Source organism: Anomaloglossus baeobatrachus, chromosome 1, assembly GCF_048569485.1.
Source record: "Anomaloglossus baeobatrachus isolate aAnoBae1 chromosome 1, aAnoBae1.hap1, whole genome shotgun sequence".
In the NCBI taxonomy this organism is placed as follows: Eukaryota; Metazoa; Chordata; class Amphibia; order Anura; family Aromobatidae; genus Anomaloglossus; species Anomaloglossus baeobatrachus.
In genome coordinates this window covers 735690957-735934749 of record NC_134353.1, presented here as the reverse complement: position 1 = coordinate 735934749, position 243793 = coordinate 735690957, and the positions used below count along the sequence as shown (strand labels likewise).

General features: G+C 46.0%; 1 protein-coding gene across 1 annotated transcript; it reads left to right on the top strand.

The window, feature by feature from the left end:
* Window positions 1-7717: 7717 nt before the first annotated feature.
* Window positions 7718-162164, top strand: AACS (acetoacetyl-CoA synthetase). The gene is made up of 18 exons (XM_075322439.1): window positions 7718-7910; window positions 24090-24193; window positions 37914-38034; window positions 40146-40259; window positions 54657-54754; window positions 77580-77694; window positions 78144-78225; window positions 92979-93129; window positions 98351-98431; window positions 101601-101725; window positions 111562-111626; window positions 114542-114664; window positions 116968-117081; window positions 125884-126009; window positions 137573-137642; window positions 138334-138392; window positions 139014-139216; window positions 157208-162164. The coding sequence occupies exons 1-18, from the start codon at window positions 7781-7783 to the stop codon at window positions 157343-157345; spliced, it is 2019 nt and encodes a 672-aa protein (XP_075178554.1). The 5' UTR covers window positions 7718-7780; the 3' UTR covers window positions 157346-162164.
* The last annotated feature ends 81629 nt before the right edge of the window (window positions 162165-243793 follow it).

The following is a 243793-nucleotide window of genomic DNA, read 5'->3' as shown; positions in this document are numbered from 1 at the left end:
AGTCTATGCTATGATGAGTGCAAATGGGTCTGGAAGAAACAAGGGAAAAAGTGGCTAATGGATATAGAAATTGAAGGAACTGTCAAGTTCAGTGGAGGAAGCCTGATGACATGGGGTTGTTCCACAGCCAAACGTGTTGGATACTTGACCAGGATCGATGGTGGTCTCATTGGTGAACTGTATGTGAGTATCCTACAAGACGAGTTAGTTCATACACTTGAGTAGTTAGGGATAGTCTAGGGACCTCTAGCATGAGGGCATCATAGGAGCCCCTTTACTACAGTGCCATTGTGACAGTTGGTAGTCCTTGAGGACTGGAGTTGGGGAACACTGCCCTATGGAATGTTAACCCAGGGTTCCTTGAAAGAGATTTCCCATGTATAGGGCCATAAAAAAGAATATGCCAGTATTCTTGCAAGGTTTTCTGAATAGTTTTGCGAAATTAGTTGAAAGTAGTAATGAAATTAAATGTATATCAATCATGATTACTAGGTGCGTTTGCTATATTTAGGGTCACTATATTTCTGGAATATGGGGGGGGAAGATGTACTAATCAGTGGGATCCACACAAACAGGGGGAGAACATTCAGAATCCTTGTAGATGTCTTTGGTTGACTTCCAGCCTAGGACTCAGACATACATTCCATTGGTATAATCTGTGCACGCAGGGGCCCAAGAGGCACGGTGCCGAATTACACACCTAAAGCAGCACCTAAAGCACCTTCTGTTCACCTATTGGGTGACGTTCCCACAATCAGGATCAGTTGACTTTTTGACGCTGCAGAAGTTCTGCACCATCGCTGCACCTTATATTACTTGTGCTTATTAATTGTGGGGTTTTTTTTAAACTATATTTTTATTCAAAATTTTCAATAACATATAACACTGGCATAAACGAATTCAGCATTGAAAATTCAATTCAAAAACATTATATTGTCCTGTTTGATCATCACAAGTTCCATACTAGTTTTTAGAATCAATAACCGTAACATGGCAAGGTAAAGCAAAGGAAAGCAGCGACCCCTAAACCCATCATACTTATCATTCCCCCCATTTAACCCTTGTGAACATGGTAATGACATAGAATAAAGAAGTCCCACTCAAAATCGGTTATTTCCTCCTTGCCCAACTTGGTTCCTTTTAGTCACCTTTCGGCCTTTCCTCCCCCACCTCCAAGCCATCCAATGTACCCCTCAATTTTTCGGTATGATTCCAGACTGTGTCTTTGAAAGGTGACATAATCCTGACTATCTCCTCTCGAGTAATTCATTGTGTTTTTGATGCTGCGTTTTCAGCACGTTTTGACTCTGCGTTCTTTTTTCTCTGTTTGCTTTGTCATCCTTTAAACAGGGCCGTATTTACCATTAGGCACCCGTGGTCCCGTGCCTGGGGTGGCAGGATGCGGGGGGCGGCACCTTCTAGCAGTAAAAAAAATAATTTTTTTTTTACATATCCAATAAATCCGCTGTATTTTCGGAGGGGGGAGGGGGGAAAGGCGCACCTCCATTTATTTGTATCCGCATCAATTAAGACGCAAATGCAGACAAACTGCGGCGGCCGGGCACAGAGAGCTGATTGACCCCGGAACTGCCGGCGCCTGTGCTTCCGGGGTCACAGGCGCGCCAATCAGCTCCTTCCTCTGTGCTGCGTTCAATGCTGTGTGGATTTCACATGCAGAGCTCGCAGAGGACGCCGCGATGGAAGCCGGTGTCAGAAGAGGATACTCACGTGAGCCAGGAAGATGACAGCGGGCCCTGGAGCAGGTAAGTGCTCGCAGAGCTGAAGATTCATAAGGAGCGTGGGGGTGTCCTTAATGCAGACTGGAGATCTGCGAATGTGGTGGGGGGAGAGAGGCTGATATTGGGGGAGACTTGGGGGAAGAGAAGCTGATACTGGGGGAGGCTGGGAGGAGAGAGTCTGATGCTGGGGAAGGCTGATGCTGGGGGAGGCTAGGAGGGGGGAGGCTGATGCTGAGGGAGGCTGGGAGGGGGAGGCTGATGCTGGGGGAGGCTAGGAGGGGGGAGGCTGATGCTGGGGGAGGCTGACGCTGGGGAAGGCTGGGAGGAGTGAGGCTGAGGCTGATGCTGGGGGAGGCTGGGAGGAGAGAGGCTGATGCTGGGGGAGGCTGATGCTGGGGGAGGCTGGGAGGAGGGAGGCTGATGCTGGGGGAGGCTGGGAGGAGGGAGGCTGATGCTGGGAGAGGCTGGGAGGGGGGAGGCTGATGCTGGGGGAGGCTGGGAGGAGGGAGGCTGATGCTGAGGGAGGCTGATTCTGGGAGAGGCTGGGAGGAAAGAGGCTGATGCTGGGGGAGGCTGATGCTGGGGGAGGCTGGGACGAGGGAGGCTGATGCTGGGGGAGGCTGGGAGGAGGGAGGCTGATGCTGGGGGCGGCTGGGAGGAGGGAGGCTGATGCTGAGGGAGGCTGATGCTGGGGGAGGCTGGGAGGAGAGAGTCTGATGTTGGGGGAGGCTGGGAGGAGAGAGGCTGATGCTGGGGGAGGCTGGGAGGAGAGAGGCTGGGAGGAGAGAGGCTGATGCTGGGGGAGGCTGGGAGGAGAGAGGCTGATGCTGGGGGAGGCTGGGAGGAAAGAGGCTGATGCTGGGGGAGGCTGGGAGGAGAGAGGCTGATGCTGGGGGAGGCTGGGAGGAGGGAGGCTGATGCTGGGGGAGGCTGGGAGGAGAGAGGCTGATGCTGGGGGAGGCTGATGCTGGGAGAGGCTGGGAGGAGAGAGGCTGATACTGGGGGAGGCTGGGAGGAGAGAGGCTGATGCTGGGGGAGGCTGGGAGGCAAGAGGCTGATGCTGGGGGAGGCTGGGAGGAGAGAGGCTGATGCTGGGGGAGGCTGGGAGGAGGGAGGCTGATGCTGGGGGAGGCTGGGAGGAGAGAGGCTGATGCTGGGGGAGGCTGATGCTGGGAGAGGCTGGGAGGAGAGAGGCTGATACTGGGGGAGGCTGGGAGGAGAGAGGCTGATGCTGGGGGAGGCTGGGAGGAAAGAGGCTGATGCTGGGGGAGGCTGGGAGGAGAGAGGCTGATGCTGGGGGAGGCTGGGAGGAGGGAGGCTGATGCTGAGGGAGGCTGATACTGAGGGAGGCTGATGCTGGGGGAGGCTGGGAGGAGAGAGGCTGATGCTGGGGGAGGCTGATGCTGGGGGAGGCTGGGAGGGGGAAGTTGATACTGAGGGAGGCTGGGAGGAGAGAGGCTGATGCTGGGGGAGGCTGGGAAAAGAGAGGCTGATGCTGGGGGAGGCTGATGCTGGGGGAGGCTGGGAGGACAGAGGCTGATGCTGGGGGAGGCTGATGCTGGGAGAGGCTGGGAGGGGGGAAGCTGATGCTGGGGGAGGCTGGGAGGAGAGAGGCTGATGCTGGGGGAGGCTGGGAGAAGAGAGGCTGATGCTGGGGGCAGAGAGGCTGATGCTGGGGGCAGAGAGGCTGATGCTGGGGGAAGCTGGGGGAGAGAGGCTGATGCTGGGGGAAGCTGTGGGAGAGAGGATGATGCTGGGGGAGAGAGGCTGAAACTGGGGGAGGCTGGGGGGAGAGAGGCTGATGCTGGGGGATGCTGGGGGGAGAGAGGCTGATGTTGGGGGGGCTGGGGAAGAGAGGCTGATGCTGGGGGAGAGGCTGCTGCTGAAGGCGGGGGAGAGAAGCTGCTGCTGGGGGAGCCTGGGGGGAGAGAGGCTGATGCTGGGGGAGGCTGGGGGGAGAGAGGCTGATGCTGGGGGAGAGGCTGCTGCTGGAGGCGGGGGGAGAGAGGCTACTGCTGGGGGAATGGGAGAGAGGGGCCAATGTTAGAGACAGAGGACAAGGGTTGAGGGATAGTGCAATGACAAAATCGATGGGGGGAGTGTAAGGACTCAGAATGAGAGGGGGGCAGCATTGGGAGCTCATTATGGAGAAGGGGCAGCATGTGTAGGCTCAGTATGGAGTGGAGCAATGTAGGGGAGTCAATATCAAGAGTGGGGTAGTGTGTGTGTATGTGGGGGGGGTGTCTCAGCATAAGCGTTAGTGTGGTGGTCTTAGTATGATGAATGGGGCAGCATGGAGGTGTCATTATGGAAAAGAGAAAGGCAGCATTAGGAGCTCATGGAGAGGAGCAGCATGCATGGGACATTGTGAGGAGGGGGCAGCATGCATGGGACATTGTGAGGAGGGGGCAGCATGCATGGGACACTGTGAGGAGGGGGCAGCATGCATGGGACATTGTGAGGAGGGGGCAGCATGCATGGGACATTGTGAGGAGGGAGCAGCATGCATGGGACACTGTGAGGAGGGGGCACTATGCATGGGACATTGGGAGGAGGGGGCAGCATGCATGGGACATTGGGAGGAGGGGCAGCATGCATGGGACATTGTGAGGAGGGAGCAGCATGCATGGGACACTGTGAGGAGGGGGAAGCATGCATGGGACATTGTGAGGAGGGGGCAGCATGCATGGGACACTGTGAGGAGGGGGAAGCATGCATGGGACATTGTGAGGAGGGGGCAGCATGCATGGGACACTGTGAGGAGGGAGCAGCATGCATGGGACATTGTGAGGAGGGAGCAGCATGCATGGGACATTGTGAGGAGGGGGCAGCAAGCATGGGGCACTGTGAGGAGGGGGCAGCATGCATGGGACATTGTGAGGAGGGGGCAGCATGCATGGGGCACTGTGAGGAGGGGGCAGCATGCATGGGACATTGTGAGGAGGGGGCAGCATGCATGGGACACTGTGAGGAGGGGGCAGCATGCATGGGACATTGTGAGGAGGGGGCAGCATGCATGGGACATTGTGAGGAGGGGGCAGCATGCATGGGACATTGTGAGGAGGGGGCAGCAAGCATGGGGCACTGTGAGGAGGGGGCAGCATGCATGGGACATTGTGAGGAGGGGGCAGCATGCATGGGACACTGTGAGGAGGGGGCAGCATGCATGGGACATTGTGAGGAGGGGGCAGCATGCATGGGACATTGTGAGGAGGGGGCAGCATGCATGGGACATTGTGAGGAGGGGGCAGCATGCATGGGACACTGTGAGGAGGGGGCAGCATGCATGGGACACTGTGAGGAGGGGGCAGCAAGCATGGGACACTGTGAGGAGGGGGCAGCAAGCATGGGACACTGTGAGGAGGGGGCAGCAGGCATGGGACACTGTGAGGAGGGGGCAGCATGCATGGGACACTGTGAGGAGGGGGCAGCAAGCATGGGACACTGTGAGGAGGGGGCAGCATGCATGGGACACTGTGAGGAGGGGGCAGCATGCATGGGACACTGTGAGGAGGGGGCAGCATGCATGGGACATTGTGAGGAGGGGGCAGCATGCATGGGACACTGTGAGGAAGGGGAAGCATGCATGGGACATTGTGAAGAGGGGGCAGCATGCATGGGAAACTGTGAGGAGGGGGCAGCATGCATGGGACACTGTGAGGAGGGGGCAGCATGCATGGGACATTGTGAGGAGGGGGCAGCATGCATGGGACATTGTGAGGAGGGGGCAGCATGCATGGGACACTGTGAGGAAGGGGAAGCATGCATGGGACATTGTGAAGAGGGGGCAGCATGCATGGGAAACTGTGAGGAGGGGGCAGCATGCATGGGACACTGTGAGGAGGGGGCAGCATGCATGGGACATTGTGAGGAGGGGGCAGCATGCATGGGACATTGTGAGGAGGGGGCAGCATGCATGGAACATTGTGAGGAGGGGGCAGCATGCATGGGACATTGTGAGGAGGGGGCAGCATGCATGGGACACTGTGAGGAGGGGGCAGCATGCATGGGACATTGTGAGGAGGGGGCAGCATGCATGGAACATTGTGAGGAGGGGGCAGCATGCATGGGACATTGTGAGGAGGGGGCAGCATGCATGGGACATTGTGAGGAGGGGGCAGCATGATGTGAGGTCAATGTGCAGATCATATTTCATAATTGAGGAAGGTGTGGTGGGTATAATTTATAAGGGAGGGCAGTGTGTAGTTAATTAGGGGCAGTGTGACAGTCACAGTATTTAAGTGGGGACGGTGGGAATATTTTATACTCATGCTATGTTTTGATGTGCCTGTGGTGATCCCCATTGGGGGGGGGGTTAGTGCCCTTTGTTTCTCATTGATACTTTTTCAAGTGTTTTACAGAGTAGATCTGCCTTAAACAGATGTCGTGTGCGAAAACTGCGTTTTACGTTGTCACTAAGGGGCGCAACCACTTAAAGTGCCTAGGGCAGCATGAAGGCAAAATACAGCCCTGCTGCTTTGTTTTTGAAACTTCCTGGTATTGACATCATCAGGTGCAGATTACATGTGTTTTTGATGAATTCCACCAGGTAAAGGCACCATAAACCCATTGTGTGTCTCTTATTTGTGGATTTTCTGCATCTAATGTGAGCCTGGGGGGAAATTTTGAGCAGAAATCTCAGGTTACCTGCAAGAGAAATTGACATGCTGCGGCCTGGAAAAACGCACTTCAGGTGAGAGTACACAGTGTAAACAAGGAGCACAGAGGCCAGGGGATTTCTATTAATCCCATCCACTTTGCTTGTACTGTAAAACGCAAGCAACACTGATCGTGGGCACGGACCATGCTGTTCTTGTACAGGGGTCCTCGTCTGCTTCTGTCTGCCTAATATTGCCTAGACTAGTGGTCTGCAACCTGTTGATAAATAAATTATAATTTATTCATTTATATAGCGCTATTAATTCCACAGCGCTTTACATACATTGGCAATACTGTCCCCATTGGGGCTCACAATCTAGGTTCCTTATCTGTATGTCTTCCGAGTGTGGGAGGAAACCGGAGTACCCGGAGGAAACCCACACAAACACTGGGAGAACATTCAAACTTCTTGCAGATAGTGTCCTTGGTGGGATTTGAACCCAGGACCTCAGCGCTGCAAGACTGCAATGCTAACCACTGAGCCACCGTGCCGCCCTCTTTAGCTGTTGTGAGAACTACAAGTCCCAGCTTGCCACTTCTGCCCTAGCCATGCGAGTCTGCACAGTTTATGGCATTCTGGGACTTGTAGTTATACAACAGGCATGAAACACTGATCATTGCATTACACTATGTTACACTAATACAAACTGCCTAGAAAATCATTTGGGATTTTTTTTCCCACCATAGTTATTTTTTCCCCCCATTTACTGATGTCATTTAAAGGGAATCTGTCACCAGGTTTTTGCCACCTAATCTGAGAGCAGCATAACATAGGGGCAGAGATCCTGATTCCAGCGATGTGTTACTTACTGGTCTGCTTAGTGTAGTTTTGATAAAATCACTGAGTAATCAGCACTAGATTATTAGAGGACTACTTGGACTGCTGACAGGTAGTCCAGCATATTCATGAGTTCTGTATAAATGCTAGAGAAAATATTGATTTTATCAAAATGACAGCAAACAGCTCAGTAAGTGACACATGGCTGGAATCAGGGTCTCTGTCTTTACATTATGCTGGGCTCAGATGGGGGAGCAAAAATCTGGTGACAGATTCCTTTAAATACACAAGGAATAGACTGATGTATTTTTTTAAATCCCCTTCCACTGTGACCTTATCCCACCCCGTGCAATCCTCTTACTTATGTCACTTTTTGCATCATGCAGCCTATTTCCCAAGAGAAGCTCTCTATCAGGTGAAAAAGAAAAATCACATTGAACCCAGACACAGAGGGCAGCAAAGTCAGAAGTTGGCAGGTTGGGAACAAGGGACTATTTGATTATCACTGCGCGGAAGGATACAGTCACTGTCTACAAGTAAATAAGAGCGTCAGTAGCAGCAGTAGCAGCAGAGAGTGGGAGAGCTGAGACACAGCAGGGCCAGCATGTGTGACAAGGAGGAGCTCACCGAGGAGATCATGGAGTCTAGAGTGATGTGGTACCCTGATTCCAAGAAAATAACCCAGATGGACCAGTTCAGAGCCAGGGTGAACACGAGCCATGGGCTCAGGCTGGGTGAGTGGTGCTGGGCATGGAGAGAGTGGCAGAAAGTAATGCAGCTGTGCACTGAGAAGTCAGCATGTCAGTGTGCAGCATCCATAGGGCACAGTACACATTAGTGCGCCATACCAGTCACATGTGTTCTGTGTTCTGCTGTGCAGAAATCAAGGTGATTTCTATTTACAGTTCTACAGTTTTGATTCTTTGGCATTCTTGTGCTCTGATGTCCCCACCTCCTCATTATCGGCCGCATGCGGTGATGTGACATCATGTCAGGTAACCATAACAACCAATCAAAGCCAGCAGCCGTCACATGAGTCCCCGCTGACATCACCCCATGAGTCCAGTGACATCACACTGACATTGTGCAGGCGCAATGACAACATGGTTGTGGTTTAGGGCCCCCGCCTTAGTGACCGATTCCGGCTTGGTGCCCCTGCCTTAGCGACCGATTCCGGCTTGGTGCCCCTGCCTTAGCGACCGATTCCAGCTTGGTGCCACCGCCTTAGCGACCGATTCCGGCTTGGTGCCCCTGCCTTAGCGACCGATTCCAGCTTGGTGCCACCGCCTTAGCGACCGATTCCGGCTTGGTGCCACCGCCTTAGTGACCGATTCCGGCTTAGTGCCCCCGCCTTAGCAATGAATTGCAGCTTAGTGTCTCCGTCTTAGCAGCTGACTCCAGCATAGTGACCCCGCCGTAGCCACCGACTCCGGCATAGTGGTCCTGCCATAGCCACCGATTTTAGATTGGTGCCAGTGCCTTAGCTACCGATTCTAGTTTAGTGACCGCTTCTAGTTTAGTGCCACGGCCTTAGCGACCAATACCAGCTTGTTGCCCTCACCTTAGTGATCGATTCCAGCTTGGTGCCCTCACCTTAGTGATCGATTCCAGCTTGGTGCCCTCACCTTAGTGATCGATTCCAGCTTGGTGCCCTCACCTTAGTGATCGATTCCAGCTTGGTGTCCTCGCCGTAGCGACCAATCCCGGCATAGTGACCTCGCCGTAGCGACCAATCCCGGCATAGTGACCTCGCCGTAGCGACCAATCTTGGCATAGTGACTCCACCGTAGTGACAAATCCCGGATTGGTGCCACCGCTTTAGCTACCGATTTCAGTTTAGTGCCCTGCCTTAGTGATCGATTCTAGCTTGGTGCCACTGCCTTAGCTACCGATTTTGGTTTAGCGCCCCTACCATAGCCCCTGATCCTGACTTAGTGACACCGCCTTAGCGAGTTATTCCCTTTAGGGTATAAATTGATTTATAACATACACAGGGGATGGTTTTAAAGGGGTTTTCCTGCCCTGCTGGCTCCACATCTGGTGGTGAGCAGGGCCGGTGATGTCACATCGTCCGATATCCGGCAGCGCACTTGTGTGTGTGTGATCGACAGGTGGCGCACGTGTGTCGTATTCATAGTAATAGGACATGTGCAGTACTTGTCACTTGCACATGTGATCACAAATAACCACTTTAACATTTCGGGAAAAAAATCTTTTTTATTTTCAAAATTGTTTAAAAGGAAAAAGTGTCTTTGCAGCAGGATAAATGTCTGATTGCTGGATCCCCAGGCTTCATGTATTCCCTATTTTTAATGCAGATGTGGTCATTCATGGACAGATAGCTGAGCCCTTTACTGTCCCAAACAGTCTCATACATGACGAATAGAGCGGTACTGCGCAAGCATTCAATCCTGGGAATCGGGACGCTTTCTAGTGACCAAGAGGGGCCATCGAGTGCCATACCAGTCCATCACCGTCAGTCCTGTATTATTATTATTATTATTATTATTAATTATTATGGTGCCATCAATTCCATGGCGCTTTACATGTGAAAGGGGTATACACATAATAGGGACAAGTACAATAATCATAAACAATACAAGACACAGACAGGTACAGGAGGAGAGAGGACCCTGCCCGGGAGGGCTTACAATCTACAAGAGATGGGTGAGGATACAGTAGGTGAGGGTAGAGCTGGTTGTGTAATGCTGTATCAGACTGAGGGTTATGGCAGGTTGTAATCTTGTCGGAAGAGGTGGGTCTTCAGGTTCCTTTTGAAGCTTGTCAAGGTAGGCGAGAGTCTGATATGTTGTGGCAGAGCATTCCACAATATGGGGGAGGCACGGGAGAAACCTTGGATGCGATGATGGGAAGAGGAGATGAGAGGGGAGCAGAGAAGGAGATCTTGTGAGGATCGGAGGTTACGTGCAGGTAAGTACCGGGAGAGTAGGTCACAGATGTAAGGAGGAGACAGGTTGTGGATGAGTTTGTAGGTCATGGTGAGGGTTTTGAACTGGAGTCGTTGTAGATCAGCGCTGCAGCAGTCAGGCCGTTCCATTCAATCCTATCACAGTAAAGAAGAATGGGGAATGTGACTCCTGTCCTAGTGGCTGGGGGCTCCCAACGATCAGACATTTAGCACCTATCCTGTAAATAGCTGAAGTCTTTTCTGTAATACCCCTTTTTATCAAATATGTTTTATTTGATAGGGGCTGTCTCAACATTGGTATTGGTTAAAATTGCAGAGCGTTTGTAAGAACAAGCAACTTATGCGTTTTAAAGAACAGAGGGATTTTTAATTTTCTTGTTTTAACCCTTTCACGACCGGCCGATTTTTCGCTTTCCGTTTTTTTTTTTCGCCATTCTTTTTCTGAGAGACGTAACTTTTTTATTTTTCAGTCAATATGGTCATGTGAGGGCTCATTTTTTGCGGAACGAGCTGTACTTTTAAATGAAACCATCAGTTTTACCATATTGTGTACTAGAAAATGGCAAAAAAATTCCAAATGCTGAAAAATTGCAAAAAAAGTGCGATAGCACTATGGTTTTTGAGATATTTTATTCACTGTGTTCACTATATGGTAAAACTGATGTGTGGGTGTGATGCCTCAGGTCAGTGCGAGTTCGTAGACACCAAACATGTATAGGTTTACTTTTATATAAGGGGTTAAAAAAAAATCGGAAGTTTGTCCGAAAAAAGTGGCGCACGTTTTACGCCATATTCCGTGACCCGTAGCGTTCTCATTTTTCGGGATCTTAGGCTCAATGACGGCTTATTTTTTGCGTCTCGAGCTGACGTTTTTAACGGTACCATTTTTGCGCAGATGCTACGTTTTGATCGCCTCTTATTGCATTTTGCGCAAAAGTTGTGGCGACAAAAAAACGTCGTTTTGGCGTTTGGAATTTTTTTGCCGCTACGCCGTTTACTGATCAGATTAATTGATTTTATATTTTGATAGATCGGGCGTTTCTGAACGCGGCGATACCAAATGTGTGTATATTTTTTATTTTTTTAACCCTTTAATTTTTAATGGGGCGAATGGGGGGTGATTTGAACTTTTAGGTTTTTTTGTTTTTTTTTAATTTTTTAAAACTTATTTTTTTACTTTTTTTTTTTTTTTTACTAGTCCCCCTAGGGGGCTATTGCGATCAGCATTCCGATCGCTCTGCAGTATCTGCTGATCACAGCTGGAAGGCTGTAAACAGCAGATACGCTCTCTTTCTCTTTTGCTGTGCCCCGGGCACAGCGAAAGTGAAACCAATTCATGTGTAGTACAGGAGTCATCACATGACCCTGTACTACCATGACAACTATCGGGAGTCACGTGATCGCGTCACGTGACTTCCGGTTTCGGCGGTAAGTAAAACTTTACCGCGATTGCGCTTATAATGGCGCTGTCATGTATTGACAGCGCCATTATAAGGGGTTAATCGGCACGAGCAGATAACGATTCTGCTCGTGCCTAGCAGGCACACATCTCAGCTGTGAAAATCAGCTGAGATGTGTGCCGATCGCGGCATGCTGCCGCCGGAGGACCGCGGGCAGTAAGATTATGTCATTTAGGACGTAATTTTACGGCCCGCGGTCGTTAAGGGGTTAATGCTCTTTTCTCGGATACTGGCCACCCCTGCTGTGTAATTTGAGTATGTGTGGAGCTTACGAGCTCTTTTTAATAGAACTTGTAAGCGCTGATCTACAGTGGCTGGAGTACACTATCTAGACAGCTTTAGACCTCATTCAGATGTCAGTGTGGCACGTACGTGTTCTATAGATTTATTTTCACGGATACAGCATGTACCCGTTATAATCTATGGTACCTTTAACATGTTCGAGTTTTTTCACAAATTGCATGTCAGTGCAAAACACACGGAGACATGTTCGTTTAATTTTTGGCAGTCTGTGATAAACACATTAAGTACACAGATGTCATCCATGTGCCATCTGTGTGCGGTACGTGATCAACATTGAAAAGGACAGGAGAAGCTTTTATTTATTGATCTATCCATGAAAAACATGGATGATAAATAATGGACACCCTGATGCAAAACTCTGACACAATACCATTTTTTCCACTTAGAAATACTTAAATACGGACATGGGAATGAGGCCTTAAGGGTGCTTTACACGCTGCGACATCGCAAACGATTGCTAGCGATGTGTGCGATAGTCCCCGCCCCCGTCGTTCGTGCGACATTTGGTGATCGCTGCCGTAGCGAACATTATCGCTATGGCAGCGTCACACGCACATACCTGTTCCGCGACGTCGCTTTAACCGATGAACAATCCCTCCTTCAAGGGGGAAGTGCGTTCGGTGTCACAGCGACGTCACAAAACGGCCGTCCAATAGCAGAGGAAGGGCAGAGATGAGAAACATGCCGCCCACCTCCTTTCTTCCTCATTGCCGGTGGACACAGGTAAGGAGATGTTCCTCGTTCCTGCAGTGTCACACATAGCAATGTGTGCTGCCGCTGGAACGACGAACAACCAGCGGCATGCACCACCAACGATATTATGAAAAGGAGCGACGTGTCAACGATCAACGATTTTTGACGTTTTTGCGATCATTGATCGTCGCTCCTTGGTGTCACACGCTGCGATGTCGCTAACTGCGCCGGATGTGCGTCACTAACGACGTGACCCGGACGATATATCGTTAGCGATGTCGCAGCGTGTAAAGCACCCTTTAGTGTCCCTGCACTCTTCCAGTATGTAAGGCCTCCGACACACTCATGTGAAAATCACGCACGTGCCGAGAGACACGTATTTCCCCTGCGTGTTGCGTGCAGGTAAGTACGTGTCTCTGGTACGTGCAGGCCACGTGTGTTGTCCGCATGCTATCTGTAATAACATACAGGGAACAGGTAATTGGCATACTCACGTGGTCCTTGCTGCTGTCCGTGGTGCTGATCTTCGGTCTCCTGCCCTGCCGTCTCCCCGCTGCTGCTGCTTCCGGCCGCAGTGAAGTGAATATTAAATGAGAATAATGAGCGGCGGTCGGCAGCAAGTGGCAGCAGCGGCAGAGACAGGAGGGCTGGAGAAGGTGAGTTAAGGTTTTTTTCTTTCTCTGACACGTGTGTTTTCTCTGGCGCGTGTCACACGGGACCACATCCACACTACATCCGTGTGGTACAGGTGTGACACCCGTGCTGCCGGAGAAAACACTGACATGTCAGCGTGTAGAAAAACGCACACACGTACAAACGCACACACACATGTTCCGTGTGGTTTTACGTGTGTGTGCCTGCTACAATAGGGTAGCATTGCTGAATGTGTCTCCGTGTCGCCGGTACGTGCAAAAAATAACAAACACGTACCGGCGGCACGGATGTGTGTCGCAGGCCTAAGAGTGTGTATTTCAGAACTGGCAATCTTCAGGAGCGCACCTCTACCAATAAATAGGAAGCCGGGAGGCAGGGGAGCTGTGCGCTCCTGATGATGAAACTTTAGAGTTTTATAGAAAATAAAGAAAGATCCAACTTAAAAAAAAAAAGATTGTAGGTCTTAATTTTTCCTTTTAAAGTAGAGTATGACCAGCCCCCTAAAGAAAAGGGCAGGGCTCCAATACAGACCTGCTCAGTGGTCTCAAGCACTTGATTGACTGCAGTGTTTAGGATGGACACCACCAGAGTGACCTGCGCTGGAGCACCAGGGTTACAGTTGGTGAGTATAGCTTATTTTTTTTCTTTGTTTAAATAATACTTTTATTACTATGTGATAAAATGTAAGTCCAGCTCACCCCGGACACCACTCCCAATTGTCGGCAGTAGGAAGCACAGGATCCAGCTTCTGCTCAGCGTTGGACACATATGCAGAAAATAAGTGATCCAGCTTCCTGGTAACTTTGAATAAAACTCCAATTTTTAATCAAAATTCTTATTAAAAAATCAAAATTCGAAATACAAAAATAGAATGTGATGCAGCAAGTCCAATGAATACGTAACTACCAGACGCGTTTCGAGTGAGATGCTCTAAGACTTGGTGAGCGTCTTGCTTGAAATGCATCTGGTGGTCACGCAATTCATTGGACCTGCTGTATCACATTCTTCACATTCTATTTCTGTACATCGGATCTTGTTTTTTTTAAAAAGAATTTTAATTAAAAATTGGAGTTTATTCAAAGCTACCAGGAAGCTGCATCACTTATTGTCTTCATTTTATAGCATAGCCTGTTTTTTCAACTTTTTTTTTTTTTGGGGGGGGGGGGGGGGGGTGAAAAGTAGGACAACCCTATAATGAGTGACGCCTGCACCAAATGTGTGGGTAACAGCAAGAAGTGGCACCCCTTGTTAGGGTACATGTCCACGATCCGCTCACGCTGCATTCTAGACGCAGTATCACCCCTTCTGCAGAGGTGCTAGTGCTGTCCACAGGAGAATGCAGCATCCGTGCCCACAATCTGGGTTCTTGGCGCAGCGGATTTCCTTTGTGTTCTCCCACCGAGTACACTCACATCTCCAGAAGTATAAATTGACAGTCTGCGGCTCAGAAACCGCGTCTCATATCAGTTTTCCCGGCGGAGAAAAGCAGCTCAGTGGGCAGGAGATTTTGATAAATCCCATCCACTGTGCTTGTACTGTACAATGCCGCATTTTGGATGCAGGGAAAACGCGCTGCTTCCAAATCGCAGCTATTCCTGATCGTGGGCACGCTCCCTTAATGGTAATAGAACAGTTTCTCCATTTTGCAGCCTCCTCCTTCTCCGCAGCCAGCTTATCCACCTGTAATCAGATAACGCTGCCACTAATAGCTTTGTAGGCCGTGATCTTTCATTAAAAATCACCTAACACTGTGTCGGAGACGTAAGGTCACATGCTGCTCTTTGGTTCGGAGGCATCACTGACATTTCAGACTAGGACATAACTTGGTCTTGTATTTATACATTGTGCTCTATGCACAACTTGTTTATCCCTCTTCATAAAGTCTTTCTGTTTCTCAGTTGATTGATTCTCAGTCATAATAAAGGGAACTTTTCACTTTGTGCTATTACCTTTTTTTGGATCCCATTAAAAAAACAATAAAATAAAAAATCTTGGCTTGTTGGCTTGTCTTGGCTTTCATTTTATGAAGAGAATTTGCCCCACTTCAGTGTCTGTTGAAAGTATGGTGGCATGGGAGCCAACAGCTTCTTAGCATATAGGATTACACCTATATTCAGTCATGGCCTCTATTGACTAACCCTGCCACCGCCAGTTTCTCATGCCATTCTCCGCTTTCTTAAGCATATGTGATATTTTGGTAGGTGCGGTCAATGTTGGGGGAGGCGCCTGTGCAGTAACGGTCACGGGATGTAATTGAGCACATGAATTGTTCTGCGCATGCGCCACTCGCTGCACTGACTGCGTCTGCGTAAGATTTTGGCTAAAAAAATAGTGATTTGTGAAAGACTGGAGGCATGTGAAGGGGCTGGCAAATACTCGTACTGCCATGAAAGGTGCAGTGTCAGGCCCCGTTGCAATTGCAACTCATTAGCATAAAACTTCATCCCCTGATTACTGAATAATGTGAACACAGATTTCCTATAATATATATGAATTTAATCTATAGTAAGGCGCCATTATAACCGTATCTTTAATATGCAAAATCATGCTGACCGGTCCCCTTTAAATGCAGGTCATTAATGGATGGGTCTGGTCACCTATTTCATTTTGTATTCCCCTTCACTTTTTTTTTAAAGATTATTTTAATAAAATTGAACAGTGTGAGCAATCCTAATATGATCATCAGTAATGAGCGAGCACTGCCATGCTCGGGTGCTCAGTAATGAACATTTGGATGCTCGGATGTGCGCAACTTGACTGCCCGAATATTATGGAAGTTAATGGGCAACTCGAGCATTTTTCCGGGAAATATTCTGGAAAAATGCTTGAGTTTCCCTGTGACTTCCATTTTATATTCACATTGCGCCCATCTGAGCATCCAACTGCTCATTACAAGTACTGGGCACCAAAGCATGGTAGTGCTTGCTGATCACTAATGGACATAAAATATATGAGCCCCAGTTCATCAAGACCGGCGTTGTTCACACTGGTCTTGATGAGGTGGCATGTTGGAGTCGGAAGCACTTGCTTAATTATGAGGTTCATGCCTTCTAATGAATCCTATGCGTCTGAAAAGTTACATGTGTAATCCAGCTCACCCTAGGCTATGTGCGCACGTTGCGTATTTGCATGCATTTACGCTGCGATCTGCACCGCAGCGTAACTGCATGCGTCCTGCGTCCCCAGCACAATCTATAAAGATTATTTTGGCATGGAAATGCCTGATGTGGCCATATAATAATAAATGATAAAAGATATTCCAGCAGTCTTTCTGATTTAAAATGGTTCAAAAAATGTTATCGAGGACGTAATAAAAAAAACGCGCATCAACACTGCCACATTGAATAACATGGGACCGAATGCAATCCCTGTTTTTATTGGATTGTACTCTTCCGATTTATATCCTTCTGTGAGCGAGGCCTAAAGGTTGCACAGATGTTGCTTGCAAAAACCCCCAACAGCCAGAGCGCAGCTCCAAAAACTGTTTTAGGCCTCCGCCACACATCCGTGAAAACCACGCCCGTGTAAAACGGGCCGTTTTTCGGGTCCGTTTTCCGTTTTTTAGGTCCGTTTTTATGGTATGTGTGGCCTGCGTGTGTATCCCGTATGCTAGCCGTATGTGCGTGTGGAATGTCCGTGTGTGCGTGAGTGAAATAACTGACGTGTGTGTGTTGTCCGTGTGAAATGTACGTGTGTGATGCAAAATGTCGTTACTAGTACATGTCGGAAGACAGAGTAGCGGGATGAGAGTGAACTCAGGTGAACTTCACCCGACTTCATTGTCATGCCGCGGCTCTGTCTTTGTGCCGTGTACTGATTAGCGGTCACCTGTGAAGGATTCACCGGTGACCGCTAATCCCCCGAGTGACTGAAGTGTCCCCCCCTCTCTCATACTCACCGATCACCGGCGCTGCACGGCATTCACACTGCTCCGGCGGCTTTTTCTAATTTGAAAAAGCCGTCCGCTCATTAAACAATCTCGTATTCCCTGCTTTCCCCGCCCACCGGCGCCTGTGATTGGTTGCAGTGAGACACGCCCACCACGCTGAGTGACAGCTGTATCACTGCACCCAATCACAGCAGCCGGTGGGCGTGTCTATACTGTGCAGTAAAATAAATAAATAAATAATTAAAAAAAACGGCGTGCGGTCCCCCCCCATTTTAATACCAGCCAGATAAAGCCATACGGCTGAAGGCTGGTATTCTCAGGATGGGGAGCTCCACGTTATGGGGAGCCCCCCCACCCTAACAATATCAGTCAGCAGCCGCCCAGAATTGCCGAATACATTAGATGCGACAGTTCTGGGACTGTACCCGGCTCTTCACGATTTGCCCTGGTGCGTTGGCAAATCGGGGTAATAAGGACTTATTGGCAGCCCATAGCTGCCAATAAGTCCTAGATTAATCATGTCAGGCGTCTCCCCGAGATACCTTCCATGATTAATCTGTAAGTGACAGTAAATAAACACACACACACCCGAAAAAATCCTTTATTAGAAATAGAAAACACAAACAAATTCCCTCATTACCAATTTATTAACCCCGACAAAGCCCTCCATGTCCGGCGTAATCCACGGAGCTCCAGCGTTGCTTCCAGCTCTGCTGCATGGAGGTGACAGGAGCAGCAGAAGACACCGCCGCTCCGGTCACCTCCACGCAGCTAATGAGATGAGTAGCGCGATCAGCTGCTGTCACTGAGGTTACCCACGGCCACCGCTGGATCCAGCGGTGGCTGTGAGTTACCTGACTGGGACCGGCGCCTCCTCTTTCGGCCATCTTGGTCCTCTTTTTCTGAAACCGGCGTGCATGACGCATCCTACGTCATGCACACAGGCTGGTATTGAGGTCCTGCACATGCGCACTACAATACTTTGATCTGCCCTACTCAGGGCAGATCAAAGTGCGCCTGTGCAGGACCTCAGTGCTGGCGAGTGTGGATGACGTCAGACGCATCATGCACCGCAGCTTCAGAAGAAGGAGAACAAAGATGGCCAAAAGAGGAGGCGCCTGTCCCGGAGAACGGAGACGACCATTCGACCAGTCTGCACTGGAGAAACCTTCTAGGTGAGTATTATAAAGTGATGTTCACATTCTACACAGCGGCCTGGGCTCTTATGTACAGCATGTTAGAATGCTGTATATAAGAGCGCAGGAGCGAGGAACATCTCCTTACCTGCCGCCGGCGGCTATGCGGAAGGACGGAGGTGGGCGGGATGTTTACATCCTGCTCATCTCCGCCACTATTGGCCGCCTGCCGTGTGACGTTGCTATGACGCCGCACGACCCGCCCCCTTAGGAAGGAGGCGGGTCGCCGGCCAGAGCGACGGTCGCAGGGCAGGTGAGTGCATGTGAAGCTGGCGTAGCGATAATTTTCGCTACGCCAGCTATCACACGATATCGTACCTGCGACGGGAGCGGGGACTATCGCGTGCGACATCGCAGCATCGGCTTGCGATGTCGCAACATGCAAAGCCCGCCTTAGGCTATGTGCGCACGTTGCGTTTTTTCCCACGGAAACGCTGCGTTTTGAACTGCAGCGTAACTGCATGCATTCAGCTTCTCCAGTAAAGTCTATGAGAAAGCCGAAAAATCAATGCACACGCTACATTTCTAAACGCAGCGTTTTGGATGCCCGAAATCGCTGCGGAAAAAAAAGCAGCATGTCACTTCTTTTGTGCGTTGTAGCTGCGTTCTCCACCCATTGAAATCAATGATGTGGGTCAGAACGCAACCAAAATGCACTTTGACTGCATTTTTGTTGTGTTCCGCATGTTTTAAACGCAAGTCTTTTCAGTCTCTCTCTGTCAATGTCGGTCAATAATAATAATCTTTAATAATAATCTTTATTTCTATAGCGCCAACATATTCCGCAGCGCTTTACAATTCAGGAGGATCATATACAAACAAGTAACAGTTATAGAAATACAATATTTAGAGCAGGGGTCTCAAACTCGGCTGGGTGTATGGGCCGCACAGAGGAAAAAAATAATTTGGGGGGCCGCATTCTTTGCAGGACAAAGTGACATTTTTATTGGTACCATATATATTTTTTTTTTTTTTTACACTCCTTTTGGATCACTGATTTTGAACATTTTTCACTTGTTTATTATAATAAATGTGCACATTCTTTGTTTAAATATATATATATATATATATATATATATATATATATATATATATAATATATATATATATATATATAAAAAAATGTGATGGTGAAAAAAAGTCATGCCTTATTTTTTTTTTTTCTTTTTACATTTTATCCCTTTCTTGTAACTAATAGTGTTACAATTATCAATATATAGAAATTTTGGTCAACATCTTTTAGTAATGTTCCCCATCTTGTTGTAATGTCCCCATCCTGTAGTAATGTGTCCAGCCTTGTCCCCCATCTTATAGTAATGTTCCCCATCTTTGTCCCCTTGTAGCAATCTCCCTATCCTGTAGTATTATGCCCATCCTTGTAATGTCCCCATCCTTTAGTAATGTGCCCACCTTGTCCCTATTCTATAGTAATGTCCCCATCCTGTAGTAATGGGTGGTGGTGGCGGCGGCGGTGGCTGAAAGTGGACAGGGGCAGTGGCTATAACTTACCGATCATTCTCAGCTTCCACAGACTCTGGAGTGACGCTGAGGGGGCGGTCTCTGGCCACAGATCCACAGTGATTGGAGAGATAGGTCACAAGGCCGGTCTCTCCAATCAGAGCTAGGGGCGGGTGAAACTGAGGTCACCCAGCTCCAGCCAATGATTGGTGCTACAGCTGCACTGATCATAGCTGGATTTCAATGTTTCAGCCGTTTTCAATGGCTGAAACATTAGTGGCTGTGATTGGCTGAGCGGCGTTCGTCAGCCAATCACAGCCTCCGTAGGTCCGGGGAGGAGACACCACCCCTCCTGAGGTCCCCTCCTCCCCGAATCTAAGGTATTTGCAATGCAAAGCGATCGCAGCCACCGGGGCTGTGATCTCGTCATGACATACTGGGTACGTCATGGGTCCTTAAGTACCAGGGAGCCATGATATACCCAGTACACATAGGTCGCTAAGGGGTTAACGTCCAACACATATACACACACACACACACACAATTCTTCTCACCTGTCCCGCGCTCCCTCGGCTCCTCATCTCTGCTTCGTGCGGCCCCCAGACCCGTGCCCCTGTTACTATTGCGGCCGGTGCAGGGGCCGCAGCCCCTGTCAGTGATTTCTGTCAGATGATTGTTTTGCCGGCGCGACAGCGCAGAGTCCTTGACTCAGATCAGCGCAAGGCAAAACATTCATCTAACAAAGTGCAGACAGTGGCTGCGGCCCCTGCACCTGCCGCGATAGTAACAGGGTCCCGAGCCTGGGGGCCGCATGAAGCAGCCTGACGGGCCGCATGCGGCCCGCGGGCCCCGTGTTTGAGACCCCTGATTTAGAGGAAAAAAAACGAAAAAACACAACCCTGCTCGTGAGAGCTTACAATCTACAATGAGATGGGGGGAGAGGCAAGGTTCAAGTGTTTATTTACATGACAATCCAGTGGGCCAGAGCCTTGAGATGCCTTTGGGTGCTATGGAGTTTGATGTGGAGTTATGTTATGGTCAATCTCTGTCTGTGGATGTCGGTGAATCTCCCTCTGTCTGTTGGTCGGTCGGTCTCTTTCTCTGTCAGTTGGTTGCTCGCTCTCTCTCTCTATCTCTATCTCTATCTGTCTGTCACTCTCTCTGTCCGTCGGTCAGTCTCCCCCCCCCCTCATACTCACCGTTCCCCGATCACCGGCGCAGCGCTGCACGGCGTTCACACTGCTCCAGCGGCTTTTCCTCTGTTGAAAATGCCGGTCGCTCATTATTCAATCTCGTATTCCCTGCATTCCCCGCCCACCGGCGCCTATGATTGGTTGCAGTCAGACACGCCCCCACACTGAGTGACAGCTGTCTCACTGCAACCAATCACAGCCGCAGGTGGGCGGGACTATATCGTGCAGTAAAATAAATAAATAAAAAAAAACGACGTGCGGTCCCCCTCAATTTTGATATCAGTCAATATTAAAGCCACACGGCTAAAGGCTGGTATTCTCAAGATGGGGAGCGCCACATTATGGGGAGCCCCCCAGCCTAACAATATCAGCCAGGAGATGCCCGGAATTACCGCATCCATTACATGCGACAGTCCCAAGACTTTACCCGGCTCATCCCGAATTGCCCTGGTGCGGTGGCAATCGGGGTAATAAGGGGTTAATGGCAGCAGCCCATAGCTGCCACTAAGTCCTTAGTTAATCATGACAGGCGTCTCCCCGAGATACCTTCCATAATTAACCTGTAAGTGAAAGTAAATAAACACATACACCCAAAAAAATCATTTATTTGGAATAAAAGACAAAAAAACACCCTCTTTCACCACTTTATTAAAATCCCCAAATACCCCTCCAGGTCCGGCGTAATCCAGAGGTCCCGCGACGCATCCAGCTCTGCTACATGAAGCTGACAGGAGCGGCAGTAGAGCACTGCCGCCCCTGTGAGCTCCACGCAGCAACTGAAGTGAATCGCGCTGTCAGCGGGGACATCACTGAGGTAATGCCTGTGTGTGTGTGTGTGTGTGTGTGTGCGTGCGGTCATGATGAGGGCTGTAGTGTCAGGATGTGTGCGGGGATGTGGGTGATAATGTCGGGTTGTGTGCGGGGATGTGTGCGGGAATGTCGGGATGTGTGCGGGAATGTCGGGATGTGTGCGGGAATGTCGGGTTGTGTGTGGGGATGTCTGCGGTAATGTCAGGATGTGTGCGGGGATGTCGGCGGTAATGTCAGGATGTGTGCGGGGATGTCGGCGGTAATGTCAGGATGTGTGCGGGGATGACGGCGGTAATGTCAGGATGTGTGCGGGGATGTCGGGATCTGTGCGGGGATGTCGGCGGAAATGTCAGGATGTGTGCGGGGATGTCGGCGGAAATGTCAGGATGTGTGCGGGGATGTCGGCGGAAATGTCAAGATGTGTGCGGGGATGTCGGCGGTAATGTCAGGATGTGTGCGGGGATGTCGGCGGTAATGTCGGGATGTGTGCGGGGAAGTCGGCGGTAATGTCAGGATGTGTGCTGGAATGTTGGGCTGTGTGCGGGGATGTCGGCGGGGATGTTGGGATGTGTGTGGGGAAGTCGGCGGTAATGTCAGGATGTGTGTGGGAATGTCGGGTTGTGTGCGGGGATGTGTGCGGTAATGTCGGGACGTGTGCGGGGATGTCGGCGGTACTGTCGTGATGTGGGCGGTAATGTCGGGATGTCGACGGTAGTGTCGGGATGTGTGCGGGGATGTCAGTGGTAATGTCGGGATGTCGACGGTAATGTCGGTATGTGTGCGGGGATGTCGGGATGTGTGCGGTGAAGATGATAATCGGGACGCCACACACAGACAGAGCTGCGGTATGACAATGAAGTCGGGTGCAGTTCACCCGAGTTCATTCTCATTGCGCGACTCTGTCTGTGTGTGCTGTCAGCCGGCATTTGTCAGAGCTGAATTGCCGGGGAAACGTCAAAAATGCATCCAAAACGCATGGAAAAAGCATCCAAAATGCATGCGTTGTGGATGCATTTTATTTTATAAACGCAGTGTCCAGTCTGCCAGAGGGTGCGTTCTTTTCCGCACTGCAGAGAACGCAACGTGCGCACATAGCCTAAAGTGTGTTATCAGTAACTCTGGTTCTCCTTCCCTCCTCACCTGCATCCAGCTTGTGTTCTCTGTCCTGTGCAGAAGGTAAGGGTTCACATATGCCTCTTTATTCAGACCCCTTTGGCACCCCTGTAGCTCCTCACATCTGTTTCCTATCCTCCATAACTGCCGGTCACCCCCATCCCAGAGAACCCCCCCACCACTTCTTGTGTGACCAGTACTATCAAGCCTAAAAAGAGAAGTATGACATCAGCCTGTCAGAAATCTACTCAATCTAAGGCTACGGTCACACGATTGCACAGTATTGTCCCCATCCGAGAGAAGCATTCTGATTTATGCTAATCACTCCCTGATCACAGTATGTGCGGAGTGGGATCTCTTTTTCTTGAAAGTGTCAGTCAATGAATGTGTGATCTGATATCTGAGGCAAATCGTGAATATTACGTTTATTTTTTTTTCTCATTAGCAAAAAAATCGTCCTCATTGAACAACATTGGATTACACTCCGACCAAAAGTATGGTCGTCTTCATGAGAACCAAATCAATTTAACAGTCAGCTCATGGGCCATGCTTGTCTACCCCAACAGTCCAGAACTTGTAACTTAATACAGATCTGCTGTCAACAGGGGCTACTAGCAGCCCGAAATGCGTTGATGGTTTTCACATACTGCCATGAGTGCCAATATGAAGATGTGAATAATAGTGCTTGACTACTATACTTTTTTTTTTTTTTATCTAAATCGAGTCTAGCTATGGAGTAGATTTATGCTATAATTTACACCATTTTCTTCCGTAAATTTAAAGGACTGCTGATGACCTCCTATTATGCCCCAGTCAAAAGAAAATCAAGATTAGAAGCAAAAATTGTCTGTAACATCAATATTCTAATTTTAGGCAAACGTTAGATTAATACACCAGACAGAAGTTTGTGGCCACGAAACCTCAGATAACTTGTACCACAAGCCGTGAGGACGTGGCCTTCTGACCATCAGATCTTCCTCATTCGTACTAAGGGCGTTTGTGCTCAGACCGCAGATCTTTCAGAGCACTGTATACTGTAGTCAAGTATGAGTATGTTCCCTCTCTGTGCTCCTTGTGGTTAGGTAGGAGGTTACAGATCTCGCGGCTTTTGTAACCTTATTGTACATAAAGAGAATATTCCGGCACAATATACAGTGTGTGCACAATAATTTAAAAAAATAAAATCTAGTAACTTTTTCCTTCCTCTTATTCTAGGTAACTACAATGAACTCTACCAGTGGTCAGTGGAATTCTATCCAGAATTTTGGGGAGAATTTTGGGATTTCAGTGGTATTGTCTTCTCCCGTATATATGATGAGGTATGCCTTCTCTTTTAATTAATCATATCCTATAGGAAATTCTCCACTGTGGAAATGTATGAGGTAAAATATAGTATTAGGCCGCTTTCACACTGCGTTGGCCTCCACATTCAATGGTCCCGTCCAGACTTGCGTACAAACTCCTGCACAATAGGATTCGGACGTATGTGCCAAAGGCCATTTACTATAGTGTGCAGACAGTGTCACCCGGATGCTCAGTCGTACACCATTTTCAAGCGTACACGCCTACTTGAGGTGGACACCCAGATGCACTCTTCTACGTCTGGGTGTCCTTCTTCAGTAGGCATATACACTCGAAAATGGTGCACAAGAGAGCACACGGCCATGTCTGCAACATTATAGTCAATGGCCCCTTTGACACATAAGTTAGAATCCTTTTTGTGTTTTCCTGACATGAACACTAAACCTACGGATTAATGCAATGTGACAGCACCCTTAGGGTGCGTGCCCATGATCAGTTGTCACAGAGTTTTGGACGCGGTATGCTTCAGCTGCTTCCAAAACGCTGCAATGTACAGTACAAGCAGAGTGGATGGGATCTTTAAAGATCACATGCCCACTGTGCTTGTTTTCTCCACAGCCAACACTGACTTGCGGTGCAGCTTTCCGAGCCACAGCAGGTCAATTGTTTGCTGCAGAGTCGCAAGCGTCCTCCGCAGGGAGAACAGAAGAGGGAGACCGCAACTGCCCGAGCCCGGATCGTGGGTATAAGCAACTGCAGTCTCCTGCGGAGGAGACTAACGGCCTCGCAGGTTAGGACAAGCCGCGTCCAGGACACGGCGGGTCCTGATTGTGGGCACGTACCCTTAGTGAGGCTAAAGACCTTGCGGTCATCTCATTTGTTTGGGGCATTTTTAGCATTGTCCCAATGTATCTGTGCTTCTTTGCAAATGGTCTTCATTACAAAACAAATCCTGTGTGCAGCTCCAATGCAGACCTATATGTCTCCATGGTAAAAGATTACAAACCCATTCCCTTACCTTTTATTGTAAGAGTATCTTTGCTTTACCTACAGGGTATAGGGTATTTTCTGTCTGTGGTTTATAAGCAGAATTGATATAATTAATAATGCTGCTTCGCAATTGGTCTATACTTACTAATGGAATTACAGGGTAACATTAAGGGATTTAAATTAGCCCAAACATTGAAACTTTACTAATAAATCCCTAAAAGTAGTAAATCTAGCATTTTTCTATTTTTTTCTAGGCCCCAAGTGTATTCCTCTTTACTGATAACAGCATACAAATCTAATACATACAACATTCCTATCGCAAATGGCCTCTCTCAAGCCATAGAATAGAAAAAGTGACCAAACTCTTCTTCAGTGGATCTACTGTTGCTCCGGCCTCTGTGTATTGGCAGCGGTGATATCATGTCTACAGCGCACATGACCACCTAAGACAGTCACTGAGGTTGGGTGCTCTGCCAATGTAGATGTCGCAAGGAGTAAAGCGGGCTTTACACGCTACAACAAATCTAATGTGTCAGCGGGGTCACGTCGTAAGTGATGCACATCCGGCATCGTTAGTGTTGTTGTAGCGTGTGACAGCTACGTGCGATTGAACGTAAAACCGTTCATCGCATGCACATTGTTCATTTCCTTAAAATTGCACGTCGGGTTGTTCAATGTTCCCGAGGTACCACACATCGCAGTGCATGACACCCCGGGAACGATGAACAGATCGTACCTGCGTCCCGCGGCTCCCGCCGGCAATGCAGAAGGAAGGAGGTGGGCGAAGTGTTTGCGTCCCGCTCATCTCCGCCCCTCCTCTTCTATTGGCCGGCTGCCGCGTGATGTCGCTGTGACGCCAAACGTCCCTCCCACTCCAGGAAGTGGATGTTCGCCGCCCACATTGAGGTCGTATGGACGGGTAAGTACGTGTGACGTCAAATAATCGTTTGTGCGACACGGTCAACAAATTGAACGTGCCGCACATACGATGGGGGGGGAGGAAGATCGCATACGATATCATATGTGATATCGTAAGGTTTAAAGTAGGCTTTAAGCTTTGTGATTGGCTGCAGTGGTGATGTGCGCTGTCAATGCACAGTCACCGGAGCAGCGGCGGAGAGCTGGCGCTGGACATGGGGAGGGTGAGTATTATCTGTGTTTGTTGTTTTACAAGTATACAGTAGTTTAGGGCATTTTGTGAAAGTAACACATCCCTTTTAAAGGGTTTCCCTGCCACACTTCACTTTTGCATTGGTGAGTGGGTGGCTTTGATGGTGTTCTATTGCCAAGTGCCCCTGGCTTCAGGTGGATTGTCCCATAACTCTTATCACCTACCACGTAATCCGACCCCAGCAAACACATGAATGCCGGTCAGTAGTGTGATTACTGCTCCATCTCTTTGTTTTACCACAATCCATAAACCCCAGTGTATATACTGTATTGTTATTTGGACTTTTTAAACTATAAATAATGGATTGACTATGATTTCTAACTTTTTTTTTGTTGATTAAAATGATAATGGTGTTTTTAGTAAATTTATACATGACAGAAAAAAATATGTGATGACAAATTATCCTGTCTAAATGTATGGATCCCTACGTAATGTTCCTGCCAGCAAAGCCCCATTCACAGATATCATTTTTATGTACCACACTTACGGTATTTTTTTTTTTACATATGCATACTCATTCTACTCATGGGCCTTTTCACAGACATGCCTGTTTATTTTTTCGCATTGGTTTGCAGAAAAAAAAGGAGACCTGTCTGATTTTTGGAACTGTTTTCTGGATCAAATGTGCCCATTGATCCACAAAACAAGTAGAAGAATGACACCCACAGATTAGACTGTTTCACACTGAAAGCTGCTAGAAGAAGGCTGGGAAACCTCCATCTGTTTCTTCTCTGGATGGTAGAAATATAATCAAGCACACTGCTGAAAATCGGTCTGTGATTATATTTATTATATATATTTATTATGGTGTATAAGCAAAAAAAAACCCATAACTGGCTAGTGATGTCCAGATTCCAGCTGCAGTGTCAGTGCTTCTTGCTGTGTTGGTGTCAGCGAAGTCAGAGGCCTTTGTTTTCTACAGACACGTCAGGAAGCCTTCTTGCCTACTTTGTAAGATTGCAGGAAGTATAACATTTTTTTCGTGTTTTAGATATTACACTTTTATAGCAAGCTATAATTATTATGGACACAGAGATCCCACTCAATGCTTTTGTTGTGTTTAAAGGGGTGGTCCGGTTTGATGCTAAATTCTAATATTCTTATTTTAAAGGGAATTTGTTACCAGGTTTTTGCTCCCTCATCTGAGAGCAGCATAATGTAGAGACAGAGACCCTGATTCCAGCGATGTCACTTACTGAGCTGATTGCTGTAATTTTGATAAAATCCATGTTTTCTCTGCTGCAGATCTAACAGTTATACAGAGCTTATGAATATGCTGGACTATCTGGCAGCACGCCAGGTAGTCCTGTAATGATAATCTACTGCTGATTAATCAGTGATATTATCAAAACTACACTAAGCAGCCCAATAAGTGGCACATCGTTGGAATCCGGGTCTCTAGCTCTACATTATGCTGCTCTCCGATTAGGTGGCCAAAACCTGGTGACAGATTCTCTGTAAAAAATTCCCCACCACTCCCTAACTACGCTAACTAACTGCTACTCTATTTTATTTTCTATATCCTGTCTGATGACAATGTGTTTGAGAATCCCAGTGCTTGCAAATGGCAGAGTGTGTGGTATTGATCCCAGCCTCCGCCCCCCCACCACTAAAATATATTGCGTAATTATTATGCGCGTGTCAGGGGCTGGGCTGTCTCTGCTCTTTCCCTCCCTGTGCTGTGCGATCTGCACAACGCTTGCTCTGTTATCGTCTCAGGTCAATAATAACCTGCCAGTGTATACCAGGTGTGCAGGAGACCAGTGACATGAATAGCAGGGGTGGCGGTACTCTCCTGCATGCCGGGAATAGACACCGCTCTGTTGCCGGCAGGTTGTTACTGATCTGAGCTGATAAGAGAGTGGACAGATCGCACAGCGCAGGGAGGGACAGACGCAGCAGGGACAAAGCCGGGGATAGACCAACCCTTAGGCTATGTGCCCATGGGAGCTCGCACCTGCAGATATATCCGCAGGTACGGCCTCAGGTTTCCCGCAGCTGCTCGTCAGAATCCGCAGCTATTTTTAGCTGCGGTAGTACAGCGAAATAGCTGCGGTAAACCTGCGGTCATTCATGCAATTTACCTGCGGAAGTCCCGGCCTCTATCTCCAAACTGGAGGGCCGGGATTACAGCAGGTAATTCCGCAGGAATAATTGACATGTAATTACGTGCAGTTGCAGGACATCCGCAGCATGTTCCGCAGCCGCACGTATCCGCAGCATGGACACAGCACTCTCCATGTCCCATAGGATAACATGGGGAGTGTCTGTACATGCTGAAACCTGCGGATTTATCTGGAAAATCCAGAAAATCCGCGGATTTTCCACAGATAAATCCGCAGGTTTAATTTCCCGTGGGCACATGGCCTTAAAATGAGCTTCAATGATGATGCTTTGTTTCAGGGAGGGGAGCATAGACTGTGTCAATGACAGCAGCCTTTGCCCCCTCCCTGAAACAAAGTGTCTTCAGTAATGCTCATTTCAGGGGCTACACTGGTCCCTGTTATGTCCCTGCACTGTGCACTGTACGATCTGGACAGTGACAGTGCCCAGTCTGTGGTCGGCTCAGCTCTGCAGTAATGCACCGTCAACACAGCAGTGTCACAATACACGCCGTCCAGGGGGTTCGCACTGAAGAGCTCTGACATCAGTAATGTTACTGCTCAACAGCGTCGCCGAGTCATGCACAGTGCAGCTTGACCATGAAAGTCTGAAGAGTGGTAACGTTACTGATGCAACAGCTTTTCAGCATCGCCGGGTCTTGCGCAGGTCAGCGTGACCGGAACGTGGCTGTTGGGAAAGCTTATGAAGTGTCAGAACGAGGCTCCATAGACTTTGTAAGGCTATGTGTCCACGTTGCGTCGAGGTCCTTGCATTTCTAAACGCATCCTCTGGCAGTAATTGATTTAGCCAAAGTTGCTTTTGACTACAAAATAGCGCTAAAAACGCATGCGTATTTACCGCGTTTTTGATGCGTTTTTAGCGCCTTTTGCATGCTTTTCCATTGCGTTTTGACAGATGCGTTTTGAACATAAAGATACTGCTAAATAAAGTTTAAACAGTCAAACAAAATGAAAAAAAGGTAAAAAAGAGAATCAAATCTATATTTTTAAGATAAATAATGGAAATAGATATATTTATTAAATTCATAGCGGTAATATATTTATCACAAAAATAGCAATAAATAGATATTTTTCTATGTTTTAATTGTCGGATTATGTGTGTGTGTAAAGGGACATATGAAATCATTATTTTAATGTCCAAAAAGCATGCGTTTAGTTAGTCCAAAACGCACCTAAAAAGCAGGTAAAACGCAGGAATTTTGATGTTTCTTGGTTTTTGCCATTTCTCATTTACTTCAATGTTAGCAAAAACGCACCTCAAATGGCAAAAACAATTGACATGCTGGTTCTTTGAACGCTGAGTTTTTGCCCAAAATTATGCAAATTAAACGCAGTATTTTGAACTGCATGGTGGGCACAAGAAAACCCTATTTCTCATAGACTTTGCTGGGAAATCAAAACGCATGCATTTTGGCACTAAAAAGGTGCAGTTCAAAACGCTGCAGAAACGCAGGTAAAAACGCAACGTGGACACATAACCTTAATTGGATTTGCTGGACTTCAATGGATTCACTGGACTACATTGGACTTGCGTGGTTTTTTTTGTTTGTTTTTTTAAACACTGACGAGCAAAAGGGTAACAATGTTTTATAATTTTGACTTTCAGGCTCCATATCTCATTATGCACTACATCTTCGAACGTGAGACTACCTTCAATTTATAGACAATCATCTTGGCTTTCTTATACATAAAATTGACTTGCAATTATTTAGCTTATGGTTATTTATGCAGATTCTGGTCATTGTTACTGTTTTGCTCCTCGTGGTAGAAAAAAAATCTTTTTCCTCCTCTATATTACAAATTACTACCTGCTCTCACATTCCCTAGTAGAACAGTGTTTTTTGTTATGTTCATTCCGAAGAAAAGGTCACTGGTTCGATTTGAAGAGCAGCTATGAAGAAGATTCCCAAGAAAAGAGAAACCGCATCATCCAGCTCTTCGATAGCGTTCTCTCGGCCAAGAAAATTAGTAAAGAGAAAAAAAACAACATACACAAAAGTACTTTATTGAATAAAAAAAATCCCACACTCTTCCGACGTAGTCCACCAAATTTGACGTAGTCCATAAATTGCAACCTGAAAAAACCCCAGAAAGATATAAACATAGAGAAATACAACAAGACCTTTACCCTCATTCACCACTTTATTAAAAAATCCCAGTCGTGTCTGATGTAGTCCAGTGAATTTGACAAATTAAAGTCTATGGAGCCTCGTTCAGACACTCTATAGGCTTTAACACTAGAAGTCCCAGAAATTTCGAGCTCTCTGGGTTCCAAAGGTAGAAATGTTAAATGACCCCTCTCTGGGACTTTTAGTGTTAACAGCCACTTCCTGGGAATGCGGAAGACTGGTAACGTTACTGGTGTCACAGCTCCTGCCCCCTCCCTGAAACAAGCGTTATCATTGACGCTCGTTTCAAGAGTTGTTCTGTTTCTCTATGCTGTGTTCCTTCCCTGCACAGTGCACCAGTGATGGCATCAGTGGGCGCGGCGCTGGTGTCCTGCCTGCCTGGTATAGACACCACAATGTTACCGGCAGATTATTATTGATCTGATCCGATAAGAGCGGGCACTGTGCAAATTGTACAGGGAGGGACAGACCAGCCCCTGAAACGAGCGTCATGATTACACTTCGCATCACTTCTTCCTTTCTTCTTCTATTTTTATTTTTTAATTTAAATCCACTCCTGTTTTGGGCTTCAAAAATGGCATAAAAACATTGAATAGTGAGTTTACAGTGATTATGCCATTGGGTTGTCAAATTGCAGAAGTATCAATGTTTGAGATGGTCAATATGGGGCTTAAAGGGGGCTTTACACGCAACGACATCGCTAACTAGGTGTTGTTGGGGTCACGGAATTCGTAACACACATCCGGCCTCGTTAGTGACGTTGTTGCGTGTCACACGTACGAGTGACCGCTAACGATCAAAAATACTCACCTAATCGTTGATCGTTGACACGTCGTTCAAATCCCAAATATCGTTGCTGCTTTTGGACACAAGTTGTTTGTCGTTCCTGAGGCAGCGCACATCGCTACGTGTGATACCGCAGGAACGACAAACAAGACCGTACCTGCGTCCTCCGGCAACGAGGTGGGCATGTCTTTCCTTCGGCTGCTCTCCGCCCCTCCGCTTCTATCGGACGCCTGCCGTGTGACGTCGCTGTGACGCCACACGAACCGCCCCCTTAGAAAAGAGGCTGTTCGCCGGCCACAGCGACGTCGTTTGGAAACTAAGTACGTGTGACTGGTACTAGTGATATTGTGTGCCACAGGCAGCGATTTGCCCATGACGCCTAAACGACGGTGGCGGGTGCGATCGGCAGCGACATCGCTAGCGATGGCGCTGCGTGTAAAGTGGCCTTTAGGCTACATTCATACATCTGTCTAAGACTATATGTCCACATGGCTTTTTTATGTACTTCTTTTCTTCAAAAAAAAAAGCATGTTTGGCAGGAAAAACGCAGCAGCAAAAAACGCACATTTTTTATTGCGTTTGCATTTTTTTATATGTTTTTTTCCTGCTTTTTGTGCATTTTTTAATGCTGACGATCATGGGGATTCAGGCCCTTTACCCTCGCGATTGCCACTGGGTCACTTGCTGATGTTACAGCCGGGGTCCAACTCTCAATGCCCGGAGCAGTGCAGCCGCCAGTTTAACCCCCTGAATGCTTTGATCAGTGCGATTACAGCACTCAGGAGGCAGGGAGAGGAATCGTTTACCTCTCCCTGGCGATCAGGTCCCTGTATTGCAATCACAGGGACCCGATCGCTGCCATGGTAACCCTGGGTCATCATCATGACGTCCCCGGGTTACTGGGCTAAGGAGAGCTCTCACACCATGGTGTATGCACAGTGTGTGAGGCAAAGGCCTGTGGTATAATCCCCTGTAGTGATAAAGCATTGCATAGAAATGCCGAAAAAATAAATGCAGAAACCATTGACATGCTGCTGCTTTTTTTCCAGCAACAAAATCTGCAAGGAAAAAAGAAGCAGCGTGTGCCCAACAAGTCAGGATTCTCATAGACTTTGCTGGGAGGATTTTTCCTTGCTTTTATTGATTAAAATAAGCAAGGAAAAAAAACGCCACGTGCGCACATAGCCTAACACCTCCATGTGCTGCCTGTTGTGTTTTTTTCCTTTGGGTAGCAAACAGACCCATTATTTCATGGATCTATACACAAATCAGTGAAAATCATGGATCCGAGAGTGAAACTCATCACATCTTATTTTGATCCATGTTCATCATCAGACTCGGACATACAAGTCAGTGGGATCAGAGAGAAACAGATGCAATTCAGAAGCTTCCACTTTGCTCTGAGCCTCACAAATCTGTTGCTTTATGATAAATTTAAGAAAAACATGGGACCTTCCCGTGTGTTTTTTTTCTCTTAACCCTAAAGGCCGCTTTACACGCAACAACCTCACTAACGAGATATCGCTGGGGTCTCGGAATTCGTGACGCACATCCGGCCTCGTTAGCGATGGTGTTGCGTGTGACACCTACGAGCGACTGCTAACGATTCCGAAAAACGGCAAAAATCGTTGATTGTTGATACGTCATTCCTTTCCCAAATATCGTTGCTGGTGCTGGATTTAGGTTGTTCGTCGTTCCTGAGGCAGCACACATCGCTACGTGTGATATTGCAGGAACGACGAACAACAGCGTTCCTGTGTCCTCCGGCAACGAGGTTGGAGTGACGTTAATGCGGCTGCTCTCCACCCCTCCGCTTCTATTGGTGGCCCGCTTTGTGATGTCGCTGTGGCGCCGCACGAACCTCCCCCTTAAAAAAAGAGTTTGTTCGCTGGCCACAGCGACGTCGTTAGGAAGGTATGTGCGTGTGACGCGTACTAGCGATATTGTTCGCCACGGTCAGCAATTTGCCCCTGACGCACGCACGACTGGGGCGGGTGCGATCGCTAGCGATGTCGCAGCGTGTAAACCGGCCTTAATCGTGGGCATGTCTTCTTATGTGGCGTTCTGGACTCAGCGTATTTTCACTGCGTCCGCTTCCTTTTCTCACACAGAGTCAAGTGGCTCCACCGCTTAAATTGACCTGGTGCGAATAGGAAACTGCGCCACAGGTCAGTTTACGCAGAGTTAAAATAAAGCACAGTGGGCAGGAGATTTCTATTAATCCCATCCACTGTGCTTGTACTATACAAGGCAGCGTTTTGGATGCGTGAAAATACGCTGCATTCAAAACACTACTTATACTGATCGTGGGCACGTGCCCTTATTGTTTTGGGAACAAACACCTTTTTACTGAAAGAAATATCTTGAAGAAAAAAAAATATTCAAGATTGATCTCGCACAGCTGGGGTTACCTTAGGAATTTCAGTGGCCGTAGGAAGGCAGCTCCGGTCCATCATATAACGCCAAGTGTGAGGAGGTGCACGCTCCAAAGACAGCTCACGTCCTAGGCACTCTCACATGTAGAAAAGAATGAACGGCTCCACTCCAGCATCCGTATAAAACGTTGCCTTTATTTCAAAACAGGATGTGCATTAAAAATAGCAGTGGACCCGTAGAAGCACTTCAGAGTGCGAAACGGCCGTCGTCCCCGGGGGAGCCCGCACATGGTTTCGCCACTGCTATTTTAATGCACATCCTGTTTTGAAATAAAGCCAAAGTTTTATACGGACGCTGGAGTGGAGCCGCTCATTACTTTATACGTGTGAGAGTGCTCTTTACTGAAAGAAAACCCCAAACTAACAAAATGAAACAGATCAGAAAAAAATGTATGCCACCTGGATGCAAAAAAGATGTCACCTGAGAAAAGATTAATATTCATACTGATATGTGATTGTAGCCCAACTTGTATGAGTTCACATATATGTAGATAGATGCATGTGCACTTATTGTAGCCATATAGTGCCCTTATTATGAAGTAACTGGATACCATAATAATAATTTAGTGTTAAAGAGAAGTGTCAGTAGTATCCCTCCTAAGCCACCTACAAGGGCATGTACTGTGGGTCATATAAAGCTAAATTAAATATCTTGATATCTGCAATTCGATGTCTTATTTCAGAGATATTTTTTTATATATGTAAATGAGCTGTTAAGATCTATAGGCCGGATATAGATCCCTGGGAATTTGGCTCCTAAACTATTTTAAATAAAAGTGGGCGTTTCCAGTGTGAGACATGAAATGACTGACAGTCTGCTATCCTGATCTCACTAACAGTGCTGTGTGTGAGGGTAAAAAAAGCAGACAAAAAAGCACACGAATAAATACTTGGAGCTTGGACATGTGTCACTGCCAAAACATTTACATGGAACTAGTACATAAAATTCAGTCCAATACAATATTAGACGTTACCCTACAAGAAAAAAATGTACGCAGACAACCACAATGAAAGATGTAAGCGTTATTTAAACTTACAAAATACATATTAAGGCTAGCGCCACACATCCATGCTGCCGGCACGTGTTTGTCATTTTTTACACGTACCGGCGGCACGGAGACACTTTAACCAATGCTACCCTATTGTAGCAGGCACACACACGTAAAACCACACGGAACGTGTGTCCGTGTGCGTTTGTACGTGTGTGCTTTTTTGAAAGCGCTGACATGTCAGTGTTTTCTCCCGCAGCACGGGTGTCACACGGCCCGCACCCGCACCACACGGGTGTAGTGTGGATGCGGTCCCGTGTGACACGCACCGGAGAAACCACACATGTCAGTGAAAAATAAAAAAACATTAACTCACCTTCTCCAGCCCTCCTGTCTCTGCCGCTGCTGCCTCTTGCTGCCGACCGCCGCTCATTATTCTCATTGAATATTCACTTCACTGCCTGGCAGCAGCAGCAGCGGGGAGACGGGAGGGCTGGAGACCGAGGATCAGCACCACGGACAGCAGCGCGGACATCAGGAAGGACCAGGTGAGTATAATAATTACCGGTTCTACGTGTGCTATCGCGGATAGCACACGTAGAACACACGTGTCCCGCACGTACCAGAGACACGTACTTACCTGCACGCAACACGCAGGGAAAATACGTGTCTCTCGGCACGTGCGTGAATTTCACGTGAGTGTGGCAGAAGCCTTAAGAAGTAAACAAAAGAAAAAAACTCCAGCATGCGAGTCCACGATCTATAAAATGTATCTTCTTTTATTGGATATGCATTAAAATAATTCTTTGCAGTTTAAAACCGTAGATAGCTCATGGTCATAGTACGCATTTCAGACGTCTTGCGTCCTTATTCAAAATACATATTTAAGAAGTAGTTTATAAAGTGTGGATCCAGCAGATGGCACCACAACACTGTCAATATGTGTAGCAGGAGGGAAGTGTTAAATAACTACGGTTAGCAAAAATGTGATATATGTAACCAAAGAATAAACAGAGATACATAGTACAATAGATGTAATAAGTCAAAATAAGACCATGTGCATTTTTTATGCAGTTTTTCCACAAATCTGCATGTCTATACTTATGCTAATAAAGTCAATGGGAATTCTGAAGTGTTGTGAACTTGTTGCTTATTTTTTTCTTGCAGTTTTGGTGCAGAAAATAATCTGGAGCTTGTCAATTACTGTGTTTTTGAGCCCTTCCACCCATTGGTTTCATTATGAAAAACACAAAGCGAAAGCGCACTAAAAAACGCACCTTGTTTTTCTGCCAGAAGATGCAGATTTGTTGCAGAAAATTTCTACACCAAATACTCCGCGCACGCACATAGCCTTAAAGAAGTGGTTCACTCATATTTATTATTGGTCACATCGATATTATTATGTTGAGAAACAAGGTTTCTCTCAAATACCTTATGTTACCAATAGTGTCTGTGTGCAACGCGATTGCAGTTCGCTCTTCCTCATCGCTCATCACAGCCAAGCGTGTCCTGCTTGCGCGCTCTGCAAGCGAAGGAGGAGTGAGCAGGGAGGTGCTGGGCTGTGATGAGCAGGGAAACTCCACCCAGAGCCCAGTGACTCACGGAGAATGCGGCCGGTTGTGGTGATGTGAGGTGAGCAGGAAGTTGACTTGACATCACTGTATCCCCATACATGATGGATAAGGATCTGCCTGTAGTTCTCAGCACTGATCCTGACCAAATCACCAACTTCCTTAACGCCACGTCTCACTAAGCAACATCGCTAGCAACATCGCTGCTGAGGCACGACTTTTGTGTCGTAACAGCGATGTTGCTAGCGATGTTGCTGTGTGTGACATCCAGCAACAACCTGGCCCCTGCTGTGAGGTCGCTGGATGTTGCTGAATGTCCTGGACCATTTTTTAGTTGTTGCTCTCTCGCTGTCACATACAGCGATGTGTGCTTCACAGCGGGAGAGCAACAACTGAATGTGCAGTGAGCAGGAGCCGTCTTCTGAGGACGCTGGTAACCAAAGTAAATTTCGGGTAACCAAGAAGCCTTTTCCTTGGTTACTCGATATTTACCTTCGTTACCAGCGTCCCCGCTCTCACGCTGCCAGTGCCGGCTCCCTGCTCCCTGCACACATAGCCAGACTACACATCGGGTAATTAACCCGATGTGTACTGTGGCTAGGAGTGCAGGGAGCCAGCGCTAAGCGGTGTGCGCTGGCAAAAAAGGTAAATATCGGGTTGGTTACCACTGCATCTACAGTTACCAATTTGCCCATTTTTTTTTCGAGTTCTCAATGCTGAGCAATACAGGTAGATACTTATGCATCAGGCAATACCATCAGTGAGGCATCTTATTGGCTCCAAATTTATTCTGCTGCCGGACAACGATCCCCAACATACAGTCACTGTTATAAAGAACCATCTCCAGCCTAAAAAAAAAAAAAGGAGTTTTGTAAATAATGATAACATGGCCCCCACAGGGCCCTGATCTCAGCATCATAAATACAGTAGAAGGATTATAGAAAATCTTCATCTACAGAAGATCGGGGGTTAGTTGTCTAAGATGTTTGGAACAATCACCATGCTGAGTTCTTACAAAAACTGCACCAAATATTGAATATATCAAAAACTATTGAAACATTTTTGTTTTTAACATATGCCATCAGCTCCTTATAACCGTGACTTCCATTTGACACTGTAAAAGAGTTCATGTCAAATGTGGAAAAGAGGCGCAACAACGTATAGACCCTCTTGGGCTCTGTCTACCCCTCCATCCATCGCAGATTCCAACACCTCTACCTGCTGCACTGTTTCAGAAAAGTGCTGGACATCATGTGTTTAACCTTACAGACCCTCGTGTAGACAGGGTGGGCTTCCGGGCACCACTGCTGTTTGGCACTGCTGATTTTTCAGCTCTTATGATAAATTAAAAATGACAATGTGAATAAAGCCCAAGCCGCACTCTTTGTGTTCCCTTCTACCATACATACCTTTTATAAGTGGAGTCCTTACAGACTCTGAGTATTGGAGGACGAGATGACGTGCTGCTCATATGAGACAATGGTGATCTAGATGCTTCTTACTATATACAAGTGGAAGGATTTGACATGATGTTTGTTTGCAGGTAATTGACAGATCGAAAGGGATTGCTGATGTTCCAGAGTGGTTTCATGGCAGCCGCCTGAATTTTGCAGAGAACCTTCTGAAACACAAGGACAATGATAAGATTGCTCTGTACGCCATAAGTAAGTGCCGGCTGACGTAATGGTAAGCATGCTGTGATGCTTGTTTCCAGCAGGAGCTGATAGGCACAGGACACAACTGGACCCAATGAATGCTTTACAGCAAAGAAATAATGGCATGACTGCTGTACACGTGTGTGTGCTGTGAATAACCACAACCTAGTACTTGTTCACAAAAATGTTTTGGCCCATAGAGAAATGGTAGCTGGTTCAAAAATGGAATAAGAAGGACTGTGCTATTGGGGAATGTTAGTTTTCCCTTTATTGCGTTCTACTTAATCCCCCTGATGTTCTCTTTTGGTTGCATGTCTGTATACACAAGTCCACGTACGTCTCCCTTCACACTGCTATCTGTAATGTGCACTCAAGGTTTCAACCTAAACGATTTGATAGAAACCCCCGGACATATAGGTCACCGATAAACTTCCATGTTACAAAGAAATTAACTCAAAATATACGTTTTATACTGAAACCCTCTGTATGGAATAGTCCTATACTGGTAAAAAAAATATTAACTTGTATGGTTCTTCTTACCCATCTGCCTGCACCACCATAAAAATATGGGGATAAGTAGCAGCCAAACAATAGAGAGAGTGGAAATCGAACCGCAGGACCCTGTCCATCAGCCATGTCAGCAATCTGTGGCGGGAGCCCTGAGAATTCTTTTTTTTTTTTTAATTTGTCTGCCTGTCACGATAGTAATAAAGTAATGGAATCAGGACTCATAATCTGACCATCGAGCTAGAGGAGCCCCTAACTGTCCCTCATACCATAGGTATGCTTAATGGTGGTGAGGTCTGGAACACCAGCGTATCCCTGACTCCTGAGAAGCCCTGGTCTTATACCCCTCAACCCCACCCCGGGTGCTGGACGGGACTGGAGTGATAAATCCACACACATAGACCGACAGGGAGGAACTGAAATGTTAACTCACTGCAGTCAATCACAGAGGTAAAGACAATAAAGAAAAGGAAGGAACTACACAACTATCAGGGTATCTCAATCACACACCAAGACTGCTTCCAGCAGTGCTCCTGAAGCTGTATCGCCATGCACCAAGAACGGTATCGCTTTCGCTATATTCAGCATGGATGAACAGGATCCACCATCTTTAAAGGGCAGAGGCGGCTGTGATAGGTCTTCAGTAACCTGTGACACCAGCAGCAACTCGGACTATCAGGAATTAACTTCTGCCAGACCGATCACTAGCAATCACCAATCTGGTCAACGTCCAGCTCTGACTAAACACAGAAGCACCAGGTAGCGTGATGCACATGTGATGTCGCGCTGTGCCTGCTAATCAAAATAAGAGCTGCAGATGCTGTCGAGTAATGACGGTTCTCATGGCTCCTATCTATTGACCACAAATTACTGACATGTTCGATGAAGTTGGGTTCTCCGAATCAATTCGCGACAACTCTCTCTATCTTTTTGGATAAATTACATGAGGCAATCCAACTAGTTGTCCTCTTACATGTAAGTGATATTCAAGGTGAAGCCCAAGGCTGCTTTACTTGGCCAGATTTTCTGCCCGAATGAGCACCAGTTGGCAGTATAATAAGGTGATTGAAGCTTGTATAAGAACCCTTTTACAGGGGCCAAAGTGTACAGCATGAGGGGCATCCCTATACGCTCTGCTGCTAATGTTACTTGGAGGAATGGTCATATGGCAATACTTACATGCCAGTCATCAGCCTTACTATGTGGTTTTCAGTACTCCAAGGTGGTTTGATGAGTGATGCCTATCATCGTTAACATGTTTGTATACTGCTAGGGGTGAGTGCGGTATTTGTAATTTTTACGTCCATCCTCAATCCTGATGTTCTTGTGATTACTTTGTAATCTTTGGCGACGGTGTTAGAAGACAGTAGTGTTCACCATTCAGCCATGCTCCTAAATTATCAATGTCTTCCTACAAAACAGATATTTGTGTTTTCACTTGCTGATCTCCTGCGATGTCTTGCCCTCAACCTCCAGGTGCTGGGTAAGAATACGCAATAAGCCTAATGTGTTTACCGGCTGCAGATGCCTATTAGCTATTTATTAGGTCCGTCTCTGCCAGGCACTTGGCATTCTTATCATTTTACTGAGCTGTATCTCATTATTTTTCTCAGGGGAAGGCAACGAGAATGTGGAGAAAGTCACTTTTGAAGAGTTGAGAAGAGATGTTGCTCTGTATGCAGCGGCCATGAGGAAGATGGGGGTCGAAACTGGAGATCGTGTTGTTGGTAATTGCATTTTCTTGTATGGGGACAGTCAACAAAATCTAATGTGACCACGAGAGAAAAGATATTAATTATTAGCAATGTGTGCGGTGTTTAGTTTTCTGCTAATGCTCTTATTTTTCAGCCAGGATTTTGTGCTGTTGTCGTCACCTGTACAGTGAACACATTTAGCAAAAGCGTGTAATTCATTAACCGGCCAAACTAAGACTAGACTGATAAATATGCATCAAATCGGAGTTGGTCACTCTGGTAGACCAGAGTTATCAACAATTATATCACCTATTATTTGGTTTTCTTTGTGGCAAAATGGTGCCCCTCAAATTTTGGGGGATTGTGTGGCAGATTAGGCCACGTCTTTTCCTGATAAGCCATTCCCATTTCCAGCAAAGTGCTGCCTCCTTGTGGGTCATAACAAGTATCAAAAACACATAATGAAAAAATGCAAATGGTGATTCAGGTCCTATAGTGCTAAATTTTTTTGCCTCTTGGCATTTTTGCGTCAAGCTCCTCAAGATTTTCCAATACATATTCTTGTCTTTAACCTGTTTTTGTGACTTTTCAGTTGAAAAAAATAACACATTTTTCTACAATGTTGAAAAACTGCACAAAAAATCCGTAGGGGACTCCAGTCCCCTATAGTACATTTGCATAGAAAAAAAAAACAACAATTAAACTCTTTGAAAAGTCACAATTGATGAACTGGCTGCAAACCTCTTGAAACCCTAAACCTGGCCCAGAATAAACCCAACAAAAACAGGTGAACACTAGTGATGGGTGGACCTGGACTGTAAAAGTCCGGATCCGGGCAGGTTCAAAAGCACCCGAGCTCCGACTCCGGGCCTGGGGTTCTTAAAGGGGTGGTCCACCCATTTTTTTTTTCCCCCAATGATTTTCACTTACCATTGTCTGCATCTTCTTCAATAGCCTCTATTTCCATTTCTGGCACTGAGCGGCGCTATCCTGCACGCTCAGTGCCTGTCACATGACCGCCTGGAGCTGTGGCCGCCGGCATCCTCTGACGTCCCGGCATTTCCGGGCTCTCAAACAAGACGGGTACGTCACAGGATGCCGGCGCCACTCACAGTGACTGACAGGGCTGTGGGCGGTGACTACCGCACGTCACAGCACAGCATCGAGGGGAGGAGCCGGAGAACTTTACTGTGGAGCGGTGAAAGCAGACGCTTACCAGCATTCAGCTGTGGCAGGTACGGGCTCCAGTCTGGAGTACAGGGGGGGTTTCCTCCACTGAAATCCCCCCTGTCACGCAAGTATCTGATCACACTGTCCACCCGCCCGCTCTGCTCAGCTGTCAGGAGAACGGGCGGTGTCGGCAGTGTGATCATATACTCCCACCAGCAGCACAGCTGCATGGGACCAATCTGCTCCACTCTGTCACCTGCACTACAAGTTCCAGAGTGGAGACAGTGACATGCTCTGCTCTGACACATAGTTTGCTGCATGTCACTATCTGTCTCCACTATGGGACTTGTAGTGCAGGTGACCGGATGATACATGTCACTGTCTCCACTCTGTGATTTCTGCTGCATACTACCAACTGTATACACTCTCACCTGCACAACAAGTCCCACAGTGGAGACAGTGACATGCAGCACACTATGTGTCAGAGCAGAGCATGTCACTGTCTCCACTATGGGACTTGTAGTGCAGGTGAGAGTGTATACAGTTGGTACTATGCAGCAGAAATCACAGAGAGGGGCAGTTAGTGACATGTATCATCCGGTCACCTGCACAACAAGTCCCAGAGTGGAGACAGATAGTGACATGCAGCACAGAAAGACCAAAGGATAAAAGCTCTATTACCATGATTAGGCAGTGCACACAGGAAGGAGGGGAGGGAACTGTTGTGATGGAGATCTGAGGGGAGGGAACAGTCAGAATGGGTTGGGAGATAGATTGCTAGTTACTGCAAAGGATTATGGAAGTTGTAGTAACTGAACACAGGAAGTTAAGAGAGAGATTAACTCCATCAGAGCTGGAGCCAGAAATGAAGATGTTATGCTAGACCATGATAAAAGATAATATTGGTAAAATAACGTGATAGATGTGTTTAGAGGCACATAATAGCAAGATTTATCAAAAAAAAAAAAAAACAGTTTTGGTAACTGGACAACTTCTTTAAGGAACTGCTGAAAACGATCCGGGTCTGTCAACTCGGGTAATTTAAAAAAAAAAAGAAAATAAAGAAAAAAAAAGGGGAAAGGAGGCCACTCGTACTATTTCACGGGCCGATCATTATCTTCATGCATATGCACTGCTCTGTCCCACCCACCGGCAGTTCCCACATCTCTGATTGGTTGCAGTCAGACACGCACCCAACCTGTATGATAGCGTGTCTGACTGCTTTCAATCATAGACGCTGTGTGCATACCTATGGTGTAAAAATAAATAAAATTGGCATAGGGTCCCTCCATAAAATGATACCCAGCACAGATAAAGCCACGGCTACAGGCACAGCCCCTATCTTGGCCGTGTGTCAAAATAAGCATGTGAATTTTTTTTTAAAAAATTACTTAAGTAATTTTAAAAAACGACGTGCGGTTTTCCCTTCCAATTTTAATACTCAGCCATGATAAAGCAGACAGCTGCGTTACAGCCGTGCAGAGACTGGTAAGTATAAAGCGCTTGCTCCAATCTTCCTATCCCTTCTACCACCATTTTTAAGCGCCTGATTCAGATCCCCATACACTTGAGGACAGCCGTCTGGCTAGATATCTGCGATCAATTCTTGGTCCGAACCAGTTTTTTTTTTTTTTAAACCCATTTTGACTCACCGATGCTGGGTATCTGCGAGTCCGCCCATCACTAGTGAACACATAAGAAAAGGATAAGATGAAAACAGGTGAAAAATGTCAAAAAAGCAAACAAAAAGGCACAAATGCAATAATAAATTGGACCCATAGTGCGGGTCATAAAAGACAGCTTTTTGGTGCAAATTCCACCAGAATCTTGAGCAAGATAATAATATTCTAAATCCCAGACTATATAAAGGGTTGTTCACATTTTCAACATTGAGGCATACCCATCAATGCAGAGCCGACCGCTGGGGCTCGCGTCCTCCTCAGAGGTGGGCATGCTATTAATTTGTAGGGGAAATTTGGATAATCACTACATGGCTGTAGGAGGGCAGTAGTGCCAGGGCTTTTTCTTTGTCGCTCCATTGGGAGACCCAGACAATTGGGTGTATAGCTATGCCTCCGGAGGCCACACAAAGTATTACACTAAAAGTGTAAAGCCCCTCCCCTTCTGCCTATACACCCCCCGTGCTCATGGGCTCCTCAGTTTTTATGCTTTGTGCGAAGGAGGCAGACATCCACGCATAGCTCCACAGCTTGGTCGGCAGCAGCTGCTGACCAGGTCGGATGGAAGAAAAGAGGGCCCATAACAGGGCCCCCAGCATGCTCCCTTCTCACCCCACTTTGTCGGCGGTGTTGTTAAGGTTGAGGTACCCATTGCGGGTACACAGGCAGGAGCCACATGCTGTTTTCCTTCCCCATCCCTTAGGGCTCTGGGTGAAGTGGGATCCAGGATCGGTCTCCAGGCACATGAGACCGTGCTCCCTCCGCAGCCCCTGGGAATCTGCAGGATAGGAGCTGAGTATCGTCAGGGACAAGGCCCTGCTACTATGAGGTACTCTGTGTCCCCGTGGGGACCGCGCATGGAGCGCTGGTGCCAGACACATTACAGCAGCACGGCTGGGTGTGTTAGTGCGCCGGACATGCAGCGCCTGTGCCAGACACTTTCCAGCACTGCTGGGTGTGTTAGTGCGCCGGACATGGAGCGCTTGTGCCAGACACTTTCCAGCACGGCTGGGTGTGTTAGTGCGCCGGACATGGAGCGCTTGTGCCAGACACTTTCCAGCACTGCTGGGTGTGTTAGTGCGCCGGACATGGAGCGCTTGTGCCAGACACTTTCCAGCACGGCTGGGTGTGTTAGTGCGCCGGACATGGAGCGCTTGTGCCAGACACTTTCCAGCACTGCTGGGTGTGTTTGTGCGCCGGGGGACTACCGCGCGGCCGCGCTTATTACCGGCCGCGCTTATAACTTTAGCCCCCGGCTTCTGCGGCCTAGTGTCGTTCATTCCCGCCCACAGGCCTGCCAGTCAGGGAAGGGGCGGGACGCTGCATGGATCGTCAGCGGAGGGCTGGAGCATACATTAGTATCCTCCTCCCCCCTCACTCAGTACAGTGGGGCTCTGGATTCCCGCACTTTTCTTGGGCACGCCCACGATCTCCTCCCCACAGGACGCCGGCAGCCATTCCTGTCAGCGATTAAGACGCTGGAGAGGAGAGACAACACAGGGAGACCCAGGCAGGGAATCCGGTGACCACACAACTGCTTTGAGCGGTCGGTAAGCAGCACCTATGGTGCTGGCCCCACTGAGTACCGAAGTGTGTATATATATATATATAGGCTTATAGGCTATACATTGCACTGTACGGTCGCTCTGTTGATTTTTGGCTATATACCCTCCTGGTTGTTCTCAGAGGAGACAACATGTCATCTGCAAAAAGCAAGGGTGCCAAAGCACAGGCGTACTTTGCAACTTGTACCTCATGTACAGCTGTACTACCGGCAGGTTCCACTGACCCTCATTGTGTGCAATGCTCGGCCCCTGTGGCACTTACTCAGCCGGAGCCTCTGCGACTGGTGGCCCAGGTGGATCCACCTGCTACCACTGTCCAGGTGACAGGGACGGAGTTTGCAGCCTTTGCTGACAAACTGTCTGAGACTATGGATAAATGGTCTGCTAAAATACTGGAAGCATTGCAGTCCAGACCGGTGATTCAGGCCCCGGGCTCTATCCAATCCTTGACCTCTGGTCCCCCTCAATTGGAACAGCAAAGTGCCCCTGGGGTATCCCATAGGTCCCAGGGTGAGGTCTCTGACACGGACCGCAGTCCCAGGCCGACCAAGCGGGGTCGCTGGGAAATTCCCTCCACCTCATCACACTGTTCAGGGTCCCAGCAGGGGGACTCTCTGGAGGATGAAGCGGAGGTATCAGATCAGGATTCTGATCCTGAAGCCGCTCTCAACCTAGATACGCCTGAAGGTGACGCAGTAGTGAATGACCTTATAGCGACCATCAATCAGGTGTTGGATATTTCTCCCCCAGCTCCTACAATTGAGGAGTCTGCTTCTCAGGAGAAATTCCGTTTCAGGTTTCCAAAGCGTACATTAAATATGTTTCTGGATCACTCTGACTTCAGAGAGGCAATCCAGAAAAACCGAGACTGTCCAGACAAGCGGTTTTCCAAGCGTCTTAAGGACACACGTTATCCCTTCCCCCCCGAGGTTGTCAAGGGCTGGACTCAGTGTCCTAAGGTGGATCCTCCAATCTCCAGACTGGCGGCTAGATCCATAGTTGCAGTGGAAGATGGGGCTTCACTCAAAGATGCCACTGACAGACAGATGGAACTATGGTTGAAATCCATCTATGAAGCTATAGGCGCGTCTTTTGCCCCAGCATTCGCTGCTGTATGGGCACTCCAAGCTATCTCAGCTTGTCAGGCGCAGATTAATGCAGTAACACGTACATCTGCCCCGCAAGTGGTGTCCTTAACCAATCAGGCGTCGGCGTTTGCGTCCTACGCCATTAATGCTATCCTGGACTCTGCGAGCCGTACGGCGGTGGCATCCGCCAACTCGGTGGTACTCCGCAGGGCCATGTGGCTACGTGAATGGAAGGCAGACTCTGCTTCCAAAAAGTTCTTAACCGGTTTGCCATTGGCTGGCGACCGCTTGTTTGGTGAGCGTTTGGATGAAATCATTAAACAATCCAAGGGAAAGGATTCATCCTTACCCCAGTCCAAACCAAACAGACCTCAACCACGGAAGGTACAATCGAGGTTTCGGTCCTTTCGGACCGCGGGCAGATCTCAATTTTCCTCGTCCAAAAGGCCTCAGAAAGATCAGAGGAACTCCGATGCATGGCGGTCTAAGTCACGTCCTAAGAAGACCACCGGAGGAACCGCTCCCAAAGCGGCCTCCGCATGACTTTCGGCCTCCTCAAACCGCATCCTCGGTCGGTGGCAGGCTCTCCCGCTTTTGCGACGCCTGGCTGCCACAAGTAAAAGACCGATGGGTGAGAGACATTCTATCTCACGGTTACAGGATAGAGTTCAACTCTCGTCCTCCGACTCGTTTCTTCAGAACATCTCCACCCCCCGACAGAGCCGAGGCTCTTATGCAGGCGGTGGGCACCCTGAAGGAGGAAGGAGTGGTGATCCCGGTTCCTCTTCAGCAACGGGGTCACGGTTTTTACTCCAACTTGTTCGTGGTGCCAAAAAAGGACGGATCCTTCCGTCCCGTTCTGGACCTAAAGCTGCTCAACAAGCATGTGAAAACCAGGCGGTTCCGGATGGAATCGCTCCGCTCCGTCATCGCCTCAATGTCCCAAGGAGATTTCCTGGCATCAATAGACATCAAAGATGCTTATCTCCACGTACCGATTGCACCAGAGCATCAGCGCTTCCTGCGCTTCGCCATAGGGGACGAACACCTTCAGTTCGTGGCACTACCTTTTGGCCTGGCAACAGCCCCACGGGTCTTCACCAAGGTCATGGCAACAGTGGTGGCAATCCTACACTCTCAGGGACACTCGGTGATCCCTTACTTAGACGATCTACTTGTCAAGGCACCCTCTCAAGGGGCATGCCAACACAGCCTGAACATTGCTCTGGAAACTCTCCAGAGTTTCGGGTGGATCATCAATTTTCCAAAGTCAAATCTGACACCGGCCCAATCACTGACATATCTTGGCATGGAGTTTCATACTCTCTCAGCGATAGTGAAGCTTCCGCTGAACAAACAGCGTTCACTACAGACAGGGGTGCAATCTCTCCTTCATGGTCAGTCACACCCCCTGAGGCGCCTCATGCACTTCCTAGGGAAGATGGTGGCAGCAATGGAGGCAGTTCCTTTTGCGCAGTTTCATCTGCGCCCACTTCAATGGGACATTCTCCGCAAATGGGACAGGAAGTCGACGTCCCTCGACAGGAACGTCTCCCTTTCTCGGGCAGCCAAAGCTTCCCTTCAGTGGTGGCTTCTTCCCACTTCTCTGTCGGAGGGGAAATCCTTCCTGCCCCCATCCTGGGCTGTGGTCACGACGGACGCGAGCCTGTCAGGGTGGGGAGCGGTCTTTCTCCACCACAGGGCTCAGGGGACTTGGACTCAGACAGAGTCCTCCCTTCAGATCAATGTTCTGGAGATAAGGGCAGTGTATCTTGCCCTAAAAGCGTTCCAGCCGTGGCTGGAAGGCAAACAGATCCGAATTCAGTCGGACAACTCCACAGCGGTGGCATACATCAACCACCAAGGCGGGACACGCAGTCGGCAAGCCTTCCAGGAAGTTCGGCGGATTCTGCTGTGGGTGGAAGCCACAGCCTCGACCATATCCGCAGTTCACATCCCGGGCGTAGAAAACTGGGAAGCAGACTTTCTCAGTCGCCAGGGCATGGATGCAGGGGAATGGTCCCTTCACCCGGACGTGTTTCAGGAGATCTGTTACCGCTGGGGCATGCCGGATGTCGACCTAATGGCGTCCCGGCACAACAACAAGGTCCCGACGTTCATGGCATGGTCTCAAGATCACAGAGCTCTGGCGGCAGACGCCTTAGTTCAGGATTGGTCGCAGTTTCAACTCCCTTTATGTGTTTCCTCCTCTGGCACTGTTGCCCAGAGTGTTACGCAAGATCAGGGCCGACTGCCGCCGCGCCATCCTCGTCGCTCCAGACTGGCCGAGGAGGTCGTGGTACCCGGATCTGTGGCATCTCACGGTCGGCCAACCGTGGGTACTACCAGACCGACCAGACTTGCTGTCTCAAGGGCCGTTTTTCCATCTGAATTCTGCGGCCCTGAACCTGACTTTGTGGCCATTGAGTCCTGGATCCTAGCGTCTTCAGGATTATCTCAAGAGGTCATTGCCACCATGAGACAGGCCAGGAAACCAACGTCCGCCAAGATCTACCGCAGGACGTGGAAAATATTCCTGTCGTGGTGCTCTGCTCAGGGTGTTTCTCCCTGGCCGTTTACCTTGCCCACTTTTCTGTCCTTCCTTCAATCCGGATTAGAAAAGGGTTTGTCACTAGGCTCCCTTAAGGGACAAGTCTCTGTGCTCTCTGTCTTTTTTCAGAAGCGCCTAGCCAGACTTCCACAGGTTCGCACGTTCCTGCAGGGGGTTTGTCACATCGTACCTCCTTACAAGCGTCCGTTAGAACCCTGGGATCTGAACAGGGTGCTGATGGTTCTTCAGAAACCACCGTTCGAGCCAATGAGGGATATCTCTCTCTCACGCCTTTCGCAGAAAGTGGTTTTCCTAGTAGCAGTCACTTCGCTTCGGAGAGTGTCTGAGCTAGCAGCGCTGTCATGCAAAGCCCCCTTCCTGGTGTTTCACCAGGACAAGGTGGTGCTGCGTCCGGTTCCGGAATTTCTCCCTAAGGTGGTATCCCCCTTTCATCTCAATCAGGATATCTCCTTACCCTCTTTTTGTCCTCATCCAGTTCACCAATGTGAAAAGGATTTGCACTTGTTAGATCTGGTGAGAGCACTCAGATTCTACATTTCTCGTACGGCGCCCCTGCGCCGCTCGGATGCACTCTTTGTCCTTGTCGCTGGCCAGCGTAAAGGGACACAAGCTTCCAAGTCAACCCTGGCTCGGTGGATCAAGGAACCAATTCTCGAGGCTTATCGTTCCTCCGGGCTTCCGGTTCCCTCAGGGCTGAAGGCCCATTCTACCAGGGCCGTGGGAGCGTCCTGGGCTTTGCGGCACCAGGCTACGGCTCAGCAGGTGTGTCAGGCGGCTACCTGGTCGAGCCTGCACACTTTCACGAAACACTATCAGGTGCATACCTATGCTTCGGCAGATGCCAGCCTAGGTAGGCGAGTCCTTCAGGCGGCGGTTGCCCACCTGTAGGACGGAGCCGGTTACGGCTCTATTATGAGGTATTATTTACCCACCCAGGGACTGCTTTTGGACGTCCCAATTGTCTGGGTCTCCCAATGGAGCGACAAAGAAGAAGGGAATTTTGTTTACTTACCGTAAATTCCTTTTCTTCTAGCTCCAATTGGGAGACCCAGCACCCGCCCCTGTTTTTTGTGTACACATGTTGTTCATGTTGAATGGTTTCAGTTCTCCGATATTCTTTCGGATTGAAGTTACTTTAAACCAATTATAATTTTTTCCTCCTTCTTGCTTTTGCACCAAAACTGAGGAGCCCGTGAGCACGGGGGGTGTATAGGCAGAAGGGGAGGGGCTTTACACTTTTAATGTAATACTTTGTGTGGCCTCCGGAGGCATAGCTATACACCCAATTGTCTGGGTCTCCCAATTGGAGCTAGAAGAAAAGGAATTTACGGTAAGTAAACAAAATTCCCTTCTTTCTGGAGTCCTTACCACACAAGGCCTATTAATCTGCACAGGAAAGTTCACTACGGTCAGACAATCCGGTACAACCGCTGTAGGTAATGTACTTACTTGGCCATTATGTGGCAACATCTCTGTAAAAGGAGAAATCGAGCGCAGATTGTAACTAAGTGACTTTCTTCTCCGGGGACCTCATTATTCCTTTAATACTGACATCCAAGGCTATATCTGTTCGTAAATTGGTTTACAGAACTGTCCAGATGAGTATAATAAAATAAGCAGCTGCGAGATGCCCGCGCGCAGATTGTCCATAGACGTATTTGTAGGTTCCTCGCTATCTCGACTCAGGGACTGGCATGCAAATAAATTATACTCTTAAGCTGGAGTTTAACCCCTTCATGATCAGATTATTTATTTATTTTTTCTTCTTCTTCATCTTTTTTGCTTCCCCTTCTTCCAAGAGCCCTCAGGTGTTTTTGAATGATCATACAATGTACTGGAAAATCGGGGAATAAAATAGCAGATCTGCAATGAGATGGCTAAAATCCTCAAAAACAATGGCAGAGTTGTGTCTTCCCCCATTGTTCATTGTTCAGTAAAAGTGACCTGGCAGTAGAATTCTCCACAACGTATCATTATGAATACAGCAATCCCAAACATTAATAGTGGCGGGGTTTTTTGTATTTATTTTATTTTTTTTTTTTTAGCATTTTTTTGTATTTTTTTCCTTTTCCTGTGTATGGACCTGAATGAGAACTTGTTTTTTGCGTGATGAGCTGAACTTTTTATTGATATCTTTTGATCAATTTTTATTTCTAAATTTTTAGAGAGTCAGAGATAGGAAAAAAAAAGTGCAATACTTAGTTTTTAGGTTCCCCACCCCCCCTTCTAATTACGACATTTATTGCTTGGGTTAATTATACTTTTAGTTTAATAGATAGGACTCTTATGGACTTGGTGATGCCAAATACGCTTATTATTTATTGTTATTAGGCCTCGCTCCCACTTGCACATAAGAAATCGCACCGATTTTTGTCCAGAAAAGTAGGACGAGTGAACTCTGTTTGGTATTCCATATGTCATGCAAGTGCTACTCGAGTGTGTGATTTATTTATTTTATTTTTTTTTCTTGCCTAACGTATGACATCCATATGCAATGCGTTTCTTTTTTCTCTGCAACTATGATTCTACAATCATTTACAGAACCGTTTAGAGTTTTCTATGCTGCAGAATGGTAATGTGTGTGTAAAAATCGGACGGCATACAGAAGGTCTGTGTGATGTCCAGCATATTAATGAGCTCTGTTTAACTGTTAGGGGTACTTTGCACGCTGCGACATCGCTAGCATGGGCTAGCGATGCCGAGCGGGATAGTACCCGCCCCCGTCGCACATGGGATATCTTGTGATAGCTGCCATAGCGAACATTATCGCTACGGCAGCTTCACACGCACTTACCTGCCCTGCGACGTCGCTCTGGCCGGCGACCCACCTCCTTCCTGAGGGGGCGGGTCATGCGGCGTCATAGCGACGTCACACGGTAGGTGGCCAATAGAAGCGGAGGGGCGGAGATAAGCTAGACGTAAACATCCCGCCCACCTCCTTCCTTCCGCATAGCCGGTGGAGGCAGGTAAGGAGATGTTCCTCGCTCCTGCGGCTTCATACACAGCGATGTGTGCTGCTGCAGGAACAAGGAACAACATCGTATCTCCTATTGGTGCGACATTATGAAAATGACCGACGCTACACAGATCACTGATTTATGACACTTTTGCGATCGTTTATCGGTGCATCTAGGCTTTACACGTTGTGACGTGTAAACCGGCGCCGGATGTGTGTCACTTTCGATTTGACCCCGACGAGATTGCAGTAGCGATGTCGCAGCGTGCAAAGTACCCCTTAGATCTGCTACAAAGTAAACATTGATTTTTATCAAAATGACAGCAAAATAGCTCAGTAAGTGACGCATCACTAGTATCAGGGTCTCTGTCTCTACATTATGCTACTCTCAGATGAAGAAGCAATAACCAGGTGAGAAATTCCTTTTAAATGCTGGTGTAAGTGATTGACAGTGGCATTTAAAGAGGTTGAACAGCAGCGATCTGAGATAGCTCTGGTTGCTGCTGTTACAGCAAGTTACCGATGTGGTCTAGGCTTAGATCATGATTCCGCTTTACACCTTGACAACCAACAGTTGACATAGCAGTACGTCATATGTTGGCAAGGGGATTAAAGACCAGGTCCAGTCCTGTCATCTAGTACTCAATCTGCAGACACTGTTATTTTAAAGCATTCCTTACTTTTTTTTTCCGCTGCAGAATTCGGCAACCATAAATGTAAAAAGGTTTTTCATCACTGCTGACTTCTGTATCGGGAGTAGAACGATGCTGATGATGTTGTGTTCTGGTATACTTGTCTAGAGACATACAGTCATATGAAAAAGTTTGGGCACCCCTATTAATGTTAACCTTTTTTCTTTATAACAATTTGTTTTTTTTCAACAGCTATTTCAGTTTCATATATCTAATAACTGATGGACTGAGTAATATTTCTGGATTAAAATGAGGTTTATTGTACTAACAGAAAATGGACAATCCGCATTTAAACAAAATTTGACCGGTGCAAAAGTATGGGCACCCTTATCAATTTCTTGATTTGAACACTCCTAACTACTTTTTACTGACTTACTAAAGCACTAAATTGGTTTTGTAACCTCATTGAGCTTTGAACTTCATAGGCAGGTGTATCCAATCATGAGAAAAGGTATTTAAGGTGGCCACTTGCAAGTTGTTCTCCTATTTGAATCTCCTATGAAGAGTGGCATCATGGCCTCCTCAAAACAACTCTCAAATGATCTGAAAACAAAGATTATTCAACATAGTTGTTCAGGGGAAGGATACAAAAAGTTGTCTCAGAGATTTAAACTGTCAGTTTCCACTGTGAGGAACATAGTAAGGAAATGTAAGAACACAGGTACAGTTCATGTTAAGCCCAGAAGTGGCAGGCCAAGAAAAATATCAGAAAGGCAGAGAAGAAGAATGGTGAGAACAGTCAAGGACAATCCACAGACCACCTCCAAAGACCTGCAGCTTCATCTTGCTGCAGATGGTGTCAATGTGCATCGGTCAACAATACAGCGCACTTTGCACAAGGAGATGCTGTATGGGAGAGTGATGCGAAAGAAGTAGTTTCTGCAAGCACGCCATAAACAGAGTCGCCTGAGGTATGCAAAAGCACATTTGGACAAGCCAGTTACATTTTGGAAGAAGGTCCTGTGGATTGATGAAACAAAGATTGAGTTGTTTGGTCATACAAAAAGGCGTTATGCATGGAGGCAAAAAAACACGGCATTCCAAGAAAAGCACTTGCTACCCACAGTAAAATTTGGTGGAGGTTCCATCATGCTTTGGGGCTGTGTGGCCAATGCCGGCACCGGGAATCTTGTTAAAGTTGAGGGTCGCATGGATTCAACTCAGTATCAGCAGATTCTTGACAATAATGTGCAAGAATCAGTGACGAAGTTGAAGTTACGCAGGGGATGGATATTTCAGCAAGACAATGATTCAATACACCGCTCCAGATCTACTCAGGCATTCATGCAGAGGAACAATTACAATGTTCTGGAATGGCCATCCCAGTCCCCAGACCTGAATATCATTGAAAATCTGTGGGATGATTTGAAGCGTGCAGTCCATGCTCGGCGTCCATCAAACTTATCTGAACTGGAATTGTTTTGTAAACAGGAATGGTCAAATAAACCTTCATCCAGGATCCAGGAACTCATTAAAAGCTACAGGAAGCGACTAGAGGCTGTGATTTTTGCAAGAGGAGGATCTACAAAATATTAATGTCACTTTTATGTTGAGGTGCCCATACTTTTGCACCGGTCAAATTTTGTTTAAATGCGGATTGCACATTTTTTGTTAGTACAATAAACCTAATTTCAATCCAGAAATATTACTGAGTCCATCAGTTATTAGATATATGAAACTGAAATAGCTGTTGCAAAAACCCAAATTGTTATAAAGAAAAAAGGTTAACATTAATAGGGGTGCCCAAACTTTTTCATATGACTGTATGACCTTGTCCTATTCAGAGAATGTGACGTCAGCGGCACCGCTCACCTCCTGATGTGGAACAGAGTGGATCCAAACAACCCCTTTAAGCTGCTTTATGTATTATAATTGAGTATATCAATTCAAGGGAACCTGTCACCAGAATTTTTGCTATTAAACTAAAAGAATCCTCTTCTGCAGCTCCTGGGCTGCATTCTATAAAGGTTCATCTTGCTACTGGCCCCCCTTTCAGACCTAAATAACAACTTTATAAAATATTACCTTTTGCTATGGTAATAAGGTTTGCTGGCGGGCTGTATTTCGTCCGTTATTCCCCCTCCTGCCACTGTTCGCCATTCCCCAGTGCTCCTGAAGTCTCTTGCATGCGCAGTGGCACTATCTCAGGTCTGAGCACTGTTTTAAAATCGCGAACGCTGGTGATGTTATTGCGCAGGCGCGAGATTATGGGCGGCGCTGTGAATGTCATCACCAGTGTCATCCAAGTACCCGCCCATAATCTCGTGCCCGCGCTTTTACGTCTGCCTCTACCGTTAAGCGCTAGTCCCGTGATAGTGCCACTGCGCATGAGCAAAATTTCAGGAGCACTGTGGAACATGAGGGCGGCGGCCTCATCTATGTAATTGAACACTGGGAGATGGCGAACAGCGGTAGGAGGGGGGATAACGGAGGAAATACAGCCCGCCCACCGGGCCAGCAAACCTCATTACAGTAGAAAAAGGTAATATTTTATAAAGTTGTTATTTAGGTCTGAAAGGGGGCACAGTAGCAAGATGAACCTTTATAGAATGCAGCCCAGGAGCTGCAGAAGGGGATTCTTTTAGTTTAATAGCGAAAATTCTGGTGACAGGTTCCCTTTAAGTAGTCAGGGGAACCTAAAATACGTATCTTTGTTATTGTTCATGTACAGTTAAAGTAAAACCTTTTTTTTTTTTTTTTCTCTTTAGGCTACCTTCCAAACTGCATACAGACAGTGGAAGCAATGCTGGCTGCTGCAAGTATTGGGGCCATTTGGAGTGCCACATCCCCAGATTTTGGAGTAAATGTGAGTTATGTGATTCGTTTAAAGGGGTTGTCCAGCATAGAAATATATGTATTGGGCATGCATAGTTTATTAGGCTGAAGTGCTCACGTGACTAGAGAAGCGCTTCATGGAATGTTTTTCTGTGCACATGACTGCTGCAGACAATCACAGACTGCATTAATTGTGTTGATTTCAAAGTGGAGCATACATAGTAATTGTAGACCGGAATCGACCTCTATTTTCTTTGCTGCAGATTGAGCAGTGCTCATAACTCTGAGCCCTGTATAACTCCGCCCACACCAATGATTGGCAGCTTTTTGGGTACACTGTACATTGACAAAAAGCTGCTAATGAGTGGTGGGTGCTTGGTTACACAGAGCAGGTGATTAGTCCTGTAGTTATAATAAACACTTTATTTTGATGAAACAGCAACAAGCCGCCCAGTAAATGACCCATTACTAGAATTCAGGGTTCTGCCCTTATATCATGCTGTTCTCAGATTACATAGCAAAAACCTGCTTGTAGATTCTCTTGAAAACCATCCAGGCTTAAGAAAAAGCGAAAAAAGGTATTTCAATGCTAGATGACCCATTTTACTTTTTAGAAGTTTTGATTGCAATAAAATCCATGATTGTACATTCCCTTGTAATAAATGAATGGGGGACTGTAGCCCTTCCAACATGTTTGATTTAGCAAATTCTTGAAGACTCCATGAAGTAGCATTACTCCTCTGAGAACTCTGCATTGTGCCAATCCTCCGCCAGTCAGTGCTGACACTATAGGGGCAAACCGTGCAGTATTGGAATCTTATTGCCTAGCTGTTAAGGGTGGTTTAAACGCTGTGACATCGCTAGCGATAGCACCCGCCCCCGTCGCTCGTCCGACATTTGGTGATCGCTGCCGTAGCGAACATTATGGCTACGGCAGCGTCACGCACATACCTGGTCAGCGTCGTCGCTGTGACCGCCGAACAATCCCTCCCTCAGGGGGGAGGTGCGTTCGGCGTCATAGCGACGTCACTGCGACATCACTAAGCGGCCGGCTAATAGAAGCGGAGGGGCGGAGATGAGCGGGACAAACATCTCGGCCACCTCCTTCCTTCCTCATTGCCGGTGGACGCAGGTAAGGAGATGTTCGTCGCTCCCGCGGTGTCACACATAGCGATGTGTGGTGCTGCAATAATGACGAACATTGTACTGGCAGCAGCAACGACATTAAGGAAATGAGCGACGTGTCAACGATCATTGTTTTTGAACAATTTTGCGATCGTTGATCGTCGCTCCTTGGTGTCACACGCTGCGATGTCGCTACCGGCGCCGGATGTGCGTCACTAATGACGTGACCCCGACGATATATAGTTACCGATGTCGCAGCGTGTAATGCACCCTTTAGTCTATCACTAAACTTCTAGGAGTAACTGTACATTCTAAGAAAATGCCAGCATGGGTGCAATGCTACTTAATTCTCTTGTCTGTGTCAGTTATAAGTATAATATCAGGTAGAACATATGGGGGTGTATGAATTTTTCAAATGTGACACTTTGGTTAGTGTTGACTATTGCGTAATATTGGCTTATGTACATAATAATCACAGCTTTGCAAGAAATGACTTTACTGAACCCTGTGAATAAGCCTTTAGTGAAAAATAAAGCCACTTTGTAATTTAACTCCATTAACCAGTTCAAGCCCAGGCCATTTTGTCCTGTTCCTGACCACGCACGTGTTCTGTTTTTTTTTTAGTACAAATATATTAATAACATTAAAATATTTTCTCATTCATTTATTAAAGTTATTTTTTTTTTTATATGCAACCTCAAAGCATCACTCAAAAAGAAATTAAATTGTGTTATTTCTGTAACGAGTATTTTTGTATATGGGATATGGGTTTTTATTCAATGGAGACAGAGCTATAAACAATGTTATAACATTTAAATACGTTTTATAGATTGCTGGTTTCCCTTGTAACTGGGAATGCTATATTAATCCCAGCTACAGGGGAAATTCATTCTCCTATTTGAACTTCTGAGCTGACCTGCGTCTGTTTCTAGCACCATGGGATCACATGATCACTGTGTCTGGAGAAGGCAACTGAGGCTATGTGCGCACGTTGCGTACTAGCCCTGCAGAAATTTCTGCAGCGATCTGAAGAGCACACGTGCGCTTCAAATCGCTGCAGAAAATGTCCGTAGAAAAAAAAAAAAAAGCCGATTCCATGCGCTCTGCCTGCAGCCCCTGCCATAGACAGTGCAGGAGCTGCCGGCAAAGCGCACGGAAGAAGTGACATGTCACTTCTTGAACGCAGCGCTTCGGGCAGCAGCCGAAGCGCTGTGCTCTAAGACGCCACGTGCGCACGGCCCCTGCACAATCTCCATAGATTATGCAGGGGACGCAGGACGCATGCAGTTACGCTGCGCTACAAAGCGCAGCGTAACTGCATGAATTACGCACACGTGCGCACATAGCCTGACACTGCTTCCTCTTGTTCAGCACTTTGTATACAGCAATTGCGAAGACAGAGATTGTAATAAACCACCTCTGCCTTCTCTATGGGGAGTCTGATTATGTCTGATAAGGCGGCTTCCTGAATAAACAGCTGCACGTTCTTTGTTCAGATGCTTAAGGTACTGTCACACATAACGAGATCGCTAGCGAGATTGCAGCTGAGTCACCGTTTTGGTGACACAGTAGCGATCCCATTAGCTATCTCGTTGTGTGACACCAGCGATCAGGCCCCTGCTGTGAGATCTCTAGTCGTTGCTGAATGGTCCAGGTCATTTTCTTCAAAGGCGATGTCCTGCTGGGCAGGACACATCGCTGTGTTTGACACTGTGTGACAGGGTCACAGTGACTGCTGAGATCGTTATACAGGTCGCTACTGCTACTGCGACCTGTATTGTTCCTGCATCGCTGGTAAGATCTGACTGTGTGATATCTCACCTGCGACCTCCCAGCGACTTACCTGCGATCCCTATCAGGTCGCATCGTTTTCGGGATCGCTGGTAAGTCGTTGTGTGTGACTGGGCCTTTACTCTGCAATGAGGTTTTAGAATATCACTGCAGAGTAAAATGTGGACTACCTATCTATCAGCAGGATTTTTCCACTTAATATGAGAGAAGCATAATGTAGAGACAGTGACCCTGATTCCAGCGATATGTCACTCACTGGGCTGCTTGCTGCATATAAATCACTGTTTTATCTGCCAGGTCTCTAAATGCTGAGCTCTGTATAACCTCACCCCCAGCATTGATTGAGCGCTTTCTTCCTGTGCAGTGTACACAGAAAGCCACAAATCATGGAATGGCGGGGTTATTCAGAGCTTAGCATTACAACAACTAGTGGATCTGCAGCAGAGAAAACAGTGATTTTATCAATACTTCAGCAAGCAGCCCAGTAAGTGATACACAGGAATCAGGTTCTCTGTCTCTATATTATGAAAAAAACCTGGTAACAGAATTCCTTTAATCACCCGTCTGGAAAATTTTGAAGGTGCTTTTACAGCCAGGATGTCATTCTGTGTCAATGAAGCTCATAGTAGTCTACAGGAAGCTGAACATGTGCAAATTAGGGAAGAGCACTGCTCCGGAAAATGGGGAGTGCAGACTCCACCAGGAACAGAAGGGCATCCTAGATGTGAAAGCACTTCCAGAAGTTAAAAGGATTTTTGTATCCCACAAATGGCACTATGTTTTTAATTCAAATAAGTTAAAGTACCGTATATACTCGAGTATAAGCCGAGGCGCCTAATTCTACAACAAGAAACCGGGAAACCGTATTGACTCGAGTATAAGCCTAGGGAGGGAAATGCAGCAGCTACTGGGAAGTTTCAAAAATAAAAATAGATCCCAATAAAATGTATTGTGCCCCATCCTTGTCCCCCATTGTAGTAATGTGCCCATCCTTGTCCCCCTTTTGTAGTAATGTGCCCCGTCCTTCTCCCCCCTCCCCTTATTGTAATATGCCCATCCTTATGCCCCTTCCTTGTGCCCCTTCCTTGGGCCCTGCAGTAATGTCCCCTGTAGTAATGTCCTCCTACTGGTCCCCTTCTTGTCCTCTATTATGAAAAAAAAATATTCTCACCTCTCCTCCGTTCCGGTGACCTCAGCTGCTTCTTGTAGACCCCCCCGTGATCGCGTCCAATGCACGGGGCTGCTGTCTGCCGTCATGTCTTTACTGCAGTTGAATGCTTCACAGTGGTGGTGGTGCACCAAAGAATTCAACTGCTGTAAAGCGCTGACGGCAGCAGTGGCCCCGTGTACAAGACGCTATCACGGAGGTGACTATGCCTGCGGTCTGCAAGAGGCACCCCTTGATGATCAAGTCCTGTGCACGGAGCCACCGCTGCTGTCAGCACTTTACAGCAGTTGAATGCTTTGCACACCGCTGCTGCCGTAAAGCATTCAACTGCTGTAAAGCCACGATGGCAGCCTGCAGCGGTGTCTCCGTGCACGGGATGCAATCTTCTAGGGGTGCCTCTTGCAGACTACAGGCATAGACCCCTCAGTGATAGCGTCTAATACACAGGGCCTCCGCTGCCGTCAGCGCTTTACAGCAGTTGATTGCTTTACTGCAACACCGCATTCAACTGCAGTAAAGACATGATGGCAGACAGCAGCCCCGTGTATCGGACGCTATCACGGAGGGGTCTACAAGGAGCAGCTGAGGCACCGCGGGAACGGAGGAGAGGTGAGAATATGAGAATCATATTTTTTTTGTGGGACCCTGAGCCGAGTATAAGCTGAGGGGGTCATTTTCAGCTTAAAAAAAATGGGCTGAAAAACTCGGCTTATTCTCGAGTATATACGGTAGTTTAATTTTTTAAAAGGCATTTTATAGGGTAACAAAGAAAAAAAACAAAAAACAAATTGAAGGATTCAGCTCACCCATTACAAGTCCATATTCAGTGGTCAGTGCATGGGCAGATAGCAGGCCGGCTCCTGGGTGAAGATTCTTTAAGGTTCAAATTAGGTTTTTGTCCAGCACCATCCAATATATATCTTCAATCCACGAAAAACGTTTTCATTTTAAAAATGTATATTTTTATTGTGCATATTTAAAAAATTTGTATCCTTTAAAAACACATGTCCATCCGTTCTTACGCGTTTCAAGCTCCTAGGAGCTCTTACTCATAGCCTATGAGTAAGAGCTGCTAGGAGCTTGAAACGCGTAAGAACGGATGGACATGTGTTTTTAAAGGATACAAATTTTTTAAATATGCACAATAAAAATATAATTTTTAAAATGAAAAAGTTTTTCGTGGATTGAAGATATATATTGGGCGGTGCTGGACAAAAACCTAACTTTATAGGGTAGTGAGGTTCACAAGTTGTGTATTTTTGCGTGAATAAATAAGATTTCAACAAATCCGATTCCTATATATTCCGCATATTGACTTGCAGTCCGGATTCTTAAATCTGCAGGCTGTCAATTGTTTGCAGATTCAGCTCAAATGTTACCATTATTTAAAAAATCAGAAATGCCACGTGTGAACTTTGCATTAAAGTTCTCGTACTGTATTTTTAGCTGCTCAACCTGGCGTTTGCAGGAGGCTCTTTTGGCACCCCTTCATTTTCTCACTCCTCATCTGTACAGTGTAAGCATTGTGTGCTCTTTAAACAGAGGTGTGACTATATGGTCAGGATGTGCGAACGCAGCCAGAGTCAATATATTACAGGTACTCTGGGTGTAATCTTTGTTTTTTCCTCTATGTGCTACAGTTTCATGAACAAGAATATACGTATAAAGCTATTATTATTTATTATTATAGCGCCATTTATTCCATGGCGCTTTACATGTGAAAGGGGTATACATACTAGGGACAAGTACAATAATCATAAACACTACATGGGTAAGGATACAAAAAACACAAAAAAACTGAGCTGTAACAAAGGTTCAATAAACATGCAACATTGCAAGCATGTGAATTGCAGCCTCAAGACTAGAAAAAAACCAAGGAGAAAAATTGTAGGAAAAATACCCTGACTATAAATAAATAAATTGCAAGTGCTTAATAACAGGGTACTTAGTATATACATTTTTGCAAAAAGGTAAGAAGCTGTCTCACCTCGTCACGGTGTACCCATCTGAGACAGTCCCTAACCTACTAAAGTTAAAAACATATTCTGTACCTGACTTGTGTCATGTCCAAAACTTCAATATGAATGGTAAAGTGGTCAGCTGGGTCCCAGATTAAATACACAGCAAAAAGTGAGACGCAGGTAATTGTTCAGCCTCAGTATCAGGAGGGCTGCACCCCCAACTTGCATTAGAGCAAGATAACAGACAAAAAACACAAAAAAACTGAGCTGTAACAAAGGTTCAATAAACATGCAACATTGCAAGCATGTGAATTGCAGCCTCAAGACTAGAAAAAAACCAAGGAGAAAAATTGTAGGAAAAATACCCTGACTATAAATAAATAAATAAATAAATTGCAAGTGCTTAATAACAGGGTACTTAGTATATGCATTTTTGCAAAAAGGTAAGAAGCTGTCTCACCTCGTCACGGTGTACCCATCTGAGACAGTCCCTAACCTACTAAAGTTAAAAACATATTCTGTACCTGACTTGTGTCATGTCCAAAACTTCAATATGAATGGTAAAGTGGTCAGCTGGGTCCCAGATTAAATACACAGCAAAAAGTGAGACGCAGGTAATTGTTCAGCCTCAGTATCAGGAGGGCTGCACCCCCAACTTGCATTAGAGCAAGATAACAGACAAAAAACACAAAAAAACTGAGCTGTAACAAAGGTTCAATAAACATGCAACATTGCAAGCATGTGAATTGCAGCCTCAAGACTAGAAAAAACCAAGGAGAAAAATTGTAGGAAAAATACCCTGACTATAAATAAATAAATTGCAAGTGCTTAATAACAGGGTACTTAGTATATACATTTTTGCAAAAAGGTAAGAAGCTGTCTCACCTCGTCACGGTGTACCCATCTGAGACAGTCCCTAACCTACTAAAGTTAAAAACATATTCTGTACCTGACTTGTGTCATGTCCAAAACTTCAATATGAATGGTAAAGTGGTCAGCTGGGTCCCAGATTAAATACACAGCAAAAAGTGAGACGCAGGTAATTGTTCAGCCTCAGTATCAGGAGGGCTGCACCCCCAACTTGCATTAGAGCAAGATAACAGACAAAAACACAAAAAAACTGAGCTGTAACAAAGGTTCAATAAACATGCAACATTGCAAGCATGTGAATTGCAGCCTCAAGACTAGAAAAAAAACAAGGAGAAAAATTGTAGGAAAAATACCCTGACTATAAATAAATAAATTGCAAGTGCTTAATAACAGGGTACTTAGTATATACATTTTTGCAAAAAGGTAAGAAGCTGTCTCACCTCGTCACGGTGTACCCATCTGAGACAGTCCCTAACCTACTAAAGTTAAAAACATATTCTGTACCTGACTTGTGTCATGTCCAAAACTTCAATATGAATGGTAAAGTGGTCAGCTGGGTCCCAGATTAAATACACAGCAAAAAGTGAGACGCAGGTAATTGTTCAGCCTCAGTATCAGGAGGGCTGCACCCCCAACTTGCATTAGAGCAAGATAACAGACAAAAAACACAAAAAAACTGAGCTGTAACAAAGGTTCAATAAACATGCAACATTGCAAGCATGTGAATTGCAGCCTCAAGACTAGAAAAAAACCAAGGAGAAAAATTGTAGGAAAAATACCCTGACTATAAATAAATAAATAAATAAATTGCAAGTGCTTAATAACAGGGTACTTAGTATATACAAATGCAAGTTCATATTGAAGTTTTGGACATGACACAAGTCAGGTACAGAATATGTTTTTAACTTTAGTAGGTTAGGGACTGTCTCAGATGGGTACACCGTGACGAGGTGAGACAGCTTCTTACCTTTTTGCAAAAATGTATATACTAAGTACCCTGTTATTAAGCACTTGCAATTTATTTATTTATAGTCAGGGTATTTTTCCTACAATTTTTCTCCTTGGTTTTTTTCTAGTCTTGAGGCTGCAATTCACATGCTTGCAATGTTGCATGTTTATTGAACCTTTGTTACAGCTCAGTTTTTTTGTGTTTTTTGTCTGTTATCTTGCTCTAATGCAAGTTGGGGGTGCAGCCCTCCTGATACTGAGGCTGAACAATTACCTGCGTCTCACTTTTTGCTGTGTATTTAATCTGGGACCCAGCTGACCACTTTACCATTCATATTGAAGTTTTGGACATGACACAAGTCAGGTACAGAATATGTTTTTAACTTTAGTAGGTTAGGGACTGTCTCAGATGGGTACACCGTGACGAGGTGAGACAGCTTCTTACCTTTTTGCAAAAATGTATATACTAAGTACCCTGTTATTAAGCACTTGCAATTTATTTATTTATAGTCAGGGTATTTTTCCTACAATTTTTCTCCTTGGTTTTTTTCTAGTCTTGAGGCTGCAATTCACATGCTTGCAATGTTGCATGTTTATTGAACCTTTGTTACAGCTCAGTTTTTTTGTGTTTTTTGTCTGTTATCTTGCTCTAATGCAAGTTGGGGGTGCAGCCCTCCTGATACTGAGGCTGAACAATTACCTGCGTCTCACTTTTTGCTGTGTATTTAATCTGGGACCCAGCTGACCACTTTACCATTCATATTGAAGTTTTGGACATGACACAAGTCAGGTACAGAATATGTTTTTAACTTTAGTAGGTTAGGGACTGTCTCAGATGGGTACACCGTGACGAGGTGAGACAGCTTCTTACCTTTTTGCAAAAATGTATATACTAAGTACCCTGTTATTAAGCACTTGCAATTTATTTATTTATAGTCAGGGTATTTTTCCTACAATTTTTCTCCTTGGTTTTTTTCTAGTCTTGAGGCTGCAATTCACATGCTTGCAATGTTGCATGTTTATTGAACCTTTGTTACAGCTCAGTTTTTTTGTGTTTTTTGTCTGTTATCTTGCTCTAATGCAAGTTGGGGGTGCAGCCCTCCTGATACTGAGGCTGAACAATTACCTGCGTCTCACTTTTTGCTGTGTATTTAATCTGGGACCCAGCTGACCACTTTACCATTCATATTGAAGTTTTGGACATGACACAAGTCAGGTACAGAATATGTTTTTAACTTTAGTAGGTTAGGGACTGTCTCAGATGGGTACACCGTGACGAGGTGAGACAGCTTCTTACCTTTTTGCAAAAATGTATATACTAAGTACCCTGTTATTAAGCACTTGCAATTTATTTATTTATAGTCAGGGTATTTTTCCTACAATTTTTCTCCTTGGTTTTTTTTTATGGGTAAGGATACAGTAGGTGACGGTAGAGATGGTCGTGTGGCGCTATATCAGACTGAGGGTTACTGCAGGTTGTAGGCTTATCGGAAGAGGTGGGTCTTCAGGTTCCTTTTGAAGCTTGTCAAGGTAGGCGAGAGTCTGATATGTTGTGTCAGAGCATTCCAGAGTATGGGGGAGGCACTCGAGAAATCTTGGATGCGATGGTGGGAAGAGGAGATGAGAGGGGAGTAGAGAAGGAGATCTTGTGAGGATAGAAGGTTACGTGCAGGTAAGTAGCGGGAGACTAGGTCACAGATGAGACAGGTTGTGGATGACTTTGTAGGTCATGGTTAGGGTTTTGAACTGGAGTCATTGGGCAATAGGAAGCCAGTGAAGGGATTGGCAGAGAGGAGAGGTCGGGGAGTAGCGAGTGGAGAGGTGGATTAGTCGGGCAGCATAGTTTATAATAGATTGTAGGGGTGCGAGCCTGTTAGTAGGGAGGCAGCAGAGCAGGAGGTTGCAATAATCCAGACGGAAGATAACAAGTTCAGTGCCCATTGGTAATGTGATTTCTTTATTGCTTCCTTGGGGAACAGCGGAAACCATGGATGTATGGTGCTACCACTAGAAAGTGACACTAGGTAAAAAAAGTTAGCTCCTCGTTATCAGTGTACACCCACCAACTGGCAAAAAACGAAATCACTTTTAGCTTGGTGTCAGTAGGAGGCAGGCACAGGGCTGCATAAGCCCTGTTATACATTCAATTTGTAGTGTTTTATTAAGGATATCCCTTTTCTTTCAGATACAGCTTGTGATTGGCAACGGAGTGTAACGCTCACTTTGCTCTGTCTTTAGGTGGGATGACAAAGTGTGGTGTTTCATCACTACTGTTAACTCTCTTATTTGTCCGGCAGGACTCTAACCTCCCTTAACACATAAAGAGTGTTTGGATCAACAGATGGAACCAGTACCTTTCAGCCATCCAACAGGCAACGCTCAATATGTCTGTTGTCTATCTTCCACCTCAAGCCTGTGAAGTGAATTCTGGGACCTTCAGGACAGGTATTTCCTTTTCTCTAGGTCCCAACAGACAGTGGGGGCTCCGGATTTAAAAAAAAAAAAAAAAAAAATTAAAGAGAAAAAAGGATATAGAAGAGGGTCGGATGAAATAGGAATGTTTTAATTTAGTCAGATGTAATCTCCCTTAAGGATCTTTCAGCAGGCACATCAAGTCCCTGGCTAAATCAGCCTTTGAGGCCGCGAGATCGGCCCTTTTGTTCTTCATTCCCCTCCACGTGGGTTTCCAAGTTGGTTTCAACATGGGCCAAGCTTCTCTGACAGGGCATCCTTTCTGACACCTCTCTTTCCAAATGAGCAGATCTGGCAGACCAAATAGCTCACCCAGGGAAGTACCTCTTGTCCGCTTCTCTACTTGTCTAGATGCAGCTACCTTCTCCACTCTCGCCGCCGGCAACATCATTACGATCCGTAGAGTCTTGTGGCTGAAAGCATGGAACGTGGATTTGGCCTTTTAGAAGTCCCTTACCAGTCCTACCTGGTAAGGGACTTGTAGAAGGCCTTCTCACAACTATTCGGAACAAGATCGGACAAGATCATCTTGGACGACATAAGACGGAAAAGCCCTTCACTTCCACAGGTGAGACGCAGTCTCCAGTTCCGTTTCTTTCACCAATTTCCAACCGGGAATTACAATCGGCGAGACTGGTCTCCAGCCCGTCAAAAAAGTAAGAGACCCTCTTTCAAGCTGACTCCTTCTTGGCGTCCATGAGGCCAAAAGAGCCAGTCCTCTAGATCAAGGTTCAACAGATTATCCTCCTCGTGATGGGGCATACCCTCCTGGGAATCTTCCCAGATTGGGCGGCCACCTCCTATTTTTCTGGGATGAGTGACTTTCGGGTTGTTGACGATGCTTTGGGTCCAAGATGTCATCTCCTTCGGCTACAAAATAGAATTTTCCACCCTACCTCACTCTCGTTTTTTCCAGTCATGCCCACCATAGAACCCCTCTTTCATGCCTGGCTACTTCAGGGCTATTGATTCACTCCATATTTCAGCATCATCATTCTTGTCCCTCCTCAAGAACGTTTTTTCAGGTTTTTATTCAAAACTAGCTGTGGTCCCAAAGAATAATCACTCTGCTTGCCCCATTCTGGACCTCAAGTTCTTGAACCTGCGTCACTTTAGGATGGCATTCCTTCGGTCCGATATAGCCTTCATGGAGCCCGAGGAGTTTTTCTGCTCAGTGAACATCCAAGATACCGATCTACATATTCCCATTTTTCTGACTCATCCAAGATTCTCTGCTTTGCAGTGCAGGAATTCATTTCCAGTTCACAACACTCCCCTTCAGTCTTGCCACAGTGCCCAGGGTTTTCATGAAGATGATGGCAGCTGTCATGGCCATTCTTCCTACCACTGGAATACTGGTCATTTCCTATCTGGATGACATTTTAATCAACACTGCTTCCTGCTTGGAATGCCTCAAGAGCCTTCAAATTACTTTGGACACTCTTCACCATCTCGGTTGGATCGTCAGCAAGTTGAAGTCGTCTCTAATCCCATCCTGGCCCAGCCCTTAATTTTCCTGGGTATGATGTTCGACACCGCACATTTTCTACCCAATTTGTACTCTCAAACACTCCTCTTCTTCCTTGTTTCGTTTTTGCATGAGTGTCCTACTCAAGATGGTAGTCGCAAATGAGGCAGTCCTATTTGCACAGTTTCACACTCGTCTACTTCTGCTCTTTCTCCTATCAAGGTGGGACAAATCGACTTCTTCCCTTGACCAGCCTCTCTCACTTTCTCCCCAGGTCATGAATACCCCGAATTGGAGGAGGCACTCCCCTTTCATTTGTCAGGAAGATCATTTCTGCTGATATGTGGAAAGATCATTATGACGGATGTCAGCCTCCAAGGTTGGGAAGCAATCTTACAGGATTTCACGGTCCAGGGTCAATTGAATGTTCATGAAGCACCTCTTCCCATTAACATACTCAGGGCTATCTTGTTGGCTGTCCTTGTCTGAAAGGATATCCAACAATGCCACGGCTGTGGTATACATCAACAATCATTGCAGCAATCTAAGTCAGGCAGTGATGTCAGAGGTCTCCTGGATTCTGTCTTTGGCTGAAATGAATGGTCCGGCAATTTCAGCAGTACACATCCTCAGAGTGAACAATTGGGTTGCTGACTTCCTCAGCCGCAAAAGCCTTGCCGCAGGTGAGTAGTCCCTAAGTCTGTCAGTCTTCAACCAGATCTGTTTCAGATGTGGAACTCCTGATGTTAAATTGATGACTTCGAGGTTGAACCATAAGGTTCCACACTTTGTATTCCCTGGCGATTGGCTCTGACACTCTGGTGATTTCCTGGTCACTGTTCTCCTTTCTTACCTTTTTCCTTCATTATCTTTGATCCCCAAGCTGATCAGGAAGATCAAACGAGAAGGAGTGCATGTTATACTCATGGCCCCAGACTGGCCCAGAAGACCCTGTTATGTGGAGATCATCAACTTTCTCACTTACGTCAGGTGGAAGCTTCCAGATATTCTCTCGCAGGGCCCTCTCTTCTACCAGAATTCTCAGTCACTCAATTTAATGGCATGGTTGTTGAAGCTGCAATATTAAGGTCCACTGGCTTCTGCGAACAAGTCATTCAGACAATGATAAAAGCAAGAAAGCCTTTTTCTTCTCATTTACCATAATACATGGAAAGCCTTTTTTCATTGGTCCTATGCCAACCAGACCACCCCCATGATTTTTTGCTTACCCTCCCTTTTGGCCTTCCTGCAGTCAGGTATTGAAGCTGGCTACTCTTAGTTCTCTCAAGAATCAAGTTTCAGAGCTTTTCATTATCTTTCAGAAACATCTGGTGTCTCGTCCTCCGCTCAAGACATCAAGACCTTCCTTCAGGAAATCGTTCATTCTGTTCCTCCTAATCGGCCCCCAGTAGAACTCTGGGACCTCAACCTTGTTCTGGCTGTTCTTCAGAACTCTCCATTCGAGTCCTTACAAGAAGTCTCTCTATCCTTTTTCTTTCCTGGAAGGTTGCCTTTCTTGTAATTTTCAACTCTATCAGGCGAGTATCCAAACTCGCGGCTCTTTCTTGCCATTCTCCTTACCTGGTGTCCGATTCTGTTTTTTCTTCTGAAGGTGGTTTACTCTTTTCACCTTAATGAAGGCATTGTACTACCTTCGTTTTGTCCATCTTCCTCTCATCCTCGGGAGAGGTCACTAAACAAGCTATATCTCATGAGAGCACTATGTTTCTTCCTCTCCAGGATGGGTCCTTTCAGATGTGCGGATTCTCTATCATGATCTCAGATGATCATTAGAGGCCTTCCTGCCTCCAAAGCCACCATTGCTATCAAGATCCGGATTGCCATCCTTGAAGCTTATCAGATAAAAGACAGAACATGCCCACTCAGGATCATGGCTGCACCCCACTTGTGCAGTGGGGGCCTCCTGGGCCGTCTGTCACCAGGCATCCATCTTGCAGCTCTGTAAAGCTGCTTCCTAGTCATCCATTCATACCTTTGTTAAGTTCTACAGGGTTCACACCTACGCTTCATCAGATGCGAACTTTGGTAGAAGGGTTCTGCAAACCGCAGTGGGACGACCTCAGGCCTGAGGGTTTTTTCTTCTGCTCACCCTTGATACTGCTTTAAAACATCCCATGGTTTCCTCTATTTCCCAATGAAGCGATAAAGAAAAGATTTTGGGTACTCACCATAAATTCTTTCTTGGAACTTTCATTGGGGACACAGCAATCACCCTTGTGTATAGTTTGATATTTCTATTATGTTGGGTTTCTGCAATATGTTCTTACTTTACTGTTGCTTCTCCTACTGCTTGCTCAATATTTGATTAAGCTTCATGCCAGTTGCTGGGTGTATACTGCTGGGAAGAGCTTACTTTTTTTGCATAGTGTCAGCCTCCTAGTTGCAGCAGCTTGCACCCAAAGTTTCCTGTGTCTCCCAATGGAGGCTTTTAGTTATTTAACCCTTATTTTAGGAGTAAAGATCTTTTTTTTTTTTTTTTTTAATAAGTACATCAAAATAATTGAAGCAACTGATATACAGAAAAAAAGTGTCATGAGATCTTTATCAATTAAACTTTTTCCCCAGTTAGCTATAAGGGTAAGTGCACCGGATGTCTTTTTAAGGAGAATTCCACTTGAAGCGCTTAGTAAAGGTTATAAAGAATAAACATATATTTACAGCAAGTCGGTTTGACATTTTGACCCTTTTTTAATTTCTTGAAAGCACCATTCCAACGTTTTTTGGCTTTTTTTTTCAGCTGTGGAGTGGTGCTTTAAATCTAAGTTACCTGCCCCTGGTCTTATACTCATCCTCCGGGGTCTTCACTATTTTTTTTATTGTTGCACCGGTCACGCGGCTCCATCTTATGACCATAACTTCTCACTGGTCAGAAGTTACGTCACAAGCTCCCAATGCATTTCTATAAGAGCGATTATTGAGGCTCTCATAGACTTGTATTGAGTTGTGACCTCTGGCATGCTCCATGAAACACTGGAGCTGCTGGACAGTCAAAATCACAGGAGCCGGACCAGAGCAGTACCGATAACAGATGGAGACACCAAAGGGAAGACTGGGAGCAGGGCACTAAGGGGATGCTGAATTGGTTCTTTAACTGCTTCAGGCTTCAAAACCCATGAAGAGGCTAAAATAAGGGACCTGTCCATTCTTCCACTATTTTATGTAGAAAATTAGCACAAAAAACCCACCAACAAGTGGTGTTGCCGTTACATAAACGATAAAAAAAAACATGAAACTTGGTCTGCAATGTACGGACCAGCCATGGTGCCCCTGACCTGATCTTGTCAGCCTCACAGACATGAGGCTGATGATATCGGGTCAGGAGACCAACAGCAGCAAGTCCATACATCACTGTGATTAACAGAACAAAATAAGATGTCTGTGAAACAAGGTCCCAGTGGGGCTTTCAGAAATTCATGTGCTTGCCGTCAACTCAGCCCATACAGGTGAAGGTGTGAATATACCCTCATACTCCAAATACCCAAATCCCTTTTCTTGCAAGCTATAGATTGAGCCTGAAGAACAATACCTTTATCCATAGTTGGAGCTCCCTCTCTTCTGGGATGTAATCTCCTTGCGTGCCCCTGTACAGCCATCTGGATTATCTTCTCGCCTGCATTTCTTGATTTTGCCACCAGAGAGCAGTAGCACCTTAGTCTCCTTCTTGTTCCTGACATGAGATCTCATCACTTCACATAATCTCTTAGAAATATTTTACTTGCGGAGAGGTGTAGGAAAGTGTTAACCTTATTTCCACATTTTCATATGTTGTAAATGTTCGCTTGTTCTGCAATTCTCACTTCATTAAAAATCAATCTCTTCCCATAATTCTTCATTGCCGGCCAGTCACTTGTACTCGTCTTGGGGTTATTGCACTAAATCATCTGTTAGACCACAATGACACAGTAATGCACCATCCCGGGAACGCTTCTGACTCATTTCTGACTGTATAATTTTGTGTTCTCTTGGCGTCATCGCACTTAATTTAACCATTGTCTTTTCTGAGTGCTCTACTCCAGATACTTGATTGGCACCAGAAGGGCTCTTCAGGAACACTGCCGCCTGGGCGAGGGTTAGAAACCAGCAATTTGGTGGCATCGTCTATGTATTCTAAGCATGCATTTCAGGGTGATTACATAAAGATTTGCTTAGCTGAGCGTCTTCTGTATCTGAAATGCTTTCCAACGTTAAAGTACCACTTCATCGTATTTATTTTACTTTAGCATTGGTTAGGGATTTGTTTTATATATATTCCATTTGTATAGTATATTACTTAAAGAGGTTTTCCCATGAATAAGGACAAATTTTATCACTATATCTTGGAGTTATAATAAGTTCCACAATTGGATGCGTTAAAAAGAGAAAAATGTCCCTGTGCGGAGATAATCTTCTATATGTGCCCCTGCTATGTACTGTGTAATGTCCGTGTCTGACCGTACAGGGACATGGTCTGATCCTACAACATCTCCTGTCTAATGAATGAAGCAAAAGAGTATACAGACAGAAGAGCATGGGATCGCAGGTGCAGTTCTCTGTGAAGTAAAACATTTCCATGTCTTGTATTAAAAAGAGAAAAATGTTCCAGTGCTGAGATAATGTTATATATGTTTCCCTGTTATGTACTGTGTAATGGCTGTGTCTGACCGTACAGGGACATGGTCTGATCATACCACATCTCCTGTCTAATGAATGAAGCAAAAGAGTATACAGACAGTACAGCATGGGATCGCAGGTGCAGTTCTCTGTGAAGTAAAACATTTCCATGTCTTGTGTTAAAAATGTTCCTGTGCTGAAATAATCTTATAAATGTGCCATGGCTATGCACTGTGTAATGGCCGTGTCTGACTGTATGGGGACATGGTCTGAATGTACCACAGCTCCTTGCCAGGAAAGGAATCAAAAGATAATATACAGATAGGACAGCATGGAATCTCTTTCTGCGACACAAAAAATATTTCCATGCCTGTTTAAAAACCATATTTTACCTCACAGAAAGAATCAGCTGTGCTGCCATGCAGCCCTGTTTGTTTATTCTTTTGATTCCCTCCCTGGCCAGGGGGTGTGGTATGTTCAGACTATGTCCCTGTACGGTCAGACACGGCCATTACACAGTACACAGCAGGGCAACATTGAACATTTATAAGATTATCTCAGCCCATAAACATTATTTTTAACACATCTGATTGTGGAACATATTTTTATTCCATGATCTAGTAATTAAAATGTATTTTGTTCGTTATGCGGCTCTCATAGACTTGCATTAGGAGAGGACGTAACAATCTTCAGCATGAGCCGGCAAGTCAGAGTTGTAATCACAAAATGCCAAAGATGCTGGAAATGGCTGAAGGTGAAGACTGGTAAGTATATTAATGCACTAAGTGTACATCTAACCAATGATGACATCTTCCCATCTGCAATCATGTGTCAAGTCTATCAATATTGGAACTTTTGCATTTTCATTCTTTGTTATTAGTTTTGATAAGGTTTTTTTTTATGTGAGTAAGAACGCTCACTTCTGATCGATGGTCAATGTAAACATGACTGCAATCACCCGCTCGTAGTCTTATAACAACTTTTAAGTGATATATAAGATAATCTCTGTAGGAAACCATCTTCTTTTGTAAACTGATGTACTGCCTGCAATAAGCAAACTACATCGGGAAGACTGATAGTTCGGACTCCATAGTTTGCAGCAGTTTAGAAAATGTTGTCGGCTGCGCTATTACACATTGCTAAAAACTGTGTCTCTGATGGAGTTAAGCGGGCTTTACACGCTGCGATCTCGCTAGCGAGATTGCAAGCGATCGTACCCGCCCCCGTCGGTTGTGCGACACGGGCAAATCGCTGCCTGTGCCGCACAAGCTCACTTATCCCCGTCACACGGACTTACCTGCCCTGCGACGTCGCTCTGGCCGGCGAACCGCCTCCTTTCTAAGGGGGCGGTTCGTGCGACGTCACAGCGACGTCACACAGCAGCCGTCCAATAGAAGCGGAGGGGCGGCGATGAGCGAGACGTAACATCCCGCCCACCTCCTTCCTTCCGCATTGCCGGTGAAGGCAGGTAAGGAGATGTTTGTCGCTCCTGCAGTGTCACACACAGCGATGTGTACTGCCACAGGAACGAGAAACAACATCGATAATAAGCAGAAAACAATTTTTTGTTTCAGGACGACCTCTCCACGGCAAACGATTTTGACTGCTTTTACGATCGTTTTAAGGTCGCTCATAAGTGTCACACACTGAAATATCGTTAATGATGCCGGATGTGTGTCTCAAACAACGTGACCCTGACTATAATTCATTAACGATATCGTAGCGTGTAAAGCCTGCTTTAAACCTGATAGTGGCCAATGAGCCGTCCCCAGGGGTGTACGAGCCTCTGACCTATATGATGGGAGCCTTCCCAGTATTTAGCACAAAGGACTAAGTGAAATATAATGTAACATAGCATTATTGGTGACTAGCATTTCACATGTTTTGGGTATGAGGTGCGTAGTGTGGTTGGCATTTTCTGACCATGCAGGGATATAGAGAACGTATTGGCCATACGAAAACTCAATAACGCAAAATAAAAGACAACAGTAAGCTTCCATTTTTGTCAAACTAATCAAAATTTCCGGTTTATGAAATGAAAACCTAAATGATGAGCTGAATTGCTAATTCGAACATAATTTGCACCCTAGAGCAAGACATAGGCTCCTTGTCTGGGCAGGACCACAAGTCCCATCCAGACTAGTATGAAGCAGGACCGCTCATACATCCCACAATGCTGTGGCCAGTACAAGCACGACGCCACCTAATGGCAGAAGCCTTATGAAAGGATTCAGGCACACACCTAACACTAGGATTAATGAAGTGACAAGGATTTGCGCAAGTCTAGATACACAGAAGATCTGAGGTTGGTTCTCCTAGATGTTTGGAACAACCATCCTACCAAGTCCCTTCAAAATCTGTGTACAAGTACCCCCATAAGAATTGATGCTCTTTTAAAGGCAAACTGTGGTCACCCCAAATATTGATTTCGATTTTATTTTTGGTCACTGTTTATTTCATCTTAATCTTTGAAAATCCACTGGATAAATCAGTTTGCTGTTAATTTATGTAAGTTACTAGACCCTCTTCAAGGGTCAGATGTCTGGTTTTATTTTGGTCTTTGATAAGTGGCACCAGATAAATATGGCAGCCTCTCATCTATCCTGTATTAAAGGGTATCTGTCGCCAGGTTTTAGCCACCTAAACTGAGAGAAGCATAACGTTGGGGTAGAGACCCTGATTCCAGTGATGTGTCACTTACTGGGCTGCTTAGTGTAGTTTTGATAATATCACTGATTAGTCAGCAGTAGATTATCATTGGATGACTACTTGGACAGCTGCCAGGTAGTCCAGCATATTCATGAGCTCTGTATAACTGCTGAATTTGCAGCAGAGAAAACACTGATTTTATCAAAATGACAGGAAACAGCTCTGCAAGTGACACATCGCTGGAATTAGGGTCTCTGTCTCTATATTTTGCTGCTCTCAGATGGGGGAGCAAAAACCTGTTGACAAATTCCCTTTAAAAAGACTAACATGTAATGCAGTCATTTAGACCTGATTCATTACATCATGCTTATCTGTCTCTATATCTTGCGCGTTTTGTAACTGAGCGCATGTCTTCTAGTGAAACGTGACATAAGCAGCGTGTGTTTTATAAGGAAAGTATTTTTATACGTGCTACCTAGCAGCGCTGATGTGTAAATGATGGTTCATTTTCTGTGTGCGTTGCTGCAGCAGGATGATAAGATGCTATTTGTGGCTGTGGACGAGTGGTGACATAGCCATGAATGATGTTGGCACAGAATGTAATAAAGGGGCTGTCTGCAGTGATGTTTTATTGATGGGGCTAATGCATCTCTATGTATTGGAGCTGAGCCGGAACATTTCATATTCTCTCTATAAGATGGACAGAACATTGAGGATATGTTTTCACTTGTAGAAATTTCTGCAATATATTCTCAATTGGTAAAGTCTTCTCCGTTCATCTGAGCAGTGTTTCTCCAGCAAGCACATGGATTCCTGCAAGCCGCATTCGGATGAATAGGACGGTTGCTGAATTTTTGGAACAACTTTTCCTCTGTTGAAGAAACCTATTGAAGGGTTTATTCACAAAACTTGAATTTACTGCCTGAAATCAATAGTCCAAGTGGATATAAAAGAAACGATAATATGTTATTGGAGAAACCTGTTTTTTTTTCTCCAATTATGAGCCACTTCTTCTCATTACTGCCTCCTGAAACTCTCTATCTACTCTTAAAAACTGCTAAAATCCATCTAGAGAGACAAGACTGGCTTTCAGCTACTTGAGGGATCAGGTTGCATACAGCCTGTTGAGTGCTGGATGCAAAGAGACGCAGAGATGCAGCTGCTGCTTTCTAGTAAGTGTTGCATCTCACCACAGAGCTGGATTAATGCCTACAACACTCAGTAATGCTATATGACGTCCTCCTTCGTGCTGATGCTTCTGAGCATGTGCTGCAGCGAGATGAAGTGCCTAAATCTCTTTTTCTATGTATATTGTGTATGGAAGACATCATAGTAACTAGTCTCCATCCACTAGCTCAGAGATGACTGTAAATGCAGAGGGGAAAACCGGAGATAAATGCAGAATACAAGTCCTATAGTGTGTTACTGCCCATATACTTCTATATGACTGGTTACTTTGAAAACTCCCTGAGCAACATATTTTGAGGAAAATTGTCAGCAGGTTTTGTTTGAGGACAACATGATGTAGGGGTTAGAACATTGAATTCAGCAATGTATGAGGCTGTTGTTTACTTATAATGAAGGCTTTATTACTAGAACATTATTATTTCCTTTACGTATTTTGACGCACCTGCTTGACTGACCTTGCCCCCTCCTCTGATAAGCAGCTCACTGTCAATATACCATGTACACGGAAAGCTTGGTATGGATGTTTTTATCTCTCTGAGCTCTACTACATGTTAAATCTAAAAACTCTGTGTCACGCCTACTGCACCCAGTTAACTGATACATCATAGTATCCAGGGTTTCTTTTCCTAAATTATGCTGCTCTCTGATGAGGTAGCAAAAACCTGGTGATTCCCTTTAACAGACTTGTGAATTAATCAGAGGGAGAGAAGCCAACCTGGGGCTCCATTGGATTACTTAGCGTTATATACCCCTCCATTTAACACTCTATTGTCTTTGAAACGAAAAGACATTCATGGTGGCAGTCATGCTGCTATTCTCTGATTCATGCTGCCTGTGGTTTGGGCTTCACATATCTGATAACAAATTCCCTTTAACACTAGAAGTCCCAGAAATTTCAAGCTCCCCTCTGAAGTCCCGAAAGGGGGTCAAATGACCCTTAAGGCCCCGTCACACTAAGCAACATCGCTAGCAACATCGCTGCTAACGAACAACTTTTGTGACGTTGCTAGCGATGTTGCTGTGTGTGACATCCAGCAACAACCTGGCCCCTGCTGTGAGGTCGTTGGTTGTTGCTGAATGTCCTGGGCCATTTTTTAGTTGTTGCTGTCCCGCTGTGAAGCACAGATCGCTGTGTGTGACAGCGAGACAGCAACAACTAAATGTGCAGGCAGCAGGAGCCGGCTTCTGCGGACACTGGTAACCACGGTAAACATCGGGTAACCAAGAAGACCTGTCCTTGGTTACCCGATATTTACCTTCGTTACCAGCCTCCTCCGCTCTCACTGTCAGTGCCGGCTCCTGCTTCTTGCACATGTAGCTGCAGCACACATCGGGTAATTAACCCGATGTGTGCTGTAACTAGGAGAGCAAGGAGCCAGCGCTAAGCGGTGTGCGCTGCTCCCTGCTCTCTGCACGTGTAGCTGCGTGCGCTGGTAACCAAGGTAAATATCGGGTTGGTTACCCGATATTTACCTTAGTTACCAAGCGCAGCATCTTCCACGCGGCTCTGGGGGCTGGTCATTGGTTGCTGGTGAGCTCACCAGCAACTCGTGTAGCCACGCTCCAACGATCCCTGCCAGGTCAGGTTGCTGGTGGGATCGCTGGAGCGTCGCAGTGTGACATCTCACCAGCAACCTCCTAGCAACTTACCAGCGATCCCTATCAGGTTTGATCGTTGTTGGGATCGCTGGTAAGTTGTTTAGTGTGACTGGACCTTTAGTCCAAACTGAATAGAACTAACTAGAAACTAAATGGCTAAACTCAATGGAAAACAACAACCTCCTGTGGTGCGACAGTAATGGCCTTAATTACAGAACAAAAGACTGTGATTATAGGTTGTTAGCTAAAATCCTTCAGGTCATTCGACCCGTCTCTAGGTTCCAAAGGTAGAAATGTTAAATGACCCCTCTCTTGGACTTCTAGTGTTAATGATCTAATAGATGCTTGTACATCTACAAAATGGTTGCTAGTGTTCCAGTCAAGGATGCCGATACTTGTCTCTAGGGCACGTCTACGTCTACTAAGCCCCAAATGGAAACCTCATTTTTTACATTGAAAACGTAGAAAAGCGGCCCTGCTGAAGCGAGTCTGTGGCCCATTAGGGGCTGGAGAGCTCCAACATCTAATAAGCTGTGGTGTTTGTGTCAGTAAAATGTGGTCAGAACAGGTAATTATCCAGTGACGGTGAATGGAAAAACTGCAAGCAAAGATCTGGTAAAAATATGAACAATTGGTACCCAAGGTCTACTAACAGCAGAAAAATCCAAAGGTTTCTTCCAAAGTTGTTTGCATCTGATTGTTTTTTTATAAATGGTGTAAATTCAGGATAAGGGTTAAAATAATATACTCATTCATTCCCTTGACACTCCCATTTTTTTGTTGGTCTTTCAGCAATAGCATCACATCCAGCATTTACTGGATCACTACAGCCAATCAATCCCATCCCTGATGCTTGCATATATGGCTGGTGTCGGCTGAGGCCAGTGATTGACTGCAGCGGTCATCTGGACAATGGATGTCATGGGATTGGTGCACAACTGGCTGCTGATAGCCGCGTCTTTTTTTAAAGCTGCAAACTTACAAGTGTCTTTTTTTCTCTCTTTAGGGCGTGCTGGACAGGTTTTCTCAGATTCAGCCCAAGTTAATCTTCTCTGTGGAGGCCGTAGTTTATAACGGGAAGGAACATGGGCATTTGGAGAAGCTTCAGAGCGTAGTGAAAGGTAAAGTATTGGCTGGCAACCATTTATATGTATCCGTTTACTGTACAGAATCTATAGATCAGGTACAACATAAGAGAACAAAATCTATTGTCACCAATGTTCAATTAACTGTAAGTATAGAAAAACAATCACTGGTATGCATTATCCTGGCTTCATATGGTTTATAAAGGGGTTGTCCAGGAATACAGTACTGATGACGTAGGCTAGGTCATCAGTATCAGATTGGTGGGGGTCCGACATCTGCAATCCCCACACATCAGTTATTAGCAATTCCCCCGGCCCCGGGAAGTCCCCAGAACACTAGAGTTCACTGTGTGACTGATATATATTAATAAGGAATGTTTTTGCTTGCTCACTAAGAATGTCGCAGTGCCGTACCGCTTTGTGTTCTCTCTGCATGCTCATCGCACTCTCGTACCTGAAGTCCACTCTGCTTCTGCGTTCCTCAGGATTACCAGACTTGAAGAAAGTTGTTGTGATCCCTTATGTTCTCCCAAAGGATAAAATAGACATCTCCAAGATTCCCAACAGGTTGGTGAGGATCAGGGCTGCTAGCCATTGCAGTGCATTTCTTTTATAGATGTGACAATAATGATTAACTAGAGGAAATCGATCAGTCATTTTCTTTCAATAATGCATGTATATTGCTGAAAAAGCCTGAAATCGGGCACATTTGTCTTAATGCATTGTTTGTGGCATTTTCATTGACATTCTCTTTGCATTTTCTTGTCTTTCTACTGTAGAGATTAAAATATGTAGAAAATGAATAAGATAAAAAATGGAACAAAAAAAATATCTTGTAAACAGCGCTATTAAAAGCTGTAATTGAGCTGAGAAAAAAATCTCTGCTGCGTATGGTCGTGTATATCACACGAGATTCGCCAATGCATGTCTATGGGTGCGGGGAAAAAACAGACGACACACGGACGATTCATATATTGTTGGATATTTATGGATACATTACCATTCTACTATTCTGTAGCATAGAACAGTGTGAATGGTCCTGTAAAGGATTGTAGAATAATAGCTGCTGAGAAAAAAACGTACATAGTATATGGATGGCATATGGATGCTAGGCGAGAAAAAAAAATCACACACTCGCATGACATACGGAATACCAACGGATGTTACTCGCCCAACTTTTGTGGGTGAAAGTCGGTGCGAAGTGGTAGCATGAAGGATTGGATTGGATTAAAGTTATTCTGTTAGCACAAAATGACTGTTCAAACCAAGCAAAGGCCAATAGAGTTCCACTTTCTTGTTTTATATCGATCTCTGTCATCCTATTCCTTGATTGATCGTTCTAATGCGGGCGTCACACGAGATGGGCTATCACGCGATGCACCGTCGGGGTCATGGTTTTCGTGACGCACATCCGGCATCACTTGCGACGTTGTTTCGTGTGACACCTCCGAGCGACGCAGAATCGCTCACAAATTGTGAGTCATGTGCTCGTCACTTATTTTTAAAAAATTGTTTATTTTTAATGGCGCCGGTTGTTCATCGTACCCGGGGCAGCACACAGCGCTCCGTGTAACACCCCGGGAATGATGAACACCGCTTACCTGCGTCTCGCGGCTCCCGCCGGCTATGCGGAAGGAAGGAGGTGGGCGGGATGTTTACGTCCCGCTCATCTCCGCCCCTCTTCTTCTATTGGCCTGCCGCTTGTGACGTCGCTGTGATGCCGAACGTCCCTCCCCATCAGGAAGTGGATGTTCGCCGCCCATGGCGAGGTCGCTCAGCAGGTAAGTACGTGTGACGGGGGTTTATCGACTTTGTGTGCCACGGGCAACTAATTGCCCGTGACGCACAAACGACGGGGGCGGGAACGATCGCTTGTGCAATCGCACGATAGATCGTACCGTGTGAAGCCCGCATTAGTCTAGGATTAAAAACAAGCAGTTATGAAGGTGCACTGAACTGTTTGGCCACACCAAGGGTGCAATGAGCATCTGTGCTTGGTTTAGATTGTCATTTTGTGCAGACAGAATCCTTAACGTAATGTCTAAGGCCATGTGCACACATTGAGTATTTGGTAAGATTTTTACATCAGTATTTGTCAAAAAAACCAGTAAAGGATAAAAAAAGTGGAGAAGTGTTTCTATTATACTTTTCCTCTGTAAGCCAAAACCAGGAATGGAACAATCAGAGGAAAAGTACAATAGGAAGACGTCACCAGTTCTGCATTCTTTTACCCACTTCTGTTTTTTTCTTACAAATACTGAGATAAAAAACTCACCAAATACTCAACATGTGTTCATGGCCTAATGGGTAATTGTGCAGAGACCAAGCATGCAAGGAGCATTGCCAAGTATTGCAGCAAGTAGACATGTATGAGTGTCAGATGAATAGATCAATAATGATGTAGCTGACATCTAATATAGGGGATTGTCGCAAATGACCAGTGGAAAGCTTTTCTGTTCCGAGCACCACCAAACTGGTTTATTTAGAGTTATGGCTCTCATTCAGACGCATTACCCATCGTGTACACTGACCTATACTATTGAATGGGCATGTTCCAGTTATCTTTTTTTATTTTCACATAGACCGAGAGTTTGTCTAAAAAATAAAATAAAAATCACAACAAGCTCTAGGCTCTAGTTTCTTCCTTATTTTGGATGAGACTCGTCCATTTAAGTCAGGGTTCCCCAACTCCAGTCCTCGAGGGCCGCCAACAGTGCATGTTTTCAGGATTTCCTTAGCATTGCATGGGTGTTGGAATCATCAACTGTGCAGGTGATTAAATTATCACATGGGCGGCCCTTGAGGACTGGAATTGGGGACCCATGATTTACGTAAATGGGTGTGCAAGAAAAAAAAATGGATTCCAAATAGATTATCTGTATTGGATCTGATTTTTACTGATACTGTACATTGCCATTATTAATGTAGGAAACTGTATATTAACTGCTGATTAGTGATGAGTGAGCACTACCATGCTCTGGTGCTTGGTACTCGTAACGAGCAGTTGGATGCTCTGATGGGTGCGACTCGAATAACAGAGAATAATGGAAGTCACTAGGGAACTGTACTTAAGATTTCATGGAAAAAATGTTCAAGTTCACCATTAACTTCCATTATACTTGGGTATTCAAGTCGCGCCCATCCGAGCGTCCAACTGCTGGTTACTAGTCTCAAGCCCCTGCGCATGGTCGTTCTTATTCATCACTACTGCTGATGTATAAAAACCGATGCCATACAAATGTAAAAAGCGGATACACGGATGGAATATGGATGACTATGGATGAAAATCATCCATTTCTTCTGGATGTTAGACCATTTTGCATACACTGGTCTAAACCCACCCTAATACAACAGTTGTAGCTGTATCTGCAGATAACCCATTTCTGTACCATCGTACTCCGTCCACCACTTGTGCTGTAGGTATGTGGTCCCAGTTGCCGGTTTGTCTCCCCATCTTTATAATATATGGTCCCCTTAAGAGACCATAGATGTTCATTTTTTCTCTCCCTGGCCCAGTATGTCTGAGTATGAAGGGAAATGGAGCAGAAGAATAGAATCCGATGCCTGCGTTTTGTCTTTTCCAGTTAGTATAAATAGCCGCATTTATATAGAATGACATTCTGGCTCTGCGCTGACTAGTAGGGGACTGGATATTTCTTGGCAACATGTTAAGTATTCATTAACACATCTGCGGCATATTTCGTTTACTGACTCTCGGCTTTATAAATACATTTTCATGTTATTATTTTGGTGCCGCATGTTGTGTACATCAATGAAGATCTGACAGTGCCGGCTGTTCTCGTCTTCTAGGAAAACAAACACTAACAGATGGAAAAGACTGAGCAGAAATTAACGTTGTAAAGTTGTGTCTGCCATCACTGTACCTTATCTGCTCAATTCTAATTGCTTTATCACCTCTCATTACTCATCTTAGATTATTATTGTTCCCTCTGTAGGCAGATCCAGCCTAAAAATTCCTGTAAACATTGAAAGGATTGTCTGAGATTTGGAACGGCCCCTAAATTGACACCACGCTTGTCCATGGGATGTACAGTATTTGGTAATACTGTTCATCCCCTTTCAATACCAGGTTACACTGCCCATCACATCTACCAGCATTTTTTTTTTGTCTAAAGGAGCTAGAATTACTTTGTTTGAAGAAAGTTTAGGGTGCTTTACACGCTGCGACATCGCTAGCGATTGCTAGCGATGTTGAGCGCGATAGTCCCCGCCCCCGTCATTCGTGCGATATGTGGTGATCGCTGCCGTGGCGAACATTATCGCTACGGCAGCGTCACATGCACATCACTGGAGATGATGGGGGCATGCACATCACTGGAGACGCTGGGGGCATGCACACCACAAGAGGGGCTGGGGGCATGCACACCACAAGAGGGGCTGGGGGCATGCACACCACAAGAGGGGCTGGGGGCATGCACACCACAAGAGGGGCTGGGGGCATGCACACCACAAGAGGGGCTGGGGGCATGCACACCACAAGAGGGGCTGGGGGCATGCACACCACAACAGGGGTTGGGGGCATGCACACCACAAGAGGGGTTGGGGGCATGCACACCACAAGAGGGGCTGGGGGCATGCACACCACAAGAGGGGCTGGGGGCATTCACACCACACGAGGGGCTGGGGGCATTCACACCACACGAGGGGCTGGGGGCATGCACACCACAACAGGGGTTGGGGGCATGCACACCACAAGAGGGGTTGGGGGCATGCACACCACAAGAGGGGTTGGGGGCATGCACACCACAAGAGGGGATGGGGGCATGCACACCACAAGAGGGGCTGGGGGCATTCACACCACACGAGGGGCTGGGGGCATTCACACCACACGAGGGGCTGGGGCACAGACACCACACGAGGGGCTGGGGCACAGACACCACACGAGGGGCTGGGGCACAGACACCACAAGAGGGGGTGGGGCACAGACATCATGGGGGGAGGAACAGACATCACGGGGGGGATGCTCACATGACTGGGGGGCTGCTCACAGGACTGGGGGATAGGCTGCACACAGGACTGGGGGATGGGCTGCACACAGGACTGGGGGATGGGCTGCACACAGGACTGGGGGATGGGCTGCACACAGGACTGGGGGATGGGCTGCACACAGGACTGGGGGATGGGCTGCACACAGGATGGGTGGTGCACACAGGACATTGGGGGGCACACTGCGCTGAGGGTTTCATGCAACTCTGGGGGAGATGGTTTACAGAACTGGGGTGGGGAGGCACAAAGCACTGGATGGGGCACATAGCAGCAGAGGGCCGGCGCTGGACTCACAGCAGCATCGCACTCACATCACCGGCGTGCAGGCGCCGGACATACAGCATCGGAAGGAGAAGGCGGGCACAGAGCTCCGGAGGGCAGTGGGCGGGCACACAGCATCAGAAAGAGAAGGCGGGCACAGAGCTCCGGAGGGCAGGGGGCGGGAACACAGCATCAGAAGGAGAAGGCGGGCACAGAGCTACGGAGGGCAGGGGGCGGGCACACAACGCTGGAAGCTGTGAGGTTGCTGTGGGACCCGCCCACAAAGTAAGTCCTGATCACGTTGGCACTGGCTGAGGGGAGAACACATTGGTGCGCACAAACAGCAATGTGTGGATTTAAAGGGCCGGCGGCCTGCAAGAACGTGGTGACGGCATGAGCACTGCCTCCCGCGGGAATCTGCCCGGGGGACGCATAAAAGCGGGCCAGAGGTTCCCCAGCCCTGCACTAGACCTTCAAGTGAATATATTACCGCTCTTGGAACACGCTAAACTTAAATAAATATAACTCATGGAGTAAATTGCTGCTTTTGATGGTCAGTAGGATAAACTTAATTAAAATAATATTGCTCCCTAAGTTTAGTTACACCTTGCAACATAGTGCGGTACTGGTACCCAAATCTTTCTTTTCATTGCTGAACTCACTCACATCCTCGTTTATATGGAGGCGGTCCAGGTCTAAGCTGTCCACTTTAGAGAGATCTAAGGGACTGGGGGGATGGCCCTGCCGGATTTTTTCCTGTACAACCTTGCAGGACAGCTTAGGGCATTAGGTTCCTGGATGCCGGGCGGTCGGCTGCTTAACTCGGAGGATCATCTGCGCATGCGGTCGGGGTAAATTGTCTGTTGGACTTCCTGGAGTCAGGCAGGCTGGGGGTGCCGAGGCTGTTGCCTATCCTATGGTTGGCATGATCAATGTGGCGGCAGGCTAAAAAAGTAGTGCATTTTGAGGAGCTGGTGGCAGATCTCCCGCTATGGGGAAATAGTCATTTTCACACTTTGATAGATCATCCCTCGGCGCAGTTCTGGGTCGCTTATAATGTCCTTATGCTGGGAGATCTCTTTATCTTGGGAACTAACACTTTCAAATCCTTTGAACAAGTCCAAATGGAACATGACATCCCAAGATCCCAGTTTTTTAGGTACCTTCTGATTGGCGCTCCAGTCCCATGTGCAGAAAATTGGGACAAGGGAACCGATATCGTCATGTCCAATGATAGACATTCTGAAATCACAGGGACCACGAGGTCTAATATCAGCTATGTATACTTACCTGTTATTAGTGGAGGTGGAGTCGGCTTTCCTGCCTGTCCAGGATAGATGGAAACTTCTAATTCCCTCGTTACAGGGAGAGGAGTGGGAAGAGGTATTGTAATCCCCAACTACAATGTCCCCATCTACAAACAATAGGTTGATCCAATGATACATAATTCATCAGGCATATCTCACTCCCACTCTTCTGTTCAATATGGGCCACTCTCGTACGTCGAAATGCCCGCGGTGTCATCTTCCCGGGGCAAATTTTAAGCTTATGATATGGAGCTGCCCAATTATATTCTCGTTCTGGCGGGAGGCGACTTCCCTGTTATCATCGGTCATGTCGAGTTCTGTTCCGTGTGACCCTCTACTGTGTCTGTTTGGGGTAATGTAAGAGGAGTCATGGGACCATTACGTGAAAATATTTCTTAGGGAAACCTTGTTCATTGCTAGGAAGTTGATAGCCCTAAGGTGGATGGGGGGATCGGATTCAACAGTGTGGTCCTGGGTCAAATTAGTTAATTCAACCATACCCTGTGAACGGGTGGTGTATCACAATAGGGGATGCCCAGAAAAATTCAACAAAATCTGGAGCCTGTGGAACTCCTTTCCTGATACACAGAAACTTAAAGGGAATCATTATGACATTGATAGATCCCTCTAGGTGTTAGGCCCTGTGTACACTGCGTTTTTACCCACTTTTTTTGCGTTTTTGCTGCAGAAATTTCTTGAGAAAATGGTTGTAACCTTTCTGCAGACAATCCCCAGTAAAACCTATGGAAAAAAAAATAGCTGTGCGCACACTGCGTTTTTTTCTCAAGAAAGTTCTTTCTGCAGAATTTCTTGAGAAAAAGAATGAGCATGTCACTTCTTTTCAGCAGCTACTTGCGTTTTTTGACAAAGATAATGGTAGAAAAAACGCAGGGAACAACCTTTTGGAAAAAACGCATCAAAAACGCGGTAAAAATGCATTAGTTATTGGTGCGTTTTTTTAACGCAAGTGCGCTAATATTTCAGACTCAAGAAATGTATTGAGAAATTTCTTGAGAATCCTTTTTCCAGTGCGCACAGGGCCTTAGACTGCTGTCCAGCGGTATATTGATATTGAGTTGCTGTGTAGCTGTTATTGTTGCCTTTTGTTTTGTTTAGGTTCTTTGTTTGATTGATTAAGTTGTCTGTATACTAAATACAAATCTGTTAAATGTTTAAATGCTAGGGTGTGTGGACAACAATAGTGCTGAGCGGACCCGGACTGTAAACGTCCGGATCCGCGCGGTTTCAGCGCTATCCCCGGGCCGGACCCGGGCGCGGGATTCCGGCTGCACGATCCGGAATCGGCAATTAATAAAAATGTTAAAAAACAATAAATAAATGAGCGTTTCATACTTACCAGACTTTGTCATGGCGGCACACTTGCTTCCGGGTCGCGCTTTCACTTCCTGTGCTGTGCACGCAATCACACAGCTTTCCGTGCTTTCCCCGCCCACCGGCCGTCCTCTCAGCTGACGCGCCCCCAGCCTGTGACAGCTCTGCCGTGCAGTCATCGCAGCTCAGTAATAGGCTGCTAGGCTGCACTCAGAGCGGGCAGCCGTGCTTTATGGCTGCTCGCTGTGACATGTAGCAGAGCTGGATGTGTCCCCGCTGGATCTCGTGTAGATTACGCCGGAGGGCTGTGGTGGGATAATAAAGTGGTGAAGGAGGAGGCTGCGTTTCTACTTTATTCCAAATAAAGGATTTCTCTGTGTCTCTTGTTTATTTACTGTATTTACAGGTTTGTGATGCGGTTATCTCACAGACACCGGTGCGATCACAAACCTGGGGTTTAGTAGCAGCTGTGCGCTGTTATTAACCCCTGCTATTACCTTGATTGCCACCGCACCAGGGCAATCAAGATGAGCCGATATCACACCGGAATGGCCACATCTAACAGATGTGGCTATACCGGGCGGCTGCGGGCTGAGGATATACCAGCCCCCGGCCGGCGTTATCATGGCTGGGAATGAAAATTGGGGGGACCGCACATCGTGGTTTTTTTTTTTAATTATTTAAATTTAAAAATAAAAAAAAAACGCATGCGGTTTATCTTAGGCAGCAGTCACAGTAAGGGACTCCCACAAGTGTGACATCGCAGTACAGCCGCACACACATCTGACCGGAGCGTGCATGTGTTTCTAGGTACATGCACGCTCATGTTCAGACAGTGGCAGGCTGTGACGGATGATGTCAGACCCGCACGAGTCTGACAGCGCATCACCGACGCAGCTGCACACTTCTGACAGGAGCGTGCATGTGTTTCTAAGTACATGCACGCTCATGTTCAGACAGGCGTCAAAACACTGCGATTTTTTTTGCCAGGAGGTGTAGATTGGATGCAGAAATATGGTGTAAAAATCACAGCATCAAATTTGCATCCCTTGGCCACCAAAAATAAAAAAAAAATAAAAACAATTTGCCACAGGTGGAAATTTGGTGCTGAAAGCTGGTGCAGACGATTTCAGCACCAAATGTGCACCTCCTGGCAAAAAAACGCGGCAAAAATTGCGGAAAAATAACCGCGGCATAAAAATTGCGTCAAAACACCGCGATTTTTTGCCAGGAGGTGAAGATTGGATGCAGGAATATGGTATAAAAATTTCAGCACAAAATCTGCATCTCTTAGCCAAAAAAACTGCACTTTTTCTGCTAGGAGATGCAGGTCTGTGAACTCAGTGACCTCCACCTGAGGTCGGGTTACCTGCGATCACAGATGAAGGACCGTGGGAACTTCCAGCTGTGACCGCAAATGATCTGAGTGACGTCACCGCTCAATGCGCAGCTCATTCATTCTCTGGAGCTCACAGAGAGCGGTCGGTCGTGCCGCTCTCTGTGATATTCAGATGTAGCAGAGCTGAAGCGGCGTGGGACTTCTGTGGATTACGTCGGAGCTGCAGGGTATTTGGGGGTTAATAAAGTGGTGAAGGAGGAGTGTTTTGTACTTTATTCCAAATAAAGGATTTTTCTCTGTGTCTGTGTTTATTTACTGTCACTTACAGGTTTGTGTGATGCAGGTATCTGACAGACGCCTGTGCCATCACACAAAGCTAGGGTTTAGCAGCAGCCGTGCGCCACTGCTAACCCCTGCTATTAGAGCCGGTATCGCACACCGGTATGTTGCATCTAACAGATGCGACATACCGGACGGCTGCGGGTTGAGGATGTACCAGCCCCTGGCCGGCGTTATGGCTGGATGTCAAGATTAGGGGGAACCGCACGTAATTTTTTTTTTTTTACTTTCACTGAAGTCACACGTGCGAGGGGCTCACGCGAGTCTGCCATGGCAGCGCCCGGCAGCCTCGCACGTGTGACTCTGGGCTCTGTATACACACACAGCACAGACTGCGCGACGGCTGAGGCTGCAGCTGAGCGCTATAACTGTGCTGCCGAGTGTTTACTACTGTGAACTGACCGACAGACTGTACTGCTTTCCCCGCCCACCGGCCGTCCTGTGATTGGTTGCAGTTAGCTGCCACGCTCAAACTCCGGATGGGGGCGTGTCTAGCTGCAACCAACACGTGCCGGTGGGCGGGGAAAACCATGAATCTTGAATTGTCGGCTCCGGAAGGTAACAGTGTGACCCGGAAGGAGTATGCCGCCATGACAGCGCCTCGGTGAGTATGCCGCGCTCGCTCCCAGCCCCCTAGCCCCTCCACAAACGTTTTTACCCTCCGGATTCCGGTCCCCATTTACTTACATGGGCACCGGATTCCGGAGCGGATCGGATTCTTTTTTTAAATCTGTTAGTGATCCTCTGGCCCCGGATTATTGGCCGTTCGATCAGCTCTAGACAACAAAACTATTTTGTTTTAGGTATAGCAGGTACCATGAAAACTACATGACTGTCTACTACTATGTCTAAAGTGTTGCCATCCATGTACTTGGTCCGTGTAACGGTGTACAAAGTGTCAGCTGTACCGTGTTTGAGTTGTTAATAAAACAAAGTAAAAAAAATGTAAGTGTGACGTCTGATAAACCTGTCCAAATGGAATGTGCAAAAGCAGATTTATGGAAGAAAGTTAAGTCAAGAAATCATCCAGACTTTACCCCTGGTCACCGAGCGGTTAACAGATATTTCAGGAGCTGCTAAATTATGGTAATACATTGACATTTTTCATGTAAATTTCTGGGACAAGCATTCACTTGAACGTCTGGAAGAGAAGATTTATCTTCTCATAATGAGTGAAAATTGGAATTCATATTGCAGCGAGCGCCCTCCCTCCGTTTCTTTTGTATTTATTTTATTTATTTTTGTTTGATTATTTTTCCTCTAAATGTAATTTTTCATGGCTCTGCAGCACTTACCCATTTATAATGAAAACTGTTGCCGATTAGAGAGATAATAGCTTCAGTGATCCAGACATGTCACGATGGGCATTTCCTGTGCCATGTGTATGGGCACACCGTATCGGGCAGTCTGCATTCTTACAGTATAGGATATTACATTATGGGGGGCATCTCACACCTGGTTAAAAGGTCCGTAACTAGCATAAAACCTCAGAACCTGTTTGATGCGGTCATTCTTTGTGTTGGCAATCTGTCTCCATTTTCCTTGCTATTGTGCTCTGCCATCTGCCAAGTGAAAGGCATTTCATAAATCTGCCACCGGATTGCATGGTCTGAACTTGTGCCTGACCTTTCTGTCTTGCACTTTTATCTCCGAAATTGTCTTTCCTAATGCACTTTGTAGAAATAATTAAATGTTTAATTTATATATGAATCCCATTTGTGCCTGAGACAATGCCTGTCAAAGCGGCTCTTCGTACAGTATCATGAATTTATTAACTGTACTGTTGGCGCTGCATAAAATCTCCTGCGTCTCCCATTTTACATGCTTTGTGTCGGCAGCTGCCAAGTGGAAAAGTTTCTCACAAAAAAGAACGTCTGGACAAGTGTCAGGTATTTGTATTGACAGTAATAATGAAGCAGTGGAGTCATCATAGTGCCACAGAGGGAGAACGCATTCATGGATCATTTTCACAATTCATGTTGCTTGTAGATGCTGTATTTGTGGCGCTTTTGCTTGTATCAAATGTGTGCAATCCACTTGGGCCATGTACTTGGTTGTATGATAAGAAAAAGGAAGGGAAAAATAGACCATAAGCTCACGTAGAAAGATTATTTTGTTACCCAAAATATATATATATATATTTTTATCAAGTAGTTACATGGATTAACAAAACAGACATATAACAAATAGACATATCAAAAATATTTCAAGGGCACATATACAGGATACAATTTGAAAACCATAGTGGAGAAAGTTGTGTACTTATTGCAAAATAGCAAGATAGTGATTCCAACTCCACTCCGACGTGCGTTTCGGCACCAGCCTTCATCGGGGCTTCTGTTGTATGATGCAGGTCGTCTATTCTCTTATAACGAGTCATTAACTTTGCACATAGGTATACAAACCTTTAAAATTTTAGTTGTATGCTTAATACAAAATTATTAAAATGCCATCGGTTTGTGTTCTGCCTTTATTTAAAAAGCACCTGTCACCAGTTGCTCTTATTTTATTACTGTTACTCCCCTTACTATGCCATTTTTTTTTTTAATTTTTTATAAATCTGCCATACAGTTCCAGAAATATGGACCTTTTTAATCAGTGCTACATTTTATAGTCATTAATAAAGGGTCTGTACTCATAGAATAATAATGCTTGTGCAGACTAAAGACAAAAATCCTGTAAGCACCGCCCTCTTGGAAAACTCCATAAAAATTAGCATGAAATAAAATTGCTCATATCTTTGAAACCGTGTGATGGATTATGACAAAAAAAAGAATGGAATACTCAGCAGAGCAGTAGGTATAAAATAAGCGCAATAGCTGGAAAACTGGTTACTCTGGACAGCTGATGGGTCCCGCCACCAGGTCATGTATGTGTGTATATTTTGTTTGTTTGGGGTTTTTTTTGGTATTTTTTTTTTTTTTTAAGTAAATAATTGTATACTTATAATATAACAAGTGTGCAGCACTTCTGTTATTCTTCCTGGAAATTCACCAATAAATTGATAACTGTCTATTACCAGTTGGAAGTGTGTCCCTCCGCATGCTCACTGTCCTATCAGAGTTGGAGGTGCCATATTATGTATGCACACACCCATAGTCCTGGCCAATGGTAATGACCGGTTGTTTATTTCTTTTATAAAATTCTAGGAGAAATAACAGAATAATGACAATATAAAGTTAGAAGAAAAGATGTCTCTGAATTGCTATTTCAAGGGGAATACAAGTATTTTTACCTACACCGATGTGTGAAGAGGGCTGACGGGGCATTTTATAAGGAGTCTATATGCCATTCATATACATAAACATGCGTTACTAAGTAAATACATTACATTACTTCTAGTACCCAAGTGAAGTATTTATTATAGTCCAGTGGACGCGCTGTTACAGTTTTTCGGGACACCATTAGAAATGGTCAACAAGCTTTCTGTCACATTTATGAGAATTACCGTACTTTTTTCAGTTCCCATCCACCCGTATGTTAGATGAAAACTTTCTGTTCGGTGGAGGTCCTAGCACAGTTCCTGGCGTAAAGACTACATTCCTCAGAATGTAAATCACCAGAATTTTAGTACAGCAAGAACTTGTGGGAGATTACAGTTTTGACACCAACAGGATTGAAAATGCAGCTCTGAGCGATAATACAGGCAATAAATCTGGATCAGTATAACATGAATACAGCAATGTAGCAACAGAGTTATAGGGTTGTCGTGTCTTCTTTCTTCAGGAGCACACTGCTCCTCTGCCTCCAGGCTTTTTGCTTAGCTGAAGCGGTACACTCTTGAATATTTTTGGTGCGGACCAAAGTTGTGGTTGCGCTGCTTGCCTGAAGTGCGCGATCTCCCAAGCTGCCAGCAGAGGTAGATTTGTGTAGTGTTCAGTGCAAAGGAGGATCCACGGGACCATGCACTGGACTCCCCCAGGGAGACTACCAGGAGCGATCCCCTATACAGGGACTGTCTGGCGGCCACCCCAGAGGGCCCAAATGCACAGCAGCCGGGACACGACAGGAATACGGGTTAGGGTTCTTAAGATGTCCGTGCAGGATATATGGAGGCTGGTCCAATGGTAGATGTGGGCTGAAGGAAATCAGGATGGATGAGTGGAACCGGGTACAGGTGCCGACTGGTGGTAACAGACGGAGTCCGGGATCAGCGAGGGTGCAGACTGATGATACCGGGTGAAGTCCAGAACCGGCGATGAGTACAGGCTGGCGGAAGATGATGGGATCCACAGCAGACTGTCACCAGGGAATCTCCTGGAAAACCGGAGGGCTGACCGGGGAATCTCCTGGAAAACCGGAGGGCTGGACACACTCAAACTGGCAGTCAGGATCTGTGGGCAGAGACAGGGGTAACCTGGGTACGAGACACAGAGGGACCTGAACACCTAGCATAAGAGACAAGGTTACTAGTACACATTGAACAGGCACTGCCCACATGGAAAAGGAAGTCTTATATACCCTGTACCTGTTATCAGCCATATCCTGTTTCAGAGACGCTGGCCCTTTAAGAGCAGGTGAGAGAGTGCACCCGCTCCCTAGTGCGCATGTGCGAGGCCCGGGAGCCAGAGATAAGTACAGGATGCAGAAGAGGAGACGCAGGAAAGCTGGAGGCAGAGTCCCGGGCTGCAGCGGGGCCAAGGGGCAGGGAGCACGGAGGAGGGAGAGCGGGAGCAGTGGCCGCGGTCAGAGCGCACGGGGACCGGGTCGGTGAGTGAGGAGCGGCGCCATGACGAGGGGGGCCGTGGCCCCGGGAGCATGACAATTTGCCTCTTTAGCAAGGTAGAATTGCGCAGGGACTGAAGCTGGTTCACTCCAGCGATCCAGCCGCCTTCAGAAAAGTTTTTGCAACGTACATACCGGTCGCGTCCAGGGTCGTGTCTATCCTTTTGATGCGGAAAATCGCTGGGTAGTGAAGGTGAAGTGGTTAAAGCATAGAACGTACAAGCCACGCATTCGCCTTCCCTAGGAAGCTGGCCATCTCGGAGACTGCAAAAGTAGTCGGTAAACTCGGCAACAAGCTGTGAGCTATAAAACTAAAAATCCCTTTGTCTATGAGAATAGAGATGATTTTAAAAAAGTAAATTGTAAAGTTACTTGTTTTTACCAATTGTAACCTTTTTAATAAGATGATAATAAGATCACTTTACCTATAACTAATCCATATTAAAAAAAATCAATTGTTAAGATATACGGTCACATTTTAAAGGTTGTTTAGCTTCTTTGGAGAACTGCATAGAGGAAAGAGAGGGGTCATTTTTAACCAATAATCATAAGGGAATAGATTATTACTAGGGATGATCGAATACCTCAATTATTCGGCTTCGCGAATATTCGACGAATAGGTCGCTGCTATGCGAATATTCGATGCGTAATGTAAGTCTATGGGAAGCCCAAATAGTTCCGAATAGTTGTTATTCGGGTTTCCCATAGACTTACATTGCGCATCGAATATTCGCGAATAGTCGAATAGCGGCGACCTATTCGGAAAATATTCGCAAAGCTGAATAATTGAGGTATTCGATCATCCCTAATTATTACTGATACAATAAAATGGCAGGTGAAGGGTTCCTTAATTGTTTCTATGCAGATTTTGTATTTTTCGTTGATCTTGCCCACATATGTGAGATTTTAGTATCAAATGAGAAATTGACGACTCTTTGAATAATCAGTCTTAGTATTGTGCACTGATCCAGCGAATATTGTAATTTAAAGAGAAAATCTCTTTTTACTAGTGTATTTCTGGACGACTTCTTGGCAACTGGAAAAGTTGGAGACCAATCCCCTCAGCTGGAATTTGAGCAGCTACCTTTCAACCATCCTCTTTATATTATGTATTCATCTGGCACAACAGGTGCCCCCAAATGTATGGTGCATTCGGCTGGGGTAAGTATAGTACCTATAATGTTGGTTTTGGCATGTATAATAACAAAGCTGATAAAGTCATTGTATTATTGGACAATATTTCTTGCTGGGTAAAGTGTAACTGGGAAAAAAAGGAATTTGGCTACAGTGACTTCCAATACCTGTAAAGGGTTATTTTGCCTGAAAGCCACCATATTGGAAATTCCTATTCTGTGCTACTTGTTTTATCCTGTGCTGCGTCACCATTCCAGACTGCCTGATGGTGTAATGCTGGTGCCCCGCACTGTATAGGAAGTGCGCCCTCTGCTTGTCTGCTCAAGCCATCAACTTTTTTGCCTTGCATTTTAAGGCCCATTTAAACAGGCCAATAATCGGGGAACGAGTGTTCCTAGCAATGCTTGTTCCTGATTATTGACCCATCTAAAGGGGGCTTTACACGCTACGACATCGCTAATGCGAACTCGTTGGGGTCACGGAATTGATGACGCACATCCGGCCGCATTAGCGATGCCGTTGCGTGTGGCACCGATGAGCGATTTTGCATCGTTGCAAAAACGTGCAAAATCGCTCATCGGTGACATGGGGGTCCATTCTCAAAAATCGTTACTGCAGCAGTAACGAGGTTGTTCCTCGTTCCTGCGGCAGCATACATCGCTCAGTGTGACACCGCAGGAACGAGGAAGCTCTCCTTACCTGCCTCCCGGCCGCTATGCGGAAGGAAGGAGGTGGGTGGGATATTACGTCCCACTTAGCTCCGCCCCTGCGCTGCTATTGGGCGGCCGCTCAGTGACATCGCTGTGACGCCGCACGGACCGCCCCCTTAGAAAGGAGGCGGTTCGCCGGTCGCAGCGACATCGCGGGGCAGGTAAGTATGTGTGACGGGTCTGGGCGATGTTGTGTGGCACGGGCAGCGATTTGCCCGTGTCGCGCAACAGATGGGGGCGGGTCCGATCGGGACCGATATCGCAGTGTGTAAAGCCCGCTTTAGGAGGCTGGAAATCACCCAATTGACAAATAAAAATGCTCCTTCATTGGAGGAGGTTATTTTTAAGCAAGCTGTGAGTCGCCCTGAGTAAATTTGCTATTGTGTCCCCTGAATTTTTTTTTTTTACATAAGCATAGTTAATCATACTTTTCAAGGATTAGGGAGGACAAAAACAGAGATTTATATAGTCATGGCCAAAAGTGTTAGGACCCTTAAAATTGTTCCGGAAAATGAAGAATTTCTCCCAGCAAATTATTGCAATTACACATTTTTTTGTTATACACATGCTTATTTCCTATGTGTGTATTGGAACAATACAAAAAAAGGCAAATAACTGCAATCAATCGCTTCCCATAACCATCAGCAAGCTTATTATACCTCTCACCTGGAATTTTGGACCACCCTTTTTTTTTTTTTTCCCAGCAAACTACCCCAGGTATCTCATATGTGAAGGGTGCTCTCCCAACAGCAATTTTAAGATCTCTCCTTAGGTGTTCAAATGGATTTAGGACGGGGCCCATGGTCTTCTGTCCACAAGATGCTTGCCCAGAAGGATTTTGACTTACTCACATACATTTTGGCAAACTGCAGTCTAGCTTTATTATGTCTGTGTCAGCAGTGGGGTCCTCCTGAGTCTCCTGCCATAGGGTTTCATTTCAATGTTGACAGGTTTTGCTGAGACTGATGCACCCTGAGCCTGCAGGACAGTTGGCATTTCTTTTGGAAATTAATTGGGGCTGTTTATCCATCATCCGGACTATCATGTGTTGCAAGCTTTCATCAATTGTTCTCTGATGTCAATGTTCAGGGAGATAAGCTACAGTGCCATGGGTTGTAAACTTCTTCACTATGTTCAGATCCAACAAAGGAAAAATGAAAAAAGCACGCAACTCACCAGGGGATGAGATCAAGTCTTCTTTATTGTGCAAACACAGGTAACGTAGTGCAGGGAGGGGGAGCCGAAGCCTCGGATAATGGTGACCGTTTTGTGCTAGTGTGGCGCTTTTACGGGTCCTCCCGTGTTTTGCACAATTAAGAAAACTTGATCTCATCCCCCAGTGAGTTGCTGCTTTTTTCCTTTGTTGGATCTGAATTTTTGCACTGCGGTCTGTTTCTGAGCGTGCAGCTCCGGGGCCATGTCCGCAATAGTGGTCCGGTTCTTTAGACCAGTGCAAAGCTGATTGTTGCTCGTCTGTGGTGCCCGGTCTTTTCTCTCCACACTTGTTCTTCATTATGTTGCGCACTGTGGACAAAGGAACATCAAAACTCATGACCTTGAGATTGTTGATATTTTGGTCCTCAAGTCCTCTGACAGTTCTCTTTTTGTTATTCTTGCTTAGTGTGGTGTACACAGGGACACAATTCAAAGATTTGAGTCAACTTCTCTCCTTTTTATTTGGTTTCAGATGTCATTTTCACATTGCCCACACCTGTTACTTGCCACAGGTGAGCTTGAACCAGCAACACATGCTTGAAACAAAGTTGTTTACCCATAATTTGGAAAGTGGAAAGGTACCAACAACTTTGTCCTAGCAAATCTTGAGGGTTTTGTATGAAATGTTATCTAATTTGCCTTTTTATCTCAGTTTTTTTGCGTTGTTCCAGTAGACACAAAGGAAATATATATATATATATATATATATATATATATATATTATATAAAATGAATATATATAAAAGAAAGCCTGTTAATAACCCTCTGGGAGAAATACTTCATTTTCTGGAACAATTTCAATGGTGCTAGCATTCAGCCATGACTATATAAACTGTATGAATGCATGTGTATATATATATTGTACGTATGCATATGTGTGTGTGTATGTGTGTATATATATATATATATATATATATATATATATATATATATAATATATATAAATAATGTTGTTATTATACAATTAGTTGTTTGTATCTATCATCTCCATTGAAGCTTGTTATTGTCCTTGCAGTGAATCCAGAAACAAAGTGTTCTCACAAGCATTTACTCGTCTTACTATAACGTCAGCAGAGCAGACGATGTGTGAAGAGCGCACAAGCCTGTCTGCTGACTACAATGTGCATTCTCACCTACAGAGCTGCTGTGTTTTCAGCACTTCCATCAGATGTTCTTGGCGTGTGAGACTGCAGTCACATTAACCATGTAATTACTAGAAGGTTTCTGACTTTATTGATGAATGTTTGGGTGAGGAAAGGACTCAAGTGGGGCAAGTGTGACCCCTTCAATAGAACTTTTACCCAAATAATACATTCCTGGAAAAGGTAATATCCATTAACACTATGTCATACATAGCATTAAATGAATGCTAATGGAAAACATGGTGATTTAATGACCTGTTTACACTGTCCGACCGCACTTCAGATACGCACTGAATAATCAGTATTATGCACACTTAGTGATCTATGTTACTCGGCACTTTAAGGCCTTGTGCGCACTTGCCGGATTTTACCGCAGATTTCCCGCGGATTTGGTGCATGTTTCGCTGCAGAAAATGCTTATAACCTTTCTGCAGTGATTCAATAAGCGGATTTTGACAGCTACCGGTTTTGCTGTGGGATTCCCGCAGCAAAAACAATTGCATGTCACTTCTTTTCCGCAGGTAGCTGCAGCATTTCACTCCATTGACTGTAATGTAATCCCGCAGGGAATAACGCAGGCAGCAAATTCTGTGCGTTTCATTGCGTTTTGCTGCGTTATTCCCTGCGTTATTTCATGTTTTTCGGGACATAATGTCCATCACTGCCCTGCGTTTTGCAGGGAAGTGATGTCATTATGACAGAGGAAGTTGAGCAGAGAGTAAATACACACAGATCACACTCACACACAGACATATAGAATACACATAGAAATCAAACGTACATATAAAAAAACAAAAAAAAAAAAGTGGGCTCCGCCGTATTTTTACCATCCAGCCGAGGTAAACACACAGCGGCGGCCCGGTATTCTCAGGCTGGGGAGGGCGAGGGCCAGGGTTAATGCCCCCTCCCGCAGCCGAGAATATCAGCCCGCAGCTGCCCCGGGACTGTCGCATCCATTATGCGACAGTCCCGGAGTGTCTCCGGCTCTTCCAGATTGCCGCGATGTGGTGGTGATCCAGGTAATAACGAGTTAATGGCAGCGCATCGCTGCCACTAAGTCCAAGCTTAATCATGGCAGCGTCTATGAGACAGCTTTCATGATTAACCCGTAAGTAAAGTGAATAAACACAAACACTGAAAAATCCTTTATTTTAAATAAAACCCAAAAAAGCCCCCTCTTTCACCACTTTATTAACGCAATCGACACACAGCTCTGGCGTAATCCACCGAGGTCCCACGACGCTTGCATCCAGCCGCGACTGACACATACTCAATGCAGCCTCGTAACGAGACTGCAGAGTTAATTACAGGTCATTTCTCACAGTCGGTAATGTGAACACATTACTGCTCTCGAGAACTGCAGTGTGTCCTCACAGGGACTCTATCTATTGATTATCTCTCCATCTATCCTTCTATCTATCTATCCATTATCTATTTATTTACATATCTATCTATCTGTCTATCCATCCCTCTATCTATCATTATCTATATATTTATTTACTTATCTATCTATCTATCCCTCTATCTATATCAGAAGGAAATGACCTTTTTTTTTTCTCAATGTGCTTTATTGCATTGAATGCATTAAAACACATGTACCAACCCGTGGAAAAACCGCAACAAAACGCATGCGGATTTCGGTGCGTTTTTTTTTCCGCTGGTGCGGAAATCTTTCTTTAAGAAAATTCCATTTTCTAGTGCGCACAGGGCCTAGTCCTATCAGTCCAGACTATGTGCTGCTGAGGACGATGATCATTTGTGTAAACCACAAGAACATTACACCCGACTAACAAGTTTCTTCCTCGTTGATCAGTAACCTGTTTACACTGCAAGATTATCGTGAAATGAGCTATTCTAGGAATACGTTTTTACAATAATCATACAGTGTAAATGGACCTTGGGTCTTCAAGTGATACCTAGATATGCTGTATTGTTATCATGGTCTCATCTACACATGGAAGGTTGTGGGCGACAACCGCTCATGGCAGCTGTAGGAGTTGTCACCCAACTTTCCGCATTCTCTCAACATCATATAACTCCTGTAACGCCTTCTGATATGCTTCTCAGTAGTTCCGTGCAAGTTTAGAAAATAAGGGCTTGACACACAGGACATCTAATGTACAGTTTGCTCTTTATGTTTTTTTGTATAAAGTCTTTAAAATTATTTTTTTTTTCTTCTAGGGAACATTGATAAAACATTTATCAGAGCATATCCTGCATGGCAATACTACCAGCAGCGATGTCATCATGTATTATACCACGGTACGCCACTTTTTATAGAGGTTGTGTATTATTGGGATCTGTTTGGTATTGGGCGGCCAATGGATAAAAGCTTATGATTTGCTGCTCTTTCTATACAGTAAAATAAATGGAGGTCTGCAACAACATTCAGAGCATGCGCTGGAACCTTTTTCTGCGCATAAATCGAATGTGCTCACAGAGATGTGAGAAGAGCCTTAAAGGGAACCTGTCATCAGAAATTTTGTTTTAAACCTAAAAGTTTCCCCCTCTGCAGCTCGTGGGCTGCATTCTAGCAAGGTTCCTGTACTTTTTGTGGCCCCTTTTTAAACCAAATTAAATACTTTATAAACTTGTACCTTTTGCTATGTAAATTTTGTAAATCGTCCATGGGGGCGGGGCCACAAAAAGTACAGGAACCTTGCTGCAGAGGGGGAAACTTTTAGGATTCAAGCTAAATTTCTGATGACAGGTTCCCTTTAAATCCTGAAGGACTGGACGATTTTTCAGTTTTGTGCTTTTGTTCTCCCTCCCCTTATTCCAAGAGCCATAACTTTTTTTTTTTTTTTAATTTTTCCATCCATTATGCCATGTCATGGCTTGTTTTTTGCAGGACGAGTTGTACTTTTGGATGCCACCATTCAGTTTATGACATGTTGTAATAGAAAACAAGAGAAAAAAATCAAAGTGTGTCAAAATAGCAAAAAAAAGTGAAACCCTGCAAATGTTTTTATTTATTCATTTTTTTATTTACTGCATTAAATTTACTGTAAAACTAACCTGGCAGTATGATTTTCCGGGTCAATATGATTATGCAGATACCAAACATGGACCATTTTTGTTTCATTTAAGTAATTAAAAAAACCCCCAGAAATTTGTAAAAAAAAATAAATAAATAAAAATATGCTTGTGCCTTGACTTTCTCACTGCTTTAACATTATCAGTTTTCGGGCAATGGAGCTATTTGAGGGCAGTGTTTTGTGCCACAAGCCAATATTTTTTTATTGATATCATTTTGGAGTGCATACGCTTTGATGGTCTGTTATTACATTTTTTTCTCTTGCGGCTTCCTAAAAACCATGATTCTGGTATTTTTTTTCTCTAACATGGTTTACCTATTGGATTAGTATAAATTATAGTTTGACAGGTTGGAGTTTTACAAATGCAGTGATATTGTATGTGTATTTTATTTTATTTTTAATTTCTTAATTTAAAAAGGGGCGTGATTTGAAAAAAAAAAAAAAAATTATATATATATATATATATATATATATATATATATATATATATATATATAAATATATATATAAAATAAAAAATTTAATGTTATGGTGGAAAATCAACAACAAGTGGGACACAATTGTGAAGTTGAACGAAATGTATGACTTATTTTAAACCTTTGTAAAAAATAATAAACTTTCAGTGCAGCAAACTCGCTCCAGAAGTTCATTGAGGATCTCTGAATGATCCAATGTTGTCCTAAATGACTGATGATAAATGTAATCCATCTGATTGTAATCAAGTCTCTGTATAAATGCACCTGCTCTGTGATAGCCTCAGTGTTCTGTTTAAAGCACAGAGAGCATCATGAAGACCAAGGAACACAACAGGCAGGTCCGTGATACTGTTGTGGAGAAGTTTTAAAGCCGGATTTGGTTGCAAAAAGATTTCCACAACTTTAAACATGTCAAGAAGCACTGTGCAAGCGATCATATTAAAATGGAAGGAGTATCATACCTCTGCAAATCTACCAAGACCTGGCCGTCCCTCAATAATTTAATCTCAAACAAGGAGAAGACTGATCTGAGATGCAGCCAAGAGGCCCATGATCACTCCGGATGAACTGCAGAGATCTCCAGCTGAGGTGGGAGAGTCTGTCCATAGGACAACAATCAGTCATACACCGCAAAAATCTGGCCTTTATGGAAGAGTAGCAAGAAGAAAACCATTTCTCAAAGATATCCATAAAAAGTGTAGTTTAAAGTTTGCCACAAGCCACCTGGGAGAGACACCAAACATGTGGAAGAAGGTGCTATGATCAAATGAAACCAAAATCGAACTTTTTGGGCACAATGCCAAACAATATGTTTGATGTAAAAGCAACACAGCTCATCACCCTGAACACACCATCCCCACTGTCAAACATGTTGGTGCCAGCATCATAATTTGGGCCTGCTTTTCTTCAGCAGGGACAGGAACGATGGTTAAAATTGATGGGTAGATGGATGGAGCCAAATACAGGACTATTCTTGAAGAAAACCTGTTGGAGTCTGCAAAAGACCTGTGACTGGGAGGGAGATTTGTCTTCCAACAAGACAATGATCCCAAACATAAAGCAAAATCTACAATGGAATGGTTCACAAATAAACGTATCCAGGTGTTAGAATGGCCAAGTCATAGTCCAGACCTGAATCCAATCGAGAATCTGTGGAAAGAGCTGAAAACTGCTGTTCACAAACGCTCTCCATCCAACCTCACTAAGCTCGAGCTATTTGCAAAGGAAGAATGGGCAATAATTTCAGTCCCCCGATGTGCAAAACTGATAGAGACATACCCCAAGTGACTTGCAACTGTAATCGCAGCAAAAGGTGGCGCTACAAAGTATTAACTTAAAGGGGCCGAATAATATTGCATGCCCCAATTTTCAGTTTATTATTTTCTATAAAAGTTTACAATAAGCAATAAATTTCGATCAACTTCACAATTGTGTCCCACTTGTTGTTGATTCTTTACCACAAAATTTTTTTTTTTATCTTTACGTTTGAAGCCTGAAATGTGGGAAAAGGTTGAAAAATTCAAAGGGGCCGAATACTTTCGCAAGGCACAGTATAAGGTTGCAGAAGGATTGTGTATATGTTGTAATGGAGAAAGAGGGTACATGTACTGTAGAGGGGAGAAAAGAGGGGTTATTCTAAACATGTCTGTTAAATCCAGAACAGGTCACCAAATGTTCAGGGTATGTGTAGTAATTCCCAAGCTGTGAAATATACAGACAGAACAGCATGGAATAATATTCTTTCTGTGAGGTAAAACATGTCTAAAAATAGGGAGGGAAATGTTTTACCTCACGTAAGCAGCACCTGCAATAACTAGCATGAGTAATAAACTCTAATAAATTAGAGGAGCTTTCAGAGTTGACAACTGCTTTTTGTGACTATACAGATAGGCTTACAAATTATCTCTTTTTGTTCAGGCTGGCTGGATGATGTGGAATTGGCTGGTTACGGCAATTGCCACTGGAGCCTCTCTGGTGCTTTATGATGGCTCTCCTCTTGTACCAGGTCCGAATGTGCTGTGGGACCTTGTGGACCGTTTGGGGTAAAGTAGATAAAACTGTTACTTGTTTAAAATGGTCAATCAGACTTACTCTTTCCCAACTGATGCAAAACATAACTCTGTGCCCTAAAAATGCTTTTAAAGGTAACCTTTCATGTGAAAAAACACTATTAACCTGTAGATATGGGGTTAATTTGCAGGTTAATAGCGTTCTGAACCTGCCCAGCTTTCGCACTTAGAGCCCTGCTGCCGGGAGGAAAGGAACTTTATTCCTCTTGGCAACTTTCAGCTTCCAGTCATAGTTGTGGCTCTAGCGCAGGTTCAGTCACCACTATATAGTGAGGCATGGCTGTAACTGTGTCCCGGCACTGACTGACAGCCGGCTCTGCATTACCGCTTACCATTTGAGCCGTCTGGCAGTCAGCACTGGGTTTGCGGTTTACAGACAATGCTCAACATAAACTGAGTGGTGACAGAAACTGCGCTGGTGCCACCCCTATGACTGGAAGCTGAATGCTGCCGGGAGGTATAAAATTAATTTCCTCCCAGCAGCGGGGCTCTAAGTGAGGGCGCCGGGCTGGTTGAGAATGCTATTGACCTGTAGATTTACCCCATAACTACAGGTTTAATGTTAATGGGATAAACATACTATTCTGCACCTAACATATATAAATGTATATAATCATACCAATCATATCAATTCAGGCTATAGATCCAGCCCCTAGTTGGTGTGCTGGTACTATTTCGGTTTCTCTCCACGTGATCATACATTGTAAGCTTATAGTAAATGACTCATTATGCTTATTTAATTTTGCCTTGACGTCTCTGCAGTATTTTCCCAGTGACATTTAGCTGAGCGCTCGGATGAAAGGTTATGTCCCACAGAGATGACTCTTTCTAGAGAAAGGTTAATCAAATCTAAGAAAAACTGGTGGGCTAACCATGGCCGTCCAAATCTTACTCAAATGGTCTGTATTCTCTAAGAGACCTAGTTATTCTAATTGGTGGATATTTTATAGTATCCCAGGTGTTATATGCCAAGTGAATGTATTCTCTTATCCCTTTTATATATATTTATAATATATATAAAGGGATAGCGGAAGAATATGTCAGTGGCATATGTGTTACACTAGATGGCCTACCAGGTGGTTTCCACGAAGTTCTATACAACTGAGCTGCAAAACCAGTCATCTAACCTGTGGATAGGACATGGGTGTCAGATCAGCGATGGTCACCCCCACCGATCAGGTGATCTCAGCTATGGCCGGATGCAAAAAAATTGTGGAATAGAATAAATGTTTAGTGGAAGTTGTCAGGTTTTGCAGATCAGCTAATGAATGTGGAGTTGATCCGCAGCACCTGATAGCAGCCATTAAAAAGTGTGAGTTTTGCTGTTCTACTCCACAACTTTTTACATCTGGCCATTGTTGGCAGCTGATCAGTGAGAGTGCCAGGTGCCTATAGATTTGATATTTATCTATCTGGTGTGTGCCGTGTAGAAAAGGTACATTCAGACAGACACTGCATTTCCACCCACAATAACATACAGTCAGGGCCAGAAATATTTGGACAGTGACACAAGTTTTGTTATTTTAGCTGTTTACAAAAACATGTTCAGAAATACAATTATATATATAATATGGGCTGAAAGTGCACATTCCCAGCTGCAATATGAGAGTTTTCACATCCAAATCGGAGAAAGGGTTTAGGAATCATAGCTCTGTAATGCATAGCCTCCTTTTTTTTCAAGGGACCAAAAGTAATTGGACAAGGGACTCTAAGGGCTGCAATTAACTCTGAAGGCGTCTCCCTCGTTAACCTGTAATCAATGAAGTAGTTAAAAGGTCTGGGGTTGGGGGCGTGTCCTAGACATGGTGGCGTGAGGAAGCTTACCTCCAGAGCTCCTGCGCCCACAGCTTTATTTTGCAGACTCCTGCGGTCCCTTCTCACCCGAGATGGCCCCCAAGAAAAGACCGGGCGGTGCCCCCGCCTCCGCATCCCCCGGAGTGAGTCAGAAGCCCCAGGGGAGCCTCTCTAGATACCTGGCGGTGTCGGGCCGGGAGCTCCCGCCGGCGGCCCTGGACAAGATGGCGCCGGCGTCTCAGCAGCGTTCCCCGGCTGGGGATTCCCCTGGAGCGACACGGCGCCCGCCCACAGCCTCTGCAGCAGCTCGGGTGTCGGGTGAAGGGGAGAAGTTGGTGAACGTCACAGCAGGGAGACCGGCGGCGGCAGGTCAAGGTACAGAAGCATGGAGGAGGGGGGGACCCACAGGCCCGGCCACACAGCATGTCACTGAGGGGGCAGTGGAGGCCTCGGCATCTGGGGGACCACCTGTGCTGGGATTCCCTGCGTTCCTCTGCACCCCTGGTACACCTCCTTCTCTGGCCCAAGCAGAAGACCCCTTGATGACAGGCGACCAGCCCCCTGGCCCCCCCCGGGATGACTTGCAGGCTTTGAGAGAGCTTATATTGGCCCTCCCCAGCAAAAAAGATCTGGAGGATGTGGTGGCCAGGATAGAATCCTCCCAGCAGATGGCGCTGACCACCCTGAGGGAGGAAATGGTGGTGCTGGAAGATAGAATAGAGGCAACAGAGCAAGCACAGGAGTCCCTGGAGGGTAGAATGGAAAGGATTGAACGGGACTGTGAGTCTTCTAATGCCCGCATTAGGGAGCTAGCTCTGCTATTGGACGATCAAGAAAACAGGGGCAGAAGAAATAATATAAGGCTGAAAGGTATACCGGAGGACTGGCCCCAAGATCTGCTGCGCACCAATGTCTTATCCATATTCAATCAAGTCACTGATCGCCCACCTGAGGCCTCCTATCTCTTTGACAGAATTCACAGGGTCGCAAGGCCTGGCCCCAGATCTGCTTCCTTCCCCAGAGACGTTTTATGTCGCTTGCATTATTATGGGGACAGAGAGAGGATTCTTCAGGGAGCCTGGTCGAAGGGCTCTGTGGAAGTAGATGGGGCTGTGGTGAAGCTATTTCCGGACGTCTCCAGCCGCACACTATACATGAGACGGTTGCTTCACCCCCTTCTGCTCAAAATCAAAGAGGCAAGCGCCTCGTACAGATGGGGCCACCCCTTTCATCTGATTGTCCGCAAGGGGGACTCCGTGTTCCCATTGAGGAGGCACTCTGAGCTTTCAAAATTGTATGACTTTCTTGGAATACCAGACTGCTCAATCCCGGACTGGATGGAGTGGGAACCTCAGGCCCCAACAGGGCGGCGAAGGAGGAGGGACGGCGTCCGGGCCTCCCCCTGTGATGATTTTGGAGGGTCATGAAATCTCTCGGTTGCTGATGGGTCGGGGAAGTGACCAAAGTGGTGGCTGAGTGGTCGGGAGAGGAGTATGGTTGGGGGTTACCTGGGGGTGCCCCCTGACCTCCTGGCTCCGATGGCAAGTGTTCTGGCCATACGACTGGCCCAACAGTCCACAGCATACTGACTAATGTTCATTGCAACTTTGATCTGTTGTCGTTGGGTCGTTTGTGGGGCGGGCGGGGGAGGGGGGTTTTTGCATTTCCATCTTGGGTGGGAGGGTCCGTGGGAGGTTAATTTGACAGACCCTCCCCGGTTGTTTGGGGTCTGGGTCATCAGGCTTAAATAAGTGAGGCGCGGGTTGGAGCTCTGGCCACATGTCAGTTCTTGTCCCTATCTATACCTAAGCAGTTTCTGGGCTGGTCCCTGGTACTGCGTGCGGCAGAACAGCTGCTTTTCCACTCTCTGTCTTTTCACTTTCTGCTCTTCTACATCTTTCTCTCTCCCCTGCTAAAGGGTCTTCGCTTTCGCTTGCCTATATTCTTTCCACCCCCCCTCTTCCACTCATCCGTTTTCCCCCTCTCTTTCCCCCTCCCTCTTATTTTCTTTTTTTTTTTTTTTTTTTTTTTTTTTTTTTTTTTGTGTGTGTAACTTGTTGTTTGTTCCTCCAGAGGTCAGTGACGGAGTATGACGAAGCTGAGACAAGCTGAGCTTCGGGTGGGCTCACTGAATGTTAAGGGTCTTCACAGCCCGGAGAAACGGTCTATTCTCCTGAACCTACTATGGAAAAATCGAATTCAGGTCGCTTTCCTCCAAGAAACACACTACTGTGAGGCAAAACCATACAAACTTGCCGATAGAAGGTATCCTGTTGTGCATCATTCACCCTCCCCTGACTCTAGATCCAGGGGCACAAGCATCTTAATGTCCAGTACGCTCCCATGGGAACTGTTGGACTCTCGTTCGGATGATCAGGGAAGGCTTCTGATGCTCAAGGGACGCATTGCTACTCAGACTTTCACCTTTGTGGCGGTCTACTTGCCAAATTCGGGTCAATGCCCCACATTGCTGCGTTACCTTGAGCAGATAGAGGAATTCTCTGAGGGTACTCTGGTCCTCGGGGGTGACTTTAATGTTGTGTTGGAGCCGCCGAGGGATAGCTCCAAAGGAGTGTCCAGTGTGCCACATTCGGCACTACGTCGCTTGCGACGGGGTTTACATGACCATCAACTAATAGACGCATGGCGATTGCTGCATCCATCAGACAAAGATTTCTCATTTTACTCGGCAGTACATGATTGCTACTCCAGGTTAGACCTCTTTTTCCTCAAACATGGGGATCTACATTCTCTGGTGGCTTCCTCAATCGAGTGCATATCATTCTCTGATCACGCCTTGATCACAATAACTCTATCCCTCGGCTACCCCATCGGGAGGCAGAGTCAATGGACCCTGAACACTTCGCTACTTGACGAACTGGTGACAATGCAGGAAATAAGGGAGGCCTTGAGGGAATATTTCAGCGGCAGCGGGGGGGGAGAGGTGTCCCCGGGCATTGTCTGGGAGGCACACAAATGTGTGGTGAGGGGACTGTTCATCAAACATGGGGCACGTCTGAAGAGAGAAAGAGAGGCTAAGGTTACATCCCTTCTGACAGACATTAGAGAGTTGGAGGCAATCCACAAGGGGTCTCTGGGAGGGGACGTGGGGGCCATTTTGGTCAAGAAGAGGGAGGAGTTGCGGTCCCTGCTATATTATAAGGCTAGGGGAACATTGGCTAGGTGCAGACGGCATTTCTATGAATTTGGCAATAAGAGTGGCAGGGCCCTGGCTAGAGCTCTGAGGACTCAGAGAGCGAGAGGATATGTTTCGAAGGTGCACATCGCGGGAGACAGGTGGGCTACTCTGCCGAAAGACATTGCCTCCGCTTTTAAAGATTTTTATTCCACCCTTTATGCAGTTGATGAGGGGCGGTCTGGGAAGGCCAGGACGGAATTGCGTAGCCGTATACGGAAGTACATCGCGGACTCCGGCTTGGGTTGTCTCAAGCCGGAGGCTGCGGCTGATCTGGAAAGGCCCATCTCGGAGGAGGAATACTGGTCCGCACTTAAAAAATCTCCCACAGGCAAGGCCCCTGGCCCGGATGGTTTTCCTCTGCTCTATTACAAAAAGTTGGATTCCATTTTGATTTCCCCGTTTCTCTCAGCATTTAACCATGGCCCACATGCTGAAGCCGTCCCCTTGCCAAGGGATGCCCTGGCTGCTAATATTGTAGTTATCCCCAAAGAGGGCAAAGACCCTACTTCGTGCTCTAGTTATCGACCCATTTCTCTCCTCAACACAGACCTGAAGCTCTTCACTAGGATTCTTTCGGATAGACTTTCCCCATTGCTGGGGGAGATTGTTCACCCAGACCAGGCGGGGTTCATGATGGGTAGGGAAGCAAGGGACAATACGACTAAGGCTTTGAACATAATACACAAGGCTAAATCCGATGGGCTGCCTTTGATGCTTCTGTCAACCGACGCAGAAAAAGCGTTCGACAGAGTTAACTGGATTTTTATGGAGGAGGTCTTGCGGGCTGTGGGGTTGGGGAGTATGATGCTTGCTTGGATTTGCTCCCTGTACAGCATCCCTTCGGCAGCAGTCAGAGTGAACGGTCTCCTTTCAGAGAGATTCCCCATTCGCAATGGAACAAGACAGGGCTGTCCTCTCTCGCCCCTGATTTTCATATTGACTCTGGAACCCCTGCTCAGTCGGATCAGAAGTAACGTTAACATTTCGGGCCCTAACGCCTCAGGTTCTACTTATAAAATAGCGGCTTATGCGGACGATTTGCTTTTTTTTATTACCAACCCGCGGGTTTCCCTCCCTAACCTTCTGAGAGAGTTGGACACATACTCCTCTCTATCCAACTTTAAAATTAATATGTCAAAATCGGAGGCCCTAAATATATCTCTTCCCCTTGAGCAAGTCACATCGCTACAATCTGCGTTCGAGTTTAGGTGGGCTAGCCAGTCCCTGAAGTATTTGGGAGTCCAGTTGACTGCGGACCCTAGTCAAATTTACAAGTTGAATTATCTCCCGCTTCTGCAGTCAATTGGGAAAGATTGCGCTAACTGGGGGAAGGGCTACTTCACATGGTTCGGGAGATGTGCAATTTTGAAGATGAATATCCTGCCACGTCTCTTATACCTCTTCCAATCCTTGCCGATTAAAATCCCTAGCTCTTTCTTCAAGGAACTGGCCTCTCTACAGATCAAATTTATCTGGGCCAACAAGCCTGCGAGACTTTCCCGGTCTCTTTTGTGCAGACCTAAGAGTAGGGGAGGCTTGGGTATCCCAGACCTCAAAAAGTATTACTTGGCCACGCACATGGTTAGGGTATTGGACTGGTGCCGTCATTCCGGCACAAAGCCATGGGTGGCCCTAGAACAGAGTTTCTCGGAAATACATCTCCCGGCCATCCCCTGGCTTTTGAACCTCTCCCTGCCGGCTCTGAGATCCCATCCTACCATTGGCGCCACTCTTGAATGCTGTGCGATAGGGGAGGTCAGACGACTCCTTTTGCCAGTACCTTCTCCTATGACACCCATTCTGGGTGACCCGGAATTCCGTCCTGGTCTTTCGGACCCGGTCTTCAGAAAGTGGGTTCAAGGGGGCAAATTCAGAGCTTGTCATCTGGGTAGAGAGGGGGATTGGCTTTCACTAGCGGATATCCGGGGCTTCTTGCCTGCGGGTCCCCTGGGGGATTGGAGGGCTATGCAGTTGAGGCACTACATGCACTCCCTCCCTCGCTTCAGTCGATATGTCGGACCTCCTACGGGGTTTGAAAAGTTGTGCCTGGGAGAGGGAGTCTTACGGCACTCACTATCTCTGGTATATAATATGCTATCAGATCCGGGGGATTTGCCCCCCCCGGCCTACCTGCTGCAGTGGGAGAGGGACCTGGGGATTAGTTTATCTGACTCACAAAGAAACAACATTCTCCAGCTGGCACATAGAACTTCGATCAGTTCCAGACTGTTGGAAGCTAACTACAAACTGTTGGCTAGGTGGTACAGGGTCCCGACCAGACTCCATAGAATGTTTCCCTCAGTTGACCCAGTTTGTTGGAGATGCGGTCTGGGGGAGGGTGATTTTATGCACATTTTCTGGTCCTGCCCTTCGTTGCAGCGGTTTTGGTCAGAAGTGGGGGAGGTAATCAGACGAGTGACCGGTACTACTGAGACATTGGGTCCGGAGCTGTTCATTCTACAGCTTTCCGAACTCCCGGTCTCTAAATATAGGCGATCTTTGCTTAGATTTCTGGTCATGTCGGCCAGGTCTTGCATCCCGCTTGGTTGGAAGTCTACTACCCCCCCCACGGTGACACAGTGGGTCTCGCGGATTAACGATCTGATGTACATGGAGGATTTGACATCCTCTATTAACGATCGCCAGGAGGACTTTTATCGGACATGGTTTCCATGGATGGAGTTCACCTACTCGGCGGAATATGCGGACTTGCTCTTGGAACCTCAGGAGTAGTGATTTACCCCCTTTTTTTTTTTTTTTTTTTTTTTTTTTTTTCTTTCTCTCTCCTTCTCTCTTTCTTTCTCCCCCTCTCTTCTTTCCTTTTCCACACTATTCCCCGATCTTCCTTCCTGCTTTCTTCTTCCACCCCTTTCTCTATTTCTCTCTTTCTCTACAGGCCTTCAATCTTTTTCAGGCTTTGACTTCTTTTTCTTCGCTCTTCTCCCTACTTCCCTAAAGTTGGGTCGGCTTATAAAAGATGTAAACTGGGCCAGACTTGAGTAGTAGTGGAGTTGGGAATTGCATATGTGTGCTGACTGTTTGTATATATATTACCGTCATTTCTGTAATAATACCTGCGTCCCAGTTGGGAGCAGGGGATGTATTGTTTGATACGAGTTTGGCTTTAAAATAAAGAATTTAAAAAAAAAAAAAAAAAGGTCTGGGGTTGATTACAGGTGTGTGGTTTTGCATTTGGAAGCTGTTGCTGTGACCAGACAACATGCGGTCTAAGGAACTCTCAATTGAGGTGAAGCAGAACATCCTGAGGCTGAAAAAAAAGAAAAAATCCATCAGAGAGATAGCAGACATGCTTGAAGTAGAAAAATCAACAGTCGGGTACATTATGAGAAAAAAGGAATTGACTGGTGAGCTTGGGAACTCAAAAAGGCCTGGGCGTCCACGGATGACAACAGTGGTGGATGATCGCCGCATACTTTCTTTGGTGAAGAAGAACCCGTTCACAACAGCAACTGAAGTCCAGAACACTCTCAGTGAAGTAGGTGTATCTGTCTCTAAGTCAACAGTAAAGAGAAGACTCCATGAAAATAAATACAAAGGGTTCACATCTAGATGCAAACCATTCATCAATTCCAAAAATAGACAGGACAGAGTTAAATTTGCTGAAAAACACCTCATGAAGCCAGCTCAGTTCTGGAAAAGTATTCTATGTACAGATGAGACAAAGATCAACCTGTACCAGAATGATGGGAAGAAAAAAGTTTGGAGAAGAAAGGGAACGGCACATGATCCAAGGCACACCACATCCTCTGTAAAACATGGTGGAGGCAACGTGATGGCATGGGCATGCATGGCTTTCAATGGCACTGGGTCATTTGTGTTTATTGATGACATAACAGCAGACAAGAGTAGCCGGATGAATTCTGAAGTGCACCGGGATATACTTTCAGCCCAGATTCAGCCAAATGCCGCAAAGTTGATCGGACGGCGCTTCATAGTACAGATGGACAATGACCCCAAGCATACAGCCAAAGCTACCCAGGAGTTCATGAGTGCAAAAAAGTGGAACATTCTGCAATGGCCAAGTCAATCACCAGATCTTAACCCAATTGAGCATGCATTTCACTTGCTCAAATCCAGACTTAAGACAGAAGGACCGACAAACAAGCAAGACCTGAAGGCTGCGGCTGTAAAGGCCTGGCAAAGCATTAAGAAGGAGGAAACCCAGCATTTGGTGATGTCCATGGGTTCCAGACTTAAGGCAGTGATTGCCTCCAAAGGATTCGCAACAAAATATTGAAAATAAAAATATTTTGTTTGGGTTTGGTTTATTTGTCCAATTACTTTTGACCTCCTAAAATGTGGAGTGTTTGTAAAGAAATGTGTACAATTCCTACAATTTCTATCAGATATTTTTGTTCAAACCTTCAAATTAAACGTTACAATCTGCACTTGAATTCTGTTGTAGAGATTTCATTTCAAATCCAATGTGGTGGCATGCAGAGCCCAACTCGCGAAAATTGTGTCACTGTCCAAATATTTCTAGACCTAACTGTAGATACCTTTTAAATTGGCTATTGGGTTATTTTTTCTTTGTCAAATGGCTACAACGTCACTACTTATTTGTTAAGGTCTTGCACATAAATTGGGATAAGACGCCAAACCAGATACTCCAGTTTCTCAATTTTCAGACACGTGTTTTGGGTTGTTTTCTCCTCATCAGTGCAAAGCAGAAGGTCTGATTTTAGCTGTATGCCAATTCAGAGTAAGGAGACTTATAAGCCATGCAATTCTTCTCATAAGTAAGTTAACCAAGATTTCTCTAGCTTTTTAAAGTCTGGATTTTGTTTTTTTACAGGATAACCATTCTGGGGACTGGAGCCAAATGGTTGTCCGTACTAGAGGAGAAAAACCTTAAACCTTGTAAGTTTGTTTGTTTGTTTCTTTCTTATAGTTGAAATGACTTCCTGACCATATTATGCATGAAAGTGCTAGATCCACCAGAGTATGATCTGCTTTTACTGCTTTTACTGCATCCTCAGTGTGACCAGTAGAGAGGGTCTTGAAGGCTCAGTGCTCCACACCCTTTAGGAGGTCTATATGACCTAATCTATATATATATATAATTGTCTTATTCTGTCTGTCTGTCTTGCTCCAAAATTACGTCATTACAGTGACAACCATCGCATTGGCCGCCACTTGGCTCGGCCTGGCCCCGCTCCCCCGCACGCATTCCCCAAACCCACACGGAGCCCCGACTCCCAGGTGACTACTGCACCCCCGGGAGCCCACACCGGCGACCCAGCCGAGACATACCCTTGCGTTGCTGGGATTGTGCTGGAGCCGGCGTACGCTGGTAACCATGGTACACATCGGGTAACCATGGAAACCACTTTGCTTAATTACCCGATTGTGTACCATGGTTACCAGCATATGCCAGCTCCCTGCCCATTCAGATCGTTGGTCTCCCGCTGTCAAACACGCCGATGCGTGCTGCACAGCAGGAGACCAACAAACAAAACATGAACCAGCACTGTCGCTTTGAATAGTTACCTGATGTATACCGTGGTTACTAGCTTACCCCGGCTCCCGGCACACGTGTGCCGGAGCTGACTTACGCTGGTAACCATGGTACACATCGGGTAACTATGGAAACCGCTTTGCACACTGTGCCCGGTCGTCCACGCCCCCCGCACACTGTGCCCGGTCGTCCACGCCCCCCGCACACTGTGCCCGGTCGGCCACGCCCCCGCACACTGTGCCCGCTCGGCCACGCCCCCCGCACACTGTGCCCGCTCGGCCACGCCCCCCACACACTGTGCCCGTTCGGCCACGCCCCCCGCACACTGTGCCCGCTCGCCCGCGCCCCCGCACACTATGCCCGCTCGCCCACGCCCCCGCACACATTGGGCACCTATACACCTTTCCCCCAGGACTACTCCACCTATTAGACTCCTCTACCCCCAGGACTACTCCTCCTATTTTACTCCTCTCCCCCCAGGACTACTCCTATTATCCTCCTCTCCCCCCAGGACTACTCCTCCTGTTATACTCCTCTCCCCCCCAGGACTACTCCTCCTATTATCCTCCTCTCTCACCAGGACTACTCCTCCTATTATCCTCCTCTCCCCCAGGACTACTCTTCCTATTATATTCCTCACCTCCAGGACTACTCCTCCTATTATACTCCTCTCTCCCCAGGACTACTCCTCCAACACACACTGCACAAAACATACCTTCCCCCAAAACACACACACCCCCCACACAAACCACGCAACACACACACAGCACCACACACACACAACGCTGCAGACACACAGCGCTCCACAAACAACTCAACACACAAACACCGCTCTCACCCCCCCCACACCTAGACAACACCCAGAACATTTACAGCACCCTACACAAACACTTGGCAACTACACACAACAGCATATATATATATATATATATATATATATATATATATATATATATATATATATATATATATATATATATATTTAAAACAAGAATCATACATTAACTACACAGTAAATTCTAGAATACCCGATGCGTTAGAATCGGGCCACCTTCTAGTATCTTAATAATCATCTGTTGTGGTTGGTAGTATACAGAGTGTTGGCTGCATAATTATGGAATGGTGTGGGGTATTTTTCTGTTTTGTGTTTTTTTTCCCCTAACCTTTTATTACCTGAGAGTTTTTAAGTGAATTCACAAAAATATATTATTGGAAAACAATCCATAAGGAACTAGATTTATTGGATGTGGATGTAAGAGAGATGATTCTGGAGTGAGGTTTTTATTTGGGTGTAATTGGGAAGATTTGCTAAAAAATGTTGGAAACCCCAACAACAATTTAATAGTTACTGTCTATGCATAAGAAGACATTTTCTAGACTCACATTCACTAGTGATTCTAATTGGAATTAACAGATAGCAATTACCTTGCTTACATCTCACAACGTCAGTGAAAAACACATGTTTTTCAGTGACGTGATAAAGATGCATAGGTCCCTCTGTGTGCTGTGATTTAGCACACGTGGGACATCCGTGTGCTCTCCGTGATAGTACACGGAGATCAGGAAATTCTATACTCACCTGTTTACGCCGGTGATGTCCGTGGTGCTGAAGTCTCCCGCGATGCTGTGTCCGGCCCCTGCAGTCTCCCCGCTGCTGCTACTTTGCCATCTGTGCAGTGAATATGTATTAGCATAATTAGTGGGCCTGCAAGCAGGAGACAGCTGCAGCTGAAGACAGCATCGCTGGAGACAGGTGAGTTTACAAAGCCTTTTATTTTAAATCTACGTGATTTCTTTGCTGGATGTCACACGGATCACACCACTGCGTAGTCTGGTCCGTGTGACATAAGTGATGCCGCACGGAAACATGGTCCGTGAAAAATCACTGGTGTGTGCGCAGACCCATTGATTTTAATGGGTCTGCGTATGTCCGTGATTCTGGTACGTATAAAAACTGCAACATACGTACCAGAATCACTGACATGTGAAGGGGGCCTTAGGCTGGTTGCAGATGACCGAAATTTACAGCCTGACTAGTTGAGGGGCTTCTGACTCTATCTCAACAGCCTCCTGGGCATATACGAGGATGTTGAGTTCAGGTTTGGAGACCCACAGCCAGTCCGAACATGGCAGTCTGTACTTGGATTGTGAATGTCTGACATGGGAATCCTTAGTGGGGAGAATGTTACTCTTGATGACATTTTTAAGAAATAATGAAATGTGAATAACAGAAGAAATAATATCTCGCTGAAATTCATATAATGCCTGTAGTGTAATCCGACAATAAGTAATAGAAAATGACATGGATTGTTAACAGGTGAAACGCACAGTCTTCAAACTCTTCATACAATATTGTCAACGGGATCGCCTCTGAAGCCACAAAGCTACGATTACGTGTATGAACACATAAAGAATAATGTCCTCCTTGGCTCCATCTCTGGTAAGTTTGAGAAGCTGTGTTCTTACGCTGCCGGGTATATGGTGACAACATGTTCTGGAGTGTCTTCACTTGCATCAGTCGCGATCTCACTCTCACTGTAGGGCCACCTTCTGCCAGTGAATTTATCAGTATGTTTATGGGGTCTGTGGGAAATAAGCTATGAAAACCACAGAAGAACGTCCAATCCAGGGCCCCAATGTGAACCACCCGCCTCTTCGCTTCCCACGTTCATTATTTTCTCAAAAAAGAACTAATCGAAGAGGACATATAATGTTTAATTAGCAGGATTTTGGCGCAGTTTGATATTTTCACTCCTCTTAATTGTACTTTTTGGTTGCTCCAGTTTTCACGTAGTTAACCTTTATAAGCAAAACCAATACAGTCTCCTGATTAAATATGATATATGTAACAATTTCCAACTGGGAAATGAGTTCTTCGCTCGCGTGTGTTTTGTAGTTCGTAAAAGTACATTAATTAAAATCTGCCTTGAGTTTCCGTAGCTCATTATAGAAGGATAAAGAAGATTTCCTCCAAATACAAATCCTCGATTTATATTTTTAATTATATCTATTTTTTCAAGGTTATTCTGTAAAATCGTTCTAAATTTAAAGCTTACAAAAGTACGTCCTAAAAAAAGGCTTTTGCATGTTCTCTGACCTGGTCATATATGAGATAAAGCAGGGATGATGAGGGACAAATGTTCTTCACTTTGTAATTTCACAGGAATCGTCCTTTCCCAAACGTTTATTTAAAGATCCCGGCGTTCTGTGTCATATCCGGGCGCAGGACCGGAAGTGACGTCGTTGGTTGGCATGGTGGAGCGCGGCCGGATATGACACAGAACGCCGGGAACTTTAAATAATTGTAGTACCATACACATGACAGTGCCATCCTGCAGCGGTGATTCCTCATATTCACATGCACTCCTGTCCTTCATAAGCGACCACCAATCTTGGTAAGAATATATTTTAATTTATGCTCCCTTTGGTTTTTTAGGCATCTAGTGGTCCGTGCTGGAAAACTTACTCATATAAATTACTATGAAAGGGATACTTTATTCCTATAGGTGGCCCCCTTCCTTGAGTAGATCCATATCCTAAAAGTATATATTTTTTATTTTTGATCTTAAAGGGAACCTGTCACCAGAATTTTCGCCATTAAACCAAAAGAATCCTCTTCTGCAGCTCATGGACTGCATTCTATAAAGGTTCATCTTGCTACTGGCCCCTCTTTCAGACCTAAATAACAACTTTATAAAATATTACTTTTTGCTATGGTAATGAGGTTTCCTGGCCCCGTTGGCAGGCTGTATTTCGTCTGTTATCCCCCCTTCTGCCACTGTTCGCGGTCCCCCAGTGTTCATTTACATAGATGAGGCCAGTGCCCTCATGTTCCACAGTGCTCCTGAAGTCTCGCACATGCGCAGTGGCACTATCGTGGGACTGAACACTGTTTTCAAATCGCGAGTGCCGGTGATGTTATTGCACAGGCGCGAGATTATGGGCGGGTACTTGGATGACGCTGGTGATGACATTCACAGCGCCGCCCATAATCTCGCGGGGGATAACGGACGAAATACAGCCCGCCCACGGGGCCAGCAAACCTCATTACCATAGCAAAAGGTAATATTTTATAAAAATGTTATTTAGGTCTGAAAGGGGGGCCAGTAGCCAAGATGAACCTTTATAGAAAGCAGTCCAGGGGCTGCAGAAGGGGATTCTTTTAGTTTAATGCCGAAAATTCTGGTGACAGGTTCCCTTTAAATTCCATTATGGGAGTTTGCAGCCACTGGGGACGTGGCCATGTTCCAATTGTGTCCATTTTCTGTTATATAGATAAATATTTTCTATGTATGTTTCCACAAGTAATATGTATGATTTTTTGCTTTAATATTCATGTACCTTTTGAGAGAACATTCATTTTGTATTTTTCTTTATATATCCTTATAGTGTGAGTTTGTTAAAGGTCCAAGGAAGGACCAAAACGTCCTGATTGACACACATTGGGGTTTTTATACATTGGATTTAAAAAAAAAAAAAAATTGACAATATTTTGGATATTCTTTGTTGAGTTCCAGATTTTTCTTCACTGTCTTATTTTGGCATCTTCCTCTGGCTTCAAGAGGGTGGAGATGGGTTACAACTTTTTTTTAATGCAATCCCTCTATCTAAAATGCGTTATTTATGATTGTCTGAGCATGTGCTGTATAGGGGACACCGTTAGTGAGCAAGTTATATCATTTATTGTATTTATTCATACAATGTATATAGCAGGTAAATTTATTGTATATATTTTTTCTCTAGGTGGCACAGATATTATATCTTGTTTCATGGGACAAAATCCCAGCATTCCTGTTTACAGAGGGGAAATTCAAGCCCGAAACCTTGCAATGGGAATAGAAGCGTGGAATGAAAATGGTATTTATTTATTTTTAATCTTATGCTGTTTTAAATAAGACCTATATTAGAATATATTAAATATAGGGACCCCCATACAGCAGTATGAGAAATCATGCTGGGCAATAATTAGCCCAGACAGGTCGGTAAGACCATTGCACAGACTCAAAATGACATGAGGTAAACAAGAGGACAAGAGTCAAAAAGTGAAAATACAATTTTATTAATACAATCATAGATGTGCTATCAGCAAAAAAGGAGAAGTAAAAACAAGGGGTGTGAGTGAACATAAACAGGACCGCTGAATAGATAATATTTGGAGATGACTTAGTCAGGTAGATCAATAAAATGCAGGGGAAATATCAGAGCAAATATTACTGGGATAGTATATAAAGTGCATGTGCAAAGATACATGTAAATAACCTGCTCAGATACCCCAAATGCATAGGAAAAATATATAGTCAACTCGCTTGAATAAATGCATACAATAAAGTGGCCAGTGCATCAAAAAAGTGGCCAGTGCATAGTCTAAAGTACATAATCCTGAATATGCAGAGAAAAAGGCTCCCCCATAACCCACCAACGTACGTTTCGCCACGAAGAGCCTGTGCTCTAGTTCAGCTTCCTCAGGGAGGGAGAAGGCAGCGCTGCACTTTATATACTATCCCAGTAATATTTGCTCTGATATTTCCCCTGCATTTTTTTGATCTACCTGACTAAGTCATCTCCAAATATTATCTATTCAGCGGTCCTGTTTATGTTCACTCACACCCCTTGTTTTTACTTCTCCTTTTTTGCTGATTGCACATCTATGATTGTATTAATAAAATTGTATTTTCACTTTTTGGCACTTTTTGACTCTTGTCCTCTTGTTTACCCTATATTAGAATATACTGGTGTATATAGGAAATGCCTGCAGTCGCCCAATTGTTCCCAGGCTTTTGGAGTATGTTATGCTGCTTAGGTGCAGAAGCGGTGTACTGGAAGAGATAAAAGTTTGCCAGCGGCCATGGAATAGCAGATTCAGAAAAAAATAAATAAAATGTGGTTATTATAGTCAAATTTGTGTGATGAAAATTCCAGCCTCACCGCAAGATATCACAGAAGCCCCCTCATAAATGATATCCGCTATGTACATAAGTGCATCCATTGTGACAGTAACCTCAAACTCTTCATCTATGTTATGGACCCCCAGACCGCGGGCAGGCACGGCTTTTCTACTTTTTCATCTTAGTTCCAGCCCATCATCCTGTTCTCCTGCTGCCATAAGAACACTGTGGACGACCTTTACCATTGATTTATTGTCATGAGGACTGATTGTGAACTTTTCCACTGGATATTTTTCTTTTGAGCAATGAGAATGACCTTGGACGTGGAAGAGTTGACTTCAGTCATAAAGTATCTGTGGCACGCTATGACATCCTCATGTATTCTGTAGGAAACCTTACAGACATAAGTGATGTGTAAGAGCATTTCCTCTTTACTAGTAATGGTACCATTAGTGAGTGTTCCAATAGGACCCGGATATGTAGACACGGGGCTTCATATCAAAACTGGATGTGGGGCTCTACTCCACCATTCACAGTAATGTAATATTGTGCACATCAATGTCACAATAAAAAGTGGTAATGCATACAATGATGTTATAGCAGTGAAATAATGTGCACTGTGACGTCACAGTACAGGAATAATGCACATAGTAATGTCTGAGCACAAGGATAATATAGTGATGTCACAGTATAGGACTTATATTCATGGTGATTTCATAGCACAAGCAACATACACACAGTGATTTCACAATCAATGGTGATAATGCATACAGTGATGTTATAGTAATGGCATAATGCACACAGTAGTGGACTACCATAAATCGAATATAGCAATGTCGCAGTATAGGACTTGTATTCATGGTGATTTCAAAGCATAAGCAAAATTCACACAGTGATGTCACAACAAACAGTGCAGGGGCGGATATATCATTGGTGCAGCCTGTGCGGCTGAACAGGGGCCCTTGAAGTCAGGGGCCCATTTCTACCTTCAAAGCAGGTGGAATTGTGCATTTTGTTGAGTTATTGGACTGAAAAGGGCAGATACATTGTTTCTGCACAGGGGCCCTTTTCTCTCTGTGTCCGCCAGTGAAACGGTGATAATGCACACAGTGATGTTATAGTAATGGAATAATGCACACAGTAATGGACTAGCATAAATATAATATAGCGATGTCAAAGTTTATGACTTCTGTTCATGGTGATGTCATAGCATACGCACAATTCAATCAGTGATGTCAGAATATAAAGATAAATGAACGTCTGTCTGAGTCAGCTTCCACCGAGCTGGGACATAATGGTGGCCAGCGTTCATGGTGGTCTCGCTGGCTGGCGGGTTGTCCTCAGCAGAATAAAAGAAAAGACGAAAGTTGTGGACTGGGTACGGGATCAAGCCCATCTCAGTAAGCAATGTCCAGACCTCAGGTGCAACAGAAACTCACTTTCTACTGGAGCAATCGACAATGATGATGATTACAGCTCTCCACCGTTATTCAGTACACTGAGTCAACAGCCCCTCATGGTGTGATGAACCCAGCTCTCCTCACTCCCACTGATTATGGCACTTATACGTGCACTAAAGCTTCTTCGCTTAGCCTGGACCATGGCATCCATGGCACCTCAGGTTTACAGGAAAAGTACCTCAGCTCTCTTCACACAGCTGGCAACACAGGATCCTATCAAGACATCCCTCTTCTGATCCCTACTGGTGCCATCTGGCAGTTGGGCCCATCTTGGGCCGCGCTGGACACTATGTTCCACGAATCTGAAAGCAACCACAGTGATGGCACTGGCTGGCCTCCTAAATCTCCAGCACCACTTAATCTCAGGACAGCAGGGTTGTTTCTCCTGAGCTTGGTGGTTCCGCTGTAGGGGCTTCCACCCACCAGACTTCACAGTAGCCCTTACACTAATTACATCTATGTGTGTTAAAAAAAAAAAAGGCTGAAGAGCTGGCTTCTCACAACATCAGAGTTCATAGATATTTGTGACGCCTGACTTTGCAGGGTGCCACAGAATAATGCACACCGTAATGGACTAGCATAATATAGCAATGTCACAGTATATGACTTCTGTTCATGGTGATGTCCTAGTATAAGCACAAATTACTCAGTGATGTCAAAATATAAAGATAAATGAACAGGGTGACCTAGAAGAAAGATTGATGCAACAATACATGGTTAATACACACAATGATGTCACTATATGCAGTAACGCTATATTGTAGCATCAATTTTAGTTTTTTTCCTCTGATGTGATGTCACCATGTTTAATATCCTTGCATTCTGTGTGTGAATTATGCTGGGACATCACTGTATAAGATATGTGTCGGGATATCTTCCATCCCTCTCACTATCCATAGGGTCACAAATTCCACCTTTTCTTTTAGTTGTAGGGTGTTATAGCAGCTGCTATATTTTTCTCCAAGGAAGTTTTGTCCATGTAAATTTAGCCAAAAAGTGGGAACCTTTACTAAGCAAAGTGCATCGGTTAAGGGGGCTTTACACGGTAGCGATATCGCTAGCAATTTCTAGCGATAGCGACCGTGTAAGTACCCGCCCCCGTCGCGCATGCGATTGTTTGTGATCGCTGCCGTAGCGAACATTATCGCTACACAGCGTCACACATACCTGGTCGGCGTCGTCGCTGTGACTGCCGAACAATCCCTCCTTCAAGGGGGAGGGACGTTCGGCATCACAGCGACGTCACCGCAACGTCACTAAGCGGCCGGCCAATGAAAGCGGAGGGGCGGAGCTGAGCGTGATGTAAACATCCCGCCCACCTCCTTCCTTCCGCATTGGGGCCGGCGGCAGGTAAGGAGACGTTCCTCGCTCATGCGGTGTCACACATAGCGATGTGTGCTGCCGCATGAGCGATGAACCACAACGCTAAACAACCCTTACCGATTTTTGACTTTGGGACGACCTCTCCATGGTGAATGATTTTCACCATTTTTGAGGTCGCCTAAGGTCGCTGGTAAGTATTACACGCTGCGATATTGTTAATGACGCCGGATGTGCGTCACTAACAATGTGACCCCGACGATAAAACATTAACGATATCGTAGCGTGTAAAGCCCCCTTTAGTGTGGTGCATACCATACAACACATTCATCATGTGATTTAGATACCTTTTTGTTCCCTGGTCGATAGGGATTGTGGCTTAGCCAGAGAAGTCCATGAGAGCACTAGTAAGCAGGCATGACTTCTTTTCAGACAACGTGCCAAAATGAGACTTGATTTCAGCGGTGTATCACTTACTGGGTTGCTTGCTGCAGTTTTGATAAGTTTGCTGTTTTATCAGTTGCAGATCTAGTTTGCTGAGCTTTAATTAATCCTGGCCATACCACTGATTGGCAGCTTTCTGCCCATACATATTATACACAGAAATCTGCCAATCAGTTGTGGGGGTGGGTTAGACAGAGCACATGAATATGGTGGACTACCTGACAGTAGCTTAACTAGTACTCTAGTGATATCCCTTTTTTATCAGCAGAAGGTTATTTCAAAACTACAGCAACCAGCCCTGTAAGTGACACATCTCTAGCATTAAGGCTATGTGCGCACGTTGCGTAAATACATGCAGTTACGCTGCGCTTTGTAGCGCAGCGTAACTGCATGCGTCCTGCATCCCCTGCACAGTCTATGGAGATTGTGCAGGGGCCGTGCGCACGTGGCGTTTTAGAGCGCAGCGCTTCGGCTACTACCGAAGCGCTGCGTTCTAAGAAGTGACATGTCACTTCTTCCGTGCGCTTTGCCGGCAGCTCCTGCTCTGTCTATGGCACGAGCTGCAGGCAGAGTGCATGGAATCGGCTTTTTTTTTTTTCACTACGGACATTTCTGCAGCGATTTAAAGCGCACATGTGCTCTTCAGATCGCTGCAGAAATTTCTGCAGTGACTGTACGCAACGTGCGCACATAGCCTTAGGGTGCTTTACACGCTGCAACATCGCTAGCGATAGCACCCGCCCCCGTCATTCATGTGACATTTGGTGATCGCTGCCGTAGCAAACATTATCACTACGGCAGCGTCACACGCACATACCTGGTCAGCGACATCGCTGTGACCGCCGAACAATCCCTCCTTCAAAGGGGAGGTGCGTTCGGCGTCATAGCGACGTCACTGCGGCGTCACTAAGCGACCGCCCAATAGCAGAGGAGGGGGCGGAGATGAGCGGGACGAACATCCCGCCCACCTCCTTCCTTCCGCATTGCCGGTGGACGTAGGTAAGGAGATGTGTGCTGCCGCAGGAACGACGAACAACATCGTACCTGCAGCAGCAACGATATTTTGAAAAGGAGCGACGTGTAAACGATCAACGATTTTTGACGCTTTTACGATCGTTGATGTCACCCTGGTGTCACATGCTGCGATGTCGCTAACGGCGCCGGATGTGTGTCACTAACGATGTGACCCTGACGATAAATCGTTAGCGATGTCGCAGCGTGTAAAGCACCCTTTAGAGTCTCTATCTTTACATTATGTTGCAATGAGATCAGATTTCCTTTAAAACTGAAGATTGATGCAGGGTGGGCTAGTTATATGAGACTCCATACTATTACACAGAGAGTGTCTCAGACTTCTCCTGTCTGACCTTGTGCAGGAGTCTGTATCCTTTGGTGCTAATATATGGTAACTGCCCTGATGTTTTGCCAAACTGTAGAGTGTTTAAAAATTGCTTGATAACTTGGTCTGGTAAGTGAGCCCCTGAAGGTCTTTCTTCCAGGCACAATTTCTATAATATATACACTTTTATATTGCACTTGCAGTTGATTAAAATTAGGTTTTTAATGGAGGATGAATAATTGTAACATGATTGGTGAAATTGGAAGGAATGCAAATGAATCATTCCTGAGGGAGCAGCTACTTCTGTCTGTACATCAGTGTTAACGAAGACCCCATGATTAAGGTTTGCTATGCACTGATTTTCAGCTAAGCGCAGCCTAGAGTTCATGGTAGTTTTAGATTAGGTGTCACCTAAGGCTATTATGAAGCAGGAGTAAGGCTAAGTTCACACACTGCGTTTTTTTGATGCTGCGTTTTTGTGCGTTTTTGGCCGCTAAAAACGCACAAAAACGCACCCGTGTCGAAAAAACGCGTCAAAAAACGCATGCGTTTTTTACCGCGATTTGGTGCGTTTTTGGCTGCGTTTTGCTGCGTTTTTGATCTCTGCGTTTTGCTGCGTCTTTCCAATGCATTGCATGGGGGGAAAACGCAGAAAAACGCAGGAAAGAATTGACATGTCCATTTTTTTTTTTTTCAAGCTCAAAAATGCAGCTTAAAAAAAAAGTTGTGTGCGGACAGGAAAAATTAAAACTCATAGACTTTGCTGGGGAAGCAAAGTCATGCAGTTTTGAGGCCAAAAACGCACCCGAAAAACGCGCAAAAACGCCACGAAAAACACACTGTGCGCACATAGCCTAAAGGTGTTTGTTAGTTTGTTCTGAAGGGTGTTGTGCCCTTTCAGAAAACTTTTGGCTATAAGCTGCAGAAGTTATAAAAAACAAACAGAGCGTTACTTCCCCGGACCAGTGCCTCCACTACTGCCCCAGTCTGTTTGTAGCACTGACATCACGTTGACAGCGCTACCGGCAATTTCTGAGTTCAGCGGCTTTTCCCATGTAGATGGCACAAGCTACTGAGATACTGATTGGCTGCCGCGCTGGATATGTGACGTCGTTGCTTCAGCGAGAGATCGGGGCGAAGGAACTGGCCTTGGGGAAGGTAAGTAACACTCAGTTTATTTTTTCATATACATACCACAGCTTATAGCTAAAAAGGGTTTTGAAACGGGACAACTCTAAGTAATGTAAAACCACATAGTCGATATTTTGAAATTAAACACACATGCTACTCAGACATTCAAGGGTTAATTTTTCCAGAAATTCAATAACATTTTGAAAATTATTATCACTTAAATGAAGTTAAATACAAAGTTGAGTTTCTGTAAAACATGATCTAAAGGGTAAGGTTTTTCCTTGTGGAGGGTGACACATCAGGTCTGGCATGCCAGTATGAGGAGACTTAAAAGCCTTGCATGTTCCTCTGGGAGATTATGCAAATTGCCTTAAGGATTGATCATGACTTTTAAGTTTGCTACGTCCAATACGTGACACTAGAACTCAAGTCCTCTTCCTCTCTGAAGAGGCAATTTGCATGTTGAAGTTCGCAGAGGAGCATGCAAGGCTTTTAAGTCTCCTCTGGCATGCCAGATGATATTAATTTGTCTGAAACCCCACCCACCCACTTGCAAAAGCCAATTAAATTGTCCAGTAGGCGGGGTTTTGTTTGGGTGGGTGGGATTTCGTCTGACGAACATCTTAATTTTGCTACGAGCGAGGGCCATTAAAACAAGTGGCTCTGTCTATGGATTCACGGGAGGCAGGTATGTAGGTAATTTTCCATTCTCTTATTTCTGTACCTGGAAGGCTAGCCTTGAAAATGTGGTTTTGATGTAGGAGGGCGCATCCATTCGGGTGGGAACCCTTTGTACTCTTCCCCTTTCACCTTACTTTCCCACGTTTTTGTTGTCTTTACTGTCTCTAAATTCTTCTTCCACCTCCTCTTCTTAATCTCTTTATTTTTCAACTTGTTCTTCCTATTCCACACAAATACTAATTGTACTTGTTATTTTTGGTTGCCAGTGGCGCAGGTGAGTAAAGGAACTGTGATGTTTTTAGCAGCTAGCTTGGGATATATACCCTCAGCCTGTGCGCTGTGCAATTGTTTGATTCTCTTCTTCTATTCTAATAAACTTTGATTTGAACAAAACAAGTGGCTCTTACTGGTGTGCTTGTTCCTGTCATTCACAACTATCTATGGACTAAAGTTGCTCAGGCACCTCCCTACAGGGGAGGGTGACTTAAATAGCCAGTGCCTTCCAGCCATAGGCTGGGGACACTTTTAGAGTGTGCGTGTCCTGCCCCTTCAAGAAGCGGGGAGTCTGCATGTGCCCTAAGCACATTGCCGGGAGACCTGCACGACTTGGGCAGGCCCTGGGAGCTAGGAGCCTCGGTGGAAGCTGGGAGCGAAGGAATACATGTGGGGCTGCTGCATGGAGTGAGTCAGCATCCCTGCCAGAAGGGAGAAGTGGAGCAGTGCAGTGACACCAGCGTTATACTTTACATTTTAGTGAAGCTCCCTAAATGTCCAGATATGTGTGAATAATATGAATGTATATTTTCAGGACATGGCTTTTCAGTTATTACAACTGGACTGTGACAACATTGAGTGCTTTATCCTTCTATTGTAATGCTGTGTTTGTTCTCTGTGCTGTGAACATTCATTATGAGGAAGATAAAGTATTTGGGCACTACGTGGTTAATAATCTGCCGCCGACAGAACACGGTGCGGTGTAATAGTTTTGCGTTTGTTGTGTCAATCCATTGCACTCCCCTGTGAAGGTGTTAATGCCAGGTTTGCAATGAATCTGCTTAATTAAGTGGGTCACACTAAACAGCCTTCTTCAGAACCTTCAATCTGTGAATCAGATCCGCATATGCCACCGAATTTACATAGCACACAGACACATCTGAATAAATAAAGCAAGTCTGTGTAGTTCTAATTTAGTAGTTACTAGGGAAAAAAAAAGAATTCAGACTTGTAGATCAGTACTTGGCCGTATATCCTTCCTGTTCACTGCCAGGTCTAATGTACCATGTGCTTATGATTATATGTAACTGGCTAATCTGTATCGCCCTTATCCTGTACAGCAGCGCGCTAATGTTATCATCTAATTATGCAGATACATGTTCATAAGCGTCTCCTTTTTCTGCAGGAAAGGCAGTGTGGGGAGAAAGTGGCGAGCTGGTCTGTACTATTCCATTACCCTCCCAGCCCACGCACTTCTGGAGCGATGAAGATGGCAGCAAATACCAGAAAGCTTATTTCTCCAAATTCCCAGGTATCACATTAATATAGAAAAGTAATGGATAAACACATCTGTAATTAGGAACCCAAATGGCAGTGAGTGGTCGTATATGAGTAATCATAATGAGGCATGAGCGGGGTATACCTAGTGTATAGTCAATGGAAAACTGGAATCACCAGACAAGGGGACAGAGACTAGAACAGACTATATGTCTATGTCACATCAATCAGGACTTGATAATTCATATGTCCCTTATGTGGGTTCTTATATTTGCTATGTTCCCATCTATTGCACAAGTGAATATGTGAATATTCTATATCTATAACCTTTTATTTATCCTATGCTTGTAAAATCCTCTTCTGGTTGAAGATCAGTTCTACTCAGAATATGAAATATGTCAGATTTCTTCTTCTGCAGGAGGACCCCTGCTGTGGCGGAGCTAGTGGCTCTGTAGTACAGTGTCAAATCTTACTGGGGTCCTCGTATGTGTCTCCATCTCCCTCCAGCATATTCACCTTCCAGTTATTCTAGCAAGTTCTGAAGTAGAAATAGTAACATTGAGGGGGCGGAGCTAGACATGGCCGAGTGAGGACGCTTTTTGCTGGAGCTCCTCAAAACAATTCTCCATACCACCGGTATTTTATCTATAATGGGCAAATCTGCCCCAAAGAAGAAAAAGCCCAACACCTCAGGGCAACCCCCTGCATCCCAGGGCAAAATAGGGGCCTATCTCACCCGTGCTACGGAGCCTGGGACCCTGTCACAGCCGGGAAGGGAACTGCGGCCTGCAGGACTGGAAGGCAACGCCACCCCGGTGCTCGGAGGGGCGACGAGCCAGGAGTACCAGGTGAGAAAGGAAACGGCAGAGGCCACCCACGACCCGGGAAGACCCCCCAAGGGAATCATGAAGGCGGCGGGAGCGGGTGGATCCCCCACAACGGCCGATGAGGTGCCGCCGGCGGCGCCATGCCAAGATGGCGGCCGCGACCAGGAGACGCTAGCAGGGCTGGAGGCCGGGCCGACCGCGAGCGCAGCTTCACTTACCTCGCCCGCCAAGACGCTACTGATGGAGCCAAGAAGCCCTGCCATCCTGCCTGTGGCTGACACCGATGGAGCCGGAGGAAGAGCGGCGTGCGAGGCGCACGTGTGCTCAGGCTCAGAAGATGAGTCACCGCTGCGAGCCCTAGCACAGAAGACACAGGCGCAGCAGGGAGAAACTGTACCGCAGGCACCAGCAGGCCCGTTCCCACACACAGATACAGTGATCGGAGGTGAGAGGAGAATGGGAGCAGGTGCTGGTGACCTGTTGTCCTGCAAGGTCCAGGTGCGGGGGCTCCAGGGAGAGTTGGGAAGTGGGGCCAGAGCCAGAGGGGGGAGCAGCGACAACAGTCTCTTCTTGGGAGCCACACGTCCCCCAGGAGGACCTGGAGATAGAGGAGGAACCCATGACCTGTGTGTAGCTGCCAATGAGTCCTGGGGGATACCCCAGAGGGAAATACCCCCTCCATCCCCGGATCGGTGGTCCACCGGATCCTCCTGGGCAGAGAGCCCACCTGCCGCAAGCAGGGACCTGGATGGGGGCCCTTTGCTCCCCGTGACTGGGGGCCCCAGGGCGCGGGGGTCGCCACCAATTTGTCATACATCTCTGCCACAAGTTTGGGACAATATAAAGATTCCCCAAAACCCACAAACGCTAACTTATGATCCAGCCTTGCAAGATTCTTTTTATACATACCCCACTATTCCTCACGCTACTACCTCAAGAGACGAGGACCGCCCGGCAACCCTGGCAGATCTGAGGGCTTTGTTGCAAGCAATCCCCACCAAGAAAGACATCGCAGCACTAGCCAATCAAGTAGTGGCGGAGTGTAAGCAGGAATTTATCCAGCTGCGGCAGGATCTCTCATCACTTACTAACAGAGTTGACACCCTGGAGGAGCAACAATCAAACTCTCAGATGTCTATTCAATCTATTCAAGAGACTGTAGAAAGCCAAGCCAAGCAATTATTTACCCTTCAACAACATGTAGATGACCTAGAAAACAGAAATAGACGTAATAATTTGCGAGTTAGAGGGCTCCCGGAATCTATTGCTGCCCCTGATATTCCCGCTGCTCTCCGTGTCATTTTTAACGACCTGCTGAAGAGACCGCCGGGAGCTACCCTTGAACTTGATAGAGCCCACAGGGCTTTACGCCCACCAGATCCAAATGACTCCCGCCCGAGAGACATTGTATGCAGAGTTCATTTTTTCGCTATCAAAGAGGCCATTCTACAAGCAGCCAGGAGGAAGAAGAATCTGTTCTACAATGGCTTTACCATCCGCATAATGCCTGACCTCTCACGACACACTCTAGCCCAACGTGCGACTCTTAAACCCCTTCTTGATGTCCTGAAGGAGAGGGGTCTACCGTTCCGGTGGGGATTCCCATTTTCCCTCTCGGTGCAGAAGGACTCCCGATGGATGGTCCTACGTTCCCCAGAAGACCTCCCGGCTTTTACTGACAGTCTGAATTTGCCTACAATCTCTATTGCAGCATGGCCAACCACCCTACTCCAGCCTTGGGTGCCCAGGGAACGATTGGTCTCTTCCAGACCTTCTCCCCCTTTCGAGTCCAACAGGGGGCTACCTCCAAGAGGAGAAAGGGGCCGCAGGGGTGGCCGTTTGCGGTAACCAATGTGGAGGAAACTAATAGCTGGAAACCAATAGCTGGATACGTCCATATGACCTTCTTTTTACAGTATTTTTGGTTACTGGACTTCCGCATGTTACATTCCAGTCGATTCATAGCCCATATTACACAAGCATTTGTCACTTCTACCGGTGCTTATGGTTATCTCTAATGTATTTGAGTTTATATGGAGCTTAGCTCGGTTATGTCTGACATCCTTTATCCCCAAATAGGTTGGGATCCCCTGTCCTGCCTAGATGAGGCGGATATGTTCCCTAGGAACGGTTGTTCAGATTTAGTCTGTTGTGATAGGCTTTTTTTGCCTGTTGTTCTTCTTGTCCTCTTCCTTCCTTACCTGTTACATTGTGTATCCCCTGAATCTTTTTTTCCCTCTAACTTCTGCGGCTGGGACGTTCATGCGCGACTCTCTTTCTTATATATTTCTAATATCTTATTTTTTTTATATAGATGGCAGACCTAACCATCGCTTCTTTCAACACCAGAGGCCTCAATGTCCCGGAGAAAAGGTCACAGATACTGTATCATCTTCATAAAAGGAAGGTGAGAATAGCGTGTCTCCAGGAGACACACTTCAAACAAGGGCATGCCCCTGCCCTTAAAAATAAATATTACCGGACGTGGGTGTCCTCGGACAACCCTGAATCCCGCTCTAAAGGGGTGGCGATAGCCATCCATAAATCCCTCCCACATCAGATCCTAAAGTGCACGACAGATAGTCTGGGAAGATACATAATCCTCTCGCTGAGGGTGGGGACCCATATCTTCACAATAATTAATGCATACGCCCCAAATCAAAGACAGGACACTTTTATTTCCCGTTTAATCGACGTCGCAATTCCCCTGATACAGGGCACGGTGATTTTGTGCGGTGACCTTAATGTCACCCTAGATCCTACCTTAGATAACTCAAAGGGGAAATCTAGCATTGCATACACTACCATTAAGCGTATTAAAAAAGCGTTATTGCGCATTCAATTGTTCGACACCTGGAGAATACAGCACCCATCGGATAGAGATTATAGTTTCTATTCCCACATCCAGGATTCCTATAGTCGTCTTGATTACATACTAATACAGCACAACGCGCTCCCCTGGGTCCGACACACAATAATGGATAACATATTGTGGTCAGATCATGCACCGGTTTATTGCACGATCGAGATCCCCTCTCTTTCGACCCCTAGGGGGTCATGGCGGCTGAATGAGTCGTTGCTACTGGATGAGCTTTGTGTTTCTGATGTCCAGACCTCTATTGTGGGGTTCATGAAAGACCACTCGGCGGATGACACAGCCCCCACTTATAAGTGGGAAGCATTGAAATGTGTCCTACGAGGTATTTTTATTAAGCATGGGTCCCGAATCAAGAAAGGGAAGGCCCAGGATATAGTAAAAGCCCTACATAGGGTCTCTGAACTAGAGCTCATCCACAAGCGAGCCTTATCGGCCACAAATTTACAAGCCCTCTTACAAGCCAGGTTCGAGGTTAAGAAATTGCTTGATTCCTCGTATCAACGTCTAATGCAGGTGGGAAGGGGGAGGTTTTATGAGTTTGGGGATAAACCCGGTAAACTGTTGGCAAACGCGCTGAGGGAGGAGAGAGCACATACCCTCATCCCCTGCATTAAGAATTCACGCGACGAACTTCTCTACGCCACCCCAGACATCTCAAACACATTTCACAAATATTATTCCAAGTTATATAATATACCTGCTGAACCCTCTGAGTCAGGGAATGGTTGTCCTTCAATGCCCTCACCTTTTAGATGTCTCGATAGTTCTGTGATCAATAACTTGGAGAGCCCGTTTCTACTGGAGGATTTATTGGCGGTGATTCGTGACACTCCTGGCAACAAAAGCCCTGGCCCTGACGGGCTCCCTGCTAAATTCTATAAATCCTTTGCAGAACAATTAGCGCCCTTAATGCTCCTTTCCTTTAACTCAATCTCGGAATCTGTCCCCTTTCCGCCCCAGTCCACCACGGCTCATATTTCATTGCTCCGTAAAGCCGGTAAAGACCCCATGGCGTGTAGTAGCTTTAGACCGATATCGCTCCTTAATGTAGATTTAAAAATCTATGCCAAGCTTTTGGCAAATAGACTCGGCCCCCTACTCCCTGATCTGATCCACCTGGAGCAGGTCGGGTTTGTCCCTGGAAGAGAGGCAAGGGACAACACCATAAAAACTCTGGATTTAATTCATCACGCACACACTAAAAAACTCCCCTTGATGTTGCTGTCTTTGGATGCTGAGAAGGCTTTCGACAGAGTCTCCTGGCAGTCACTTTCTCAGACCCTAGAACATATAGGCCTGGGACCGGTTTTTTCGTCTAAAATTATGTCTTTATATAATTCTCCGACTGCCCACCTTAAGATTAATGGCACTCTGTCGAGACCCTTCTCCATTCGAAACGGGACACGGCAGGGATGTCCCCTGTCACCGCTACTATATGTTCTAGTTATGGAGCATTTGTTGTCGGCCATCCGGGCGGACCCGGACATACAGGGCATCAAGATCGCCGGCCGGGAGCATAAGTGCGCTGCCTTCGCTGACGATCTTCTCTTATACCTGTGTAACCCCACTACATCCCTCCCGTCTTTAATGAAGGTGTTGGACCGTTTTAGCAAATGGTCCAATTTTAAAATCAATTTTGATAAATCAGAGGCCCTAAATATATCCTTACCCCAATCAACTGTGAATGTTATAAAGCCAAACTTTCCTTTCAGATGGCCACCTCATGGTAGTATTGGATATTTGGGCATCAAAATCCCCTCTGACCTGTCTAAACTCTTTCAACTAAACTACCAAAGTTTCCTGGCACGGCTCGAGGGGGATTTCGCTCTGTGGCATAGGGGCACCCTCTCATGGTTTGGCAGGATTAGTGCACTTAGAATGACGGCTCTGCCAAGACTGTTATATTTGATACAGACGGTCCCGGTCTATGTTCCGGCGGCCTACTGGGCCAGGATGCAACGCTTACTCGGTCGCTTTGTCTGGTCGGGAAAGCGTGCCCGTATAGGGGGTGGCATCCTGACTAGGACTAAGGGTGCGGGGGGGAACAGGATTACCCGACTGCAGAAGGTACTACCTGGCAGCCGCCCACGCCAGGGTCCTTGACTTTTTGCATAACTCCGGTTCGAAGCTTTGGGTTAGCCTGGCACAGAGTCTGTGCCCCTTATCATTACTGACGTTGCCATGGACCTGGCCGTCCCTCACTAAGCATAAGATTGAGATGTCATATAGTACTAAACAAACATTGAAAACGGTCCACTCTGTGTCATTACACAGTCTCCTGATCCGGCCTAGAGGGCCCCTTATGCCACTGACCGATAACCCGGAGTTTTTGCCGGGAGCATCATCAAACAATTTTCTGGGCAGCACGAAACTGAATCCTTTGAGACTAAATCGGGTGGCCCCAAGGGGGTCCCTCCTCCCACTACGAGAGTTGACAGAGAGCCTTAATTTCAAACTGCGATTCCATTTCGAATATGCCCAACTCAAACACTTCTTGACCTCACAAGATACTGCCGTAGCTCATCCATTACCCCAAACGCCCTTTGAGGACCTGTGCATTGGCCCCTCTGTTACGCGCCATGCAATTTCAAAAGTATATAGGATTATGACGAATGCAGCAGAGGCGTCACCTCCTCGCTTTTGTAAAGCATGGGAGTCAGAGCTCAATCAAATGATCTCTGAGAGTCAATGGAAGCGTTGTTTCCGCCTGACCCACAGGTCCGTGGTTGCCACCAGGATGCAAGAAACCAGCTATAAAATACTCTCCAGGTGGTACAGGGTGCCGGCGACCCTCCATGCATGGTGCCCCGAAATACCTGACACTTGCTGGCGATGTGGAGCCCAAGGTGGCACCATGTCCCACATCTGGTGGCATTGCTCGGGCCTGTCGGCCTTTTGGAACAAAGTACTGGCAGCTATACGAGAGGCCACGGGGATCGTAGTCCCCAGCCGCCCGGAGGCAGTTTTATTGTATATTTGTAATATAGCGGAAAAGGTTTTTAAGAAATCTATCTTGGGTCACCTCCTTCAGGCCGCTAAGACAGTGATTCCTCGGCGTTGGAAAGACTCTAACCCTCCGACGTTCGACGAATGGGTAACTGAGGTAAATGTGATCCACCGCATGGAAAGGGTGATGGCCCAGTCACGTGGGCAAACAGTTGAGACAGCCACCAAGTGGTTCCAGTGGGAAACTTTCCTATCTAGTAAAAAATTTCTGGACCTGATCTAACCTCCGAATCGGGGACACTCTGGTTTCTTACTTGTCGATCAGCTTATGTCACACTTTCAACAAATCTTAGTTCTATAAGCATGGTATCAGTCCCGGTCGCCTCACCCTACTCTCATTCTCCTTTTTGTCTCTTCTTCTCCTTTTCTGACCTAATCCTTCTTCTCTGGATCCTATGCCTTTACCTCCTTTTGTTGTTTTACCATTATTTAAGGTCTTAAATGATTATCTTTGTACCATTTTTACTATCCATGGATTATTCCCAAACCCATGAAGGCTTGGTGTTGTATTGACTATTGATTTGCATCATTGATATAACATGGATAAATGTCTTAATTTTGTATTCCTTTGAAAATCAATAAAATTTTAAATTGGAAAAAAAGAAATAGTAACATTATATATTTACACGTACCTTTGTGAACGCTGAAATAGTTATTTTACGGTTAAAGTACACAAGGTACAAATGGGCCTCGGGGTATCTTGGGAGCTCTAGTGATTGGTTTTACATGTATTTTTCCAGCATGTGTGTTATCACATAAAAGCTGGCAGGAAATAAATGTTCTAAAAAAAAACACCAAGCAAAGGTTGGACTGCCTAATCCTCTTGACCACAATGTGATATATGGCCGCACTGTTGTGTGACTCTTAGCTTCTTAAGGCCCTGTGCGCACGCTGCGTTTTGTGCCTCAGATTTGCTGTGCTTTTTGCTGCAGAAAAGGTATGTTTTTTGTTCATAACCTTCCTGCAGTCCTTCCCCAGCAAAATCTATGGGAAAACCAAAATGCAGTGCGCACACTGCGTTTTTTTCCCTATAGATTAATGCTGCAGCTTTTCTGCAGCAAAAAAAGAAGTAGCATGTCACTTCTTTTCCACAGGTACCTGTGTTTTTGCCATAGATAATGGTAAAAACCCGCAGGGACCAACCCGCGGAAAAACCGCGTGTGCCATCACTGTGTGTGTGTGTGCATGTATCTGTTACCCCTGTGCTGTGCCATCACTGTGTGTGTGTGTGTCTGTTGCCCCTGTGCTGTGCCATCACTGTGTGTTTGTGCGTGTCTGTTGCCCCTGTGCTGTGCCATCAATGTGTGAGTGTGTGTTGCTCCTGTGCCATCACTGTGTGAGTGTGTGTGTGTCTGTTGCTCCTGTGCTGTGCCATCACTGTGTGAATGTGTGTGTGTGTGTGTGTGTCTGTTGCCACTGTGCTGTGCAATTACTGTGTTTGTATGTCTGTTGCCCATGTGCTGTGCCATCACTGTGTGTGTGTTTTGCCATGTGCTGTGCAATCAGTGTGTGTGTTTTGCCCATGTGCTGTGCCATCACTGTGTGTGTGGTTTGCCTATGTGCTGTGCCATCTGTGTGTGTGTGTGGGTGTGTATTATCCCTGTATTGTGCAGTTTTATTATAGTTCCTAAGGCTATAAAGGGCGTCATAATCGTTCCCATTATATGGGGGAGACAGATGTGAAAATTTATATTGTGTGTGGTGTCGGTCACGAAGGAGGACATATCTACTTTAGGCCAAGTTCACATACTGCAGATTTTGGGGGGATTTGTGGTGTGAACCCACTGGTCTTAGTGCAGTGGACTTTGCTCAGTAACAGGACTGTGGTTATATTCAGACTCTATGTGGGGATATTTGGTCAGGGAGTGGTGGCATTATTTTGCAATGTATTATTGGCCTTGCTATGGTGGGTGGTGTTCAGTAACATTATGTAGTAGTATGTGTTATTTCTAACTATAAGCCACCCCCAGTAACGCGTGCCGGCCCCCAGTAACATGTATAATGATTATTATGTTAATATTTTATTGTAATTTTTATTTTTTTTTTTTATCGGGAGGGGGGACCCTTTCAGACTTTTGCTATGGGCCCCATGATTTCTATGTACGCCCCTGGCACTAATGAGTAATTGACAGTTCGGACTTAGGCTATGTTCACACATTCAGTATTTGGTCAGTATTTGACATCAGTATTTGTAGCCAAAACCAGGAGTGGGTACAAAATACAGAAGTGGTGCCCGTGTTTCTTTTCTACATTTCCTCCCCTGTTTTTTTGGCTTATAAATACTGAGGGAAAAAACTCACCTAATATTGAACATGTGCATGTGGCCTAATGGCTGCTCACTATGTACTCAGTGGTGACTGAAGCTGCTCCATCCACACCTCTATGACTGAAAGCCGGAGAATGCCGGAAGGGAAAAAGATTATATTTTCCGGTAGCTGGACTTTCAGTGCAGCTTTACAACACTATTAACCTGCAGTTTAACACTGTAGTATATCTATTAATAACGTTTGACATGACCGATTCCCTAGCTTGATCACATACACATACAGTGCCTACAAGTAGTCTTCAACCCCCTGCAGATTTAGCAGGTTTGATAAGATGCAAATAAGTTAGAGCCTGCAAACTTCAAACAAGAGGAGGATTTATTAACAGATGCATAAATCTTACAAACCAACAAGTTTTGTTGCTCTGTTAAATTTTAATAAATTTTCAACATAAAAGTGTGGGTCAATTATTATTCAACCTCTAGGTTTAATATTTTGTGGAATAACCCTTGTTTGCAATTACAGCTAATAATCGTCTTTTATAAGACCTGATCAGGCCGGCACAGGTCTCTGGAGTTATCTTGGCCCACTCCTCCATGCAGATCTTCTCCAAGTTATCTAGGTTCTTTGGGTGTCTCATGTGGACTTTAATCTTGAGCTCCTTCCACAAGTTTTCAATTGGGTTAAGGTCAGGAGATTGACTAGGCCACTGCAACACCTTTGATTTTTTTCCCTCTTGAACCAGGCCTTGGTTTTCTTGGCTGTGTGCTTTGGTTCGTTGTCTTGTTGGAAGATGAAATGACGACCCATCTTAAGATCCTTGATGGAGGAGCTGAGGTTCTTGGCCAAAATTTCCAGGTAGGCCATGCTATCCATCTTCCCATGGATGCGGACCAGATGGCCAGGCCCCTTGGCTGAGAAACAGCCCACAGCATGATGCTGCCACCACCATGCTTGACTGTAGGGATGGTATTCTTGGGGTCGTATGCAGTGCCATCCAGTCTCCAAACGTCACGTGTGTGGTTGGCAGTAAAGATCTCGATCTTGGTCTCATCAGACCAGAGAACCTTGAACCAGTCTGTCTCAGAGTCCTCCAAGTGATCATGAGCAAACTGTAGACGAGCCTTGACATGACGCTTTGAAAGTAAAGGTACCTTATGGGCTCGTCTGGAACGGAGACCATTGTGGGGGAGTACGTTACTTATGGTATTGACTGAAACCAATGTCCCCACTGCCATGAGATCTTCCCTGAGCTCCTTCCTTGTTGTTCTTGGGTTAGCCTTGACTCTTCGGACAAGCCTGGCCTCGGCACGGGTGGAAACTTTCAAAGGCTGTCCAGGCCGTGGAAGGCTAACAGTAGTTCCATAAGCCTTCCACTTCCGGATGATGCTCCCAACAGTGGAGACAGGTAGGCCCAACTCCTTGGAAAGGGTTTTGTACCCCTTGCCAGCCTTGTGACCCTCCACGATCTTGTCTCTGATGGCCTTGGAATGCTCCTTTGTCTTTCCCATGTTGACCAAGTATGAGTGCTGTTCACAAGTTTGGGGAGGGTCTTAATTAGTCAGAAAAGGCTGGAAAAAGAGATAATTAATCCAAACATGTGAAGCTCATTGTTCTTTGTGCCTGAAATACTTCTTAATACTTTAGGGGAACCAAACAGAATTCTTGTGGTTTGAGGGGTTGAATAATAAATGACCCTCTGAATAAACTTTTCACAATTTAAAAAAAAAAAAAAAGAAATAACATTCTTTTTTGCTGCAGTGCATTTCACACTTCCAGGCTGATCTACAGTCCAAATGTCACAATACCAAGTTAATTCCGAATGTGTAAACCTGCTAAATCTGCAGGGGGTTGAATACTACTTGTAGGCACTGTATACTGTATTTTATATATATTTTGCAGCAGCATAAAAGGCAAACACCATGCTAGGATGTATTAACAGAAGCATACAGTCTAGATCCTGTGAATTATCCCTCTTTACTCCTCTTTGGTCAGACCTCATCTGGAATATTGTGTCCAGTTCTGGGCACCACATTTTAAAACAGACATCAACAAACTAGAGCAAGTTCAGAGAAGAGTGACCAGATGGGTGACTGGTCTGCAAACCATGTCCTATGAGGAACGGTTACAGGATTTAGGATTGTTTAGCTTGCAAAAGTGAAGACTGAGAATAGACTTAATAGCTGTCTACAAATATATTAAAGGCTGTCACACTGTAGAGAGATCAGTTTTATTCTCATTTTCACAGGGAAAGACTAGAAGCAATGGGGTGAAACTGATGGGGAGGGGACACAGATTAGATATTAGAAAAAACTTTTTGACAGTGAGGGTGATCAATGAGTGGAACAGGCTGCCACGAGAGGTTGTGGGTTCTCCTTCAATGGAAGTCTTTAAAAAGAGGTTGGACGGAAATCTGTCTGGGATGATTTAGTGAATCCTGCGTTGAGCAGGGGGTTGGACCAGATGACCCAGGAGGTCCCTTCCAACTCTACCATTCTATGATTCTATGATATGATTGGTGTCAGAGAGCTAATGGAGCAGTGTACTTTATTCATGTTATTTGATGTGACTAATTCAGAACTAGAGTGACACATTCTCCTGTAATTATCTCTTATATTTTAGGTATCTGGGCCCATGGTGACTACTGCAAAATAAATCCTAAAACAGGAGGGATTGTTATGCTGGGACGCAGGTATGTATGATTGTTGTGAGAATTCGTGTTTGGCGTGTGCTCTGTATTTTGGGAGAAATCATGCGGAACAGCTGGCCACATTCGAACAAGACTCTTTCTACTTCGGTAGCTATTAACACAAAATCACAAGGACAGAGTCTCGAGTGCATGTGGCCAGCCGCCCCGTGTAATTATTTATCAGTGGTCTGCAACATTATCGAGTTTGGGAGCTGCTTTAAAATGATACCTGTATGCTATGAGTTGCCTACTTTGGACACATCATAAGAGAGCTATCACTGGAGAAGGACATCATGGTGGAAACAATAGAAGGAACAAGGTGAAGAGAAAGACCAGCAACCCAATGGCTTGATATTATCAAAGTAACGGTGGAGAAGATCCTGGTAAACCTATCTAGGCTTGCACAAGATCGATCTCCCTACACAGCGTTCATCCATCAAGTCGCCATGGTTTGAGATCGAGCCGAAGGTCGTTAAAACAAAAAGAAGATATATTCAGTAATTCATCTGCTCTCCAGAGGAGCGTTGCTTGTGTTTTCAGTATATGTAGCAACACAATAGTCTAAACCTACCCCAGTTTTTAGACATGTGTTTAAATGTGGATATGAAAAAAGTGTCTAATTACCGCTGTGCAAATATTGTACGTTTTCCCCTTGAGTATACATGGTTTAATGCCTCGTTCGTTTTACTTGCAGTGATGGAACACTGAATCCAAACGGGGTACGATTTGGAAGCTCCGAAATCTACAATATAGGTACCATTATTCGATGATTACAATATGCCCTCCACTAGCCACTGAATAGGTTAATTTTCTACATAATGGTAACGATGAGGTTGAAAATAAGAAACTGTCAGTATTTTAAGTGGGAAGAAATGACTAATGTGTAGCCAAGATTTGTAATGCAGAAGTTCACTACTGGGACTTGCTAATTAAACACATTTCCAGCATTCGGCTGCTGACTGGCTATACTAACAAAGCCATTATTACGTCTCCTGAATGGATACAGATTAGACTCCCACTGCTCCCCTCCAATTCTCTTTTACGCGTCTCCATCAGACATTAACTGCTGCTTATTACTGGGGCTTAGAGGATAGATCAGGTCACACAGTCATTGGAAAAACCTCATTGAGCTGCATCCGCATTCTAAGTAGTGGAAGAAGCAAGTGTAGAAAAGTTCCAAGATGCTCAGAAGGAAAGTAGAGCAGAAATCATGAATGTGAAAAGAAAGTGAATTGTGATAATGTGAGATTTGAATGGTTGTATTGCACATATGGTGGAATAGACCAAGTATGTTCATACTGTCCAGTGTATTAATGAGAATGATGTGAGCTGTTATTGGGCATCTGTAATAGAACTGACTTTGTCTTCTTGCAGTTGAATCATTCGAGGATGTGTCAGACAGCCTGTGTATCCCCCAGTACAATAAAGATGGGGAGGAAAGGGTCATTCTCTTCCTTAAGATGAACAATAACTGCACCTTTACCAGCGACCTTGTGAAAAGAATAAAGGACTCTATCCGTGTGGCGCTGTCTGCCAGGCACGTGCCAGCCCTGATCCTGGAAACTAAAGACATTCCGGTAAGTAGATCACTGCTGGCTGTATTGTAACACACCCAAACAAGGATTGGTGCTTCATGCTAAAACTACATTTATTTCAATGTGTTAGACACGTCATAGTGCCCAGAGCTGCCTGATTACCAATGTGATTTCTTCAGCATTGTACTGGATCACTGGACGTAGTGGCGGAAATGTGCACACGTCTGTGATGATGCTGAATAAATCATTGGGTTCTGGTTCAAGGACCGATTTTAAGAGGGTTAAATGGAGGAATTGCCCCTAGAGCTTAGTGTTCAGCAGGGGCATGAACTTGGCAATCATTAGTACTGCACCGTAGCAAGTATGGTCAGTCCAGCTGATAATGGTTTTATTTTGTTCCGCACTTTCATAGGATTAGAGGATGATTTTTCCGCTATACATTTGATATGCTGATTCTGCGGCCTACACATTTCTCTCTTCAGAACCTGATTTGGCAGCATGATTTATACTGTTATGTCTCGATGAGGTAGATTCTCGATGCGCTCAGTCCAGGTAGATGTAGACAGAGACTGAGGAAAAGAATCAACTGGATGACTTGAGTTAGTAGTCCACAAGAAATCTGTAGACTCTGCACCGGGAGATCGAATAGTCAGATTCCAGAAAATGGCACAGCAGAGTAGGCTAGCAATGTAAGCAAAAGCAACTTGTGACCAAAGGCTCACTGGAAAGATCAGCTGAGTAAGCATTGTAGCATAGCCAAGTGATCCTGCAGGGTTAGTTGAGTTGGTTAGAAGACTCTCATTGAGGATGTAGCAGAGCTTTTAGTGTATTGGTGTGGATGCCAACTACCTGAATACTCAGATGGCATCCAGCCACTTGAATACGCCTATAAGGCCAAGGAGCGAGACGTAAAGGGGTATTCCCATATCCAAGATCCTATCCCAATATCTAGTAGGTGTAATAATATTAGCAAATACCTCCAATTACAAATGTAGTATAGTTCTTCTGATTAGTTACATCGCTTACCTCATGTGCAGGACATTAGGTATCCAGGGTTATGACCACGAGCAACTAACTATATGCATAATTGTAACCATGGATTCCTAAGGTCCTGCAATTCCCTGAACATGAGGTAAGCGACACAGTGAATCAGAACTGAACTACATATCTAATTAGAGGTATTTGCTAATATTATTATTACTACACCTACTACATATTAAAATAGGATTTTGGAGATGGGAATACAGCTTTAAGTAGAACATGTCTGGTGACTGTAGCATCCCAACATGTAAAAAACAGGGGGTGCTAAACCATGGCAGGTGGTAGACTGAGAGCCTGGCCCCGGAGCTAGGAAATTTTGCTTACTTTAATATACTACTCTGCCAATGAGAACAATTTGTGTAAATTGGTCAAGGGACACAACAAAATTACAAATGGGTTTCACTACTGATGCCCAGGGATTCATATGTTCATGCAGGTGAGGCTCCAGAAAGTTTCAGAAGCCCTGAATAGATCATTAAAGTGGGCACCTTATGGAGGTACTTGTGTGCTGTATGCTACATGCCACTGTTATTTGTACACTATAAATCTCTTTATTTGACACACTATTACTATGATATTTGGACATAATGTAACACCTTATTTACACTGGCACTCACAAACGTTTGGAAACAGTCACATTTTCAATGTAATTAAAGAAGTGGTTCACCCGTTTTCATTATTGGCCACATCGATATATGTTGAGAAACAAGGTTTCTTTCAAATACATTATGTTTACAATAATGCTTGTGAGCGATGCTATTGCGGTCCGCTCATCCCCATCGCGTGACCCCTGGGCTCCATGACCTCTGATGTCCGCTTATGTCACGTCAACTGAGGCAGGCCGCAGTCTTCCTGAGTGACTGGGTTGTGGGTGGAGTTTCACCACCCTTTTAAGGCTACATTCACTCGACTGTTCCGTTTTTGCAGTTCGCAAAAAAACGGTCCTGTTTTTCCACGGATGCATCCGTTTGGCATCCGTGTGACAACCGCATCCATCCTACTCCGTTCAGTATATGGTCCGGGTAATATCCGTGTGACGTCCGTTTTTTTCAGACCTCAAAAAAACGGAAGGAGAGTTACATACAGTCTGGGGTATCTGGCCAGATGCTGGTTCCCCATATAAAGACTATGAGGAACAGAATCTGGCACAAAGGGGTAGGAGCAAGCGCTACATACTCTCTGATCACCGGCGCAGCTGTCACACTGCTCCCGCAGCAGCTCTTTGTTCTTACCGACCGGCCGCTTATTAGGCTCATTTCATATTCACGGCTTCCGTGCTCACTGGTGTCTGTGACTGGTTGCAGTCAGACGCACTCCCACGCTGAGTGACAGCTGTCTGACTGCAACCAATCACAGCCACCGGTGGGCGGGTCTATATCGTACAGTACAATAAATAAAAAATATTAAACGTCCTTCGGTCCCCTCCCTCCCCCCAATTTTCATACCAGCCAAGATAAAGCCTCACAGCTGCTGGCTGGTATTCTCAGGCTGGGGAAACCCATGTTATTGGAAGCCCCCAGTCTAAAAATATCAGCCAGCAGCCGGCTGTAATTGCTGCATCTATTAGATGCGACAGTCCCGGGACTTTACCCGGCTCTTCTCGAATGCCCTGGTGCAGTGGCAAACAGGCTAATATATGGGGTTGATACCAGCTGTGTAATGTCACCTGGCATCAAGGCCTCGGGTTGTGATGTCACGGCATCTATCAGATACCCGACATCACTAACCCAGTCAGTAATAAAAAGAAAAAAAAAAAGAAAAAATAGACGAATTTTTATTTGAAAAAACACTCCCCAACACATTCCCTCTTTCACCGATTTATTGAAAAGAAAAAAACAAATTTGGGTACGGAGTAATCCAATAAGGGGGTCCCACGAAGATCCATACTCACTGCTCCAGTCAATGAAGAACAGAATGTTCCCCATTGGCTGGCAGAGCAGAGCAGTGACCTGAACTAACATCATGAGGTCAGCCCAGGTCACTACAGGGGATGACGAGTGCTGCCGTCAAGAGGCTAGCTAGGTACATTACCTGGGTGATGAACGGCGCTGCACATCTGACTTCCATTGTCTGCCACGTTCACAAGCGAAGTATCGCGAGTGGCCTGTGACATCACCGCTAGTCACAGTCTCGGGCTACTCGCGAGACTTGATGTGAGTGCGCGGCAGGTATGGAAGTCAGTGACGAGCGCTGACGTCAGGAGTGCAGTGGACTTTATCACCGCAGGTAATGAACTTTGCTAACCTCCTAATGTCAGTGCTTGTCATCCCTGCAGATGCTGACACACTGCAGTGCAGGCAGATGCTGACACGCTGCTGTGCGAGCAGTTGCGGGGCTGGTGCGGGAGCGGACACAGACTGAAGGGGCACCCGACGGAAGTCACACGGAAGTGCTTCCATGCGGCTTTCGGGGATTTTGCGGACCCATTGACTTGTATTGAGTCACGGTCCGTTATTGCGGAACAGAATAGGACATGTTCCATATTAACGGAATGGACATATGGACACTGATGTGTTTTTTGTAGGATTGGATGCACACGGAAGTGCTACCGTGTGCCATCTGATCCTACACAAAAGACATTGAAATATGGTCCTTTCAGTAGGTCCGCCAAAAAACAGGAACTGAACAGGAGAGATGGAACGGTCGTCTGAATGGGCCCTATACCTGTTTGTGTTGCACATTGTATGTACTTGCAACATTATGCTTCATACAATGCATAACTTGCAAAAAACGGATAAGACTGTCTGCACGAGTTGCGTTCTTAACATGTTTTTTGATACATTTTTGAGTGCAGATTTGTGCAAAACCTGAAGGGAATCCTGATGCCAGTAAAGTCAGTGAGACTCTTGCACACATTGCTTATCTCTGAATTGCACATTTGGTACAGAAAATTAATCTGTAGCATGTCAATTCTTTCAGCGGTTTTGCGGTTTTATTCACCCATTGAGTTCAATGAAGTCAGTCAAAAATGTCTCTGCTGCACTTTTTTAGCGTTTGTGTAGCATTTTTCATGCGTTTTTAGACAGCAGTGGATGCTATATAGATAATAACCTATTTCTCCTTAGTTCCAATTATGAGTGTCAAATGCCTCCTGGGTGTCCCTGGGGGCACATTCATATGGCAACTATTCTCCTGCATTGGTTGCAGGTGTATTAAAAATATTCTAATAGTCATGTATGGTTATTTCATTTTGCACCTCTTGTCTGCTCATTTGTTTGCTCAGACTTAGGGGTACTTTGCACACTACGACATCGCAGGTGCGATGTCGGTGGGGTCAAATCGAAAGTGACGCACATCCGGCATCGCTGTCGATATCTGAGTGTGTAAATCCTTTTTGATATGGTTAACGAGCGCAAAAGCGTCGTAATCGTATCATTGGTGTAGTGTCCGACATTTTCATAATTTCGCTGCAGCGACGGTACGATGTTGTTCCTCGTTCCCCTGCGGCAGCACACATCGCTGTGTGAGAAGCCGCAGGAGCGAGGAACATCAGCGTACCTGCGTCACCGCGGCTCACGCCGGCTATGCAGAAGGATGGAGGTGGGCGGGAGGTTTACGTCCTGCTCATCTCTGCCCCTCCGCTTCTATTGGCCGCTTGCTGTGTGACGTCGCTGTGACGCCGCACAACCCGCCCCCTTAGGAAGGAGGCGGTTCGCCGGCCAGAGCGACGTCGCAGGGCAGGTATGTGCATGTGAAGCAGCCGTAGCGATAATGTTCGCTACGGCAGCTATCACAAGATATCGCTGCTGCGACGGGGGCGGGGACTATCGCGCTCGGCAACGCTGCCATCAGCTTGCGATGTCGTAGTGTGCAAAGTACCCCTTAGTTTTCTCTTTATCAGACTCCCATACATTCACACCTTGAAGCCATTATTCACACACACACACACACACACACACACACACACACACCGTTTACTTTGTCTATATATATATATATATATATATATATATATATATATATATATATATATATATATATATATATAATATAGTGTGTGTGTGTATGTATGTATGTATGTATGTATGTATGTATGTATGTATGTATGTATGTATGTATATTGTGACGACCTGGGCCCTGAACGTCTTGGGGCACACGTCTGGCAGCGGGATCAAGACACACACAAGCACTTTGTCACTTAAAGAATCTCGGTGATTTATTCACATCCTCATAAACCACGCAGTGTACTGGGCCACAGCCACTTTCCCGCAGGACAATGTCTCACTGTCTGTTTACACTGCCGATTGTTCATCCAGTTCATCCTCTGGCATCAGCCAGTAAAGTCCACCTTTCTGGGGTGTTACCTGCCAGTAGGTTTGCAGGCTGTCAGTCTGCCTCCATCCAGTCCAGGGAGACTCTCACACTGGGCTCACCATCCCGGCCCTTGTACACGTTCCAATTCCTCAAAGCCTCAGTGGATTCTGCAGCTCCCTGACATTTCAGAGCCCTCACCAGCCCTGTATGCACAGGATCTCCTGCACATGTGCTCCAACCAAGATGGCTCCCACCAGCACACAGAGATCATGTGACAAACGACAGCTCCATTAAATCCCATGAGACACACCTACGTATGGGAGGTATGTGGATGGTCAGTCCCGCCCATCACTTCTGACCATCCCATGAACCCAGCCCTGAATGTGTACAACAATCCTCATGGAACTACAAGTCCCAGAGAAACATTCCAGGTTCAGATCACAGAGGATTTCCCCCTCTGTGACACATACCGGCCATCTACCACATTGCATCCTTACATATCCCCCCCCTCTGTTCCAACTTGTAGGGTGGAACACTCGACAACCTACAGTGACCCTGAGACAGGGCATTAGGGAAACCATACCCTACCAGTCGAATGGGCCCTCTACGAAAACTTTGAGTTTCTGCTCCTGACCGACCATCTGCCACTGTCAACAAACCCTCCTCAGTGAACCCTCTTCTCAGACACGTCCGCCGGTCCGACATATCGTTCCATAACTGACTCCAACGGTCAGTGTGGTAGTGAGACACCCCATCAGTCAAAACTACCGTGCGGCCTGACTCTGCGCTAACCAGTCCACTAGAGGGGCTCTTGTCCAGGTACCTCACCACCGAGCCGACAGGAGATCTCCCACAACTAGACCCTGCACACTCTCTGTTTGCCAATCTACTATGGCCTCTTCTCTCATGACGTCTTAGGTCACCTTTCCATCTCCGCCTTTTCCCACCACCACTTTTGGCTATGGACCAGTCACTCCCTCCGTCTTTTCTTTTAGATTTTGTCTTAGAGGGCTTGGACCCTTCAGAGTCTGTGCCATAGCCTGATTTATACGTAGGTCTTCTATGACCTAGGCTCCTTTCCCTACAGGACCTACTTTCCTTGCCAGTGAAGGCAACACGTTCATCAGGTGGACCACACTTCTTCTCTGGGCCCTGGCCCGAAAGCGGTCGTGACCTCAAACTCACTTGACAAAGTTTCTCTGCAATCTTCTGTCTTTCAAGATCTATTTGCTTTAGTTCTTCCAGGTATCCCAGGCGGTATTCTAGGAGAACTCGTACATTTTCAACACACTCCTTTGTTCCCGCCATGACACATGGAACCATACCAACTTCACAGGGTAACCTGGCTTTATGATAAACCTTAAGGGCGGCTTTGCACACTACGACATCGCAAGTGCGATGTCGGTGGGGTCAAATCGAAAGTGACGCACATCCGGCGTCACTTGCGATGTCGTAGTGTGTAAATCCTAGATGATACGATTAACGAGCGCAAAAGCGTCGTTATCGTATCATCGCTGCAGCCTCCGACATTTCCATAATGCCGGTGCAGCGACAGGTGCGATGTTGTTCCTCGCTCCTGCGGCAGCACACATCGCTGTGTGTGAAGCCGCAGGAGCGAGGAACTTCAACTTACCTGCCGCCGGCTGCAATGAGAAGGACGGAGGTGGGCGGGATGTTTACATCCTGCTCATCTCCGCCCCTCCGCTACAATTGGCCGCCTGCCGTGTGACGTCACTGTGACGCCGCACGACCCGCCCCCTAAGGAAGGAGGCGGGTCGCCGGCCAGAGGGACGTCGCACGGCAGGTATGTGCGTGTAAAGCTGCCGTAGCGATAATAATCGCTACGGCAGCTTTCACTAGATATCGAACGTGCGACGGGGGCGGGACTATCGCTGCAGCATCGGTAACACATTGTTACCGATGTTGCAACGTGCAAAGCCCGCCTAAGTCTTACTCTCGTCACACCGGATGTATCAACCATCTCCTGCATGACTCTTCCATTTCTGCCAATCAGTTTCTTGACAAGTTCTTTGGGCACTTGTGTGACCTCTTCCACAAAGTCCAACAGCCTTCGAGCTGTTTTCACTGCTTCTTCAGTTTTCCCATAGATTTGGAATGTTCCACTGTGTTCTTCTAATTCAACAGCTGTAATACCTGGAACCTTCCTAGCTTGCTGAATGTTACTTTTCAGCGCTCTTAATGCGAGCCCAATTAATGATTTCTTCACCACCACAACTTCCTGAAATTCTGCAGTGAGCTGCTTCATACACTCCAAGCGCCTGGTGTCTTCTTCCATCTGTGCCGAGATGAGCCATTTCGTGCGAAGACACTGCAGGTGCATGTCACTCAGGATAGCCACCCGCTTCTTTGTGACATTACTGGCAGAGCACACCACCAACTGACAAGTCTCTGGGGCAAAGTACACTTCACAGTCCCCTACAGCCTTCTTAAACGTCTCATGCATCGACTTATGGGCACAGGCTTTTCTTAGGTCTTCGGGCACATCTACCATGCACTTAAAGAATGGACAGGTTTCTTGACCTTCAAGGAAATTAGACCATTCCTTTGGTCTCTTGCATCTATCTTTTTCTCTCATGCACGGCTCCACCTCTTGAGTTACACACTCTTCCGGTTCAGCTCCAGTCTCAGAGCCTTTGGGTTTGCTATTGTTCTTAACCAAGACCATCTCTATGTCTTCCATCTTGGTCTTACCAGGCAGGTCACTCAGGCTATCAGTTCCTGATAAGACCTCTGGTCCAGACTTCACCTCATCAGAGACTCTTTTCACTTTTGCAGCACCAGCTGTCTCTTGGGTCTTCACTGCGTTACCTTCAACTTCCTTGCGGGTCTCTGCAGTGTCACCTTCAGTTCTCTTTTTTTCTGCAAGGGTGTCACACCCTTCAGCGTGGTACTCTGTTCCTCTTAGACCTTTGGCCCCGTTTTCACCCTTCATCACCCCAACACTGGGTAATTTACCGGTCTGGTCACCATGACCTCTATGGATTTGTACTTCACCAACTTTCTCCAGGATTCCTTGTCCTGTATTACCCTCTAGGATTTCACCTCCTACAGTGCTCTCGTCCGACAGACCTTCTGCTTCATGCTTGGAATCTATAGGAGACACCACCATTACTGCTTTGGTTGGCTCATTTTTTGACATTTCACCCTGCTGATGTCTATCGTTACAATGTGTCAGTTCAGTTTCTGATACCTCTTTCTTGTGTAGGACATCACTGTCTGACTCTACCTTAGCAGTTGCTACTGGCAACGTGTTTTCCTCGACCAGGTACTTCACTTTCTCTGCACCCTCAGACGGTATACCTTGCACGAGCTTTTGGCGCTTATTACGTCTCCGGCGTCAGGAGGAGGTTTTACCCTTCTCAATTGTCTGTACCTCACTGCACTCTCTTGTCCTTTTATAAGAGTCAGTGTCCATTCTGGAGTCATCGTCACTCCCCCTGGCGTCCTGGACTATCATGTCCCCACTTAACCAGATATCTGCCTCCCTTTCTGGAGCTACCCCGTTTTTAACGGTCACACTATTGGTTATTCCCTTAGTCCTTATGTCACTAAGTTGGGTCCGTCCATTTTCTTTGGTCACCCCTAACTTAGGACAGTCAATTTTAGAAGGTACTATCTCCTCCTTACCACACATAACTCTACAACCAGGACCCCGTTTCACCTCCCAATGTGGTAGGGTTTCCTTTGGGCTGTTCTGGCTCTTACACAAGCAACCGGATACATCCCCCTGCTTCCACAAGTGCACAAATAATTTAGAGTCCCAACCTATAATAATTGGGTGCAGTAAATCTGAGACTACACCAACATCATGAGAACCACTGTCCCTGGCTGTCTTAATGACCACGCTGGATACCGGGTATTCTGTCTCATTATTGTGGGTGCAGCCGACGTGGATCTTCCTTCCAGGAATCAAGTTGACATCAGAAGTGGCCCTCACCAGGGTCACCAAGCTCCTTGAGTCTACGACCCCTGTTACAGATTCCCCATCCACTTCCACGGAACACAGACGTGGCTTCTCGTCGGATGGGTGGTCTATACCGCAAACCGGACACTTGTGGCATGAACACTGTTGTCCCTGGCTACAGTCCATCTGCGCCACTTCACCCTTGGATTTGGGATGCTCTGCACCATTTTGGGGGACCACCGCTTTCTGGGACTCCTCCCCCTTTTGGGCATCCACCCCTTTATGGGACTCCATCCCCTTATGGGCAACCACCCCTTTATGGGACTCCACCCCCTTATGGGCAACCACCCCTTTATGGGACTCCACCCCCTTATGGGCAACCACCCCTTTATGGGACTCCACCCCCTTATGGGCAACCACCCCTTTATGGGCAACCACCCCTTTATGGGCAACCACCCCCTTATGGGCCTTCTGTGGCTTCCTTGCAGTGTCCTTAGATCCCAGTTCACACCGTTCCCCTGTATCTCCGTGGGTACCCTGTGCCCGTACTGGCCCCAGAAGGGAACTCACAAACTGGTCCACTGCTGCCACATCTCTGCGCACTGACAGCTCCTGCTGTCCACACACAAGGAACTGGTACAGCTCCTCCATAACGTCCAGGCTTGCGGCTCCACTCATGGTCGCTCAGCTTTCCCGGAACTTCGTGGACCCGCCGATCCACCGCAAGCTGAGTGCGCCGTCAGTTTTCGTGGACCCGCCGATCCACCGCAAACCGCTTCAAAAAATTTTTTTTTCGTGGACCCGCCGATCCACAGCAAGCAGTCCGTATCCACAAGAATATGTCCTAGGCCATTGCCCTTAGCAACCAGGCTGCGTTGCCCCTAGCAACCAGGCTGTGTTGCCCCTAGCAACCAGGCCATATGCCCGCGTTCTCCACCATAATGTGACCACCTGGGCCCTGAATGTCTTGGGGCACACGTCTGGCAGCGGGATCAAGACACACACAAGCACTTTGTCACTTAAAGAATCTCGGTGATTTATTCACATCCTCATAAACCACGCAGTGTACTGGGCCACAGCCACTTTCCCGCAGGACAATGTCTCACTGTCTGTTTACACTGCCGATTGTTCATCCAGTTCATCCTCTGGCATCAGCCAGTAAAGTCCACCTTTCTGGGGTGTTACCTGCCAGTAGGTTTGCAGGCTGTCAGTCTGCCTCCATCCAGTCCAGGGAGACTCTCACACTGTGCTCACCATCCCGGCCCTTGTACACGTTCCAATTCCTCAAAGCCTCAGTGGATTCTGCAGCTCCCTGACATTTCAGAGCCCTCACTAGCTCTGTATGCACAGGATCTCCTGCACATGTGCTCCAACCAAGATGGCTCCCACCAGCACACAGAGATCATGTGACAAACGACAGCTCCATTAAATCCCATGAGACACACCTACGTATGGGAGGTATGTGGATGGTCAGTCCCGCCCATCACTTCTGACCATCCCATGAACCCAGCCCTGAATGTGTACAACAATCCTCATGGAACTACAAGTCCCAGAGAAACATTCCAGGTTCAGATCAGAGGATTTCCCCCTCTGTGACACATACCGGCCATCTACCACATTGCATCCTTACAATATATACATATACACTCACATTCACCTAGTGACGTTGTGCATCACACTACCATCCATTATTTCAGTGTTAATTGTACAACCATTGTTTGATTCAAACAATATTTTTATTTGTGCCTGGGTCTGTATTTTCCATCCTACACATTCCCCTATTTTTTTAATAGTTTTAATATGTGTAACCCTATGAATTGATTTACCAATAAAGGATTTTTAGATCATTGAAGAGTGTTTTTATTTCTGTCGGCTCTATAGATATAGATAATAGAGAGAGAGCGCAACAGACATATAACACAATTGCACACTGTGGAGCTTATTGACCAGCTTTTTATGATTAAATAAATTAAAAATTATGTGATGTACCCCCTATTTTTGATAAGTAGCAAAGATAAAGCAGACAGCTGTGGTCTGATATTATCAGGCTGGGAAGGTCCATAATTATTGGTCCCTTCCCAGCCTAAAAATACCAGCCTAAAGCTGCCCCAGAAGTGGCGCATCACATTAAAAGCGTCCATTCTAGCACTTTGCCTTGCTGTTCCCGGTTGCCCTGGTGTGTTGGCAATCGGGGTAATGGAAGTTGGGTAGATGTCAGCTGTGTAGTGTCAGCTGCCATCAAGCTCTGGTGTTCGTAATGGAGAGCTGTCGATCAGACACCCCTTTACTAACCGACTAAGTGAAAAGAAAAAAAACACACACAAATATCTGAAAAAAGTCCGCCGTAGTACAGGGATTTCGGTATAGTGCACAAATGGAAACTTGAAAACATAAATAGAGCGCAATAAGACATACTCCCTCATTCATCAATTTATTAGAAAGCAAAGTTCTCAACACTGACATAGTTCAGCGGTTTCCACGAAGTTTCTCAATTACCTAGATCAAAGGCTAATGCTTAATGCTGCACACTGCAAGACCCGGAACATTGATGAGCGGTGACGTTCTTGACACCACCGCTCATCAGAGTGAAAAGCGTAGATTCTTCCTGACGTCACCACTCATCAGGGTCTCGTAGTGCACAACATGAGCCGGGACTGTGATTTTTTTTTTCTTTTCACTTACTGGGTTAATAATGTGGGTTTCGTATAGACACCTCTCCATTATTAACACCAGGGCTTGATGCCACTTGACACTATACAGCCGACATCAATCCCAACTAATGAAAGAATAGAAAAGGGTGTTTCCAGCATAAAAACATCCTTATTGGTGTATTAAAAATTCCAATATGATGCCCCACTTCTGGGGTAACTAGGGGATGGTATTTTTAGGCTGGGAAGGGCCCAATATCCATGGTTTTCCCCATCCTCTTAATACCAGCCTCTTGTTGTTTGCTTTACCTTTGCTGGTTGTTAAAAATAGGGGAGACCCCACGTCGTATTTTCCATTTAATTATTTTTTAATCATAAAAAGTTGTCCAATAAGATCTAATCTATCGATCTATCACATTCATTGGCGTCCAAAAACACTAGACAAATGCAGGTAAAAAACACACACAAAATTTGGCAAACCGTGCGTTTTTGCAGCTGTGTTTTTCTCCTTCCAAGAGATGCAGAAATGGTGCAAAAATGTCTGCATCTAAGTACTCAATGTGTGCCCATACCCTAATACACACGGACTGAGTATCAACAACACTGCTATCCTAACAAGAATAACCGCCCCACTGTGCCATTTTTCTGTTTCTGGCACAGTTTTCTGTTATGATATATTTATTGTTTCATTATCTATTATATCTGGCTATCATTGGCTCCTTGTGATTGCAGTCTACGAGCTCTGATAGTGTTAATATGTTCAAGGGAGAAAAAGAAAACTTCCAAGCAAAATGTTCTGAAAGTTTGGAAAAGAATTGCGACCTTGAATGATTATAGAACTGCCAAGTTTCATCATGATCTGAGTCTTTTTTCCCATAAGTCATAAGCATCTGAAAAACAGGATTTAACATAATGCTGCCTCACTAGATTTAATGTAAGGAGCTATGAGTTTGGCAGGGAACAGTGGAGACTGATATGCATTCTTAAGCTTTCTCTAATGTATCTGTGGGATGCAGAATGTCTTTATTTCTGTCTGTTTCATAACTTTCTATTTTACTTTATTCACTTTGGGAGGTCCCAGGTGAATTCTCCATTTTTTTTACATGTTGATTTCTTTTCAGCCTTTTACAATTTTTCTCTTGAAAACTAATTATGCATGTGTCTTATATTTGTTACTTTACTTCTAGATGGTATTTTACTTTTTTTTTTTTTCAGTATAATTTTCAATATTGCTTTACACAGCTAAGAAAACAGCAGATTTGATGTGTCTGTCGAAAAGAATAATTGTAGAAAATGACGCTAAAAGGTGTTTTCCAGGCGCACACATGATTAAAGTATTGTAAAGCTTTTGAGAAAAGAAACTTCATAATATATTTGCTGTTAAAATTCTGCTCCGTTCCTGAGCTGTCACATGGTCACATGACCTCCAGCTCTTTACTTCCTTCTGTAGTCTGTGTAAAGCACAGACTACACTGAATTTGTCACCAACTCATTAAAGCAATTTAACTAAAATTCTGGCATAAATTACTTTGAAAATTTGCAAAATTTAACTTGAATAAATTAGTGTTAATGCCCCTTACGCACAGTCCCAATATTCACTCAGACCAGTAATGGCTAACCTATGACACGCGTGTCAGAGGTGACATGCCGAGTCATTTTTGCTGACACGTGCGGCAGGGGCTGGCAGCCCGATCTATAAGACAAGCCATGGCCGCCGGTAATTTAACTAGAACTGCATGTGTTGCCCTAACCTGTTACGAAATTACCGGGGCCGCACATGTAGTTTTAGTTAAATCACAGGCAGGTGCGGCTTGTTTTATAGACCAGGATGTGGCTGTCTGTGATTTAACTATTGTGTCCTGTACCTTTTAAATCAGGGTCCTGAGTGAGGAGTGTTTACGTACCACGCATTTGTAACACACCTCTCTTTAACCCTCCGGAGCATAGCATGAGACGGGCCATTGCAAGTGGGCGCCGGGCAACATTACATTGTGCCAGTGTGGCTGCTGCAGTATGTCCGCACATCAGCACATTTATAGAATGGTGCTGTTGCCAGTCGGAATCTGGTTCAGCAGCGCTCAGGATATGTTATAAAAATTTTGGTGAGGGGGGGAACTGGGGAGGAAAGAAGAGGAGATAATGACTGCTGGGGGTGGAGAGGAGATAATGACTGCTAGGGGGTGGGAGAGGGGGAGGAGATAATGCTTGCTGGTGGGGAGGCCGGGGAAGAGGAGATAACCTCTGCTGGGGGGAGGGAGGAGGTGAGGAGATAATGACTGCTGGAGAGAGGAGATAATCACTGCAGGGGGAGGCAGGGGGAGAGGAGATATCCACTGCTGGGGGGGGGAGGGAGGAGGAGAGGAAATAATGATTTGGGGGGAGAGGAGATAATGACTGCTGGGGGGAGGGAGGAGGAGAGGAAGTAATGATTTGGGGGGAGGGGGAGGAGATAACGACTGCTGGGGGGAGGGAGAAAGAGAGGAAATAATGATTTGGGGGGGGGACGGGGAGAGGAGATAACTGCTGGGGGGAGGGAGGAGGAGACTGCTTCCCAGAGTGATAGATTACATTATTTTAGCCCTTACGATTAACAGAGTTTGTGTGTGGTACCAGTGTCAGCACCAGTGACCTTGTTTGGGCCATTATCTCTAAAATTGTTGACTGCAGGAAAGTCTCAGGAGAGCACATTTTAAGTGAAATGGGAGGAGTTTTAGGTGTTGGCAGCAATTTATCCATCTTAGACTGAGTCTCAGGATGGTGCATTGTAGGTGTAGTAGGCAGACACAGGGTGGGGATGAAGATACTAAGTTGTACTTGGGAAATGTAGTCTTGAGACACAGAGAGAAAGTTCTCGGGAAGTTCCGGATGCAAAAATTACAAGGATGGCTCCTGGTGGCTGAAGGGGGACTGAAAAAGATAATCAGGGCAATTGGGGGTTTGTGGAGTCATTGCAGGGACACTCAGATCATATCTTTTTGGGGTTTTTTTGGTGCCTGGAAAACTTCTTTAAGTTATACGATAACATCCCATTAGATGAGTATAAGGACTAGTAATGAGTATACCACCTGATTATTTGATATCTTATCTTGTGTGAATCCACATCTTTGTCCTATTTTGTGATGGCAGTAGCACTGGTTGGGCAAAATCTGTTCTTTGGGGCACCATTCTTCAGTAAAAACTAATGCTTTTGAAATTTGGGAATGATCTCAGATCTCATTGTACACTTTGTTGGTATCAGTTGATGTTTTTGGTAGCTAATGACTGAAAGGATAGTCAATTTTCCAAGTACTGGTGTCAGTTAATACTGATGTCAGCATTTTTTTTTATTATTTTTTTTAGTGTTGAAAATATAGACCACTCTAAAAGTTAACAACCTTAAATTGGTCAACATATACTGTTTCTTTATTTTGCACAATATAACATAGACAGTGCCTCAACCTAAATTTGGTGACTAGAGCTGCACATAAGTGCATGAACCTAATATATAAATATCCATGGATAGCAAAACCTTTTAACTCTAAATGCTTAAAGTGCTACTTTGTTTTTGCTTTTGTGTTGTTTTTTTTAAATTCCCCATTGGTAGGTATTAGTAGTGTATGTTCGCTGTGTGTAGTAAAATACTTACCAATGGCTGTCTTCTACTGTTTCCGATACCGCTCTGGTCCCTCTTTGCCATCTTGTGACTGCAGCTCTGTGTGCCGGAAGTCACTGTGATCAGTTACTATTTCTCTTAAAGTAAGTCTATGAGAGCCTCATTCTGAATCTCCTAGACTTGCATTAAGATTTGAATTATGGTCTTAACACTTGAGTGATCCGGCTAGTCATAATTCTGGTCACGTGTTGCAGAAGAGGGAGTGCAATATATTACCAATATCTGACATGGTGAAATTGAAAAATCCTGTATCTGTACTTTAAAAATAAACTCTTAAATCTACTTATTTTTTTTAGCTCTCTCTAACAGTAGCTGTTCAGCTTTCCTACCCCATCTCCATTCATTTCTTTATTTGATATGTTCTCCATATAAATGGTGTGTGAGAGAGCCATACAGTCATGGATTACTGTAATGATGACTATGGAACACATTACTGCAGCTATCTTTTCCCACTTCCCTATATACATGAATGCTACTCGCCTTGTCAGACCATTAATATGATCTCTATCTGAAGAACAAACGTATCGAGTGTTTACTTTCGTACTGATTTTTTACTATTTTCTCTACTATCAACTATTGGGAAGAGTCAAGAGGCCCCAATATACATTAGGTAATTCACACCTTCAACCACTACGAGCTAATGTGTATATCAACCTTATGGGTGCAAGCCCACGATCAGTCTTCACAGCATTTTGGACACAGCATGTTTCATCTGCGTCCAAAACGCTGCGAGATACTGTACATTACAAGCATAGTGGATGGGATTTCTAGAAATCCCATGCCCATTGTGCATGTACAGCCCGCAGCGAAAACTGACCTGTGATGTGGCTTTCCAAGCTGCAAGCATGTCAATTCTTTGCTGCTCAGTCGCAAGCGTTCTCCGCAGAGAGAACAGAATAAAGAGACTGCAACTGCCTAAGCCGGGTTCATAGACACAGGCAGCTGCAGTCTCCTGTGGAGGAGACTCGCGGCTCTGCAGGTCAGGACCCACCGCGTCCATGCTCCACTTTCCTCCCACCTCTCCTCTAACTCTCTCTTTGACAACCTACAATCCGGCTTCTGTCCACATCACTCTACTGAAACTGCCCTGACTAAAATTACAAATGACTTACTGACAAAGCCAAGAATAACTTCTCTATACTCCTCCTTCTAGACCTGTCCTCAGCCTTTGACACTGTGAACCACTCCCTCCTATTACAGATCCTCTCTTCCCTTGGTGTCAGAGACCTCGCCCTCTCTTGGATCTGTTCATACCTTTCCAACTTCACTTTTAGTGTCTCCCATTCCCACACAACCTCCTCAACCCGCATTCTTTCTATTTGAGTCCCTTAAGGCTCAGTCCTGGGACATTTGGTCTGGGGCAGCTCATAATGTCCCATGGCTTCCAGTACCACCTATATGCTGATCACACTTAGATCTACATCTCTGGCCCAGATGTCACATCTCTGTTGTCCAGAATCCTGGAGTGTCTATCAGTCATATCCCCCTTCTTCTCGTCTCGCTTCCTAAAGCTCAATATAGCCAAAACTGAGGTAGTCATATTTCCTCCATCTCGCCAACATTCCCTACCTGATCTGTCCCAGTACCCAAAGTCGCTTCCCTTGGAGTGACCTTCGACTCTGCCTTGTCCTTCATACCATACATCCAATCCCTCACCACCTCCTGTCATTTTGAACTCAAAAATATTTCCAGAATATGTCCTTTCCTCAATTCTCAATCTTAAGAAAATGCTAGTGCATGCTGGATTAATGCAACATTCTCCTTTGTGGTCTCCCTGCTAACACTGTTGCACCTCTCCAGTCCATCCTTAACTCTGCTGCCCGACTGATCCACCCTACTCCTCACTACCACCCCACTTCTCCCCTCTGCAAATCCCTCCATTGGCTCCCAATTCTCTACTGTATCCAATTCAAAATACTAACTCTGACTTACAAAGCTGTCTATAGTCTGTCTCCTCCATATATTTCCAAACTAATCTCCTGCTACACTCCATCACATAATCTCCGGTCCTCCCAAGATCTCCTCTTCTCCTCCTCACTCATTCGCTGCTTATCCAACCACCTCTAAAACTTCTCTCGAGCAGCCCCTGTCTTCTGGAATTCGCTGCCTCAAAACGTCAAGATTATCTGCTACACTTGCAAGCTTCAAACGGAACTTGAAAACTCATCTGTTCAGAAATGCCTATAATCTCCAATGACCCCACCGCCTCCCCACCGCCCCACCTACTATCTCCTCCCCAATATCCTATAGAATGTAAACCCGTTAGGGCAGGGTCCTCTTCCCTCTGTACCAGTCTGTCTATTGTAACTTGTATATGTATTCTGCATGTAATCCCTTTTCATGTACAGCACCATGGAATCAATAGTGCTCTATAAATTATTATTATTATTATTATTATTATTATTATTATTATTATTATTATTATTATTATTAATAATAATAATCATAATAAAAAACTTGTATTTATATAACCTGTGTTTTATGAAGTAACCTGTGGTATCTTTGTTTTTTAGTATACTATTAGTGGAAAGAAAGTAGAAGTTGCTGTGAAACAAATCATCGCAGGCAAAGAAGTCGCTCACCGTGGGGCTTTCTCAAATCCACAATCCCTGGATTTGTATCGCAATATTCCTGAGCTACAGAATTACTGAACACCGTGCATAAGAGACTGTGTCTGAGGCATGTGCCTGTTCATGCCAATTGTGTACATATACTGTATGTAGATGGATATGACTTGGTCTTTAACATGGATATGTAGTAACATGGGAAAAATAATCTATCCATTGATCTGCCCAACCAATCTAATACGCTGTTGATAATTTAAAAAGGAATTCAGTTTTATTTTTTTTTCAGTCTGATAATCAAAATTGTTAATGTCTAATTAGTAAACTGCAACATTTCCAAGGTTTATCCTTTTTGGCATGCAAATTGGATGTTGTTGAAGAACACTTATAGAGCCCTATACATCAAGACCGGCATTGTTCACACCGATCTTGATGAGGAGGCGCGCTAGAGTTAAGCTGGTGTCGCACACAACGACAACGACGTCGCTGCTACGTCACCATTTTCTGTGACGTTGCAGCGACGTCCCGTCGCTGTCGCTGTGTGTGACATCCAGCAACGAGCTGGCCCCTGCTGTGTGGTCGCCGGTCATTGCTGAATGTCCAGCTTCATTTTTTGGTCGTCACTCTCCCGCTGTGACACACACATCGCTGTGTGTGACAGCGAGAGAGCGACGAAATGAAGCGAGCAGGGAGAAGCAGCCGGCGTCTGGCAGCTGCGGAAAGCTGTAACCAGCGTAAACATCGGGTAACCAAGGGAAGACCTTTCCCTGGTTACCCGATATTTACCTTCGTTACCAGCCTCCGCCCTTGCTGCCAGCGCCGGCTCCTGCTCTGTGCACATGTGGCTGCAGTACACATCGGGTAATTAACCCGATGTATACTGTAGCAAGGAGAGCAAGGAGCCAGCGCTAAGCAGTGCGCGCGGCTCCCTGCTCTCTGCACTGTGACATGTAGCTGCAGTACACATCGGGTTAATTAACCCGATGTGTACTGTACCTAGGAGAGCAAGGAGCCAGCGCTAAGCGCGGCTCCCTGCTCTCTGCACATGTAGCACAGCGACGTTATGATCGCTGCTGCGTCGCTGTGTTTGACAGCTAAGCAGCGATCATAACAGCGACTTACAAGGTCGCTGTTACGTCACAGAAAATGGTGACGTAACAGCGACGTCGCTGTCGCTTAGTGTGAACCCAGCTTTAGATCCTCCTGATTCATGAAGAGGTGCATGCCTCTTTATGAATCAGGAGCGTGGACCATTGGGGTGCACCGCTATGTGCGCCTCCTCACAAATCGTACTGTAATCACCACTGGAGTAAGATTTGTGGCATAGCGAACACTGCCACTCGTCAGGAATTTGAGCTGCAGTCACCATGCCCCCCGTGCCCCAGCCTTGCCCACTCTGTTGGAGCTGGACAAGAATGGCGTGAGTATTCCAAAAGTAGCATCATTTTAGTGCAGCCTCGAGTTGTGCCAAAATTGTGATTGATTTATTTATTTTTTTTTCGAAGCTTTTTACACAAGAATACTAGTGTAAAAGCTTTAATTTATTACGCCCATAGTTTTGCTGCATTTATACCTAGCATTTTATGGGAGTGGTGATAATAAAGGAATTGACTTTTTCTATGTAAATGACCCAGCTCAGCCTGTACGCCTTAGTGCCCCCATACACATTAGTTAAAAGTTGGCCGAACCTGACAAGTTTTGCAGGATCAGCCCACCACTTAATGTGTGTGGTGGGGCTTCCCTTCTAGTTGGAATTCAGTCACCCTATCCTTTTTGTTGGGTGAGAAGATAAGCTGCTGCCCAATTATACTGGCAGAGGCTTTTTCATAGACAACACAGGAATGCATATCTGAGCCGATCATTCCTATGGTCAGGAGAGATGGTTGTCAGCTGGGTGCTCCTTTGGCTGACAGTTATTTAATCTGTATAGTCAGCTTTAAACTGTCCTGAAATCATCGAGTATTTGATACATTAATGGGGCAAATTTATTAAAAACTATATTTAAGAAAAAAAGTCTTTGTTGCCCATAGGAACCAATCATAGCACAGCTCTCATTTTACTACTGATGTTTTTGGAAAAAAGAGCTGAGCTCTGATTGGCTCCTAAGGGGACAAAACCAGTTTTTCTTTTAGACACTTGACAAATTGGACCCTTTAGGGTGCTTTACATGCTGCGACATCGCTAACGATATATCGTCGGGGTCACGTCGTTAGTGACGCACATCCGTTAGCGACATTGCAGCGTGTGACACCTAGGAGCAACGATCAACGAGGGCAAAAACGTGAAAAATTGTTGCTCGTTGACACGTCGCTCCTTTTCAAAATATCGTTGCTGCTGCAGGTACAATGTTGTTCATCGTTCCTGCGGCAGCACACATCGCTGTGTGACACCGCAGGAACGACGAACATCTCCTTACCTGCGTCCACCGGCAATGAGGAAGGAAGGAGGTGGGCGGCATCTTCCGGCCGCTCATCTCCGCCCCTCGTCTGCTATTGGACGGCTGCCGTGTGACGCCGCACGAACCACCCCCTTAGAAAGGAGGCGGATTGCCGGCCACAGCAACGTCGCAGGGAAGGTAAGTTTGTGTGACGGGTGTAAGTGATGTTGTGCGCCACGGGCAGCGATTTGCCAGTGACGCACAACCAACCGAGGCGGGTACGCTCGCTAGCGATATCGGTACCGATATCGCAGCGTGTAAAGTACCCTTTTGTGTCTAAGCTCTTCTAATTTATGCTATTTGTAGATCATTAAGGCAGATCGTCAGTCTTCCCCTGCACTTAAACATTTTAGATATTCTTGTACGTGGAACTGAAATCTCTCCTGTATGCATTCCCTTTATGCAGCCTTAAAAGAACAGGTACGACTGTACAGTGCAGGACAATGAACAATGCAGCTCTCCTCTATGGTGCTTTCCGGCAAGTTACAACACTGCAAATAGCATTGTAGCAGCAGAATTTTTTTAAAGGTAGTTTCCGATAATTTAAAGATTTTAAGGCATTTTTTATGATATAGAAAGTCACCTTTTTATTCCCTGACCTGCTCTAAAAAGAAATACATTCTATTATATAGGAACCTCTATAGAACATTCCCTTTTGTATACTATGTGGGAGGCCAGCAGAAGATTGCTAATGGCTGCTCCTTTCTAAATGGAGAAACTGCACTCCTTAGAAGTGTCGCACCATATTGTTACATTCTGTAACATTTATAGCTCTAGCAAAACCTGAGGAAGTGCAATGCAATGGTTTTAATTTTTACTTTTTATTATTTTTTTTTTCTCCAAAGACCGTTTCTATCCTCTGGTTACTGACGTGTTTGCTTTACTGTGAGATTTGTTTACAGGTTTTCCATAATTGTACCTTTATAATATAGGCAGATGTGGGTAATACAGAATGACTTATGCCAAACCCAAGTGCACTACCCCCGCATCCTGCTGCTTATTGGTCAGTCCGGGTGTTATTTTTGTGTAAATTTCCATTAGCCAATTGGCTAGCTGCTTCCTTGATGTTATAGTGAGCGGATCCAGTTATTTGTTACTATGTGTGGTTGTTTCTGCGCCATTTACTGCCCATGCAACTTGGGCACAATTAGTTTTCCAGTTGCTTTAAAAGCTGTTCACGATCTCTTTCTGTAATATTCCAGAAGAAAAAATATAAGAAAACAATGCAATGTCATGATCTTGGCAAGTGAAAGATCAGGTCAAACCAATGATATTTTTTGCTTTTAAAGTTATGTTGCGTATTTGCTCTATATAACAAGATACGATTGCTTTTATTATGTTACAACACATAGGCCCACATTTACTAATGCTTTCTGTTATTCATCTTAAAGGGAATCTGCCACAAGGTTTATACTGCCCCATCTGAGTGCAGGATAATGTAGGAGTACACATCTGGATTCCAGCGATGGGTCACTTCTTGGGCTTTTTGCTATAGTTTTGATCAATCATTGTTTTATCTGCTGCAGCTCTGCTAATCTTCTCAATGATGAGGTCCTGCCTTGTACTTCTTAATATTCACAAGCTCTTTCTAGCTCCTCCTCCTGCAACTGATTGACACCTTTCCGTCTACACTTTACATGGGTAGAAAGTCCACAATCAGTGGTGTGGTGGGGTCAATACAGCGCTCGTCATTGAGAGGCCTGGCAAATAGGCAGGAGATAGATGGTATTTGGCCAGAGTCACACTTGCGCGTATTTCGCGCAAGTCTCACAACGCATCACCCGGAACGGCCTGATGTTCTCCAGACAAGAGTATCTCGGCTGCATAGAAATACATGCAGCCGACCCGCTCCTGTCAGGAGAGTGTGCAGCCGTGTCGGGTGATGAGATGCAAGACTCACACGAAATACACACAAGTGTTACTCCAGCCTTATACAAACTACTGCAAGGAGCCCAGTAAGTGGCACTATCCTGGTATCAGGGTCTCTGTCCCTATATTATGCTGCTCTCAGATTGCAAAATATAATCTTGGTGACAAATTCCCCATAAACTTAGTCAAGGCAGTCAGAAGAGGTACCAAAACTTATCTCAATGAGAAACATTTGAAATCTTACTATTGGGCTGGCCTACTTTACATCATTAAATATGGCTGAACACCAATAAACTGGTGCCTTTTCATATCTGCTTGATCAGCTCACTCCACTCTTATTAAATACTTGAAAAATGAGCTGGTCACATTGGTTGTTTTTTTCACAAATCAATAATAAGTTTGTCTAATTTGATTTGGATAGAAAAAAAGTGCAACTTACTCCAAATATATGGAACATTAACACAAGTAGATGTGGGCCACTTCTTTTACCTTCTGTGTAGATAGCAACATATTTTTACATGTTTGATTGCAGTATGAGAATGCATTGTATGTGTATTACACTGTTTATTGTTATACATTAAAGTCCCAACCTTTTCTGTATATGGCTTTATCTTGTTTTTTTTTTAAACTATTTAGTTTTGTACACAATATTGACAATATACTATAGTGCCTATGCCCCACAAGCAATGTTTTGGACCAGACTACCTCCAAGTTGAATGTGGCTCACAAGATGCAAGGGTGATCCCGAGTTGTCATAAGCTAAGCATTGCAATGCAAGTCTGCTAAGAAGTAAGATGTAACCAACTGAAAAGACAAAGGAACACAAAATAGTCTTATCCGAGGAGTTTGGGGTGAATGCTAAAAAAAAAGGGGGGCTCACCGTGTAAGGTTGTCCCAACCACTGTACTCGTTTAAACAAAGCACAGCTGCAGCAGCCCCATGTGGATGCTAACTGTGAGCAGTATTTGAAATGGTTAAACTGCGCTGCCGTGCAGAAAAGACAGTATAAGAATACTATGGTGATTATATTAGTCAACGCGTTTCGAGATTTCAGGATAAATACTCCTGACGAAGGAGATGGGATCTCCGAAACGCATTGACTAATAAAATCATCATCAAAGTATTCTTATACTGTCTTTTCTGCAAGGCAGTGCGGTTTAACCATTTCTATCACCGTTGACAAGAAGTAGGATGTGGAACAGTGTAGACTGGGACTTCATGAGTTGGACATGTGAAAATTGGAACTATCCCATTGCTACGAGTGCGCTGCTAATTACTATTCATTTGGCAATAGGCAGTCACCACTGTTTGCCAAAATCCTACTGCGCTGCTACATGAACCTTTATTTCTCTGGTTGGTTTATTGGTCAAGAGCCAGAGTTGGCAGAGTATTGCGGCAAGTAAAATGTAGGACAGTTTCTGGTACCATGTCTGTTAAGACGTGCATTGGTGTTGATCAGAAGTCACAGCCACGTTTGGGCGCTTAGTGAAAAAATAAAGTAGCATGCAGCGAGTCCTGCAACATGGGGAACGGCAGTTAAGAATTATGCCTAATGTTACTAAACAACTCTTAGCTACTCTCTTTTCCCCACACCAGGACACTTTTCCTAAGTGTCTTTGAAAAAGGAGGAGAGGGTTACATTTTTTTTATGCTGCAAGATAATGGCTTTGCTCAATCTTGGCACTGATCAGTTTTGCAGAACCACACTGCAGGCTGATTGTGGCCCCTGGGCTGAAAATTGTGTGTGATTCATAGATACAGAATGAAATTCAATCAGTAATGGATCAATAATTGTGCTTCCAAAAGGAAATGTTAAAAGAACAGAAAATTATCATGCAATATTGTAAATTGCAGTTTGAAATTGTGCCCATGGTGATATCAAGAAAACTAGAACATTATTCTGTGCCGTATTCGCTAATGGCTTTTTTAGTTAGTGAAACCTTTATTTTGCCATTATGGTCCTCCTTTTAAAAAGCCAAATGTTACATTTTTTATTTAGCTACCTCAATTTCCTATGACATGCCTTAATTTCCGTATTCCTGTAATACCACGGCTGTAGCTGTGCACATATTATCGGTGCATCATTAATAGACTTAAGAAAGTAATGGTGCAAGAGCCCAAATATAACTACAAGGGAGTACATGTCATTTTTATTAATTCAGTTTATTTTTTAAAGTAAGATTTCTTCGGCGCTCCATTGGGAGACCCAGACGATTGGGTGTATAGCTACTGCCTCCGGAGGCCACACAAAGCATTACACTAAAAAGTGTAAGGCCCCTCCCCTTCTGGCTATACACCCCCCGTGGGATCACGGCCGCTCAGTTTTCAAGCTTTGTGCGAAGGAGGTCAGACATCCACGCATAGCTCCACTGTTTAGTCAGCAGTAGCTGCTGACTATATCGGATGGAAGAAAAGAGGGCCCATACTAAAGGGCCCCCAGCATGCTCCCTTCTCACCCCACTTTCGTTGGCGGTGTTTGTTAAGGTTGAGGTACCCATTGCGGGTACGGAGGCTGGAGCCCACATGCTGTTTTCCTTCGCCATCCCCCTGAGGGCTCTGGTGAAGTGGGATCTTACCGGCCTCCAGACTCTGAGGCCGGGCTCCATCCACAGACCCGGAGATCCTGCTGGATACGGAGCTGGGTACCATCAGGGACAAGGCCCTGCAACATTCAGGTACTCTGTGTCCCCGTGCAGACAGGCACAGACACACTCCAGCGTTGCTGGGCGTTCTAGTGCGCCGGGGACAGTAGCGCTGTGCGCCTGGGTTTTACTCACTGCAGCTTAGCTGAGTGAGTTTATGTGGGGAACGACCGCGCCGGCCGCCATGGAGGCAGCGGCGCGACTGAGACTTGTAGTGCGCCGGGGACTTCGCGCCGACCGTGCTTTTACGACGGCAGCGCTGATAAATCTAGTCCCCGGCTTCTGCGGCCTAGTTACGTTCGTTCCCGCCCCCAGCCCTGTCAGTCAGGGCAGGGGAGAGACGCTGTACAATAGCAGCGCCGAGGGCTGGAGTCTTATTTACATACTCCAGCCCTCTCACTGGGCACAGTGGGACGCCAGTTTCCCGCTCGTTGTCTGCACACGCCCACGGCCCGCCCCTCTTCACAGGACGCCGGCAGCCATTCCTGCACGCAGTCTGAGCTGGAGAACGGACATAGCCCTGGGAGACCCAGACAGGGGATTCTGGCGACCACACACCCGCTGTTAGGCGGGCGGTAAGCAGCACCTAAGTGCTGACCCCACTAGTGCCACAGTGTTGTTTTGTGTACTTTTGTTTGTACATATATATATATTGCACTGTACGGTCGCTTCTTGGCTTATACCCCTATATTGCTCTGAGGAGACAACAGCATGTCATCCGCAAAAAGCAAGGGTGCCAAGGCACGGGCTTCATATGCTGCCTGTACCGCATGTGGGGCTGATCTACCGGCAGGTTCCACTGACCCCCATTGTGTGCAATGTTCGGTCCCTGTGCCACTTCGTCAGCCGGAGTCTATGCTAGTAGTGGCCCAGGCAGAGACGCCTGTGAACCCTGCCCCGGTGACGGGGACAGAGTTTGCAGTTTTTGCTGATAAGATGTCTGTGACTATGACAAAAATTCTAGAAACCTTGCAGTCCAGGCCGGTCACCCAGACCATGGGCACTGCTGATTCAGGCCCCCCTCAGTTGGAACTAATCCGTGCTCCAAGGGGGTCCCAGACATCACAGGCTGAAGGCTCGGACTCGGACGACAGTCCCAGGCAGCCTAAGCGAGCTCGCTGGGAGAGACACTCGGCGTCATCACGCTGGTCAGGGTCTCAGCGGGAGGATTCTCTGTATGATGAGACAGAAATAGGTGATCAGGAGTCTAATCCTGAGACTGCTCTCAACCTGGATACCCCTGATGGTGACGCCATGGTGAATGATCTTATAGCGGCCATCAATAGACTGCTGGATATTACTCCTCCAGCGGAGGAAGCAGCAGCACAGCAGGAGAAATTCCATTTTAGGTATCCCAAACGTAAATTGAGCTCTTTTCTGGACCACGCGGACTTCAGAGAAGCAGTCCAGAAACACCATGCTTCTCCAGATAAGCGTTTCTCCAAACGTCTTAAGGATACACGTTATCCCTTTCCCCCTGACGTGGTCAAACGCTGGACCCAGTGTCCAAAGGTGGACCCCCCAATCTCCAGGCTTGCGGCTAGATCCATAGTTGCAGTGGAAGATGGGGCTTCACTGAAAGATGCCAATGACAGACAGATGGACCTCTGGTTGAAATCTGTCTATGAAGCTATCGGTGCGTCGTTTGCTCCAGCATTCGCAGCCGTGTGGGCACTCCAAGCTATTTCAGCTGGTCTGGCGCAGGTGGACTCGATTATACGTCCATCAGTGCCGCAAGTGGCGTCCTTGACCTCGCAAATGTCTGCGTTTGCAACTTACGCTATCAATGCGGTCTTGGACTCTACCAGCCGTACGTCAATGGCGTCCGCCAACTCGGTGGTTTTACGCAGAGCCTTATGGTTAAAAGAATGGAAAGCAGATTCTGCTTCCAAAAAATGCTTAACCAGTTTGCCATTATCTCAAGACAGGCTGTTTGGTGAGCAATTGGCGGAAATCATTAAACAGTCCAAGGGTAAGGACTCTTCCTTACCCCAGCCCAGATCAAGCAAACCTCAGCAGTGGAAGGGACAGTCGAGGTTTCGGTCCTTTTGAGGTTCGGGCAGGACCCAATTCTCCTCGTCCAAAAGGACTCAGAAGGAGCAGAGGAGCTCAGATTCCTGGCGGACTCACTCACGCCCAAAGAAAGCAGCCGGAGGAACCGCTTCCAAGCCGGCTGCCTCATGACTTTCGGCCTCCTCCCTCCGCATCCTCGGTCGGTGGCAGGCTCTCCCGCTTTTGCGGCATTTGGCTGCCACAGGTCAAAGACCGGTGGGTAACAGACATTTTGTCTCACGGGTACCGGATAGAGTTCAGTTCTCGTCCTCCGCCTCGGTTCTTCAGAACTTCCCCACATCCCGACCGAGCCGATGCTCTTCTGCAAGCGGTGTGCTCGCTAAGGGCAGAGGGAGTGGTGATCCCTGTTCCTCTTCAGGAAAGAGGTCAAGGTTTTTACTCCAATCTGTTTGTGGTGCCAAAAAAGGACGGCTCTTTCCGTCCTGTTCTGGACCTAAAACTGCTCAACAAGCACGTGAAAACCAGGCGGTTCCGGATGGAATCCCTCCGCTCCGTCATTGACTCGATGTCTCAAGGAGATTTCCTAGCATCAATAGACATCAAAGATGCTTATCTCCACGTGCCGATTGCTCCAGAGCACCAGCGTTTTCTACGCTTCGTTATAGGAGACGAACACTTTCAGTTCATAGCCCTGCCGTTTGGTCTGGCGACAGCCCCACGGGTTTTCACCAAGGTCATGGCAGCAGTGGTAGCAGTCTTGCACTCTCAGGGACACTCGGTGATCCCTTACTTGGACGATCTACTTGTCAAGGCACCCTCTCAAGAGGCATGCCAACACAGCCTGAACGTTGCGCTGGAGACTCTCCAGACTTTCGGGTGGATCATCAACTTTTCAAAGTCAAATCTGTCACCGACCCAATCACTAACATATCTTGGCATGGAGTTTCATACTCTCTCAGCGACAGTGAAGCTTCCGATGGACAAGCAGCGTTCCCTACAGACTGGGGTGCATTCTCTCCTTCAAGGCCAGTCGCACCCCTTAAGACGCCTCATGCACTTCCTGGGGAAGATGGTGGCAGCAATGGAGGCAGTCCCGTTTGCGCAGTTTCATCTGCGCCCACTTCAATGGGACATTCTCCGCCAATGGGACGGGAAGTCGACGTCCTTGGACAGGAAAGTCTCCCTTTCCCAGACGGCCAAGGACTCTCTTCAATGGTGGCTTCTTCCCACCTCATTATCACAAGGAAGGTCCTTCCTACCCCCATCCTGGGCGGTGGTTACGACAGACGCGAGTCTGTCAGGGTGGGGAGCAGTTTTTCTCCACCACAGGGCTCAGGGTACGTGGACTCAGCAGGAGTCCTCCCTTCAGATCAATGTTCTGGAAATCAGGGCAGTGTATCTTGCCCTACAAGCCTTTCAGCAGTGGCTGGAAGGAAAGCAGATCCGAATTCAGTCGGACAACTCCACGGCGGTGGCATACATCAACCACCAAGGCGGGACACGCAGTCGGCAGGCCTTCCAGGAAGTCCGGCGGATTCTGATGTGGGTGGAAGCCACGGCTTCCACCATATCCGCAGTTCACATCCCCGGCGTAGAAAACTGGGAAGCGGACTTCCTCAGTCGCCAGGGTATGGACGCAGGGGAATGGTCCCTTCACCCGGACGTGTTTCAGGAAATCTGTCGCCGCTGGGGAAGGCCGGACGTCGATCTAATGGCGTCCCGGCACAACAACAAGGTCCCAACTTTCATGGCACGGTCTCGCGATCACAGAGCTCTGGCGGCAGACGCCTTAGTGCAAGATTGGTCGCAGTTCCAACTGCCCTATGTGTTTCCCTCTCTGGCACTCTTGCCCAGAGTGCTACGCAAGATCAGGTCCGATTGCCGCCGCGCCCTGCTCGTCGCCCCAGACTGGCCGAGAAGGTCATGGTATCCGGATCTGTGGCATCTCACGGTCGGCCAACCGTGGGCACTACCAGACCGGCCAGACTTACTGTCACAAGGGCCGTTTTTCCATCTGAATTCTGCGGCCCTGAACCTGACTGTGTGGCCATTGAGTCCTGGATACTAGCATCTTCAGGATTATCTCAAGGGGTCGTGGCCACCATGAGACAGGCTAGGAAGCCCACGTCTGCTAAGATCTACCACAGAACGTGGAAGATTTTCTTATCCTGGTGCTCGGCACAGGGAGATTTGCATTGCCTACTTTTCTTTCCTTCCTGCAATCTGGTTTGAAAAAAGGCTTATCGCTCGGCTCCCTTAAAGGGCAAGTCTCAGCGCTATCGGTATTTTTTCAAAAGCGTCTAGCACGACTTCCTCAGGTACGCACGTTCCTGCAGGGGGTTTGTCACATCGTCCCTCCGTACAAACGGCCGTTAGATCCATGGGATCTGAACAGGGTACTAGTTACTCTCCAGAAGCCGCCCTTCGAGCCTCTGAAAGATGTTTCACTTTCTCGGCTCTCACAGAAAGTGGCCTTTCTGGTAGCGGTCACGTCTCTTCGGAGGGTATCCGAGCTGTCAGCGCTGTCATCCAAAGCTCCCTTCCTGGTTTTTCACCAGGACAAGGTAGTGCTGCGCCCGATTCAGGAGTTTCTCCCTAAGGTGGTATCCTCTTTTCATCTCAATCAGGATATCTCCTTGCCTTCCTTTTGTCCTCATCCAGTTCATAGGTATGAAAAGGATTTGCATTTGTTGGATCTCGTGAGAGCACTCAGAATCTACATTTCCCGCACGGCGCCCCTGCGCCGCTCGGATGCACTCTTTGTCCTGGTCGCTGGTAAGCGCAAAGGATCGCAGGCTTCCAAATCCACCCTGGCTCGATGGATCAAGGAACCAATTCTTGAAGCCTACCGTTCTACTGAGCTTCCGGTTCCATCAGGGCTGAAGGCCCATTCTACCAGAGCCGTGGGTGCGTCCTGGGCATTACGACACCAGGCTACGGCTCAACAGGTGTGCCAGGCAGCTACCTGGTCGAGTCTGCACACTTTCACCAAACATTATCAGGTGCATACCTACGCTTCGGCGGACGCCAGCCTAGGTAGAAGAGTCCTGCAGGCGGCGGTTGCCTCCTCGTAGGAGAGGGCTGTTTTGTAGCTCTAACTTGAGGTATTACTTTACCCACCCAGGGACTGCTTTTGGACGTCCCAATCGTCTGGGTCTCCCAATGGAGCGCCGAAGAAGAAGGGAATTTTGTTACTTACCGTAAATTCCTTTTCTTCTAGCTCCAATTGGGAGACCCAGCACCCGCCCTGTTTCCTTCGGGATTTTTGGTTTTTTCGGGTACACATGTTGTTCATGTTGAACGGTTTCAGTTCTCCGATGTTACTTCCGATTGAATTTGTTTAAACCAGTTATTTGCTTTCCTCCTTCTTGCTTTAGCACTAAAACTGAGCAGCCGTGATCCCACGGGGGGTGTATAGCCAGAAGGGGAGGGGCCTTACACTTTTTAGTGTAATGCTTTGTGTGGCCTCCGGAGGCAGTAGCTATACACCCAATCGTCTGGGTCTCCCAATTGGAGCTAGAAGAAAAGGAATTTACGGTAAGTAACAAAATTCCCTTCTTTACTCTAAACACAAATCTGATATATTCACCAAGCTTATAAAAAAACACCAAAAAATGGGTCCTTCCGCCCCTGTTCCATTAGAACAATTATCTGATTTTGTTGATTTACCAGATTAATCTTTTTCTGATTTATACATTAATATAATAGACAGCGAATCGGCCCTACAGACGGCAAATCCGTAATCCTAGTAGCTAAAATGACACTTAAGCTCGACGGGCAAGCAGGGATTTTAGAAAACTCACTGGGAAGCAACACACAGAAACCCAGAGGGGCTTGACTACACACTTTAGCCAGGTTTTTTCCAGAGCCCCTAATGGTGGAAGTGTTACGCTGCAGTGATTGGTCCGACTGATACTCGGGAGACTGGTGTTACGTCGGCTGGCCCCAGGGGTATGAGAGCAACAGTCACTGGCGGGTAGATGAAAATGACAGCAGGTATAGAGGCTCCGTCCGGGATGGATGGACGGCAGCATCTGGTAGCGATACTTAGTGGCAGCAGCTATCGTAGAAGGCGGCTGAGGTGTCGGCTCACAGCACCTGCAGGTAGATATAATGGCAGCGAGACTCTGTAATAGGCCGGGGCACTAGTGCGATGCTCGCATGACACTTGGCTCACGCTGGCAGCACAACAGGAGCCGAGTGCCATGCTAGTATCCCTGCGACTGAGGTCCAACTGTGTGAGCGGACCTCAGATGCGGGGGGCGGACCGGCGCTGCGGAGGGGCGGGCCGGCACGGAGGAGGGGAGGGAGGCTGCAATTGTTTTCTCGGTCCGATTAGGGCTGAGGAAATAATCGCTCATGTGCGCTGACACACAGGCTTAAATTGGTCCGAGTGGAATGTGATGTTTTATCGCACTCCACTCGCACCGATTTTCTCGCCGTGTGGCTTAGGCCATACAGACAGGAATAAGCAGCAGAACTAGCACAACCTAAACAACAGCAACACTAGTGAATCTGTCTGTAGCAATGAGTCTAAGGGGAACTTTGCACACTACGACATTGCAGCTGCGATGTCGGTGGGGTCAAATCGAAAGTGATGCACATCCGGCGTCGCAGTCTATCGTAGTGTGTAAATCCTTTTTGATACGATTAACGAGCCCAAAAGCGTCGTTATTGTATCATCGGTGTAGGGTCCGGCACTTCCATGAATTGGAAAATACCGATGTTACGATGTTGTTCCTCGTTCCTGCAGCAGCACACATCGCTGTGTGTGAAGCCGCAGGAGCGAAGAACATCTACCTGCGTCCTGCGGCTCACGCCGGCTATGCGAAAGGAAGGAGGTGGGCAGGATGTTTACATCCCGCTCATCTCTGCCTCTCCGCTTCTATTGGCCGCCTGCCGTGTGACGTCACTATGACGCCGCACGACCCGCCCCCTTAATAAGGAGGCAGTTTGCCGGCCAGAGCGACGTCGCAGGGCAGGTGAGTGCATGTGAAGGTGCCGTAGCGATAATGTTCGCTACGGCAGCTATCACCATGATATCGCAGCTGCGATGGGGGCGGGGACTATAGCGCACGGCATCGCAGCATTGGCTTGCGATGTCATAGTGTGCAAAGTGCCCCTTAGTGTAAGTCATTGCCCAGGCAACTTCTCAATTGCCAGAGTTGCCTTAAATACCTACGGCCTCCCAGATGACCTGGGAGGTACTTCTGGGTTAGGAAGATGAAAAAAAGGGGGCATGGCCACAGGCCTGCCCTACTGGTAGGGGCCGGGAGCCTGCTAGGAGTACAGATGCTCCATGGAGGTGCAGCATGGGACGGAGAAGGGACCACAGCAGCAGGACGCCTGGACAGGTGAGGGAACCGACAACCATGCTGGGGCAGGGGAGCAGGAGAATGCGACTTCACTGACATAGTTGTTACAGACACTGAAAACTATGTTGTGCCATTTGGCTACTAGGAACATTAAAGTAATCTGCGTCTGGTTTATGCTTCTGGCTACATCATGAGGCGAGTACTTACCAGCCGTCTTTTTGTAAGTCCCTTTTCGCTATCGGAGACTTCTCAAATGGATGCAACAATGCCATTCCCTGTGGGAAAGAATAAAGCAGCAACTTGCAGCAGGTAAAGGTGAAAAATGTACAATGTACAAAAATGAACCAGCCTGTGGTTCACGGGCCCATGATATGTGGCTCATCACTGTCTTCTTGATGAATTAGCACTAGGTGAAGCAAAACACTATGAAGAGCCAGTCTCTAAGTGGTGACTTGTGAGTAGTCCCAAACAGGAGAGCAGATCTGGATGGACATATACAGGCCTTAGGGGTTTAGAGATGAATTAAGTATACAGTTAGGTCCAGAAATATTTGGACAGTGACACAATTTTCGCGAGTTGGGCTCTGCATGCCACCACATTGGATTTGAAATGAAACCTCTACAACAGAATTCAAGTGCAGATTGTAACGTTTAATTTGAAGGTTTGAACAAAAATATCTGATAGAAATTGTAGGAATTGTACACATTTCTTTACAAACACTCCACATTTTAGGAGGTCAAAAGTAATTGGACAAATAAACCAAACCCAAACAAAATATTTTTATTTTCAATATTTTGTTGCGAATCCTTTGGAGGCAATCACTGCCTTAAGTCTGGAACCCATGGACATCACCAAACGCTGGGTTTCCTCCTTCTTAATGCTTTGCCAGGCCTTTACAGCCGCAGCCTTCAGGTCTTGCTTGTTTGTGGGTCTTTCCGTCTTAAGTCTGGATTTGAGCAAGTGAAATGCATGCTCAATTGGGTTAAGATCTGTTGATTGACTTGGCCATTGCAGAATGTTCCACTTTTTTGCACTCATGAACTCCTGGGTAGCTTTGGCTGTATGCTTGGGGTCATTGTCCATCTGTACTATGAAGCGCCGTCCGATCAACTTTGCGGCATTTGGCTGAATCTGGGCTGAAAGTATATCCCGGTACACTTCAGAATTCATCCGGCTACTCTTGTCTGCTGTTATGTCATCAATAAACACAAGTGACCCAGTGCCATTGAAAGCCATGCATGCCCATGCCATCACGTTGCCTCCACCATGTTTTACAGAGGATGTGGTGTGCCTTTGATCATGTGCCGTTCCCTTTCTTCTCCAAACTTTTTTCTTCCCATCATTCTGGTACAGGTTGATCTTGGTCTCATCTGTCCATAGAATACTTTTCCAGAACTGAGCTGGCTTCATGAGGTGTTTTTCAGCAAATTTAACTCTGGCCTGTCTATTTTTGGAATTGATGAATGGTTTGCATCTAGATGTGAACCCTTTGTATTTACTTTCATGGAGTCTTCTCTTTACTGTTGACTTAGAGACAGATACACCTACTTCGCTGAGAGTGTTCTGGACTTCAGTTGATGTTGTGAACGGGTTCTTCTTCACCAAAGAAAGTATGTGGCGATCATCCACCACTGTTGTCATACGTGGACGCCCAGGCCTTTTTGAGTTCCCAAACTCACCAGTCAATTCCTTTTTTCTCAGAATGTACCCGACTGTTGATTTTGCTACTCCAAGCATGTCTGCTATCTCTCTGATGGATTTTTTCTTTTTTTCAGCCTCAGGATGTTCTGCTTCACCTCAATTGAGAGTTCCTTAGACAGCATGTTGTCTGGTCACAGCAACAGCTTCCAAATGCAAAACCACACACCTGTAATCAACCCCAGACCTTTTAACTACTTCATTGATTACAGGTTAACGAGGGAGACGCCTTCAGAGTTAATTGCAGCCCTTGTCCAATTACTTTTGGTCCCTTGAAAAAGAGGAGGCTATGCATTACAGAGCTATGATTCCTAAACCCTTTCTCCGATTTGGATGTGAAAACTCTCATATTGCAGCTGGGAGTGTGCACTTTCAGCCCATATTATATATATAATTGTATTTCTGAACATGTTTTTGTAAACAGCTAAAATAACAAAACTTGTGTCACTGTCCAAATATTTCTGGACCTAACTGTAGCTCCTATAGATAGGATCAGTGGCGTACCACCCATGGTGGCAGAACACGAGGACGCTATAGGGCCAGCGAGCTGGGGGGAGGAGGTGGATAGGTGGTGCCAGCATTGGACCCCCATGCGTGCCCTGCATCACACTTTCACCTGTATCAGCACTGCGGCTGCTGATATAGTTGAAAGCAATGATGAAAGAGGGAGCGATCTGCTTTGTCTGTCACTACACTGGTAATGGGGGATTTTGTGATCTCTACGTTGTGGGTTGGGAGCTGGATCTCACTATTCCAGGAAGGAGTGGTGGGGTCTGGATGGGTTTGAGCTGAATATGGCTCTTCAGATTAGAAAGGTTGGGGACCTTAGAGAAAATGCATGCATGAGTTTTCTTATTAGCTGTTACTGCTTTATCCAGCAGAATTGTTGATGGAAAGTCTGTAGAAAATAAGATTTAACAAATCTCACCTACATGTGGAATGTGGATATTTTCTGCACGTAACTGAATGTCAATTCTTTTTGTTTAATTCAACAATTAGTTTACCCAAATTTGCAGCATGTGCACTCTTCGTCCCAGTTTAGTCCAATCTAAAAGGTGCTTTACATGCTGCGACATCGCTAACCATATATCGTCGGGGTCACTGTGTTTGTGACGCACATCCGGCGTCGTTAGCGACATCGCAGCGTGTGACAGCTAGGAGCGACGATCAACGATCGCAAAAATCGTTGATAGTTGACACATCGCTCCAAATCATAATGTCATTGGTGTTTCATTCTGCAGGTTGTTCGTCGTTCCTGCAGCACCACACATCGTTGTGTGTGACACCGCAGGAACGACGAACATCATCCTACCTGCGTCCATCGGAAAGGAGGAAGGAAGGAGGTGGGCGGCATATTACGGCTGCTCATCTCCTCCCCTCCTCTTCTATTGGGCGGCCGTTTTGTGACGCCGCTGTGACGTCGCTGTGACGCCGAACGCTCCTCCCCCTTGAAGGAGGGATTGTTCGTCAGCAACAGCGACGTCGCTCAACAGGTATGTGCATGTGACGCTGCCGTAGCGATATTGTTGGCTATGGCAGCGATCACCACATGTCGCACGAACGACGGGGGCGGGTGCTATCGCTAGCAATCGCTAGCGATGTTGCAGCGTGTAAAGCACCCTTTATGTGTACAGTCCAATGTCTGGATATATGATTGTCGGGGAAGATAAGAATTAGGTATATCTGATTTCAGACTGCTGATCATTTTGTTCTCCCTGAGATAAGCCATCACCAGATCTGTCTGGCAAAGGTTCTCACTTAGAACATAGAGAAGTGGTCTGTAGGGCGAGCACCTACTGTGTGGGAGAGTGAGGCGAACAATTTTACTTATTTTGTTTTTTTGTTTGTTTTTTTTCTAGCATGTGAGAAAATCACTGATGGTCAAACATGACACACGCATTATAAAAGTTAATATAGAATGGATAGTTAAGAACCTATAAGGCTATGTGCCCACGCTGCGGAAAATGCGCGGATTTTGCCACGGATTTCTCGCGGAAAAGCCGCGGATTTTCCAGAAATCTGCAGCACAGCTACTCCCTAGCCATTTCTATGGCATTTGGGAAATGCTGTGCCCACGCTGCGGATTTTTCCGCGGCGGAAATCGTGCGGAAAAATCTGCAGCATGTCAATTATTGTTGCGAATTTCTCCGCAGGGTCCCATATACTTACCTGCCTTGATAGAGACCCGAGACACTTTCTCCGTCCGGTGTACAGCAGCGCCGTGGATCCAGCCAGGTACAGGAAGGAAGAGGTGGGCGGGGCCTGCACGAGCTCCGGTCATGTGACAGCCGGAGCTAGTTCAGGCCCACCCACCTCCAGCACAGTGAACCAGACGCTGCCTGACAGTGACCCGGCCGCCGGAAAGCGAGGTGCTGCATGATGGAGGTAAGTATGAACGCCCCGATCACTGCAGCACTTGTTCTGCATTGAGGATGCAGTGCCGAAGCCATGGTACTGTATCCTCAATGCAGAATGTCCGTACCATATCCGCACGACATTCCGCTGTATATCCGCAGCATTGAAACAGAGAAAGTTCTGTTGCGGATTTCTGGGAGCACCTGCGGAATGTCTTGCGGATATATCCGCAGGACACTGTCCCCGTGGGCACATAGCCTAATGCATATAAACCTATCCTTTAAAATTACAATTTTATTAATGATTATTAAAAACCACCAGAAAAGTGCAAATACTCAAGTAAGGTACACAGAAAAAGGAGAATGTCGGCCCTGATTTGGATTCTCCCTCCTGTGCATTGCCTAACAGCGGGGGTCGGCTCCCTAATATAGATTTGGCGCCCCCACTCACCATAGGCTGTCCCTGCCTTACCCTGAAATCTCTACCGGAAAAGGTGCAAGTGCCTAGATACAACATAAGGTGCAGACAATAACAAGAAATAGACAGGTACAGAGTAATAAGACGGAATAAACTTATCTTGCTAGATGATTGTGGCAATGCTCAATAGTCTTTTGGGCCATGCCTGGTTTATATGCATCAAATAAAACACACTAGAAAAATCTGATCCACAGCACTAATGACAAATGCTCCACAAATCACTCCCTATGGACATAAACAGTGAGGTTTTCTATTCAGTTATTACAAGCAGAGATCTTGAAAGTCATAATAGACATACGTAAAGCATATAGCAACACCTCAACTATGGTAGTACCTGACAAAGTGTTTATTAAAACATGAAGTTGTTATTGTGTAGCAGAAAAGTACATTGAGCCTAAAATACTATTCTAAATGCTCAGTTACAGACTTAGAAGAGTTTTCTTCATTGTGTAGAATCCATTATGTAGCAATGCTTTAAATGAAGCGAAGGTGAAATGATTAAGATGTATCAGCTCCACATCAGGTGAAACCTTTGGAGACAATGTGGAAGATCTGTGTGATCTTTGGTTTGAGAAACACAGAGACCATATTCTCCCAAGTGTCACTTTCTCAGGTAAACCAGGAGTGACGGGGAAACGAAGGGACAAGTGACAAGTGAAAATGAAATGGTTTGCACAGCGGCTCATTATTGTATAGTATGTGTCTTGTAGACATCTCCTGGGTCTGTTACTGATTTGCTTTGAGCTGCTTATTAAATGAGATCTGTGAAGCGAGAAGTTCTATGTGATGTCCTCAATGGCCTCGTTGTGGTTCAGTTTCCATCCTCTATTGTATTCTTCGGGAATAAATAACTGAATTGATACAACTTTGCATAGGAAAATGAATCCATGTTCCCCCAGGAATACTGCACAAAACAATAAAGAGATCTAAATTAATTGGTAGAAGTGAATCTTAAATGCAGTGGTGAATGTGTCGCTGCTGTGTACATTATTTATACAGAGGGAATACAATAATGAGGACTCCCACTAAATACTTACTAAGAAAAGTGATATTCTAGCAAGAAAATACAGTGGCGTGAGAAGTTTAGAAGTTTTGGGCACCCCTGGTCAAAATTTTTGATATTGTGAACAGTTAAGTAAGTTGAAGATGAAATGATCTCTACAAGGCATAAAGTTAAAGATGACACATTTCTCTTATATTTTACACACACACAATATATATATATATATATATATATATATATATATATATATATATATATATATATATATAATGTGTGTATATATTCATCTTTTAAAATTGTAAATGACCAAAAACATAAAAATGGGCAATGCAAAATTTTCAGCACCCTGCATGATTAGTACCTAGTAGCACCCCTTTTGATAAGTATCACAGCCTATAAATGTTTTATGTAGCCAGCCAAGAGTCTTTCATTTCTTGATTGAGGGATTTTCATCCATTCTTTCTTGGAAAAGTCTTCCAGTTCTTTGAAATTCCTGAGTCATCTTGTATAAACTGCTCTTTTGAGGTCTAGCCAAAAATTTTCAGTGATCTTCAGAGGACTGTGAGGCTCACTGTAAAATGTCAGCTTGCGCCTTTTGAGGTATTCTCTTGTCGATCTGATGGGTTTTGGGATCATTTTCTGTTTGTAGAAGCTTACTCTGATACCCCCAGACAAGGGAAAACCAAAATGTAGACACACCACACACACACCAGAATAGACAATAAGAGACTCAGTAGAAAAACAGGAGCAGAAAGCTAACAGCAAAAAGACAACAAGGGTTAACCCCACAACTGCACTCAGCAAAAGGTATAACAACCACCAGATAGTCTGGATCACAACACCTCATCAGATTAGCTAAGATAAACTATAGCTAACATAGGTGGAAGGATCTACCCAGCATATATAGCAGGGTTGCAGATGTGATTGGCTTCCCCACAACATGTGATCAAAGGAGACTAACAAGCAGCCTAGCAAAGATTAACTTTTGTTAGCCTGCATATGAATTACCACTCTGCAGGTCAACATCCAGGTCTGCCTGTGTTGATCACACACCAGAGAAGTTATCGGGTGGAGTGTCAATCTGTAGTCTCAACAGAATCCGCTACTGCCCTGACAGTCGGCGAAGTTTGTGAAAATCTCTGTGACAATCTATTGGTTAAAATGTACTTTGTTCATGAGTTAAGGCTAAGTTTCCATGAAGAGCATTTGGTGCATGTTTTATGCTGTGGATTTTATGCAGTATTTCTGCACCAATTCACTAATTTAGGCTATTTGCATTTTTTTATGTATTTTAGTGATTTTTTTTATTTTATAGGCGTTTTTATATGGGGGTTTTCAGCAGCAGTTTTTTTTATATGTAAATAAAACTGCTTTGCTTTGGATACTTCTTGTTACTTTGATAAAAAAAATGTACCGATAAAGTCTTGTGCTAATTAAATGCATTTTTACTGTGTTTCCACTGTGGACAAAAAAATGCATATATATTTTATATATGGTTTTCTGCACATATTTTGATACAGGTTGCAGCCCGGCCCATTAACCCCTTCAGCCCCAAGCCTATTTTGACCCTAAAGACCAGGCCATTTTTTGCAATTTTGACCAGTGTCACTTTATGAGGTTATAACTCTGGAACGCTTCAGCGGATCCCGGTGATTCTGAGATTGTTTTTTCGTGACATATTGGGCTTCATGTTAGTGGTAAATTTAGGCCGATATTTTTTGCGTTTCTTTGTGAAAAAAACGGAAATTTCGCGAAAATTTTGAAAATTTTGTAATTTTCAAACTTTGAATTTTTATGCTCTAAAACCAACGAGACATATGACACAAAATAATTAATAAATAACATTTCCCACATGTCTATTTTACATCAGAACAATTTTGGGAAAAAAAAAAAAATTTAAGGAAGTTATAGGGGTTCAAAGTTTATGAGCAATTTCTCATTTTTACAACAAAATTTACAAAGCCACTTTTTTTAGGGACCACATCACATTTGAAGCAATTTTGAAAGGTCTACATGACGCAGAACACCCAAAAGTGACACCATTCCAAAAACGTCACCCCTCAGGCTACTCAAAACCACATTCAGGAAGGTTATTAACCCTTCAGGTGCTTCACAGTAACTAAAGCAATGTGGAAGGAAAAAATGAACATTTTACTTTTTGCAACAAAAATGTTAATTTAGCCTCAAATATTGTATATTCACAAGGGTAGCAGGATTAAATGAACCCCCAAAATTTGTTGGGCAATTTTGTACTGAACACGCAGATACCTCATATGTGGCGAAAAACCACTGTTTGGGCGCACGGCAGGACTCGGAAGGGAAGGAGCGCCATTTGACTTTTTTGAACAGAAAATTAGCTGGAATCGTTAGCCGCACCATGTTGCGTTTGGAGAGCCCCTGAGGTGCCGAAACAGTGGAGCTCCCCCACATGTGACCCCATTTTGGAAACTAGACCCCTCATGGAATTTATCTAGATGTTTATTGAGAACTTTGAGCCTCTGGGGGCTTCACAAAAGTTAATAGAGTTGAGCTGTGAAAATAAAAAAATATTTTTTTACCACAAAATTGTTACTTCAACCAGGCAGCTTTTTTTTTCACAAGGGTATCAGGAAAAATTGCACCATAAAATGTATTGTGCAATTTCTCCTGAGTACACAGACACCTCATATGTGGTGGAACTCAAATGTTTGGGCGCACAGCAGGGCTCGGAAGGCAAGGAGCGTCATTTGACGTTTCAAACGCAAAATTGTCTGGGATAATTAGCGTATTTCATGTTGCGTTTGGAGACCCCCTGAGGTGCCGAAACAGTGGAGCTCCCCCACATGTGACCCCATTTTGGAAACTAGACCCCCATGGCATAGAAAAAAAAAAACAGCGGAAGATGGGGGGGCGGCAGCAGATGGGGGGCCAGCGGCATATAAAGGGAGCATCTGTGATTGTGAGACGGCGACTGGGATAGGGTGGGGGCGGATGGGAGAGGGCGCAGTGGATGCAGGAGCGGCAGAGGATGGGGGGAAGGGGCGGGTGGGGGGATGGGTGGGAAGGGGAGTGAGAGGTGAGTTTGGGGATAGTTACCCTACAGGATGGATCTAGGCAGCTGGATCACAGGAGATGAAGGAGGCAGCAGATCGGGGAGGGTGAGAGGTGGGGGAGGGAGCGCAGCGCAGATCACGGAGGAGACAGGTGAGCAGAGCACAGATCACGGAGGAGACAGGTGAGCAGAGCACAGATCACGGGGGTGAGAGGTGAGGGAGAGCGGACAGCAGATCACGGGGGTGACAGGTGAGGGAGCACAGATCACGGGGATGAGAGGTGAGAGAGCGCAGATCACGGGGAGACAGGTGAGCAGAGCGCAGATCACGGGGGAGAGAGGTGGAGGGAGAGTGGACAGCAGATCACGGGGGTGACAGGGGAGGGAGCACAGATCACGGGGGTGACAGGGGAGGGAGCACAGATCACGGCGGTGACAGGGGAGGGAGCGCACATCACGGCGGTGACAGGGGAGGGGGCGGGTAGCTGACCACGGGGGTGAGAGGTGGGGGAGCGTGCAGCACATCACGGAGGGGAGGGGGCGAGCAGCACATCACGGAGGGGAGGGGGCGAGCAGCACATCACGGAGGGGAGGGGGCGAGCAGCACATCACGGAGGGGAGGGGGCGAGCAGCACATCACGGAGGGGAGGGGGCGAGCAGCACATCACGGAGGGGAGGGGGCGGGCACCGATCACGAGGGGGAGGGGCCGGGCAGCAGATCGGAGGGAGCGGTGGCACTATGACAGATGGAGGAGGACAGGGTGCACGATCCCTGTCCTCCTCCATCTGTCATAGTGCCACCGCTCCCTCCGATCTGCTGCACGGAGGTGAGGGGCCGGGCAACGATCAGGAGGGTTGAGGGGCCGGGCAGCAGATTGGGGGGAGCGGTGGCACTGTGGCAGATGGAGGGCGGCAGCGGATCAGGAGGTGTGGGGGTGAGGGTGCGGGCAGGAGATCGGGGAGACAGGTGGCAGATCGCGGAGGGCGGCGGATCGGGACGCTTTTCGTACAGTGCAATGGCAGCGCGGCAACTTCCGGGTCCCATGCTCCGGTCTCATAACAGCATGGGACCGGAGCTTGTCGCCCTGCCATTGCACTGTGTACACTCACTGTGCTCAGTGTGCTGGCGTGCTGCAGGGACAAGTGAAGCTGATGGGGGCGGTCACCGGCAACAGGTCCACTGTGATTGGAGAAATCGGTCACAAGGCCGATCTCTCCAATCAGAGCATTGGAGCTGGGGGAGGGTGATCCAGTGAGGTCACCCAGCTCCAGCCAATGGCCAGTGCTACAGCTGCACTGGCCAGGGCTAGATTTCAATGTTTCAGTCATTTTAAATGGCTGGAACATTACAGTGGCTGTGATTGGTTGAGCGGCGTTCGTCAGCCAATCACAGCCTCCGTAGGTCCGGGGAGGAGGCACCACCCCTCCTAAGGTCAGGAACAGGTCCCCTCCTCCCCGAATCTGCGGTTTTTGTTAACATATTGCAGTCACCGGAGGCTCCGGTGCCGCGATTCCGCCATGACGGAAAGATCCGTCCTTGGTCGTTAAGGCCCAGGGCACAAGGACGGATCTTTCCGTCCATGGTCGTGAAGGGGTTAATATAGGCCTTGTAAACTGGGGTCTCTGCTCCTGTGTGGTGCACTTATATAGTGCTGGGCAGCCCACCTAGTCTAATAGTAAGGGCGTCAACAATAGGCTGTAAGCCAGACACTGCGCACCTACATGTGTGAACAGTGCCCAATACAAGCCATTTGTATGCAATTTTAATACTAGGTAATCACCTCCTCCATGCATTGGTAGTGTGTGAGTGGTTGCTCCATCAGTTTTTTGCACCTCTGTTGCCTCCATCTTTATAAGGGGTTTTGCTGCATCCTGTTAGATTCTGTGGCCTGGGCAGGTAAATACTGTTGCCCTTTTGTTGCTGTGAATAACCATTAATCCCATCACAACTGAGGACGAACCGGTACATCCTAAATCATGAAGGGGGAATCACCACTGGCTGCTGCAGTGAGCTGGTGGCCATCCCTGCACATGTCAGCTGATTTGAACAGTTGACATGTGTGCCTCACAGGCGCAGGTGTATCCACCCATGCCTGTTAACCTCTTAGATTGTGCTGTCAAAATGTGACACCGCCATTTAAATGCCCACAGTGGGAAACGTGCCTTTCCCTGCTGCCATTGAAGGCCCTGTGACGAGATCATGGAAAAGCCGATGGTTGCCATGGTAGCACAGGGTCATGTGATGACTCCTGCGCTATTATAATAATAATAATAATAATAATTTTATTCATTTATATAGCGCTATTAATTCCATAGCACTTTACATACATTGGCAACACTGTCCCCATTGGGGCTCACAATCTAGAGTCCCTATCTGTATGTCTTTGGAATGTGGGAGGAAACCGGAGTACCCGGAGGAAACCCACGCAAACACGGGGAGAACATACAAACTCCTTGCAGATGGTGTCCTTGGTGGGATTTGAACCCAGGACCCCAGCGCTGCAAGACTGCAGTGCTAGCCACTGAGCCACCGTGCCGCCCTATTATGACTCATTTTCTGTAACAGCCGGCAGAGCAACAGCTGATACAAAAGACGAACATTTCTGCTGATCTGAGCTGATTTTTAAAAAAAATAAAACAAAATAAATAAATTATATATATATATATATATATATATATATACTTGGTATTGCCACGTTCAGAAATGCCCAATCTATGCCAATATAATAATAATACGTTTTATTTCTATAGCGACAACATATTCTGCAGCATTTTACAATTCAGAATGGACATGTACAGACAATATGAGACAATACAAAATAACCAAGAGGAGTCAGGGCCCTGCTCGTAAGCTTTACAGTCTATGAGGGAATAGGGGAGGCACAAAAGGTGAATGGGGGGGGGGAGAAAAGCTTGTCATATATGATCCAGCCATTAATAGGGGATTCAAAACCAGCTGTGTGGACTGGTCGCCTGCCAGAATTTATACAGGTAGAGTGTATAAAAGTACATGAAGATGAAGGAACCAGAAGATACAGGGGACAAGAACTAGAAGTAAATTTTATGAAGGGCAGAAAGGGACTAGATTAGATATGGGCGGTAAGGTGATAGGCTAGTCTAAAGAAATGCGTTTTTAGGGCCCGCTTAAAGGTGTGGATGTTGGGAATTAATCGGATGGTTCTTGGTAGTGTGTTCCAAAGCACAGGCGCAGCTCGTGAGAAATCTTGAAGATGGGAGTGGGAGGTTCGAATTGTTGAGGATGTCAGTCTTACGTCATTAGCAGAACGGAGGGCATGGGTGGGGTTATAGACAAAGATGAGGGAGGTGATGTAGGGCGGTGCGTAACCGTGGAGAGCTTTGTGAGTGAGAGTGATAAGTTTATGTTGCATTCTGTAGCGGATAGGCAGCTAGTGTAATGACTGGCACAGAGCAGAGGCATCAGTGAAGTGGTTGGAGAGGATAATGATCCTGGCTGCGGCATTTAGAATGGATTGGAGGGGGGAGAGTTTAGTATCAGGGAGACCAATTTGTAAAGAATTATAATGATCCAGGCGAGAATGAATGAGAGCGACAGTAAGAGTTTTTGCAGAGTCAACGGTAAGAAAAGGATGAATTCTAAAGATGTTTTTGAGGTGGAATTGACAAGAACAATATAAAATCATTGAACCTGGTCGGTAAACGGTGTAGTGGCAAAAAGAATCCAAAATTCAAATCCAGAATCCAAAAAAAAAAACGTTTTTTGGTCATTCTAAATTTTGCAAATTTTGCAGTAAATGCAATACCAGGCGATCAAAACGTAACATCTACGCAAAAATGGTACTATTAAAAACGTCAGCTCGAGATGCAAAAATAAGCTGTCATTCAGCCCCAGATCTCGAAAAATGAGAGAGCTATGGGTCACGGAATATGGCTCACAAAGTGCGCCTTTTTTGGACAAACGTCTACTTTTTTTAACCCCTTAGATAAAAGTAAACCTATACATGTTTGGTGTCTACGAACTTGTACTGACCTGGGGCATCACATCGATACATCAGTTACTATATAGTGAACACGGTAAATAAAATATCTCAAAAACCGTCATGCAATCACAGTTTTTTTGCAATTTTTCCTCACTTAGAATTTTTTTGCCGTTATCCATTAAGCTATATGGTAAAACTTATGGTTTAATTTAAAAGTACAACTCGTCCTGCAAAAAAACGAGCCCTCATATAGCAAGATTGATGGAAAAATAAAAACTTACAGCTCTTGAAAGAAGGGGCTTAAAAAAAGAAAAATGGAAAATGGCCCTGGGGTTAAGGGGTTAAAGGAGACCTGTCGCTTGCTAAAAAACGTTGAGTGAAATACATTTTAAAAATTCCCAAGCTCTCCTGATTCTGCAGCTTTTTTCGGTTTTCCGCTGCTTCATTCCATTGCAGAGATATTTACATTTGTTTCTTCTCGATCACGCTATGTGAAATCTCAGCTTTTCAGTCCAACTACTTGTTTTTCACAGTCTTCTCTGGGAGCCTACGCATTCATCCTTACTTCACAGATGCTGTCATTCACCGCTGCTAGAAAATTAGATCAGTTGCTTAGCTGTGATTGAAATCAATTGAGAGGGAGGGGTAAGAAATCACACCCTGAAAGAAGACTCTGAGGAATCACCCAGTTGGAGAGCAAAGCAGAGATTTCTTATAGTGCGCCCCAGAAGAAGTGAATATCTCTGCAATACAGTTGAAGGAGCACAAAATGGAAAAGAGTAGCAGAATCAAGACCGCTCTGGGATTTTTACAAGATGTTTAACACACTATTTCTAAGCAAGTTACAGGTCCTCTTTAAACAGCCTTTGATCGGCTATATGCAAGTCAATGAGTGGTCGGTTTCTGACCTTTTCTTACATTCTGAAGTGCAAAGAACGATTGTGAATGATTGCTTTGTACCCATAGAATATCATGTAAATGGCAGCACATCACTTGTTTGTACAGGACAATGAGCTGCCAATTACAATGTTTTTTTACGTCGGCCTAGAAATCATTTCAGCCAACAAACGAGCTTGTGTGTTGGTGATTGCCGACTTGATTATCCAGTCCAATAGTGGGGAATGAGTGTTCTTGCAAACACTTGCCCACTTATTCTTCACTTGTCTAAAAATGCTCCTAAACGTATTAGCCAACAATTTATTTTTTTTTATTGAAGGCAGCCTTACCTCTGGAGATGCTTTGACATTTAGAAGATATCTTGTCTACAAGTAAGCAAGGCACAAAACCGCTGGCAATGGGTCAGGTGACTTATGTTGGTGGAACACTGTTTCTTCGGAATCACCCACTTCATCTTAACAGAGCGTTAAGGCTATTATGTATTTTGAGTGGATTTAGGACCCCATTGCTCGTACAGCGTTTAGACATGAGTGGTTTTTGAATTGAACTTGAAGGGCAAGAATCAGATAAAATTTGAATGGGATCTGCGGGTTCACCCTGAAGGCTCAGCATTGTGCATCTGTCATTTGCAGTGGTATATTGCAGTGCCTTTCATTTCTACACCTCTTACAAAGGGTTAAGCATTAATATGACATGAGAATATTACAGCTCTGGAATATCCTAATTTCCTTCGTCCGTGGCTAATATAACTACGTGCTCATCACTAGATTTAAAATATATATTCCTAATAATACAGTATAAAAGCAGAACAGAAATTCATAGCTGAACTTTTTACTCACGTTGGGGTTGAGCAGGCTATTACAAAGCAGAAAATTGTTGGCAGATAGCAATGGGAGAGATCAATGTGTCAGATTGCTATCCTCAATCTTCAGCAAATGTGTTAGTTGAGGGCATAATTCAACAGTGCTGGTGTGAATTGGATTACAAGTGTTGGTGAGGCAGAATAAAATAGAGTTTGATAGCAACATGTGTATCTCTCTGTGGCTAGTATGATGGGGGCTGTTTTAATTTCACACAGGAACGGGCATAAGATAGCTAGCCACGCCACTGTGTAATGAGAGCATGCTGCACTCCTTTGATAGAAGGAAACGGAAAATGTGCGGCTGCAAGCAATGTAGTCTACTTTATGAGCCGTGCACCCATTCAAAAGACAAACTGGTTAAAAATGTATTTTTCCAAACAAAGGGTATGTATATACAGTATTGTGTAATGTTTTAGGCAGGTGGGACAAAAAACGCTGCAAAGTATTTAAAAAAATAGATATATTAGTGTATTTTTTTTAATTATCAGGTAACAGAAAGCAAAGTGAATGAGCAAAAGAGAAACAAACTTCAAAAAAGTAAACATTTTTTCTAGGTACACTTGCACACAGGTTTTGAAGGAATTCAGCAGAGCCGTTTTTCCAAACATCTTGGAGAAGTAATCACAGATCTTCTGTGATTGGAGTCTTGTGCAAATCCTTCATGTAATCCCACACAGACTTGATGATGTTGAAATCAGTGCTCTGTGAGAGCCATATCAACACTTCAAGACTCTTAGTTATTTATGCTCAAGATCATTTTTCATGACATTGACTAAATATTTGGGGTCATCGTCCTGCTGCAGAATAAATTTAGAGTCAAACTGCTCCCTGATGGTATTACATGATAAATAAGTATCTGCCTACATTTTTCAGCATTGAGAGGACCATTAGTCCTATCCAAATCCCCAACTCCATTTGCTGAAATGCCCCCAGAAACTGCCAAAGGACCTGCACTGTGGCTCACTCTTGTGAACAAATAATCATTATTGAACCACTCCCCAGCCCTTCAGTAACAAGCACAATTCTGTAATGGTCAAATAATTTAAATTTTGACTCATTAGTCTAGAGCACCTGATTCCATTTCTCTGCACTGCCGTTCGTACGTTTCTATGCATATTGCAGTTGAGGTCCCATGAACTTATTGCAATGTAAAACATATGGCTTGGTGGCCACAATTCCTTCATGAAGAACACTTCTAACCAGACTTCCCTGAAGAGTAGTTGGTTCCACCTGGGTCCCACTGGTTGTTACCAATTCTGAGCTGATGGCACTGCTGGTCATCTTCAGATTGAAGGTAAGTAACATAATGTGCCATTCTTCTGCTGCACTAAGATACCTTGGCTGACTACTGCATCTGCGGTATTTAACTTTGACCATTTCTTTGTTGCTCTTTAAAGTACCTTGAACAGCACATCTTGAAACCCCAATCTGCTTTGATGTCTTTTCTTCGGAGAGACCTTGTTAAATGCTGTATAAATACCTTGGGTCTTGTTGCTGTGCCCACTCTTGCATGGTGTATGTCACACAGAGTTCTGCACAAAACTTGCCGACTGTCATGGGGCCATTGGACTGGGTTCAGATTGCATATTCTGACACTCTGTATGATGGTTTCTCTGGTGTTTGGGATCAACACAGGAAGACATGGACGTCGATTTGCTGTGTGCTGATTCATAGACAGGTGAGCAAGAGTTTATCTCTGCTAGTCTACTTGCTCCTTTAATCACATGTTGTAGGTAGACCTATCATATTTGCTCCCCTCCTATTTATACTGTATTTCTACCCATGCCAGCTATAGTTTATACTGTGTTTGTCTGTGAGGTATGGTGTCTCAGACTCTCTCTGGTGAAAGTTGGGCTTAGTTGTGGATTTTGCTTGGTGCAGTTATGGAGTTTACCCCTGGTGCTTTGTACTTCCTTCCTGTTTTTTGTTTTGCTCCTAAATCTGTTATTGTCTTATCCTGTGTTTGTGTATTTGTGGTGCCCCTGAGGCTTCAGTCGCCACATGGTACTGCACCTCGGCTGAGGTGCTGTATTCATCCCAGGTATGGAGGAGGTCATTGCCGGTAAACACCACAATCCACACAACACACAGTCGCCCTCCCACTAGGACTGGGCTAGGGTAAGGAGCTGTGATGGCCACCACAAGGTACGGGACCTCCTGCCCACTAGTTCAACCTGGGGGGTGGAGCTAGACAATGGGGAGTAAGGCGACACACACACGCACACACACACACACACACACACACAGTCAGTCAGTGATGGGGAACAAGTGAGGAGTGGAGAGAAGATGGTCGCTGAGGAGAGAGCTGCACCATAGCTCCCTCAGGACCGAACGCATAGAACAGGGTGCGGAACCCTAGGCTGGGTGGGTATTGCAAGTCCAGGCGGAAGATTTCAAGTCTTCTGGCCCACACAAAGTGCCCGGGGCACAACAGCATACTGGAGCCAGGAGCCATGACTAAAAGAGCGGCACTAGTAAAGGTCTTGCGCTGCCTGCCATATGGGACAGGAACGGAGCCAATACAAGGGCTCCGGTCCCAGCGAAGCTTCAAGCCGCAGGGACTCACACATCATAGCGCAAGTAGGAAGGACTTATGGAGGGAAGCACTGGTCCTGACCTTCAAACTATCTGGGATTGGCTAGAGCCCATGACAGCGGAGTCCGGCACTCCAGAGGCAGTGATCCTACAGTGAGTAAAGAACTTTGATTGCATCCCCTGTATCGTCCAATCCTACCTGCGCTCAACCCGCGCCTTAGCTGCATGGCAGCAGGAAACTACTACTCCCAACCTCCTCGGGGCCTGAGCTCTGCCTGTAGAGAGCTGCACCAACCGAGCTGCGCTACCATCTGCCCAAGAGGACACCTCTCGCAGCAGCAGCAGCTCCTATGTTAGCTGCAAACCACAGTTGGCGTCACGAGTACAAACTCTATTCTCCGCTGTAAATAACCCCTCCATCTTTATTGACATCGCCGGTGTCACGGAACTGGGCCAGGCCGCTGTGACATCCCAAACCCCCTTACACCATCCCGTGGGCGCGTCAACTTGGCGTCATGAACAGGATTTTGTGCCTGCATCCATGAGTACTGTGCGCCTACAGACTGTACGTTGTAACCATAGCACACTGGCGGCCATTGAAGAACAACAGGCGCCATGTGTCATCCAGTGGTCTGGGTGTATCCGCCCTTCATGGGCTGGGTGGCAGTTTGGCTCCAAGAGCTGAACCTGCAGCAAGAGACCAAAAACGAAACTTACCCAAGGGGAAGGCCTCGCCTCCTCGGGAAGTGAAGGAATATGGGCTGATTGCGCAGTCAGATTGTGGAGGCAGCATGGTGAGCAGCAACCCGAGCACCCAGGAGCGTGGGGTGGAAGCGACCAACTCCCTTGGCTGTCCCGCGGATGTACCGGTGCTGCGACCCGTCTCCACCCCAGAGCTCTTGCAGGAAGAAGTTAGGCGCCTGAGAGCCCAACTGCTGGATCTACAAGCGAGAGCTGAATGGAGGTGGCAGGAGACCCTGCTAGGAGAAGCGACAACGCTGACCCTGGAGGGGAGGAAAGCTGGCACCTACGACGTACCCGAAGCACCGGCACCTGGGGCCCTGGAAACCAGAGGTGATGACCTGGTGGGATCGCTGGCAGCACCCCCAACCCTTGCACCCAGCCACAGCAGACAGAGCCTGGCCTGGGACACGATAGCCGACAGGGGGAGAGATCTGGAGGCCCCCCCTAGATCCCACCTTGACAGCGGGCTTTATCAATGTGACCTGCGAACAGCAGCTCCGGAAACTGCTAGCCAAGCAGGAGCGCTAGACTCTGCATGACACCCTGGAAGTCCGGATCCTGGCTGCCAAGCAGTGGTGCTGTAAAAGACAACCCTTGGAGTGAGGACCGCTGAGGCATAGAGTTGTCGTCATGTTTGACTTGGAGAAGGGGTGGGGGTTCATCGAGGAGTCTGGGATGACGAAGGATGTATTTGTCTCCCAGCGGAACGTTGAATCCCACCTCAGCAAGGGACACCCAGACCGGAACCTGTACCAGGTTACCTACACTCGCCAGATGGGGGAGAGGGGGTGGTACACCGTGGTGCTGGCAGATCGGTTGCGGGGGGACCCCGACTCTGATTCTGAATTGGACCTGGGCAGTGCCGCTGAAGGACATTGTGACCAGGGGACCCAAACTGTCATGTCCATGGCATACCTGAGACCCCAGAGGGCCTCTAAGTGGGACACCGCAGCGGAGTAATGGGTTCACCTGGGCCCTGTAAATAGTTGAGTAATGCTGCTAATGTTTTTATTTCATAAAGTAAAATAAATGTGGTTTGAAATGGACATCTGGGCCACTGGACTAGGTGTGGCCAGGACTACAATGTATATAATCAGCACCCGTTGTGCTCCCTATTAGAACTAATATGACCACAGGCCCTTAAAACCTGTCGCGCATGCAGAAGTAACGAAGAATGGTCTGCAATGCTCTGAAGCATACCCATATGCTACGTTGGGGGTTTGAGGCAGGTCCCCCATATTGCTGTCTTTTTCTGATATGTTGCACTTAATTGGAGCAATCTTAGTACCTATTTTATGGTACTAAGAGTTTGATCTGTCTTAATGTAGAAAATGTAAGAGTTTCTAATGTTTAAGAAACCATGCACCCATAAAGGAAAGAAATGTTCATATTTTACAGCCTCACAAAATTTTACAGTAATAACCATTGTATTGTTTTCTTTCCAGCCCTCGGACGTGCTGGGATTCACTTTGGGGGAGTGTTGCACCCCTGAGGCTTCAGTTGCCACAGGGCACTGCACCTCGGCAGAAGTGCGGTATTCATCCCGGGTACGAAGGAGGTCATTGCCGGTAAACACCACAATCCACGCAACACAGTTAGTTGCCCTCCCATTGGGACTGGGCTAGGGTAGGGTGCTGGGATGGCCACCACAAGGTATGGGACCTCCTGCCTACTAGTTCAGCAACCTGGGGGGTGGAGCTAGACAATGGGGAGTAAGGCGACACACACACGCGCACACACAGTCAGTGATGGGGAACAAGTGAGGAGTGGAGAGAAGACGGTCGCTGAGGAGAGAGCTGCGCCATAGCTCCCTCAGGACCAAGCGCATAGAACAGAGTGCGGAACCCTAGGCTGGGTAGGTACTGCAAGTCCCACCAGCAGAATCTGCCAGGCAGAAGATTTCAAGTCTTCTGGCCCACACAAAGTGCCCGGGGCACAGCAGCATACTAGTGCCAGGAGCCGTGACTAAAAGAGTGTCACGCTGCCTGCTAGCTACTAACAATGCAATAATGATGATGATATAATATACACATTTTTTCTGTACATACAGTGCCTACAAGTAGTATTCAACCCCCTGCAGATTTAGCAGGTTTGATAAGATGCAAATTTGTTAGAGCCTGCAAACTTCAAACAAGAGCAGGATTTATTAACAGATGCATAAATCTTACAAACCAACAAGTTATGTTGCTCAGTTAAATTTTAATAAATTTTCAACATAAAAGTGTGGGTCAATTATTATTCAACCCCTAGGTTTAATATTTTGTGGAATAACCCTTGTTTGCAATTACAGCTAATAATCGTCTTTTATAAGACCTGATCAGGCCGGCACAGGTCTCTGGAGTTATCTTGGCCCACTCCTCCATGCAGATCTTCTCCAAGTTATCTAGGTTCTTTGGGTGTCTCATGTGGACTTTAATCTTGAGCTCCTTCCACAAGTTTTCAATTGGGTTAAGGTCAGGAGACTGACTAGGCCACTGCAACACCTTGATTTTTTTCCCTCTTGAACCAGGCCTTGGTTTTCTTGGCTGTGTGCTTTGGGTCGTTGTCTTGTTGGAAGATGAAATGACGACCCATCTTAAGATCCTTGATGGAGGAGCGGAGGTTCTTGGCCAAAATCTCCAGGTAGGCCGTGCTATCCATCTTCCCATGGATGGGGACCAGATGGCCACGCCCCTTGGCTGAGAAACAGCCCCACAGCATGATGCTGCCACCACCATGCTTGACTGTAGGGATGGTATTCTTGGGGTCGTATGCAGTGCCATCCAGTCTCCAAACGTCACGTGTGTGGTTGGCACCAAAGATCTCGATCTTGGTCTCATCAGACCAGAGAACCTTGAACCAGTCTGTCTCAGAGTCCTCCAAGTGATCATGAGCAAACTGTAGACGAGCCTTGACATGACGCTTTGAAAGTAAAGGTACCTTACGGGCTCGTCTGGAACGAAGACCATTGCGGTGGAGTACGTTACTTATGGTATTGACTGAAACCAATGTCCCCACTGCCATAAGATCTTCCCGGAGCTCCTTCCTTGTTGTCCTTGGGTTAGCCTTGACTCTTCGGACAAGCCTGGCCTCGGCACGGGTGGAAACTTTCAAAGGCTGTCCAGGCCGTGGAAGGCTAACAGTAGTTCCATAAGCCTTCCACTTCCGGATGATGCTCCCAACAGTGGAGACAGGTAGGCCCAACTCCTTGGAAAGGGTTTTGTACCCCTTTCCAGCCTTGTGACCCTTCACGATCTTGTCTCTGATGGCCTTGGAATGCTCCGTTGTCTTTCCCATGTTGACCAAGTATGAGTGCTGTTCACAAGTTTGGGGAGGGTCTTAATTAGTCAGAAAAGGCTGGAAAAAGAGATAATTAATCCAAACATGTAAAGCTCATTGTTCTTTGTGCCTGAAATACTTCTTAATACTTTAGGGGAACCAAACAGAATTCTTGTGGTTTGAGGGGTTGAATAATAAATGACCCTCTGAATAAACTTATCACAATTTAAAAAAAAAAAAATAAAAAAAGAAATAACATTCTTTTTTGCTGCAGTGCATTTCACACTTCCAGGCTGATCTACAGTCCAAATGTCACAATGCCAAGTTAATTCCGAATGTGTAAACCAGCTAAATCTGCAGGGGGTTGAATACTACTTGTAGGCACTGTATGCATGAAAGGGGTTATAAGTAATTACAGCCTCCCCTGGATCGTTTTCAGCACCAAAAAAATTAGTTGAGTTCATCTCTATCGCTGAACAAATTTGGCTGTAGGACTGTGTTACCATTGCATTCAATGGTTCATAATGCTGTATTCCCTATGTGGTTCTTGTACCATTACAATCCCTAAGAGCTACTAACACCAGCTATAGAAATCCTAAACCATGTCACTCACTATAGCATACAGTTAGGTCCAGAAATATTTGGACAGTGACACAAGTTTTGTTATTTTAGCTGTTTACAAAAACATGTTCAGAGATACAATTATATATATAATATGGGCTGAAAGTGCACACTCCCAGCTGCAATATGAGAGTTTTCAAATCCAAATCGGAGAAAGGGTTTAGGAATCATAGCTCTGTAATGCATAGCCGCCTCTTTTTAAAGGGACCAAAAGTAATTGGACAAGGGACTCTAAGGGCTGTAATTAACTCTGAAGGCGTCTCCCTCGTTAACCTGTAATCAATGAAGTAGTTAAAAGGTCTGGGGTTGATTACAGGTGTGTGGTTTTTCATTTGGAAGCTGTTGCTGTGACTAGACAACATGCGGTCTAAGGAACTCTCAATTGAGGTGAAGCAGAACATCCTGAGGCTGAAAAAAAAGAAAAAATCCATCAGAGAGATAGCAGACATGTTTGGAGTAGCAAAATCAACAGTCGGGTACATTCTGAGAAAAAAGGAATTGACTGGTGAGCTTGGGAACTCAAAAAGGCCTGGGCGTCCACGGATGACAACAGTGGTGGATGATCGCCGCATACTTTCTTTGATGAAGAAGAACCCGTTCACAACATCAACTGAAGTCCAGAACACTCTCAGTGAAGTAGGTGTATCTGTCTCTAAGTCAACAGTAAAGAGAAGACTCCATGAAAGTAAATACAAAGGGTTCACATCTAGATGCAAACCATTCATCAATTCCAAAAATAGACAGGCCAGAGTTAAATTTGCTGAAAAACACCTCATGAAGCCAGCTCAGTTCTGGAAAAGTATTCTATGGACAGATGAGACAAAGATCAACCTGTACCGGAATGATGGGAAGAAAAAAGTTTGGAGAAGAAAGGGAACGGCACATGATCCAAGGCACACCACATCCTCTGTAAAACATGGTGGAGCCAACGTGGTGGCATGGGCATGCATGGCTTTCAATGGCACTGGGTCACTTGTGTTTATTGATGACATAAGAGCAGACAGGAGTAGCCGGATGAATTCTGAAGTGTACCGCGATATACTTTCAGCCCAGATTCAGCCAAATGCCGCAAAGTTGATCGGACGGCGCTTCATAGTACAGATGGACAATGACCCCAAGCATACAGCCAAAGCTACCCAGGAGTTCATGAGTGCAAAAAAGTGGAACATTCTGCAATGGCCAAGTCAATCACCAGATTTTAACCCAATTGAGCATGCATTTCACTTGCTCAAATCCAGACTTAAGACGGAAAGACCCACAAACAAGCAAGACCTGAAGGCTGTGGCTGTAAAGGCCTGGAAAAGCATTACGAAGGAGGAAACCCAGCGTTTGGTGATGTCCATGGGTTCCAGACTTAAGGCAGTGATTGCCTCCAAAGGATTCTCAACAAAATATTGAAAATAAAAATATTTTGTTTGGGTTTGATTTATTTGTCCAATTACTTTTGACCTCCTAAAATGTGGAGTGTTTGTAAAGAAATGTGTACAATTCCTACAATTTCTCTCAGATATGTTTGTTCAAACCTTCAAATTAAACGTTACAATCTGCACTTGAATTCTGTTGTAGAGGTTTCATTTCAAATCCAATGTGGTGGCATGCAGAGCCCAACTCGCAAAAATTGTGTCACTGTCCAAATATTTCTGGACCTAACTGTATACTGTATAGTCAAAATATCTGTGATGGTTAATGTGTTTTTGTTCCAAGCTACTTTATACAAAGTGCTGTTCTGCAGACTATAAATGTATAACTCACCGCCCTCCATAATAGTGTAGTCACATTCCTATGCAACAGTGTTAACCACAGCCCTTCACAACACTGTAAATCCATACATCCATAGATACAGTCTTCAGTAGCACTGACAGTTATAGCCTTCAAAAGACACACCTATGGACAATATGTTTTTGGAGGCAAAGGTGGGATAGAGGGGACATAAATCAAAGGAACCTGTCACCACATTTGACCTATCTAAATTATTAATATATGCATAACGGTTATAGATTGATAAAAACAGAGAAGTCATACTTCTAAGTGTCATATCAGATGTCTTGTTGTGGAGAAATTATATTTTATCACTTTTTAGAAATTAGTTCTTCCAGGCTATGGGGAGGACGCTGCCTGGAAGATAGCTCTGTCTCCAAAGATTATTTTATATAGAAGGTGGCGTTACCAGTGTGATGGCAGCTTTCTGCTCTCCTTATCTCACTGCAGAGCTGTGTGTGATTATAACTGACACATCTGCAGGTTCTTCTCTGCTTCAGCCTTCATCGCATCTCTCAGGCATATTGTTGTAATACAGCAGAGTTTAGAGAGCTTCAAAAAATGTGTTTGGAAGAAGTCAAATTTCAATTCTCCTGTTCTGTGTTACATTGTTTCCTCAAAAATAATACCTACCCTGAAAATATTCCCTAGGAGGATTTTTTACCCTTTTCGGAGTATGCTTATAATACAGTGTGTCCACCCATATCCGGTCCACCACCATTAACATGAGAACGGCGGCAGCTATAGGCATAGAAGTGGTGTCTAGGTATAGTAAAGTAGCCATGCAGTACGCAATTAAACCACCTTTAGCGCAGCCTGTTGTAAAACAACGGAGTTAGCATTTTTACCTCAAAAACGGAACGAGATAGAGAAAAAAGTGGAATACAAAGTTGTAGGACATCATTAATTCAATAGGAATCGACAACTTGTATACAGAAATGCTAGGATTAGAACGTGTAAAATTCACAAGGCTGCAGATGTGAAGCGATACCTCATGGAGACCTTCCTACAAGTCATTGGGTATGGTGGCTGTGTTGAGTGGCCTCCACGCTCACCTGACCTGACCCCATTGGACTTCTTTCTGTGAGGTCACATCAAACAGCAGGTGTATGCGAACCCTCCACCAGCATTGCAGGCCCTACGACGACGTATCACAGATGCTTGTGCAAATGTTTCACCTACCATATTGCACAACATGCAGCAAGATACAGTATGCTATGCAGAGTCCAGATGTGCATTGCAGCTGATGGTGGCCACCTTGAGCATCAAAGTTAAATGAGCGCCATATATGCATGATCAGCATTCAATGTTTTTGGGGGGGTCATGGGTTTCATATCATAGCATTTCTGTATGCAAGGTGTCGATTCGTATTGAATTGACAATGCCCTACAATTTTTTAATTCACTTTTTTTCTCTATCTCGTTCCGTTTTCAAGATAAAAATGCTAACTCCGTTGTTTTCAATCAGGTGGAGCTATAGGTGGTTTCATTGCGTTGCACATGGCTACTTTACTATACCTAGACACCACTTCTATTCCTATAGCTGCCGCCGTTCTCAAGTTAGTGGCGGTGGACACACTGTATAAACCCTACTCCAAGAATAAACCCTAATTGCGTACTATACTATAATAGAATCCTGAAATAGGGTCAGCCCTTTCAGGTATGTAACTTATATTGGTGTATGTTGCCCAGTTGTGTTGCTGTAAACCCCAGATGTTTATAGCCACATGTCGGCTAGTTAATGGAAAATTAATATTCACAACTTCCCCAGTCCAGTGTCCACCTCTCTGCAGCGGCGTCAATAGTTGAAATGTGTGTTAATGGCAAATTAATATTTACCCCCTGCCCATATTCCAGCCCACCCCTCTATGTCGGCATTGGTGATTCAGTTAGGCTGCCGTATTAGTACCCGAGGATCTCATCGTAATACTTGGACTTGACAGCTGCATAGAAATACATGATGATACGCTATGGTCAGAAGAGCCACCAGCCACTCCAAGGATTGCAATGCGATCCATGGGCTGTAATATGACAGGCCGACTGAATCACTGATGCCTACACAGAGGGTTGGGGGGGATTATGAGTGGGGTAAGGAGGTGAATATTAATTATCATTAACACATGTTCCAATCGCTGATGCCGGAGCATAAGGGTGGGCAGGATTATGGGCAAGGGAAGGGGGTGAATATTCATTTCAATTAATACATTTTCAAATCACTGACACCGATGCAGAGCGGTAGGCGGGGGAAGGGATTGAATATTAATTTTCCATTAACAAGCAACCCAATCACTGAAGCCAATACTGTACATATATAAGACATCCCCTGAAAATAAACCCTTGCACATATTTTGGAGACAAAAATATTTTGCAGCCAGGTATAGTTTTTATCTGTTTCAGAAAGAATACAGTTTGACGATATCAAGAGGTGGCCGGGGACCATAGGCAGAGACCAGACTAGTCCGGTGTCTCCACCAACCAAGCTTTTCACCAGATCACTCCAGGTGATTGACTGGTCTTTCACATGTGCGTACTCAGCAAGAGACCTGTGAAACACCTGGAGTGATGGAAGAGCATTTCAGAGAAACAAATATACCTGGCTGTAATTGTATAGCCATCTAGCCAGGCTCAGATTCATGCTGTGTCTGGAAAGAAATATAGCTGGATGTCATGATGTGACTGCAGCATAGGGACAGGAGGCTCCTATGCTGTCCTTCACGCTAGGGGACCCTACGCTATCCCTGACCTGAGGATTACCCCTAATGTTGGAAATGCCTAAGTCCTATGCCTAGCTATTCTCCTGAACCAAAACTCAGACACGGTGCAAACTCGCAGGAAAAAACAATAAGAGACTAAGGCTATGTGCGCACGTTGCGTACAGTCACTGCAGAAATTTCTGCAGCGATCTTAAGAGCACATGTGCGCTTTAAATCGCTGCAGAAATGTCCGTAGTGAGCGCCGATTCCATGCGCTCTGCCTGCAACTCCTGCCATAGACAGAGCAGGAGCTGCCGGCAAAGCGCAGGAAAGAAGTGACATGTCACTTCTTAGAACGCAGCGCTTCGGCAGCAGCCGAAGCGCTGCGCTCTAAAACGCCACGTGCGCATGGCCCCTGCACAATCTCCATAGACTGTGCAGGGGACGCAGGACGCATGCAGTTACGCTGCGCTACAAAGCGCAGCGTAACATCATGTATTTACACAACCTGCGCACATAGCCTAAGGAGAAAAGCAAAAGCAGGAAGGTCGCAACAAAAAAACAACAAGGATTAACATTACAATCTCACAGCAATAATGCACAACAACCACCAGTAAATCTGGATCACAACACCTCACCAGAACAGTATAGGTAAACTATAGCTGGCATTAAAGAAATGGTCCAGCCACCATATATAGAAAGGGAGCAATCATGATTGGCTCCCCCAATAGCATGTGATCAAAGAGACTAACAAGCAGATAAAATCTTACTAGCCTGCGTAAGCCTTTGGGTCGACACGCGAGTCTCCCTGTACTGACAACAGACCTCAGAAGTTAGCAGTCAGAATGCCAAAATTTATAGTTTCCACAGATACTGACACCACCGTGACAGTTCGCAATGCCTGAAAAAATCTCTTTGTGTCACTGGAATTCCTAATTAAAATAAATTCACTTTATTTAGAAACCCATTTAAAACATCAGCATAGTAGGATAGCAAAACCTGTCTGTTAACGAGTTTTAACCATTCAGTCTTAATTGGAGCTAGTCGAAACATGCCAAAATACATGTTTTGCTATCCTACCATATTGATGTTGTAGATGGATTTCTACATAAAGTAAAGCCTTTTTAATTGGGAATTTCAGCAATATTTTTACCTATTGATATGGTTTGCCCAGATAAGTCAACATGCTAGATGGAGGTCCTATGGGATATACGACAGTGGAAAACCGAACCGGTGAGCTGACCTTCTTTGTTGCCTGCTATTCTGATTCATGCTGCCTATGGTTTGGGGAGCATGAATCAACATACAGGTTCCCTTTCAGATGCCAATTACCATGCATTACCGTATATAAGCCGACCCGAGTATAAGCCGAGGCACCTAGTTTTACCACAAAAAAACAGGGAAGACTGATTGACTCAAATAAAAGCCTAACGTGGGAAATGTTGCATCTACTGGTAGTAATGTGCCCATATTGTCCCCTGTAGTAATGTGCTCATATTGTCCCCTGTAGTAATGTGCTCATATTGTCCCCTGTAGTAATGTGCTCATACTGTCCCCCGTAGTAATGTGTTCATATTGTCTCCTGTAGTAATGTGCCCATATTGTCTCCTGTAGTAATGTGCCCATATTGTCTCCTGTAGTAATGTGCCCATATTGTCCCATGTAGTAACGTACCCATATTGTCTCCTGTAGTAAAGTGCCCATATTTTCCCATGTAGCAATGTGCCCATATTGTCTCCTGTAGTAACGAGCCCTGTAGTAATGTGCCCATTTGTTAGTAATGTCCTCCTACTGGTCCCCTTCTCATACCCTATTATGCCATTGTTCACACACAAAAAAATATTCTTACCTGTCCTCTGTTCCTGCAATGTCCTCTTACCTGTGTTAGGTTGACCTAACGGTCACAGCTGTTGCCAGCGATATCCGAATGCAGAGAGGGTACCGGTGACCCCCCTCTGCCCTCCCTTTAGCCTTCAATGAAAACAGGCAGACACCGTTATACACGTAAAGGCTAGGAGACGTGCGGCTCCGAATAGAAAGACTGTATTATTTTGTTTACATTTCAAAGTTATACAAAGTTGATTAGGGCGTAACTATGCAGCATACATATTCATTAAAGGCGTGAATTACATATTCCCAGCAAAAGAAATTAATATAATGACTTATACTCCCATAACAAACTGTTGCGTTCTTATTCCCATAACAAGATGTTTGTCAGTCGTTTCTAAGTCAAAACAATCTGTGTCCTTGAGGTTGGTCTCACAGTTTATTACGCAAATAAGTCTGGTTCAGGCTTGCCAGGGAGAATGAATTTCTATTATTTTTCTAAGTCAGTGAAAAAGGTTAACTCTTTCCTCACAATCCCCCCTATTGGCGTGATTGATGGACAGGGGGCCATCGAGAAGCTGTGGACTATAAAGAGAGCAGGCTAGCCTCCAGATACTTTCTGAGCCGCGGGTTTGCTCAGGGAGTGTCGTCTCACATCCGTCACCCAGGACTGCCTGCATGCCTCTCGATAGGAGTCTCATCATGATACGCCAAGGTGATTTCTAGAGGAAAGAGTAGAGAAGAGAAAAAAGGCATATTAGTGATTTCATACGGGTGCTGAATAATCATTTTATCTACATTGCTTCAAGCAGCGGGAAAACAAAGCCATTAGCAACTTGAACACTACATAAGCAACTAGTAAACAGAGTAACACTTGGAACACTGATAGTCTGTTGTAACAGCCTCCCCATTGAAACACTTTGTTTATTGGGACTGGTATGGCTAAGTATGGCATGGAAGAGGCTGTCACAAGTGCGTGTGTACATATCCAGCAGTCTGTGATCTCAAGTTTTTCAGCTAACACTTCATGATGGGTCTCAAATGAATTCTGCCGTGGTGTAGAAGGCCCCAAAAAGGGAGTACACATAGAAATACTTATCAGCAGTATTAGGCCTTCTTGCAGTGGCTGGCATGGACCCATGTCGATCTCCCCTCAAGTTTGACGGAGGTTGGAGTGGTCAGCTGGACAGTCAAAGGCCCTTCGAGTCGTGGCGCAAGGGTCTTTTTCACGTGCTTCTTTAGGTAGACCCGGTCACTAGGCTTTAGAGAGTGGGTTCCTGGAACAGCATCAGGATCAGGTAGAGAAGAGTAGACCCTTTGGTGGGTTTCAGTTAGTCTATTCTGCAGGGAAACAACATAAGACGTTAGGCTATCACATTGCAGGTGTAACTCCTGCGGGAAGTAGCATCCTAATCTGGGTGCACTACCAAAGAGTATTTCAAAGGGTGAGAGCCTGTGCTTTCCCTGCGGGGTAGTCCTTATAGAGTAAAGAGCTATGGGGAGACATTCTGTCCATGGTCTACCAGTCTCCTCCACTGCCTTGGCTAGTTTGAGCTTTAGAGTGCCATTTAACCTTTCCACTTTCCCTGATGACTGTGGGTGGTAAGGCGTGTGTAAGGCTGACTGAATGCCTAACAGGGCACAGGTGTTCTGGAAAACTTGTCCAGTGAAATGAGTACCTCGGTCTGACTCTATGACTTCAGGGAGTCCAAACCGAGGCACCAGCTCACAGGCCAATTTCTTTGCTGTAATTCGGGCTGTGGCTGAACTGACAGGGTAGGCCTCTGGCCATCCTGAGAAGAGGTCTACACAGACAAGTACAAACTCGTAGATGCCATGTTTTGGCAACTGTATATAGTCTATTTGTACTCTTTGAAATGGGGCAAACGTCTTTGGCATGTGTCTTTGCGGGGTTTTAGTTAGCTGGCCTGGATTGTGTTGTTGACAGATGTAACAAGCTTTTATTCTCTGGGAGGCGTATTGTCTGAAGCCGGGGGCTATCCAATATGGTTGCATCTGGTTCATGATTGAGTTTGTGCTTCCATGTGTGGGATAGTGGAGTACTTGGAAAATGGCAGGGAACCAACTGCGTGGCAGGACGGGAAGTCCGTTTAGGCGCCAAATCCCCTCCACCTTTTCTGCCCCCTTGGCCCGCCATCCGGCCTTTTCTTCCTCAGAGGCGTTTTCTTGTGTCTCAAAGAGGTTCTGCATTTCTTCCTCCGTCGTTGACACTGTTTCCGTCTCCTTCAAAGGGAGTAAGGCTGCTTGTTTTGCTGTTTGGTCGGCCAAGCGATTTCCCCCTTGCCTCAGGTGTTTGAGCCTTGGTGTGTGCAGCAACCTTTATGATTGCTAGCTGTTTTGGTATCAAGGCTACTTCCATTAGTTTCTTCACTGAGGCTCCATGCCTGATGGGATTTCCTGTTGCTGTGAGGAATCCTCTTGTCTGCCAGATAGTGCCAGAATCGTGCACAATGCCGTGTGCATAGGCTGAGTCCATGTAGATGTTCGCTGTTCGTTCTTCCAGAAACTCAATTGCCCAGATGAGAGCAAGAAGTTCTGCTTCTTGAGCAGATATGCGTGGAGGTAGCGGTTGTTTGGCTAGGACTGCATATAGAGTCACTACTGCAAATCCGGTGTGGAACTTGCCTGCTTCATCAGCGTACCTGCTACCATCCACAAAAAGTTCAAAGTCTGGATTTGTAAGCGGTGTTGCCTGAATATTGTGCAGGGGCTTTGCCTCATGTTCAATGAGTTCCTGACAATCATGATCAAATGGTGCGCTGGTACGTTTGTCACTCTCTTCTGTCCTCTCTTCTGTCCCCCCTTCTAAACTTGTAAAGATCAGCAGATCAGCAAGGTTTAGACTTGTAACTCGAGCAAATGAGATGTTTGGGGGGTAGCAACAGCGTGCACTGGAGTCTGACCTGTCTTGCCATGGAGAGGTGTTTCAGTTGCACTTGATTGAGAACAGCATAGATGTAATGGCTGGTAAGGATGGTAGTCGGGAAATCGAGTGAGATTTCAGATGCTTTCTGCAGTATGTTTGAAACTGCTGTAACAGCACGGACACAGGTTGGTGCTGCTTTTGTGACGTTGTCGAGTTGAGAGGAGTAGTACTCGATTATGTGATGTTTGTCCGTCTTCTGGGTGAGTACTCCTACTGCAAATCCTTGAAGCTCTGCTACGAACAGATTAAAGGTGAGATCATAGTTTGGTAGTGCCAGAGCAGATGCATCAATCACTAGTTCCTTGAGCTTTTGAAAGTTTTGTCAAGCTTCTTCTGTAAGGGAAAAAGGAACATTCTTTGTGCAATCATACAGCGGTTGCATGAGTAGTGACGCATTGGGAATCCACCGTCTGCATTTATCTCTGCTTGCTTTGCATCCTACTTCTGCCAGAAAGGTAAGCATTCCTCTTCACTAGGGAAGCACAGTAGTAAATCATCCACGTACTGGTAGATGTACTGCGAGAGGTAGCGGGAGGGGGGATTTGTCTCAGCTGCGGTGGCGTAATTCCAGGCTTGACTAAAACCTTTACTGTGGGCACGGGTAGTGTGCCGAGGTCAGTTTTTGATGTGGACCAGAGTTTTGCAGGAACTTGTAGAAGTATTGGATCCGTGTTTACTTTACGTGTAACATCAGATTCTGGTTGATCTTCTATCATCTGGAGAGTGCACATGACTTCTGGGATATCTTCTGGAATTTGCAGGATAGCAGATCCATCTTCATTGTAGACAATCTGAGCTTGTAGTCTTGATAGTAGATCTGCTCCCACTAGGGCATCTCCACCCAGGGGGGACACTAAGAATTTAGACACGAACATGTGTGGTCCCAGTTTCACCTTCAGTGGATGTGTTATTGGGATTATCTGGGCTTGTCCATCAAATCCGGATACTACAGTAGCTTCAGATGAGATGGATCCTTCAGGCACTAGGTTCCTGGGGTTCAGGAGCGTGAGGCTCCTGAGTCCACCAAAGCTCTTATTTCCTTGTTGCCAATGTGAAGGGGGACGTGTATAAATGGACCTCTGGCATCCCTATCCCGTGCTGCCGCAAGTCAGGCAGTCTTCTCCTCCTGACTCTCGGGTCGGTTTTGAGTGTCCCTCTTCTTCTTTCTACAGTCTCTGATCACGTCCTCTGACTCCCACAATAGTAGCAGGTCTGTGCCTTCCTGCTGGTACCTTCTGGCTGACCGTCCACTGCTGCTATGACAACTTTCTTGTTGCTCCTTTTATCCTTTGCGTCGGTTTCTAAGCCACTTGCTTTGTTGACTAGAAGATCTATGTCTTCCATGTTTCTCCATTCTGGGCAGCACGCTTTCAATCTTTCTGCCAGAGGTGCATGTATTCCATCCATAAATGATCTTACCATCAGGCGACGTATTGCACCCGCTTGTAAGTCCAGCCCTTCATCTGCGAATGACTGCATCAATCTGTAGTAAAATGAGCTGACATTCTCCACAGGACCTTGATGCAATGGTCCCATTGTGCCCTTAGTTCTTTGCTCCTGGGCGCAGAAAAGATTGAGTCTTATCAGGACTCTTCTTTCCACTACGGGATAAAGAGGCACTGGTGCTGTGGCTTGTAGCTTGTGCTGTGGGGCTCCACAGGCTAGGCATGTTTCACTCCAGTCCGGATTTTGTTGGCTACAGTTTGTGCAGGTCCATTCCGGGGATCCTGCTATTTTTGGAGCTGTTCCAGGAGTAGCTGACAGGTACGGAGGGGGCTGCGGATCCTTATTAGCTTGCTTCCCAGCTTCCTCCCATGTGTCTGATTCTTCATGATATATCCAACCTTGATCGTGGGCTGTTTTTGCAATGTCAGAAAGAGTTCTGACCAGTTTAGTCCATGATTTATCTGCTATCACTCCTGCTCTAGTAGCTGTTATTGTATCCCATTTGTTGGGGTCCAATTGATCCTTCCCCTTCAATCCAAATGTCTTGAAAACTTCCTTGGACTGACTGGCTGTTCTTTTGCCATAATAACACGTAATGAGATGTTGCAGGGTGCATCCAGCTCTTCTGTCTTTTGATATTCCTTGCCCCATTTTTCGTCTTCTATCTTCTTCAGCTTTTAGACCCTTGAACGTCCTTTGGACTAAACCTACCTATCCTGGAGATACTCAGAGACTAACTCCTTTTGTATTCCTACCTAAGGTGAGGTCTAGAACCACCTTTCCTGGAGATACCCAAAGACTGATTCTTGATGTGTATTCCTACTGAAAGGTGGTGTCCTAACTTCAGAGGGGGCTGAGAATGTTGAATGGCGCTGGGTTGCCCTTCTTGTACCAGAGATACACTCTATATCCGATGGCAATGGCAAACAGGGCTATTCCCACTAACACTAGGGCAGTGAATATCACATCCATTGGACAGAGCAGGTACACTATTCCCTTTCAACACTCACTGATGTATGGGATCTATAACAACCAACAAGGACAACAGCACAGAAGTAAAGCGCAGGAGAGCAGACACGCGACACACGGAGAGGCAGAGAAACACAGAGAAACAAACAAGCAACCAAACAAGGCACAGAAAACATCTGCTGGCAAGGCTCTCTCAGAGTTCAGTAGAAACCCGCCAATAACCCAGTATCTACTCACAGTGTACCATTTTGCGCGTTGAGGAGAGGGGAGATCAGATGTGGGGAGCATAAAGAGAAGAATAAGGTTCAACTCTTACCTGGCCAGGTGTTTCTGGTCCCCACGTCTGGTCACCTCCTCCTCGGCTTGGCAAGACAATCCACTGCGTCCTGGGATTAGAAACACGGGTCCCTGCTTTTCGGGCGCCAGATAATGTTAGGTTGACCTAACGGTCACAGCTGTTGCCAGCGATATCCGAATGCAGAGAGGGTACCGGTGACCCCCCTCTGCCCTCCCTTTAGCCTTCAATGAAAACAGGCAGACACCGTTATACACGTAAAGGCTAGGAGACGTGCGGCTCCGAATAGAAAGACTGTATTATTTTGTTTACATTTCAAAGTTATACAAAGTTGATTAGGGCGTAACTATGCAGCATACATATTCATTAAAGGCGTGAATTACATATTCCCAGCAAAAGAAATTAATATAATGACTTATACTCCCATAACAAACTGTTGCGTTCTTATTCCCATAACAAGATGTTTGTCAGTCGTTTCTAAGTCAAAACAATCTGTGTCCTTGAGGTTGGTCTCACAGTTTATTACGCAAATAAGTCTGGTTCAGGCTTGCCAGGGAGAATGAATTTCTATTATTTTTCTAAGTCAGTGAAAAAGGTTAACTCTTTCCTCACACCTGCGACGCAAATCATTCAACTGAAGTAAAGTAATGACAACAACAGTGGAAGCCCCTGCACCGGCCGCAATCACCAAGGGGACTATGTGCATGCGGTCCGCAAGAAGCAGGTAAGAGGACACCGCGGAATGGAGGACAGGTGAGAATTTTTTGTGGGACCCTCACTCGATTATAAGCCGAGGTGGGAGTTTTCAGTATAAAAAAATGAGCTGAAAAACTCGGCTTATGCTCTAGTTAGTATATACAGTACTTTTTATAAAATACAAAACTAAAAACTACTTTACAGGTAGAATGAATATGTTTTCAGTATTTTATGCAGTAATCTACAATAAAGAGCAGGGAATCCTAGAAATGGCTATAAAATAAGGCGAACAAAAGACCATGTGGGATTAAATCAGCAAGTTACAACTCCCCTTTCTACTTATATCTTGCAATCAGGAAACCTCTGGACCCTTCTAAAGTGTTGATTTGTTTTCTACAGGAGGACAAGTGTCTTCTAAAACAATCAGGTTTAGTTAAATGATTGAATACTGGCCAGGGTACACATCAGAATACAGCGGATCTTGTTTCTCACCACTAAATTATGCAGTAGAGCGAAAATAACTGCAATCTACTACAATGGGAATTGTGTCACTATCAGCCGGAATGAATTATATTGAAGGAGATGGAATTGTGAAGTTAATGACCCACTTGTACTTCTAAATAAACATGGCACCTTTTTCTTTTTTTTGTTATACAATTGTATGGAAATCTTGAAGTCCAAGCTCTTCGCCTGTGCTGGTGTATAAATTTTAGGGTATGTACGCATGTTCAGTATGTGCAGCAGAAAAATCTACTGCAAATAATGGAGTGTTGATAAGAAAAAACCTTGTGTAAGGCCATGTGCGCACTAAAAATTGACTTTTTCCCGCACCTGCAGTAAAAAAAAACACACCAAAACTGCAACGAAATCTGCATGCGGTTATTCCGCGGTTTAGTGTGGATTTATTGCGGATTTGCCGCGATTTTTCCGCAGGTTGCTCCTTGTGGATTTTTACCGTTATCTATGGCAAAAACCACAGGTTTTTGCGGAAAGAAGTAACATGCACATTAATTCCGCAGCGGAAATTCCGTGGGTAAATCCGCAGGTATAAAAAAACTAAGTGTGCGCACAGCATTTTTTTATACCCATAGGTTTTGCTGGGGAATGACTGCAGAAATGTTAGACACATTTTCTGCAGCAAATCCACGGTAAAGTCCGCGGTAAATCCGCAGCGTGCGCACATAGCCTAAAATATGTGTTTTGCAGAGTTTTTGCATTCTTTTCATTTCGGTGAAAAATGGTGAAAGAACAGCTTTAAATCTGGAAAGAAAAAGTAATCTGCATGAGATTTCAGAAACTCATTTATTTTGCTAATATAAGTCGTGTGCAAGGTGGGCTCCCCAGTATACAGCAAAACTACGCACCAGGAAAGGGACTCTAGGCAGTTGGATTGATATATAATTGTTTTACTTTACCAAAACAGAAAAAAAACATGCATGAAACAGAAAGAATAGAACAATATATTTATAAGGCCAAAAGCCGACACCCCTGTGCTGCGCCACCCGTAATGGCGATTTATGCCACCTTCTCACCAACCTTTGCCTAACCAAGGGACTGTCTAAACAGTCGCATAATACCTGGTAATCCCTCTGGGTAGCAGGAGTAATTGTGTGTGTGTGTGCGCGAACACGCCCTACCAGTGGTGCAGCACAAAGAGCTTACAACTTATCTACCTAAACATAAACAAAACCCATTAACCCCCCCTGAATACCCTTAATTGCTGAAGCCTCACAGATAAGGCAGATGGTAAAAGTGGGAAGACATACCACACAGCTCAGCAACTCAGTTCTGGAAATCTTCTAAAGCAACAGTCAATGCAAACTTGGCGCTGTCCCTTTAAGGTTTTAAATGTAACTGACAAACTGACAGAGCAGAGGCAGCAAGCCTTATTGTGTATATAGTCAGCCTAAGCAGAACAGATATGTGTTTTGGTACCAAAACAAAGTGTTGCGTGCACGCAGTTCTGGGCCCAGCCTACCGTACCCAGGTCCTGTGGTGTCCAGCTGCAATAAACAGAGACTTGAAGATCCTCTCACAGTGATCAGTATAGCCAGCAACTGTAGAATGGTGATCTCCGGCACAGGATGCTGCTCACACGCGTCATGGTCCTCCTCACTAAACTCTAACACGAGTCTTCTCACAATTCACTTAAGGGTACCTTCACACTTAGCGATGCAGCAGCGATCCGACCAGCGATCTGACCTTGTCAGGATCGCTGCTGCATCGCTACATGGTCGCTGGTGAGCTGTCAAACAGGCAGATCTCACCAGCGACCAGTGAACAGCCCCCAGCCAGCAGCGACGTGCAAGCGACGCTGCGCTTGCACGGAGCCGCCGTCTGGAAGCTGTGGACACTGGTAACTAAGGTAAACATCGGGTATGGTTACCCGATGTTTACATTAGTTACCAGTGTGAGCAGGGAGCAGGGAGCCGCGCACACTGAGCGCTGGCTCCTTGCTCTCCTAGCTACAGTACACATCGGGTTAATTAACCCGATGTGTAATGCAGCTACATGTGCAGAGAGCAGGGAGCCGCGCACACTGCTTAGCGCTGGCTCCTTGCTCTCCTAGCTGCTGTACACATCGGGTTAATTAACTCGATGTGTACAGCAGCTACATGTGCAGAGAGCCGGAGCCGGCAGCACAGGCAGCGTGAGAGCTGCAGAGGCTGGTAACTAAGGTAAATATCGGGTAACCACCTTGGTTACCCGATGTTTATCTTGGATACAGCTTACCTCAGCTGCCAGACGCCGGCTCCTGCTCCCTGCTCGCTTCATTTGTCGCTCTCTTGCTGTCACACACAGCGATCTGTGTGTCACAGCAGGAGAGCGGCTTTGAAGAAAACGAACCAGGGCTGTGTGTAACGAGCAGCGATCTCGCAGCAGGGGCCAGATCGCTGCTCAGTGTCACACACAGCGAGATCGCTAATGAGGTCACTGCTGCGTCACAAAAAGCGTGACTCAGCAGCGATCTCGGCAGTGAGCTCGCTGTGTGTGAAGCACCCCTAAGTGTTTCTGCGGCGGGTCCTTTCCGTTACGCACACCTCTCACTTTCCCTTCAGCTCATACACAGCACCTCCTCAGGTCTCCAAGTCCACAGCCAAAGTCCGTTGAGCTGTTGCCATAGTAACCAAACAGTCAAAGGCAAAACAGCGGCCTCTTGTGGCTGGTCAGTTACAATGCATACAATGAACAGTAAATAAGCATTTTGCATTCACAGTGGATAAAGGTCATTAAAACACTCTCACCTTATTACATGTCAGTAACAATGCATACAATGAACGGTAAATAAGCATTTTGCATTCACAGTGGATAAAGGTCATCAATACACTCTCACCCTATCACATGCCACCTCACTTGAGGTTGACGTCCTCGGTAACCGTTCCCATACAAATTCATCTTGCGCATAGCGCTGTGGAGGTACACCAGCATTGGACCTGGTTGTCCTACACAGAGTCGTAGGATTAGGGACTTCGAGTACATTCATTGGGGGAGGGGATGCGCAACTCCCTCCCTGGGTGGCAAGCTTACCACTGATGGAACCTCAGTTGGTCCCGGGTCAGGGACAACCCACCATTCCTCAACTAAAGGGGTTTCCGCTGTACTCAGAGTAGGGGTAAGCACCTCCTCTGTCACTTTGGGCTCTTCAAAGGTGCAGCGTCTCAACATGTTAGAGAGGAAGGTTCCGCGAGGGTCCCATAGTCCCCACTGGCTCCACCTCCATAGACTGAGAGCAGGATCTACCCTCTTTTTCATCACATATGGGATTGCCTCCCACCACCCATCCAACTTCCCAGTTGGCTTTTTGGCCTTGACCATCACCCGGTCACCCAGAGCATACTCGTCTTTCTGCACGGGTCCCGGATTGGGGTGTACCACTTGTTTGAGGCGCTCCCCCACAACTTTGTGCACTGCTTTGTGCTCTTGCGCCCATGCAGTGGTATTTCTGGGAGGTGGCTGCATTGAATCAGGCATATGGAGATCCTCGATTTCCCATCCGGCTCTCCCGAACATGAGCATATGTAGTGAGTAACTGGTGGTACTGTGTACCCTGTTGTTATAGGCCCACATCAGTTCAGGTAAGTATTCAGGCCACCGAGCATTTTGACTGTCCTCCAGAGTCCGCAGCATCTGGAGCAAAGTGCGATTGAATTGCTCGCATACCCCGTTCCCTTGGGGGTGATATGGAGTCATGCGGGAACGCTCTATGCTATAAAGCTGGTACAGCTCAGTCATCAGGGTGCCCTGGAAGCATGCCCCCTGATCTGAATGAATCCTCTTTGGATACCCAAACACCTGTATAAAGTGTTTACAGACTGCCTCAGCTGCTGACTCTGCTGTCTGGTCAATGGTAGGTACAGCCACTGCATATTTTGTAAAATGATCTGTCATGACCAAGCAGTATGAGTGTCCTAAGGCAGAATACCCAGTCTGTACGTAATCAATCATCAAGATTTCTAGACGTGAAGATGGCCTTGACAGGGGCCCGTTGCTCAGGACTCTTACTTAACCCGCAAGCTCGGCACTTCAGACATGCCTCAGTTACCATATCTCCCAAGTCAGGGCAAAATACTAGCCGTTGGAGCCACTTGTAGGTCTTATCACTGCCAAAATGCGCGCCCCTCTCATGGGCTTCCCGGGCAGCTTCTGATCCCAAAGACATAGGGATAACAATCTGTTGTCGGTACTGCAACTCCGACTTTAAGTATACAGTCCAGCATAGGATTTACTGGATAACATTTAGCTTATCCCACTGCCTCAGCAACTTCTGTCCTTTTGTGGTCAGGCAGGCCCTCTCTTCCGGCCGTGGCCAGACTTTGGTCTGGACCCACTCTTTCATTCTCCGTAGGTCAGGACAGCCGTCCTGGACTCTCCCCCCAATCATCCAAAGTCTTCCCCAACACCATTGGCATCCCAGAAGCCACCCCACTTGAATGTGCCAAGTTGAGTAATAGAGGTAATCGACCGAGATTCGGTGTTTCAGTGTCCTCTAGCTCCTCATCAGCATTCTAGGTGAGCAATCCTACAGGAACTCGGGAGAGTGCATCAGCATTGCTGTTCTCCCTTCCTGACCGAAACTGGATGTGGTATTGGTACTTGGAAAGGCAAGCCATCCATCTCTGTTCAAGAGCTCCTAGTTTGGCATTCCCTAAGTGTGCTAATGGGTTATTATCAGTCATTGCAGTCACTTCGGCACCCGTCAGATACTCAGCAAACTTTTCCATCATGGCCCATACCAGTGCCAAAAGCTCCAACTTAAAGAAACTATAGTTGTCGGGGTTGCGCTTTGACTGCCTCAGATACCTACTGCCATAAGCAATTACTCTCTCACGTCCATCTTGAATTTGTGATAGTACTGCCCCCAGACCATGTAAACTCCCGTCAGTATATAACAAGAATGGGCATTGAAACGCGCATAGGCCAGAACCGGTGCACTCATCAAAGCCTTTTTCAGTGCTTCAAAGGCTTCTTGCTGATGTGGTCCCCACTCGATGGGCCGAGTATTGGGTTCCCCAGCTGTGCCCCTCAGCAACTCATTTATCGGGCCGGCCAGATGAGCAAACTTGGGTAAAATCTTCGGTAATACCCGGCCAGACCCAGAAAGACCCGCACCTCTCATAGGTTATTTGGCCGAGGCCACTTCTGAACTGCCTCCACCTTACTGGTGGCCGGCTGCACCCCTCTGGGGTGACCACATGTCCTAAGTACTCTATCCAATGTTGAAACAGTTCACACTTCCTGGGCTTGATCTTGAGACCATGGTCTCACATCCGCCCTAGGACCTGTCGCAATTTTTCTAGGTGATCCTCGAATGAAGTTCCAAACAGTATCACATCATCTAGGTATATCAATACTGTCTCAATGTTGAGGTCACCCAGACAGTGGTCCATCAACCTCTGAAAGGTCCCCGGGGCATTGGACAGGCCAAATGGCATGCGATTAATCTCATAGAGTCCCATAGGTAGAATGAAAGCCGTCTTCGCCTTGTCCTTCTCGGCCACCGGTACCTGCCAGTACCCACTGGCCAAATCAAGAGTCGAAAAAACTTTGCATGACCTAGGGCGGACAACGACTCTTCAATCCGCAGAAGAGCGTAGGCATCCTGGACAGTCTGGGCATTCAGTTTCCGGTAGTCCACACAGAACCGGAGGGATCTGTCTTTCTTCCTCACCAAGACCACTGGTGCTGCCCATGGACTTTGGCTCTCTTGGATCACCCGATTTTCCAACATGCTGGCCACCATATCTTTCACCTCCTGATACATCTTGTGTGGGATTTGCCGATAGCGTTCCCGGATTGGCAAAGCATCACCGGTAGGAATTTCATGCTCGATGGCAGAAGTACACCTGAAGTCTTCATCATGTCTTGAGAACGCTTCCTGGTATTCCCAAAGAGTGTCTTCGAGAAGCTTTTGTTGCCCTGGAGTGAGGAGTGAGGCAGTTCACTTCCATCAGAGACAGACATGATCACTTCGCCATTTCATTCAGCTGTCGGTGTCTCTCTTTGTTGGACACCTACGGCATAAGTCCAGGCTGACCTCCTATCTGGCTGTAGCGTGAAACCCCTCTGCTGAAGATTTTCACCATCAAGCACATAGTCTTTGGCCAGCAGGGTATTGCCAGGAATGGTTATTTCACTGTCTAGGACATTAATGCATCATACAGGTGTGCATCAATTCTTTACGGTGACAAGAGCCCGGGCTATCAGTGGTCGGGTCGATGCTTCCCCTTGAGTCACAGGCTCAATTCAGTACCTTTAGCCCATTCAGTCGTCTCCCAGCACCTACAGGCAGCATCAATATTTTTTCCTGTCGTGGTGGGATCTTCACCTGAGTCTTTAGCGGCACCCTCACTCGTCCGATGGGCTGACTGTCCCTGGTGGTCTTTTGCAAGCTACAGCTCCTCACCATTTGCTGTAGAACTTTCTGTGTCGGCCGATGCGTGGTGGCCCGTTGCCAATACTTAGGCCCTTCCTTGGCATACATGTGGTGATCTAGATCTCTCAATACGTTCATTCCGAGACGGATGGTTCACAAGCACAACCCCCTTCTTGCCAATGCTTTGGCCGAACAATTGGATATGCATCCAGACTATCCCTTGTACATCCATCTCGTTGTTATTGGCAGCTGTCAGTCGGATGATACTTCCATCTTCTGGTTCCATCAAGTGCCCAAAATGTCTCTCAAAGAATTCCAGCGGCATAATTGTGCATTCCGACCCGGTATCGATTAGGCAGCGTACCTGTTGACCTTCTAACTCGGCTTCTATTACAGGGCTTCTGGCATATAGATAGTGTTCCTCATACACTGGGCCTGACTGTTGGTGTACCGCCACATGACGCCCAACTACTGCGGCGGCCGGTAGTTTAACGCCGACTCGGCCCCCATCTGTGCAGAGCAGTCTCTGGCGATATGGCCAAAATGGTGACAGCGCCAGCATTGGGGCCCACGGCGGGGTTGGGGTCCCAATGTATCGTACCTCATGGGATTCCGTCTCCTGGCCGGTTTTGCCATAGAGACTTGGGGTCGCGGAGACATTGGAGGTGAGTGAAGTGGCCGATCCCTCACCTGAGCTACCTTCAGTTGGAGTTCTTGCATTTGTTCTGTTAACGTCTGGATCGCATCCCTCAGGAAAGCCGCCTCTCCTGATCCTTTCTGACCCTCTGCAATATGGGCGCTGCTCACCCACTTCTTGATCACAGGAGTTGACTCCTCCTCCCGTTCTAAAGCTGCTAGATAGCTGTCATTAAATGTCAGAGTTGAGTTGCTCCTAGTCATCTCTCGGAGCTTATCCTGTAAAGACTTATTAGCTATCCCAGCAATGAACTGGTCCCTCAGGATCTTGTCCAGCTCCTGAAAGGTGCCCATGCCCGCTGACTCATGTCTCCGGATCTCCTGCATTACTTCTTGCAAGGCGTTCGCATACCGCATAAGAGTTTCTCCTTTATGCTGTGACCGATTGAATAATCCACTCCTCAGCTGTACCACTTGCACATAGGCCCCATGGACCCTCTCCAGCAGGGTAAATACCTTCTCTATGGTATCTCTCTCCGATTCAGGCCGCAGCATCAGTGTCCATCGGGCATCACCCGCTAGGGCATTCAGAGCTACTTCTGAATGTAACTCCGGAGTCAAGTTACACATCTTAACTGCACTCCGAACCCTCTTCATCCAATCCTGAAGGCTGATGTTGCTACCATCAAACCTAACCACAGGAGGGAACAAAGTCCCTGCTGGAAGGTACCCTATCTGAGCTAATACCGGGGGCGTCGGCTGATCTGGCACGTGGGGCGGGACTACTAGTGCCTCTCCGTTCCCGTCCATGGCAACTGCTGTATCCTGCCGACTACTCCAAAAATGTAAGTCGTGTGCAAGGTGGGTTCCCCAGTATACAGCAAAACGACGCACCAGGAAAGGGACTCTAGGCAGTTGGATTCAGAAATGATTGTTTTACTTTACCAAAACAGAAAAAAAACATGCATAAAACAGAAAGAATAGAACAATATATTTACAAGGGCAAAAGCCTACACCCCTGTGCTGCGCCACCCGTAATGGCGATTTATGCCGTCTTCTCACCAACCTTTGCCTAACCAAGGGACTGTCTAAACAATCGCCTTATACCTGGTAATCCCTCTGGTTAGCAGGAGTAATTGTGTGTGTGTGTGTGTGTGCGCGCGCGAACACGCCCTACCAGTGGTGCAGCACAATAGCTTACATCTTATCTACCTAAACATAAACAAAACCCATTAACCCCCCTGAATACCCTTAATTGCTGAAGCCTCACATATAAGGCAGATGGTAAAAGTGGGAAAGCAAACCACACAGCTCAGCAACACAGTTCTGGAATTCTTCTAAAGCAACAGTTAATGTAAACATGTGGCGCTGTCCCTTTAAGGTTTTATATGTAACTGACAAACTGACAGAGCAGAGGCAGCAAGTCCCACTGTGTATATAGTCGGCCTAAGCAGAACAGATATGTGTTTTGGTACGAAAACAAAGTGTTGCGTGCACGCACTCCTGGGCCCAGCCTACCATACCCGGGTGTACTGTGGTGTCCAGCTGCCATAAACAGAGACTTGAAGATCCTCTCACGGTGACCAGTATACCCAGCAACTGAAGAAGGGTGATCTCCGGCACAGGATGCTGCTCACACGCGTCATGGTCCTCCTCACTAAACTCTAACACGAGTCTTCTCACAATTCACTTAAGGGTTTCTGCGGCGGGTTCTTTCTGTTACGCACACCTCTCGCTTTCCCTTCAGCTCACAAGACAAAGCAATCACTGATCTTGAGGAGACCAGCCAGAGAAAACACTGCCGGCAGCCAGCGAGGGAACTCAAGACAGTGAAATCCTAGGTACATTGCCCCCTGGGAAATATACAAATCAAAAAGGTCCGTGGAGGCTCTGTTAGGTGTCTCAACACAGAAACCAGCCAGATATCCCTCCGGGAAGGACCCAGCCTCCTTCCCGGAGGGATATCTGGCTGGTTTCTGTGTTGAGACTCCTAACAGAGGATCCACAGACTTTTTTGACTTGTATCTTCAGCTCACACACAGCACCTCCTCAGGTCTCCAAGTCCACAGCAGAAGTCCGTTGAGCTGTTGCCAGAGTAACCAAACAGTCAAAGGCAAAACAGCGGCCTCTTGTGGCTGGTCAGTTAGAATGCATACAATGAATAGTAAATAAGCATTTTGCATTCACAGTGGATAAAGGTCATCAATACACTCTCACCTTATCACACTACTACAATAAAATGTGTTTTTTTCAGTGCAAAAATACAAAGTGTGAACATAGTGATCTGTAGTCAAGCCATCAACTGTTAAAAAGAACCTGTCACCAGTTTTGGGGCCTATAAGCTGCGGCCACCACCACTGGGCTCTTATATACAGCATTCCAACATGCTGTATACACTGTGTGCAGAATTATTAGGCAAGTTGTATTTTAGAGGACTTTTTTTTTATTATTGATCAACAACTATGTTCTCAATCAACCCAAAAGACCATAAATATCAAAGCTTAATATTTTTGGAAGTTGGAGTAGGGTTATTTTAGATTTGGCTATCTTAGGAGGATATCTGTTTGTGGAGGTAACTATTACTGAGGAGAATTATGAGGCAACTTAATAAAAACCAAATATATTTCCATCTCACTTGTTTATTTTCACCAGGTAAACCAATATAACTGAACAAAATTTAGAAATAAACATTTCCGACATGCGAAAATAAACCTCCCCAAAATTAGTGACCAATTTAGCCACCTTTCTTTATGATGACACTCAACAGCCTACCATCCATAGATTCTGTCAGTTGCTTGATCTGTTTACGATCAACATTGCATAAAGCAGCCATCACAGCCTCAAAGACACTGTTCCGAGAGGTGTATTGTTTTCCCTCCCTGTAGATTTTACATTTTATGAGGGACCACAGGTTCTCTATGGGGTTCAGATCAGGTGAACAAGGGGGCCATGTCATTATTTTTTCATCTTTTAGACCTCTACTGGCCAGCCACGTTGTGGAGTAGTTGGATGCATGCTATGGAGCATTATCCTTCATGAAAATCATGTTTTTCTTGAACGATACCGACTTCTTCCTGTACCACTGCTTGAAGAAGTTGTCTTCCAGAAACTGGCAGTAGGTCTGGGAGGTGAGCTTCACTCCATCCTCAACCCAAAAAAGTCCCACAAGTTCATCTTTGATGATACCAGCCCATACCAGTACCCCACCTCCACCTTGCTGGCGTCTGAGTCGGAGTGGAGCTCTCTGCCCTTTACTGATCTAGCCTCTGGCCCATCCATCTGGCCCATCAAGAGTCACTTTCGTTTCATCAGTCCATAAAACCTTTTAAAAATCAGTCGAAAGCCAGCTTTACACCTTACAATTAGGTATGCGATCTCGTATGCGATGTGACACGCCCAGGTCGCATATGCGATTGAATGAGATTGCACGTAGGTCGTTCATTTGCTGTCACACGAGCGTTAGTAGTCTATGTTAAATTGATCAATTTTATGTGTGATCCTTTAGATCATGTGTTCTGTGACGTATGCATTGGGCACCTTTTTTTTTTTTTTTTTATTTATTCACTTGACAAGCGTGTGTAATGTGTAGGGATGCGTTTTTACTATGTCATCTGCCATTCAGCTCTGCTACATGGCCGCTGACAGCAGCCACAGACAGCCATGTAGCAGCGGTGAATGGCAGATGACAGCAGACACAGACAGAGCCGCACTGTCAGAATGAACTCGGGTGAACTTCACCCGACTTCATTGTCATGCTGCGGCTCTGTCTGTGTCGCGCCCTGATTAGCGGTCACCCGTGAAGGATTCACCGGTGACCGCTAATCTCCTGAGTAACTGAATTGAGCAGCCCTCTCTCATATACTCACCGATCCCCGATCCCTGGCGCTGCACTGCATTCACACTGCTCCGGCGACTTTTACTGTTTTGAAAAAGCCGGCCGCCCATTAAACAATCTCGTATTCCCTGCTTACCCCGCCCACCGGCGCCTATGATTGGTTACAGTGAGACACGCCCCCCACGCTGAGTGACAGGTGTCACACTGCACCCAATCACAGCAGCCGGTGGGCGTGTCTATACTGTGTAGTGAAATAAATAATTAAATAATTAAAAAAAACGGCGTGCGTTCCCCCCTAATTTTAAAACCAGCCAGATAAAGCCATACGGCTGAAGGCTGGTATTCTCAGGATGGGGAGCTCCACGGTATGGGGAGCCCCCCAGCCTAACATTATCAGCCAACAGCCGCCCAGAATTGCCGCATGCATTAGATGCGACAGTTCTGGGACTGTACCAGGCTCTTCCCGATTTGCCCTGGTGCGTTGGCAAATCGGGGTAATAAGGAGTTATTGGCAGCCCATAGCTGCCAATAAGTCCTAGATTAATCATGTCAGGCGTCTATGAGACACCTTCCATGATTAATCTGTAAATTACAGTAAATAAACACACACACCCGAACAATCCTTTATTAGAAAAAAAACCACAAACATATACCCTGGTTCACCACTTTAATCAGCCCCAAAAAGCCCTCCATGTCCGGCGGAAGCCAGGATGCTCCAGCGTCGCTTCCAGCGCTGCTGCATGGAGGTGACCGGAGCTGCAGCAGACACAGCCGCTCCGGTCACCTCCACACAGCAAATGAAGACAGCCGCACGATCAGCTGATCTGTCACTGAGGTTACCCGCGGCCACCGCTGCATCCAGTGACAGCGGGTAACCTCAGTGACAGCTCAGCTGATCGCGCGGCTGTCTTCAGTTGCTGTGTGGAGGTGACCGGAGCGGCTGTGTCTGCTGCAGCTCCGGTCACCTCCATGCAGCAGCGCTGGAAGCGACGCTGGAGCATCCTGGATTACGCCGGACATGGAGGGCTTTTTGGGGCTGATTAAAGTGGTTAACCAGGGTATATGTTTGTGTTTTTTATTCCTAATAAATGATTTTTTCGGGTGTGTGTGTTTATTTACTGTAATTTACAGATTAATCATGGAAGGTGTCTCATAGACGCTTAACATGATTAATCTAGGACTTATTGGCAGCTATGGGCTTCCAATAACTCCTTATTACCCCGATTTGCCAACGCACCAGGGCAAATCGGGAAGAGCCGGGTACAGTCCCATAACTGTCGCATCTAATGTATGCGGCAATTCTGGGCGGCTGTTGGCTGATATTGTTAGGCTGGGGGGCTCCCCATAACGTGGAGCTCCCCATCCTGAGAATAGCAGCCTTCAGCCGTATGGCTTTATCTGGCTGGTTTTAAAATTGGGGGGGACCGCACGCCGTTTTTTTTAATTATTTAATTATTTATTTCACTACACAGTATAGACACGCCCACCGGCTGCTGTGATTGGGTGCAGTGTGACATCTGTCACTCAGCGTGGGGGGCGTGTCTGACTGTAACCAATCATAGGCGCCGGTGGGCGGGGTAAGCAGGGAATACGAGATTGTTTAATGGGCGGCCGGCTTTTTCAAAACAGTAAAAGCCGCCGGAGCAGTGTGAACGCCGTGCAGCGCCGCGCCGGTGATCGGGATCGGTGAGTGAGGGGGTAAGAGGGATAGACTGACATGGACAGAGAGAGAGGGACAGAGATAGTGACCGACTGACAGAGATTAGTGCATGACAGACATTGTGAGGCGCTTCAGAACGCAGCTTTTCAGCTGCGCTCTGAAGCAGACCTTTTTTAAGCTGCGGTGCAGAGCGCACACCTGCGCACATAGCCTCAGACATCAAAATCGTATGTTGGATGTCACACGTTACAATTGACTAGTTTCGTACTACCAAACGTCCAATGTATGAGGAATAAACGACGTGTATGCGATCACCGTATTTGCGTTCAATATCGATCGCACATAGGTTTCACATGCAAATACGTCACGAACGATGCCGGATGTGCGTCACTTACAACTTGACCCCGACGACGGATTGAAAGATCTATTGAAGTGTGTAAAGCAGGCTTCAGGCTATGTGCGCACTGGGAAATGGAATTTTCTTGAGAAAATTCTGCATGCTCTCAAAGATTACCGCACCCGCGGTAAAAAACCGCGGGTAACCGCACCTGAAAACCGCATGCGGTTTGCTGCGGTTTTACCGCGGTATTGTTCGCGGTATTGCCGCGGTTTTGCTGCGTGCGGGTTGGGATGTGCTTTATTGCATTCAATGCAATAAAGCACATTGAAGAAAAAAAAAAAAAAAAGTCATTTAATCCTGAGATAGTAGATAGATAGACAGAAGAATAGATAGAGGGATAGATAGATAGATAGATAGACAGACAGATAGAGGGATAGATAGATAGAGGACAGATCGCTGCATTTGCCACGGTCGGCAGTGAGTTCACATTACCGGCCGTGGGAAATGACCGGTAATTACCTCTGCTGTCTGCTGCTTTCATTCAGCGCTGTGTCTGGGACAGTCGTGGCTGGATGTAAGCAGCGCCGGAGCGGTGGATTACGCCGGAGCTTTGGTGCGGGAGGGGTTAATAAAATGGTGAACGAGGCTTGTTTGTTTTATTTAAAATAAAGGATTTTTCGGTGTCTGTGTTTTATTCACTTTACTTACGGGTTGATCATGTCAGCTGTCACATAGACGCTGCCATGATCAAGCCTGGAGTTAATGGCGGTGGTCCCCCACCATCATTAACCCCTTGTATTACCTTGCTGCCACTGCTACACGGCGGCAAGAAGAGCCGAGGACACGCCGGTGCTGCCGCATATTGCATGCGACAGTGCCGGGGCAGCTGCGGCTGATATTCTCGGCTGCGGGAGGGGGAGTGAGGCAGGGGACATTAACCCTGCCCCTCTCCCTCCCCAGCCTGAGAATACCGGGCCGCCGCTGTGTGCTTACCTCGGCTGGAAGGTAAATATACAGCGGAGCCCACGTTCTTTGTTTTCTATATTTCCGTTTTCTTTCTATGTGTGTTCTATGTGTCTGTGTCTATGTGTTCTATGTGTCTGTGATGTCTGTGTGTGTGTGATCTGTGTGTTTACTCTGCACGGCTTCCTCTTTCTGTAATGACATCACTTCCCTGCAAAACCGCAGACAAGCGATGCACATTACCGGAGGTAAACCGCGAAATGCCGCAGGGAATAACGCAGGAAAACGCAGTGAACCGCACAGAATTTGCTGCCTGCGTTATTCCCTGCGGGATTTCATGATTAACATTGGAGTCAATGGAGTGAAATCCCGCAGCGAAGTGCGGAAAAGAATTGACATGCACTTGTTTTTGCTGCGGGATTCCCGCAGCAAAACAAGCAGCTGTCAAATTCCGCCCAGTGCGCACAGGATTTTTTTTCTCCATAGGATTTGCTGGTGATTCACTGCAGAGATGTTAGGAACATTTTCTGCAGCGAAACATGCAGCAAATCCGCGGAAAATCCGCGGCAAAATCCGGTAAGTGCGCACATAGCCTTAAGATATTTCTTGGCCCAGTCTTAACATTTGATCTTATGTTTCTTGTTCAGAAGTGGTCGTTTTTCAGCCTTCCTTACCTTGGCCATGTCCATGAGTATGGCACTCCTCATGCTTTTTGATACTCTAGTAACGTTGCAGCTCTGAAATATGGACAAACTGGTGGCAAATGGCATCTTAGCAGTTTCATGCTTGATTTTCCTCAATTCATGGGCAGTTATTTTTGCTTCTTGCGACCCTGTTGGCTATTTGCCATGAAACGCTTGATTGTTTGGTGATCACACTTCAAAAGTTTGGCAATTTCAAGACTGCTGCATCCCTCTGCAAGACATCTCACAATTTTGGACTTTTCAGAGCCCGTCAAGTCTCTCTTCTGACCCATTTTGCCAAAGGAAAGGAAGTTGCCTAATAATTAAGCACACCTTATATAGGGTGTTGATGTTATTACACCACACCCCTCCTCATTACAGAGTTGCACATCACCTGATTTACTTAATTGGTAGTTGGCTCTCAAGCCTACACAGCTTGGAGTAGGACATGTATAAAAATTATCATGTGATCAAAATACTCATTTGCCTAATAATTCTGTACACAGTGTATAAGAGCCCAGGCCACTGTGTAGAACATAAAAAAAACTCTTTACAATACTCACCTAGAAGGACGCTCCGGTGCACAACAGTCAGATGGGTGGTGCCGTTCTCCGGGACTGGTGCCTCCTCTTTCGGCCATCTTGGTCTTCCTTCTTCTGAAGCCAGGGTGCATGACGCATCCTACGTCATACGCACAGGCCGGTATTGAGGTCCTGCGCAGGCGCACTACAATACTTTGATCTGCCCTGAGCAGGGCAGATCAAAGTGCGCCTGCGCAGGACCTCAGTGCTGGCGAGTGGGTATGACGTTGGACACGTGTCAGTGGCGGCAGCATCGGGCCCCCATCCACCATCATCGCACATTGCAATGATATTGCATCGAGCATCCGTCGCCCCTCCATGCATCACCATTCTCTCCCTGTGCCTGCGCGGTGACGTCACTCCTGTGTGACTGCTGTGCTGAGAGCACAGCGTGCAGGGCAGGAGGACGCCGACTGGAGAAGCGGAGGAATGAGGACAGAGATGAGGATGGAGCAGCGGTGAAACAAGGAGGGGTGAGGACAGAGCAGCGGGGGAACGAGGACAAAGGTGAGGACAGAGCAGCGGTGAAAGGAGGTGGATACTTGTTTTTTATTTTTATAAATCAGTGAGTACACGCTGGCCAGAGGCCTGGGGTGCTGTATGATACATGGGGGGGCTGGCTGCAAGATACATGGAGGCCTGGGGGGTCTGGCTGCATGATACATGGAGGCCTGGAGGGGCTGGCTGCATTATACATTGAGGCCTGTGGGGGCTGGCTGCATAATACATGGAGGCCTGGGGGTGCTGGCTGCATGATACATGGAGGCCTGGGGGGCTGACTGCATGATACATGAAGGCCTGGGGGGCTTGCTGCATGATACATGGAGGCCTGGGGGGCTGCATGATACATGTAGGTCTATGGGGCTGCATTACACATGGAGGTCTATGGGGCTGCATAATAAACATGAAGGACACCTTATACATGGATTGTAGGAGTGCATTATACAAGCATGGAGCTGTATAGGGCTGCATTATACATGGAGGTCTATGGTGATGCATTATACAACAAGAAGGACACCTTTTACATAGACTATAGGGGTGCATTATACATGGAGGAGTATGGGGCTGCATAATACAAAATGAAGGACACCTTATACATGGCATATAGGGGTGCATTATACATGGAGGAGTATGGGGCTGCATAATACAATATGAAGGTTTATGGGGCTGCATTATAATACATATAGGACTATGGGGGCTACATTATAATATATGGAGGACTATGGAGGCTACCTTATACATGGACTATGGGGGTGCATTATAAAACATGGAGGACTATGTGGTGCAGTATAATATATGGAGAACTATGGGGTGAATTATAATACATGGAGAACTATGGGAAATTCATTATAATAATTGGAGGCCTATGAGGGCTATTTTATACATGGATGACTATGGGGGTGCATTATAATATACAGTACAGACCAAACGTTTGGACACACCTTCTCATTCAAAGAGTTTTCTTTATTTTCAGGACTCTGAAAATTGTAGAATCACATTGAAGGCATCAAAACTATGAATTAAAACATGTGGAATGAAATACATAAAAAAGTGTGAAACAACCGAAAATATGTCTTATATTCTAGGTTCTTCAAAGTAGCCACCTTTTGACTTCATTACTACTTTGCACACTCTTGGCATTCTCTTGATGAGCTTCAAGAGGTAGTCACTGGCAATGGTTTTCCAACAGTCTTGAAGGAGTTCCCAGAGATGCTTAGCACTTGTTGGCCCTTTTTCCTTCACTCTGCGGTCCAGCTCACCTCAAACCATCTCCATTGGGTTCAGGTCTGGTGACTGTGGAGGCCAGGTCATCTAGCGTAGCACCCCATCACTCTACTTCTTAGGCCCCCTTCACACGTCCGTGAAAAACACGCACGTGTGTTACGGGCCGTTTTTCGGGTCCGTGTCCCGTTTTTGTGTCCGTTTTTATGGTCCGTGTGGCACCTGTGTGAATTGCGTATGCTAGCCGTGTTTGTGTGCAGAACGTCCGTGTGTGCGTGTGGAATTAACGTGTATGTGTACGTGTAATGTCCGTGTGTAATGTCCGTGTGTGTGATGCACAATGTCGTTTATAAATGTCGGCTGACAGCAGACAGAGTTGCGCGATGAGAATGAACTCGGGTGAACTTCACCCGACTTCATCCTCATACCGCGGCTCTGTCTGTGTCGAGTACTGATTAGCGGTCACCTGTGAAGGATTCACCGGTGACCGCTAATCCCCCGATTGACTGAAGTTTCCCCCCCTCTCTCATACTCACCGTTCCTCGATCTCCGGCGCAGCGCTGCACGGCATTCACACGGCTGCGGCGGCTTTTACTATTTTGAAAAAGCCGGCCGCTCATTAAACAATCTCCTATTCCCTGCTTTCCCCGCCCACCGGCGCCTATGATTGGTTACAGTGAGACACGCCCCCACGCTGAGTGACAGGTGTCACACTGCACCCAATCACAGCAGCCGGTGGGCGTGTCTATACTGTGCAGTAAAATAAATAAATAAATAATTAAAAAAAAACGGCGTGCGGTTCCCCCCAATTTTAATGCCAGCCAGATAAAGCCATACGGCTGAAGGCTGGTATTCTCAGGATGGGGAGCTCCACGTTATGGGGAGCCCCCCACCCTAACAATATCAGTCAGCAGCCGCCCAGAATTGCCGCATACATTATATGCGACAGTTCTGGGGCTGTACCCGGCTCTTCCCGATTTGCCCTGGTGCCGTTGGCAAATCGGGGTAATAAGGAGTTATTGGCAGCCCATAGCTGCCAATAAGTCCTAGATTAATCATGTCAGGCGTCTATGAGACACCTTCCATGATTAATCTGTAAGTTACAGTAAAAAAACACACACACCCGAAAAAATCCTTTATTTGAAATAAAAAACACACACAAATTCCCTCATTACCAATTTATTAACCCCGACAAACCCTCCATGTCCGGCGTACTCCACGGACCTCCAGCGTCGCGTCCAGCTCTGCTGCATGGAGGTGACAGGAGCAGCAGAAGACACCGCCGCTCCGGTCACCTCCACACAGCAAATGAGGTGAGTAGCGCGATCAGCTGCTGTCAGTCAGGTAACTCGCGGCCACCGCTGGATCCAGCGGTGGCCGCGGGTAACCTCAGTGACAGCAGCTGATCGCGCTACTCATCTCATTAGCTGCGTGGAGGTGACCGGAGCGGCGGTGTCTTCTGCTGCTCCTGTCACCTCCATGCAGCAGAGCTGGACGCGACGCTGGAGGTCCGTGGAGTACGCCGGACATGGAGGGTTTGTCGGGGTTAATAAATTGGTAATGAGGGAATTTGTGTGTGTTTTTTATTTCAAATAAAGGATTTTTTCGGGTGTGTGTGTTTTTTTACTGTAACTTACAGATTAATCATGGAAGGTGTCTCATAGACGCCTGACATGATTAATCTAGGACTTATTGGCAGCTATGGGCTGCCAATAACTCCTTATTACCCCGATTTGCCAACGGCACCAGGGCAAATCGGGAAGAGCCGGGTACAGCCCCAGAACTGTCGCATATAATGTATGCGGCAATTCTGGGCGGCTGCTGACTGATATTGTTAGGGTGGGGGGCTCCCCATAACGTGGAGCTCCCCATCCTGAGAATACCAGCCTTCAGCCGTATGGCTTTATCTGGCTGGCATTAAAATTGGGGGGAACCGCACGCCGTTTTTTTTTAATTATTTATTTATTTATTTTACTGCACAGTATAGACACGCCCACCGGCTGCTGTGATTGGGTGCAGTGTGACACCTGTCACTCAGCGTGGGGGCGTGTCTCACTGTAACCAATCATAGGCGCCGGTGGGCGGGGAAAGCAGGGAATACGAGATTGTTTAATGGGCGGCCGGCTTTTTCAAAATAGTAAAAGCCGCCGCAGCAGTGTGAATGCCGTGCAGCGCTGCGCCGGAGATCGGGGAACGGTAAGTATGAGAGAGGGGGGGAAACTGACCGACAGACTGTGAGAGAGGGACAGACAGACAGAGAGACCGACAGAGAGACAGAGAGACTGACCGACGGACTCAGGGAGATTGACCGACATACACAGAAATAGAAAGAATAGCCGACATCACTAGAAATAAAAACACCAAACGGACACGGACTATAGGTATATGCATACGTGTTTACTAACGTGTGTGCACATACCCATAGACTTTCATTGTGTCCACGTGTGCGTGCTCCGTGCAGATAACGGACATGCATCCGTGCCAAACGCAAACACATACGGATCACGGACACGCACACACGGACATAATGAAATAACGGACGTGTGACCACAATCATAGATTAACATTGGTGCACGTTTGGCCGTGTCTCCGGTATATACGGAAATGGACCAAACACGCACGTGTATCACGGACGTGTGAAGGGGGCCTTAGTCAAATAGCCCTTACACAGCCTGGAGCTGTGTTTGGGGTCATTGTCCTGTTGAAAAATAAATGATTGTGCAACTAAACGCAAACCGGATGGAATGGCATGCTGCTGCAAGATGCTGTGGTAGCCATGCTGGTTCTGTATGCCTTCAATTTTGAATAAATCCCCAACAATGTCACCAGCAAAGCACCCCCACACCATCACTCCTCCTCCTCCATGCTTCACGGTGGGAATCAGCCATGTAGAGTCCATCCGTTCACCTTTTCTACAAAGACACGGTGGTTGCATCCAAAGATCTCAAATTTGGACTCATCAGACCAAAGCACAGATTTCCACTAGTCTAATGTCCATTCCTTGTGTTTTTTAGCCCAAACAAGTGTCTTCTGCTTGTTGCCTGTCCTTAGCAGTGGTTTCCTAGCAGCTATTTTACCATGAAGGCCTGCTGCACAACGTCTCCTCTTAACAGTTGTTCTAGAGATGATAAGCTGTGTCCAAACTTTTGGTCAGTACTGTATGGAAGACTATGTGGTGCAGTATAATATATCGAGGACTATGGGGTGAATTATAATACATGGAGGACTATGGAGGTGCATTCTAATATATGAAGGGTTATGTGGGACCCTTTATACTATATGGAAGGCTATATGGGGGCCATTATAGTATTTAGAGAACTATATATAAAGGGGGACAAAGATACAAGCGGCGATGGGAATGTTTTATCCTGAGGGAAAAATTCTCTTTCCCTCAGCACCCAGCTTTCCAATGCTCTGGTATACATCTTCTCTCAGCACCCAGCTTTCCCATACTCTGATATGGGAAAGCTGGGTGCTGAAGGAAAAATGTATAGCAGAGCATGGGAAAGCAGGGTACCAAGGACAAGATGGATATCAGAACATAGAAAAGCAGGGTGCTGATAGAGGGGTTTCAGATCATGGGAAACCTGGGTTCTGTGGGTAAAAGCCAAGTGTCACCGTCATTGTGCTGTACCTCGAGTGTCAGTGTCATTATCCCGTACCCCAATTGTTGGTGTACGTGGGGGGGGAAGGTCCAAACTTTGCACCAGGGCCCATCAAACTCTAGGTACACCACTTCACCTTCCCTAGCATGTTTTAGACACATGACTCAAGGCCCCTTTACACGCTGAGACTTTCTAGCGATCCCACCAGCGATCCCAACCTGGCCGGGATCACTACAAAGTCTCTGGTGAGTCGCTGGTGAGCTGTCAAACAGGCAAACCTGGAAAACGACACAACAGCGATACAGACCTGCAGAACGACCTAGCTAGTCATTGGGGACGTTGTAAAGCAGCTTTTTGAAAGGGAAGTCGCTAAGTCGCTGTAAAGGCCCCTTTACACACTGAGACTTTCTAGCGATCATGCTGCACAGTGGGAAACAAAGGACCAAAGAATGGTCCTGAGAGATGTGTAGTGATCAGCAACCTCACAGCAGGGGCCAGGTCGCTGATTTGTTTCACACACTGCAATGTCGCTGGGGAGGTCGCTATTACGTCACAAAACCGGTGACGTTACAGCGATGTCGTTTGCGATGTTGCAGTGTGTAAAGGGGCCTTTAAAGAATGAATTCAGTTTGCACCAACCCCATAAAATGATCACAACTCATCCCTCAACCTGTGTTTTTCATTGCTCTATTTAACTTAGATTATTGACGAGTCTGCTATCGAGATGAGCGGACGTGTAGAAGTTCTGGTCAGTGGGTTCAGCCAGATTTGAGATAAAGTTCAGTTTCAGACTCAGACTTGGCTTGAACCCCTTTGGAAGTCACTAATTGGGCAGTTTAGCTCTGCACTCATATACAACCAACCATAAACAGAGCACTTGCGAGGGAAGGAGGGCGAGGTATTTTCTTTTTTTTTGTTGTAAACACTGCATCTGATAATGCTGTTATTATCCCCAGTGCGAGCCAATCAGAGACTGTATGCGGCTTACACTGGGCTGAGGACCGAGTGTACCCGAGCACAGCGATACTTAATTGACTGGTTAGCATACGTAAAGCACCCGAACTCCAACACTGATATTTTTGTAAAGTCTGTGTGCAGTATGAATAGCGAACTTTAGTGTTTGGGTTTGCTCATCTTTAGTCTGTTGCTCTCCCTGGAGGTTCATTTTTACCTTTGTACAGTTGATTAGTTTAAAGCTGGATTTACACTGGATGATTATTGGGCAGTGTAATCAGGCGGCCTATCACCGCATGAACAAGCAAAACACAATCATCAGGTACAATCATTTTTTTAAAAGGTGAAAGAGGAATATGCTTCTCACCATTTCATATCTTGTGTGCATACTATACAAATAAAGAAGCCTACCGGTCAGGAGACAGCTGCTGAGAATCCGTAAGATTCAATGATCTAAAGCACGCAATAGAGCACTATCGAATGTAAAAATCTTCTTTATTAAAAAAAATGTACAGAAGAAGAAGACTACAGTTACATGATACAGCAGCGTGAAAAACCTACGTGAACGGTCTTGTTCTTACTCATGGCAAGGTCTATCTGTCTCCGTATGTAACATTACTTACATAAAACCAGGAAGACACACTACAAGTTTACAACTATACTTACAGCTGAAAAGAGGGCAACTAGTCCAGTCAGCCCAGGCCAATGAATCTAATGCACTGACGTGGATTGCAAGCTTATGTACAGTATATTGGCCAATTTACTAACTAATACCTCATATATATTTGATATATATTTTTTTGCTTAGTTTTATACAGGATGCAGCCAAGCCTCTTAATACAGGCCATTTATATTGGAGCCCCTGACCCTGTGTGCTGAATTTGAGTAGTGTCCGGGAAGACCGCCTAATCTAATAGTATGGGTGTGACCAATAGGTTGCTAGCCGGACACCATGCGCATACATGTGTGAACAGCGCCCTATGCACGCCACTAGTGTGCAATTTTATCATCTAGTATCACCCCCTCCATGTTTGGTAGCGTGTGAGTGATTGCTTTACCTTGCACCTATAATGCCTCCATCATGTTGAGGGGTTTGGTTGCATCCTGTCAGTGCATTAGATCACTTGGCCTGGACCAACTAGACTAGTTGGCCTCTTTTCTGCTGTAAGTATATTAAATTTATGGGGCAGTTATATCTCATCTTTTTGTTGCTTTTTTTGAACTTTACAACGACTGTTAACTGATTTTATGAAAAATGGAGCACAATACTCATATTTAGAAAAACAAGGCACTAGTACTATAATAACAATTACAAAGAAACCAAGAAATAATGCAAAATATGGTCTATGATATTGTTTAGCATAATACAAAAAAAACAACAAAAAATGAATACGTATTCTGGTATCTAGGTGTAAAATTCAAAGTGCCTCTCCAGTCAGGACACTCCTGGTCCGGTTGCCTCCTTTTGACTTTCTCCGGTAGTCTGTTTTTTCAATACATTGAGTTTTTTTTCATGACTTGTGAATGAAGAAGATTTTTACATTTGGTAGTGCTGGAATTGTGTAAAATTCTTGTTAAACAGTCTTGAAGTCCTGTTCCTTTCCTGATTATTTAGGTTTTGTTTTTTTTTTTAACTCTGCCATAGAGTTATGGGCTTTTTTATTTAATGCTACATTTTATGGTGTTTACCACGGGGTATTGCCCACTTGGTAATTATGCAGAGCTGCCTAGAGATCTAACATTAGAGAATCCTGTCAGCAACGCTCCCTTGGGTAATGACTATGAAAATTGGCACCAAATGAAAAGGCCCTTGTCTGAATTTATTTCTCCTTTAGCCATTTGAGCACGTGTTTTATGTTTCCTCCCTTTGGATCCTTGTCTATCTCTGCATGCTTGCTTTATCTTTATAGTGCTTTGCAAACTCCCCGCTGGTCCTAAGGAGGTATGTGATACAACTCGATGGCCTTTTAGGAAGTCAGGTCTGGCTTGTGGGTTTCTAGTTGTGTAGCCATAGCTATTCCTGTCTGTGCAGGAGCCATTAGCCATTAGTGCAGCAAAGGATACTACAAAGGATACTAGTCTGTACAGGAACCAGTTAGGTGTAATTGAAGATGTTTAGATGCTTGTCATCTGTCCCTTTTTAAGGGATTTCCCTCTCTTTCCTGCTCTTTACCTCTTCCCGAATAAATATTTCCTTCCCTACCTTTCTCTTTCCCTTCCTCTTCTCCCTTATGTTTCAGCTTCTTATGTGTTAAATGTTTATGTACAATATGAGTAAGTAACTAGGTTATGACAAGCTTATAATTGTTATTTATGGTAATGTACTGTATTGTATTGTAAATACCCAAATTATCCTATAAAAATACTTTAAAACAGGAACCAGTTAGGGTGCAGTTGCGGCAGGTGTGAAATAGGCTTTATTTCCCCTTTATCTGTGTAGGATTACATACGTGCATAACATACAGCTTTTACCTCAGAATTGAGAATTTTGATAATGACTGATCAATACTGGCACGAAAGAAGAATGTTTGTGTGACGCCCTGGCAAAACCAGGTAGTCACAGTTAGGCCCCCGCACTACACTGTTCCTTCACTAGGAAACACACAGCCAACCAGAAACCCTAGTCACACCCCCTTTGGGAAAGATAGACACACCAGTGAGCATGACCAGGAGGTTGGGACACGCCCACCCAGGGGTCTAGACAGCCCGGGGCGGGAAAACAAGCAGTCTAGTTCAGAAACAGTCTGAAGTTCAGTTTGGAGAGGAGTGTGGGCTGGAGCTAAGTGTAGCTCCAGCAGGAGAGTTCAAGTTGAATGGTACCAGGGTAGGAGCCCTGGTGCCACTGGCTAGGAGGCAGACGGTGGTCTCCGTCAGCGGGAAACGGGAGGACGGCTCGGTGGAACCGAGGTGGACCGGGACAGGGTTGTAGCCCTCCGGTACCGACACGGGGAACCGACCCGGAAACCGGAGCACAAAGGGGGGTACTTGGACCCTGAAGCCAGGAACAGAACCAAGTGGAACTGGTTAACTGATTGAGGCCAGAATTAGAGGTCGTGTCCAACCCAAAGTCCCTCATAGAAGACAACAGCCCACCGATTAGGGATAAGAGGTCACCGCCAGGGCCCATAGATCCCACGGGCCAGCGTCTGCGGGCACGGCTCCTTAGGCCATATCCAGTCGGGAGCGGACTCCTGAGTTTCACACTAGGAAAGTCCACCTTACACAAAGCAGTGCAGGGAAAGGATAAAGACCACCAGCCGGGTGGGGGACCCAAACGCGACCGGCCACGGCACCGGCCACCATCACCTTGGTTTACCAGAGACTTGTGTGTTTTACTAACAGTGAGTACACCAACATCCCCTGCGGTCGCCATCCCCTGCACTGAGCCACTGGGTCCTGGGGCCACCATCTCTACCCACGGAGGGGTTAACAACTTGCTGCACAACATCTCCCCCGGGTGCCCCATAACAGCAGCGGGGGTGTCCCACCTCACCACACACCGTGGGTGGCGTCACAAACTTACTATGGCCTAGCCCGTACATCTACGTCCTCCCATTTATTCGGCGTGTCCGCAAGACCCCCGGGTCCCCTGAAGGCCCGGATCCGAGCAGCGCCGGCTGCTGGCACGGGGGCGGCACATTTGTCTGATAAGATATTTTAAAAAGTTGCTTATTTTCATGTGTACTAATGATTTAAGAAATAAAAATTAAAACAACAGCTATGCTTTAAAATAAGGTATACAGACATCAATTGAACATATGAAAATATCAATGCCTAGTGCAGAATGAGTCAAAGATGGATGTGCTAAATGCTGCAAGTGCTTATACATAATTCAAGACAATTTCCTCTCTCAGATGGTAAATGAACCAACAAGATAATTTTCTGGATCTGGTCCTGTCAAATAGACCAGATTCCATATCAGATCTACACGTCTGGGAGTACTTGGGCAGCAGTGACCATAATATGGTAAGTTTCAATGTAATAGTCAATAGAACATTTTAAAGGGGAAATGCAAAAGCCTGGAATTTTAGGAAAGCTGATTTCAATCAATTAAGGGAACAGCTTAAGGTACCGTCACACTAAACAACTTACCAGCGATCCCAACAACGAATACAACCTGATAGGGATCGCTGGTAAGTTGCTAGGAGGTTGCTGGTGAGAGGTCACACAGTCAGACGCTCCAGCGATCCCACCAGCAACCTGACCTGGCAGGGATCGCTGGAGCATCACTACACGGGTTGCTGGTGAACTGTCACCAGCAACCAGTGACCAGCCCCCAGCCAGCAGCGACGCACTGAAGCGATGCTGCGCTTGGTAACTAAGGTAAATATCGGGTAACCAACCCGATATTTACCTTGGTTACCAGCGCACGCAGCTACACGTGCAGAGAGCAGGGAGCAGCGCACACTGCTTAGCGCTGGCTCCCTGCTCTCCTAGTTACAGCACACATCGGGTTAATTACCCGATGTTTGCTGCAGCTACATGTGCACAGAGCAGGGAGCAGCGCACACCGCTTTGCGCTGGCTCCCTGCTCTCCTAGTTACAGCACACATTGCGTTAATTACCCGATGTTTGCTGCAGCTACATGTGCACAGAGCAGGGAGCAGCGCACACCGCTTTGCGCTGGCTCCCTGCTCTCCTAGTTACAGCACACATTGCGTTAATTACCCGATGTGTGCTGTAGCTACATGTGCAGAGAGCAGGGAGCCGCGCACACTGCTTAGCGCTGGCTCCCTGCTCTCCTAGCTACAGTACACGTCGGGTTAATTACCCGATGTGTACTCTGCTACACGTGCAAGGAGCAGGAGCCGGCACTGACAGTGAGAGCGGCGGAGGCTGGTAACGAAGGTAAATATCGCGTAACCAAGGACAGGGCTTCTTGGTTACCCGATGTTTACCGTGGTTACCAGCGTCCGCAGAAGCCGGCTCCTGCTGCCTGCACATTTAGTTGTTGCTGTGTCGCTGTCACACACAGCGATCTGTGCTTCACAGCGGGACAGCAACAACTAAAAAATGGCCCAGGCCATTCAGCAACAACCAACGACCTCACAGCAGGGGCCAGGTTGTTGCTGGATGTCACACACAGCAACATCACTAGCAACATCGCTGCTACGTCACAAAAGTTGTTCGTTAGCAGCGATGTTGCTAGCGATGTTGCTTAGTGTGACGGGGCCTTTAGTCTTGTAGACTGGGATTATGTCCTAGTAAATGGGGATACCGAACATAAAAGTGGCATGTTTAAAGATAAATTACTAGAATGCAGTGGAAAGCATATGCCCTCTGGTAATAAAAAGTCCAGGAATGAACAGAAAAACCATTATGGTTAAATAGGGACATACTAAGTATTATAAGGCAAAAACAAAGGGCTTTTAGAACTTTGAATGCTGAGAAATCAGAAATGGCATTCCAGGAGAATAAAGATTACAATATGAAGTGTAAAAAAAAAATCAAGATAGCAAAGTTAGCCTCAGAAAAAAAAAACAATGACATTAAAATAAATCCTGCCAAAATTTATAAAGACATTAATGCCCAAAAGAAAAAAAATCTGATGGCATTGGCACCTTAAAAGATAATTGTAGCAATATCATTCTAGAGGACAAAGAGAAGGCTGAGATATTGAACTTATACTTCTCATCCATGTTCGCCAATAAACTGCATGGCAGAAGGATATTTGTCCCTATTACTGGCATGTCTCATTTGATTCTGTTTACAATCATTTTATTTAGTGCAGGGTCCTTCAATCGGTGTCATCCACAACTGATGGGAGACTACAACTCCCAGCATGCACTGACAGCCTAAATGTTTCTGGGCAACATGGGTAGTTGAAAATTCAAACATCTGTAAAGCAGCTAGCTTTCAAATCACTGCTTTAGTAATTTTATTATTCTTTCCATCCTTTCTTTGATCTCTCCCTGTCCGATTAATCGACAAACATTGACGTTTCAACCACCAAAACCTACCTTTACATGTATGTTAGTATCTATCTTGTATAGTATTAAAACTCCAATATTAAAACATTCTTTCCCATATTCTAGGCTGGAAGATTTTTGTTTTCCTAACTATATACGCAACCGGCATATGTAGCTATGAAATTGGAAAACTTCTGTCACTAAACATAAACAGCCTTTGTGATGAAATCACAAGATGGGGATGATTATCTGTTCACATAAATCTGCCAAGAAGTGCTAATGAGCGTTTGTAGAAACCATTAAACAGCAGATCTTCCCATTTGCTTCTCACTATCTTATTTCTGTGATGTAAACTTGCTGTCTATGAATGTCTGCAGCCATTGTTTGACGACATCTTTAGCCTCATCCATCATATCATGTCAATAATCAGTATGACTTTTATTTTTGGAATATCCTACGTCCATATCACTCAAATATCAATACGTTATGTACAACACAATACTGTAATATTTGCATTAGTTATATGAAAAAACTATTTTGATATTTTTCTTTCCTAGCAAAATAGCTCTGTTGTCAGCAAATGAGCAGGTCAGATAATAATTAATTATTACAATACGTTTAATTAGCACTGAATTGTGAATCAATTATACATGTATGTTTAGGTCGAATAAATATCCTAAGACATATAAACACTAGTGATGACTGAGTGCTAAAATGTTCAAGTGCTTGTTACTTGAATTGTGCAGGTTGGACACGCAGACCACCTCGAATCGAGTGATGAGTATAATGGAAGTTTATGGGGAACTCAAGCATTTTTCTGGCAGTCTGCTTAGGAGGGCTGGGGGGCGGAAACTAGCTGAAATGGATGGAAACAGCATGCAAAAGGAATAGGAACTTCATAGGGAGATGCCTGAACACATCTCTGACTCCCAGGTCGCTGTTGGGAAGTTAAAAATTAAATAGTTAAAAAAATGTGGGGTCCCCCCAGTTTTGATAACCAGCTTTTTTTTCTTATTTTTTAAAACATTTTTTTTATTTTTCACTGAATTTATTGGTGCCCTTAAGGGACTTGAACCTGCAATCATCTGATTGCTTGTGCTATATAAAGCAATACCCCAGCATTGCTGCATATAGTAAAAATCACGCTCTCCTTTGAAGCCCAGTTACAGGCAGGGTTTCAAGAGAGCTCTGTAATGACAAGCATGGATGTCTTCAACAGATCTCTTGCTGTCATAGCACATGTGACGGGGTCCTTCTCCCATATCACACAATCAACAGAGCGAGAGATGGCGGTACAATCCAAAGAGCATTTGTTCCAAGCAAAGCAAATGGTCCATAACACTAATCCACAAAACACAGGGTAAAATTAGTCCAGTAACACAAATATAGTCCAGTAACCGATAAATGTCCAGGTCTGAGAAGTCTCAGCTTCTCCCAGAGGATCAATCCACCCTGCAAGTTCCCAACAGACTGCCTGAATCTCCCAGGTAAGCAAAGGGTTTACAGTTGTCTGGACTCTAGGCCCACCTCCCCCTACACCCAGGGACGGAAGCGCCTCAAGAGGCTATAACCTTGCACTATAGGGGGTGATTACTTAAACAATACAATGTACACAAAAACAGTACAAATAATGGACAGTGAACCAGGCTAAAAATAGGAATCTGTACAGCAAGATACACCTCCCCTCATATCCCACCATCACAACCTCTCCCTCCTTCTTATTAAGTGAGCATGCCATGAGGTCTACACAGACCTCTGGAAATCTCATTTAAGTCCATGTTGCTCAGCTGTGGATAGTCTATCAGCATTCTGGTGTTGGCTTCCACGCTTGTATTGGAGGGAGAAGCCGTAGGTAGTCTCTTGTACAGCAATAGGGTTGGAAGGACAAGCTTCCTTTTGTGTCCTCCTTCACTCAAACTGTGTTTCCTGCATCCACAAATCGGCATTGTAGATCTCCCACATCATTTCCTAGGAAAATATCTGTAGGCAGGCCGCTCATCACCCCAACCACACATTGCTTGACCCCCAAAGCCAAAGTCCAGATCTACATTCGCCTTTGGGATATTCCTCCTTTGTCCTCCAGCCAATTCAATAACAATCCCTGGTCCATGATGTATCGCCTCTCGCCGAACCACTCGGGGATTAGCTATTGTGAGAAATGCCCCGGAGTCACAAAATCCAATAACTCTCTGTCCATCCAGCACAACCTCCTGTAAGTGCTTACTTTGACAGTTGGCTGGACTCTAGGCCCACCTTCCCCTATACCCAGAGACAGAAGCGCCTCAAGAGGCTATAACCTTGCACTATAGGGGGTGATCACTTAAACAATACAATGTACACAGAAGCAGTACAAATAATGGACAATGAACCAGGCTAAAAATAGGAATCTCTACAGCCAGATACACCTCCCCCCATATCCCACCATCACAGTACATATCGGCAACTCGCGATCACTTCACGGGCACGCCAATGGGCACATAGAATAATGCTACCCCATACTGTTAATGCCACTGTCAGAGTTTCACAGCAGCATTTAACAGGTTAACAATTGCGTACAGAGGTGGGCTCTGCTTGTGATTTTTTAGAGGCATGCCCTGTATACAGTGAGCTCACCCTGTGAGACCGTTCCATATACCCCCTACCGCCTTGCACCATAGATGTACGACAGATGTTGATAAGAGGTTAAACAGCACTCCTTCATTTTTTAGCTGTCATTTGTCAAAGAAGCTTCGAGAAGCCCCTGTATATATCAGCCTGTTGACTGAGCTCACCAATATCCGCAGGTTCTGTGGAATTTAGTATAATGTGTATGGGGGCCTGTGAGGGATTCAGTTCTGGTAAAGATTTAGATAACATAATTAGTTTCTTGTACAACTCAGAGAAGCACTTGAGCAAGTCTTGATGTGACAATGCTTTTAGATTCCAGTGGCCAGCAGAGTGAACCTGTAAATTGAAACTCGGAGAGGTCACTGCATCTATCTGATCACTGTATTTAATAATTCCACTCAAGCTTTAGAGACCTTACATTCATTTAAATCCATGCCTGCCAATGTCTCAAGATGTGTTCTTCGTGTCTTTGAGAACAGGATATTACTCTAAAGTTTGCATTTAGAATTTTTGAATAGCACTAGAAAATTATAAGCTGAAAACAATTGGAAAAACGACGTCCAAACCAAAGGTACCATTGAGCATATTAAGAGGTACTTCTGTCTGTATCGTAGATAGCAAAGAATGCTTTTTCGTAACATCAAATAGTAATTTTGGCACTGCACATATAACCAGACAGACAGTACCATAGCATTATAATCCTGGATAATAAAATGGAGTCAGGACCAGAGTTGAGCCAAAGTATTGGCCCAGCAAACACGTCAGTAGTCCATGACCACTAGACTAGAGCCCTATGAAACATCTTCTATTTGCGAGCATCCCCGGCACTTCCAGTAAGCCCCACATGACATTACATTGCTGTGCACTGCACTAGGACATCACCCCAGACATACCAATCAAAAGAGGGACCAGGAATGCCAGAAGGTTTTAGAAGGTTCACTAGGCTCCGGTTCAGTGGGCTCAGAATACCGTCGTGGCCGATGAGCTAAGGTTCTGTGAATCTTTTTTCTCAACCTTAAACAGGGCACACAAACGAGTAAAGATAGAAGGAACCAAGGGATATACAGTAAGCAAACCAGATCTAGGACAAAGAAATTAACTTTACAAAAGCAAATAAAAACACTACAGTTAAGACAATGGTTATTTTGTAACACTAAAGCTCAGATAGTAACCATCTCAGTGGGCTAAATTTATATAATCCACCATCCGGTAACCTCATTAGGTCACTTTGATTATCATTTTGTCATGGTGAGGAGCAGACTCAATAATGGGTTATGGGGAATGAGTGATGCGCTGCTTGATTATAACTGATAGTCGACACACAAGTGACTAAACTGTATTTTTTTTTACTTTGGATAAGCTAATATATCAACATAAAATATAGCCATTAAACACATTATGTAAAACCAATGGTAACAAACAGTCCATCTAGAAGCTAAATGCATTTCCGTGATAACCTTTATTTCCATATTGAAGCAAAATATGAAATATTTCAAACTCTTCTTTACTGAAACTCACAAACGTTACTAAATGTAGGTTATGTAAAGGTAAGCCAAGGCATAGGTGTGTAAGACCTTGGCATCTGGTGATCTTAAAATTTGGGATATTATGAGCTCACACAAACTCCTGAATTGGATAATGGATTCTTATGGCTACAACGGATTAAACTGGGCTGTAGAATCTAAATGATTACCTGGTTTTCACTCTTAATCCTTGTAAAGCAATATTCTGCAGGATGATCGTTGTGGTCACAGTCACCAGAGCAGTCACCACATGGAAGCAGTAGTGCCAGAGACAACAGGACAAGAAAGAAAGACTGCAATTGACCAGGGCAGACCAGTTAGGAATGTAAAGGCTGCTTTACATGCTTCAATTAATCGTGCGATCGCATTTGCGATCGCACCCGCCCCCATCGTTTGTGCGGCACGGGCAATTTCTTGCCCGTGTCGCACAATGCTGTAACACCCCGTCACACACACTTACCTTCCAAACGACCTCGCTGTAGGCGGCGAACATTCACTTCCTGAAGGGGGAGGAACGTTTGGCGTCACAGCAACGTCACACTGCGGCCAGCCAATAGAAGCGGAGGGGCGGAGATGAGCGGGACGTAAACATCCCACCCATCTCCTTCTTTCAGCATTGCTGGCGGCCGCAGGTAAGCTGCAGTTCATCGTTCCCGGGGTGTCACACGGAGCGATATGTGCTGCCCCGGGAACGATGAACAACAGGACATGCGATTTTTAGAAAATGAGCGATGTGTCAACGATGAACGGGAAGGTGAGTATTTCTGCTCCTCGTTCATAGCTGTCACACGCTACGATATCACTAACGATGCCGGATGTGCGTCACTTACGACGTGACCCCGCCGACATCTCGTTAGATATATCGTAGCATGTAAAGTTTGCTTTAGACTGGAACGTGGTTGCAGAGCCTGGACACAAGACTGTAAGGTGAACACTTGCTCACTTTATGGACACAGAACAAGAGTGTAGTGGTACAGAGCCTAACTGGAAGCAAGCGTTTATGACTAGAGCATGAAACCCAAGGAGTCAAACTGAAACATAATCAGGACTCAGGATCAGGAAAAGAACCAAAAGTACCTGAAGCACCATTCACAAACAAACCAAGAAATAGACCAGGAACTTGGACCAAGAACAAACCAGGAATAAAGCAGCTCTAGTGAGAGTTTATGGAAGGGGGACAGGAATCAAATCTTACTTGGCTTGGTTTCAGGCAATAAATATGAGAATTGGCTGGGTCCGTTCACACCTCATGTCTATCAAGCTAGTAATATTTGTTTCATGATAGACTGGTAGTCTAAACTGGCTGCCGACCACCCGACGAATTAGTAAAACACTCGTTCCTTGGGTGAAATGCTCTTCTGTACCATCCAGAAGATGATCGTTCTCAGCAGTGCAAAGTCTTGTAAAACAGGACTTGCGGTGCCAAGAACAATGGTTGCCTATGTGCACTGAATGATCTATTACAGGCCTTTCAGAGTGCATCTAAAGCCAGGTTGGTCTTTGTAAACACGCGATTAAACAACTGACGATTAGCGATCAAGCAACTGATGGGCAGTCATTTAGTGCCCCAGGTCGGCCCCTGTAAAAGGACCTTAAGCAGCAGGCCATGATGAGCTCATCAGAAGTACCCATTGTGCTGATTAGCAACAGTGCTCAGATCAATGAAGAGCTGACTAATGATTTTCTGTAGCAGTTTGGTGTGATTTGAGATTGGGACAGAAGGACTCAGGGGTAAATCAGGATCAAATGTAGGCTAGATTTGGTTCCCTAATCAAATCTTGTGAGCACTATAAGCATTTAAGAGGACACAGGAGGATGGGGGAGATTGAAATGCGATATAGCAGTGAGTATCAGTTCTGTATGTAATATTTTCTTGAATATAACTTAAAGGGATTATGTCACAAATTACATTTATCACCTATCCACAGGCCAAGTGAAAAATGTCTGATTACTAGGGGCAAGGGCAGATTAAAAGTAGCCATAGCCCCTGGGAGTTTACAAGGTGAGGGCTCCCCAGCCCCAATGTATCATGTCACATGATCCTCTTTTGATAGATCTTGTGATAGGTCACGCGATTAACCCTAGAACGCGCAAGCATAACAATCTACCATAGAAAACAAATGACCTAGCAGGCCTGCGAGGCCCCAGGTATGCGTTCTAGGGTTAACACACAGGTGCATATCTGCAAATGCAAATCAAGAAAGACAGTTGTGCACCCAAAACTCTGTGCACATTTTTTTTCCCTCATGTACAGCACTATACATAATATAGTGTTATACACAGAGTAGGAGTGGGAAATTAATTTTCCTGAGTGGCCACATAAGATACCGTGACTTTGGGGAGGGCTGAACCAATAGGTTGAAATTAATGCTGCTCAATATTAATATTAATTATAGTTATTGTTTTATGTTAATATTAATTGTATCACTTAATATTAAGTAGAATTAAGTATGCTGACATCCCCTTATAACAGTATGTGCCCAAACACAGCCCCCTATATACAGTTTGAGCCCACACAAAGCAACCCTATATACAGTATGAGCCCACACAGCTCCTACATACAGCATGAGCCCTCACATAGCCCCTATATGCAGCATGAGCCCCCACATAACCCCTATATACCGTATGAGACCCACATATCCCTCTATAGACAGTATGAGCCTCCATATGGTGCCCTATATACGGTATGAGACCAAACACAGCATTCCCAGTATACAGTATGAGCCCAAACACAGCCTCCTACATACATTATGAGAAAAACAAATGGCACAGCACTTCAATGATGACACAACATAATGTGGAGATATATTAAAACTTGACATTTGTTTGTACAATTAAAAACTATGCCAGTGCATACACAGCCACTAAAATGAGGTAGTCCTACACGTTTCGGCAACAAGGCTTAATCATGAGTAATCCTTGTCGCTGAAACTTGTAGGACTAGCTCATTTTAGTGGCTGTGTATGGACTGGCATATTTTTTAATTGTACAAATAAATGTGACATTTTAATATATCTCCACATTTGGGTGTGTCATCAGTGGAATGATGTCCCATTTGTTTTCCTCATTGATTTCTGTTCTGCAACAGGGCGGCTCTGTGCGCAGACTGTGATTTCCTCGAGGTGCTACCTCTCCTGTGCAGACTCTGCAGTGTCACATTACAATAAGACATTGCAGAGTGCCCTGGATGAAGCTGCACCAGCTACATGCAGAAAAAACCACACAGGCAGCGGCAGCCCTGGCACACGCTTCAAAAATGTTTCCTACAGCGCTGTTCTAGGTGTGCTAAGCGTCTGTGGAGAAAATCCTTTTCAGCTGAAGACTTAATCCACTATAAGTTCATGCTCAAAACCTATAACTCTGCTCTCCATCTGGCTAAACAAGTATACTTTTACCGCTCTCATCACTTCACTAGCCAACAATCCTAAACGACTCTTTGAAACCTTCCACTCCCTCCTGAGCCCTAAAGCACAGACCCCGGTCACCAACCTAAGCTCTGATGATCTGGCCACTTTCTTCTTACAAAAGAGCAATGACATCCGCAAAGAAGTCTTTGAAAAATCCCCTCAGAGCCTGGATCCGCTCCTCTCCCGCACCTCTAGCTCACTATCAATATTCGAGCCTGTCACAGAAGAAGAAGTGACGCGTCTCCTTGCCTCTTCCCGCCCAACAACATGCACCAGTGACCCTCTTCCCTCACATCTCCTTCAGCTGTCATTACCTATCTAACCAAAATGTTTAACCTCTCTCTATCATCAGGTATCTTTCCTTCATCATTTAAACATGCCATTATAACCCCTCTACTTAAAAAACCTTCCCTCAATCAGAACTCACTTCTTGATCCCTCTCAATCTGGTTTCCGCTCTTTACTCTCCACCGAAACGGCCCTCACCAAAGTCTCAAATGATCTATTAACAGCAAAATCTAAAGGCCATTATTCCCTATTGTTTCTCTTGGATCTCTCAGCTGCTTTTGACACTGTGGATCACCAACTTCTCCTCACTATGCTCCGCTCTATTGGCCTCAAGTACACCGCTCTCGCCTGGTTCTCCTCCTATCTCTCCGACCGCTCCTTCACTGTTTCCTTTGCTGGCTCTTACTCCCCTCCTCTCCCTCTCACCTTTGGGGTTCCTCAAGGCTCAGTCTTGGGCCCTCTCATTTTCTCTCTATACACCGCCACTATTGGACAAACCATCAGCAGATTCGGTTTCCAATACCATTTCTATGCTGATGACACCCAATTATATACATCATCTCCAATCATCACCCCTGCTTTGTTACAAAATACCAGGGATTGTCTGTCTGCTGTCTCTCAAAGCATGTTCTCCCTCTATCTGAAACTGAATCTCTCCAAAACTGAGTTTCTTGTGTTTCCTCCCTCTACCAACCAACCTACACCCGACATCTCAATTATCTTCGATGATTTAATCATTATTCCCAAGCAGCATGCTCGCTGTCTTGGGGTCATATTTGACTCAGAACTCTCCTTCATTCCCCATATACAATCACTCACTTGCACATGTCACCTACATCTCAAAAACATCTCCAGAATCCGACCATTTCTTACTTTCGAAACTGCAAAACCCCTTACTGTCGCTCTTATTCATTCCCGCCTGGATTACTGCAACTCTTTATTGATTGGTCTCCCTCGGACCAAACTCTCCCCGCTCCAATCCATCTTGAATGCAGCAGCCATGGTCATATTCCTGTCCAGCCGCTTCACCAATGCCTCCTTGTGCCAGTCACTACACTGGCTACCTATCAGCTACAGAATACAATACAAACTCATATCCCTCACCCACAAAGCTCTCCACAGCTCTGCACCACCATATATCTCATCCCTTATCTCTGTCTAACATCCTACCCGCCCCCTTCATTCCGCAAATGATCTTAGACTAACATCCTCCATAATACGAACCTCACACCTCCATCTCCAAGACTTTTCTCGTGCCGCGACAGTTTTCTGGAATGCACTACCCCAAAGAATGCAACTAATATCCAGCCCCCAAGTTTTTAAGCGTACATTAAAAACACATCTCTTGAGACAAGCTTATCATAATAACTTACTAACCTAACTCTCCCTCGTCCCACCTTCTAAATGCTACTCGTACCCTTCTCTCTCCTATTTCTGTCCTCACATCCTACATACAACCAATAGCACGTAAGGGCACCCAAAAGGTTACTGTTTAAAGACCAGATCATTCATCTTTATATGTAACCAATAAACTAGCATAACGATGGCCGGCCAGATCTACAAGTGTGCTTCACCTTTTGTGTCCCCCTTTTTCCACATAGATTGTAAGCTTTCGAGCAGGGCCCTCATTCCTACTGTAGCTGTTGAATTATGTACTATTTTGTTTTGTATTTGCCTATGCAACCCCCACCGGACTGTAAAGTGCTGCGGTATATGTTGGCGCTATATAAATAAACTTTATTATTATTACTTTTATTATTATTACCTTATGTGGCGCTGACCTCAGTTTCTACCTTCTATATTCTATATACATTATGAGCCCCCACATAGCCCCTATATACAGTATGAGCTCTCACATATCTCCTATATACAGCATGAGCACACACATAGCACCTCCATACAGAATAAGCCCCCACATAGCCCCTATAAACTGACACACATCCCATACACATACCGTATAATGAAAATTTACACTACACACTCACCTTGCTCCCATTCACCTGGTGCTCAGCTTAAGTACATCAGGATCCTCATCTTCTTAATGCTGGCATGTACATGTTGGTGTCGGTGAAAGTTGATGATGTCATCATGCCAACGATGGGATATTCCCTAGAATGGGAGGGAGGTTGCTCCCTTGTGACGCTCCCCGCTGCTTCGCTCCCTGGTGCTGCACTCCCCGCTTGCCGGTGCTGAGCTTCCTCGTGCTGCACTCCCTGCTGCCTGGTGCTTCACTCCCCGCTTCCTGGTGTTGTGCTCCCCGCCGGGTCCTAACTTAGGATCGGGCGGGGAGGGCGGGGGAGCGAAGCACCAGTCGGTCTCCCCCTCTAACCCCCTCTCTCATACTCACCGGCCCGACGCTGCACAGCTGTCACACTGCTCTGGCAGCTTCTCCTCTTTTGAAAATGCCGGTTGCTCATTATTCCATCTCATATTTGTACTGCCTCGTGCTCGGCAGCCGAGCCTCTCGGATCTGGACCTTGAGTGGGTGGCTCGAGGGTCTCCGGACCTGGGGGTCTCGTGGTCACTTCAACTAAAAGGGGGGTTGTGGTTTGGGGACGTAGATGTACGGCCGGAGCCGTGTTAAGTTCGTGACGCCACCCACG

Excerpts from the sequence above, each read along its gene's own strand:
- AACS (XM_075322439.1), top strand. The coding sequence starts at position 7,781 with ATGTGTGACAAGGAGGAGCTCACCGAGGAGATCATGGAGTCTAGAGTG. Across the intron at positions 54,755-77,579 it reads CCCCAGATTTTGGAGTAAAT|GGCGTGCTGGACAGGTTTTC; the intron begins GTGAGTTATGTG and ends TTCTCTCTTTAG. Across the intron at positions 101,726-111,561 it reads GACCTTGTGGACCGTTTGGG|GATAACCATTCTGGGGACTG; the intron begins GTAAAGTAGATA and ends GTTTTTTTACAG.